The sequence below is a fragment of the Lagenorhynchus albirostris genome, chromosome 13 (assembly GCF_949774975.1).
Source record: "Lagenorhynchus albirostris chromosome 13, mLagAlb1.1, whole genome shotgun sequence".
In the NCBI taxonomy this organism is placed as follows: Eukaryota; Metazoa; Chordata; class Mammalia; order Artiodactyla; family Delphinidae; genus Lagenorhynchus; species Lagenorhynchus albirostris.
The window spans coordinates 62418831-62707188 of record NC_083107.1 but is presented as its reverse complement, the minus strand read 5'-3'; the positions used below and the strand labels follow the sequence as shown (position 1 = coordinate 62707188).

Genomic DNA, 288358 nt, shown 5'->3' with positions numbered 1-288358 from the left:
CCATGTTAGGGAAGTTTTCAACTATAATCTCTTCAAATATTTTCTTGGGTCCTTCCTCTCTTTCTTCTCCTTCTGGCCCCCCTATAATGTGAATGTTGGTGTTATTAATGTTGTCCCAGATGTCTCTTGGGCTGTCTTCATTTCTTTTCATTCTTTTTTCTTTATTTTGTTCCGCAGCAGTGAATTCCACCGTCTGTCTTCCAGGTCACTTATCTGTTCTTCTCTGCCTCAGTTATTCTGCTATTGATTCCTTCTAGAGTATTTTTTTTTTTTTTTTTTGCGGTACGCGGGCCTCTCACTGTTGTGGCCTCTCCCGTTGCGGAGCACAGGCTCCAGACGCGCAGGCTCAGCGGCCATGGCTCACGGGCCCAGCCGCTCCGCGGCACGTGGGATCCTCCCGGACCGGGGCACGAACCCGTGTCCCCTGCATCGGCAGGCGGACTGTCAACCACTATGCCACCAGGGAAGCCCCTAGAGTATTTTTCATTTCAGTTATTGTTCATCTGTGTTTGTTTGTTCTTTAATTCTTCTAGGTGTTTGTTGTTTAATTCTTCTAAGTCTTTGTTAAACATTTCTTGCATCTTCTTGATCTTTGCCTCCATTTTTTTCCGAGGTCCTCGATCATCTTCACTATCACTATTCTGAATTCTTTTTTCTGTAAGGTTGCCTATCTCCACTTCATTTAGTTGTTTTTCTGGGGTTTTACCTTGTTCCTTCATCTGGTACATAGTCCTCTGCCTTTTCATTTTGTTTATCTTTCTTTGAATGTGGTTTTCATTCCACAGGCTGCAGAGTTGTAGTTCTTATTGCTTCTGCTCTCTGCCTCTGGTCTACCCTAACCCTTTTAAATTCCATTATTGTACAATTCATCATGCAGGTGGTCAGATAAAAATGTGTTTTTAAGAAATGCAGAAGGGTTTTAATCTGCTTATGATTTTCTGGGATATAAAAGTCTATAAAGCTACTAACCTTCCTGGGGGTTAGATTTGTTTTATTTTTACTATCTAGCTGTCATTCTTCAGACTGCTTATTTAGGAAAAAGAAATAAAAGGTACTAAAGCCCAGTGTATATGGATGACAGTTTGGTATAGTTTCTTAAATAAACTGATTTTCTGATTGTACAGAAATAAGATTGAATGAGAAATTCAAAATCAGCATATCTTAAACTCAGGTAGGGTGATATTATTAATCCATAAGAATCTGTTTCTTCTCATCTTCTCTGCTTGGGTTTTAGGACATAGGAAATGGTTTTGGTGAAAACCTTTGTTGTTGCTTTCAGTGAGTAGTTCTTGTGGCCTTAATGGGGTCAGAGCCTACACTAGGCACCTTCTCACTTATGACCTATTTATTTAATTCTCACAAGGATGGTGTGAGTTAGGGTAATCTCCACTTTATAGATGAGGAAAGTCAAGCTACAAGAAATTATATATCTTGTTCCAGATCATATGCTGCTAAGAGGCAGGGCTTGAATTCAAGCACAAGTGTCCTATCTTGAAGACCCCTGTTTTTCCTGCTACACCATTGCCTCTTCTGCACATTGGAATTATCAGTAGGGGAAGATTATATTTCTGTTGGGCTCATCATTACCATTAGCAATGGTCAATGTTTAAATGCAGTGCCCCTAGCAAAGTTTCTGGAAGAATAGCCTTCTCTTTATCAATTGCCAAACCAAGAAAACTCTAGTGTTCTTCAGTTCATAGACTGTTTTGGCAGTGTTTACACTTGTGAACATACAAAACAAAAAAAAGAAGCACTTGAGGAGACTATAACTGAAGTGAGTGCGTATGGAAATATCATGGTTTGTGGTGTCCTTAAGATTTTAGATGCCTGAGACTTGCAGGGATTGGGGCCTGGTAGTTTGTAATACAAATAGCATCATAGGTAAGTGTCTGCAGTGCTTTAGTCCTGCCCCTTCTGTCTCAGGGCTCGGTGAAAGGTAACCTTTTGACTAAGATGGATTCTATTACTGCAAAATAGTTCCTAACAAGGCATTTATCTATGTTACAGATATGTTTTGTGACTATGCCATTTTTCTAAAACTAAGTTAGAAAGAGATAGCCTTTGTGAGTGTCTACAAAATGCTTGGAACTGTGTTGGATGCTCAGGGAGGGATCAGCACTGAACAGGACATAGTTTCTAGATGTACTTCTATAGCAAATGGTAGTGCAGTTGGACAGCAAAAATAGGCAGATGTTACAGCGATAGGTGCAATAATAAAAAAGTACGCAACATAGAATAGAGCTATTAAGTGCATTTTAGGAAATCTGGGTATAGGAGCTGAGGAAGGCTTTCAAAGAAAGTGCCTTTAAAGCATAAGAAATGATTTTCTAGGCAGAGGAAATTGCAGGTTCAAAGACAGGCAAGAGGGTGTGAAAGAGCATAGCCAAAATGCTGTGGGTCCAGGGTAAGAGAAGGTGGGTAGAAAGGTTTTACAAGATAGCAGAAGAGGCTCGTGGCAGATCATGAAGAGACTTGTGGATCATGGAGCTCAGACATTTGGAGGCCACTGAAGGGCTTCAGCAGGAGATCACCATGATCAAATTTGTGGTTGGGAAACATCAGTCAGCAGTGTGGGGACAGATTTCAGAGCAGCAATATCAGAAGCATGGAAACCAGTTAGCACCTCATGCTGCGCAAACAGATTAAGGAAGCACTGGCATTCTTAAATAATTCCTAAATTTGGCTGTAATGTTTAAATATTTTTAAGTGCCTTAAGTGATCAACTTAGATCTTTAGCTGGATTCCCCAGGGAAACAGCAGCAGAGATGGAGATCTGCATATAGAAGGTACATTGGGAAGTACTGTTAGCATCAATACCTGTAGGGGAGTAAAGGATGCAGCACTGGGCAGAGGGAGGAGTTGAGCAGTGACGCAGTCACGCAGAGCCAGTTCATGGGGTGCTCAGGAGCTGGTTGGCTCTTAAAGGCAAGGGAGCTAGACCTTTATATCATTGAGGCCAGTCATTGGATATAGACTGTCCCCAGGGATGGGGGAGACTCCTGTGGGGTGGGCAGTTCCTGGAGTGGAACTCAGCTAAGAACCATCAGTTGCAACAGTCTGGCAGCTGGGGGGGAATGAGTGCTCAGATGAAGCAAGGCATCCACTATCACTAAAGATGTAAATATTCTCCTGAGAACATTCTTGTAGAGTAATCATGCTCAGAGAACAGCTCTCTTAGGCCTTTGCACTTGCTCTTCCTCTGCCTGCAGTATTCTCTCCCCAGCCCTTTTGTGTGGCTGGATTTTCTTGTCACTTGGTTTTTACTTCTAATACCTCCACCAAAAAGGCTCTTCTGTTCACTCTCTATAATCTGCTCCAAGCCCCAACAGTCACTGTCCAGGACGTCATCCTGTTTTCTTTTTCTTTATAGCAGAACAAGATGAATACAAATCTCCCTATCTGTCTCCCCATTCCTAAATTGTGAACTCCAGGGATCTGCATCCCCTGCACCCAGAACAGTAGATGCTCAATCAGTCTTTGCGAAATGAATAAATAAAAATTAAATTTAAGAGAATGGATATCAGGAGAGGTGGAATTTTCCAAATGAGGGATCCTGAGGAATTCTTATCTTTTGCTTTTGACACTGGTGGGACTCAAGTCCAGGAAGAGGGTTTGTGTCTTATCACTCTTCTATGGTTTTCAGTCACCCACAGAGAACTACTGGAGAATATCTCTTGATCATGTTAAGATGGATAGGCCTCTGGCAAGAGCTTAGCTCTTAGATCTCACATTGGGTATCATTTTTTTTTTTTTTTTGTCTCTGGGATGTTTGAGGGCTTTTATTATTCTAAAATAAAACTATCTTAGAGGAACATAAATTATCTATCAAAGAGACTTGGAATTTTAGCATAAAAATCACGTGCGGAATTTCTGCAGAATTGACAAGCTGTTACTCCTCTATAATCACCTAACCCATTTTCTTTCAAATAGAGGCAAACTGAAAAATGTAGTAATTTTCAAGTGTAGAGGCAAAAAGACACTTAGTACAGCTTGAAGATTCAAATTATTCTGGAAACAACACTGCTGTACTTGGCTTTAATTTGAACTTCAGCTCTTAGGAACAGATTTAACATCTAGCCTCATGACAACTGCTGACTTTAGAAGGGCCTGTGCAGGGCAAAGCATAGAGGAAAGAGACTTCTTTTCACTTTCTCTTGATTTCTTCTGCCTGCTTCATCCATATCACTGTACCTTATATGGTGATCCTGTCTGGGAAGCACTTACTGTGTTTGTTTGAGAAGAATGGAAGGAATCTTTGGAAGTCATTTATTCAAGTCCTTGTTACTAGCCAGGAATAAATGGACATCAATAACATAAATTCACTTAGCTATAGTTAAATATTTAGATTCTTTACTAAAATGTTCGGTCTTCTGATTCAATTAAGAGTTCAGAGAAGAGACAGGAAAGTGTTTGGGTAGTTATCAAAGGTGCTGAGGGGCTTCCCTGGTGGCGCAGTGGTTAAGAGTCCTCCTGCCGATGCAGGGTACATGGGTTTGTGCCCCAGTCCGGGAGGATCCCACATGCCGCGGAGCGGCTGGGCCCGTGAGCCATGGCCGCTGAGCCTGTGCGTCCGGAGCCTGTGCTCCGCAATGGGAGAGGCCACAACAACGAGAGGCCTGCATACCGCAAAAAAAAAAAAAAGAAAAAAAAGGTACTGGGGATATTTAGGGCAGATCTGCAGTATCTTCAAGCAGCAGAAAAGAGAGTAAAGAACCACAGAGTAGAAGTGGGGCCAATGTGGATGCAGATTTGGCTTTATTAAAGGAATTCCCAGTCAATGATTAGAGAAGCTCAAGGTAGAAATGGAATGCCTCAGAATGTGGTGAATGCTCAGTCCTCTAAGTGTTCAAAGAAACCATGGATAGCTTTTGCAAAAGAGATTCCTGAAAGAATTCAAGAAACAGAAGCAAGATGATCTTGCAGCCTTAAAGTTCTGTAAGCACAAAGAGGGTGACTTTTTATGATTTTGTGTCACTAGGTGGTTCTTTTTTGCCATAGACGCTCTACACGTTTTTATCATAATTGCTGTTCTCTTTGAAACCAAGCTTTCCTTTTGACCTCTGCCTCTTCCCAGTCACTTAAATCTGAAAATCTGAGTCTAAATAAATACAGATCAATCTCTCTCTCTTTCTCGTACATATCCCTCCCTCATCCTCATCCTGTTGGTTTTTTAAGTTAAAATAGTCTTTTATTCAGTCTTTATTTTTATTAAAGTTATACATGCACATGTAGCAGCAGAACCGGCCCTAAACTGGCCCTATTCTGTTTCTAACAAGATACTGAGTTGCTTTTCAGAGACAACAGAACAAAACTGCAGGTCAGGCAGCTGAAGCATGGGCAGAGGAGAAAATTTGGACTTCAAACAACATCCGGAACCAAAATTTCTACCCCCCCACTCTCCCCCAAGAAGGAAACAAAGGACCAGGACATGATCAGAACCTGAAGCCTGAAACCCTTACAGAATTGAAGGTTCTGTTGTCCAGGAAGATCTGGGGCTGACATCCCCTTTACCATACCTTAGCATAAATGGTCAAGTTCCAAAGACCTCCAATAGAAACCTACCCTGCCAGAATTTCCACATACCAACCCTCCTTTCTGAACTCATACAAGTTTGATGGAACCTCAAATTGAGGGAACAGATTTGAGCCATACCTCCTGTCTCTTTGTCTCTCCATCTTGCAATAAAGTTTTTCTTTCCTCAAAAGCCAATGCCATAGTATTGGCTTATATGCATGTTGGGCAGCAGGCCCTTTTCTCAGTAATACACAGTTCAAGAGTTAAATGATTTTTTTTGGCTGTGCCATGAGGCTTGCGGGATCTTAGTTTCTGACCAGGGATTGAATCCTGGGCCCCTTGCTTTGGAAGTGCGGAGTCCTAACCACTGGACCACCAGGGAATTCCCTAAGAGGCAGATGATTTTAGACTTGTGAAAACAGCAAGAAAACCTACTCTTCATTTCCTCTGTCTATTTAAACTCTTTTGGCTGTTTCATCTGGTGGGTATATATCATTATACTTCTACATAGCAAGTTCATATTTCTAGCTCTTAATTTTTCAGATTTAAGAGTGATATGTTGACTTCCCATGATAAGGATTTAGTTCTTTCACTACTTTCACCGTCTCTTCTCTCATCTCCTCCCTCATTATATTATAACTTAGGTTAAAAGCATTATTCAGTCTTACGTTATTATGACTGTTTGAGTTGAAGCATACAGTACGCACTTTCCTTCCCAACTTTTTATTTTCCCACAGTTAATAATTATGTTTTTTGTGTGTATGTTTTCTTTATTTTCTTTGTACATACTCATCATTAATTCAACCCAAAGCTTTTCTATATTTTTCTCAGTCTCTTCTCAATTCTTTCTTTAGGTGTATCAGTTAATTTATCAATTTCATTTTCTTGAAGAAAGGCTCTCCTAGAATCTTTTGGTTGTTTTGACATGCTACAGTCTGGACTGGTTGCCTCTACAGCTGGTGCACAGATGACTTTCTGAGATTTCATGTTCTCTGGTGATCCTTATCCTTCATGGAAAGAGCCCCCTTTTTGCTGTATCCCATGTTTTCATCCTTCTTGGTTGACTCCCTAATTTTGATGGAGTCATTCATTATCTTCCAGAGAAAGGGTGCTTGGAGGTGAAATTTTTTGAGACTTATTTGAAGACTTTGAGAAGAAAATGTTTTTATTCTACTCTCATACTTGATTGTAATGTTTGGCTGGGGGAATTCTAAAACAAATTTTTTCCCCAAAATACTTAATTGTAGGGTTTTCAAGGTTAATGTTAAGAAATTAAAAGCCATTCTGATTCCTGAGACTTTGTATGTGTTTTTCTCCCTCCCACTCCTTGGAAGCTTGTAAGATTTTCTTTTTTCTCTCAGTGTTATGAAATTTCACAATGATGTCTATCTTTATTTGTTGTGCTGGCCTCTTGGATTGGCCTTTAAAATCTCAAAAATGATGACCTTTAGTCTTGGCTGTTTTCTTGAATTATTTCTTTAACAATTTCTTCCCTTCTGTTTTCTGTTTTTTCTTGTTGAAAACTCTATTATTTGGCTGGTGGATCTCCTGGACTATCTCTAATGTTCCTGTTTTCCCACTCATGGTTCTTGTCTGCTTGTCTTTTTGCTCTCCTCTCTGGGAGATTTCCCCATCTTCCATTTTCTATACTATCTGCTGAGTTTTTCATCTCTACTGTCACATTTTTAATGAGTTTTGCTTTGACTCTCCTTTTCTCTTTTTTGTTTTAATAGCATTCTGTTTTTATTTCACGGATATATCTCTTTTTATTTCTCTAAGTTTATTAACATTAGTTTTCTTCCCCTTGATCCTTGAAGAGTTCATTTCTTCCAAGTTGTTTTTCTTAATTAATTAGCTAATTAATTAATTTTTGTTTTCTGTCATTCATGATAGGTACTTTTCTCATGTATCTAATAATCCTCATATGTAAGAATAGGAAATTAGACCTGATTAGAAAATCTCAGTGCATGGTTGGTGATTGTCATCTATGGGATGCACCACAGGATGTTCTGGCTGGACATTTTCATTGAAGGACTTCTCATGTCAATATCTGTAGCTTCATTTGGGCTGGTCAGATTCACCAGAAAAGAATCTTTTCATCTCCTGTTTGGAGGATATTTGTTTGTTGTTACAATTCTGGAAGCCAAAATGGGAAAGAGAATTTGATATCTTAGCGTTGGATATGTAAAGATTAATTTTTTACCTTCATGTTCAGTATCATACTCCTATTCTTATTTGTGTCAGAAGTCCTCCATTGTGAAAATCCTCTATTTTACCCCTTTCAGAGAATAAACCTCCTTTTGAAGGGAAGAAGGGCTTTTGGTGATCTGTTTTTCAAATAGACTGCCAACCAGTCCTTTTACTTTCAACTCCATTTCTAGAAGTACCTGGTGCTGCCAATTCCTGAGCCTTTGGGGGATTCTGTATTAAAATTAGCTTGCTTCAATCTACCATTTTACCCAGAAATCTCATTCCTGTTATTACTACCTCAGAAATCTCTCTTTTATCTATACTCTATTCAAGGTCACAGTCAGTATCTCTATTATGTTTTAAATGTATGATAGCAGTAGGTTTTAAAAATAACTTTGTTTTCTGTGGTAATATTAGCGTAGGCTTTTTATTGTCTTACCTTCTTAATCAGTGAGCAGCCTAAATTTCACTTTTACATGTCACCTCCTGCTCGTAAAATGGCAGTGTCTCACTATGTCATTAGGTACCGATTTTTATCCTCCCTTCCAGGCTTTCTGCAACAGAACCATATCTTTCTGGGCAAGTATTCCATTGCACCCTACACTTAACCCAGTAAGTTTGGATTCCTTATGGTCCCTTTCCTGCATTATGACTGTCTAAATCTGTGTCATTGCTTCTTACTGTTCTTAGAACCTGAAAGTCCCTGCCTACCCTTTTCTGATGATCACAATCTTACTTTTCCCTCACCACTCATTTCCAGTGTTACCTCATTCATGTGATCTTTATCTTAATATTTATTCATTTAATCATACTTTTGTTGAATCAGTATATATTTATTGAGCTCCTACAATGTACCAGGCAAATGCTAGGCTATGAGGATAGAAAGGAAAGCAAAGAAGACATTGTCTTTGCCCTCATGGATCTTATAGTGCAGTGGGAACAGGATAGAAGTAGGAGTTAGATGTTACATAAATAATCGCACAATAAATATATAGTTATAAGTTGTGATGGATATTATGAAAGAAGAATATGAAGTCTTATGAGAGGCACTAATTGTCTCTGGGAAGTCAGTGAAGGTTTCCATGACTAAGTGATAATTGAGCTGTGAGTGGAGGATGAGGTAGGGGCAGAGCATTCTTGGTAAAGGGAAGAACAAGTGGAAATGTCAGACGGTGTGAAGACTAAGGAATGTTCAAGGACTTGAAGGAAGGCCAGAATAGCAGACAGCAAAGAGAGAGTGGGAAAGTGGTAGATGGTGGGTCAAGAGAGTTAGGCAGGGGCGAGCTACAATAAAACAAGTCCTTGTAGTCTAAGAGCTACATCAAACAAGGCCTTGTAGTCCAATTTAAGGAATTCGGGCTTTGCCGTAAGGGTAGTGAAAAGTTTCTGGAGTGGTTTGAGTTGGAGAACTTACGATTAGATTTGTATTTTTACCAAGTCACTCCAATTGCTGCATGCAGAATATATTGGGTGGGTCCAAAATAGAAGCACGGAGACTATTCAGGAGGCAGTTATAATTCATACAAATGGGACATGATGGTAGGTTGAACTCAGTTGATGGCAATGGTGATGGAAAGAATGTTTGAGAGATATTTAGGAGGTAAAATTGACAGGACTTCTTGTTGGACCTTATCAGGTGTGGCTGAGAAGGGAGGAGGAAGAATCAGGAAGGATTTTTGAGTTTCATGGCTTGTTCAATAGGGAAAATCTTGGTGCTGTTCACTGAGATGGGGAACAATTTTGTTTTCTTTTAGGACAGTAAAGAACAATGCCAGGCAGAGTGTGCTATCTTGCATGTGTTTCATCTTCCTGAACTAAAATATGAGCTTGCTGAGGAAGGGAATATGCATTAATTATCTCTGTTTTTGTTGCCCCTCCCAACTTGTCCCCAAAGTATTCAGCCCAGTGTTGATACCAGTGGAAGAGAGAAATAATGCTTGACCCCGGTTTGGGGAACTGAAATATGACTGAGAGCTTGCACTTTTTTTTTTTTGCGGTACGTGGGCATCTCACTGCTGTGGCCTCTGCCGTTGCGGAGCACAGGCTCCAGATGCGCAGGCTCAGCGGCCATGGCTCACGGGCCCAGCCGCTCCGCGGCATGTGGGATCTTCCCGGACCGGGGCATGAACCCGTGTCCCCTGCATCGGCAGGCGGACTCTCAACCATTGTGCCACCAAGGAAGCCCTGATGTATTTTTTAAATGTAATTTTGTTAATATAGAATGACGGAAATTTTTTGGTTCATGTGTGATTTCCCCCCCAACATATTAATATTTTGAAGTCATCAGGGGAAGACTTTCTCACAATTAAAGAGAAACTTAGGGAATTCCCTGGCGGAACAGTGGTTAGGACTCTGCGATTTTACTGTGGGTGGCACGGTTCGATCCCTGGTCGGGGAACTAAGATCCTGCATGCTGCATGGTGCAGCCAGAAAAAAAAAAAAAGAGAGAAAACTTATAGGTATTTAGGTAATACATAAAAGACCCTAAGAAAAAAGTCTTAAATCTTATAAATATTTCTTCCCTGAGTGCAAATCGTAGTTAGTTTAGTCTTCAAGAACTACTACATTTTCTAAAACACAAAGCCCTTTGTTAAATCTGTGAGTGCAGATGAAGAAACTGAAGGACATCACCTTCTGTGTTAAAATTGATTGTTGAAAAGGCTATACACTGGATCAGATTTTTAATTTTGATGACATTGGTCTCTTAATGATCTAAATCTGAAAGAGAAATTCCTAAGATTTAAGGAATAACTATGATATTGGGTGAAATGCTGTTAAACCAGACTGTGAAGGGTCTAAGCTTTTACTCTACTTGCAATCTAATATGTTAACCTGCCACAGGATATATATACCTTATATGTGTGTGTGTATAGTATATATGTATATATATATGGGTGTGTACAGAAGAACACAAGACCCTTGGGTCAGAGGTGCAGATGGTTTATTACTCACAGCAGAAATAGCCAGAGCAACATCTTGTATCACTTCCCCATCCCCCAGTTCCCCACAGGGAGATGCAAATGAAGGCCAGATACTGCCTGCACATACAGTGGGTTTTCATTACAGGAAACAAATCTTGAATTAGGAGACTGAGCTTTTATCAGAGTTGCTGATGACCTGTCCATTCTCTCCACTGGAGAGCTATTACTCATATCCCTGGAACATATTTAAATGTTCTCAGGGAAGAGAAGGGGGACTTCACTATTCTGGAATATCTCTGGGGAAGGAGGTGTTCTCTATCCTGGATTTGCTAACCAGTCATCCCTGAACAGAGCTTGTCAGTGCCCTTTGCTCAGAAAGCCTGGACTATGTAAGAAAGTAAGGAATCCATGGAGAATTATCTTGTAACAAATGCCAGTGGATATTTAACTGTGGTTAGTATTTGTATTGGATTGATATTGGTTGTGTTATTGCTCTGCTTACAAAGTTGCACAGGTTTAGCGTGAACTCTTCCAAATGTAATTTTTTCCCATAAACTCTCTAATTTTTAGTGCATAATTTTACAGAAAATAAAGTTTAGCAGGAACACATCATCATAGCAACAGTGTCTATTACCTTCAAATCTGGAAAGAAGATGAAGAGTAGATTTATCTTTTCCCTCCTCTGACTGGAAGTATTGGAATGAGGAGAGAAGAGTAAATGGAAGAAATGTGAGGAAGGGAAGGGTCCAGGATTTCATATCAATTGGAGAGACACTCTAAGACCTAAGAATGTCCATTCACTTAGAGGTAGATTTACAGTGAAGGTAATAAAGTTTGAGCTTCAGATACTCCCATTGTTATAGGTCCTTTCCAATGCCAGAGGATGTGCCCTAGCACAATCATTTCACATTATCTTGTGTTTCTGTAAAATTTTCAAAAGGAACATAGTTTAACTTCAATCAGTTAAGAGAGCTGCTTTTCCCGCTCTGGCTTCTCCTTGTGTTGCGTAGCAGTGGAGTGGCCAGTGATTTTTTCTTGTGTATGTGTGAATTAGTTAAGGGAAAATTGAACTGAGGATATAATGAGATTAGATTTAGTGGGATATATTTAAGCAGTTTGCAATATCTATAAATATTTATGTTATTGTTAGCTGGACCAGTGTAGAAATTGCCTTCAGGAATACTTCTACCTTCTGCTGTGTAAGCCCAACTGGAGTCATTTTAAGCAATTACAAAGCCAGAGGCCACATGATATGAGAGTGTCCTATGGTTTAACTGGTACTGGAAGTATGGGGCTGCTGCAGGAGAAACAAGATTTGAAAAATTTGGAACCAAAAGCCAGAAGATGTAAAATGCTTCAAATATGGTAGCTTATATATGAAAGAACTTTGATAGAGAATCCCAAATTTGATAATATTCCCCCAAGTTTATATATTACCAAGAATGAGTTTTGAAGATAAAAGAAATTCTCAATGATAAAGCTATCAATAATAAAAGAAAATTTTGATAAATATGCTAGCAGAGACTAAATTATTTTTCTAGTGTCTCCACAGAAAATGATTTTAAAAAATTGTCATCATATTAAGAGGTGAAAGAAAGACTGTGGCCAAAAATGTAGGGAAAAAATAGAAGTGTGTAGGCAGTTAATTATTAGCTGTTATAATTCTAAATATTATGATTTTGTGGTATTTTCTATCCTTTTAATACCTATAAAGTTTTGGTTTCTGTTTTCAGTCTAAATAAAAATTCATGTTCATAATTAATTTTGTACCATAACTTTGTATTCTTTTCCTTAAAGACAGTCCCTCAAATTGTATAAATTTTATGTTCCACAAAACCCAGGTCTACCCTTGATCCTCTGCGATGTGCTGTCTCATGTCCTTCAATCTCCTTCTCCAAATAGATGGAGTGATCACTTTCAGAAAAGAGAGTGGAGCTCATGTATTCTTCAAGAGATTGTTCATAGCATCAGCTGAGCTCTTTCTTGTCTTTTACTCACCCCACTACCTGTGTGCTGTGACTCAGTCTATGATTAAGCATGAGATATCCAGCTTTGAATTACAGCTGAGGGGACAAAAAAAACAGTAACCCACACTATATCAGAGAAAAATTTTTGGGACAAAGCAGCTCAGATTAAATATGAATAGCATGAGAAGAAATGACAATGCAACTATGAAAACAGATTTCAGCAACAGTAAAAGCAAGCATGAACAAAAATAAAAAGGAACAAACAATAAATTCAGTCTGGGAGATACCATGACCCAGAACAAAAGAAAATTCCCCACAGTGCTCTGTGTTATTTAGCAACTTAATAGAAATGACAGTCATGTACTATCTCAGGGAAGGGATGATAGATACCATAATGAGGATGCTGTGGAGCACATAAGACAAATTGAGGCCCAAACCAACACATCACAGAGCCAATAAAGTGATTAGAAACATCAGGAAACAGACTAGAATAGGTGAAAATAAAAATGCTGATGTAGACAAAAGGCTTGAGATAACCATAATGAATGTAGATGAAAAATAATAAGATATTTAAGGATTTAAATGTAAACTAATAGACACAGAGCATAGGCAAAGACATTCAGTCCAGTGCAAGGATGATGGATGACCCTGAAATGCATAATTAAACAAATGGAACTGAAAATGTATTCAGAGACTGATATAATAGAAGAAAAGTTCCATGAAATAAAGAAAGAACTGAATGAATAAATTGGAGAAAGATACTGTGTTCTAGGAAAAAATAATAAAAAGCAATTGACATCTAGACATAACATGGTTAGGTTGAACTTCAGGGATAAAGAGAATTCTTAAGGTATCACATCAAAGTAGAAAAAGAATATCACATACAAAGAGAAAAATTACATGCTGTCTTCAAGGTTTTTTAGTATAACAATGAGTACCATATTGAAAAAATAGTGGTCTAATATTACAATATTCAGACAGGTTGTTTTCAAGGGAAAGGAAACATACATTCTCACTAGTGTATCAAATACTTCAGACAATAAAACACTCATGAACCCTTTCTAGAAACAACTGGATGAGATTAAAGAAATAGAACAAAACCAAACCACCTGTGGTAGGCAGAATAATATCCCCCTCCCCACCAAGATGCCCACGTCCTTACCCTCAGAACCTGTGAATATATTACCTTATATGGCAAAAGGGACTTTGTAGATGCAAGTAAGTTAAGGATCTTGAGAGGAGGAGACTGCCTTGGATTATCCTGGTGGTCCCAATGTAATCAGAAGTTTCCTCTCACATGAAAGAGGGAGATAGGAGTGTCAGAATCAGAGAGATACTTGAAGATACTATTCTATTGACTTTGAGGTTGGAGGAACGGGCCATGAGCCAAGGAATGAAGATAGCTTCTAGAAGGTGGAAAAGGCAAGGAGATGAATTCTCTCCTAGAGCCTTCAAAAGGAATGCAGGCCTGCAGACACCTTGATTTTAGCCTAGTGAAATCCATTTTGCACCTCTGATGTACAGAACTGTAAGATAACAAATTTGTGTTGTTTTAAGCTTTGTTCGGTAATTTGTTACAGTAGCAACAGAAAAATAATATACCACCAAGCCAACCAACCAACCAACCAAATAAAGACAAAGAAAGAAAGAAATCTCCTAGAATTTAGGATGGAGCCACCATGGTAAGAGGATATGGCAGTGAACATTGACTACCTTTGAATATGGAACTAAGACACATTAACTCTAGAAATTATGGTTTCAGGATAGACAATAATTGTATGGTCTGTTGATGGATTAGTTGACATATTAGCTAGAATGTAGTTAGGATACTATAATGAGAAACCTAAAAGTGATTTGGCTTAAATAAAATAGAAATGTTATTTCATTCTCACAAAATTCTGGGTAGACAATTCAGGGCTGGTTTGGTGGCTGAGGGTATTGGGGTCCCAGGCTTCTGCTTTGTTATTCTGCCATCATCAGCTTATGGCTTTCATCTCATATTCCCACATGGATGCTTCAGCAGCCACCGTCAGGTCTGCGTTCCAGCCTGTGGAAGGGTGGAAAAGGGATCTAGGCAAGGCCAGTTTCCTTCTCTGTCAAGGCTTGGCCCAGAAATTGCGTACATCACTTCTCCAACATTTTGTTACCCAGAATTTGATCGGTTGGCCACACCTACCTGCAAAGGGGACAGGGAAATGTAGTCTTTAGCAGGGATGTTTTATACTCAGCTCAAACTTATATTACAATTGAAAAAAGGGAAAATGGAGATTGGGGAAGAAGAAGCAGTTTTTGCCACACTTGATAATGTAAAAATAATGATATAATCTGAGTCAAAGAGTGAGGAGGGAAACAGAAGGTGTTATGATCTGCTTACCACCCTCACATTTTTATAGTAGGAAGTCAGTTCATTGGAAGCATCTAAAGTTGAAACACATATTGAAATTATTTCAACTTAAAGCTTTTCATAATCACTTTTTGACCTGAGAGAGTTTTTTTTGAAATACTTCTTATAGTGGAGAAATATTTAATATTCAGGAATACTTCAATTTTACTTCATTTATTTATTTTTTGTTAAATAAAATTTAAAATATTTTTTAAAGTTAAAATAGCATGCATATTATTATCTAATTTTAATAAAAGTCAATCAATCTTTCTGCATATAAGAATAGACAGACAACTAGAATAATATTCACATAGTGTTAATTATGGCTATTTATAGGTGGTGGGATTTTAGGCAATTTTTTCTTTCTGTTAGACTTTTCTGTACCACTTTAATTTTCATAATGAGCACACATCATTTTAAACAAAATGATGAAGTCTTTGTTCTTAACGAAGATACAGTCATTACTAATGTGAGGAGGAAGGGATTTTTAAAAATTTTATAAGGAGTATCATGAAATGTCTTTAATTAGTGCAATAAGACAAGCTTGAATTTCTGAAAATCTCTTTAACAACTCTTCTTAACATATTAATTATATTTGCTGTTTTACATATCTCCTTTCAGTTTTCCTGTCATGATTAGCAGTAAACCCCTCAAACTCAAAAGTGAACATTTTTAGATAGCAGTAAAGTGGAGATGTTTTTATTCTAGAAGTTCTTGCGGGACTTCCCTGGTGGTCCAGTGGTTAAGACTCCACTTCCACTGCAGGGAGCGAGGGTTCAATCCCTGGTCTGGGAACTAGGATCCCATATGCTGTGTGGTACAGCCAAAAAAAAAGCGTAGAAATTCTTGCATAGGGAAGGATCTCCAAGAAGCAGAGGGTGTGGTGATAGCTGTGAAAAGAAAAGGACTCAGACTGAATTCTGTGGATTGTAGAAAGAAAGGGACAAATCCATGGATCTACCCTGGAAATGGTAAGAGAAAGTCAACCCTGTCGCCCTCTAAGAGCCACACCCTTACCTCAGAGCTCCTGCTACTCTGAAAATGGTGTTTCCTACATATAACCTTATCTTGGGGTTATTGAGTCATAGCTTATTGGATCAGGAGTGGGCACTTAATCTAGGGCAGGCAGTACTTCAGCTGGCTGTTGACAACCTAGATGATTTGGCTTGAAGATACGATGTGTGCAATTTATGAATTATGCTCACTTCACTGATTGGTTTCACATGAAGCAGACTCAGAGGTGATCAAAGTAGAGGGAGGTCCTCCAGGAGCGATCTGGAGATGTACATCTGGGAAAGAGGAGGGAAAAGGAAGGGAGGAGAGGAAGGGGAAGGGAAGGAAGAGAAGGAAGGAAGCAGGAGTGGGCATAGGGAGCAGTTGAATGGTGATGCAGTCTCAGTGCAGGGCTCAGCAGATACTATAGGGAGTTCTGGACCTGGAGTGACTCTTCAGAGATGTCCTGAATCAGGACAAGAGGACTAGGCCTTTATCCTCTCTAAGTGCCAGCTGCTCAGGAAGGGGACAGTGCCTTGGATGAGGCAACTCTCTTTAGCTGAGGCAATCTGTGTATCTTTGTGGGGGACTGACGGCTGGGGGCTGTCTGCCAGCAGCACTAGCTGTGGCTAGGGGAAAAATCCCTTTATTTTGGAAGGGGATCTGGGTGACACCTCCCAGTATTTGTCCACTACAGTGCTTTTCACTTTTTTGCTGGCAACCAGAATCTCTGTTTTGGAATTTAAAGTAGGTAATGTGTGCGTTATTGTTGTCCATGGAAGAGAGTGAAAGTCATGCTGAAGAAGGGGCCAGCAAGGCCATCAAGAGGTGTAGGGAAGTTAATGTCATAAAACAGAAGCTGTGAGGGACTTCCCTGACAGTCCAGTGGTTAAGAGTCCATGCTTCCAATGCAGGGGGTGTGGGTTCGATCCCTGGTCGGGAACTAAGATCCCACCTTCCATGTGGTGCGGCCAAAAGAACAAAAAACAGAAGCTGTGAGCACACAAGGAAGAGCTTGAAGCAAGGCCAGAGAGCACAGAATGGTGTCACCAGCTGGAGTTAGGATGTTTGAACTCCTGTGGCTGAGCCCTTAGAGACACCTCAGCTCCAATGTGGTTCCTGATTTTCTATAGATGAAATTTTCCTTTAGATATATAGGCCCAAATCTGAAATTCCGTGGTGACCTAAGTATACATAATTCTTTGTAGCTTGATCTACATAAATGCAAGGAACTCAGAACCAGGATATATAGGCCATCCTGTCTTAGGGTTCATTTATCTTTTTCACCATTTCTTAATAATAGGGCCGCAAGTTGTGCAGGATGATGAAAGGTACAGGTCTACATTTAATGGTCTTTTATCACATTGATCTTGTGCCACTTCTGTGTTCCTGCCCCATGTCATTTATTCCTACATTACATTGTGTTCTGGAACAAAATATTATCACATTAGGTATTTAGTTAATAAGTACCCTGGAAGTATTTAAAGAAATGAGATTGAGCATTATTTGTTATTGACCTTCATAATAATATCAATAATATAAACATTTATTGTGTACCTATTACACGTCAGTGACTATGCAAAGGGCTTTACATACATTATTTCAATTAACACTTGAATATCATATAATAGGTAAGTTCCCCCCCACCCCCCACCCTTTTTGCAGATGAGGAAACTAATGGTTAGGGGATTAAACGTCTTGTCAGAGGTCACAAGGCTAGTAAGTGGTACAGCCAGGACTTAAATCAGGCAGCTTGCCTCTAGACTATGTACGTAATTATACACTGCTCTATACTATAGATCTAATCTATAGGTAATCCTTATACCCCCAGTACTGAGCTTTTGATGGAGTAATGGGTGGTGGTCTGCCAAGCTCTGTTCTCCTCACCCAGGAACTGCTCTTTCTGAAGTTCAACCCTTTGAGATTCCTTTTTCAGGCTTCTCTCACAGCTGGCCTCTTTTAAGGGGCAGAAATATCACAAGACACCAGACACATGAACTAATTCTCACCAAGATATTGGATTGTTTAATTGGAAACAGTTTAATTCTGTAAAACCAACCTCAGATACTGGATGTCTGGGAGCCAAGGGTACACTGAAGACAGGAGACCAAGTTGAAGCCACCACAGGCAAATTTCTCTTAGAGGTATTTTCTCTCCCACTGACCCTGTGTAAAGAAAAGCTTGTGCGTAGTATAAACTTTAGAGTGCATAGAAAATAACACCCAGAGTCGTGCAGCAAATGGCAGCTGAATTTTAAAAGCTGAAATACAATCCAAACAAGGTTTATTGTACTTATTTTACTTATTTTGTAAATCAACATATTAAACTCAATAAAACATGGTCAAATACAGTTTTGGGAGAATGGCGGTGTTTCTGAGCTCTGTTTCAACTTCTTACTGTCAGTTTTCTTTCATTGCTTTAAGCAAGAACCTTTAGGTGGTAGCAGCACAGTAGTCTCTTTGTTACCTTGAATGCTAAAGCTTGTGCTGCGTGGTTGCCTAGCAACCCTTGTCTCTTTTGTGAAAAGGTATTTTTGTACTGTACAATGCAAAATTTTGTATTTGTATTTATTGGTGACTTAAAATGAGATTCTTATTTCTGTGTTAGAATACAGCAAATTCCATGTGGATCCATCAAATCTCTGAGTAGTAATTATGAGACAGTGAAGCCGTATTTGGTGAAACGACAAGCAATAACAGCCCCACAATCATAAAGACATTTCAGAATCCTGCTGGAAAGCATAAAGGACTCAAAGAATATCCAGTTCTAATGGAACTGCATGTTTCTTATGAAATGTTGCTTTTTTAATATATAAATTATTAGTGCTCTCATGGGCTAAAGGTACTTTTATTGAAGATATTATCCTAAAGTTGCTTATCACTTAAAGTTATAGCAATAAGATGCAAAACAATATAAAACATGTATAGAATATTTTTCATTGTTTTTTTCCAGAATTTATGAACATGATGATTTGCCTTTTTTTTTTTTTCCTCTCACTGAGGAAACTCTTAGGCTTTCATGTGATTTACATTCTAATTTTCATCTTTGAACTTGTCTTTCCTTGGTCTCTCAAGGGTTCTGAAGGTTGATAACCATAAGGCTCGAGAACTGAACCTCTATAAAGTATTCATGGAAGAAGACATGGTCTTTTTTTTTTTTTTGCGGTATACGGGCCTCTCACTATTGTGGCCTCTCCCGTTGTGGAGCACAGGCTCTGGACGCGCAGCCTCAGCGGCCATGGCTCACGGGCCCAGCCGCTCCGCGGCATGTGGGATCCTCCCGGACCGGGGCACAAACCTGCGTCCCCTGCATTGGCAGGCAGACTCTCAACCACTGTGCCACCAGGGAAGCCCCATGGTCTTCTTAAAGTCAGGAGAAATTAGATTCTGATCTGCAGAGATAATCTTATGGCAAATATTTGGCTGCTACAAACATGTAAGTTAAGTTTGTGTAAATAGTGAAACCCAAATATAGAGTTGAAGTGGAGTTTAAGGTCTTCATCCATGCAAAAGGTTCCTAATTAAGTAATGCCAGGATCAAATAGAAGAATATTTTTAGAAATTAATGTGATCCTTTTAGTAACATGGAGTTAGTATTAAACAGTGCTCAGAAGATTTTAAATACTCTTACGTTTGTCAAGACTTTGGTATATGATGGGTTATATAAATGACCAAGTTAAGCAGGTTCCCTAAATGGCCTACCCAAATATTCTGTGGTGGAGGGGAGAAGCAATGGACCATTCATTTGCTAGTAGCTCCTTTGGAATGATTTCTCATCTGCAATGTGAGAATTTTATTTACTATACCTTCTAAAAGTAAGACAGGATTTGAATAAAGATGTAGAGGGAAATTCTGTTCCTGCAGTCCTGACCCAGAGTTTGCAATGAGCTGGGCTTGCCCTTTAGGGGCTGTCTTACTGGGGGCCAGCCGCAGAAAAGATTCAAGAGGGTACCAGGTAGCAAGAAGGTGGCTAAGTTAACTGATATATTAAAAAGACCTGAAGTTGTTGCTTATTTCATCATCATCTAATCTGGTGATCAACATACCCATGATTTAGGCAAACCGTGAGTGCATGTGTGTGTGTGTATGTGACCTCTTGCTTTTCCTTCATTCCCTATTTTCAGGTTTTGAAATTAAAAATTTTTTCTCCCTTAATCCTGCTCTAGATGTTTATTTTGACTAACTCTTACAGGTATGGAAGTGTGTGTGTGTGTGTGTGTGTGTGTGTGTACAGGCATGGCTAGAGTGAGGCAAGGATGTGAGCTTACTGTGTAATTCGAAGCAGGGTCCATCCCTACTTCCTTTTGAATTGACTTATGGACACAGTATGTCTTTGCAAAATTATATCCGTAGGAAGTGTGGGTGAGGAAGGATCTTTTAAAATATATATTTATTTACTTATTTGGTTGTGCCAAGTCTTAGTTGCGGTGTGCGGGATCTTTTTTCTTTCTTTTTTTTCTTTAGTTGAGGCATGCAGGATCTTTAGTTGTGGCATGCGAACTCTTAGTTGCGGCATGTGGGATCTAGTTCCCCGACCAGAGATCAAACCCAGTCCCCCTGCATTGGGAGTGTGGAGTCTTAGCCACTGTACCACCGGGGAAGTCCCGAGGAAGGGTTTTGAATTTGAGAATTGCCTGATTTTTCTTCCTTCACACTTAAGTAGGGAGAGCCCTGTATGTGGCAAGTCCTATTCATGGAGTCAGTTGTTCTTTTGTATCTGCATCTGTCAGGGAGGAGGAACTGCTCCCTACTTGTTACTAGCAGCTGTGCCGCCTTTTCAGAGCCATGCATGAATAAGCATGGCATTGGAATCCAGTTCCTTTTCCTTTCTGTTCTTGGAGAACAGAAAAGAACTAAGAGTTGGTTGAAATTTCCTGGTCAAATGTGCCTCAATATTAGTTCCTGAATTTCATGAACTCATTGGCTCTTCCATAACTGACAGGTGGACTTCAGACTTTCAAGTCTTTCCACTTTTTATGTACGTCTTAGAGTTCTCAGGGGAGATCTTCCTTGTTCTGCCAAATTGACCCTTTTGTTCCTTTCTGCTACGAGACTAGTCTGTGTCATGCTGTTGCTGTCAAGATACCTGCAATGTGATGAGATGTTACTGCCCTGCCCTGGGACCCTGCCTGTCCAAACTGGTGGTCTCCTGCAGCCACCATGTTGCTTAATAATCCCTTCTGTTGGTGTTGATTCCCCCCCAAGAGTCCAGCTACAAAGTGTCTTGGTCCTAATACTGTTGCACCATCCTGGCAGCTTGCTCAGACCAAAGGAATTGTAGTAGACTGCTGTTTATGTTTATCCAGTTCCTTATACTCTTCATCCTACCATTTATTTCTTTGTGGACCTACCCCCCCCCCACCTTCCATGTGGTCTACTGGGAATGTTTATCACAGTGCTTTGCACACACATGGCCTACAGGTGTCTCCATGATGGAAGCTAGGATGAGCTGACTCAGTCTCCAGGAAATTTGCATCTTGCATAGAGGGACACATTGTTGGAAGGAAGTTGTTATTCCAGTGGTATTGCCTCAAAGAGACTATGAGATTTTGACAGTGGTCCTGGAGCTACTCTGCTTTCTGTCCTTTCTGGCTTTAGGTGGATCAACTTTCCTTCTATGGCTAAGATATCCAGAGTCTGTTTTCATTGCTTAAAACCAATTAACTGTTCCTGATACCACAGGAGAATGTTACCTCTCTGATAACTTAGGGTTAGTTGCAACAGGTTAGTTGGCCTTTAAGGAGTTGGAAGATTTAATGAGATGCGTATTTAAGTTATGACTACAACTTCTGTCTTTCCAGAGGATATGCTGATTTCTTAGGTGAGTGCAGTGGGAGGCTCAGGTAACATCCAAGTGCTATAATCAAGACAACTGCTTCCATCTAACCCCAGGTCCTACTATTGAGACTCTCTTGAACAGTGGTTCTCCACTGAAGGCACAATGTCCAGTGGGTAGTCACCTGAAGATATGTGACTTGAGAAAGTATGTTCAATTCTAGGTCCATCCATGTCTCTACAAATGACCCAATTTCGTTCCTTTTTATGGCTGAGTAATATTCCATTGTATATATGTACCACATCTACTTTATCCATTCATCTATCGATAGGCATTTAGGTTGCTTCCAAGTCCTGGCTATTGTAAGTAGTGCTGCAGTGAACATTTGGGTGTATGTGTCTTTTTGAATTATGGTTTTCTTTGGGTAATGCCCAGTAGTGGGATTGCTGGGTCATATGGTAGTTCTATTTTTAGTTTTTTAAGGACTCTCCATACTGTTCTCCATAGTGGCTGTATCAATTTACATTCCCACCAACAGTGCAGGAGGGTTCCCTTTTCTCCACATCATCTCCAGCATTTACTGTTTGTAGATATTTTGATGATGGCCATTCTGACTGGTGTGAGGTGATACCTCATTGTGGTTTTGATTTGCATTTCTCTAATGATTAGTGATGTTGAGCATTCTTTCATGTGCTTGTTGGCAATCTATATATGTTCTTTGCAGAAATGTCAATTTAGTTCTGCCCATTTTTGGATTGGGTTGTTTGTTTTTTTGATATTGAGCTGCATGAGCTGCTTGTAAATTTTGGAGATTAATCCTTTGTCTGTTGATTCGTTTGCAAATATTTTCTCGCACTCTACGGGTTGTCTTTTTGTCTTGTTTATGGTTTCCTTTGCTGTGCAAGAGCTTTTAAGCTTCATTAGGTCCCATTTGTTTATTTTTGCTTTTATTTTCATTACTCTAGGAGGTGGGTCAAAAAAGGTCTTGCTGTGATTTATATCATAGAGTGTTCTGCCTATGTTTTCCTCTAAAAGCTTTATAGTGTCTGGTCTTACATTTAGGTCTTTAATCCATTTTGAGTTTATTTTTGTTTATGGTATTAGGGATTGTTCTAATTTCATTCTTTTGCATGTAGCTGTCCAGTTTTCCCAGCACCACTTATTGAAGAGACTGCCTTTTCTCCATTGTATATTCTTGCCTGCTTTGCAAGTTGCAGGATACAAAATTAATGCACAGAAATCTCTTGCATTCCTGTACACTAACAACAAAAGATCAGAAAGAGAAATTAAGGAAACAGTCCCATTCACCAATGCAACAAAAATAATAAAATACCTAGGAATAAACCTACCTAAGGAGGTAAAAGACCTGTACTCAGAAAACTATGAGACACTGATGAAAGAAGTCAAAGATGACACAAACAGAGAGATATCCCATGTTCTTGGATTGGAAGAATCAATACTGTGAAAATGACTGTACTACCCAGAACAATCTACAGATTCAGTACAATCCCTGTGAAATTACAATGACATTTTTCACAGAACTAGAACAAAAAATCTTAAAGTTTGTATGCAGACTCAAAAAACCCGAAATAGCCAAAGCAATCTTGAGAAAGAAAAACAGAGCTGGAGGAATCAGGCTCCCTGACATCAGACTATACTACAAAGCTACGTTAATCAAGACAGTATGGTACTGGCACAAAACAGAAATATTGGTCAGTGGAGCATGATAGAAAGCCCAGAGATAAACCCTACACCTATTGTCAACTAACCTATGACAAAGGAGGTGAGACTATCCCCTTAGGTTTTGGTAAGTGTCTGATTGCTCTGTCACTCACTGCACTTTTGATTCATTCATTGACCAAAGAAATGTGTGGAAGAATTTATCCTAAAAAGCTTTAGGTATCTGGGTTTTTAATTTCTACCTCTTTTACGGATTTCTAATTTTATTGCATTCTGGTCAGAAAATTTGTTTTATTAAAAGTTGTATTGAGGTTTCCTTTAGTACATAACTATATTCTCATTAAAAAAATATTCCCTGGGTCCCCCGAGGGATTACTTTTGTTTTTTTAAGGACTCGTGAATAATTTATAAAGTTTGATTATAGTATAGACCAGAAAAGCTGAATGATACAATAAACAAGGATAATGACAATTTTTTTTCTCAATCTGTACATATTACTCTATTGCCTTCTGGCATTTAATGTTGCTGAAAAGTATAAATTTATCCTGATTTTTTTTATTTTGCAGATTCTCTATTTCTGCCTGATTACTTATAGACTTTTTTAAAAGTGCAATAGCTTCACTTTGTTTCTAATAATGTTACTCATAATTTTTACTTATATGTGTAAATCCTTTCAATCTGCAGCTTCCTATCTTCTTTTATTTTACAAAATGGTTTTCTGTTACACTCAATATTTTTCCATTCAGCCTACTCTGCATTTTTCTTTAGGACTACAGTTCAGATGCTAGATGTCTGTTATCTTTATTTCATACCTATCATTTTATCTCTATTCACTTTTACGTGTTTTCCCTTTGCATTCTATCTTCTTCCTCAAGCCAGTCCTCCACATCACTGACTGTTTTTACTAATACTGATCTTACTTCCTACTGCCACTAAAGTGGTTTTCATTATGTGATGCTTTTTAAAATTAATCTTATTTTTCCTCTTTATTTTATTTTATTTTATTGTCTACCTCTTCATTGATCTCATGAGTCTCTTCCTTGATGTTCATTTTTGTAAAGTCCATGTCCTCTTTGATTTTCCAAGACCTTGAGAAAATCTTACCTAGAAAAGTTTTCTGTTCTGTAAAGAAGCGTTACTTGGAATAACTGTTCTCCCAATGTCTGTTCTTCATCTTCCTTTTGCTTGTTGGAGCTTTTTCTTCTTTCTCTTCCTCTTTTTTTCCCTCCTGTTCTTGTTTTGGTGTAAACTCTGCACAGGTGCAATTGTTTGAAACTTCACATTATTCATTCCCTCTGAATGGGGCAGCTTTCTTTGACCTGTTATTTACTCTAAATCATTCTTCTCCTACTTTATTTGGGAACTTAAAAATTATGCCACTGGACTCTGAGGTGGAGAGTTCAACTCTGTTTAATTCTTCATCTGCTTGAGGGACAGAGGGACAAATAAGGAGTCTTAATTCTGGTGTGTTGTTTTCACATTCTTTGCCATTGTATATGATGAATCCTCTGTCCTGGGGCCCAGCTCCCCTTGGTTTCTGTTCATTTTACACTTCAGGGTCAGTGGTTCACTCTGTAGGAGGCTGGGTGAATAGGAATCCGTGGGACTCATTGTTAAGACCTTTTGTTTGTTGGTGTAGAGTGACATTTAATTAAGCCAAGCAGAACTTTTGGCTTCTGTTTATTGTTCCTCCTCATCTGCAGATTTTTTCCTTCTTTTTTAATATTATTTTTAAATTTAATTTTTAGTTTATATTGGGGTATAGTTGATTTACAATGTTGTGTTTGTTTCAGGTGTATGGCAAAGTGATTCAGTTATACATATACCTATATCCATTCTTTTTCAGATTCATTTCCCATATAGGTTATTACAGAATATTGAGTTCCCTGTGCTATACAGTATGTCCTTGTTGATTATCTATTGATATTTTATATATAGTAGTGTGTATATGTTAATCCGAAACTCCTAATTTACCCCCCCCACCTTCCCCCTTTGGTAACCATAAGTTTGTTTTTGATGTCTGTGAGTCTGTTTCTGTTTCGTAAATAAGTTCATTTGTATCATCTTTTTAGATTCCACATATAAGTCATGTCATATGATATTTGTCTTTGTGTATCTGACTTACTTCATTTAGTATGATAATCTCTAGGTCCATCATGTTGCTGCAAATGGCATTATTTCATTCTTTTTTTATGGCTAAGTAATATTCCATTGTATATGTGTACCACATCTTCTTTATCCACTCCTCTGTCGATGGACATTTAGGTTGCTTCTATGTCTCGGCTATTGTAAATAGTGCTGCAATGAAAATTGGGGTGCATGTATCTTTTTGAATTATGGTTTTCTCTGGATATATGCCCAGGAGTGGGGTTGCAGGATCATATGGTAGTTCTATTTTTAGTTTTTTAAGGAACTTCCATACAGTTCTCCATAGTGGTTGTACCAATTAACATTCCCACCAACAGTGTAGGAGAGTTCCCTTTTCTCCACATCATCTCCAGCATTTATTTTTTGTAGACTTTTGGATGATGGCTATTCTGACCGGTGTGAGCTGATACCTCATTGTAGTTTTGATTTGCATTTCTCTAATAATTAATGATGTTAAGCATCTTTTTATGTGTTTTTTGCCCATCTGTATGTCTTTCTTTGGAGAAATGTCTATTTAGATCTTCTGCCCATTTTTTGATTGGGTCGTTTTTTTGTTTTTGTTTTTTGGTACTGAGCTGTATGAGATGTGTGTATATTTTGGAGATTAATCCCTTGTCCATTTGCAAATATTTGCAAATATTTTTTTGCAAATATTCATTTGCAAATATTTTCATTTGCAAATATTTTGTCCCATTCTGAGGGTTGTCTTTTCATTTTGTGTATGGTTTCCTTTGCTGTGCAAAAACTTTTAAGTTTAATTCAGTCCCATTTGTTTATTTTTGCTTTTATTTTCATTACTCTAGGAGGTGGATCAAAAAAGATATTGCTGTGATTTATGTCAAAGAGTGTTCTGCCTATGTTTTCCTCTAAGAGTTTTATAGCATCTGGTCTCACATTTAGGTCTTTAAACCATTTTGAGTTTATTTTTGTGTATGGTGTTAGAGAATGTTCTAATTTCATTCTTTACATGTAGCTGTCCAGTTTTGCCAGCACCACTTATTGAAGAGTCTGTCTTTTCTCCACTGTATATTCTTGCCTCCTTTGTCATAGACTGATTGACCATAGGTTTGTGGGTTTATTTCTGGGCTTTTTATCCTCTTCCATTGATCTATATTTCTGTTTTTGTGCCAGTACCATACAGCTTTGATGACTGTAGCTTTGTAGTATAGTTTGAAGCCAGGTAGCCTGATTCTTCTAGCTCCATTTTTTTTTTTCCCTCAGGGTTGCTTTGGCTTCCAGATTTTTTCTTGCACATAGCTTGCTCAGAAAAAAAAGTATAAAACAGCCCCACTTCTCTGGCATATAGATATTGCTCAATAAATATTTGTTGAAATAATGTATGCAGTTTTTCCTAATGATTGCTCACAACTCCTGTCCCCATTTTTACAAGCACAGGATTTTGGGTAGAACATGTTAGGACTCTCTTACTTTTTTAAGGGTAATCTGCATTTTTCTTAATAGGTGTGGATCAAGCATACTTGGTTGGTTTCTATACATACTTCTTTGACTTAGTTTGAGTTTTCTTGCACAGACATTCATTATGGTCTCTGTTATGATGTTTTCACCATTTCCTAGTTTCATCATGGGTGACATTTTTCTGGCTCTATTTTTGGTTGTTGTTATCATTCATTTCAGTGAGTTTCTGAGAAAGGAACTAAATAAATATGCATTCATTCTATCATCTTTTAGCAAAAATTATCAAGTTGTTATTTTAAAACAAAGCATAAATAATGAAAAAACTGTTCCCCTGGGACATGTTTAAAAAACTGTTTGAGATAGATGTCACATTTCTAAGTCTCCTTGTTGCTAATAGTCTGCTGTTCTGATTTCTGCCATTCCGGAATTCATGAGGTCCTCAAAGCATGACTATTCAGCAGGTTTTTGACTCATTTTTAAATTTTGACTTTTGGGACCTGTGTTTCTGTGACATGCAACTGTTCTTTCAGCTTTTTGACCGAAGCCTCTTAATGCCTTGGGTTTAGCTAGTTTTCAAGTTGTTACCTTTTTTGCATCCTCACTCCCAGTTTCCTGGATTGTATCCCCAAGTCTACCATTTCTCATGATCTGGGTGCAGAGCTTACTTGGAAGGATGACCTACCACTCCATATTTACTTATTCTGTTTTTTTAAAATTTTCATTTTATTTTTTTGCATTACTTTTTTTATTAATTTTTTTCCAGTTGATTAAAGTTACCATTTTCCCCAAATGGATGATACATTGTTTCCTCACATGGTTTGATACAGCCATATTCACATAATAATATTTGTTAAGAATTGATTTATGATTTCAGTGTCTGAAATTGTCCACCTAATATTTATTTTTGCGTTTACTTTCATGTCATTGGGAACAGGAATGATAAGGCCAGAGCAGTGTTGGAAGCAAAGTGGAAGAGTCAGATCCTTGATTCCAAGGCCATGCTTTGGGACCTGAGGGTGGTGGAGGCTCCTGGAGCAATCTCTGCCCAGGCTCTGTGGGGCTCTCTCTGCCTGTTGTGGATTAGGGCCCCCAGTTCCAGCCTCGGCTCTCTCTCCTCTGCAGTTTTTGTCATCCCTAGCTGGGTTCTCCTGCCCTCTGCCCTCCATCTTGTCTTTCCACACCACCTCATCATGGTGTCCTTTGCACTTAGCTCATTCTAAGGACCTAGACGCACAGTTTTGTGTCTGCCTTCACCAGCTTCCCACAGGTATGAACAGACATGCTGGCCTTGTCCTCAGGCAGTCTATCCTTTGGTAGGGACCCTGGTGGGGGGGATGTCCAAAGGAAGGGGGAGGTGGTTCAACTCTGTGATATCAAGAGAGAGATTAAGGCACCGCTCTTCTATTTCCTTCTCTGGGAAGTAACGCACCCCTCAACCACTCTCTCAGAGTTTATGATCCCTCTTCTTTGGGGCTTCTCAGCCTTCTATATTTTCAACTAGCACAGCCCTTACTACAATGGCTTGGGGTTATTTGTCTGGGGGTCATTTTTCCATGATCTCTATCCCAGTGACCATCAAAGAATCTGGCATAGAATTATAATATAATTGAAATATTATAATATAAATGTTTCCTGGATGAATGAATGGCAGAGACCATCTCCATCCTTTGGAATCTTTTGCCTTTAGGAGGCTGACTGAGGCACTTAAATGGAGGAGGAGGAAGAGGTAGAATATTTACGGTGGGAAAATCAGGTTGTATTTCATCCAAAGTGTCACATCCAGAGGTCTCAGCCTGAAGTCAGCCGAAGGCATAGACATAAGGGATACCCAGGAAAGGGATTTCTGATTATGGGGTTCTGGGAAGGTGAAGCACATGGGCTTTGAGGTGAGTTAGGAAGGAGGGGGTGAGATGCATGTGGGGTTGCGGTTATTGGCTCTGAGAGGGCAAGGAATGGTGACAGGAGAAAGGAGCCTCCAAGCAGGAGCTACACAAGTTGCAGGCCAGTAGCTCTGTTTGATTAAGTCACCTCACCTCTGATTAAGTCTTCTCACATAATTACCATTTCTTTTTTGTAGTGAGAACATTTAAGATTTATTCTTTTAGCAACTTTCAAGTATATAATATAGTATTGTTAATTGTAATCACCATGCTGTACATTAGATTCCTCAGAACTTATTCATCATACAAATGGAAGTTTGTGCCTTTGAACAGTATCTCCCCATTTCACCCATCCCCTCATCCCTGGCAACCAGCCTTCTACTCTGTTTCTGTGAGTTCAGCTTTTTTATATTCCACAAGTAAGTGATATCATAGAGTGTTTGTCTTTCTCTGTCTGACTTGCTTCACTTAGCATAAGGTTCTCAAGTTCCACTCATGTCCTTGCAAATAGCAGGATTTCCTTTTTTCTCATGGCTAAATAATGTTCCTATATACATATATCACATCTTCTTTATACATTCATCCATAGATAGACACTAAGGTTGTTTCCATATCTTGTGAATAATGATGTAATGAATGTAGGAGGGCCAATAGTATTTTTGAGATCCTGTTTTCATTTCCTTTGGATATATACCCGGAAGTGGAATTGCTGGATCCTTTGGTAGTTCTATTTTTAATTTTTTAAGGAACCTCCATACAGTTTTCCACAGTAGCTGCACTAATTTTACATTCCTGCTAACAGTGCAGAAGAATTCCCCTTTTTTTTAATCACTGTGTTCTGAATTCACAGCTTTTTAAAAAATTTATTTATTTAATTTTATTTTATTTATTTTTGGCTGTGTTGAGTTTTTGTTGCTGCGTGCGGGCTTTCTCTAATTGTGGTGAGCGGGAGCTGCTCTTCACTGCGGTGTGCGAGCTTCTCATTGAGGTGGCTTCTCTTGTTGTGGAGCATGAGCTCTAGGTTGTGGGCTTCAGTAGTTGTGGCATGTGGGCTCAGTAGTTGTGGCTCCTGGGCTCTAGAGTGCAGTTTCAGTAGTTGTGTTACACGGGCTTAGTTGCTCCGCGGCATGTGGGATCTTCCCAGACCAGGGCTCCAACACGTGTCCCCCACATTGGTAGGCGGATTCTTAACCACGGCGCCACCAGGGAAGTCCCCAGAATTCCCTTTTATTCACAACCTTGTCAACATTTTTTTATTTCTTGTCTTTTTGATGATAGTCATTCTAATAGGTGTGAGGTAGTATCTCATTGTGGTTTTGATTTGCATTTTCCTGATGATTCAGTGATGTTGAACACCTTTAAACGTACCTGTTGGAAAGATGTCTGTTAAGCTCCTCTGTCTGTTTTTTAATTACATTTTTTGGGGGTATTGAATGTGTTCTTTATATATTTTGGATATTAACTTATTATCAGGTACATGATTTGCAAAAATTTTCTCTTATTCCATAGGTTGCCTTTTCATTTTTTTGATGGGTTTCCTTTGCCTGTGCAAAACTTTTTAGTTTGATATAGTTCCACTTATAATTATTATTGTTGTTTTATGATTATTGTTATTTTTGCTTTCATCGCCTTTGCTTTTGGTGTCAAAACCAAAAAATCATGGCCAAGACTGACATTAAGCAGCTTACCCTCAGTGATTGTTTTCTGGTTTCAAGTCTTACATTTAAGTCTTTAACCATTTTGAATTGATTTTTGTGAATGGTATAATATATGGATCTAGTTCTAATTTTTTTGCAAGTGGAAATTTTTTTTCCAGTTTTTGCTGCATCATTTATTGAAGAGACTATCATTTTTCCATTGGATATTCTTGGCTTCTTTGTCATAAATTAATTGAAAATACATGTGTGGATTATTTCTGGGTTTCCTATTCTGTACCATTGATTTATATGTCTATTTTTATGCCAGTACCATAATGTTTTAATTACTATAGCTTTGTAATGTAGTTTGAAATAAAGAAGTGTGATGCCTCCAGTTTTGTTCTTTCTCAAGATTTCTTTGGCTATTTGGGGCTTTTTGTGGTTCCATACGTATTTTAGGATTGTTTCTTCTATTTCTGTGAAAAATGCCATTGAAGTTTTGATAGGATTGCAATGAATCTGCAGATGGCTCTGGGTAGTATGAACATTTTAATAATATGATCTATGAATAGGAAATATTTTTTCCTTTATTTTGTCTTCTTCAATTTCATCTTATAGTTTTCAATGTACAGATCTTTCATCTCCTTGTTTAAATTTATTCCTAAGTATTTTATTGTCTGATGATTTGTAAATTTCTTAATTTCTTTTTCTGATAGTTAATTAGTGTATATAAACACAACTGATTGTTGTATATTGATTTTGTATTTTTCAACTTTTCTGGATTTGTTTATTAGATCTAACTGTTTTTGGTGGAATCTTTAGGGTTTTCTATATATAATGTTATGTATAAAGAGAGAAAATTTTACTTCTTCCTATTGGATTTGGGTGCCTCTTATTTCTTTTTCTTGTCTAATTGCTTTGGCTAGGACTTTCCATGTACTGTGTTGATTAAGAGTGGTGGGAGTTGGCATCCTTGTCTTGTTCTTGATCTTAGAGGAAAAGCTTCTAGCTTTTCACCATTGAGTAAGATGTTAGCTATGGGTTTGTCGTATATGGCTTTATTTTTTTAAATTGTTTTTTATTTTTTAATTTTTGGCTGCACCACGCAGCATGCAGGACCTTCCCCAAGCAGGGATCAAACCTGTGTCCCCTGAATTGGGAGCACAGAGGCTTAACCACTGGACCGCCAGGGAAGTCCATATATGGCTTTATTGTGTTGAAGTACGTTCCTTTTATACCCAGTTTGAGAGTTTTTTTTTACCATGAAAGTATGTTGAATTTTGTCAAATGCTTTTTCTGCATCTACTGAGATGAATATATAATTTTTGTCCTTCATTTTGTTAATGTGGTGTATCACATTGATTGATTTGCAGATGTTGAACCATCCTGCATCCCTGGAATAAATCCCACTTGATCATGAAGTATGATCCTTTTAATATACCGTTGAATTTGGTTTGCTAACATTTTTCTGAGGATTTTTGTGTCTGTGTTCATCAGGGATACTGGCCTGTAATTTTCTTTCTTTGTGGTTTCCTTGTTTGGTTTTAGTATCAGGGTAATGCTGGCCTTGTAAAATGAGTTTGTAAGTCTTCCCCCCTCTTCAGTTTTTTGTAAGAGAGTGAGAAGGATTGATAATTTTTCTTTCTTTCTTTTTTTTTTTTTTGTGGTACGCGGGCTTCTCACTGTTGTGGCCTCTCCCATGGCCAGTGGCCATGGCTCACGGACCCAGCTGCTCCGCGGCATGTGGGATCTTCCCGGACCGGGGCACGAACCCGTGTCCCCTGCATCGGCAGGCGGACTCTCAACCACTGCGCCACCAGGGAAGCCCTTTTCTTTGTTTTTTTCTTTTTTTGATAATTTTTCTTTTAAAGTTTGGTAGAATTCACCAGTGAATCCATCTAGCCCTGAGCTTTTGTTCTGTTGGAAGATTTTTGACTACTAATTCAATCTCCTTACTTATAAGAAATACATTTCATAAGGCTATAGCTGCCTTAGATAGTGATTTCTGTGATGGATCTGGGCAAAGTCAAAGTCAATTGAAAACCTCTGGAAAGGATTCACCCTTCTCGATGCCATGAAGAGCACTCATGATTCATGGCAAGAGGTCAAAATATCAATATGAACAGGAGTTTGGAAGAAATTGATTTCAACCCTCATTTGTCCCATGATGCTAGGAAGCCTCATTCCTAGGTCAGGTGAGGATTTTGTTGATAGGCCATTTATGTGCTATATTTGGATTAGGCCCTGTTAATAACCTAAGTATTCTCTGGATCATGTCTTACTAGTCTATTATGATTCAGGAAATGTTTTCCCTTGTTGCTTCTTTCTATATCTAGAGTTGAACTATTACAATTAACTTTATATAAAGCTATATATTTGATCAATTGCCTCAAGATGTTTAGCCATCATTAGTTTTGTTGGAGACCTGGTTACACAAAAAAGAAACAACAATCTTTTAAGATAGGCTGGATATAAATAATATAGCTAATAACATTAATAAGGTCCTAAGTAGGGATTTAAGCCATGAGCTTCCAGAACCAAACCAGGTCCTTAAAAGATCACCAAGACTAGGAAGTGGATCTCTTAAGGCAGAAATTTGGTTTTTCATGTGGATCTTTAAATATGTTACATTAGAGGATTAGGTGGTGTGAAAATGCAACATTCAGTTTGAATTATGGTACCGGTGCCTCCTTGAGATGCTGTAAGGATATGGAGGGCCATGTGATTTTGTAATACTGCTTTTCTCATCATAGAGACCTCAGAATTCAGGTCTGAATTGGCCTGATTACTGCCATTTAAGGCCAGCTGGGTGAATTTTGTTAAGGCTTTGATGTGGGCAAATACATCTTCCAGTCCTACTGAAGGCAGAAAAATAGCTGCTAAATGATCATAGCAATGAAATACAGAACTTTTGATCCATCAGGCTTGTGTTAATGGTAAATTTGCCAGTCATTTCTAAATTGGCATGCGTGTGGTCTTGAGCCCAGGGGAATTCTAGGGTACATCTTCCTATCCATCGTGGTGGAAGCCAGGGTCGCAAATTGGTGCTGTAAAGCCGTTGAATTCCATTAGATACAACCCAGTATATTTCCGTTTGCCTGACCCAGGCTGTTCCATAGCATTCGTTACCTTTAAAAGAAATGATATGTTGGCATATTTCATAAGGGACCCAGACTAATTTTCTAGTGTTTTTAGGCTGATTACCTTTAGTATGATTTAATTGTTCCCACCATGGAGGGTGAGGGGATTTAAAATTAAATGACCATAGCCTGGTGTTAGCCATCTAAATCTATCCTAAAACCAAGGGAGAGTCTCTCTTAATAATTGAGAAATTATATTCTTTGACTGAAATTTAGCTCATTGCACTGATTGAGCTTGAGTAACTTTATTTATTTTTATTTTTTACTTATTTTTTAATTTTTTTGTGGTACACGGGCCTCTCACTGTTGTGGCCTCTCCTGTTGCGGAGCACAGGCTCCGGACGCGCAGGCTCAGCGGCCATGGCTCACGGGCCCAGCCGCTCCGCGGCATGTGGGATCTTCCTGGACCGGGGCACGAACCCGTGTCCCCTGCATTGGCAGGTGGACTCTCAACCACTGCGCCACCAGGGAAGCCCGAGCTTGAGTAACTTAAAAAGAAAATTCATATTTATGGTCAGTGTCAGAGTGAGTATGATTGATTGGCCAAGTGAGGGGATCCCATGTAGTAACATCAGTAGTGGCCCAAACAGAACTACTTCTTCTGAAATAAATTTTCTAAGGGCCATCCCATCAGAGCCTTGGAGAGGAGAAATCCACAAATGTATACCAGGAATACTGGACATAGGTAATTGACCACAGACTCAACAATTGAATTGATTTCTAAAATTTGCAAAGGGTTGTGCGCATAATAGAAAAACATTGATTCATATGCAAAAGTCCAAGAAATAAAGAAAACACTATAAATAGTCATTCAGGTCAGGTCTGGCATCTTGAGATACCTGTCTACTTCTGATGCTGTCTTCTTCTTGTCCTGTTTTGTGTGTCATTTCTACTCTGTTTGACTATTGTTTTAAGGTGAGTTTGAGGTCAACAGTTCTCTCTATAGATCATTCTGGTGCAGTGGCCCTTTTTTAAGTGGGAAATATAAATCTAAGAATTAATTCCTTTTAGTTTCTCTGCCCATGAGCTAGTTAAGTGTACCTGATAGGGGTCCTTCCATCTAGGATGGAGAGAGTCCTTTATTTTTATTTATTTATTTTTTTTGTTTATAGAAGCTTTATTCATAATTGCCAAAACTTGGAAGCAACCAAGGTGGCCTTCAATATGTGAATGGATAAATTATGGTACACCCAAACAATGGAGTATTCAGCATTAAAAAGTGGGCAATCCAGCCATGAAAAAACATGAAAGAATTTTAAATACATTTCCTGTTGTGAAAGAAGTCAATCTGAAAAGGCTACTGTATGATTCCAAATGTATGACATTCTGTAAAGAGGCAAAGCTATGCCGACAGGAAGATCAGTGGTCTGGAGCTGGGGGGAAAAAGTATTAAATAGGTGGAGCACAGAACATTTTTATAGCACAGTGAAACTATTTTGTATGACACTAAAATGATGAGTATGTCATTATACATTGGTCAAAACCCATAGAGTGTACAACACAAAGAATGAACCCTAATATAAACTATGGGCTTTGGGTGACAATGATGGGTCAATGTAGGTTCAACAACTGTGCCTCTCAGGGGCAGGATGTTGATAGTAGAGGAAATGGGGTGGGGAGGAGGGGTGGTATTTGAGAATTCTGTACTTTCTGCTCAATTTTTCTGAAAGCTTAAAACTGCTAAAAAACCAAAAATCTATTAACTAAAATAAAACCAAATTACATTCTATATAGCTAGTACCTGAAGCAGCAGTAACAGTCATTTTTTGGTAAACCTCAGTACAGAATCCAGACATTCCCATCTGTACTTAAGGCATCAGGCAACATTGAGGATGGCGAGGACAGAGCATAGCAATCATTGGGATGCAAGTCACTTTAACTGTGGGCTCTCCATCATTTATCTCTCTTTTTTTTTTCATGATTACTAGTAAGGAGTTTGAATCATAATCAAAGACTTCCCAACAAACAAAAGTCCAGGACTAGATGGCTTCACTGGTGTATTCTAACAAACATTTTTTTATATTGAGGTAAAATTGGTATATAACGTTATGTTACAGGTGTACAACATAGTAATTCGATATTTGTGTACACTACAAAGCTGATATAAGTCTAGTTACCATCATTACCATACAATTACCCCCCTTCACACATTTCATCCACACCCCACTCCTTCCCTTCCGCTAACCATTTATTTTGTATTAAGACATGGCCCATCTAAAAGCAATGATGTTGGTATGTCCAAACCAGGTTTCTTCCTCTTCCCCATTGCAATTAATCTTTTCATAATTTTCTTATTCCTCTTAGCACATTCGGGACATAACATATTATCTTCTAGGTCTGGGGATGGGAAAGTGCAGGCAGGTAACATGAAGAGAGAGATCATCCTCCTGGGAGTGTTAGGCACCCAGGTCTGACCTGCATGGAACTGCAGGCGAACCCATCCTTCTGTGTCTGCCAAGAGTGGTCTGCCATGGACCACACACCACCGGACACCGGAAAGTTGCGGCAGAAAGGACTCAACAGAGGTAGGCAGGGGACGTGAATTTACAGCCTTAGGTTGAACAGCTCTTGCAGCAACTCTTGACCATGCTGCCAACATGGCTGCCTGAGCTGAAGTTATCACTTCAACCATGTTAGTCCTTTCCTCATTCTCACTCATCTTCCTTTTCTGAACACTTGCTGTCTTGGTCACCGTCTTGTGTTTTCCTGGACATGACTGCAATCTGGCCTCCCGTGATGATTCAGGAATATACTGATCTTTTTCAGGATAAGCATGTTTCTGGAGTCTCAGATAAACCTCTATCTTCTGACCATCGGTACTCAAATTAAGTTGTTGGCACCATTTCCGCAAAGTATCCCGACTCACGTTGTTAATTGGAGGCAATATGGTTGGCAAGAGATAAATAGGTTTACTACAACTAGATTTTGGGCAAGCTTTGAACTGTTCATCTGTTTGAGGAGGATGAACTTGGTCATCTGAACTCAGTGACTCCACTTTGACTTCTGAAGTTGAAGAAACACTTGGTTCCATTAGATGGTCTTCAACAATTTCCTCATTGACTGGAATCAATGTAAGAACCATATTTTCTTCACCTAAGACCTCTTCAAAGAAATTCTTCTCACAATTTGGTTGTGCCATTCCAAGGAACTCTCAGAGAAAGGCAGAGCCGGCAATGTTAAGGATATCTGCAATTTAATCCTCTTAACCTCGAGAGAGTCTTTTAAATGATGCCTTCCAGTAGACATAATCTGTTGGTTGCAGTTCGTGGAGCATTTTATCTTCATCCAAAAATAGGTTACTAGGATAAGCTTCAGAAACAAATTTAGAATGTCCTTTTAGTAATTCAATTAAACCATTAGTAATGGTTTAGTAATGGTTTAGTAATTAGTAAACCATACAGTAATGCAACATAGTAACAGGGAGCCATCTAGGAAGTGAGTCTTAGGCAGTAAATTCAAAACCTCAAAGACAGTTAACAACATTAAAATTCAATACCCACTGAAATGTAATTTTTTTCTCCCTAAAATTACCCTAATTTCTATCAAACACAGCCAAATTAAGACTAGTTTATTTACAAAATAAGTCTGGTGTCAATAAACTTGGCCTGGTTATTTATATGTGTAATTGATCATATAGGTTCTTTTAATATTAGCTTTGTTGGAATGTTTCATGAGGAATCTCTGATTGAACTTTAAAAGGCCGTTTAAGGCCAGAAAATCCATGCCAAAGACTTTCCATCAGATTCCACTTGCAAAATCTACAGATTTGGATGGGTTCCTCTCTTCTAGAGGTACCCCAAATATCTTACAATTCCCGCACCTGCCAGGAAGTGGCTTTCCTTATTCATCTGTTAAGGCTGCTGGGAACCCTGTAAGCAAAGTACTAGGTTGTTTGTCCAAGGGGCTTTATGGCTCCATAAAGTCTGCCTTAGTTCTTTAAATCTGCCTGGTCACATCTAATTTTTGTGTATTCTCCAGCCAAAGCCATGGTAATATAACCAATTTCTCCAATTATGTCCTGTTATAAGGAGAACAGATTCAATTGAACTTATGCAAATAATTATTGCCATTAAAATAAGAATACTCACTAAATAAGTGTTTCAAAATTCTGGAGGGATAAAGTAGAGAGAAAAGATAAACGTTTCAGTTCAGCCTATGAAGGTCTGTAAGTCATATTTAGCTTAAGGGGAAAGGTTTCCTTATATCCAGAAAACAAAGACTAAAGCCAGTAATATTTCAGACAAAGTCATAAAAATTATCAGTCAGCTGTATGTAACTAATTCTTGTTGATTTTTATCTTCTTTTAACAGTTTTATGAAGCCATCAGGTTTTCCATTAGAATGCTTTAATTTTCTTACCCAGTTCAGTGGTATGATCTGAAAGTTATCAGAAACCTGTATTTTTCTTCTTTCTATGAATCTTCTTGAAGATGAGGCATTTTTGTAAAAACATCAGAGTAAAACAGTAACTGTATATAAATGACAAAAGACAAAAAAAAATGCACAATTAAAGACCTGATTACAAAGCAGTTGTCAAATTGGTTATTTTTGTGATGTACGATATTAATATAACTAGAATTATGACTAATAACATTATACCAGGACATATTCAAATTTTAGAAATTTCATGTATTTTCTAGAACATTTATATTCATGGCATTTACTCATACAATATAACCTAAAAAGGTTTATTGCCACACCTTTGACAATGTCTCCATGTAATTTAGCATACCAAATAAGCCTAATTAGTTTAATATCTCTCAATGAGATGTATCAGGTGCCCTCTAAAGCATCCCAAGTTTAGCTAGAGGTCAAAAGAACTTCATTTAGAATTTGATTTGAGGAAGTTTGTCAAAGATATCAATAAGTTTTAAAAGCACTTGGTTAAATAGGATCAGAGGTCACTGTGAAACAAAACTGTGACTGCAGTGGCTAATGATTTGATCCTTCTTGATCTGGATGGTGGGCAGCATTCCGTGTTTTACAAAGACTTCAGTGGAGGAAGTAACTGCAGATGTGGTAGAAATAGCAAGAAAACTAGAATTGGAAGCAGAGCCTGAACATGTGACAGTTATTGCAATCTCATGGTAAAACTTGAACAGATGAGGAGTTTCTTCTCCTAAATGAGCAAAGAAAGTGGTTTCTTAAGATGGCATCTACTCCTGGTGAAGGTGCTGTGAAGATTTTTGAAAGGACAACAAAGGATTTAGAATATTACATAAACTAAGTTGTTCAAACAGCAGTAAGGTTTGAGAGAATCACCTCCAGTTTCGAAAGAAGTTCTACTGTGGGTAAAATGCTATCAAACAGCATTGCATGCTACAGAGAAATTGTTCGTGAAAGCAAGAGTCCATTGATGCAGCAAATGGCATTGTTGTCTTATTTTAAGAAGTTGCCATAACCACTCCAGCCTTAAGCGACCATGAGTGTTATTAGATAATGGTTAGACTTTTTTAGCAATAAAGTATTTTTAAATTAAGGTACGTTTTTTAGATAGTGCTATTGCACCTAATAGACTACATTATAATGTAAACCTTCCTTTTATATGCACTGGGAAACCAAAAAATTCATGTGACTTGCTTATTGGCAATATTCACTTTATTGCAGTGGTCTGGAACCAAACCCTCAATATCCTGAGGTATGCTTGTATTTTCTTTCTCTTTGTTTTAATTCTCACTTGTTTCATGCATTGTTCTCCTGACCTTGGTGAGCCTGTTTATTACCATTATTTTGAACTATCAGGTAAATCACTTATCTTCATTTCATAAGATCTATTTCTGGAGTTTTGTCTTGTTCTTTTGTTTGGAATATATATTTTTATTTCTTCATCTTCTTTGAGTCTCTGTGTTGTTTTTTGTGCATTAGCCCCCTCTCCCAGTCTTGACAGAGTGGTTTTATGTAGAATATGAACCTCATCAATCAGCTGAGCCTGAGTTTTTACTGTCTCTCAAACCTTTGTGATTGTCCAAGCTATCTTCTTTGTTCTTGGAGCCTTGCAGTAGCGGAGAGTGTGCCATGACTTGATAGTGTCCAAAAGGGGAGGATTGCAGTCAGCACCTAGTTTCAGGTTGATTGGAAGCCAGACCCTCAGATAGCAGCTGGGAAAATATGTAGTTAGACCCCTTCTAGGGAAACACTGGGAGGTGGGTGTTTTTACACTTGCCTGGATATATAGCCAGTCATGGGGGAATGTCCTGTGCTCATTAAGAAGTGCCTCTTTGTTTGATACAGTCCTGTGGGACTTCTGAATGCAAACACTTTTGACTATCAGAGGCAGGAATTCTAGGGGCCTGTCTCTTGGGCAGCAGCCACAAAAACTGGAACATCAGATGCATTTACAAGCTCCCTCTAGTGAGATACAGATGACTTGCAGCAGGGTATAGGGAAAAGGCAAGGGAGGTGTTCATGTGCTTTCCCAATCTCCAGGGAGAGTGGCAGTCAGCACCTAGATGTGTGCTAAATTAGAAGCCTGACCCTCAGGCAGCTGTTTTTAATATATACAAATAGTCCCTTTTCAGGGCAACACTGGGAGGTGGATATGTTTTATCTGCTCCCTCTGTGCTGAGCCTGAGGGTATAGGCACACTGAATCCTTGGAGCCAGTTAAGAACTGTTTCTTTGTTTTCTGTAAACTTGTGGGTCTTGTGGATAAAAATTGCATTGGATTTCAGAGCTAGGTGTTTTGGGACCCCATCCCTTAGGTGAGAATCTTAAAAGTTGGGATGCTAGATGTTGGGTCCAAACCTTTTGCTCCTCAGGGAGAAGCTGGGAGTTGGGAGTTCCCTCCCAATTTTATGGTGTTGTGCTGGGGGTTGGGGTTGATGACAAGTTTGTCTCAGTCTTTGCTACCTGTTTTGATGTGGGTATTTTCTTGTTTGCTCCATGTGTAGGAGTTGCTCAGCTAGCTTTTGGATTTCTTTCAGAGGGAATTGCTCCGTGTGTAGCTGTACATTCGGTGTGTCTGTAGGAAGAAGGGAGTTCAGGAGCCTCCTGTGTTGCCATCTTGGACTGGAACTAGTCATGGGCTTTTCTGGAAGTGTCCCAGACAGCTGGGGAATCTGGGTGCTCACTCACATGCCCTTACTTTCCACTGGGGGAGAAATCGTGGTCTGAGAAGGTGTCACTTGGCACTGAGTGGTACCACGTTGGGGGAGGTGTAACATGGGTACTGTTCCTCTTACCCCCTCCAGTGTGTCCAAACTTGTATTTTTTTGTTCCAACAGTAAGCTGAAACTTTTCCACTGGAAATCTGGACTTCCACAAAGATTCTTTCATTCATGGATGATTATCTAAGACACTGTCTTCCTGGGGCTCCCAGACCACAACCTAGAGGATCAGGAGCCAGTTCACAGGCCACTGCAGGGTCTGTGGCTGGGGTCCAGCTCTCTGTATGCGTATTATCCCATATATGGGTGGGTGAGACTCCTCCCAGTTTCCTTGGAGTTCAGTGCTGGGTTCCACAGCTCCTACAAAGGCACTTTTGTTCAAGAATGGATGCCAAATTGTTGAGCAAGGAAACACTGAGGGACGTCTTATTCAGCCTTGTTGCTGAATTTACTCCCCTGCATTTACTTAAGTTCCCTTGAAGTTGACCCAATCCTGTTTTTTTATAGCTACAGGAAAATGACTTTTGTAGAAGGAAGTTGCAAAGGACAGATGTAACTGAGATACAGAGACCTTGTGGAATTTTGTTTAAACTGATTTTCTTACCAAAATTCCTTGAATGTGAAAAGCACAACACAGACCTCATTCTTTATAATCCTCATTATCCAGTTAAAATAAAGTCCTATTAATATTGAAAGGAGGAGTACATTGGGGTTTCCTTAATTCAATCTCATTTGTATTTAGAGTCTGTAGTCATGTAGAGTGATATATAGAGTTGTGACCCAGTGCCTAGGTTTTCTTGAAGGATTTGTCAATGCTTTTATCAGTGATTTTAAGTTAACCATTTTACTTGTCTATTCAGTGCCTCTGATTGCCTGTTTATGGAATTGGAAACTTTAAATACCATGATTTTTGTAACCTAATAGAGGTTGTGATGATTGATGAGATACTATAAATTCATCAGATGTCCTCATCCATGAAGAAAGCCCAGCATTCTGCATACTTGACTAGAATTTCTGATTGTTTCAGTTTAGTAATGAACCAGAATTTCTGTATCCTGTTGGTAGTCAGTCCAAGAGGAAGTTACAGATTTTCCAGAAAAAATGAGACTGACAAAATGGTGGGAAATTGGACATTAAAAAATTTAAGTTATGGTATCCTTTTCAAGATAACATGTTTTGGCCAGATTAAGTTACTTAGCCAAGTAACCTAAAAGATTCTTTATACTTTTTTTTTGTTTGTTTTAAAACTCTTGTTTCAGATTTTTTTTTTCCAGTTTAAGTTTTCATGTCACTCAGTGATGAGAGTATTATTCTGGACTTCCAATTAAAGTCTGAATTCATAGTAATCAGAAATTGAAGAAACCTATGCATTTCTGTATGTGTGTTTTGTTTTTCAATTATGTTTTTTGTTTTCATTTTATAGGAATTACAATGTTGTACTAGATATTCTCTCTGCCTGGAATGCTTTTATTCCATGATCATACCTGGTTGGCTCCCTATTATCATTTAGACTTTAGAGAAACCCTCCTTGACAATCCATTTAAAATAGTTATCAATCACTGATCACTCTCACTTTTTCTATTTCAGATCTCTGCATAACACTATGGCCATTGGGTATTTCCCTTCCCTTCCCTCTTCTTCCTTTTCTTTCTTACATCCTACCTTTCTTGAACTCTCTAGTTTTAGATGTCTATCCTTGTTTAGATGTCTCCCAGCATCATTTAATGTTTGAATGAGTATCTGAATGAACTACTACATCTTTAGGAAAGATGTTTCTCTTTATACAATCCCTTATGAAAGTTTTTAATAAGTTCCTTCTCATTGAGATTGTTTGCTTTTTCCAAATTCATGGCTTTTCTCTTGATTCCATTCTTGAGTCCATCCTGAGCTCAATTTCTATCCTCCTTTTTGTTATTTTAACTGGGCACATCTAAAATATTATTATTTCAAAAGAGTGGATATAATTCTTCTCACATAACAGAAGGGAGTAACTCAAAACAATGACTAATTAGTGAATTATTTTTTGAGTTTTGGATTATATTATATTCTTTTAGCAGTTCACGTATTCAGGTGATAAAGTCATGCTTAGTATATGCTGGGCACTGAGGATATAAAGATGAGAAATGCAAAGTACTTACCTTGAAGAGCTCACGTATTGTTGGGGAAGGTAGACTTATAAACACATAATTTCATGAGTTCTAAAAGATGTCATAGGACATATGCATTATTCTTAATTATTGCATGGGTGTTTTCCAGGAAGGTGAGAACAAGGAGAACATTCTCAAGCACATACCCAGTGGTTTCTTAGGCACCAGATTCTACCCAACTCCAGATCATTCTGCACACTGATCCTTACCCTGTGCAGGTACTTTTAAGCAATGAGGATGCTGCTTAGCAGTGTCTGGCATATGGTACACACTCAAAAAATATTCAGTGAATAGATGAATAACTTTCCCCTTTGGGTAACAAGGATCCATCAGAATTTTCCTAGTGGGGGGTATATACATGAGTAATGTTTTTTTTTGAAAGAATCTCACATTGACATGTGGGTGGAAAAAGAAAAAAAAAAAGCTCTGGGGAGAGCTTGGTGCCAGTGGGGCCTGCTCTGATAATCCAGGAAGGAGTCAATGATTCTGGCTCTCCTTGGAACATCTGAGCAAAGTGCATTGGCAGCACATACGCAAAGTAGGAACGGGGTGTTGGAACAGTTAGCCACATGCTAAAGGGAATGTCCAAGGCCACTGAGTGAGGGCTGAGGGGCAAGGCCAGGACTTTAACCCAGGTCGTTTCCTTCCAAATTCCATCCTTTATCCACTTAACTTTTTTCACTTCCCTTTATCTGTAATTAAGTCTTGTTAAATTAATTAAGCAAGGAGGCCGTTAGACTGATGTACCTTTAATGCCATGGAGGTCTAGGTAAGAAAACTAAAATCTAAGCCTGTAAATATCTCGAGGTTATGAAATCAAAACCCAAGGACAACCAGTCACAAACAGCAACTGGGCTTTAAGCTGTAGCCAATCAATGCTTTCCTGCTGCCTTTTCTGTATGAAGGTCTTTCCCCAGGCTCCTCTTGGTGGAGTGCTCCTGACCACTTCCTGTTTGGTGCTGCCTGATTTGGGTCAGTCTTTGCTCACAGACTCTTAACGTTTTTAATATGCCTTAGTTTATCTTTTAACAGTCTCAGCACTTGCCTTGCCAGTCAATCTCTCTTAGATTCGTATAGGTCCTGCAGGAACTGCTGTTTCACTGTGACTCAGCTTTTCTTACAAATCAGAGGTACAGGAGTACATGGCATCTTCCCAGCTCTGTTCATAGAGCTGCTGATAACAGCTCAAAGGGAAAGGATGCAGACCTGGAGAAAGGAAGGAAAGAGTTAGAATTCAGGTTGTATCCAAACCCGAATCACTGTCCATGTGCATCAAGAAAACCAGCCTGTATTTTCCCTCCTCCTCCAAGATAAATTCAGAAATAATCTGCAGCTGATTTTCAGAAAGGACTCTGAAGATGGGCATGTGAGAGGTCAGTGCAGAGAACGAACTTGAATGGACTCTCTCTTTGACATCTCATTTTAAAGTCTCACTTCCCATTCTTTTAATTGAACAGGACTCTTTTGATCAGCATTTCAATCTCTCTTCTTTCCCCTCCTGCAGCTATGTATTGTGTACAGCAAACATTTATAGTTGTTAGCCATTAGTTGGCTTTTACTACTGATTATTCTTCCTTTGTTACTTTTTTTTCCTTTGAAAGCTTCATTCATTACTCCGGCATTAAAAAAGCTCGGCATGAGTAAAAACCACATAATTCTCCCCCTTTCTAATTCTGTGAGAAGCCAACACCAGAACAAGTTGGATCCATCTTCTGTGGCTAAAATGACTTTTGAAACTTGTGGCTGTGCTTAGGGTACTGAAGCAGGATGTGCAGAGCATTGGAAGAGGGCCATTAGTCAGTGAGAAAACTTCCCTGGGCAGGTAGGCAGGGAGGATCTGGAAGGCTGAATTTTTGTCTTTGTTTTTTTCCTGTTGGATGCCAACTACAAGTTACAAATTGGGTACGAATTCCTTAACCTTTGGCCAGCAGCAATCAATTTCACATCTAATTTATATGTAAACAAAGTTGCAAATTTGACTTAATTATATTTCCCTCAAGTTTTTCCACCTTATTTTGGGAGGGATGGTTTTGTTTGTGATTTATTTCACTCTGGTTAACTCTTGACATTCTGGAATATTCTGCAGCATTTCCCAGGAAATTACAACCTGTAACAACAACCACCCAGTCTGCCTGATCTGAGCACCAAATTATAGCCTCACAGAGTGTTGCTTAGAGCTGAAAACAAGACCTTGAAGACCCTGAATCAAAAATTATGTCTCCATTTGAAAAATAGTAATTAGTAGCACAGTCTTCATCAAAAAATTTAAGGTAAGAGAAATGAGAAAGAATTAAGTGAAGGCAAATATGGCTCTGAGAGGTATCTAGAAGCCTCTCCCAATAGAAAGAAACCGAGAAATAAAATATTGCCTGCCATATCAGTAAACAAAGGTTCTAGCCTCCACATTACAGTTCCCTCGAAGGTGAGCCCTAAGGGAGCTCAGGAAGGAAGCAAAGAATGCCTGCCATCTAGCAGTCATCAGCCTGCAGCCATCCCGATGGTGCAGCCTGAGGAAACTCAGGATGAGAAAACACAGGATACTGGCCCCAGATAGCTGAGGTGCATATCAAGGAAATGATTTCAGTGAGCCCAAACTCTCACATCTTCCCATACATAGAAAAGCGCTAAATTCCTTAACTTGAGACACTGTAATCTAGTTTTCTTTTATTAACAGTAATCTTTTGTTCTGACTACCTGGTGGTGTTGTGAAAACTCCTATATATCCTGGCTCTCCCCTTGCCTCCTCAGAAGGAACAGTTTTCTCGGGGTTTTCTGAGAGGCTGTCTCCCCAGCTTGAAGTCCTAAAAATGTCTGCCAAATAAAACAACTCTCAACTTTTAGGTTGTGCATTTTTTTTTCAGTTGACAGAATCTGTATTATTTTCCCATTCTGAGGAGAAGACAACTATTTGCTTCTGATGTGGATTTAGGCTATAGTTTGTTTTTCAAACTCCATTCTCAAGGAAGAATCCTCCCAAAGTCAGCCTGAGTTCTTGGAATCTTCTGTGTTGGTTGCTGTTTTAGTTTCCTAGGGCTGCCATAACAAATTACCACAAACTGGTTGGCTTAAAACAACAGGAATTTATTATCTCACAGTTCTGTAGGCCAAAAGTCTGAAATCAAGGTGTTGGCAGGGTCATGCTCCCTCCACAGGCTCCAGAGAAAAATATTTCCTTGCCTCTTTCCTAGCTGCTGGTGAATACCAGCAATCTTTGGCCTTCCTTGGCTTATAGATACAGACATTCCTATCTCTGCCTTTGTTTTCACGTGGCGTTCTCCTCTGAATCTCTGTGTGTTTTTTCCTCTTTTTGTAAAGACACCTGTCATTGGATTTAGGGCCCAACCTAATCCAGTTTGCCTTTATCTTAACCAGTTATATCTGCAAAGACCTTATTTCCAAATAAGATCACATTCTGGGTTTCTGGGTAGACATGAATTTTGGGGGGACACTATTCAACCCACAACAGTTGTTCACGGATTTAAGCTAAGTATACCTGATGCCAAATGTGAGAATTTTGATCACATGCCTGGAAGTTTTGTTTATTCAGTCATCTAGTTTTGACATTTTGAGGATGGAGACCCCTAATTTTTAGGGATACTATCAAGTTTGGTAGATAAAACACATCCTTTGATTCACATGTGGACAGTGTCCATGCCTTTTCCATGTGTCTAGCACAAGCAAATAACATATTGGAGCAGTCAAGGCAGAAAGGACTAAATCCAGAATGCAGGAGGATAGGTTTGAATCCTCCCTGCTAAGGGTAGTGCAAAGAAGCACCCTGCTAAGCCCCAAAGAGGGATTTAGGCTAAGACCTATATCATTATTTTCTGAAAGTCCCTCTTACCTAAGTTTTGGCTTGTAATTGAGTTTTTAGAATTGATATTTAACATATGAATTACACTTTCAAGATCCAGTGGAAAGCCTATGTATAGTTGAAGTGGAATAATAGCCTCTTGCATTTCACACTAGGAAAGAAGACCTATCTGGGTGTTGCTAAAATATTTTAGTGATATACTAATACAGAGCTATTAAAATTTATTCATTAAAAGAATCCAACCTTGAGCGAGTGACCTGTTAGTGCTAATGCTATTCCTTTCTATTTGACCCTGTTCAGCAACAACTGATACATTCTGGGAAAGTAGGAGAAAAGAACAAAGGCATTGAGCTACTTTCTTTCCAGATTTCTTAACTTAATTTCTGGTCTTTAATTAGCCTCTCACCCTCTCTTCTGCACATGCAGACATCTAGTTAATAGGGTTAAGCTGATGATAACAAGGGAAAGTTTTTACAAGTAATGAAGTTCTTGAAGGTGTTGCTGAGGTATATGGGTTATGGGAGGTCCTGAACCTTAGGGAATATGGAAGACTGGCCTCAATGAGAAAGTGTTGGGAGTCAGAAAAGTGACTTCCTGGGAAATAGCAGATGGATCAAGGCACAGTGGACATCAAGAAGATTAAAGCCCAGAAACCTGATGAATCCCAAGATGGACATACTGAGATAGTTACATTTAACCTATGTCTTGAAGGCATTCAATGAGTGTTCAATCTGCAGTCTTCCCTAATAGCAACTCTTTCTCCACATCTGATAAGTTTATGCAGCTATGCATGGGTTATCCACAGGGAAGTGGGATAAATGATAAAGATAAATAATTATAACAGCAGTTTGCTTTATTATATTGCAATAAGGAGACATCATTAGTAAGAGTTTGTTGATTCCTGGATTATCAGTTGCTCAAGCTGACTGTGATTATTCTAGGGTTTTGAAATGAACTATGAATTCTTTTCTTTCTGAGAACTGACAGGATATGGATATTCTTAAACTGTCTTTTCTCACTATCCCAATTTTCCTTAGTAGAATAAGGGAGGAAGGAGGAGTTGAAAGGCTACAGTGGTAGTCCCAAACTGCCTTTCCAAACCTGAAATAGCACCATTTCTAGAGTGTGGTCTGTCTTCATTAAAGTCCCTTAGAAGAAAACAGGATATGGATTTTGCAAAGAAATTATATTTTTATTTTTCCTCCCATGCCAATCACTTTCAAGTTCACCATATTTCTGGATTGTATTTATTAGTCATTCTGTAGACTACATTAGCTAATTTAGTAAATTTAGTAGATTAGTTAAGAAAATAAAACTTAAATTAATCAGTGCAGTTTCAGTCATCATAATGTTGGCAGTTTCAAGCATCATAATATTTGTACAGTATGAAAAAGATATCAGATGACTGCTAGGATTATCTGCTTTGAAGAGTTTTATTAAATTTACAATTATTTTGCTTACAACATCAAAATTAAATTAATTTATTCCAGATTCTTGGAAATTGATATATTTGTAAATATATCATTTTTGTTTCTGGGCATTTATTATAGATATTCACCCCACAAAAGGAAAAGCACTTCAGGCAAATAATTAGTTCAAGCCATAATATAATATTTCAACCTAATTTTCATTTATTTGTTAACTCAATGTTTTTTTTTTGAGAATGTACTATATGTCGCTGACTGTTCTAGACACCAATGATACAGGGGATAAAGCAAACCCTACCCTAGTACTAGGGCTCATATTCCAGTAAGGTGTAGTCAGGGAGACAGACAGTAAGCAAAAACAACAACAAATATATACATCTCAGGTGCTGTCAAACTATGTAGTACCATGAAAAAATGGGAAGCAGGGTAGGAGAATGGTGAGTGAAATGGGATGGTGGCTTTTCAGAGACTTGAAGGAGTGAGAGAGTGAGCACAGAGAAGAGGCGGACTTATTGTGAAGCAAATGAAGCTTAAGCTTCAGGAACTTTCACTTGCCAGAATCTCTGGGAGTGATGGGAAGTGCTGGGAACTGTAGATTGTTCTTACAGCGAGGGGAAACTGGGTTGCCATCAGGAAGCTTGTGTATGTAAGCATTTCTGTTAGAATGCTGAAGATACCTCCAAAGAGATTGAATGATTACTCCAAAGTAATCTCTGGAGCTCCAACGATTTCCTGTAATTTCTGTTCTCATTCTAAATAACTATTAACCTAATTTTGTATTTGTGGTTTTATTTCTTTTTCTAAGAGAGCATTCCCTGACATAACTATATAAGCTTCAGGTCCCAACCAAACTTTATCCACTCCAGACATGGGAATCACAGGGCAAGAGGGTGGCAGACAGAGGAGCAACAGGGAGGCCTGTGCGTGTGTCTGGAGCTCAGCCTGCAGGAGGTGATAGGGATGAGGTCAGGGAAGTAAGGTGGGCGTGGTGGTGGGGTTGTAGGAATGACAAGCCTCTTTAAGTACTTTCGGTTTTATTCTAATTAAGTTGTAAAGCTAATTAAAATTTAGATCAGAGGAATTACTGGATCTGGTTTATATTTTAATCAGATCCTTTTAAAAGAATTACTTCCGCTGCTCTGTGGAGTTCAAGTAAAAGGATGCAAGAGTAGAAGCAAGGAGATCTGGCAGGAGGACACCAGAAATCTAGCCAAGATGTGACAGTGGTTGGGGTTATGTTGGTAGTAGCAGAGGTGGTAAACAACGCCAGGATTTGGGATATAGTTTTAAAGCAGAGCTGAGAACACTTGCAAATGGATTGGATATAGTTAATAAGGAAAAGAGAGGAGTCAGGTAACATGCCAATGTTTTTGGTTTGAGAAAAGAATGGATAGAGGTGGTATTTGCTGAGCTGGGGACTTGAATCAAGAGTTCAGCTTTGGAGACAGTAAGTTCAAGACTAGACATCCAAATGGAGATGTAAAGTCGATGATTGGGTATATGTGTCTATGACAGTAATCATGTCATTTAATCCTCAATGTAACCCTGTTATGTAGGTATCATTATTCCTGCCTAAAATTTTTTTAAAAAGGTGGTTTAGATGTTATCCAATATCATCTAACAATGTATGGCAATTCTAAGACTTGAACTCAGATCTTGGTATCTGATCTCTTGTTCTTCCCGTTGTATTATCTTTCTTCACCTATTCAGAACTCCTTTTTTTTCTCCCTCTCTCTCTTCTTTTTTTATTTATTCATTCATTCAGTATATACTTATTGAACCACTCTCCAGTGCTAGGTATTGGGATTACAAACATGAGCAAGACATGGTCCCAGCCTTCAGCTCACCTTATGATCTTAATAACTTCTTGGATATATTAAAGTGTAAAGGAAACAGAACCCAGTTAAGCTGGTAACTTGACATTTCCTTGAGTCTAAGTAAGCATAAGTTTTAAAAAATAGAATTCATAGTAACTTTATGGGGAAAAAGCAAACTCTACTAAAATTAACATAAATTTCAATTTTAAGACACTGACTTTAGATAGAACATATAAAAATATATCTTAGAATTCTGAAAATATAGTGCATATAGTTAACATTTATTGGGCCCCTATATTCTAAGTCCTGGTGTGCTTTATTTCATTTAATCATCACAACAAACCTTTGAGAAAGCTGCCATTATTATTAATATTAATATTTTATAAAAGAGGAAACTAGGTGTAAAGAAGCTAAGTGTTCATTGGCAAAGCTAGAAACCAAACCCAAAGTATCTGATTAAAAGCGGTCATTTAATCATTTTGCTAAACTGACTTTAAGAGTCAAGACTTGGGTTCTAGCCCAGATTTGGTTTCTAAATTTGGGATTTCTGAAGTCCTCAAAACTTAGCATCCTTATTGGTAAAGTTAGATTTGAAAATCTCTGGGTATCTTATATATGGTACTAAGATTGTAACTATAGTAACTACATTTTATTATGAGATAAACTCATTTAGAAAATGACTAGATGGTAAATAAAGTATCATTTATTCAATACCTACTATGTGCCAGGTTATTAGGTGCTTTATATAGTTTATATACTTCAGTAATCACAATAGCCCTGCAAGGTCAGATTTGTTATATGTGTTATAGGTGAAGAACGAATAATTTGCTGAAGGTGAAACAGCTGGTCAGCTTTGGAACTTGACCTAACCCAGTTCTGAATCCAAATTCCATAGACTTTACACCATTTTAGTTTCTCTCCAGAAAAGTAGGGATCATCTTAAATGCAAAAACTCTAAAAAATGTCAACTCTCAGAAAAAAACAGGACATTTTTGGAAGTGTTGGGTGTAGTTAGCAGAAGAGCTTGTTAAAATGTGGACGTTTTTTGCCACAACTACAGCCTAGTTGAGAGAATCTCAAGTAACTTAATGTCTTTGTCTGGCAAGCTTTTAGTAGAAAAGAACCTGCCAAGATTCATTCATTAGTAGAATCTAAAAATCTGTAAATTTGCCTTTTCCAGACATTTTGTATAAATAGAATTATACAATGTGAACTTCCATAGGAAGTTCAGCTATCATTAATATCATATTGTGTAAATTATCTTGCAGGCATCAAAATGTTTAGGAAAACAGTCCCACTCTGAGCCTTCTTGGAAGTCTATATAACAACTTTAATTGCTTAAAGGGCCACTTATGAGCATGAAGTATACTGATATTTATGTATATCAGTATTCCTAATTTAAAACATAAACAAAAGAGGAAAGAATAGTATAATGATCCTCATCACTCAATACCTAACTTCAACAGTTATCAGTGTATTGCCGATCTTGGTTCATATATAATTCCCTATAGCCTGCTACTTGCTGTTTTTGTTTTTCAAAGCTTTATTGAGGCATAATTTACATTCCATAAATTAATCCATTGTAAATTTATAATTCAATGATTTTCAGTAATTTATAGACTTGTACAACCATCCCCATAATCCTGTTTTAGAACACTTCTGTTACTTCAAAAAATTCCCTCATGTTCATTTGCTTTCAATCCACCTCTTATGTATAGCCCCAGGAAACCACTTATCTTTCTGTATCTAGAAATTTGCCCTTCCTGCGTATTTCTTTCTTTTTTTAATAAATTTATTTATTTGTTTATTTGTTTTTGGCTGTGTTGGGTCTTCGTTTCTGCGTGCGGGCTTTCTCTAGTTGCAGCAAGCGGGGGGCTACTCTTTGTTGCTGTGCTTGGGCTTCTCATTGCAGTGGCTTCTCTTGTTGTGGAGCATGGGCTCTAGGCACTCGGGCTTCAGTGGTTGTGGCACATGGGCTCAGTAGTTGTGGCTTGTGAGCTCTAGAGCACAGACTCAGTAGTTGTGGCACACTGGCTTAATTGCACCGTGGCATGTGAGAACTTCCCGGACCAGGGTTCAAACCCGTGTCCCCTGCACTGGCAGGTGGATTCTTAACCACTGAGCTACCAGGGAAGTCCCGTGCATATTTCATATAAATAGAATCATACAGTGTTTGTTCTTTTGCATCTAGTTTCTTTCACTTAGAAAAATGCCATTAAGTTTCCATTTTATATTTTAACATGTTTGTTGAGTTTTATTGCCAAATAGCATTGCATTATATGGATACCATATTTTGTTTATCAATTCACAACTTGATGAACTTTTGAATTGTTTTCGGTTTCGGGCTATAATGCTTCTAAGAACATTTGCATACAAGTCTTTACATGGACATAAGTTATTTCTCTTTGGTACATACCTAGGCATGGAATTGTCAGGTTGTATAGTAAGTTTATGTTCAACTTTTTAATATAACTGCCAAACTCTTTTCAAAATGTCTGCACCATTTTACACTAGTTAACCAGCAGTTTATTATAATAGTTCCTTTACATTTCCATACAAATTTTAGGATCAGCTTGTCTATATCTACAAAATTTGCTACATGGATGGCATTAAATCAGCAGGTCATTTTGCGGACAATTGACATCATAACTATTTTGAGTCTTCCAATTCATGAAACAAATATGTTTCTTCACTTATTTAGATAAAGTTTGATTTATTTCATAAGTGTTTTACAGTTTTCAGCATATAGATCCAATTCATATCTTGTTATATTTATACCTAAGTATTTCATTTTTGAGGAGAGCTGTTGAAAATAATATTTATAATTTAAATGTTTTTAAAATTTAGAGTTTCAGTTGTTCATTGCTAACATATAGAAAGAGGATTGAGTTTTGTGTTCCGACTTTGTATCTTACAAGTGTTGGGACTTGTTTTGTAGAATTCTTGGGATTTTCTACATAGACTTTTATGTCATCCCATAATAGGAACAGTTTTATTTCTTCCTTTCTAGTTTTTTATGTCTTGTATTTATTTTATTGTTTTATCACATTGGCTAGAACTGCCAGTATGATGTTGAATAGGAATGAATAGAGGGGACATCTTTGCCTTGCTCCTGATCTCAGGGCAAAACAGAAACTGATTCTTTCTTTTTTGCTTCCTTCCTTCCTTCCTTCCTTTCTCTTTCTTTCTTTCTTTCTTTCTTTCTTTCTTTCTTTCTTTCTTTCTTTCTTTCTTTCTTTCTTTCTTTCTTTCTTTCTTTCTTTTTTTTCTTTCTTCCTTCCTTCCTTCCTTCCTTCCTTCCTTCCTTCCTTCCTTCCTTCCATCCTTCCTTCCCTTTCTTCCTTCCTTCCTTCCTTCCCTTCTTTCTTTCTTCCTTTCTTCCTTCCTTTCTTTTTTTTTTGCCTCACTCTTTTTTTTTTTTTTTTTTTTTGCGGTACGCGGGCCTCTCACTGTTGTGGCCTCTCCTGTTGCGGAGCACAGGCTCCGGACGCGCAGGCTCAGCGGCCATGGCTCACGGGCCCAGCCGCTCCGTGGCATGTGGGATCCTCAAGGACCGGGGCATGAACCGTGTCCCCTGCATCAGCAGGCGGACTCTCAACCACTGCGCCACCAGGGAAGCCCTTTGCCTCACTCTTGTAATGAACAAAGCAGGACAGTGTGGTCGGTGGACATAGGCTGAGACACACCAGGCACTGGCTGACCTGTGTGTACCAGTGCTGACCACACAGAATGGGCACTGAATTCCCTATGTTGTTTGTTGTGTTGTTGGTTTTTGTAGATGCCCTTTTATTAGACTGAGCAAATTCCCTTTCTTTTCTTTTTTTAACATCTTTATTGGAGTATAATTTTTTTTTAACATCTTTATTGGAGTATAATTGCTTTACAATGGTGTGTTAGTTTCTGCTGTATCAAAAAGTGAATCAGCTATACATATACAAATATCCCCATATCTCTTCCTTCTTGTGTCTGCCTCCCTTCCACCCTCCCTATCCCACCCTTCTAGGTGGTCACAAAGCACTGAGCTGATCTCCCTGTGCTGTGCGGCTGCTTCCCACTAGCTATCTATTTTACATTTGGTAGTATACATAAGTCCATGCCACTCTCTCAATTCATCCCAGCTTACCCTTCCCCCTCCCCGTGTCCTCAAGTCCATTCTCTAGTAGGTCTGCGTCTTTTTTCTGTCCTACCCCTAGGTTCTTCAGAACCTTTTTTTGTTTATTTTAGATTCCATATATATGTGTTAGCATAAGGTATTTGTTTTTCTATTTCTGACTGACTTCACTCTGTATGACACATTCTAGGTCCATCCACCTCACTACTTAAAACTCAATTTCATTTCTTTTTATGGCTGTGTAATATTCCATTGTATATATGTGTCACATCTTCTTTATCCATTCATCTGTCGATGAACACTTAGGTTGCTTCCATGTCCTGGCTATTGTAAATAGAACTGCAGTGAACATTGTGGTACATGACTCTTTTTGAATTATGGTTTTCTCAGGGTATATGCCCAGTAGTGGGATTGCTGGGTCGTATGGTAGTTCTATTTTTAGTTTTTTAAGAAACCTCCATACTGTTCTCCACAGTGGCTGTATCAATTAACATTCCCACCAACAGTGCAAGAGAGTTCCCTTTTCCCCACACCCTCTCCAGCATTTATTGTTTGTAGATTTTTTGGTGATGGCCATTCTGACTGGTGTGAGGTGGTACCTCATTTTAGTTTTTTTTTTAACATCTTTATTGTGGTATAATTGCTTTACAATGGTGTGTTAGTTTCTGCTTTATAACAAAGTGAATCGGTCATACATAAACATATGTTCCCATATGTCTTCCCTCTTGCGTCTCCCTCCCTCCCACCCTCCCTATCCCACCCCTCCAGGCTGTCACAAAGCACCGAGCCAATATCCCTGTGCCATGCGGCTGCTTCCCACTAGCTATCTACCTTACTACGTTTGTTAGTGTGTATATGCCCATGACTCTCTCTCGCCCTGTCACAGCTCACCCTTCTCCCTCCCCATAACCTCAAGTCTGTTCTCTAGGAGGTCTGCGTCTTTATTCCTGCTTTACCCCTAGGTTCTTCATGACATTTTTTTCCTTAAATTCCATATATATGTGTTAGCATACGGTATTTGTCTTTCTCTTTCTGACTTACTTCACTCTGTATGACGGACTCTAGGTCTATCCACCTCATTACAAATAGCTCAATTTCGTTTCTTTTTATGGCTGAGTAATATTCCATTGTATATATGTGCCACATCTTCTTTATCCATTCATCCGATGACGGGCACTTAGGTTGTTTCCATCTCCGGGCTATTGTAAATAGAGCTGCAATGAACATTTTGGTACATGACTCTTTTTGAATTTTGGTTTTCTCAGGGTATATGCCCAGTAGTGGGATTGCTGGGTCATATGGTAGTTCTATTTGTAGTTTTTTAAGGAACCTCCATACTGTTCTCCATAGTGGCTGAACCAATTCACATTCCCACCAGCAGTGCAAGAGTGTTCCCTTTTCTCCACACCCTCTCCAGCATTTATTGTTTCTAGATTTTTTGATGATGGCCATTCTGACTGGTGTGAGATGATATCTCATTGTAGTTTTGATTTGCATTTCTCTAATGATTAATGATGTTGAGCATTCTTTCATGTGTTTGTTGGCAGTCTGTATATCTTCTTTGGAGAAATGTCTATTTAGGTCTTCTGCCCATTTTTGGATTGGGTTGTTTGTTTTCTTGTTATTGAGCTGCATGAGCTGCTTGTAAATTTTGGAGATTAATCCTTTGTCAGTTGCTTCATTTGCAAATATTTTCTCCCATTCTGAGGGTTGTCTTTTGGTCTTGTTTATGGTTTCCTTTGCTGTGCAAAAGCTTTGAAGTTTCATTAGGTCCCATTTGTTTATTTTTGTTTTTATTTCCATTACTCTAGGGGGTGGGTCAGAAAGGATCTTGCTGTGATTTATGTCATAGAGTGTTCTGCCTATGTTTTCCTCTAAGAGTTTGATAGTTTCTGGCCTTACATTTAGGTCTTTAATCCATTTTGAGCTTATTTTTGTGTATGGTGTTAGGGAGTGATCTAATCTCATACTTTTACATGTACCTGTCCAGTTTTCCCAGCACCACTTATTGAAGAGGCTGTCCTTTCTCCACTGTACATTACTGCCACCTTTATCAAAGATAAGGTGTCCATATATGCATGGGTTTATCTCTGGGCTTTCTATCCTGTTCCATTGATCTATCTTTCTGTTTTTGTGCCAGTACCGTACCGTCTTGATAACTGTAGCTTTGTAGTATAGTCTGAAGTCAGGGAGCCTGATTCCTCCAGTTCCTTCTTTCATTCTCAAGATTGCTTTGGCTATTCGGGGTCTTTTGTGTTTCCATACAAATTGCGAAAGTTTTTGTTCTAGTTCTGTGAAAAATGCCAGTGGTAGTTTGATAGGGATTGCATTGAATCTGTAGATTGCTTTGGGTAGTATAGTCATTTTCACAATGTTGATTCTTCCAATCCAAGGACACTGTATATCTCTTCATCTGTTTGTATCATCTTTAATTTCTTTCATTAGTGTTGTATAGTTTTCTGCATACAGGTCTTTTGCCTCCTTTCGTATGTTTATTCCTAGATATGTTTTTCTTTTTGTTGCAGTGGTAAATGGGAGTGTTCCCTTAATTTCTCTTTCAGATTTTCATTATTAGTGTACAGGAATGCAAGAGGTTTCTGTGCATTAATTTTGTATCCTGCTACTTTACCAAATTCATTGATTAGCTCTAGTAGTTTTCTGGTAGCATCTTCAGGGTTCTCTATGTATAGTATGAAGTCATCTGCAAACAGTGACAGTTTTACTTTTTTTTTCAGATTTGGACTCCTTTTATTTCTTTTCCTTCTCTCATTGCTGTGGCTAAAAATTCCAAAGCTATGTTGAATAATAGTGGTGAGAGTGGGCAACCTTGTCTTGTTCCTGATCTTAGTGGAAATGGTTTCAGTTTTTCACCATTGAGGACGATGTTGGCTGTGGGTTTGTCATATATGGCCTTTATTATGTGGAGGTAAGTTTTCTCTGTGCCTACTTTCTGGAGGGTTTTTTTTCTTTCTTTTTTTTTGCGGTATGTGGGCCTCTCACTGTTATGGCATCTCCCTTTGCGGAGCACAGGCTCCGGACACGCAGGCTCAGCGGCCATGGCTCACGGGCCCAGCCGCTCTGCGGCATGTGGGATCCTCCTGGACCGGGTCACGAACCCGTGTCCCCTGCATTGGCAGGCAGACTCTCAACCACTGCGCCACCAGGGAAGCCCATCTGGAGGGTTTTTATCATAAATGGATGTTGAATTTTGTCAAAAGCTTTTTCTGCATTTATTGAAATGATCATATGGGATGATCATATGGTTTTTCTACTTTAATTTGTTAATATGATTAATCACATTGATTGATTTACATATATTGAAGAATCCTTGCGTTTCTGGGATAAACCCCACTTGATCATAGTGTGTGATACTTTTAATGTGCTGTTGCATTCTGTTTGCAAGTATTTTGTTGAGGATTTTTACATCTACGTTCATCAGTGATACTGGCCTGTAGTTTTCCTTTTTTGGGATATCTTTGTCTGGTTTTAGTATCAGCGTGATGGTGGCCTCATAGAATGAGTTTGGGAGTGTTCCTCCCTCTGCTATATTTTGGAAGAGTTTGAGAAGGATAGGTGTTAGCTCTTCTCTAAATGTTTGATCGAATTCGCCTGTGGAGCCATCTGGTCCTGGGCTTTTGTTTGTTGGAATATTTTTAATCACAGTTTCAATTTCAGTTCTTTTGATTGGTCTGTTTGTATTTTCTATTTCTTCCTGGTTCAGTCTCTGAAAGTTGTGCTTTTCTAAGGATTTGTCCATTTCTTCCAGGTTGTCCATTTTTCGGTATGTAGTTGCTTGTAGTAATCTCTCGTGATCCTTTGTATTTCTGCAGTGTCAGTTGTTACTTCTGCTTTTTCATTTCTAATTCTACTGATTTGAATCTTCTCTGTTTTTGTCTTGATGAGTCTGGCTAATGGTTTATCAATTTTGTTTACCTTCTCAAAGAACCAGGTTTTAGCTTTATTGATCATTGCTACTGTTTCCTTCATTTCTTTTTCATTTATTTCTGGATCTGATCTTTATGATTTCTTTCCTTCTGCTAACTTTGGGTATTTTTTGTTCTTTCTCCAATTGCTTTAGGTGTAAGGTTAGGTTGTTTGTTTAAATTGTTTCTTCTTTCTTGAGGTAGGATTGAATTGCTATAAACTTCCCTCTTAGAACTACCTTTGCTGCATCCCATAGGTTTTGGGTCATCGTGTTTTCATTGTCATTTGTTTCCAGGTACTTTTTCATTTACTTTTTGATTTATTCAGTGATCTCTTTGTTATTAAGTAGTGTACTGCTTATCCTCCATGTGTTTGTATTTTTTACAGATTTTTTTCTGAAATTGATATCTAGTCTCACAGTGCTGTGGTCAGAAAAGATACTTGATACGATTTCAATTTTCTTAAACTTATGAAGACTTGATTTGTGGCCCAAGATATGATCTATCCTGGAGAATGTTCTATGAGCACTTGAGAAGAAAGTGTGTTCTGTTGTTTCTGGATGGAATGTGTTATAAATATCAATTAAGTCCATCTTGTTTAATGTATCATTTAAAGGATGTGTTTCCTTATTTTCATTTTGGATGATCTGACCATTGGTGAAATTGGGGTGTTAAAGTCCCCTGCTATTATTGTGTTACTGTTGATTTCCCCTTTTATGGCTGTTAGCATTTGCCTTATGTATTGATGTGGTCCTATGTTGGGTGCATAAATATTTACAATTGGTATATCTTCTTGGATTGATCCTTTGATCGTTATGTAGTGTCCTTCTTTGTCTCTGGTAATAGTCTTTATTTTAAAATCTATTTTGTCTGATATGAGAATTGCTACTCCAGCTTTCTTTTGATTTCCATTTGCCTGGAATATCTTTTTCCATCCCCTCACTTTCAGTCTGTATGTGTCCCAAGGTCTGAAATGGCTCTCCTGTAGATAGCATATATATGAGTCTTGTTTTTGTATCCATTTAGCCAGTCTGTGTCTTTTGGTTGGAGCATTTAATCCATTTACATTTAAGGTAATTATTGATACGTATGTTCCTATTACCATTTTCTTAATTGTTTTTGGTTTGTGTTTGTAGTTCTTTTCCTTCTTTTCTTTTTCCTGCCTAGAGAAGTTCCTTTAACATTTGTTGTAAAGATTGTTTGGTGGTGGTGAATTCTCTTCGCTTTTCCTTGTCTGTAAAGGTTTTAATTTATCCGTTGAATCTGAATGAGATCCTTGCTGGGTAGAGTAATCTTGCTTGTAGGTTTCTTCCTTTCGTCACTTTAAATATGTCCTGCCACTCCCTTCTGGCTTGCAGAGTTTTTGCTGAAAGATCAGCTGTTAACCTTATGGGGATTCCCTTGTATGTTATTTTTTTTTTCCCTTGCTGCTTTTAATATTTTTTCTTTGTATTTACTTCTTGATAGTTTGATTAATATGTGTCTTGGTGTGTTTCTGCTTGGGTTTATCCTGTATGGGACTCTCTGTGCTTCCTGGACTTGATTAAGTATTTCCTTTTCCATATTGGGGAAATTTTCAACTATAATCTCTTCAAATTTTTTCTCAGTCCCTTTCTTTTTCTATTCTTCTTCTGTGACCTCTATAATTTGAATGTTGGTGCATTTAATGTTGTCCCAGAGTTCTCTGAGCCTGTCCTCAATTCTTTTCATTCTTTTTTCTTTATTGTGCTCTGCAGTAGTTATTTCCACTATTTTATCTTCCTGTTCACTTATCTTTTGTCAGTTGTTCTGCTATTGATTCCTTCTAGAGAATTTTTAATTTCATTTTTTGTGTTGTTCATCATTGTTTGTTTGCTGTTTAATTCTTTTAGGTCCTTGTTAAACGTTTCTTGTATTTTCTCCATTCTATTTCCAAGATTTTGGATAATCTTTACTATCATTACTTTGAATTAGTTTTCAGGTAGACTGCCTATTTCCTCTTCATTTGTGTGATCTGGTGGGTTTTTATCTTGCTCCTTCATCTGCTGTGTGTTTCTCTGTCTTCTCATTTTGCTTAACTTACTGTTTTGGGGGTCTCCTTTTCTCAGGCTGCAGGTTGGTAGTTCCTGTTGTTTTTGTGTCTGCCCCCAGTGGCTGAGGTTGGTTCAGTGGGTTGTGTAGGCTTCCTGTTGGAGGGGACTAGTGCCTGTGTTCTGGTGGATGAGGCTGGATTTTTTCTTTCTGGTGGGCAGTTCTGCATCCAGTGGTGTGTTTTGGGGTGTTTGTGACCCTATTATGATTTTAGGCAGTCTTTCTGCTAATGGATGGGATTGTGTTCCTGTCTTGCTAGTTGTTTGTAATGGGGTGTCCAGTACTGTAGATTGCTGGTCGTTGAGTGTAGCTGGGTCTTGGCGTTGAGATGGAGATCTCTGGGAGATTTTCGCCGTTTGATAATATGTGGAGCTGGGAGGTCTCTGGTGGACCAATGTCCTGAACTCGGCTCTCCTACCTCAGAGGCACAGGCCTGACACCTGGCCAGAGCACCAAGCCCAGTCATCCACATGGCTCAGGATAAAAGGGGGGGGGAGGGAGGGAGGGAGGGAGGGAGGGAGGGAGAGAGAAGAAAATAAAATAAGATAAAGTTATTAAAATAAAAAATAATTATTAAAAATAAAAAAGTACTAGAAAAAAAAGAGAGAGCAACGAAACCAAAAAACAAATCCAGCAATGATAACAAGCATTAAAAACTATACTAAAAAAACAAACAAAAAAAACGGACAGACAGTACCCTAGGACATATCAAATGGTAAAAGCAAAGCTATACAGACAAAATCACACACAGAAGCATACACATACACATACACACTCAGAAAAAGAGAAAAAGGAAAAAAAAAAGTATCATTGCTCCCAACGTTCACCACCTCAATTTTGGGATGATTAGTTGTGTATTCAGGTACTCCAGAGATGCATTGTACATCAAGTTGATTGTGGCCATTTAATCCGCTGCTCCTGAGGCTGCTGGGAGAAATTTCCCTTTCTCTTCTTTGTTCGCATAGCTCCTGGTGTTCAGCTTTGGATTTGGACCCGCCTCTGTGTGTATGTTGCCTGAGGGCGTCGGTTCTTTGCTCAGACAGGATGGGGTTAAAGTAGCAGCTGATACGGGGCTCTGGCTCACTCAGGCCAGTGGGAGGGAGGGTATGGAATGAGGGGCGAGCCTCCGCACGGCAGAGGCCAGAGTGACCTTGCAACAGCATGAGGCGTGCTGTGTGTTCTCCCAGGGAAGTTGTCCATGGATCACCGGACCCTGGGAGTGGCAGGCTGCACAGGCTCCCGGCAGGGGAAGTGTGGATAGTGACCTGTGCTCGCACACAGGCTTCTTGGTGGCTGCAGCAGCAGCCTTAGCGTCTCATGCCCGTCTCTGGGGTCCGTGATGATAGTCACGGCTCAAGGCCGTCTTTGGAGCTCGTTTAGGCAGTGCTCTAAAACCCCTCTCCTCGCGCACCCCTGTTGCTGTGCTTTTCTCCGTTGGTCCGAAGCTTCCTCCCCTCTACCTGCAGTCTCCGCTAGTGAAGGGGCTTCCTAGTGTGTGGAAACTTTTCCTCTTTCACGCTCCCTCCCCAAGGTGCAGCTGCCGTCCCTATTCTTTTGTCTCTGTTTTTTCTTTTTTCTTTTGCCCTACCCAGGTACGTGGGGAGTTTCTTGCCTTTATGGGAAGTCTGAGATCTTCTGCTAGCGTTCAGTAGGTGTTCTGTAGGAGTTCTTCCACATGAAGATGTATTTCTGACATATTTGTGGGGAGGAAGGTGATCTCCACGTCTTACTCCTCTGCCATCTTGAAGGTCTCCCTCCCTTCTATTTCTAATTTGCTAAGAGTGTTTATCATGGATGGTTGTTTAATTCTGTCAAATGCTATCCTTGTTTCAGTTGATATTGTCACATAGTTTACTTTTGTACACTGTTTATATGGTGGATAATGCTGATTTATTTTCACATTTTAAACCAGTCTTGCATTCCTGGGATATCCTCTGTTTGGTTGTGGTACTTTTTTTTTTTTTTTTTAACGTAGCTTGATTCTATTTGCTCATATTTTACTGAGGATTTTTTGTGTCATGTTGGCATTGGTGGCTGTTGATATTTTTCTTTTTCCCTTGCTGATTGGATTTTTCTGGTTTTTCATATGTAGAGAAATTTTGGATTGTATCCTATGCATTTGAACATTATGGTATGATACTGTCTTGTTTAAATCCCATTGAGAATGTTGAAAGTTTTGTTTTCGCATGCAGTCAACCCAGTTCAGTACAGGCTGCAAGTTCCAAATAGTTGTGGTTTCAATATCGCTATTTTTTTTTTTTTTTTTTTTGGCCACTCTGCACAGCTTGCAGGATCTTAGTTCCCCAACTGGGTATTGAACCTGAGCCCTGGCAGTGAAAGTGCCGAGTCCTAACCACAGAACTGCCTGGGAATTCCCGCAGTTCTATTTTCAAAGCTTTTCTGTATATGCACTACTGAGTGGTCAGTGTGGGATTTGGGCAGTGGGTGTGGCCTGTAGTTTAGGTCTCAGTTTTTGGTATGCTAATTAGGGTCTGACCCTTGCATGCAAAACATGGGATTGAGTCCAGAAGTCATGAACAACTTCAGGGGGTTGCTTTTTGGAGCTCTTACCTCTCCGTGATCTCCCTGGTACCTACTGGCTTCCTGGGTTTCGCTTCTCAGTCTTCAGGCCAGTTATCTGTGGCTGCAGTTACCCTACTCTTCTGCAGACATCCTGGGACCACACCTGCCTGCATCTTAAGCTAAGCAGAAGGAGGACAGAGAGAGCAGAGTTTGGCTTCTCACTCTCACCCTTAAGCAAGAGGATTCCATCTTTGGGGGACCATGTCTCTTCCCATTGGAGAAGAAGTTTTCTCCCCCTCATTGTTTTAGGAGCTTGTAAACCCCTGCTACCTTGACTGGGGCTGTGATGGGGTTGCATTGGAGCTGGTGGAGCAGAGCCAGGGCCCACACAAGGTTGGTGTGTGTATCATGGTGCTGGTGAGTGACATGTGCTTCCTGCTTGTGCTGTGAAATGTGCGGGAGGTGCACACAGCCAAGTGCACGTATGCCATGGTTCTCTACCATGATCCTCTCTTCTGTGGTTTTGATTTGCATTTCCCTAGTGACTAATGATATTGAACATCTTTTTATGGGCTTATTGGCTATTTATAGTCTTCTTTGGAGAAATCTCCACTTAAATCCTTTCCCCATTTTAAAATTGATTGTCATTTTGTTATTGAGGTATATGGGTTCTTTATTTTTCTGGATACAATTTCCTCATTAGATATCTGATTTGCAAATATTTTCTGCCATTTCATAGGTTTTTTACATTCTTTTTTTTTGGTTTTTTACTTTTTTTTTTTTTTGTGGTGCGTGGGCCTCTCACTGTTGTGGCCTCTTCCGTTGCAGAGCACAGGCTCTGGACGCACAGGCTCAGTGGCCATGGCTCACGGGCCCAGCCGCTCCGCGGCATGTGGGATCTTCCCAGACCGGGGCACGAACCTGTGTCCCCTGCATTGGCAGGCGGACTCTCAACCAGTGCGCCACCAGGGAAGCCCGGTTTTTTACGGTATATTTTAATCACAATTTTTTTTTTTTTTTGATGAAGTCCAGTTTATTTTTTTTCCTTTTGTTGTTTGGACTTTTAGTGTCATATCTAAGAAACTAATGCCTAATCTAAGGTCATGAAGATTTGCCTGTGTGTTTTTTTAATAAGAGTTTTATAGTTTTAGGTGTTACATTTTAGTTGAAGAACAATTACTAGTGTTTTTTATATGATGTAAGGTAAGTGTCCAACTTCCTTTTTTTGCATGTGAATATCCAGTTGTCCTTGCATCATTTGTTGACAAAAACTATTCTTTCTACTATTGAATTGTCTTGGCACCTTTGTCAGAAATCAGTTCACCATAAATGTGAGGGTTTATTTCTGGGCTCTCAATTATATTCCATTCATCTACATGTCTATTATTATGCCAGTACTACACTGTCTTGATTACTGTAGTTTTGCAGTAAGTTTTGAAATTGAGAAATATGAGTTCTTCAACTTTGTTTTTCTTTTTCAAAATTGTTTTGGTGGGAATGTGTTTTTACCCTAGGATAATATATATTTAAGACTTGAAGTGTAAAGAAATGACAGGCTTGGATATTTGTGATTCTTATTCAGGCTGTACATTTTTTTCCATCCTGTGCTTTCCAACTAAACAATTATACCCAAATGCTATTTATACTGTTAAAAATGTGCTTTGCCAGCCCCATGTGCCATAGCAATTTTGGGCCCACTGACTTTACTCTTCCTGCTAATCTCCATTCTTAAATCTGCCTAACACATTACCTTTGGATTCATCTCCTATTCTGGTCAGCCCCAGATGAATTTTTGAGCTTTAGATGTGATTTTCTATGTATGTATTTTCAAACTGAGCTTGTCAACATACTCAGACTCTACGTCCTTCTGTGTGCTCTGTGTACACTCCTGCTGGAATAGGGTCATGCCCCACCTCGATACCATGCCCTGGCATCATAGGGACCCTCTGGACAGAGTTCTAAGCTACGTATTGGTATTCTTTCTTGTGGTATTGTGCCTAAGTCCATTCCTAGTACTAATTGGATGTTTAACTCTTTCCAACCAGTGGGGAACAATTTTGGTGTTGAAGCAACACAACCTTGTATGTGTGTGTCTATGTAGAGATGCTATATTTAGTGCTCCTTTTTGGGTTAAATGGATAGGCTAATTGAATAGGTTTATGCTAAGCAGTTAAGCCCTTTACATGAAGCAGTTAATTGTCTTTTATAGTCTCTGAATCTTTATTTTGACTTTGATTTTTTAAACCAACAATACACAATTAGGTTTTAACCCATTTTCAATGAAATGCTAAAAAATGATGGAAAACACATATGTCAATTCACTTGGAAGCTTGTGTGTAGCTTTAACCTAAGTGATGGCTCCCTAACCTGAAAACAAAAAGGCAATTGGTCTCACTTAACGATGTGACATATTCACAGGAGGCAATCCAACCACTGGATTACTGTTTACTGCTTACTGCTTTGTAGATAAGAACCTGTGGGACTTGGAGAGATTTATCAACATTCGAACTATATAAACATACTCTATGCCAATTCTAGGTTATATTTATATTTTAGGTTGATTTCCCAAGAAGCAAGAGGTTCAGCACTTGTACCAGGATGTTTCCATGTTTCTTTTTAAACCTGGAATCCCAGTTGCTTATTGTTTGCAGAGGTCAATTGCATTGTTTTTCGAAATGGGAATGGAAAATTCTTCTGAATCCCTACGAGGTCAGGTCAGGTTCTCCCTGAAGGTTGTTTAAGAGCCCGAGTTTCAGTCAATTGCATGAATAACTTTTTTGATTGTGCCAGGATCAGGATGTTTTTATCTGGCTCAGTGCTCTTTCGTGGGCTCGTCTGGACAAATATAACTAATCTTTTTTTTTTTTTTTTGCGGTACGCGGGCTTCTCACTGTTGTGGCTTCTCCCGTTGCGGAGCAACAGGCTCCGGATGTGCAGACTCAGCGGCCATGGCTCACGGGCGCAGCCGCTCTGTGGCATGTGGGATCTTCCCGGACCGGGGCACGAACCCCTGTCCCCTGCATCGGCAGGCGGACTCTCAACCACTGCGCCACCAGGGAAGCCCTAACTAATCTTTTTAAGTGAACTTACCTACTTGTCCTTGAATTCTGAAGATGGAACTGAAAAATGGCCCAGGCTGTGACTGAGTAACCCTGTTTCTAATATTAATGGAGAGAGAAGTGTTACATGCCTTAGCAAGGCTGCCTTTAGAGATGAACATGTCTGGTTCTTTTTTCTTAATTTAGACTAAGTCATATAGCTCTTTGAAAGCTTTCTGGAGAGAGCCTCTGCCTAGGCTGTACTAGCCATTCTTTGCCTTCTCCTGCCTTCATTATTCTTGTTCTTTAAAAAGAAAAAAATCAGGTTTTATCCTTTAAAAAGAAAAACCCACAAAGTCTCCATATCTTTAATTTGCACCCTGATTCTGATTTGACAAGTGGCAATCTGGTTTTTACTCCTTTGTATCCTTTCTTGCCATTTTAGAAATACTGAAGTGATCACAAACACAGAGGAAGCCTCCTTAGGAGAACTGACTCAGCAACCCTCTGCAGAGAGAAAAGGCTATTTTCTTCCTCTTCTTCATTGTGACCAGGGCAACTCAAATTATTTGTCCACAGGAAAGGCCCTGGCTTCCTGGGAGCTCTAATGGGCATGCCAATCAATATTTCTTATACTAATGCATCACACTCTTGGTAAGGAATTTCAACAGATTTTCTTTCTCTAAGGATTCAGTTAATAACATTTATACAATACCCACAGCATGCAAAGCATGGTACTGGATATGGGAAAAGAAGGCAGAGAATCCCAAGGAATTGTTCTTGCTCTTTAGGAGCTCAGTTGAGAGAGAGATAAGTATGTTAATTAAGGTTCTCTAGAGAAACAGAACCAATAGGAGATCTATATCTGTCTATCTATATCTATCTATCTATCTTTCTATCTATAGTTGACTCTTGAACAACATGGGAATTAGTGTTACTGACCCTCTGCAGAACCTGTGGTTCTGCATCTTCATGTTCAACCAACTGTGGATCCAACTACAGTAGTACTGTAGTATTTACTATTGAAAAAAATCCACCTATAAGTGGATGCACACAGTTCAAACCCATATTCGAGGGTCAACACTGTGTGTGTGTGTGTGTGTGTGTGTGTGTGTGTGTGTGTATGGAGAGAGAGAGAGAAAGAATGAGAGAGAGAGATTTATTTTAAGGAATTGATTGGCTCACATGATTATGGAGACTGTGAACTCCCAAGCTAGAGACCTAAGAGAGCCAATGGTATAAGCTGCAGCCCAAGTCTGAAGGCCTGAGAACCAGGAGAGCCAATGATGTAAGTTTCAGTCCAAGGGTAGAAGACTGATGTCACAGATCAAGCAATCAGGCCAGATAAGTTTCCTCTTACTCAGCCTTTTTGTTCTATTCAGGCCTTCAACTAATTGGATGACGACCACTCACATTAGGGAGGGCAATCTGCTTTACACAGCCTACCCATTCAAATATTAATGTAATCCCAAAACACCCAGAATAATGTTTGCCCAAATATATGGGCATTCCATGGTCCGGTCAATTTGACACATGAAGTTAAATGTAGACAAGGATGTGAAAAACACCAAATAATTTATGGATTTAATAAGCACTGTTTGAGGTCATGCTCAAGTGCTGAGTGATGTTAATCAGAGGCTGTTTGCCACCTTCTCAAGAATATGATGGAGGTCACGAAAGATAGGACAAGGTAGTAACTAGAGTCCCTTTGAAATGGGTCATGCAGGCATGGCAAGGATAGTCAGTGAGTTCGCCCTGGAGCAGGAATCTGAGGAAGACCAGAGGCTAGGGACTAGCTGATTTAGAGAACAAAGGTGGCAACAATGTGGTCAACTCACACCTCTGAAGTTAGGAGAGTCAGATGGAAGAGTCCAGGCTGCAACCACACTGGGACTCTCAGTAACAGGACTGCATCAATGGGCACGTGCTGCCAGCCAAAGACTTTTTTTTTCCTTTTTTAACCAATCTGTCCAGGTCTATCAAGGGGTGTCTGTTTATTGAGATCAAGTGCCTACTTTCTTTTAGGAACCCTCTGATACTTTCCTCAAAGAGTTAATTATGAGGCAGAAGGAAAACTCAGTGAGAACCAGATGCAAATTGGCTCCACTGAAAACTTGGAGGTCTTTTGACCTATAATTCTGTACTTGACTCAGCATGAGATGTAGTGTAGTTTGGATTCAAACAGTTTACATAGGACTGTAGATTGGGCCTTCAGGTGACAGAGACATAAGTGGCAGGGCAGAGTGGGGTGTCACAAAGCAGCTACCAGGAGAAAGTGGTGTATTAGAGTGTATAGTATGAAGAGGCAGGAGCTGAGGGAAACTTACAGAAGTCAGAAAACTGTGGAGGCTCAGCATGGTATAGAAACATGCAGTTTTTAGAGTCTGGGGTAAGGAAATCAAAACTCCAGAGAATCAGGATGTATTCAGAGAAGTCAAAATGAGTTAAGTATCAATAAAAAAGGTCCAGGCAAACCAGTAAGAGGAGACAAAGTATATAATTAGTTTTTTTATGCTGTATAACAAATGACCACAAACTTAGCAGCTTAAAACAACACACATTTATTATCTCACAATTTCTGTGGATCAAGAGTCTGGTCATAGCTTATGTCCTCATTTCAGGGTCTCACAGACTGCAGTCAGGGTGCGCCCGGAGATGCAATTTCATTAGAGGTTTGAGGTCCTCTTCCTAGCTCACTGGTTGTTGGCAGAATTTAGTTCCTTGTGGTTGTACGACTGAGGACCTCACCTCCTAGAAGCTGCCCACCATTCTTTGCCATGTTGCCCTCTCTATAACATGGACGTTTGCTTCTTCAGGATCAGCAGAAGAACATCTGCTGCTGCTACTTGTCTCTTACCTCTAGATCTTTTTCTAAAGCGCCATGATTAAATCAGGCCCACCTAGGACAATCTCCATTTTGATGAACTCAGAGTTAACTTATTAGGCACCTTAATCCTTAATTATATTTGCAGAATTCCTCCACGTTTGCAGTATAATGTAATCTAATCATGAGAGTGACATTGATCATATTCACAGCTCCCACCAGCACTCAAGGGGAGGGGATTATACAAGGTGTCTACACTAGGGGCTAGGAATCTTGGGGGCCATCTTAGAATTCTGCCTACCACAATGTGTTGTTAGTAAATCCAGTGTGATCCTCTGACCTTGAGTTTAAGAAACAATTTGGCTTCTCCAAGGGCCTGTTTATGTATTTTCTGTGAGGGTAATAGTGATTATAGCCATGGAGTCTGAGAGAAAGTAAGTAACCGATTATACCTCCTATAGGGCTAGAACGTGTTTAGATGATGGGAATACAATTTATAGGTTTTTGTTGGGATTTAAAAAAATGTGATAAAAGTTGATCTGTTGAAGAATAGTCCATCTTCTCTAAGATCTCTTTAAAAGGGAAACCTAGGGGTCTGACATATTCTTTAGAAGTTTTTTAAATAATCCAGCTCTGAGGAGAATCATGGCTGAACTTGAAAGCTCTGGGAAGAAAAAGGTAAGGTTAAACATAAAAGACACATTTTAAATTAAATCTATATACATTGGGGATGGGTTGGATTTTGAGAGAGTGCAGGAAAGTGAAAAGAAATAGGAAATGTCTCTAGGGGTATAAAACAAAGGAACTAGGATGGAGATACTGATTTTTTTGTTCATTTAATGAATCTTTGGAGGACTCTTATGTGCAAAATAATGTGGGAGAGGGGTATAAGGATATGATTTTTCTCGTCATGAGCTTAGAGTATTATAGATGAAGAGGGAGTAGATGAGGAGTTCCTGGTATCAAATGCAGCTGGAGATGAGGATGGAGAAGAGATGTAGGTCATGAACATTGGCATTCTCAGTGATGTGGCCAGAAGTACAGAAGACACATCTCAAAAGGTAGTGGAAATAACTAGAGGATACCCATTTGAGAAGCAAAACTGGAAAATCAGTAGAGAAGAAACAAGTATTGTATAGAAGACAGTAAAAGCAAAAAATTTCCTTTGGACTTTAGAAACAAGGCATATTTAAATGACACTGTTGTTATTATTATTAATAATGATAAAGGCTCTAAAGTAATTTGAGCTTGGATTTAAACAGGTGTCCATGGTAGTGGGTCTCCTATCATTCTATAAAGAGTGCAGATGTTCATCCATATTCCGAATGGCTGACTGAGAAGGAGCTTTAGATGTTTCCTAGGCCAGTCTATCACTATGTAGGACTCCATTTTAAGCATCTGGGTGGTCAAATGCCTCTAGAGGAAGGAAGCTCACAGTTTTCAATTTAGACCATTTTGTTGTTCTATTAAGTCTTCATTCCTGACTTAAGAAGCTTACTTTTACAATAGACATTTCCTTATTGAGTATACCTGCATTAAACTAGGAAGAAGAATTCTAGGGACCCATCTTTGGGAAAAATACTCATTAGAGCACCGTTTCTGGGGGTGGAGTTGGGGAACAAAACTGAAGAGCCTATCGATTTAAGGATAGCAGCTCTTCCAATCCAAGGATCTCTGCTCCTTTTCATAGGCTTTAATCAAACAAGAATCTTCTTTAGGATATTGACCCTTTCCCTTTTATCCTCAGCTTATGAAACTTGTTGGACTCCATCTCTTAATGACAACCACTGGTCTCATTTCCTATATGTGGGTAATGACTATAGGAATCCTATAGTCTATATTTTATCTAATTGTCTAATTTTAAATTCCCAATTCTGCATTCTCTCTCTCTTCATATGACCCATGTGTAATACTTAGTGCTGTCTTAAAGAATATGTATTTTTATGTTATATATCATTTTATATGTCTGTGAAATGCAATCTTATTTTGGGAAATGAAATGCTATTATGATATCTAAAATCTACCACACTCAAAGTTTAGAATTATTAATAGAAAACTGCTCTAAAAATACAAATGCACCACTTTATTTTGCAGATTTTTTCAGAGTTGCTGAGTACTTTAATTAATGTCAGTTAATGAATCTAAAATTGGGTAAAAATATCAAGTGAAAAATGACAAGGAATTAGAATATGATTCTGAAGTATTATTTATTGTCACTGTTACGTAGTGATATTTTGCTAAAGTTTGTATGGAATAAAATGTGACTCTTGTACAGTATATATCAGAACGCTAGTGCAATTTTGGAATTTCCATAGAGAATGATGACTTGAAAAATGTATTTTAGCAAGTACCAATGTACTTTATGACAAACTGATTAGTACTAAGTAGTAATGATTATATTCGACAACTCTAGAGCCTACTAAATTATAATCTCCTAAAGGCAGGGATCATGTCATATTTAACTTTGTTTCTTCCACGGGACCCAGACAGTGTGATTCCAGGAATTAGTAAAAAATCATTTGTTGCATTGTGTATTCATCTTAAAAGCCAAGTTTTCACTTCCCTAAGAGGATATCATGAGGTAAAAGCTTAGGCTTGAGGAAAACATAATGCCGTCCCTCAAATCGAAGACATGGCCTAGTGGGGTCTGGCCAACCAAAGCATTGTAAGAACCTTCTTGTTTCAGCCAGGAGGAATTCTGACTTGTGTATTATTTCCTAAGGGGCAATAAAATTGTGCTGCTGAGCTTCCAAATCTCAAAGAGGAGGGAGCTGAGTGGGACATAATGAGATGCTTTCCTGTGCCCCCAAAGGCTCCAATATCAACTTCTGTTTGGCTCACCAATCCCATCCCATGCTTTCCTCCCACTGACTCACTCTGCCACTGTCCCTTCTGCCTCAAATACTGTTACCCTAAATTTTTGCCTGGCCAGACCCTTATCATCATCCTTGCCTCAACTCAAATGTGACTTTCTTGGAAAGGCATTTTCTGGAAATCCTAATAAAGTAGGACTGCCCACCTCTACCTGTTCTCTACCTATTCCAACTCTTTTCTGGTCCAATTCAGAAAGGAAGCTGCCTCCGACTCCATATCTGAAGAATCATTACCTAAAGAGCCTGATTTTGACCCTTACTTCAGGGAGCTCAGTGAATTCCAAAGGATCTCGCCAGTGTCAACAACTCACCTTATCTGACAAGGATGGAAAAGAGCATGGATGTTATAGGCAATCCATCATCACCCTGGATAAAACTGGTCACCTTCTATTCCTTTTTATTCTTTTATTGTGTTTATGACACTATTTCTATAGGAAATTCATAATTATTTATTTGCTTGCTGCTTTAATGTTGATCTGCCCTTGACAGATAACCAGGCGAGCAGAGATCTTGTCTATTGTAGTGACTGTTGAATTTTCAGTCTAAAATAGTGCCCAGCACATATAAATACTCAAATATTTGTGCTATATAGTTGAATGATAAAGTGGCCCCATTATGAAATGATTACATATGTGAGGACTAATTTAGATGACATGTATATACTCAGGCTAGCACCTGATACAGAATGGGCAAGCTATAAATGTACGATGTCTCTCCAGCCTTCCTTATGAAGGAGGGTCAACGATCTCTTTGCAAGTGCTACTTGAGCAGCACTTAAATTCAGGTATCACAAAGTTGATCATGCTTTTCTTACCTGTTTATTTAAACACCAGATAATCTACAACAAAGACCCTGCTCTTTCTCCACTCTTGACAAGTACCTATTTTTGTAATGATTCTTTGACTATATTTTGTAACAGAGATTTCACAAAGTTTGAGTATCCTTCCTCCTTAATCAGCAATTGTTAATGAGAATATTATTAAACTATAAAATTAGGTTGACAAGAATGAGTTTTATCTTAATCAGATAGTCTTTATGCTCATTGTATTTCATACACTTTATATTCTTAGATAAAAATTGGTGTACAGATATTTGTATATGTCACAAAATTAGATTATGACTTATCTGCTATATCAAAATAACTACATATCAGTGCTTATTGGCTATATCTGCAAAAATTGGGCCGGCCTGATGTTTTTCTAACAATGAGGTCTGTTAATTAGCTCAGCTGCATACAGATTGGTTAAGCTTGCACATAGTGAATTTATGCCCATTGATTCCTTCTAGTTCTAATTCAGAAAGGGAGATGCCTCAGACTCCAGATCCAGAAAATCATCATTGAAAAGGTCTGATTTTGACTTTCAATCCAGGGAGTTTGATGAATTCCAAAGATTTTTGCTATTACTGTCAATTCACTTTAACTAGCCAGGACGAAAAAGAGTGTGGATGATGTAAGCAACATCACCACCCTGGAAAAAACCTGAAGAGTCATTCAACTTATTTGGAGAAAGCTAGAGTTCCCCTGCCTGTGCACAAAGAGCAGGAAACATCATTGATACCCTAGACCCCTCTCTTTCTCTCTTTTTTATCTTATAGAGCCCTTTGAAAGGTTTCTGTGCAGGCTTCTACCTCCCACATTTATGTGCTCTAGTCATTGCTAGCAGTTGGAGCTTTTTTCTCCCTACTGTTTGGGGACTAGCTTCTCTCTGCTTCCATGAGGAAGAGGCTCAGGGTTTCTTTTTTTTAGCAACTGCATTCCTGGAGCTTAGACTCCAGCCCAGGCTCACGGACCTATGTGAGGGAGTAAATCTACTACCTCAGTCCTATAGGGCTATAGCATCAGTGCAAAGGACCTAACATGATGTCAGGTTGAAGGCCAAAATCTATAATTCATTATTGTGTAGAGTGGTAGATCATCTGAAACCCACATATATGGATTACTTATATAGCTTCAGTTTTCATAATGCAAATTGGTTGTAACAGGATTGAATAATCAAGGGGGCACTATTTGCATTCCGAGGACCAGTGTAGGTTATAACTTGAACCTGCTTGGAAATTAACATTGTTCCTGAAGGAGGGGGTATGGTGGAGCTGTTGAGTTCTTTGAGTGGGTTTGTGCTTTTTTTCCCACAATACTGAGTGATGAGAAAGTGGAAGAAGCTTGTGCTAATGAGTGGGTTGGAGATGGGAAAGGAGGGACACCAATATGGGCCACAGATATGTGCTCAAAGGCAGCAGCATTTGTTCAGGGGTGTTTTGATTCCATAGCTATGAATAAACACTCCTGTTAGAGAAGTAAGGCTTATCAATAGTTTGAAACCCCCTACTCCCTAGTCCCTTTCTGACATTTATTTAAAAACAGAATGCATTAAGTCCCTGTGTGCCCAGCCTCAGGGACATACTGGCAAACTAAAAGTTAATTATATTCAAACATAATTTTTGGTAGTCCATGTTATTTTAAGAGTCCAAGTTTATTTAGAAACAGGAGGTTGTTTTAGAGCCACAATTCTCTCATTATAGCAGAACAGACCATGTTTCTAATTCTGAAGCTCCCCAAATGCGTTCCAGTTTCCTGTGTTTTCTTTATTTTCTTTCTTTCCTTCACTTTTAGTGTATGTTCTTGACAAGCATCAGGTGGGCACTCATCATGGTCTAGAACTCTAAAAATGTCTGGAGAGAAGGAGATAAAGAAGGTCCAGTTCTTTCCTTTATGGAGCTGACAGTGAATTAAAACTATAAGTGATAAATAATGAGTTACACCATGATGTGATAAATGCAGGTATCTGCCTAAAGCCCTTCAGAGGGTAAGCTACATGCTACAGAGCTAGGAAAGCTGTGAAGGAATCTCACCAACACAAATGAGATAATAATATTTAAATTATAGGTTTGTTTTGGGAATTGAGTGAGATATTCTATCTAGAACACTCAGCACATGGTAATCCTTCACACCTGTTAGCTATTATGATGATTATGATGACATAACTTTGCTTCCAACTAACTCTTGAGGTAAATTTTATTTACAACTGTCTTAACACCACTAGAATGTTGAACAACTGCCTACTTTCTTTTTCTTCACTCTCTCCTTTAAGAAAATGCTGCCATGTCTATTTTTCTTCTTTTCCCACCCTAGAATACTTGTCTATCAACTTGACTAAATTAAAACAAAAGATCTAAGACAAGAATGTGGTGGGAAACGGAATTGGGAAAATGAAGGCAAATAGAAATTAGAAGATTGCAATTCTACATGCATCTTTGCCTAACCACAGAGGTCGGAAAACACATACAGAAATTGCCTATAGAAAGCGAATGTTTCTCTTCTGCTGTATCTGAGAATAATAAGATCTGTCAGTGGGGACTGGCTTGGATTTTCCAGCCCATGAATTGAAAGCATGGGACAAACATCGTTCTCAGCATGTCTGTTGTTCTTGAGTAGGAAGACAAGTGTGTTTAAAATAGTAGAGTTTATTTGTACTTACAGGCATTTTTGGGAAAGGTACTTAATATAATATCCAAATGCAACATATAAAATATATTTTTCTAGGGTCAAAAAATGTAGGGATAGCAATGTGCATGGTAGATATATGTAGATACCATCTTTGAAAATACTTAGGGCAATAAGAAACTGAAGATGAGCAAATACAGGTGCAGTCTTACTATATTTTTATGACATTTAGTATTCCATTTTTCTAAAGAGTTGAAGATGGTTAAGGGACAGTATTGTATAGAGGTTAAGGATACAGACAAAGTCTATCATTAACTATGGGACCTTCAAGGATCAGCTTCTTCATCTCTAAAATGAGAGCAAAATCAGTTATTATATCACAGGGTTTTATGAGGATTAAATTGGAAAATGCTCTTAATATGTTATTGGCATACAATAAGCACTCAGTAGATTTTTTGCTATCACAAAATGAGCAGGTAGCATCTATAATTATTGAATAACATCAGAACATGATGTGGAGCACCCATTTCTAAAGACACAGTACCTTATTGTAATATTGTTCTGTTTCACTTTTCAGCCTTTTTGAGGGTAAGGAATATAACTATGATAATGTTTCTGCACAGCTTTTTACCTTAGGAATCTCTTTGTTTTTTGGCTGCTTGGTTGTGTTCCGTGACTTGGGGGGCCCATGACTTTTCTCATTACTTCTAACACGGAAGTGTCACCTGGCACTCAGCCTGCTTTAAATGTGCTAGGCGGGTCTGGACCCTGTAGCTCATTTGGGTCTGTTATAAAAATCAACACTCCCTCTGCAATCTGCCTTGAGGAGACCAAGCCAACAGAAACACATGCTGCCTGCCAATATGGGGTTCGACCTGGCATCTGCACAGAAGGAAATTTCTCTGTTTGCACCAGGTTTTAGTGGCAGTATGTCATTGGGTCATGTTATGCCAAGTTACTTGGGAGCTGAGCTGAAAGCCTGTGCCACACCTGCCTGCCTCTTCAGGTAGTTGGAGGTGTTTATCAGGACAGCTAGTCTCATTCCTTATATGTGAGTTGGCATTATACAGGAGAGAAGCTTCTAGAAGTGGCACTTCTGGAAGTAAGTGGCCAGAAGTCTGGAAGGAAAGAATGAATCCTAGATGATATACTGAAAACTGTTGACCTCTGACAAGTTTTTTGTTGTTTCAGATTGATCTGGCTAAGTTTGCAGAATGCCCTAAAACTTCCAATTCATCTTTCACCTGTCAGTTAGCTGTTGCCTGAACACATTTATTATGAGCAGTGCCACTGTCCTGTTTTACAAGGACTTGGAGTGACTAGTGTCATTAGCTCTAAGTGCTCACAGGGGTGGAGCTTTAGCCTGGGCTAATATGATGAGCTGGGGTGGCTGCTGAGATGATGGGGCATGTTTAAGCACCATGTTTTCAGCACAGGCCCTATGACATTTTAATTTGTCCAGGTACAGATTCTGAATTAGTAATTTTAACTGAACTGACTTGCCAAGTCATTCAAAAAATTAGGTCCTGATACTTTTTTTTGTATTTATTTTCTTGGTTCTCTGAATCAGCCAAATCAATTTACTGTGTTACTCCAAAAAAAAAAAAAAAAAAGCACAGTGGCAGTTGCTTATGACAGTCAAGTGGAAAACGAAAAGAGCAGAGGAGTCCAAGCCTCATTTTCTCTGTTAGGAAAATACAGGTTTTAATACCAGCTTCATAAGTTTTAATAAGGTAACTTGGGTAAGGAAATATTTGACAAAATATGTAAAAGTGCTTCTTGCCAAGTCAGCACATTTCCAAAATGGAACTCATGTTGGTGAGAAGAGTTGGATTGGTGTTGGATTTGGAATCATCTGGCTAGAAAGTAGGGTTGAAGCTATGGGAGTGAAGGAGGTCCTGGAGGAGACAGAGGGTTGTGTATGAGTGTGGAGATGGAAAGAAAGAGAGAGAGAGAGACAGAGAGAGGAGAGAGAGAAGGAGAGAGGGAGGGAAGGGAATGGAGAAAGTGGATAAATGAGAGGAGAGATGTACAATTTAGAAAAGGTGAATGAGATCCTTTTTATCTCATGGGATGGGACTCAGCTGCTGGTTACCCTGATCTTAGAACCTCAGTTCCCATCACCATCTCCATCCCTATCTCCAAAGGGAAGCTTTGCCTCTCTGCAGTTGCTATTTTTTGGAGCTTATTCCCCCTCCCCATGAATGTGATTTTAAAAAAATTAGAGTAATTATATAAACTGTAGTAACAAAAGGAAGTCCAGAAATGTAAGAATACTGAACCAAGACTACTAACATGTTTATTTTCTTATGATAATTTTGCTGCATGTTCAGGGTTGATAGCAATAGATACATGCAGTAAGGGTGCAAAGCTTGTTTTCAGCTGGCATTCATTCTTATTGGTTGGTGCCAATAGTACAGATTGTTAAAATGTTATAAAAGTCATTTCTGTCTGTATTTAGCCCAATGACCTCCCATTCCTCCTCCATCCAAATATAAACAAACCATCTTCTTAGTTTTTCCCAGGCCTCTTTCTAATAATACCAGGAACCATCGCCTAGGGTGATGTATGTATGTCAAAGACATCTTCATGCTCTGAAATAAATTCTTAAAATTTCAACTTATTGTTTCATTGAAAGAATGTAAATCCTGCCAACTTCCATAGGAAAATACACTGTTTTCCCCCTTTTCAAAAATAAAACATTAAGTTGGAAGATAATCAAAACCTTGCGTATGAATTAATGTTGGAAGTATGTAAGACAACACCTATTTTGCAATTAGTATCTCTAGAACTTGTAAGAATTAGAAAGGATTATAACAGATGACTTAGTTAGTTTGTAAAACAAAGGAGGCAAGCACTTACCAACATTTCTTTTTTTTTTTTTTTTTTGCGGTACGCGGGCCTCTCACTGTTGTGGCCTCTCCCATTGCGGAGAACAGGCTCCAGACGCGCAGGCTCAGCGGCCATGGCTCACGGGCCCAGCCGCTCCGCGGCATGTGGGATCTTCCCGGACCGGGGCACGAATCTGTGTCCCCTGCATCTGCAGGCGGACTCTCAACCACTGCGCTACCAGGGAAGCCCCAACATTTCTTATGTATGCATGATGTCTAACTAGAAAGCTTTGAGTGAAATTTGCCTTAGAGTTCTTTGGTATCCTTAGTAGCTAATGGGAAGCTCTTTATCAAGCTTTATAATAATTTCAGTCCTGTGTGTGAATGCCAGATCCATGGATGTATATTGCTGTCAATTTATTTTCTCTACTTTGTCCATACCTCAAAAGGGTACCTTGGGAGGCTGAATAATGGCCTCCAAAGATATCCAGATACTAATTTCTGGAACCTGTGAATGATTACTTACATGGCAAGAGGGACTTTGCAGATATGATTAAGGATGTTGAGATGGGGAAATTATCCTGGATTATTCAGGTGGGTTCTAAATGTAATAACACATGTCCTTATAGTAGAGGGGGAGGAGAGATAGAGATAGATAGATAGGGAGAGATTGAGATTTGACTACAGAAGAGAAGTTGCTGATGTGATGATGGAAGCAAGAGGTTGGAGTGATAAGGAAGGGACATGAGCCAAGGAAAGTAGGAGACTTCCAGAAGCTAGAAAAGGCAAGAAAACAAATTTTCCCCAAGAGTCTGCAGAAGGAAACAGCCCTGCCTGATGTTAGACTTCTGACCTCCAGAACTGTTATAAAGCTGTGTTATTTTATGCCAGCAGGTTTGTGGTAATTTGTTACAGCAATCGTGAGAAACTAATACCGGCAACCTTTTCCTTTCCCCTTAAAACGAGCATCACTGCCAGGGACCAAGAGATTTGTGTAGGGAAGTTAAAGACACACAGAAGTAGGGCCATTTTCAAATGTGCTGTCATGGAGTTTCTCTAGGGACAGGTTTGGTGTATGTCATTAATTTTGGAAAGTTCTTCATCATTATTACTTCAAATATTTCTTCTGTCCTATTCGCTGTTCTTCTGCTTTTCTAATTATATGTGTGTTATCCCTTTTGATATTGTAACACAGTTCTTAGGTGTTCTGTTCTTTTTTTATCCTGTATTATTTCTTTTCTATTTCAGTTTGAGAAGTTTCTATTGACCTGTCTTGAAGTTCACTGATTCTTTCTTCAGCTGTGCTGCGTCTAGTGAAAAGTTCATCAAAGTCATTCTCCAGTTCTGTTACTGTGTTTTTGATTTCTAGCATTTCCTTTGGTTCTTTCTTAGAGTTTCCATGTCTCTACTGACATTACCAGTCTGGTCTATTGTCTACCTTTTCTGTTAGAGCCTTTAACATATTAATCATAGTTATTTTGATGTCCTTGTTTGATAATTCCAACATCTGTGTCATATTTGAGCCTGGTTCTGATTAGTGCTTGTCTCTTCAAAGTGCTTTTTTCCTCATCTTTGGCACAGTTTGTATCTTTTTGCTGAAAGCTGGATATGTTGTATGAGTAATAGGTACTGAGGTAAAAAGGTTTTTAGTGTGAGGATTTGTGTTAATCTGGCTAGGAGTTGGGCTATGTTTAATGTTTGTTGTAATTATAGGTACTAGAGGATTCAAGTTCATCTGGTGTCCTTAATTTTAATCTCTTCTCTTCGCTTTGGGGCTTCTCTGCGTTGCTTCTGAGAAAGAGTCTATACACTGCAGCTCTTTCAGCTTCTATCCACTGTTATTACACTGGAGGCTTATTGATGTGTTGGTAGCATGTGGAGGAGAGGGTTTCTTCTACAAACTTCTGATTAAGCTTATCTTCTAGTTGGGTGTGTCTGGGGGTGGTGGTGGCTTTCACAAGTACCTGTTTCTTTACTTTTTGGGGTGGCAGTTTACCCTGTGATACCAGTTTTCTGATGGGTTCAAGAAGAGTTGTTGATTTTCAGTTTTCCACCCCCGCTTTATTGAGATATAATTGACACATAATATTATGTAAGCTTAGGTGTGCAGTGTATTGATTTTCTACTTACATATTGCACAATGATGACCACCAAAGCATTAGCTAACACCTCCCTCCCATTGCATAATTACCATTTCTTTTTTGTGGTGAGAATGTTGTTCACTTTTTCTTGTTGTGAGGATAGGAGTAATGCTTCCAAGTTATTTATATAATGTTGGAGCTGAACTAAATGTATCTCAGGAGCCTAATTAAAAAGGCAAAGATAATGCCTCTTCCCTCAGGAGTAGGTGACCCCTACGAAGCCCTGAATTTCCTCACAAACTTAACTTTTAAGATTCCATAGCAGATGGGACATGGCCATGTGCAGGTACATTTGATAATGTGATGAAGGTGGGGTGGAGAGTGGGGAGGAGGGAGATTGGGGATGGGGTGGAGAGAAGGATCCATAACTTGACTGCCTGCAAAGAAGAACTGGACAAGATGGCAGCATGAGTAAAGAGTGTCAGCAAGTGTTGCTGGCTTTTCTCAACTCAAAGAATGAGGAAATGCAGTAGGGAATGATGAAAGGAAAATGTGAGATGGGGTGAAGGGGGCAATTACAAAAGAGGGCATCACCAAAGTTGACAACCATTGCTTACTGTCTTCAAAGCTTTTCATTTTGCCACTCTGCTGCCCCTTGCGGGGGAATCCTTGGGAACTGTATGGTGCAACTATAAATTTTATAAAAATTCAGTTTTTGAGCAAGAGGGAGGGGATATGGGGACATATGTATATGTATAGCTGATTCACTTTGTGATACAGCAGAAACTAACACACTATTGTAAAGCAATTATACTCCAATAAAGATGTTAAAAAAATTAAGTTTTTGAATCTGTTTAATAAATGTCTATGTAGGCAAAAATAATTTTCCTTCTGTCTTTATACCAGCAAATAGTTTATTTTCTGGTCTTCTCATATCTTCATTGGGAATGTATATTTTATTGATCATTTTTTTCAAGGTTTCAAATCTAACAAAAAGGTATGGTAATTAAGATTTTTGACTCTGCAGTTCTGCACCGGCCATTAACTAATTGTTTGATCTTAGACAAGTTATTTAACTTAAGTAAGCTTTAGTTCTTTATCTGTAAAATCTGGATAACACATATCTTACAGAGTATTGTGAGGTTTCAATGAGATAATTTATGTAATAAATTTGGTTAGTGCTAGGCACTGGACTGGTAAATAGTACATGCTAAATAATGAGTAGCTATTATATTATTATAGTTTCTATTGTTATGTCTTATTTTTTTCCCTATGAGGAAACCCTGATATGATCTAAAAATGACAAGACCTCATTCCTAGATTTCTAAAAAATCAGTTAATATGATTAATTCTAGTATAGTTGTCAACATTAAATATAAATTTTATTTTAATAAATTTATTTATTTATTTATTTATTTTTGGCTGCATTGGGTCTTTGTTGCTGTGTGCGGGCTTTCTCTAGTTGCGGCGAGCGAGGGCTACTCTGTTGTGGTGCAGGGGCTACTCTTCATTGCGGTGTGCGGGCTTCTCATTGTGGTAGCTTCTCATTGCAGAGCACAGGCTCTAGGCGTGTGGGCTTCAGTAGTTGTGCCGCGTGGGCTCAGTAGTTGTGGCTTGTGGGCTCTAGAGCACAGGCTCAGTAATTGTGGTGTGTGGGCTTAGTTGCTCTAAAGCATGTGGGATCTTCTCGGACCAGGGCTTGTACCCGTGTCCCTTGCACTGGCAGGCAGATTCTTAACCACTGTACTACCAGGGAATCCCAGTTAATACAAATTTATGTCGTATGTGTACAATACATACATACGTGTGTATATATGTGCATGCTTATACATGTATATTTGTATATATATTCATATACACACACACTTGTGTTTGCTTAGAAAAAATTCTGGAAGAACACATAAAAAACTGTTTGCACTAGTTATTACTGGAGAGTAGAGATAGAAAATGAGGAAGAGAATGAAGAAAGTTTTACTTTTTATCTTATACTCTTTCATTCTGCTTAAAATTTTATACCATAAACAGTATTACTTTTTTTTTTAATCTTAGAATATTTCCTTTATTTCAGTGCATGCCAGATACAGGTCCTCCCCTAAGAGTCATAATTTCTGTGAATATATTAAAGGCTCAGAGAATTCCTACTGTAAATGAAAGTGTAATTTCGTTTTACCTTTTATTCCAAACGTATTTCACCATAGGATCTAGAATTCTGTTTTCTTGGAAGAACATTTACATTTTGAGGACCACCAGTGTCCTACAGGACATGTTTGGGAAACTGTTCTAGGTTGATGTAGACTAAAATAATATTCAGAGTACCACTTCATGCCTTCTTAGTCTTTCCATTTCTACTTGTTATTGTCTTTTGTGGTACTTCTGGATAACCGTAAATACAACTTTGAGTTTTGGGGAGGTTTAGATCTTCCCATAAAAATACCTTATTCTTCATTTAGAGCACAATGAAACGTTCTATTTTTTGAGGGTAATTACCTGTCTTATCAAAATATCCAATGTGTGACACTCTCTAAAGGGGACTTATTGTGGTTCTCTCTTTTTTTGGGTATTTGTTTTCATTTTTATTTTATAAGTAGTTTGTAGCAATTACAGAAAAATCAGAAAATACATACCATAAACATAAAGAAGATAAAAATCACCTATCTAGATTGAGAAATCTTATCTTTTTAAAATCATTTTTTAAATTGAAGTATAGTTAACTTAAAACTCACTTTGATGTCTGATATGTATATATAGTGTATGTGTATATACATATATGTATATAGTGTATGTGTATATATGTATGTAGTGTTAGCATTTTCATACCAGTGAATCTTTTCCCTTGCTTTAGAGTCATTTGAGAAAAAGTATCTAGTAAATGGTATCATTTTGTAAAGGAAGAAATAAAACTTGCATGTTTTTATAAACAATCTTTGAACTATACAGATATATAAACAAATAAACAAGGATTGCAATATTTAAGTTAAATGTTTTAATAATTATGCTATAAAATGGGTTTTATTGTGGTAAGATGAGTGGGAAAACAGTCTTCCTATTGCGGTGATTTAAGTAAAGTGCACAGAATAAATATCAGGAACTATTCTGGATATGCTGTTGGAAGCTTCAGCAGAAGGAAAGTGTTAGGGACCAAATGTGATTTTTCACGTTGTCACACTCTTGACTTGAGGTCTTATGAAGAGAAGACTGTGGAGACTTCCTTAGGGCATAGAACACAATTCTGTGTTTTATCAGAAGGGATAAATCACAATTCTGTGTTTTATCAGAAGGGACACAGTTCCTTTCGGTTGTCTGACCAAATGCTTCATATGCAAGTTCAAATATTTCAGGAAAAAATAAAATACCCAGTTAACACCCTCTTCTTTTAAAAAGAGAAAAACACAGCCTTTGGGGTATTTTAATGAATATGCAGCAAATGCAGTCCTTCTCTTTTGTCACGCACTCAGGATCTAGATGTAAGCACCCAGAACCCCTCTTTCTGTAAGCCTTTCCCAGGCACTAAGGCTCTTTGCATACTCCAATGGGGCATGACACCACATAAATCTTGAATTGCATTTTGCATTTAGCTCACATAGGGATGGACTAAATTATATCAAAACAGGTTTTCTGGTTCAATGTTGATGATCTGAGCCATGAAAGACATGTTATCAGCACTGACAGTTTATATTCCTCACCAGATAAACACAAGCCCAAGAGTTAAATGCTAATGCTGCCCTCCAATCTGTAGTTTTAGAACAGGTTGTATTACTGAGAGACTAAAGTACTGGGGATATGTGAAGACATACACTTTGTTTGATTTCATTGCTCCAGACCGTACTGCCAGCTCTGGGTGGCTGACCCTTAAATGTGTTCACCTCATCAGAAAGAGGGGGTGGCAGGGGTAGGTCAGAGTGGGGATGGATGAACTTTTTCAGTTTTATGTCTTCTACTAAAAACATCCCCAGAGCAGATAACTGCAGGCCATGTGTCAGTAGCCTTATCTTTCAAAGAAGAGCAGCCTATAGTACCCTAGACTCACTGCTAGAAGGGCCTTTAAGATAATGTAGACCAAATCCACCTTCTTATGTGTGAGGAAACTGAGACCCAGACAGGTGATATGAGTTACCTAAGGGCATAACATTTCTGATAAAATAAATCACATTCTTTGTTATTCTGATAATTACTGAATATTTATTACAAGATAATTTATTTTATTTCTTGAGTATTTCAAATTGATACATGCTATACTTATAAAGACATATAAATCTTTGTCTATAAATCAGTTGGTTGGAATTTAAAATCCTCCCTCCTATTTATTTATTCATTTGGTAGTGAATTTAGTCTTACCACTAAATTGTATGTCCTATATGGTATTGATGAACTGTTTTGGTTTCTTAACTGGTTATTCAGTTGCTTTGTAGACAAATATCTTCAGTGATCAGTAGGATGCTAAAGGGTGATCCATGGGTTGGCAGACCACAGTGCACTCCATGATGACTTGTCAGTATGTACTTTGAAACTGTATAAACCTATCCCTCATCCTCACAAAAATCCTGCAAACTGAGTTTTCCCCTCTGGTGTTATAGACTTTTAAGCTTAGAAAATTTAATAACTTGTACATGATCACACTCTTAGAGGTTCTGATAGTCTGCTTGGTCTGCCATAACAAAATATCACAGACTGGGTAGCTTAAACAACAGAAATTTGTTTTCTCACAGTTATGGAGACTAGAAGTTCAGGATCAGGGTGCCAGCAGTGTTGGTTTCTGGTAAGACCTTTCTTTTTGGCTTGCAGATGGTCACCTTCTAACTGTCCTCATACGACCTTTCCTCTGTGTGTTCATGGAGAGAGAGATCTCTGATGTCTCTTTCTCTTCTTATAAGGACACCAATTCTATCCGATTAGGGCCCCACTCTTATGTCCTCATTTAACCTTATTATCTCCTTCAAGGTCTTTTCACCCAGTACAATCACATTGGGGTTAGGGCTGCAGCATATGAATTTTGGGGAGACACAATTCAGTCTAAAACAGAAATGGTAGAGTTGGGCTGTGAACCTGAATCTGCCTGACTTCAAAAGTCATGTTTATTCTGTAATACCTGCAGATTCTTAGTGTGTGAAATTAGTATAAAAAGTGGCAACAGTAGTATTTTTCTCCTGTCAAGTTAATGTATTTGTACCATAGTTCAGAATTTAACTCCACTGTGATCTTCCCCGCTGCTCCTCCCATGGTTGGTGGGAATGGCTGATAAGCCTAACTAAATGGTACAAAATAAAATAATCCGACTATCACTGATATACTTTAGCTCCAGAAAAGAGATTTCTTCTGGGTCTGTGAGTGCTTGTGTGTTGCTTGTGTGTTGATCTATCATGTCTGGTTCAAACTCCAACTATCAGAACTTGGCAAACAGGTGACACCATTGACTCATTCCAAACAAGTACAGTCACTTAATATTGATTCTATCCATACAAATATGTATTGAGTGCCTACTATGTGCTTGGTGCTTTTCTAATGGCTGGGGATATGGCAGTGAAAAAGACTGATAAGATCCTTGTTCTCATGGAGAAGACAGGGGACGGTAAGCAGAGAAATAAGAATTTCATACAGGATTGATGCTCTAAAGAAAATGAAGTAAGGTAACCGGATAGAGGGCACTGGGGGTGGGGTAGCATTAGTTTGGTGCTCAGGGAAGGCTTCCTTACTATGGTGACATATAAGCTGTATGATAAGGTGTATTGGTCAGGGTTTTCCAGAGAAATCGAACCAATAGGATGGATGGATAGATAGGTGGATGGATAGATAGATAGATAGATAGAGATTTATTATGAAGGTTGGCTCACGTGTTTACAGAGGTTGAGAATCTGCCATCAGCAAACTGGAGGCCCAGGAAAGCTGGTAGTATAATTCTAGTACAAACTCGAATCCTTGGCAACCAGGGGAGCCAGTATTGTAAGTCCCAGTCTGAGTCTGAAGTCCCAAGAACCAGGAGTTCTGATGTCCAAAGGCAGGAGAAGGTGGATGTCCTGGCTCAAGCAAAAGAGCAAATTCACCCTTCCTCTGCTTTTTGTTCTATTCAGACCCTGAATAGATTGGATGATGCCCAGTTGCAGGTGGTGACCTTTACTCAGTCCACCAATTCAAATGCTAAGCTCTTCCAGAAACATCCTCACAGACACACCTCAAAATAATGTTTTACCAGCTATCCGGAAATCCCTTAGCCCAGTCAAGTTGAGGCAAAATGACCATTATAGAAGGTGTTAGTCATGAAAACATTGCGGGGTTAGATAGTCCAACCAAAGGAACAGTAAAGTAGAGGCTCTGGGTGGGAAAATGTGATTTGTTTGAGGAACAAAAAGCCAGTATGGCTACATGCCATGAACAAGCAGGGTCATGTACCAAAATGAGATGGGAGAAGTCAGTAGGGGCCAGTCGCAGAAGGCCTGACCCAGTGTGCAAGGGAGGCTGGCATTGATTCTCAGGGCATTGTGACTTTCTTGGCCTGTGTCGTGCAGGAGAGTAACATGGTCTGATTGGCACTGGCAAATAATAATTTTGCAGTGTACATACCACTTTCAATGATTGTAATTTTGTGTCTCTTCTCACAAAGATGCTTCTCATGAGCATCTTCCTGTGAGGCAGAAGGGAGCAATATAGTCTGTGGAGTGATCAATTTAAAATCAGTTTTTGAAGAATTGCTGTACTATTTATATTAATTAGATTATTTATATTAATACAGAAAGTTAGACTATTTATATTAATAAGGATCTATTTAAGCTTTGCTTATAGTTAACTCATGTCTAGTGTGTCAAGAAGCTTGGCCACTTGTTTGTCATTTCCCCTCTGTTTCTCCACTGTTCAGATAATCTGGATGATGTTCTCATGAGAAGTGATATACACCTTCCTTTCTTACTGACTCTTTTCCTTCCCTCCTTCTATCTACCCTTCTCTCTTTCCTTCTAGTGAAAAAGGCATTCTGCATTTTCTGTCAGTAGGTGCTCTTTCCTTCATGCAAATTCAGCCTGTTCCAATTATATTTTCTGGGCACTGATTTCATTGTCTGCTTATAAACTCCCCCAGTTATCAGAATTCAAAAGCGACAATGGGCGGGAAATCGGAACCTGGCAGATGAATGGGAGGCTAGCAGATATTTGCTGCTTGCCTGAGGTAGCTGTTGTGAGCCAGACTCACCCACAGAAGTCTGCTCTTGGAGAAGGGGCTATGTCGCCTTCACCTGCTGGTACTCATCTGTTCTGGTCTTTGTGTTTTGATGACCAGCTGACCTGTTGTGGGACAGCTGGTGTGGTTTGGGGATGTCTGTAGCTGTTAATGTGGCAGGCTCCCAAAGAGCTGCTGATGGCTATCAGCATCACCCATGTGTGAGCAAGGAGAATAAGAAAGCAGAGGTACAAGACAGGAAAACCAGGGAGATCAAAGGAGTAATGGGGACAGGATGAAAAAAAGAAAAGTGAGAGGCAGTCAAGCTATGCTGTAGATGGTGGGAGGTTTTGAGGGCATAGAAGAGATAATTCTAATTTAATATGATGAAATAGCAAACAAACACTGGAATGCATGATGACAGGGGTAGGGGAGAGTGACAGGATATGTTCATTTGTGCTTGTTCACTGATTTGTCCATAAGGCTGAGAGCTCAACTCTTCTCTGGAAGTAGGCTGCGTGTGCTAGCACAGACTTCTAGAGGGGATCTCTGGTTCTTGGTAGCAGCACAGCATTAATCAAGTGCTATTTTATGAGGATCATCATTGTAAGCATCTGAGTGCCCTTCTTTCTCCTGCAGGAGCATATATGAACCTGGACAACATACCCCCAAAGCACATCAGCCCTGAAGATAGTCTTGGAGGCTCTCTGTCTTTTTTTCTCCTCTTACTCCTTCTTCCTCTTCTTCTTCTTTCGGTACCATGTGCCCCTATGTACCAAGTCACCTTGCAGCGCAGGTGAAGTATAAATAGAAATCCATAGGACTACAATGGAACCTATTAATAATGAAATACGCTACTCACATATTAAATAACAAATGTGGTACACCAATATATGTGCTTTCTTAATTAATATATTAAATAATGAGATCTAGTGATACATCTGATAATTTCCATTATATTGAAGTGGTATGAACCTATTTTGAGATATCTGGATCATTTGCAATATAATATGAAAATACTTATGATTTCTATTGGTTATATAGTCACAAGTACCATTGATTTTTTTTTTTGCTTATTCATAATTTAAACCATGCTAAATTTCAGTCAGATGTTAGTAAAAATATAAAGATTTAATTTTTTTAACCATTCAAGGTCACAGACCTCCTATTTTCTGTTCACTGGTCTTGGGTTAAGAGTTAAGAATCTCTGCTCTAGTTGGTCCCTGAAGTAGAGAGATTAAGTGGCCAGCCTACCCATCCCCAAACTGGTAGGATGTACTCTGATTCTGGGTTCTTTCCATAGTGTTTAAAACATCCCTGAGGAAACAGGATAATTTTAATGAAGCCTAGAGCTTTATGTATTCTGAGGGTATGCTGGGGTAATCAGTACAGAACTGGACTTTATCAGAATCACCTGCATTAAGGCTCAGAATCCATATAGTCTTCTGGAACTGACCTGCTTCCCCATTGACCCATAGTCCTAGCCTTAGAAGAGACCACCTGAAGGGTCACTGTGAGCTGAAATAATTTGCACATGTGCATCATAATGGCACCAGGGTGGTCCCAATGGCAGCATCCCAAACCAGAAGAACATTTATTCACACATCAAGGTAATTTAGAAGAAATAACATTGACTTTCTGTCTATTGGGATGATTCTTGCTCTGGGCTAGTTTTCATTTGTAAACATCAGGCCATTGTAACCCACATAATATTAGACATGAAGCAACAGATACTCATTTTGGGATATGTTTAACGTGTTACATCGGGAGTACGCAGTATTGCCAGAATGAGTGACTCATTTCCTGCCTAGGATGTCAGAGCACCTTTCCACTGTCTCAGTGCACAGAGGAATGATGGCCTCACAGAGGGACTGCAGACAAGGGACCTCAAGTTGAAGACACGGAGTCTAGGTCTAAAAAGCCAAGACTGATCAATATTGTGGGTCCTGGAGCTTAAAGAGAGCATTTTATTACAGGAGCTGCTCTAAGGGGTTACAGAAAGGACTCCAGAGCAGATTCTGTTACAGTCTGCCAATAGTTACTCATGGCAAGCAGAGTAAAATCAACCTCATCTAAGATGGAGGAGGCCTTCTGTGCTCTAGGTTTGCCTTCCCTCGGACCTCATCCTCTTCTACTCTGTCCCTTTTTCACTGTTCTCCAGCTAAATTATCTTTCAAGGCCTTTGCTCTGGCAGTCCTTCTGCTTATCCTGTTATTCCCCCTCCTGCCCCTTCATTAACTCTAGACCCAGTTTCCTGTCATTCCCCACCCCACTCATTCTACCAGAACCAACTTAGTCTCCTCATGGAGAATGTCTCCCCACTCTGTCCATGAGGACATTCCCTCTTCAGATCTTCGAATTTACTCTTCCCACTGCCTAAAACTTTCCCCAGATAGTCACCTCACCTTGCTCAGATCTCTGCTCAGTTGTCACCTTCAGGAAAGCCTTTCCTGACCACCCTATTTAAAATGATCTCCTTCCCCTTTGCCCCCCATCCTCTCTGCTTGATTTTTTTCCCCTCTCATTTATCTCCATCTGATATTCCTTTATTTATTTTTGCTGCCTATATCTAGAATATAAGCTCTATGAGGGCAGAGATTTTTGTATTTTGTTTGATGCCATAGCCACAGTTCTTAGACCAACGCTTGGCACATAGTAGACATTCAATACAATTTTGAACACATGAATCTTCTGCCATGTGCCACCATTGTTTAGCTGTACAGGATGGGAGGGTGAGATGGTTCTGGAGGTTTGGCTTCTCCTTACACAGAGTCCTAGTCACCCCCACCAGGTTTATAACCACAGTCTGTACCCCGCTCTCAGAGGTATTACAATTTCTGAGTCTTTCCAGGCTCCTGAGGTGAGAACAGTCTTCCTTTCGTTTGGCTCTCAATCCTCTATTATCTAAATAGACCTTTTCCAAACTTTCTAAGATCTGCAAAGTCAGTTACCTCTTACATATTTTCTTACAAAATTTTGTAGTCCACTCTTGTTCTCCTGTCTTCTTGACCTACCAACTTACACCTCTGCCTAATCAGAAAAATTGCTGTATGCTTCAATGCAGAGAAAATGACAAATACAAATATTCTGGATTTTTTTTTGTTGTATGGATCTGAGATGGTGTACTCAGGAGGAAATGAGATTCCTGGAGAGTTCAAATAGGTTGTATGATTGTGTGTGCGAGACGTCATAGAAGAGACAGAAGCCTGGATATGTATTTGGACTAGATTATCTTTTTGGTCACTTTCAACTGTAGAAGCCATGATTCACTGATTCTGTGAAATGCTCTGAACTGCTAATATAAAAGGTGCTATGGATACAAAGAGCATCATTATTAGCTCCATTTTTTGAAGTGATGTTATAATCTTTGTTCATTTCCAGTTTTATTATTCTCTTGAGCTTAGTGAATTTTCTCACCAGTTTCCCTTTTGTATTATCACAATATCTAACAACTTTAATCAGCCAATTTGTCTTGACAAAAATTACATGCGTGGCTGTCTCTATTCATAGCACTGTTTTGTTTTTTAAATCTCCATTCAACCATAGCCTCCCTCTCATAGAATACCCAATATGTATATTCAGTTTCAGTGTTTTGGCTTCCCCAAAAGTCCCTTATCTGTTTTCCACACACATGACTAGCTTTAAATACCATTGTCTGAGAGCATTGTTTTTAATCATTCCATATTCACGTGGAACTCAAATGTAGCTCCATTATCAAGTTTCAAAATTAACCAGAATTACTTAATGGAATCTTTAAATAGATTGTTAGAAGAAATTTTATTCCCTTGTGTTATTTAGTCCCATGCTCCTATTTTGTCAAGAAATATATTCCCTTTTACCTGGCCTTGTCAGACTTGATTATTAGACAGGGAGTGCATTAATAAGATAAAAATCTTAGTCAAGATTAGAATCTTATATGAAGCTCAGTGTTTTGTCTGCCTTGGAATTATCTAGAATATGGCCATATACTCAGTTTTAAATTGGTTACATTGCTTTCTTGTTGGTGAACATTCAGCCTTATTGCCACAAGGCTCAAGTTCTCTGGACTTCTGATAATCCATCTTAACAGAGTTTATGGTATTCATTTCTTATCTTGAATTGGTTTTTTAAAGTTTGTTTTGGGAGATGATGATGCTTGCACAAATTTCTAAACACCAAGGCCATGATCTCCTAGGGGGCTACACAGTAGTTGGGACCTTTTAGACCAGACAGAGAAAGTCTATTTTCATGTTTTGCCTCTAAAAGCACAAATGCAAGCTGGCCAATGAATTCATCTTTATTCCTTGTAAAAGTCAGTCCCAGGCCAATCAAAGGAATGCTGAAAGTACAGATTCTTTTTGAGGTTCCATTTAAAAATGATATTTGTTCGATACAGAGAACAGATTAGTGGATACCAGAGGGGAAGTTGGGGGAGGGCAAAATGCTAAAGGGGGTCAACTGTATGGTGACAGATGGAAACTACTTTTGGTGGTGAGCATGGTATAGTATATACATAAGTCAAAATATAATGTTGTACACATGAGACTTATATAATATTGAAAACCAATGTTACTTCAATAAATAAAAAAGTTTTTAAAAAGTGAAATTTATTTATGTGAAAAGTATCAGTATATGGTACCTACCTCTAAAATCTTTTATTTCATTTTGAAATCAGAGGACTTGCCTTTTGTCAGCCTCCATATTTTCTCAAGACTTCCCCTCAGATTATAGCATGTGTTGGGGTTCTAATTCCTGAATCTACTTCTCATAGACATTCTGCTTAATATTACTGAACTTCAGTTTATGTGCATGAGAAATTAGATTTCTAATGCCTGTGTTTGTGTTGTTAAAGCAAATAAAATATAGCCAAAACTAAGATGAAATAATTTTAGAACTATCCATTATTTGGTGTTATGTTTCTCTGCTTCTTCCATTGGCATGAGTAATTTATATCTATCTGTGTATTAGTATTGTAGACAGACAGATACTTTATAGATAAGAGACTAGGAGAACCTAATTACAAGCTTTAATCTGAGAATGACTGTTTAATTACTCAGATACTCAGTTTTTCTATTTGCCCACAGAAACAGCCAAATATAGGCATATTTAGCTCTAACAATGGCTGTGTTTCCCTAAATTTGCATTTAATCAATTGCTGGCAAATCAAATCATATTTCTAGTACATGGAGGTAGGATGTGGAGGTGGCAGGTTCTTTAAAGAAAACTTTTTATGAATTAAACAGCTAACTCCCTAATGCACCTGCCTTTATAAATTTGGATTTTTTAATAATGGGTTTTGGTGAAAGAGTAATTCAGGTTTTATAAATGAAGTCATATTTCAAATGTACTGCAAGAGCATTCTTTTAAAAACTGTTACTTTATCTTGAATCCTTTTATGAATATGTTTTCTGATTCATTTCATATTTATACTTTTGACAAATTTTGATTTTTATAAATCAATTTTAGTTTTTTTTAAAGTGGGGGACAGCTGGATTACTCCTCTTTATCCTACAGATGCATAGTATAGGGTAATTGGTTAATATCCACAGCTTTCTAGAGAGATGAATAAAACATTGAGCTCTGTATAATTGAGAGGATATTTCCTCTCTCACCTTTTCTCCTCACATGCAGGTGAGTTTGTTGTGGTTGAAAAATTGGCAGGGAAATGTTACTGGTTAATTTCTCTGTCTCAAGATAGAGTGTTCTCTTCAAGATACATTTTTATTTTATGAAAAGAAATAAAAATAATTCAAGTCGAAGTAAAAGAAAACAAGTACAATAGAAACTTGAAAATTACAAATTTATTACAAATAAAAGAACTAGCATAGGAACAAAAAAAAGTCCTGAATTTTCTGTAATGATTAAATTTCTTTTTAAGCCTGGAGTACAGTAGTGAGAACGAACACACACTTTCCACTCTTCCATCTCTTGTATGTTTCATTTTCAAGCATAAGGAACTTCTGTATCATCTCTGAACTATTCTAGGAAACTTTCAAAACTTTCTCAGTCCCTGATGTTCAGCCTTACCTCTCCCTGAACCCCTTCACCACCCTCTCTCCCTGTTGTGCTCAGGCACACACACACAGACACCCAGACACAGGTATCTCTGCTACTCTTTCTTACTTGGGTTTGTACCACATTTTCACTGAGTTCTCTAAGTAGGTGATATTAACTTTCTTCATTGTGCAAATGAGGAAACCACTGGTATCCCAGGCATTTCTCAATCTTCTGTTTGTAATATAAGATGTTTGAAGGTTCTGGAAATATTGCAACTGAGATGAGGATCTTCCTTTTTTGCTGCCTTAGCCTTGTGTGGGCTTAAAGGTGGCTCTTGAAAGCAATGGATGTTCTCTACAGGGAAAAGGCTTTAACTTAAGAGCAAAGGGCAAAGAGTTGACCCTCTGTACTCTGGTTTCAGTCTCTTGCTTAGGCTGTGAGGCATATTTAAGGACTGAGAAATCTGGGTTCTGGGTCCTCATTTCTAGAAACTGATCATTATCTTTTTATAGAATATTCTCATGCCTAAAAACCTTGCAGGCTTCCATCTGATGCTCCTTTCAGGGAACTGTTTAGACCTTGCCCAGGTATGGGGACTCTTTAGCAGTTCTTTACTATTGTGTAGGAAAGTAGGCTCCTGTTAAATTGATATTGCCTCCTTCCTGTAGGTTATAGTGTCCGCAGTTTATATCAGCTGATGGAAATGCCTCTGGGTAAATGAATCAGCTAGTAAGGCTACTGTCATTGACAGGAAAAGACCCTCCCTCCGACCTGCCAAAAATAGAACATAAAGGGTAAGAAATTTTCTGATGGCACCGAAGTCTAGGGAATCTTTGAAGCAGAAATCTTAGGGATCCTGCTTAGCTACTGGCTCAATATGGGACCTTGGGTAAGTTGCTTCTCTTTCTGGACCTCTAGTCTAAAAATAAAGTAATTTTGTCACTAGGGAAATAGCTTATACCTATTGACATTTTTCTTTGTTTTGATTGTTTTTAAAACAGCTTTGAATTTATTGAGATATAATTCACATACCTACAATTCACCCATTTACAGTTTCAAATTAATGTTTCTTAGTATATTCATAGCATTGTGCAACCGTCACCATAATCTAATTTTAGAACACTTTCATCCTCCCTCGCCCCCAAAAGAAACTCTATACCCATTAACATTAAATCCCCATTTCCCTTCTGTCTTCTTCCCCCAGCCCTAAACAACCCCTAATCTACTGTTTGTCTCTATACATTTTCTTATTCTGGGCATTTCTTGTAAATTGATTTGTACAATATATGGCCTTTTGTGACTGGTTTCTTTCACATAGCATAATGTTTTCAAGTGTTAAACATATTGTAGTATGTGTCAGTACTATATTCATTTTTATGGCTGAATAATGTTCCTTTGCATAGTTATATCACATTTTATCCATTCATCAGTTGATGGCCATTTAGGTTGTTTCTGCTTTTTGACTATTTGTACTGAGATAAAAATCCTCTATCACATATATGATTTGCAAAGGTTTTCTCCCATTCTGAGTTGTCTTTACACTTTCTTGATGGTATCATTTGCAGTGAAAAGTTTTAATTTTGAGGTAGTCAATTTCTATGTTTTTTCTTTTTTTACCCACCTTTTGGTGTCATATCTAAGAAACCATTGCCTAACGCAAGGTCAAAACATAAAGACTTACTCTTTATGTTTTCTTATGAGAGTTTTATAGTTTTAGCTTTTATATTATGTCTGTGATCCATTTGTTTGTCTTTCATTTCAGAGTTGACCTAAACACTGAATAATATCCTTGGAAAGAAATGGTCAAAATGGCCCAACTCCTAGTAGAGCCAAATAATGGAAAAGTTGACAAGGATTGCAGTATGTGCTGAATATTGTTTCAAGCAGTTGTATCATGATTCCATGCTCCCATCTATGTTTTCTTTACTTATACCTCTGCTATGGTACATTTTAATTTTAATTTTGTTCTCTCACTTTGCTGGTCAATTTAAGAAATAGTTTCCGTATTCAAGTCTGGGACTGATAGCTAATGGGTACTGAAATAAAGCATACCTTGTTGCTATTGCATTATTATATTTTTCTATGATTTTTTTGCTCTTTAGTCTACTTACTACCCAAACCCTAGTCTTTTATCATCCTCTAAAATCATTTTCAGTTTATCATTTTCACATGACTATAAAATGTGCCTTTTCCTAATCTCTTTAGTTTCTCATTTTTATTATTATTTTCTGGACGATATTTTTTAAATCCTTCATTCTTTGACAGGGATTAAAAAAAAAGATAATAATGTTGTTCCATATAATTATTCTGCAGTATTTACAGCTCTTAATATGTTAAACAGCAAAAGATTTATGCTTGGCCTTTTCAGATGAATATCAACTGGGTTAAATTTACTAATTAGCCAATGATCTGACCTCATTGATGCTTCCAGCTTAGTGATCCCCACCCCCAACACATAAAGCTCAAGTGTTAATCTGAACAAGAGAATGAGAAAATTAACTACTGAAGACATTTAGTAATGGTCTGGCTTTCCAGTATTAGCCATATCTTGCAAATCCTTGACCTCCATGTTTCTTTATAAAGTTAGTCACACATGTTATTAAGGGAGCTCTTGGACTGTTACCTTCACTTCTAGGGAAGCAATTATCTCTATTGTACTTAGAGAAACTGTATCCCATATAGTGGTCCTACTCCCTAGGAAATAATCTGCTGGAATTCAAAATACAATTACCACACTTGAACACCTTCCTATATCCTGTAGCTGACCAGTATTAATGGCATCCAATTATTCATAGCAATCAAGCAGCTGACCTTGATAAACGGATCACAGCAATGGGTATTTGACAGTCAGTATGCTGGCTGGGCATAATAGGAGGAGACAATGTCATATCCTGGTCGTCTTGAGTGAAAACAGCATGTCACTGACAGACTTATCAGAATACTATAATAACTTGATTGCAAGATTTAGCATGTCATTATTTTAAAAGCATATATTTAGATATACTGGCAGGAGCACAAAAAAAATATTGATACAGGTAAGCTTGGCTTTTGGGAATCTCTGGCTTACCTGACATCGCTGCTAATTAACTGCATGACCTTTGGTAAGTCATTAGGTTTTCTAAGTTTTAATTTCCTCAATTCTAAAATGAGGGCATTTTGCCTACTTTCAAGGTTAGTTGTGAGGATTAAATGATATAAAAATTATGAAACAATCAGGTAAGCAGAAATTGCCCAATCATTGTCTGTTCCCTGTCCATAGAGTCAGCCTGAGCCCCAGCTCCAGCAGAGGTAAAGGGCACAGCACAAAAGCCTTTTTATTCTTCACCAAAATGCAGGATAGGTTCTGACTCTCACATGGATGCTGCTTTTTTATTCTGCTTTCTCCACAAGCCCACAAGTCAAAGGTTTTCCTTTGTTGTGCAGTGGTATTAAAGTGTGATATTTGTTCGTGGTGAAGGAGCCTAAACATAAAAACTGACATAAATTTCCAGGTGGTTGGCTTTTGACCCTTCCATTTCCTTGACTGTATTTTCCCCTTGAGTTGGCATGATGTATAAGAGTTCTGATCCAGCTGCAGAAAGGAGCAGATTGTTTACTTATGGAAGTATATTTATTCTCTCATGTCACTAGGGGGGTGATTTTCACAAGGGATTAACTTTATGTAAATTTTGGGCTATGTGATTTGAAGGGGGATGGAGAAATTCACACAGTTTATATCCACTAGAGGGTCATTGGCATGTCTAATTCAAAGTGGCCAGAGAATTCCTTCATTATGTCCTACTTCCTTGTCTCCATTTGAGATGCTCCAGTTTCATTTACATCCCAATAAGAAAAAAGTATTCCATACTTTTATAAGATTGCTAGAGTAAAGATAAAAAAACTCTTTAGAATTTCTTATACACACTGCTTATCAGTGGTGGATATGCAGTGAGTTAATTTGCCATGAACACTCTGAAGCATCAAGCAAAATCTACTAAGAGAAACAGGAACTTAATTTTAGAGAAGGTGGCTAATAGTGTTAGATTAGCCTGGAACATAATTGGGAATTGTGAAATAGCTTCTATTTTTGCACTCCAGGTGGACCATATGCTACGTAAGCAGGTAAAGGGAAACAAGGGATTTAGTGGTGGCTCAGGATTCTGGTATATTTAGCCTGCAAGGTTGGGCAGTTCAGAAAGTAGCCCTGTCTGCTTTGTAGGCAATAAAATGCCAGGTTAAGGGCATAGTGTTAAATCCTGACAGACTGAATTTCAAATGTTAGTTTTTCTACTTTATTTATTAAAATTTTTTAAATCTGAGAAATGGCAGTAACTGTCAGGACTTAATGAAATCATAAATGCACAACTATCTAGATGCTAAGTGTAGTGAGTTGCATAGTAATCCCCCAAAAGATATGTCATGTCCTAAGTCTTAGAACCTTTGGCTGGGACCTCATTTGCAAAAAAGGATCTTTGTAGATGTAATTAGGTTAAGGATCTTGAGATGAGACCATCCTAGATTAACCTGGTGGGTCCTAAATCCAAAGACAAGTGCCCTTATATGAGACAGAAGATAAAAGACAGACACACCGAAGAGGAGACCATGAAGACAGAAGCAGAGTTTGAAGTGATGCAGCCACAAGCTAAGGAATGTCAAAAGCCACCACAAGCTGGAAGAGACAGGAACAGAATCTCCAATAGAGGATCTAGAAGGAGTGTGGCCCTACTGACACCTTGATTAAAGACTTCTGGCTTCCAGAGGGCACACAGCAGAAGCAAGAAGAACTACAATCCTACAGCCTGTGGAACGAAAACTACATTCACAGAAAGATAAACAAAGTGAAAAGGCAGAGGACTATGTACCAGATGAAGGAACAAGATAAAACCCCAGAAAAACAACTAAATGAAGTGGAGATAGGCAACCTTCCAGAAAAAGAATTCAGAATAATGATAGTGAAGATGATCCAGGACCTCGGAGAAAGAATGGAGGCAAAGATCGAGAAGATGCAAGAAATGTTTAACAAAGCCCGGGAAGAATTAAAGAACAAACAGAGATGAACAATACAATAACTGATAGGAAAAATACACTAGAAGGAATCAATAGCAGAATAACTGAGGCAGAAGAATGGATAAATGACCTGGAAGACAGAATGGTGGAATTCACAGCCATGGAACAGAATAAAGAAAAAAGAATGAAAAGAAATGAAGACAGCCTAAGAGACCTCTGTGACAACAGTAAACGCACCAACATTCACATTATAGTGGTCCCAGAAGGAGAAGAGAGAGAGAAAGAACCTGAGAAAATATTTGAAGAGATTATAGTTGCAAACGTCCCTAGAATGGGAAAGGAAATAGTCATGCAAGTCCAGGAGAGTCCCAGAGTCCCAGGCAGGATAAACCCAAGGAGAAACATGCCGAAACACATAGTAATCAAACTGACAGAAATTAAAGGCAAAGAAAAATCATTAAAAGCAACAAGACAAAATGACAATAACATACAAGGGAACTCCCATAAGGTTAACAACTGATTTCTCAGCAGACTCCACAAGCCAGAAGGGAGTGGCATGATATATTTAAAGTGATGAAAGGGAAGAACTTAAAACCAAGATTACTCTACAAGGATCTCATTCTGATTCAACAGAGAAATCAAAAGCTTCACAGACAAGCAAAAGCTAAGAGAATTCAGCACCACCAAACCAGCTCTACAACAAATGCTAAAGGAACTTCTCTAAGTGGGAAACACAAGAGAAGAAAAGGACCTACAAAAAACAAACCCAAAACAATTAAGAAAATGGTAATAGGAACATACATATCGATAATTATGTTAAATGTGAATGGATTAAATGCTCCAACCAAAAGACACAGGCTCACTGAATGGATACAAAAACAAGACCTGTATATGTGCTGTCTGCAAGAGACCCACTTCAGACCTAGGGACACATACAGACTGAAAGTGAAGGGATGGAAAAAGATATTCCATGCAAATGGAAATCAAAAGAAAGCTGGAGTAGCAATACTCATATCAGATAAAATAGAGTTTAAAATAAAGAATGTTACAAGAGACAAGGAAGGACACTACATAATGATCAAGGGATCAATCCAAGAAGAAGATATAACAATTATAAATATATATGCATCCAACATAGGAGCACCTCAATACATAAGGCAAATGCTAACAGCTGTAAAAGAGGAAGTCGACAAAGACACAGTAATAGTGGGGGACTTTAACAACTCACACCAATCATCAAGACAGAAAATTAATAAGGAAACATGAGCTTTAAATGACATAATAGATCAGATAGATTTTATTGATATTTATAGGACATTCCATCAGAAAACAGCAGATTACATTTTCTTCTCAAGTGCACACAGAGCATTCTCCAGGATAGGTCACATCTTAGGTCACGATCACGCCTCAGTAAATTTAAGAAAATTGAAATCATATCACGTATCCTTTCCGACCACAATGCTCTGAGATTAGAAATCAGTTACAGGGGAAAAAACGTAAAAAACACAAACACATTGAGGCTAAACAGTACGTTACTAAATAACCAAGAGATCACTGAAGCTATCAAAGAGGAAATCAAAAAATTTCTAGAGACAAATGACAATGAAAATACCATGATCCAAATCCTATGGGATGCAGCAAAAGCAGTTCTAAGAGGGAAGTTTATAGCAATACAATTCTACCTCAAGAAACAAGAAAAACTCAAATAAACAATCTAATCTTACACCTAAAGGAACTAGAGAAAGAAGAACAAACAAAACCCAAAGTTAGTAGAAGGAAAGAAATCATAAAGATCAGAGCAGAAATAAATGAAATAGAAACAAAGAAAACAATAGCAAAGATCAATAAAACTAAAAGCTGGTTTTTTGAGATGATTAAACAAAATTGATAAACCCTTAGCCAGACTCATCAAGGAAAAGGAGAGGACTCAAATCAATAAAATTAGAAATGAAAAAGGAGAAGTTACAACAGACACCACAGAAATACAAAGCATCCTAGGAGACTACTACAAGCAACTGTATGCCAATAAAATGGGCAACCTGGAAGAAATGGACAAATTCTTAGAAAGGTATAACCTTCCAAGACTGAACCAGGAAGAAATAGAAAATATGAATAGACCAATCACAAGTAATGAAATTGAAACTGTGATTAAAAATCTTCCAACAGGGCTTCCCTGGTGGCTCAGTGGTTGGGAGTTTGCCTGCCGATGCAGGGGACACGGGTTCGTGCCCCAGTCTGGGAGGATCCTGCATGCCGTGGAGCGGCTGGGCCCGTGAGCCATGGCTGCTGAGCCTGCGCATCTGGAGCCTGTGCTCCGCAGCGGGAGGGGCTGTGGCAGTGAGGGGCCTGCGTACCGCAAAAAAAAAAAAAAAATCTTCCAACACACAAAAGTCCAGGACCATATGGCCTCACAGATGAATTCTATCAAACATTTAGAGAAGAGCTAACACCTATCCTTCTCAAACTCTTCCAAAAAATTGCAGAGGAAGGAGCACTTCCAGACTCATTCTATGAGGCCACCATCACCTTGATACCAAAACCAGACAAAGATACTACCAAAAGAGAAAATTACAGACCAGTATCACTGATGAATATAGATGTAGAAATCTTCAACAAAATACTAGCAAACAGAATCCAACAACACATTAAAAGGATCATACACCATGACCAAGTGGGATTTATCCCAGGGATGCAAGGATTCTTTACTATACGCAAATCAATCAATGTGATACACCATACTAGCAAACTGAAGAATAGAAAGCATATGATCATCTCAATAGATGCAGAAAAAGCTTTTGACAAAATTCAACACCCATTTATTATAAAAATTCTCCAGAAAGTGGGCATAGAGGGAACCTACCTCAACATAATAAAGGCCATATGTGACAAACCCACAGCAAACATCATTCTCAGTGGTGAAAAAGTGAAAGCATTTCCTCTAAGATCAGGAACAAGACAAGGATGTCCACTCTCACCACTATTATTCAACATAGTTTTGGAAGTCCTAGCCACGGCAATCAGAGAAGAAAAAGAAAGAAAAGGAATACAAATTGGAAAAGAAGAAGTAAAACTGTCACTGTTTGCAGATGACATGATACTATACATGGAAGTCCTAAAGATGCCACTAGAAAACTAGTAGAGTGAATTTGTGAATTAGTGAATTTGGCAAAGTTGCAGGATAAAAAATTAATGCACAGAGATCTCTTGCATTCCTATACACTAACAACGAAAGATCAGAAAGAGAAATTAAGGAAACAATCCCATTCACCATTGCAAGAAAAAGAATAAAATACTTAGGAATAAAGCTACCTAAGGAGGTAAACGACCTGTGCTCAGAAAACTGTAAGACACTGATGAAAGAAGTCAAAGATGACACAAACAGGTGGAGAGATATACCATATTCTTGGATTGGAAGAATCAACATTGTGAAAATGACTATACTACCCAAAGCAATCTACAGATTCAGTGCAATCCCTATCATTCAGTGCATCCCTATCAGTCTCTATTTCTGCCTTGCAAACTGGTTCTTGTGTACCATTTTTCTAGATTCCACATATATGCATTAATATATGATATTTGTTTTTCTCTTTCTGACTTACTTCACTCTGTATGACAGATTCTAGGTCCATCCACCTCACTACCAGTGACTCAATTTCATTTCTTTTTATGGCTGAGTAGTATTCCATTGTATATATGTGCCACATCTTCTTTATCCATTCATCTGTTGATGGACACTTAGGTTGCTTCCATGTCCTGGCTATTGTAAATAGTGCTTCAGTGAACATTGTGGTACTTGACTCTTTTTGAATTATGGTTTTCTCAGGGTATATGCCCAGTTGTGGGATTGTTGGGTCATATGGTAGTTCTATTTTTAGTTTTTTAAGGAAGCTCCATATTTTTCTCCATAGTGGCTGTATCAGTTTACATTCCCACCAGCAGTACAAGAGGGTTCCCTTATTTCCACAACCTCTCCAGCATTTATTGTTTGTAGATTTTCTGATGATGGCCATTCTGACCAGTGTGAGGTGATACCTCACTGCAGTTTCGATTTGCATTTCTCTAATATCATTGACTTTAGACAGTTTAAGTGTAATGTGTGTTGAAGAAGGTGTTTTTACATTGAGATAATTAGGTATTTTCTTAGCTTCACGGACTTGCATATACAGTTCCTTTTCCAGGTTTGGGAAGTTCTCAGCTATTGTATTTTCAAATAAACTCTCTGCTCCCTTCACCCTTTCTTTTCCATTTGGGATACTCATTATCCTTATGTTGCCTTTCCCGGAGTTGGATAATTCTTGTAGTTTTCTTCATTAAAAAAAAATTCTCTCTCCTCTTTTACCTGAATCATTTCTATATTTCAATCTTCAAGCTCACTGATTTTCTCTTCCATATGGACTGCCCTATTTCCAGTGCTTTCTATTGCATAATTTATCTCATTTACTGAGTTCTTTAGCTCCAGAATTTCTGTTTGGTTCTTTTTGTAGAGTTTCAATCTCTTTGGTAAAGTATCCCTTCTGTTCATTAATTTTATTCCTGAGTTCATTGAACTGCCTTTCTGAGTGTTCTTGTAGCTCGTTGAGTTTCTTCCTGACAGCTATTGTGAATTCTCTATCAGTTAGATTACAAACTTCCATGACTTTAAGTTTAGATTTTGGAGAATTGTCATTTTCTTTTTGTTGTACCGTGTTACGATGATTTTTCATGGTGCTTGATGATTTGTTCCTCTGCTGGCACATTTGAAGTAGCTAACACATTTTTTTATTTAGGCAATGCTTTTTAAATTTTGATTCTAACAATTCAACAGCTTGGTAATTACAGGATTTTCTTTTGTTTTTCAGTGGGTGGTGCTATAGCTCAAGTTTTTGGTTTCTCTTACCTGAGCTGCCTCTGGCTGTATTTCCACCCTCTACCACTTCTGCCCGAAGTTATGCCAGTGCACTCATCATCATCACTGTTTGTGCCTCTGGGGTCACTGGTGCCCTGCTGCTGTCAGTGTTGCTGCTGTTGCTGGTATTGTTGCTGGGTTCACCAGTATGATGGGGGCCTGAACAATGTCCAGGGTTGCAGAGGTTGTGGCTACTGCCACCATAGCAGGGGAGGAGAAGTGTGTGTAGCGAGCTGGGTGCCTCTGCCATGTCTGGCATCGTGGGATTCTCAGGTGTCACAGCTGCAGGCAACAGGACTGGAGTCATGGGCACTGCTGCAGCTGAAGGGACTGGGTTGTTGGCCCTGTGGTTGCTACTGCCCAGTTCCCTGTGGCTACAAGTGCCTCTGTGGCAAGGAAGGTAGAGTTGTGTGCTCCACCTCCCCTGCTGCTACCAGGTTCTCTGGGTTGTGGGCTCAGCTCCTGGGGCCTGGGGGCTGGGATCATGGCCACCACCTCCACTGTTCCCCGGTCTGCCTCCTTCATATGTTTCAATCCAGACACCTTCAGATGTGCAGTTGTGTGGGTCCCTCTGGTGTCTTTGTGTGCTGGGCAGAGGAGACTTTGTTGACTTATGGAGGTTGTCCTGTCCTAGTTGTAGACTGAAGGGGAGAGACAAAGGGAGTGTCTCACGCTGCCTTGATGCTGATGTCACCAATCACTAAAAACTTTTAAAAGAATACTATATGATGGGCACGGTGAACAATATGTATAGACCCCAGCCTCACTGAGTGTACTTTTTAGTGGGGGATACAGACAAATAGAAAATAAATTCTCACTGCAGTAAGTGCTGTGAAGAAATCTCTTTGGGTTTTGGGACAGAGAAGAATAAGGTGGATTAAATAGGGTAATTGAGGTGGTGAGTTCCCTGCAAGGAAAGAAACAGGGAGAAAAGTGGAGACACTGTTTTTGAGCAAGTGACTGAGTCTGAAGAATTGTGGCAGGAGTTTTAGAAAGAAAAATGGAGATGTTTTTGTAGAGGGCTTCTGTGTTAAAGAAAAGTGTTGACTTTTAAATTTGACTTTGTATTAAGAATGAGAAACAGAACACATTTCCATTTGCAGGAGTTGAGGCCACAAGGCAATTTCCTAGGTGTTCTAGGTCAGGGGTCAACAAACTTATTCTCTAAAGGACCAGTTAGTAAGTATAACTTGTGGGCTATATGGTTTCTGTTGCGACATTTTGACTTCATGTTATAGCAGAAGAGCAGCCATAGACAATATGTAAACACGTGAAACTGGCTGTGTTTTAAATTTCATTTATTGGATGCTGAAATTTGCATTTCATATAATTTTTACATGTTTTGAAATATTTTTCTTTTTTTCTTTTTACAACCATTTAAAAACATAATAATCATTCTTAGTTCTAGAGCTAAGAACAGGCAGAATAGGCAGCCAGTGCACATAGCACATTAGTTGTGGTTTGCTGACCCTTGTTTTAGAGTGAAACTTCTGTTCTTACAAGGAACGGAACAACTTTCTATGCCTAGAAATTCTGCCTAGAAAGCAGCAGCCAGCAGGCAGGAATAGACATTGATATGGGGAAGAGAAGACCTCTCAGGAACAATGTGATATCTCTGCATAATTCTAAGTTCTTTCTGGTCTGATAAACATGGGGTTGAAATAAAAATGATTTTTTTTGCTTCATAAATCAACATTTAATGATAATGTTTTTTCTTGATGTTTCAGCTATAAAAGTGCAAATTATGCATGAAATTGATGTACATTATTCCATAATGAACTAATGTAGAAAAGCACATTAGTATTTATGCTGAAAACAAGTCATTCATAACTATTAAGACATGTTGAAATGGAGACCCATGTTCCTGAAAACATGAATGACTGGAAATTGGGGCCATTCGGTTATGACCAGGGAGATGGAGCATTGTATTCCTACCACCCTACTTGCATTGCCTAGTTGCCTTTATGACCACAGATTTTAAAATGACGAAATACATTTCGTAAAATTTCTTATTCCATGGTATCATTTCCTGAATGAAAATGAATTGTGCATTCCTATATAATACTGCATTTACAATTTCCACTGTACTTGGGGATCTGGAAATATGCTGATAAACAAATGGTTATGAATTGGAATTTGTCAAATGCTTTGTGGATTCAAGTGCCTTATTATTCAGAACTCATGGGTACTGCACAAATTAAGTTTAAGTTATGGCTTCTCAATTCTTAAGCATAGGCTTTATAACTTCCTTTAAAACCTCAAGTTTTAGCCATACTGATTCTATTTTGGCGCTCACAGAAAGTACATTCTATTGTCAATAAGTTTTTGTATGTTTAACATTAAATGTCAATTTAAATGGAGGCACTCTATACAGATCATAGATTTTTAGAACTTAAGGAGGCCTCAGAGCTGACCTAGCCCAACTTCCTCATTTTATACCTGAAGGAAATAATGCGGAAGTGACTTCATAATTCATTAGTTTTACCATTAGCTGTAGGTAGTTTCTATTTCACTCGGTAATGAGCTCAGCTATCCTCTGCACACTCAGAAATACTCTCTCAGCGGTTTGTAGAGGGGACAAAATCATTTCCAGCCTCTCTGATAGTCTCTGTTTTCCTAATAAACATATCTGGGGAGATCAGGAAATCATAGTGGGTTGTCTTAGTAACTTTCTTTTCATGTAGCCCATGGCTTTGGACCTTGACCCCAGGAACTACTTCATGTAATATTGTTACCTTATTAAGAGAGTAAGTGAAGAATGTGTACACTCGCCTTTGGAAAGAGTGGAAGCAAAATTATTCTAGAGGGACCTGCTCTGTAAAAGAGGCTTGGTGGGTGTTCTGTAGGTATTAAATTAGACTAGCGAGTAGCTGATCAAGTGGCTAAGGCTAGTGATGGAGTGGAGGTGCATGGGTGCAGGAAGCAGTAGTCAATAACAAGGTTTCTGGTTGGTGAAGGACAACTGAGGCACTCTAGACAATGGTCAATATTTGTCTTTAAGAAAGCAGCAAATAGAAATCTATACCAACTGCAGAACTGAACCCTAGATTTGGGGCCAGGATTCAATTCTTGGGAGAAGCTCTCACAAGATATACCTGTGTCCTCAGGGGGATGTCTAGAAGAACAGAAATGAGACTTTTTCAGAACTTGGGAAGGGGAGGCAAGAGAGGAGCCCAGAAGTCTTGGGGGTAAAAGAAAGGCAATGAGAAAGGGGAGGGAAAGCAGTTAAATGATTTAAGCACATTTTTCCTCTGTCTGTTTGGGCTCAGGGAGTGTGAGTTCTCAATGAAGTCAACTTTATAGAGATAACAAAGGCAGAGTTGAGGGCAATGACCCAGGCCACCTCTGTCACTCCACTGTAGACCATACTCAACAGTTGTGCCTGATCCCTGTCTGCCTTCACATGGGCTGTTGGGCATGACAGTGCTTACTCGTTCTCTAGAGATTTTTGATTAGGAGACTTCTGTGAAAACAAATTCTTCATAAAATCTGGAGATAATCAATAGTCTTTTAACTGCTTTTATTGTAGAGGAAAATAGACAATAATATTCCATTTAATAATTATCTTTTACTAATATGGTAGAGTTATAGCAATTTACATGGCCTTTTATGTATTTAAGTTTACACTCATAGGGGTTTTAGACTTTCAGCCCATGATTTTTAATCTTTGGTGTAGTTCTTGTTTCAACATTTTATGAAATTAGAACTTTAACACTATTGATATTTATAAATAGCTGAATCATTTAAAAGATATATAAAATTTAATGTCCCTTTAAATCACATTGAAAACCTCGGTCTCTGTGGTAGAAATGGTCTGGTACTTTCCTGATTCATTGTTGCTCATAGTAAGTGAGCCTCTCCACCTGATTGCTGTGTTTTTCCTGGTCTTAGTTCTGCTTCTGGGAAGGTTGCATATTTCAGAGGATCTTAGGTCAGCTTAAAGCCCAACTTGCTGTTCCTTTCCTTATTAACCAGGCTACCCATATGTGGATCCAGATGAAGCTTCATGTACATAACAACTGTGTGTACTTATCTGCTCAATAGTTGTACTTACATTTCCAGGGTTGGATCTCATTCTTTTAGGGTCCTAGCTAATCTCTTTTGTCTTGGTTTTGCTTGCTGAAATGTAGTTGCTTTAGGTGGGTTTTTGACTTTGACACTTATGTAACTCTGGGTCTAGTTTCTCACCTGTCATCGTAGGTTCCTCCCTGAATGCCTGGAACCTACTTTCTATTTTTGAGCTCTAGTTCTATACAAATTATGGACATGGGGCTTGAACTGCACAATTAATTTTCTTGACCTGCTTTTTACTTTCTTTGCCTTCTATAGTGATTGACAAACCTCTCTCTTATCTGTTCTTTTAGGTTCTCTGAGCTCTGATTCAGCCTTTCTTTAATCATTGTTCCCAAATCATTCATTAACCTCTCTGTGCCAGTGTCTTGATTCCTTTACCCCTCCAGCGTTTTTTTTTTGTTTGTTTTGTTTCTTCTTTTTTTCTGGTTCTCTGGGCTTCTTAAGAACCACATATCAATACCTCTTCAATACTTTTGACTTTGATCATAGATATCCAAGACTTTCCACATTCTTTGCTATCTCAATACAAGACTAGATGTCAGTGCCGGATACCTTCTACATTAAAACCAAAACCAAACCAAACCAAAACAAAACAAACCATATATACTTAAAGAAAACATAAACAGCACCATTCCACCACTGGATTGGTAAAAAAAAAAAAAATCAGGCTGTATGCCTACGTAACCTAATATGTATTCATGTTATAGCTCGGCCAGCTTTATTTTGATAGATTATCTACCCTAAACAGAAATACTTTTTGTAGAGCTCCATATACAACATGAAAAACAACCTTGAGTTATATTCATAACTGCCATTTGAATTAGAAAGGAATCTGACTCACCAGTACTATTCTCTTCTTTGAGGTGGCTCACAATTTCCTTAAAATATTTTAATTATTTGAAAGAATATTCTAGGACTTTTTATTATTTATTGCTTTTGATATGACATGAGCACAATGCCTACAACTGGTTTTCAGAATATTCGAGTTTTGATCGCTTATCTTTTGATTTATTGGTTTAAAAAATTTTCCTCACTGAGAGGCTTTCTTTCATACATTGTGAGATATTACTTGCTTTGTAAAATAACCTGGAAGAGAAAATAGAATACTAATTTTTAAAATCCAATTGATGACATTATTTTTAGTTGGATTTTGTCATCAAGTAGTATGAGATAGGATTCCTTAAGCCTATTAAAAGACTTCTTCCAAAAAATTTTATTTTTAAAAAGCATGAAAATCAATATAAACTTTATTCAGTCTTTAAAAATTATTGCAACCTGATTTATGATCAACATATAGTTTATTTTGGTGAATATACCATGTGTACTTGAATGCATATTCTTCTGTCATTGGAATATTTTATGAATGTCAATTTATAGTTATTTAGTCTTCTATATCCTTACTGATTTTCTGTCCACTTATTTTATCAATTACTTAGAAAAGAGTTTTGAAATATTCAAGTATTTATTTCTCCTTAAATAGTTTTTGCTTCATTTAAGTTCTACTTTTAGGTGCATAAAAGTTCTACTTTTAGGTGTATTTAGTTTTTGCTTCATTTAAGTTCTACTTTTAGGTGCATACTTTTAGGTGAAGTGATATTTTTATCATTAGGATTCCTTTATCTTTATCCTTGGTAATATTTCTTGTTGTAAAGTTTACTTTGTCTAATATTAATACAACCACCCCAGATGCTATAGACTGAAGATTTGTGTCCCCAAAATTCATATGTTGCAACATAATATCTAGTTTGATGGTATTTGGAGGTGAGGCCATTTGGAGATGGGTTAGGTCATGAAGGCTCCACCCTTATAAAAGATTATAAGATTAGTACCCTTATAAGAGGATCCAAGAGAGCTCCCTTGCCCCTTCTGCCAGGAGAGAGCACAGCCTTCTGTAAACCAGGAAGCATGCCTTTACCAAACATGGAATCCGCTGGCACCTTGATCTTTAACTTCACAGTCTCCAAGACTGTGAGATAAAATTTCTGTTATCCCAGTTTATGTATCTGTTACAGCTGCCTTAACACACTAAGACACAACTTTATGATTAATATTTGCAAAGCACGTGTTTTTCCATGAATTTACTTTAAATATATCTATATCTTTATATTTGAAGCTTTTTTTTAAAAGATAGTGTATAATTGGGTCTTACATTTTCATCCACTCTGACAATGTCTGCTTTTTTTTTTAAAGAAGATGATGGGGGTAGGAGTTTATTAATTAATTTATTTATATTTGCTGTGTTGCGTCTTCGTTTCTGTGCGAGGGCTTATTCTAGTTGTGGCAGGTGGGGGCCACTCTTCATCACGGTCCGCGGGCCTTTTACTATCGCGGCCTCTCTTGTAGCAGAGCACAGGCTCCAGACGCACAGGCTCAGTAGTTGTGGCTCATGGCCCTAGTTGCTCTGCGGCATGTGGGATCCTCCCAGACCAGGGCTCGAACCCATGTCCCCTGCATTAGCAGGCAGATTCTCAACCACTGTACCACCAGGGAAGCCCAATGTCTGCTTTTTAATTAAAATGTTTGGACTGTTTATATTTTAGGAAAATATTGGTTTAAGATTGGAGGGTTGTAGTTATTTTTTTCTCAAATGTTTGATAATACTTGCCAATGAGTTTCAGTTTTGTTAGTTTTCTCTATTGTTTGTTTACTTTATATACCAGTTGATTTACACATTTATTCTTTCCTCCCTTTACTTATTCTGAGTTTAATTTGATCTTATTTTTCTTGTTCTTTATAGTGTCTTAGATCATTAATTTTAAATGTTTCTTCTCTAATATAAGCATCTAAAGATATAAATTACCTTTTAAAGACTGTCCTAATTGCATTCCACAAAGTTTAATATGTTGTGTTTCCCTTATAATGCAGGTCAAAATATTTTCTATTTTCTTTTGTGATTTTTTTTCTTAGGCTCATGTCTTATTTAGAATTATATTTCTTAGTTTCCAAGTATTTGGGGATATTACAAGTATCTTTTTGTTATTGATTTTTTAATATAATTCTAATTTAGTTTGAAAATGTATTCTTATGTTTTCAATCCCTTGAAATTAAGGCTTGTTTTTTTGGCTCAACACATGGTCTATATTGTGAATGTTCTATGTGTGCTTCAAAAGAATGTGAATTCTGCAGTTGCTTTATGTACTGTTATATAAATCCCAGTTAACTGGTTTCACCTAGTGTTCTTTAATTGTTTGATAGTATTTTTCACATCTTCAATATTCTTTGATCCTTGTCTCATTAAGGCATGTCCCTCAATCATCTTTATTATTATTCCTTTACTTGAAGCATTCTTTGTCTGATTTTTAATATAATCAGTCCAGCTTTATGTATATTGTTTGTGTGGTATATATTTTACCATCATTTTATTTCCAACCTATCTGCATATTTATATTTAAATACATCTCTTATGGAGAACATGTATTTGGTCTTGATTTTTTCCCAGTCTGACAGTCTTTGCCTTTTAATTAGAATGTTTAGATATACTGTAATTTTGATATGGTTACATTTAAGACTACCATCTTACTTTTGTTTTTCTATTCTTTCCCCCTGTTCTTTGTTTTTTTCCTCTTCTTCCTTATTTTTGATTAATTGAATATTTTCTACTCTTCTATTTTATCTTTCTTTTTATCTCCTTATTTTGTTATTTTAGATGTTGCTGTAGAGATTAACATATACATCTTTAACTTACCACAACTTAACTTGAGTTAATATTATTCCATGCTATGGACTGAATGTTTGTGTCCCCCCAAAATTCATATGCTGAAGCCCTAATCCCCCCAAGTGATGGTATTTGGAGGTGAAGCTTTTGAGAGGCAATTGGGTCATGAGGGTGGAACCACCATGATGGGATTAGTGCCTTTATAAGAAGAGACATGAGAGAGATGATTCCTCTCTCCTCCTCATGTGGATATAGCATGTCATCTACAAACTAGGAAAGGGCTCTCATCAGGAATAGAATTGGCCAGGACCTTGATCTTGGATTTTCCAGCCTCTAGAACTGTGAGAAATAAATGTTTGTTGTTTAAGCCATCCAGTCTGTGGTATTTATTATAGTAGTCTGATCTGACTAAGGCATACCCCTTCATGTATAATATAAGGATATTACAGTGCTATGTTTCTATTTACTCCCCTTGTATTATTTTTCCTATTATTGTCATACCTTTTACTTCTACATGTGCTTAAATCTCCTAATCCACTTCTATTACTTTTGCTTTAAACAATTTTTTAAATAAAGTAGAAAAAGAGGAGAGTCTTTTTTTTATATTTGTCTGCATATTTACTATTTTCAGTGCTTTTCATTCCTTCTGATAGATCAGAGGTCTGCACACTTTTTCTATGAAGGGCCAAAGAGTAAATATTTAAGGCTTTGTGGGCAATACAGTCTCTGTTACAACTACTCAACTCTGCCATTGTAGAGTGAAAGCAGCCATAGTTAGTTTGTAAGCTAATGATTATGACTGTGTTCTAATAAACTTTTTAAGTGAATAATAACATTTGAATTTCATATAATTTTCAAAGTATTATTTTTTGATTTTTTTCCAACCACTTAGATGTGTGAAAATCACCTTAGTTCATAGACCAACCAAAAACAGGTAGCTGGTTTAATTTGGCTCACAGTCATTAAGGTGTACATCCTTAATGCTAGAATCATTAAGCCTCAACCTGAAGGCCATCTTGTAACATTTCTTGCAGTGCAGGTCTACTAATGACAAATTTCTTTTTCGTTTGTCTGAAAATCTACTTACAATGTTTTCAAAGCCTTAAATATGTACTCTTTGGCCCTTCACAGAAAATGTGTGCAGACCTCTGATCTACCAGAAGGAATGAAAAGCACTGAAAATAGTAAATATGCAGGCAAATATAAATACAATTCTAGGCTGACAGTTTTTGTTTTACAATACCTTAAAGATATTATTCTGTTGTTTTCTGGAAAGTTGCATCTCTGTGCTCTGTTCCCTCTGGCTGAAAGTGAAATCTTTGTTTGGTCCACAGCTGCAGCTTGGAAAGGTAGAATACTGAAGCAAATTCAAAACTCACCTTGTGCATTTCTCTTCTCTCAGGAACACAGTCTACATTGTCTTTTGTCTAGTGCCTAAAAAGTTGTTTTATATATTTTCTTCAGTTATATATTTCTTTTTTATAGTGAGAGTAAATCCCATTCCTGTTATTCTGTTGTGGCTGATCCAGAAGTCTTTTGAATATGTTCAAAACATAAGTAGTGGTTAGTTTATGTTATAATCATAAAAAGTCATGTTTGGGTCCTGAGAAATATTTAGTATTTAAGAGTAAATATTTTGCTCTATAATTAACCTGTTTCTCACTCTGGGTTTTCTAAACTTTTTTTTTTTTAAATAGGAACCCTAGACATTTGGACCGTGGGGTCATAGCAAAAACCTTATCTTAGGCCATGAATCTTGATGGACATAACCTCAACCTATCAATATTTGTTGAGTACCATCTATGTATAAGATACTGGTAGGTCTCAGAATTGTTGCTCTTGCAAACTCAAATATTATAAAATAAATCATGATATAATATCACTTTTTGAAGAAAAGTTAAAGAATAATGTCACAGAAACAAGATTCCACAATTCTAAATCATTGGAAGTTGATCTGAAAAATGAGTGTTTTCTGAAAAACAAAACAAAACACTGAGAACTGAATTTTAGTCCTAACTCTTTTGGAATGATATTGTGCAGTTCACAATATTTCCAGGCATTGCTTTCTTCCTCTGTGGTGCTCAGTGATCTTTAAGTTCTCTTAGATATCTAAAATTTGTGATTCTTTCTGCATGTCCTTGTGTACCATTTGTACCTTTCTTCTGTCTCATGCAATTAGGGCATAAATAGAAGAGCATAACGTTTTTGAGATTCTGCATACTGAATATGATTTTTTTTTTCTTTTTTTTTGCGGTACACGGGCCTCTCACTGTTGTGGCCTCTCCTGTTGCGGAGCACAGGCTCCAGACACGCAGGCTCAACGGCCATGGCTCATGGGCCCAGCCGCTCTGCGGCACGTGGGATCCTCCCAGACCGGGGCACGAACCTGTGTCCCCTGCATCGGCAGGCAGACTCTCAACTACTGTGCCATCAGGGAAGCCCTGAATATGATTTTGATTTTTTAAAATATGAAATGTTAGAGTGCACTTAAGTTGCAAAAAATAGTTTTCTAAACATAATAGCTAATTACCTTACATGTATGCTTTTATGTGTCCTCTGAGTCATATCTACTCTCAGTAGCTGCTGACAAAACAGGATTTTACTGCTGAAAGAGCAGCAGATCTAATACTGCTGCAAAAGAGCAGGCTGAATATTATTTTGCCTTGGGTCATCAATAAAATTCTAGTCATGCTCTGATCCTACACTTTTTTATTGTTCCCCATGATACATGACAGGTAAAAGAAGACTTTACTTTTTCAGGCATTGCAAAACTTAAATGAAGTATTGGAAAATACCTAAAAAGTCACAAGTCTTAGAGAGGTTGGAAAGCTTTCTCCCTGACTTAGTGACACGCAAATTGGTGTATTTGTTAGGGTAATGCTGAGTGCTATAACAAATACACCCACATATAAAGTGGCTTGCAATAATAGGAGTTTGTCTCTTGCACATGTAGTAGTCTCTGGCAGGTGAACATGTGAGCAGTGCAGGTCTCCTTTTTGTGGTTGTTTTGGACCCCGTGTTGATGGAGGCTCTGCCATTATTCAGGGATATAGGTAGATAGGGACTCTGTCAACACAACATACCATGTCCATGGCTGCAGTAGTCATATCCATTCCACTTAGTCAGAAGTGGGGAAAGAGCATGAAGAAGTTCATGAGAGGTTTCTGTGGGCTATTCTTCTTCAATTCCATTGGCTTCATCTATCTAGACAACAGAAGGAGAAACACAGAACAGGAAATAGAACCCAAACTGTCTGACTCCTGAGCCCATGCTCTTAAGTCTTCTACACTATCTTTTCTGATCTTGAAGCTACTTGTCTGTCTTAGTCCATTTAGGCTGTGGTAATTCTAGAAGCAGAATTCTGAATATGGTTTAGGTACCTGGTAATTTTTCATGCTTTATTTTGTTGTAAAAATAGTTTGGGGGGAATATAACTGATGTGCTCAATGGGAGTGATTTTGCTATTTTTTAATTGTAGTAAAATACGCATAGCAAAATTTACCATCTTAATCCTTTTTAAGTGTACAGTTCAGTGGTGTTAAATACATCCATAATGTTGTGCAACTGTCACTACCATCCATCTCCATAGACCTTTTCATGTTATGAAACTGAAATTCTATATCCATTTGACAATAACTCCCCATTCTCTCCTTCTCCCAGTCCCTGGCAACCACCATTCCACTTTCTCTATGAATTTGACTACTCTAGGTACTTCATATAAGTGGACTCATATAGTATTTGTCTTTTTGTGATTGGCTTCTTTCACTTAGCATAATGTCCTCAAGTTTCATCCACGTTTTAGGATATGTTAGGATTTCCTTCCTTTTTAAGGCTGAGTAATATTTCATTGTATATATGTACCATATATTGGGTTGCTTCCATGTTTTAGCTGTTGTGAATAATGCTGCTATGAACGTGGATTTATAAATATCTCTTCAAGATCCTGCTTTCAATTCTTTTGGGTATATATCCAGAAGTGGAATTGCAGGATCATATGGTAATTCTATTTTTAATTTTTTGAGGTGCTGTCATACTGTTGCTGATAGCAGTTGTACCATTTTACATTCCCACCAACGGTACACAGGGATTTTTTTCCATGTTTTTTTAAAAATTAATTAAATAATTTAATTTTGGCTGTGTTGGGTCTTGGTTGCTGTGTATGGGCTTTTCTCTAGTTGCGGCGAGCGGGGGGGCTACTCTGTTGTGGTGCATACACTTCTTATTGTGGTGGCTTCTTTTGCTGCGGGGCATGGGCTCTAGGTACGCGGGCTCAATGGTTGTGTCTCATGGGCTCTAGAGCGCAGGCTCAGTAGTTGTGGTGCCCGGGCTTAATTGCTCCGCAGCATGTGGGATCTTCCCGGACATTGGCAGGCAGATTCTTAACCACTGCGCCACCAGGGAAGTCCTTTCCATGTTTTTTAAGGGAGGGTAGCTATGATGTGATAGTAAGTGCATCAGCTTTAGAGACAAAAACAAAATGAATTTTAGTCCCTGCATATCATTCATGTGACTCAGGACTGTATGATTCTTAATCTCTCTGAATCTCAGTTTTCTCCTTTTTAAAAAATACCTACTTCACAGGATGCTGTGAGATTAATAAGATAATGTGTGTAAAGGCCACTGGAACTGTCAAGTGCTATAAAAGTGTGAAATATTTATTATGATATAATTGAATACTGAGAAATAAAAATCTGCATTTTCTTTCCTGATCCTATACATATGTGTGCACACACATGGACATAGTGTCACTGAGGATTTCTCTATAGGGCTTACTATTTACAACACATACTGAGTTTCAGTAAAAGTTAAATTTAATGCCAAGGATAATAATCTCATGGAGAAGATCTCCATTTTATACCATTAGCATAAGAATATCAATAGAAAAATCCCTGCTGTGTATAGCTACACCTATTAGCCAGTAGTGTGCTATGCCATAACTTTCCTTTCTGAAGGAAAATATTTAAGACCCAGGGAGTTGTGTACAGTCACTATGACTGACTTAGGTGGATTTAAGTAGCTTTGGCATTTAGTATCTTTGTGACAAAGGCCAAGTTCCTATGTCTCTGAGCTTCAATTTATAAGTTTCAAAACTGAGGGAATTGGAATAAATCATTAGGGGCTTTTCCAGATTTGAAAATCTCTGATTCTAGGGTCACTGTGTGGTTGATCTAATATGATCTGATTGTTCACTCCTGTCAGTGTTCTTGAGTTCAGGTAACATAATGGATCCAGAAGCAATTCATTAAGAAAGTAAAGTAATAATAGAAGTAAGAATAATTTCTACCAAGCATGAGTGAAATTTCTCAAGTCCAATAAAAGAATGACTTGTGGTTGGATAAGATCTGATAATGTTTGTAGTCTTTGGAAGAAAAATTATATAAAAAATGAAAGACTGTGATTATTAGTATGCAGTTAAGAAAAATAGTATAATGTCCTAGAGTAGTTCTGTCCAATAAAATATTGTGCAATGATAGAAATGTTCTATACTAGCGCCACCAATATGGCAGTCATTAGCCACTATGTGTCTATTAAGAGCTTGAAATATGATTAGTGAGACTAAGGAACTGAAAAATTTGAATGTTATTTAAGTTTATTTAATCAAACTTAAATAGCCATATGTGGCCAGTGGCTACTTAACTAGAGAACAGTTATAGAGAATATGATCTGTTCCCTGAATTATAAACTTCTTTAGGGCAGGAAATCTGATTCTTCATCTTGCTATGCATTCACTAAAGCCAACACAAGGAGATCAATAAATAATTGTGTCAATAAAGGATGTTCCTTAAAAAAATGATTTGTGGTCAAGTATATTTAGAAAATACTGTATCTTCTATCACATTTTTTGAGATTTGTAATGCACAATAACACATTAAATTCTTTGACAAATTCTCTAATAGATAGATATATTTTGTTTTAAATCTACATCTTTCAAACTTATTTCACTACAGACTTCTTTTATATGTGTGTGTGTGTGTGTGTGTGTGTGTGTGTGTGTGTGAGAGAGAGAGAGAGAGAGAGAGAGAGAGAGAGAGAGAGAGAGAATGAATATCCCATAGAACACAATTTGGGAAACAGCTCATTTATTGAGAGACATGGGGCTTGGTTGGTAGAATACAGGACCACCTATCAGATGGATGAGCTCACTCTGTCCAGGTGCCTAGATTCTTCTCTCTATATAATATAGATGGAAGATATTGATGGAGTGAAGGGTTTGGAATAGAAACCAGAACGTAGGCATCTAGGAAACTGGGATACAAAATATTTAAGAACTCAGAACCCTCTGTGGAATTGGGGAAGGAGGCTTGTATCTGGAACTCCATGTGAGAATGGTCTTCATAAGGTGAATACCTGCTCCCTTGAGAAATACCGTTTCTGACTATTGAAAGTAATGTATGTTCTTAATGTTTGTTGTTTTTTTGAGTCCTTAGGGATCGTTTATTTAGATGCTTTTTCTATTCCTTTTGGAGGAGTGTCAGCTTTAAACCTGAATTTGGTATTTAAAGTACTAGGATTTCCCTGAGAGAGATTTTTGAAATTTATATTAAAATGAAACACACAAAACCTCCAATCCTTATCCTTGGGTTTCCATGATTTAAATTTTGGTTGGAGTTGGATCACATTTACCTAAAAATCAGATATGGTTAATATCTAATATAAGGAGCAAGAGGAGAAAGATCAAACCTTCTTGTTTATCTAGCTTTGTATAATCCTGAGAGTCTATGCATAAAAGTGTGAGTGAGAAGTAGAGCTGTCTGAAACTACCTGGTATAACACATTTTTTCCAGAGAGTAAAAATACTTGGTTACCTCTTGATTTATGAGGCAATGAAATATTCCAGCATATAAATATTGACGCTGAGACCCATGGGATATAGGAGTGCTAAGCACATTTGCAAGACATAAAGACCAAAGCTAAATGAAGTTACATCTTTTCCTATAAAATGCAAGCTGTCCCTCAATGGATTTTACCATCCTGTTGATTTTATTTCCTCCATCTTTATAATTGGAGACATCCTGCCAACCTGTTGAAAACACCGCTAGTATTTCTTCCTGAAATTCAGCCAACCTACTAATTATCCTTAAAATTCTGATTAGGCATTTGCCCCTAAAATTAACACATCAGTGAAATACCAGAATTTTGAGCCGGAAGCTGAGAACAGGAAAATGGCTAAATAAAGCCACTAAAAAAAACAATCTATAGGAACAATTTTCTGACATGAAATAGATTTTTAAAAATTAAAGATATTATATTTCATTTAACTTGCCTTGGAGCAGGAAGAATCTTAATTCTGCATATTGAATACAGCTGCCCTAACATTTATTTTTTATCTGCATGGACAGGGGCACCATGGAAACAGGGCAGAGGTTAGCATATACAGATGCAGATGCTGGTAGGTGTACAGATGTTGGAATTCTCTTGTAGAAGGTTGCATAAAATAAGTCGGGGACATATTGTGTTGTATCCCAAGGATTGGTGGGGAAAAATGCATTTCCCAATCAGACCCTGCTTTTCAGCACCATATAAGAATCCCCTGGGAAGCCATGAAGCTTTAGAAATCTTACTTCAGTTGTAATTATCTCTCTTCTCCCATCAGATCATATCATCCTTCAGAACAGAGATAATAATAATGAATGTATTCTTTAAACAAACATTTATCTCAGGTCTGCTAGATTCCAGGTATTGTTCTAGGTATTATAGTCGTGGTTCTTGCTTTCAAGGAGTTTATATTCTCTTGTTGGGGGAGAGACAAACAATAAGCAAATGAAGGGCTGAATATATTTCAGATATTCACAAGTGCTGAAAAATAAATGAAACAGGTAGCATGATAAAGAATGAGGGTAGTCCAGGAAAGCCTTTCTGAGAATGGAACTTTAGAGCTGGGACCCAGCAGGAGGAAAGAGCCAGTCACAAGAGGGCAGATTGAAGTAAGAGAAATAAGTACAAATGTGCTAGAATAGGAGAGTTTTAGTTTTCAAGGACAGAAAGAAGATCAGCAGGCTGGCTGGAGTAAAGGATCTGTTTGGAGAGTACAACCAGATTACATAGGGCCTTGAAGGCCATGTTAACACTGCTGTTTTGCTGAGTGCTTTACCTGCATGGTCTCACTTTGCAAAACCACAACTCATTTAAATTTCAACTTTGTCTCTTCCTCTGTGATGTGAACAAGGCAATGATGGTGACTCTCACCACTTCTATCCCATGTAGTACTGGAAGTCCTGGACTGAACAGTTAGGCAAGAAAAAAGAAATAAAGGCATCCAAATTGGAAAAGAAGATGTAAATTTATCTCTGTTTGTAGACGACGTGATCTTATATTTAGAAAACCCTAAAGACTCCACCAAAAAAAAAAAAAAGTTAGAACTAATAAAAAAATTCAGCAAAGTTGCATGCTACAAAATCAACATGCAAAAGTCAGTTGCATTTCTATACACTAACAATGAACCATCAGAATGAGAAATTAAGAAAACAATCCCATTTACTATGGCATTACAAATAATAAAATACTTAGGAATAAACTTAACCAAGGAGGTGAAAGACTTGTATTTTGAAAACTATAAAACACTGATGAAAGAACTCAAAGCAGACACAAGTAAATGGAAAGACATCTCATGTTCATGGACTGTAAGACTTACTATTGTTAAAATGTCTATATCACCCAAAGTGATCTACAGATTCAGTGCAATTCTTATCAAGGTCCCAATGACATTTTTATAGAAATAGAAAAAACAATTCTAAAATTCATACGGAACCACCAAGGACCCCCAAATAGCCAAAACAACTTTGCAAAAGAACAAAGCTGGAGGCATCACACTTCCTGATTTCAAAATATATTACATGCACCATGGGAATGTAAATTGATACAGCCACTATGGAGAACAGTATGGAGGTTTCTTAAAAAACTAAAAACAGAACTACCATACGACCCAGCAATCCCAGTACTGGTCATATACCCTGAGAAAACCATAATTCAAAAAGAGTCATGTACCGCAATGTTCATTGCAGCTCTATTTACAGTAGCCAGGACATGGAAGCAACCTAAGGGTCCATGGACAGATGAATGGATAAAGAAGATGTGGCATATATCTACAATGGAATATTACACAGCCATAAAAGAAACAAAATTGAGTTATTTGTAGTGAGGTGGGTGGACCTAGCGTCTGTCATACAGAGTGAAGTAAGTCAGAAAGAGAAAAACACTGTATGCTATCATATATATATGGAATCTAAAAAAAGAAAAAGGTTCTGAAAAACCTAAGGGCAGGACTGGAATAAAGACACAGACGTAGAGAATGGACTTGAGGACATGGAGAGGGGGAAGAGTAAGCTGGGACGCAGTGAGAGAGTGGCATGGACGTATATACACTACCAAATGTAAAACAGATAGCTAGTGAGAAGCAGCTGCACAGCACAGGGAGATCAGCTCAGTGCTTTGTGACCACCTAGAGGGGTGGGATAGGGAGAATGGGAGGGAGATGCAAGAGGGAGGAGATTTGGGGATATATGTATATGTATAGCTGATTCACTTTATTACAAAGCAGAAACTAACACACTATTGTAAAGCAATTATACTCCAATAAAGATGTTAAAAAATATATTACAAAGCTACAGTAATTAAAAGAGTATGATACTAACATTAAAATAGACATATAAACCAATGGAACAGAAGAGGAAGCCCAGAAATAAACCTTTACATATATGGTCATCTGATCTTTTGACAAGGGTGCCAAGAATACACAATGGGAAAATGGTGTTTGCAAAACTCGATACTCACAAAAAAATGAAATTAGACCCTTACCTGTGCCATACGCAAAAAGAACTCAAAATGGATTAAAGACTTGAACATAAGACTTAAAACTCTAAAACTCTTGGAAGAAAACATAGGGGAAAGGCTTAATGACATTGGTCTTGGCAATATTTTCTTGTATATGATACCAAAACACAGGCAACAAAAGTAAAAACTGACAAGTGGACTACATAATCTAAGAAACTTCTGCACAGCAAAGGAAACAGAGAGAAAAAGTAACCAATGGAATGGAACCTGTGGAGAAATAATTTGCAAACCACATATTTGATAAGGGGTTAATCTCCAAAGTATAAGGAACTCCTACAACTCAATAATAAACAAATAATCTGATTAAAATATGAGCAAAGGATTTGAATAAACAGTTTTTCCACAGACAACATATAAATGGCCAACAGGTATAGCAAAAGATGCTCAACATCACTGACCATCAGGGAAATTAAAATGAAAACCACAATGAGATATCACCTCACACCTGTTAGGATGGATTTTATCAAAAAAAAAAAAAGATAACAAATGTGGAGAAATTGGTATCCTTGTAAACTGTTGGTGGGAATGTAAATTGGTGCAGCCACTGTGAAAAAAATTATGGAAGTTCGTCAAAAAACTAAAAATAAAACTACCATATGTTTCAGCAATGTATATATTCAAAGGGATTAAAATCAGTATCTTGAAGAAATATCTGCACCCCTATGTTCATTATATTGAACATCTGCTCCATGTTCATGCATCATTGTTCACAAATGTCAAGACGTAGAAGCAACCTAAATATCTATCAATGAACGAATGGATGAAAAAATGCGGTATACATACAATGGAATATTATTCAGTCTTAAAAGAAAATCTTGCCATTTGCAGCAGCATGGATGAACCTGGAGGACATTATGCTAAGTGAAGTAAACCAAACTCAGAAGGACAAATATTATATGATCCAACTTATCTGAGGAATATTGTCAGACTCATAGAAACAGGGAGTGGAATGGTTATTTCCAGGTGATGGGGAGATGGGGAAAAGGGGAGGTATTACCCAAAGGGTAGGAAGTTTCAGTTATACAAGATGACTAAGTCCTAGAGATCTACTATATAGCATAGTGCATATAGTTAACAATACTGTATTGTATATTTTAAAATTTGTTAAGAGGATAGATCTTATATTAAGTGTTCTTATCATTTTGCCATGACTATCAGGAAACTCAAATATAAATTTAATTATAAAAAATACAATAACCACAGGAGCCTAGGTATATATTAATTTGTATCTCCCAGTAGCTGTAGGCTTGAAATTTTCCATTTCTATTTTAATACTCATACCTTATATGTATCTTTAATTGCAGTACCCTCAAATCCTTTTCAGACAGGTAAAGCATTATTTGTAAACTAACATATGCTTAATAAACAACCATCTGCAATGGTAATAAGCATTTTCTCATTCCTGTAGTCATAATTTCACAGTTTCATTCTTTGGGGTTTTTAGCTTTATAACTAATTCCCATTATCCTTTCACCAATTATTTGTGTGCTGCCCAAATTACCTCAGATCCTTCTACCTACCCTCCCAAGTTGTGTAGACTTTCTTCTAGTGGTTTATATCCGGATTCTCTTGGAAAATTTCTCTATGGCTGCTAGGCGCATTAACAGTTTACACAGAACTGGAAGTACCTGGGAGTTCACATCCTTCTGGAGTGGCCCTTAGTCAATGACCGATTAAGGCCTAGCTCCTTTACCTCCAGTTGGGACGAACTATGATATGTAATTTATACTCTAGAGCTTTTAGCTCCAGCAGGCTGAAGCTGAGGCTGGTGGTGAAAGTGAGGCTAGGACTTCACATGGAATCACACCTTTGCATGGCTTCTTCACCTCTGTTGTCCTGCTTTCCTCATTTCCTGACTGATTACTCTTGGGAGCACTTGCTTAATAAATTTCTTGCACATGAATTCTCCTCTCAATGCTTGCTTCTAGTGAACCTGATACCATTTATTGAGTTTGGATCTTTACACACACACACACACACACACACACACACACAGACACAGTCTTAGAACACTGTAGAAGAAAAGGGCTGAATATTAATATTTTAATTAAAGCATAGAGAGATTCAGAGTAGAACAACATAACTATCCCAATCCTAGGGTAATTAACAATAAGTCCTTACTGGAAGAACCAAACTTCTTCAGGGATCTTTTTTTTTTTTTTTTAACATCTTTATTGGAGTATAATTGCTTTACAATGGTGTGTTAGTTTCTGCTTTATAACAAAGTGAATCAGTTATACATATACATATACATATGTTCCCATATCTCTTCCCTCCTGTGTCTCCCTCCCTCCCACCCTTACTATCCCACCCCTCCAGGCAGTCACAAAGCACCGAGCTGATCTCCCTGTGCTGTGCGGCTGCTCCCCACTAGCTATCTACCTTACATTTGGTAGTGAATATATGTCCATGCCTCTCTCTCGCTTTGTCACAGCTTACCCTTCCCCCTCCCCATATCCTCAAGTCCATTCTCTAGTAGGTCTGTGTCTTTATTCCTGTCTTACCCCTAGGTTCTTCATGACATTTTTTTTCTTAAATTCCATATATATGTGTTAGCATACGGTATTTGTCTTTCTCTTTCTGACTTACTTCACTCTGTAGGACAGACTCTAGGTCTATCCACCTCATTACAAATAGCTCAATTTCGTTTCTTTTTATGGCTGTGTAATATTCCATTGTATATATGTGCCACATCTTCTTTATCCATTCATCCGATGATGGACACTTAGGTTGTTTCCATCTCCGGGCTATTGTAAATAGAGCTGCAATGAACATTTTGGTACATGATATTGTTGATGAAGATATAGTACCTACAGTGGGTGGAGTGAAGCAGAGTGGTGGCTTTGGAGTCAAACAGATATTAATGTGAATCCTGACTATGACACTCATTAGATATACAACACAGTATGTCTGCACACCTTATTTTTCTTATCTCTAAAGTGGAAAACATAATACCTACCTTGTAGGAATGTTGAGATGATTAGAGATTGTGATGTGTAAGACAATAGCCTCAGTAAGATGTTCATTCTCCAATTAAACCTACATTTTTAGAGATGTAGAGGTAACATTTTATTTAAAGAGAGATAAGATTCTTAAATACAAAGAAGAGAAATCTCAGGGTGGATGGGAGTGAGATAGGAAAACCAATGGAAAGTCATTAGTAAGATGCAGAAGAGTCAAGGGAAGAAAAAGATTAAAAAAAAAAAGAACCATTCAACTAAGATTTCTTTTAGTTGTTAATTAAAGGAAGGAGATTAAAAGAGAAACTAGACCTTAATATCTGTCTGTTCACTGTTGAATTTAGTATAATACCTATCACAGAGAAAGTTCTTCCTCTAAAATAGGATCTCCTTGAATAGTGTTTAGAATTTGTTGTCTAAACCTCTTGCTCAAATTAACCTCATAGTAAATCTTACATAGCTCTTATTCCACATGTGGATTCAGTCATTTCCAAAACACAGCAACAGTAAAACTTTTAGTGCTTTTTATAGGGTATCTAATTAATGAAAGGTTTAAAATATCACTCTGGTTAGATATCTAAGTTATGGGGATGGTACCAGATCATTGTAGTCAATATCCTGGAGTCTGGAACAGGCATACCAGGATATCAGCAACTCGTGTAGAACATTATCTCAGCCAGGACTATTTATGTTTGGACATGCTGCTATTTACAAAGTAACACTATTAATGAGGGCTAATTCAATTTAGCTGTTCAAAACAATGGAACATTTATTTGTCTAAATAAATTTGACGAAATATTGCCAAAGAAATAAGTGAAAGATTCAAGCTTGCTCATTTGCAATGGAGTGATTGTTGAAAATGATAATGGGAATGACAGTTATAAAACTAAGTCCAATGAGAGAAGCTGTGAAATTATGACCACAGGGGAAAAAAGTTTGTTAGGAACACTCACTTCTGGGGACAGTTTGGCTATGGAGGTGGAGTAAAATAATGGTGAGTCTGACTCTGGACACATTTAATAGGAAACATAGCATACTCTACCACCCTCCCCTCCAGATGAAACAGATGGCTCTGTGGGGAGCATATAGTCCTGGAAAATATCATGGGAAGATACCATTTAAACAGAGGTCAGAGAAAGAGACTACGACCAAATCGCTATCCTCATCTTTTTCTTTATTTCATGGGTAGACAGTAACATTCTTTCACCGTGTGCTTGCTATGAAATTTTGGAAAAGGCATATGGTGATATGTCCAATCCAAAAGAACTATGATTCAATTCTCATAGAAAAGGAGATTAGCAAAGAGGCAGCCTCTGTATATTTATGTGGATTAAATACCAAAGCCGTGGAAATAGTTGTAGGATGACTAAGCTAGCCAGTCTTGTATGATGTAATCACTCTATTGGGAGACATTTTCTTGAATCTTTGCTAATTGTACTAAACATTAAGAGAATTACCACAGTTCCCTTTGAAACACTTCTGTCCAAAGGAGAAGGAAGAGAAAGATCAAGTAGTTGGGACGAAAAGAAATGGTAATGGGTGATAAAGCTTAGTACAAACCATTTTTGCGTTGAAATATAAGGAGTACCAAAGTATATTTTAGACACCATTCATTAAAAATCAACTTGGGGGAAAGAGTTTAAAGTTTTCCTAATTGAAAACAGATTCAGTTACAGAACAGGAATAATCTCTGAGTCTCATTAATTCAATAAGAAAGTAAAGCATATGCTTCTAATAATGCAATATAAGATTAGCCATCATGCGTATAATTGTGGGTATCATATCAAATTCACTTTCTTTAATTATGTGTATTCACTTCTCTTTAAGAATGAGAATTCTAAGCTTTTCCACACAAATGTATTTATACTTTCAAACCAATTAATGTAAAAATGATCCTCTAGTTGGGTTTCAGAATATTGAGAAAATCTTAACCTGAGTCAATGAATGTCAAGAAACTGCTTTTAAATTAAACATGTGAAAACTTTTAGATTTTTTGTGTTTGAAAATGCTTATACTTTGGAATGAAATAATTCATCTAGCTAGACAGAAAGCATACCCCCATGCTGTACTAAATTTTGTTTTGAGCAACATTGGTTTATATTGTATATACTTTCCAGACTAAAACTATTCATCTTGTGCTACCATGAACTCATGTGTGTGCTGAAATAGCATTTCTGTGAGAGCTAGTAGTTTTCTAGTTGTACCATGAAAAACATTGATTATGCATTATGAAGAATCAGCAATAAAAACAAATGGATAAACTGGTGTAAAATGAGTGTTGTTATCTGATTCCTTTAAGAAAGCCAAAAAATGCTATTGGCTCTCAGCTATGTAATCCCTTAAAAACTGTACTCAGGACAATCTGGCAACTTCTATAACTCAGTATAAAAATCTCCATAAATAGAAACATAGGACTTTATGCTTCTTAGGCATAAATAGTTATAGAATGAGAAAGGGTGGGGAGACCTTTTAAGTGCAGATAGCAGGGTGGAGATGGACACGCTGCATCTCTTTTCTCTTCTCAGAATTCTTTCTTTAGTAAGAGAGATATGATATATGCAACTATGAAGAAAAAATGCACTGACTGAAAAAACATTCAGCTTTTTTTTTTTTTTTTTGGTGGTACGCGGGCCTCTCACTGCTGCGGCCTCTCCCATTGTGGAGCACAGGCTCCGGACGCGCAGGCTCAGCGGCCATGGCTCACGGGCCCAGCCGCTCCGTGGCATGTGGGATCCTCCCGGACCGGGGCACGAACCTGTGTGCCCTGCATCCGCAGGTGGACTCTCAACCACTGCGCCACCAGGGAAGCCCAAACATTCAGCTTTGACAAGAGCAAGCTTTAGAACAAAAAGATGAGAACAAATATCTAAACAGACTTTAAAGACAACATTAAGCAAAGTGATTAAAGAAGTTTAAAATCTTGTTTTGCATTTGCTGGAGCACATTAAAAAAATAAAATACCCCTCTCTCCCTTGTTCTTATATGCGTGTCTTCCAAGCAAAAGATAGGAGGACCAAAATGAGTAGTTAACTTGGATTGACCTTCGAACAGCTGCCCCATTAAACTTCAGAGGGTGTGCATCCTCATTGTTGCAATCAAGTGACTATAGCTAGTGCTTTTGTGTGTGTTAAAGCTGAGGAAGCACTTGAAAGAGGTGACTAACCCTTTTTGGGATCTGAATCAACAAAATGTGTGATGCTCTTACATGAATAATATTGTCATTTGAAATATAAACTTTATCTATTTCTCTGCCCTTTGAAAAAAGGTGAAACTAGTCATCTTGATTTTGCTTATCTTATTTATTGAAGCTCTGCCAATATTTCTGCAGAAGAAAAGAGATGCGTTGACAGTTCTCTATTACAAAATGCATAAATAAAATGTTTTGGTGTCATATAGAAGTTTAAATATTGAGAATATAATTATACAATTATGGTTTAAGGTTTTCACATTGATTATCTTTAGAGAGAGTCTGGGATAGAGAGGGTTAATGGGCACACTGAAATGAGCAGAGAAAATGCCACTGCAGGTGTTTGCTTTAACAGGGTGTTGATGGAAAGCCAGGGTGACCTAAGTAGGGACGTAAGCAAAAGAGAGAAAGTGTTGAAGGGGCTAGTATAAAACACAAGTATGTGACCATGTCAAGCTTTAATTCCTAGAATTGTTTTGGCTTTTCTTGTTTGAGAATGCTGCTTTGCTAATTTCTGTATAAGCCCAATTTGTTTTTTATGAGGACAGGGCAATTAGAGTGGAGATTTCAGAAAAAGAGTTATTTAATCACACATAGGAAGCTACAAATTCCTTATTTTCATTTGACAAACTTATCAGGTAAAATGAATTACTTCTCTAGGTTTTCTTTGTCTGTATTCTTTAACTTTATATACTAGGAAATTTATAAGATATACACATACAATAGCAGAGAGACTAGTGTAATGAACTCCTATTTATCCAGCCTCCAAAATTATCAGCTTCCCTGCCAACTTCCTGGCTCCTCTCATCTCCCAGAGTATTTTCCAGCAAATCTCAGTCATTATGTCATATCAACTGTTATATTTCAATATACATCTCTAAATAATAAATTCTCTTTTAAAAGATATCTACAACCCCATTGTCATACTAAGAAGTGCTACATCATATTTATAGTACCATAAATAAATAATTAATATAAAAAATCCAGTGTTGAGATATTTTTATCTCATTTTTTAATGATCTGTATGACTCAAATAATGGAATTGAAATAATGTCGGGCTTCCCTGGTGGCGCAGTGTTTGAGAGTCTGCCTGCCGATGCAGGGGACACGGGTTCGTGCCCCAGTCCGGGAAGATCCCACATGCCGCGGAGCGGCTGCGCCCGTGAGCCATGGCCACTGACCCTGCGCGTCCGGAGCCTGTGCTCCGCAACGGGAGAGGCCACAACAGTGAGAGGCCCGCGTACCGCAAAAAAGAAAAAAAAAAAAAAAAAAAAAAAAAAAAAAGAAATAATGTCCATACATTACAATTGGTTAGTATGTTTCTCAAGGCCCTTTTAATCTATAAGATTACTCTTTCTGTTTTACTTTCTCCTTGCTTTTTTTTCTTTTTTGGTTGTTGTCATAGCAACTGAGCTGTTTGTTTATAGGGTAGATTTTGCTGATTACATTCCTGAGGTATTGTTTACATGTTTCTCTGATCCCTATGTCTTCTGTAAATTGTTGGTTAGACCTAGAAACTTGATTAAATTTAAGTTTGATATTTTCAGTAAGACTACTTCCCAGATGTTACTGTTTACTTTCATAAGGATGTACAAAATCCTTATCCTGTCTAGTTGTTTCTTTCTGTATGTGTGATGTTAGCAGCCATTGAAGATCTTTATCTAGATCTCTGTTTCTTTCTCTATCTAGATCTCTGTTTCTTTCATTACTTTTTTTTTTTGGCGGTATGCGGGCCTCTCACTGCTGTGGCCTCTCCCGTTGTGGAGCTCAGGCTCAGCGGCCATGGCTCACGGGCCCAGCCGCTCCACGGCATGTGGGATCCTCCTGGACCGGAGCACAAACCCGTGTCCCCTGCATCAGCAGGCGGACCCTCAACCACTGTGCCACCAGGGAAGCCCTCTTTCATTCCTTTCTATGAAAGATTTGGCTACTCTGAAATACAGCTCATAAAGTCAAGGCGGAACAATTGCTAGACTCCATCCCTTCAGTTATCAGTTAGTATCATTATAAATTCATGGATTAAATCCATTTGATGCATCTTGACCCACAGTGCCACTATCCTTACTGATAGAAGATAGCCTTCGGACTTGAATAGCTTTTGGACTTGAACTACAACATTGCCTCTTCCCTGGGTCTCCAGCCTCCTGGCATTCCCTGTAAATTTTGGACTTGCCAGCCTCCATAGTTCTATAAGCCATATATAAGCCAATTCCTTAAAATAAATCTCTTTCTCTCTGTTTCTCTGGAGAACCCTGACTTAGACAATTGTTAAACAAAATTTGTATTAATTCAGCAGAGTCTTCCTGAGTGTCTCTTGTTTCAGGCATTCCTTCAGGTGCTGAATATACAACAGAGAAGAAAATAGACCATCTTTTATTGACCTCCTGGATCTTAAATTCTTCAGTTTTCACCAATTAATTACTTCTTTAAAATGCTTTGAGGCATCACTCCTTTACTATTTATGCTATTTATTCAGCATTTTAATTCCACATGGTAGACATATAATTATTATTTTGCACAGTCAATATGTGTTTAGAATCACTCAATTTATTTGCTTACTCTTTCTACTCCATATAAAACAATTCTTCTGGGATAGCTTTCCTTTTCTGGAAATACAGCTTCTAAAAGTTCCTTCAGTAAGAATCTGTTGGTGGTAAATTATCTGACCTTTATTTAATCTGAAAATATCTTTTTTTTGCCCTCATTCTCTAAGGTTTTGATATGTATAACTTTGGGTTAAGAATATTTTCTTTTGGAATGAAATAATGCCATTTGCAGCAACATGGATGCAACTAGAGATTATCATACTAAGTGAAGTAAGTCAGAAAGAGAAAGACAAATACCATATGGTATCATTTATATGTGGAATCTAAAATATGACACAGATGAACCTATCTATGAAACAGAAACAGAATCATGAACATAGAGAGCAGACTAGTGATTGCCAATGGGGGAGGATTAGGGGAGGGATGGAGTAGGAGGTTGGGGTTAACAGATGTCGGCTTTTATATATGGAATGGATAAGCAGCAAGGTCCTACTGTATGGCACAGAGAACTATGTTCAATATCCTATGATAAACCATAATGGAAAATAATATATAAAAATGTATATGTATAACTGAATTACTTTGCTGTACAGCAGTAATTAGCACAAGATTGTAAATCAACTATACTTCAATAAAAAAGAATGTTTCTTTTCAAAATATTTAAGCTTTATTTCCACTGCCTTTCAATTATTAAAAAACAGTCAATTGTGTGTCTTTTCTCTGGCTACTTTTTTTTTTTTTTTTTTTTTGCGGTACGCGGGCCTCTCACTGCTGTGGCCTCTCCCGTTGCGGAGCACAGGCTCCAGACGCGCAGGCTCAGCGGCCATGGCTCACGGGCCCAGCCGCTCCGCGGCATGTGGGATCTTCCCGGACCGGGGCACGAACCCGCGTCCCCTGCATCGGCAGGCGGACTCTCAACCACTGCGCCACCAGGGAAGCCCTCTCTGGCTACTTTTAAGACCTTCTTTTTCTCTTTGCACTGTGATGTGTCCTAAAGTTAGATTTATTTATACCAATTGGTATAAATTTTTACATCATGGATCTGAGGGTTTATGTCTTTCTTTTAGTCTGGAAAACTATCAGCTTTCTCATTTGGAATACTACTTCTATCTCTTCCTCTCTTCTCCTTCTGTAACTCTAATTATATCTATCCTATACCTCATCACTTTATTTTCTCTGTATCCTAATGTATATTTCATATATTTTATCTCTCTATCTCTCCATACTATATTCTGCAGACTTTTTTTGGCCCAAGTGGGCCAAACCTTGAGGTTTTTCAAATTTTAAGGGAAACATTCTGTCTCTCCACATGTCTCCAAGTTTGCATGCTGTCCGTTTCTTTGACGTTGGTTTATTTCTAGCTCATCCTATTTTTATTTCTTATATCTATTTCCATATATATTCTGTGTGTGTGTGTGTATGTGTGTGTGTGACTTCTTGTTAGATTTCCTACCATGGATAGGCTCTACCTTTTTTCTACTGTCACAGTGTCCTAGTGAGGTTTCACAATAAGTGTTAGACCCCAGTGTATCAACGTTCATATCCCCTCAGGTACTTACATTCTACATAGGAAACCACTGCTTTGGAGAATTCAGAGTCAGTAACAAGTTTTAAGTAAGCAAATGCCTTGATTTTACTGTATTAATAAATTATGAACATTATGAAAATTACACAATGATTAAAATAGCATGAAATAAATCATACAGATAAACATCTTCCTTCCCCAGTGAATCATCTTGAAAGTCTATTTAGATGTGCACACCTTGCTTTACACAATGGAAGTTCAAAAACAATTTTTAAGCAGGGTATATGTCATGATTAAATTGGTACTTCAATGATATCATCTTGGGTGTGGCAAGGAAGAGGTTGGATTAGAGCAGTACTCAACTTTGGCTGTCCATTAGAGTTACATTGATAGCTTTAATAAAGTTTTGATACCTCAGATATTTAATTAATCTGGATTGGGGCCTAGGCATCAGCATTTTTCTAAAACAACTCCCCCAGGTTATCCTATTTTCAAGCCATTGTTCAGAACTATGGAGCTAAAGCAATGTAAATGGAGGGAAAGATTTAAATTTAAGAGATAATTGTAAGACAGAATTGTGTGATCTGATAACCAACTGGGCATGTGATAGTGAAAAATGAAAGATAACTGAGAATTTTAGCTTAGATGACAACACATGCATGAGAAGCCAACTTTTGTGTTACTATGTGTTAAAGTAAGTGCTAGCTATGTGTTAATTTAATCTTCACAGCTGTGGCAGGGAGTGCTATCTGTTCACCATTTCTCTTTCCTTCTGTATGTAGAGCTGGACTACATTCCCCAGTCTTTTTTTTTTTTTTTTCCCTTAGGCCATATGATTGAGTTTAACCTAAAGGAATGTGGGCAGAAGTGATACATACCATTGTAGGTCTGTCCCATAACAACAAAACCTCCTAGGAAATTGTCTTCTTTCTCTTTTATTTTTTGTTTGCTAAATAAGGCTGATGCTCAGGGTGTGTTTATTATGTCATATCGTCCTTCTTTCTTGGGTTACTTAATGAATGCATAGAGAAGAGCAGAGCATCACAACTTTTACTTACCAAATCATTGAAATTGAGGTGAGATAAATTTTTGTTGCCTTAAGCCACTGAGATTTCTAGGTTTGTCTGTTACAGCAGCTAAGGTTACCTTAATAATTTTATAAGATAAGTGCTATTATTAGCCTTACTTTTCAGATAAATGTAGCAGAGAGAGTAGGTTTTCACGGAAAGACTTTGAGATGCCTGTATTTCATTCAAGTAAAGGTACTTACAAATATAGGTGTGAAACTTATGATAGTGGTCAATGTGATAAATACATTTGTGAGTCATCAGCATGCAGGTGATTGTTGAAGCTATGGAAGTGAAAGTGATCTCTTGAGGAGACAAAGCAGAGAATAAAGGAGGTGGACTAATGATAGAATTTAATACTAGTAATATTTAAAAAGAGGATCTATTGTGGGAGACCAAGAAAAAAGTTAGAGGTTAGAAAAAAATGAGATGGAGTATCATCAAGAAAATCAAGAGAAGACATACCTTTAAAATTAAAGGTCTATCATAGTGACAAAAGATACAGAGTTCAGTTAGCTAAAAACCAAAGAAAAGGCCACTTATTCAATTAAGTGGTGAATGCTGACCTTTATAAAAGCCCTTTCAGGAGGTTGGTCAGATTGGAAGTTGAATTAAAATCATTTGACACGTGATTCAAAGAGAAAACTTGTGGGTGATATATGTAGTTTATCTTTTTAAGATGTTTCGCAGTAAGGACAAAAGGTACCATGTAGAGTAAGCATTTTGATCCCTGGGTCAGCTGAACACCAGAAAAATGAGATTTGTGACAGTAGGGTATGTTTCAGACCAGTTTCTTTGCTTTGAGAAATTTCTACATGTATTAGAAAATAAATGAATCACTTTTATTTACCCCAATAATATTTACATATAAATATTAAATGTAAATGGGACTATGTCTGAAAAAGTTAGCACCTTGAAGGCAGGATGATATAAAATTAGGTAAAATTAGGTAGACTGAAACAAAGTGACACTCTAAGAATTAAGTTTAGGGATTAAAAAAATATGGACAGCATCGTGTTGTAGGAAAGTAGAGAATAACTAAATATGTTATTTAGCCAGGAGAACAGGAAAGAAAGAAACTTGGAGATGAATCATACATGGTGATGACTTGCTAATATAGTATTGATATTATACAAATCTGATTCATATTTAATGAACAAGGGTTAAAATCCATGCTTCTTTTCGTACTTTACTTGTCTCAGGCAGGAATGCTGTATTTATATTGAGAATGTAAAGAAATATTAAGTAAAAGTGTTGTCCCTTTGTTTTGGACCAAGGACTTTTATGTTTTTTGCTGACAGTAGTCAGAGATCAGACTTAGCCAGATCAAATTTTCTCAGTGGCTGAGAGGAGGAACAGCTAAGCAGGTCAGTTTCTAGTAGCGGAATTGGAAGTATGTGGTAGGAAAAGATGAAGCCAAGGATATCTTCAAGCAGGTATGCGTGTTGAGTATGGATTATCTGGTGTCTTGAATTTGGTGTTCTTGAAATTATTTGTTGTTATCTTCTGCTCTTTTCTGTTGTTTCTCTTTTTCTTTCTAAGTACATATTTTTTATATGCATTTGGTCCTGGGGATATGAACTCAGGATTATACTTTCCCTCCTAGATTAGGAGCAATTTGAGGGCAGGTTTATTTTTTAATCAGAGTCTAGTTACACTGAAGCATAATCAGTGTACAATAAATAAAATTATTAGGCTTTCTAATAGTTCTCCACTGAATTGGGAATGAGGACAGGCAAGAACAAATTTTCCTGAAGAGCTGAGGCACAGGAATGCAGAACGGTGAAATTTGAAGTAATCTGAACAAATCTGACACAACCTCTCTATATCTGCACTCTATAGTACTTGTATTTCAATTCAGTTCTAAGCTCACTAAAATTACTTTTAATGTATCCTGTTTCTATCACAGAATTTACCAACATTAAAAGGAGGCATCAATCTCTTAAACTGATCAATCTTCTTAAATTCCCAGGATCTGGGAAAAGTTGTTTGAAAATAATTATGTGATTTTAATATATTGTTTGTAGGTTTCATTCATTCATTCAACAGATATTTTTAAGCATCAAATATGTGCTCAGTTATATATCAGGTTCTAGAATTACAGTGGTGAGCAAGGGCCTGATCTGTGCTCTATCGAGGCTTATAGTCAAGTATAGATTAATCAAATGCTCATGCTGTTTGAAATGGTATATAATTAAATGGAAATTAATGTTTCTAGGGGCCGTATAATGATGGAAACTGATCTAGACCTGGCGTGTGTGTATTGAGGGGAGAAGGGGATGTACTGGGAAGGCTTTTCAGAGGAAGTGATGGCAGAGCTGAGGTCTGAAGGCTATTATTTGTTTATGTCACTGTTTTTCCATTATAATTTTTTTTTTTACCATGAGAACATATGATCTACTTCACAATGAGGCCATTGGCTTTATGAAACCATTTTAAGTACACAGAGGGTGGTGAAAAGCAAGGGCTGCCTGTTCCTTGCTGTCTCCTTGCATTGCAATAAGAAAATTTTGTGCATTTGAACTGACTGGGTTTATATCCTGTTGAAATGGACAGTACTGGTGCAGGCACACAGATAAGAGAAATAAGTGTAAATGACCATGAAATGCAAGGGGTTGTCTTGAGAAGAATGCTCTTATTTTATACTCTGAGATTGTAGCTTAGATGTGGCAGTGGAAGTAAGAGACACCTTTTATTTGGGGACGTCTCTGGAAGTGCCTGCTTGTTGTAGAAATTCACCTTTTCTACTAGTTGTAAGATGCTAGAAAAATTGTTCAACCACTTTTGGTCTGCTTTCTTATTCACAAAATTGGGTTAATAATTCACAGTGTTTTCTGAGCACTCTTCTATACTTGAGCTGTGAAATACAATACACATTTTATTTATGATGGCCAATGGATATTGCAGTATTTATTGAGTGGGAGCAGATATGGAGGGTACTAAACTCATGACAGATGTTTATTCATGTAACATTATGTACATATTACTGGCTAAAATACAGCCTCAAAAATTGAAATTTATACATGAAATTGGAAATATATATATAAACCATGCATATGAGAAAGGTAGTAGGACATTAAAACATTGTGAAGATCATAGACTTTGGAATAAGTTAACAAGTGGTTAACTTGGGCAGACATTTTACATGTTTGAGCCTCAGTTTCCTTATCTGTCATAGGGGGATATTAGTAACAGTGAATAATAATAGTACCTTCCTCATAGAGTAGTTGTGAGAATTAAATGAGGTGATTATTTTGATGTAGCAAGCTCTGGTTCATATTAGCCAATATTATGAGGGTTTTTAAATCTCTTTAAAATGTAAAGCTCAGTTTCTTGAATTAATGCAACAGGGAGTAGGTGGAGATGTGCCAGAGGGTACTAGGAGTCACAAAATAAATGTAAGATATCTTCCTGAAGTACATATTTTGTTGACATTTACATTTTAATATTTTTATATGGAACATAAAAACATTCTTTTGAAATTTTTAGATAAAGAGAAATGCTTCAAAGAAATATGCTGCCCTTGCGGGGTGGCGTAAGGGTTCAGACTGCAGCTCTGGAGCCTGGGAATGTGCATCCATTCATTTCTTTAGGCTGGGGTTCGTCAGTGGCAATGGTTAAGAATTGCTCGTCAAAAGACTTAGCTATTGTTGAAAGATGCAGAAGTAAAGACACTTCTTGTTCAACCACTGATTTCAGTAGATTAAAAATCAAGAGGATTATATGGATTTGTCTTTGCAAATCCTAAAGTGATTTTCTGGATTTGGGAAGAATGTTGACATGTTTTAACTTCGCCCTTAACTGAGAAATGTTCCCAGCATCTTGCTCTTTTAAGTAATTGAAAACACTGTCAACTCAGATTGCCTCTGAAAAAGGCAAACTAAGGTGTTTTCAGAGACACTAAAATATGATATGTCTCACATTTATTTTGGTAAATATCTTGATTTCCTTATTTACTGTGAGAAAAAGAATTTGGCAAATTTTCAATTCTAAAATACATAGTTCTTAGAGAATATACTGTATATTTTCTCCCAAATTTATAGAATTGCCAAAACCTAAATCTGTGCTTCCTTATTAACATTCGGGTGTTATTTTAAAAGAAAACCTGGACTTAATTAAAACATAGGCAGAAAGAATATATATATATATATATATATATATATATACACACACACACACACACATAGAATAGATTTTATGTCACATTTCACTTGTGTAGCTTCTGTATTGGGAGCTTCATGTTTAACTTTTTTATTCTTTTAAGTGGAAATTGGTGGCCATTAATTGGAGGAGGAGTTGTGAGTCTTGTCTTTGGGGTTTTGCACATTCATTTCTCTTGTTTGGGAGGATCCCTTCCTTTATCTTTTGGGCTAATTCAAAGCCCACTTTGGCTGTTGCTTCCCCTATGAAGCCTCTCAGACCATCCACCCACCAGAATTGATTATATCTTCATCTGTGCAATATTTTGAACCCACTAAAATACAGAGCAGTGATTTCCTTACATATCTGTATTTCCTATGATTTGAGCTCCTTTGTTCAGATTCCACATCTTCTTAATCTTATGAATTCAGGCATGTGAGAAGTCTTCAGAACCTGTCTATTAATTGAAATTGACTCAAAGAAGGGTTGCTAAACACTAGTAGCCGGTGGAGTTGAGAATATAGAAGATGTCCACAGAGGCCTTCTGGAGGTATTAAAAGAGCCACTTGTCTCACAAAAGTACCTCTGAAGCAACAACAGGGCCTCAGATGGTAGAAAAGTCCAGAGTTATACCAGAATATATCTGTTCCTCCACAAAAACTATGTTGGGAAAGGATCAGTATCCAGGAGTATAGATGGGGCACCTTGGGGATGAATTAAGTCAGCTTTTATCAACCTTCAACTTGTGAACCTATAATATGGCAAGTAATTATGTTTATTACTCAAGTAAATTGTTAATCAAGTAATTTATTAATTAAGTAATCTATAAGCCCTACAAGCTATGAATCTATAATGTGACAATTAATTACATATTCCTTAATCAAGTGATTTTCACTCAGGTCTCTGGTAGTTGCTCTGAGTAGATTGGGGATACAGAAGAATTATAGGCCTGTTCTCTGGCATGGAATAGCTTCAATTCAGTGAGGGGCAGGCAAAGCTAACATACCTGGAACTATAGGAGACAATATAAGCCAGTATAACAGGATGAAGAATGGGATGTATCTTTTTGTTGGAAATTAATTAATACTCAAAAGCTGAGGATATCAGGTGACAAGTATGCTCAAGTTCTAAAAGAGAGATGCTGTCTCCTTCACTGTCAAGCCTTGAGATGATGGCAGCCCCAGCTGACACTGCAAATGCAGTCTCCTGAGAAACCCTGAGCCCTGCTGTGCCCCAATTCCTGACCAAGAGAAGCTATGAGATAATCAGTTTTGGTTATTTTAAGCTGTTAAATATGGGAGTAATTTCAGCCATAGATAATTAATACAGTGTCCTTTTAAAAAGTAAAAACACAAGGCCCTCAAAAAAATAAAAGAGAGATGCCAGACAAGTTTTCATAAGATTTGAAAAGATGCAGCGAAACTGGACTATGAACTTTAAACTCCCATCTTTTACTTGGAGCTGTAACAGAAATCTAGAGATTCCTCTGACAGGAGATTCTTTGCAGAGGTTTGTGACTCAATCACCTCACCTAGGGGACACAATCAAGTTGGGGGAGAGAATCTGTAATAAATATCAGCGGGAATCAAGAGAATGTCTCTCAGAGATTAGGGGTGTTTTCCAGAAGTGGAATGTGGCATACAAAAGTTCCCAGATGTTTGAACTATAATAAAAATATTTTGTGCACTGGAAATGGATGGATTTATACCCTACTGAAGTGGACAGCTTGGGGAAACGACAAATAGGAGAGAAATGACACATGCAAAGTCCATGAAATATAGGATAGTGTAGGGAGAAGGGAACATGATGCATTTTCTGGGAGAACATGACGTTGTCCCCTTTAGCTTTGTGGAGAGAGCAGCTGATTCTGGAGTCTGGCTTGAAGTCAGGAACTGGGTGGAGCTTCTTCCTTCCGTAAGGCAAGAAGGGAGAGGTGTGCTTCCTGAGCCAGAAGGCCGTACTCACAAAATCTGGTGGATAAGAGGGGGTGAGTTTCCATGGGAGGGGTGTATGCTTAGGATAGTAGTGGTGTTGGACCTTGCCCAAAGTGTTGCCTGCAGGGAGGCGACTTGTGCAGAAAGAGGATATGAGAGAATACTGTTGAAGGCTGCAGTTGGATGGCTGCCAACAGACATTAGGCAGAGAGGGCATAAAACATGTCAAGATTCCTAAAGGAAGTAACTCCAAAGAAGCCATAAAAGTGCCCCCCAAGAAAAAACTAGCTTGTGCACCTGCAGCACAGAAGACCCTAAATTACAACAACGCTCATCAAAGAAGATATTGCTTGAATCATCTTCTTCCTGTATCTGCCTCTGGATGGGTGACAAGCTGCAGAATGATTGAGGAAGATGTGGCAGGGAGAGAAAAAGAAGAAACCTTCTAATGTTTGAAGGTGACGTGGAAAGCAGTATGATTTGCCCAAGATGCTGCATAAGATCTAAGAAGGGAGAGCCAGAAGAGAGTGTTCAAAATCAGTGGTGGGTGTCTAGAGCCCTTTCTATATTTATCCTATTAAGTTGAGCCCATTCAAAAACATGCTTCTACACATTTAATTAAAATTTAGGTAGTATTGGAATGACATAAGAGCTGCGGATGAAATTCCATATGGATGAATGGTTGGGAAGGCCTCAGGGAGGGGCTGTGACTTTACCCAACTCCTAGAGTAACGACTGAGAAAGAGCAAAGAGACAATTTTATTGTTAATATTTTTACATATAAATATTACTTCTCCACTTTTTACACAAATGGTAGCATATCGTATATACTGTTTTATGTCTTGCCTTTCTACAGTTAATGTATCTTGAAGATTTTTTCATACCAGTATTTATCATTCTTTTATCATTCATTTTTATGTATACATCTTATTCTATTGTAGGACTGTACTGAAATTTATTTGACCAATAAATTTTGATTGATGCTTAAATTGTTTCCAGTCTTTCTCTATCATTAGCAATGCTGCAGAGAATAATCTGTAAAAGTTTAAGTGTAGAATAAATTTTTAGATGTGGAATTGCTGCATTTTAAAAAATAAATGTTGGCAGATTGCGCATCATGAAGGTTGCATGGGATTTACACTTGCACCAGCAATGTGTGAAAATGACTGTTCTGTATTCACTCACAAACACTGAATGTTAAGTTGTGTTTTTAAAAAAATTTTATTGTAGTATAGTTGATTTATAATATTATATTAGTTTCAAATGTATAGCATAGTCATTCAATATTTTTATTTTGTAATGACTTTAAATGGATTATAATCCCTGTGCTTTACAATATATTCTTGTTGCTTATATATTTTATACATAGTATTTTTTGATGAAATAATATATTTATTGAAGAAAATAAAGCACCTCATTAGCTGGAAATGAATGATAATTTTTATTTACATTGTATTCGTCTTGTGTATTCATAAAACTAGTACATTTTGCTGACAGTTTCCTATACCCTTTATATGAGCTGAAATCAGCTTATGAAAGAGAGATAATGATGATCAGTAAATCAATGCTCAATTTTAATTCAGGTTGCATAAATAAAAGAAAGATGGCATAATATGCTGTTGTGCTGGTTTAGTTAATGTTTCTCTTCAGAATTATAGGAATTGTGATGATGTTAGCAGTGAAAACCTGTACACTTTTCTGAATCTAACCAAAACGAATTCTATTTTGTTAGTTTTGTTTTGCACCAAACTGGCTCTCAGGTGATTGATTGGAGGAGGCTGGGGAGACCCACCTATTCCAACCGCCGGGATCACCTTCTATCAGTCTATGGATGCTCCATTACAACTCTTCCTCCAAATACAATCAGCATTATTGGTCCAGTCTGATTTTCTGCATTGTGTTTGGAGAGATTGTTTTTGTGCACTCCACCACTCAAGTATGGCTTAGGACTCAGGACAGACTTAGGTGACAATGACTCTTGTATTATATTTCACAGTATTCAGATCTAGTCCTTCAGCCCCTCCCTCCTATATCAGTTTGGCTCATAAGCACCTTGTAGATTTCACTTGCCTTGCTTGTCCCCCAGGACCCATGGTTAGTCATTCCAGTGTTTCAACATTTCTGTTACCTTGCTAATCTCTAGTGTTGGATCACCCCGTTATCTGCTTTCTCCACTGCTAGGTAACCAAGCTGTGTTTCAGAAAGCCACGACAATTTTTGGAATGAGGTCTGTGCAGCATCACACTCTCTCCTCTCAGCTATGTCCTCAGTGTGTCTTACTCTCCTATTTATCTCTTACAGACTTTCTAGAATATTTCTGAGAGCAATTGCACCAAATCTTTCTCGCTATTTTTCAAACACTTGATTACTCAACCCCCCCAGCATAGATGACTTGCTGTACTTTGAGATCACATATGTCCCCTGTTTTAATGCATTAGCAGTCCCCTGTGGACTTTCTCACCAAGTCCAAATTCTTAGCTGCATATTCAAGATCCTTCATGCTTTGGCCCCAACATCCATGTTCTTGTGTGTGTATCTGAGGGTTTCCAGTTTTGTTTTGTTTTTTAATTGTGGTATAGATGTTTTACAATGTTGTGTTAGTTTCTACTGTACAGCGAAGTGGAGTTCCTTGTGCTGTACAGCAGGTTCTCATTAATTATCTATTTTATACATATTAGTGTATATTATACATAGTATTTTGTATCTCTTAATCCTATAGCCCTATCTTGCCTCTCCTGCCCTTCCTTTCTCCACTGGTAACCAATAGTTTGTTCTCTGTATCTGTGAGTCTGTTTCTATTTTGTTATATACATTCATCTGTTTTATTTTTTAGATTACACATATAAGTAATAACAGAGTACTTGTCTTTGTCTGACTTACTTCACTAAGCAGCATACTCTCTAGGTCCAAAAATTTCGCTTTTTTATGGCACAGTAATATTCCATTGTAATTATATATCACATCTTTTTTTATCCTTTCATCTGTTCATGGACACTTAGGTTGCTTACATATCTTTGCTATTGTATATAATGCTGCTATGAACATTGGCATGCACGTATATTTTCAAATTAGTGTTTTTGGCTTTTTTCGGATATATACCCAGGAGTGGAATTGCTGGGTCATATGGTAGTTCTATATTTAATTTTTGGAGAAACCTCCCTACTGTTTTCCATAGTGGCTGCATCAGTTTACATTCTCACCAGCAGTGTATGAGGGTTTCCTTTTCTTCACATCCCTACCAACGCTTGTTATTTGTGGTCTTTTTAAGGATAGTCATTCTGAAAGGTGTGAAGTGATATCTCATTGTGGTTTTGATTTGTATTTTCCTGATGATTAGTGATGTAGTATCTTTTCATATGCTTACTGGCCATTTGGATATCCTCCTTTGAGAACTGCAGTTGAGTTTTTAAAATCCATTTTCTATTTTTTTATTTTATTGATTTGTAGGAATCCTTTATAATTCTGCACAGTAGTCCTTTGCAATATGTATGTACAGCAAATACCTTTACACATTCTGTGGCCTGCCGTAAGAGTTATAATAATCTTTTGATATGCATTGTCTTCTAGAAGCTTTAAAATTATACCTTTCACATTTAGGTCTGCAGTTCATCTAGGATTGATCTTATTTTGGGGTGTATAGTGTAAGGTAGGGAAGGAGGATATTTTTTTTCATATGGATATCCAGTATACCTGGCTTCATTATTAAAGAGATTTTTATTTTTCCATCACACTAAAGGTGTTACCTTTTGTCATTAATTATGTGTTTGATCATATATTTGAGGGTCTACTCCTGGATCCTGTTTCTGTTCCACTACTTTGTCTATAATTACACTAAGATGCTCTGTCTTAATTATTAGAGCTTTATAATAATTATTGATTTTTGGTAGTATAAATCTTCCAGTTTTATTGTTTTTCTTTAAGATTGTCTTGGCTATTTTTGGCCCTTTTCCATATTCATTTTTAAATCAACTTGTCAGATTCTACACACAGTGAAAGTAAGAAACCTATTGAGATGTTTTGGGGATCACATTGAAACTGTAAATAAACATGGTGAGAATTGACATGGTTATGACATTGAGTCTCTCAATTCATGAACATTATCCATTTAATTAGGTCTTCTTTAATTTCTTTTGATATTTTGTTGTTTTCTATGCAGAGTTTCTGTATATCTCTTGTGAAATTGATACCTATATACTTGCTATCTTTTAAGGCCAAAACATTTTAATGGCATTTGTTATAAATTTCATTTTGTATGTGTTTGCTGCTGTTTTTGGACTCCAATTTTTATCTTTCCAGCCCTATGAGATGTGTAACACTGCCTGAATTCTCATCTTCTTAGCATTGCTTTCTCTTGGACTTCTTTGCCTCTCAATTTCTGAAGCTTAGCTATTGGTGGGGAAGAATGGGTCTGATCGTTGAGCTTACTTCTCTGTGTTTACCTTCGCAGAGCTTGGTCTTTCAAGTCCAGACTGCATTAATACCTCTGAACTCCAGCTGTTTTCTCAGTAGTGCAAGAAAATATCAAATCTTTGTTTTAAAATGAGTAAAAACAGGCACAAGCAAATACTGAAATTAGTGAAATTAATGAAAAATTAAGATTAGTGAATTAATTCATTGTAAACTCTGTGAAATTAAATGTTAATTTATATTCATTTTTGTACCTACTCATAGTTGTTTTGCAGTCTTTGATAACTTTAATTACAGAGTATTTTAGGTATTAACTAAAATCATTTTTCTCCGTATATTGAGTCTAAGTAAAAGAAAACCTTCAAACGAAACAAAACAAACTTTGCCCAGCTTCTTCTCTTCTTAGCTACTGGTCCCTCTGTGGTTTGTGTCATTTGTCCCCCATTTGTGTCACTTATGAATTGATAAGTGCCTTGAGGGTAAAAAACAGCATAGAATTTAAGGCTCACCTAAATGATTTTTCCTTCTGTCAGGAATCTTGTCTTGGTACCTCTTCAATGATGTCAAACAGATTTAAAAAAAAAATTTATCCATATGTTCTACTTGTTCTCAGTGAGAAGTGGAATATCTCCTGATCTTTATTTCTTATTTTGCTGTTCACTTGAGTTTTCTCATTTTTAGCCACTCAATTATATTTTATTTTATCAGTTTTATTGTTTTTCTCAAAAAAATTAGTTCTAGATTTTTTAGTATTACTACTATTTTACTAATCCATTGAATGCAGTATTTTCCTTATTAATTTTTTTCTTTTGCTCTCCTTAGATTTATTATTTTTTGTTCAGTTTGTTTCATTTCTTGAGTTAGATGTATATATATGCCTGTATGTTTTAATTTACTTACAGTAATTCAATATGTATATTTCATGTACTTATAGGAAATTGCTATATATATATATATAAACCTATAAATATTTCTCTAAGACTGAGATACAACTTATAGATATTAGTATGGTATATTCTTATAGCTATCTATAAAGAAATACTGCAATTCAGTTTTAATTTTCTCTTTGACATTGTTCAAAGAGAGTGGGTTTTTTTTTTTCATTTTCAGATTGTATGAACTTTCTATTCTTATTTTTATTTCTAACTTTATTATGGCCAGAGAATTTGGACTATTTCTGCTTTCTAGAATTCATTGAATTTTTTTGTGGCCTAATAGCTTCGTGAATTTTTCATGGATACTTGAAAGAAAGCATAGTCTCTGTATCTTCATTTTCTGCTTTTAATATGCTTCTATTTCTTCCTTGAATATTCACTAGTTTTTGTGAATATTGATACTGTCTTTTATAATATATAGATATTTCTACTATTATAGTTTTATTGAGCATTGTAACCTTTACTATTTTAAAACTTTCTTCTTTTTTCATCGTATGTTATGTTTTTTGCCATTTATTCAATCAGTGTGATACTTAGATCATAGTTTCTGACTTGTTTTTATAGTAATTTATCAGTTCATTTAAAAATTTTCTAAATTAACATTTCAGGTTTGATTTACGTTTATAGTGTATATTTGGTTTTGCTTTGTGATCAAATATGGAAAAATTTTCCTTACAATAAATGAATACAATTTTTTTTATTCTTACTGAAATAACAAATATGTTTCATCTTAGTTTGTCATATTTTATTTTATATTTTTATAGCTTTTAAAAATATTTCATGGCTTGCTCTGCTTTTTCCACTTTATGTTTGTGCGCCTTCTTGTAATTAGAAAAGTCTATATTTTTTTGTGGTTGTCTCCCATAAAACTATAATTTTATATGATAGGCTTAATTCTTTCTGTAGACAATATTTAATAATTTTCTAATATGATTAATTATAAAATTAGTATGATTTTCTACTTTCCTGACTCTTCTCCACCTCCTAATTTTAACTATATGATATTTCTTAATATTTACTTTTGGTTTTATCAGGTAATCTTCTTCTATTATTGATTTTTCTGATTTAACTATTTTTGACCTCCAACTGTTAAAAGTAAGTCAACATCCTTATATTACCTGCCATCTTTATTTCACCTTCCTTCTTAACATTTTGCTTGTATACTATTAAGAGCTGTAATATCTTTTTCTGTCAGCAAAACTCCACAGTTGTTTTAGTCTTAGACCTACAGTTACATAGATGTAACTCACTGATATTTCTTCTGCCACTCTCTCCTGTCATCTTTTCGTGGCCTCTAGAAAATTCATCCAGACAGCTTCATAGGAACAATATTCTTCATGTTCTTGCTGTTATTAATATATTATCAAACTTGATTTTTAGCCTTTTGAACACAGACTTGTGTTGAAATACTAATGAGGAAACATGAATGACGTGTTTGGTGGACACTTTTTCTTCTTTTGTTCCTGCCACTCTCTGCCTCTTGCTGTCTACCCGGTTATGGGGGCAGGGCTCTCAGAAGACTTTTTTCTGCAAAGTGACTTTACGTCTCTTGGCAACGGGTGAATGGTCTTGAGTAGGTACCAGACCCAAGTTCAGTCAGTCAGAGTCCCATCTATAGACATTTGGGGGAGAGAAGATGATAGAGATAGAGATAGGGACAGGGACAGGGACAGAGAGAGAGAGAGAGAGAGAGAGAGAGAGTGTCAGTCTTTCTCTGGGTGGCTGGACCTGTAAATAAGGCTGTTGATACCCGGTTTATAGCTAGTAAATGGGAAAAGCAGAGATTAAAAAAATAATAAATGGGGCAGTAGTACAGAGAGATGCAGAGCTAAATGAGGAGGAAGACTTCCTCGGTTTCCTATAGATTCTAGTTTATGCTTCCAGTTTGTTCCTGAGACCTGCCTGCTTCTCTTGTTTCCATGAAACATTTTTATAACCTTATAATAAATTCACCTATTTTACTGAAATAGATTTTTTATTTGCAACTATAATAAGCCGACTCATACCCTGAATGTAATCACAGATCACAGTCCACCCAGCTAAAAAGAGTAAGAAAAACTAGATTAGATTACGCTTTCTTATCCTGCAGGATATTTTCAACTGTAGAGTCACCATGTGAATTCAAACAGACTCTTTATTAGCTAGCTCAGTTTCCAGATTAGATCTGGTTTAAGTACCAGGAACTTATTGGCTGGTCACTATAATATAATAGTGCAAAATTAAAAGCAACTGAGAGGTTCAGTCATTTGTATTGGTAGTGGCTCATTAAGTCAGCCACATGAGCTGCAGGCAGGTACATCTGGATTCACACAGCTTGCTACTCTTTCCCTTCAAATCTGCTGTGGATATCTATGCTTGCAGCCCAGCCATTGGCTGATCTTAAAAGCAGTCTGATCAAAAAGCACACCTCACCAGATAGGGCTATTTCTATAATCCTCACAGTCTATAATCCAAGGCATAGCAGCAGGGTCGAAGTATCCCCAGGTAACTCAATATTCTCTTGGTACTTTGAAGAGCAGCCTGAACTTCTTAAACTTCTCTAGAATTGTTGGGGACATGGTGGAGGTGGCTGAGGGAGGAGCTATAGCCTTAGAAATCATCCCAGTCAGGCATCTTGGTAATGTGTAGGCCTGTTCAAAATACGTACAAAAATGTAAAGCTTCATTAGTTTTTAGCTTAGAACTTGGTTGAAAATTTCATTTAGTCTTTTTATTTCTTTCCCATTATTGAGACAACAAGATATTTTATTTAACAGAAAATAAAGGAAAATGAAACAAAGAAAAAAGTCACTCAGAGTTCTACCAACCAAAGAAAAACACTGTTAATTCTAGCATTTTGGTAATTTTTCTTTCCAGATTTTGTTTTTAACTTTTCAATATATTTATTCTTTCATTTGCTTGGCATAATGTTGTATATTTACAATTCCGAATCTATTTTTTATCCATGAATTTTCTGTATTATTATAAACTCAATGTAAATATTTTCAAGGGCTTCATAATATTCTGTGAGATGGATATCACATAGTTAATTAACCATTGCTTTGGGACATTAATATTTCTAATTTTGGGATTTTTAAATGTTCCAATAAATCTCTTTTGTATAAAAATTTTCATATATGTAGAATTTTTTTGTACATTAAATCTTCAGACATTTCTGCTCTGATGTTGAATATTTTACCTTTGGCAGTATACCTTGGCGCAGCTTCCCTTTACATTTGCAGGGACTAGACCTGGGTCTGTGAATCGAAGGGGGCCCACAGCAGGTCTGGGAACGCTGAACTTGAACTGCTCATTTGAATGAATCTGAAATCTGGTTTGATCCTTTTGTTTTCACCTCACTGCATCCCAAAGATGAGAACTGGCTGAGAACGTGCCCAGATTTGGCTCTGCCAGCTGGCAAGGCATCCCCAAATAATAGGAGATTATTAGAATCCTGCCCTTTTCCAGCGAGCTTTTATCCACATTCATCTTTGTGTTGTGCCAGTTAGGTACAGTGGTTTTCTTTGTATGCACCCTGGCAGCCCTATCCACATAGATTTGGGAGGAAAATCTCACAGAATGTGAGATCCTTTTAGATAACAGGAGTTTTGTTAATTTTAACCCAAAGATACTTGTGATGGCAGTGGGGCTGTGAGTGTCAGCTGCAGGTAAGGGCTTAGTTGCTAGGCTGCCTGTGTGGAACTTTGCAGATACTCCATTTCTTTCATGGCTACAGTCTTATTGAGGTCAGCAATTGATGTGAAACCAAAAAAGGGAATCAGAGACAGGGCTTCTAGAAGAGATGACATCATGAGTCCAGTCCTTGCTTTGGGTGCCTTTATATTGCTCTGCTTAATTCCTTTTTGCAGAACTGGGGGTGGTGGTGGGCACTGCCCCTTCTCTGTTAGCAACCTGAACACTTCTAGTATTAGTAATTGAAGAGATATTGATGGATCTCGGGAAGGGGTTAACTTCTTTCCCTCTGGTTATTGTCATCAGTGGGCAGGGGGACATACTCAGGCGGTCAGGTGGTGTGTGGGAGCTGAAATTCCAGATAAGAAATAGTTGTCTTCATCTCAAATAGTACCTCTACCTCCATCCCTGGGCCTAGGATACTGGGTTATTTCTCTGCTATTGCTCAAAGAGAAATGCCAGTATATTCCCATGGTGTGTGTATTTGTGTGTGTGTGTGTGTGTATAATTAATGAACTATTGCAACATGTTAGCTGCTTTTTTTGCTAGAGGGAATCTTATAGTATTTTATAAAATACTAGAATTTTAGAGCCAGAAGACACCATAGATATCCATTAATCTATGGATTAACCACGATAATTTTTTTCTTTCATTTTTTTTTTTTTTTTTTTTTTTTGCGGTATGCAGGCCTCTCACTGTTGTGGCCTCTCCCGCTGTGGAGCACAGGCTCCGGACATGCAGGCCCAGCGGCCATGGCTTACGGGCCCAGCTGCTCCGTGGCATGTGGGATCTTCCCGGACCGGGGCATGAACCCATATCCCCTGCATCGGCAGGTGGACTCTCAACCATTGCGCCACCAGGGAAGCCCTTTTTCTTTCATTTTTATTGAGATATAATTATCATAGAGTACTCTGTAAGTTTAAGGTGTACAGCATAATGATTTGACTTACATATATCATTAAATGATTGCCACAAGTTTAGTCAATATCCATCATCTCATATAGATACGAAATTAAAGAAATAGAAAAAAATTTTTTTTTCCCATGATGAGAACTCTTAGGATTTACCCTCTTAACAATTTTCAGATATAGCATACAGCAGTGTTAATTATATTTATCATGTTGTATATTACATCCCTAGTACTTATTTACTTTAGAGCTGTAAGTTTGTACCTTTTGATTGCCTTTATCCAATTCCCCTTCCCCCACCCCACTGCCTCTGGTAGGTACAAATCTGATCTCTTTCTCTATGAGTTTGTTTGTTTTTTAAGTATAATTGACATACAATACCATGTTAATTCCTCAGGAAAGCGATGCAGAGCAGTTTTAGGGATTTTTCCAAAGCAGAAGAGGTATTGACTCAGCCCCGCCTACAACCTGGGTATTCTGGCCTCAGCCAATGGTCTTTTCATTGCAAAAAGCCTATTTTTGTAGTAAGAGAAAATGTTTTTCTGTAATTTTTTCTTTTTTAGAACAAAAATACTTTGCTGAGGCAGGAGAAAGAATAACACAAAAGATTCATTATTATTACTGTTACTATTTAGCATACTACTTTATACTTGTTATTTTTAAAAAACACTTTACTAATATATAATTAGCTTTCAGAAAGCTTTACGTAATGAGTTTGGAGATGAGACTATACCTGTGAAACCATTACCACAATCTATGCCATAAACATATCCATCACCTTCAAAAGTTTCCTCCCCCCTCTTTATTTATTATTATTTTTGTAAGAACACTTGACAAAAGTTCTACACTCTTCAAAATTGTAAGTATACAATACAGTATTGTTAACTATGGGCACTTTTAACTATAGTCTGTGTAGTAGATCTGTAAGACATTCATCTTGCATAACTAAAACTTTGTAACCTTTGACCTCCTGGCTTGCCCCTCTCCCTAGCCCTGGCAACCACCGTTCTATTCTCTGCTTCTATGAGTGTGGCTATTTTAGATCCCTTAGATAACTGAGATCATGTAGTGTTTGTCCTTCTGTGTCTGGCTTATTTCACTTAGCATAATGTCCTCCAGGTTCACCTATGCTCTTGCAAAGAGCATGATTTCTTTTATTGTTAGCCTTCTTTTTTGTGTGTATACACATTTTCTCTGTCCATTTATCTGTCAGTGGACATTTGCTTTGCCTCCATGTCTTGGCTATTCTGAATAATGCTGCAAACTAACATGGGAATGCAGATATCTCTTCAAGATCTTGATTTCAATTCCTTTGAATATATTCCTAGAAATGAGATCTCTGGATCATATGGTAGTTCTCTTTTTAATTTTTTTGAGGAACCTCCATACTACTTTCTACAGTGACTGCACCAATTTACATTCTCTCCAACAGTATATGAGAGTCCCTTTTTCTTCATATTTTCACCAACACTTACTTTTGTTTTTTTTTTTATTTTTACTTTTGTTTTTTTTTTGTTTTTTTGACAATACCCATCTTAACAATTGTGAGGTGGTACCTCATTATGGGTTTGACTTGCATTTCCCTGTGATTAGTGATAATGAATGATGATGAGCACCTTTTCATATACCTGTTGGCCATCTGTATGTCTTCTTTGGAGACATGTCTGTTCAGCTTCTTTGCCCTTTTTAAGATTGGTTTAATTAATTAATTAATTTTTTTGCTATTGAGTTGTAAGAGTTCCTTGCAAATTTTGGAGAATAATCCTTTATTAGACACATGACTTGCGAATATTTTCTCCCATTCCGTTGGTTACCTATTAATTTGTTGATTGTTTCCTTTGCTGTTCAGAAGCTTTTCACTTTGGTGTAATCCCCCTTGTCTATTTTTGATTTTGTTGCTTGTGCTTTTGATGTTATATCCAAGCATTCATTGTCAAGGCTGATGTCAAGAGTTTTTTCCCTGTTTCCTTTCAGGAGTTTTATGGTTTCAAGGCTTATGTTTAAGTCTTTAATCCATTTTGAGGTGGTTGTTAATAGAGTTATCAGTGGAAAAACACTATATATAACATGATAACTATGTCTTTGTTGAATGGATATATTGAGAATCTCTGCTTTGCATATATCATGTCTTTATTTTGTTGAATGAAAAGATGGATACAAAGCAGGACTACAAAAGACTTGATGCATCCTCCTGAAAACAAGTAAATTATAATATTTTATCCTTCTTAAGGTTTTTTATTCTTAATTTTCTATCATGTAATATTTTTCTTATTTGTTTATTTTCCTTTCACATGTGTGGGGGTTGAAGAGTGATAAAAATGTTTCACATCCCTTTGGGCTCCTTCTTTTCCAGAGTTCTGCCAAATGTCCACTAATGAATTCAGTGTAGGGCAGGAGTCAAGAGACTTGAGCTCTGTCTGTTGAGTTTGGGCAGGTAATTTCATCTGTCTGGGGACTTTCTACCCCTTAGGTATAAAATAAGTCATTGTACTAAAGACGCATGTAGTTCCTCATAACTCAAAAAATTCTATGTCTTTAGCTTTATAATAAACATATATTGCTGTGAGAGCTTGGTACAGGGCACTTTGCCTGGGCTTTATAAACAGTTGTCTGATCAAACTTCTGTCATAAATGAATAATGGGAATCAATGAGCATTTATTTAATGAGTGGTTTATCCTCCTCCACTTCTCCCATCCTCTCAAAATGTACAGGTATATTTAAATGGTTGCACAGGAATCAGAAGAATTCAATATAGTGTTTTGTTGATTAGAAACAGAATAGTCTAGAGCCTGACAGACTTGTGTTTGAGTCCAAATTCTTCTCCTCATTCACGTGAATTACTTAATTCCTTTGAGGTTTAGTTTCCTTGTCTGTAAAACAGAGATGGTTATATCCCTTCATTGGATCATTAAGAAAATTAAATGATATAGTGTGTAAAGTGCCTGGCATATATTGAGTATCAATAAATCTCTGTTGATTTTCTGCTCTTTGAATTTCAGATTTGCCCTTGAGTAACTACAGAAATCATGCTACACACAGGTGGCAGTTGCTGGCCATCTCTGGTGTGCCTTAGCTTGGAGGTGCATTACTCTGATTTCTGCCTCCATTTCACATGTCCTTCTTTCCTGTGTGTCTGTGTCCTGATTTCCCTCTCGTTATAAGGGTCACAGTCACTGAATGAGGGCCTGCCCTAGTCCAGTTTGACCTCATCCTAGCTTGATTACATCTGCAAAGGCCCTATTTCCAAATAAGATCACATTCCCAGGTACTGGGTTTTACTTCTTCCTTTCCAATCTGCATTCATTTTGTTTCTTTTTCTTGCCTTATGATAGTAAATAGAACCTTAAGTACAATGTATTAGAGAAGTGCTGAGAGTGGTCATTCTTGTATTTTTCGTGATATTTGGAAAGAGTCTATTTTATCCCTATTAAGTATATTAGCTCTAAGTTTTTGATAGATGCCCTTTATTTGGATTCAGGAAGTCGCCTTCTATTGCAATTTGGCTGAGAGTTTTTTTTTAAAAATCAGGAATGGGTGTTGGATTTTAGGAAATGCTTTTTCTTCATCTATTAATATAATCATGTACTTTTTGGTTAAAATAATGAATTATATTGATTCTTAAAAAATTTTTATATTGATTCATAGTTTGATTGTCAAACTAACCTTTCATCCCTGGGATAAATCCCATTTGGTAATAATATATTATTCTTTCTGTATATTGTTGTATGTTATTAGTTAAATTTTTATTTATTATAGAATATTTGCACTAATATTCATGAGGGATATTGGTCATTAGTTTTCATTTCTTGTAATGACTTTGTTATGTTTTGGTATCAGACTAACAGTGGCCTCATAGAATGAGGTGGAATGGATTCCCTCTTCTTCAATTTTATGGAAGGGTGTTTATAGAATTGATATTATTTCTTCCTTAAAAATTTGGTAGAAATAACCATTGAAGTCATCTGGGCTTGGGGTTTATTTTGTTGAAAAGTATTAGCTACAAATTTGGTTTCTTTAATAGATATAGGAGTACTCAGGATATCTGTTTCTTCTTGTGTGAGATTTAGTAGTTTGTGTGTTTCAAGGCATAAAGTTTTTCATATTTCCTTATTGTCCTTTAATATCTGTAGAATCTATAGTGTTGTTACGTCTTTCATTCGATGCTGTTAATTTGTCTTTTTTTGCCCCAGTTTGTTTGAGTAGAGGTTTACCAATTTAATCTCGAAGAACCAGTTTTTGGTTCAATTTCATTTTTCTATTTTTTCCCTTTTTTTCTATTTCATTCATTTTTACTTTGATATTTATTATTGCTTTCTTTCTAGTTACTTTGAGTTTAATTAATTTGAGTTCTTGTTTTTCTCAATGCTTAAGGTGGAACTTTAAGTCATTGATTTGACTCCATTCCATCTTTTCTAAAATAGGTGTTTAGTGCCATGAATTTCCTACTAATCAATGTACCACAAATTTTGAGATGTTGATATGTTGTGTTTTCACTTTGACCCAGTTTAAAATACTTTCTAATATCCTCTTTGATTTCTGTTTTGATCCATAGGATATTCAGAAATGTGTTTTTTAGTTTCTAACTAGCTTGGGATTTTCTTAAGCTCTTTATTTATCTTTATCAATCTATTATTGATTTCTAATTTGATTACACTGTGATTAAAACAACATACTTTTTATGACTTGGATCCTATTCCAGTTATTGAGACTTATTTTGTGGCCCAGAATATTGTCTATATAGGTAAAAGTTCAGTGTGCACTTGAATGTGTATCCTACTGTTGTTTGGTGAAGTATTCAGTAAATGTTAATTAGTTAGGTCAAGTTGGCTAATGGTATTATTCAAATCTTTAAAATCTTCACTTATTTTGTGTCTATAAATTATTGGAAGAGGGGTTGAAATATCCAACTGTAATTGTGGGATTTTCTGTTTCTCCTGCAAGTTCAATTAGTTTTTGCTTCATATATTTTGAAGCTCTGTTTTTAGGTGCATAAATATTTAGGAATGTTATACCTATTGATTAATACTCACTTATAATTATTATTATCTTCTTTATCCCTACTAGTAATTTTTGCTTTTAAATATACTTTGATATTAATGTCACCACTCCAGCTTTCTTTTGATTAATATTAATATGGTATATGTTTGTTCATATTTTTACTTTTAACCTATTTGTTTCTTTATATTTAGGGCATGTTTCTTGTAGCAGGATATAGTTGTGTCTTTAAAAAAAGTCTATCTGTAATTATTGATATATTTTGGTTTAAATTGATTATCTTGCTATTTGCTTTCTGTTTGTCTCATCCATTTTTATACTTTATTTCCCCCATTATCTTCTTTTTGTTGGATTAACTTAATATATTATGATTCTGTTTTACCTATATTGTTGACTTAACTAGATAGAGCTCTTTATTATAGTATTTGCTAGGTTTTATATTATATATCTTTAACTTACCACATTCTAACTTCAGGTAAAATTATACCACTTCATGAACATTTTATGAACTTTTCAATGGTATACATCTTTTTCTCCCTGTCCATCTTTTGTGGTTATCCTCCCTGTCTAATTTTACAACGGTTATAAACCATGTTTATTCTTTTTTTAAAAATTTATTTATTTTATTTTTGGCTGTGTTTGGTCTTCGTTGCTGTGCATGGGCTTTCTCTAGTTGCCTCGAGTGGGGGCTACTCTTTGTTGTGGTACGTGGGTTTCTCATTACGGTGGTTTCTTTTGTTGTGGCACTCGGGCTCAGTAGTTGTGGCTCGCAGGCTTAGTAGTTGTGGCTCATGGGCTTAGTTGCTCCGCGGCATGTGGGATCTTCCCGGACCAGGGCTCAAACCCATGTTCCCTGCATTGGCAGGCAGATTCTTAACCACTGCACCACCAGGGAAACCCCAACCATGTTTAATCTTACTATTATTTTTGTTAAACAATTGTCTTTTAAAATATATTTAAAATAATAATAATATATTTTCCCATTTTATTGCCATTTTTAGTGCTCTTTATTCCTTGTGTAGATCTTTATTTCTACTTGGTATCATTTTCTTTCTGCCTGAAGGACTTTTTTAAAAAACATTTATTGTAGTAATGATCTGTTGGTGACAAATTCTTTCAGTTTTCTGCATAAGTCTTTATTTCTTCTTCTTTTTTGAAAGAAATTTTCACTAGGTATAGAGTTTTAAATTGACAGATATTGTTTCACTGGGTTTTTGCTTGCATTTTTTCCAGACAAGAAATCAGCTGTCATTCTTATTTTTTGTCTCTTTGGATGTAATACAACTTTTTTTTCCCTCTGACTAATATTTTTTCTTTATCACTGATTTTGAGCAGTTTAATTATGACATACCTTGGCATATTTTCTTCAGTTTCTTGTGTTTGGGGTTTCTAAAATTCTTGGCTCTATGGGTTTATAGTTTTCAGCAAATTTTAAAGAATTGTAGCCATCATTTTTTTCAAGTATTTTTTTCCACCACTTCCATCATCCCCCAAACCCAGAGACTCCAATTATACATATATTAGGGCTGCTTGATTTTGTCCTACACTTCATGGAGGCATTGTTCATTGAAAAAGCTTCTCTTTAGTTCATTTTGGGTAGTTTTATTGCTACGTATTTAATTTCATTAATATTTTTTCTTCAATGTCTAACCTGCTCTTAATCTTATCCAGTCTATTTTCATTTCAAATGTTACATTTTCTCCTTTAAAGGTTTGATTTGGATTTCTTTCTCTCTCTCTCTGTCCTCTCTACTTAAATCTCTGAATGTATGATATATAGCTGTAATAACTGTTTTAATGTCCTTGTTTTCTAATTTCAACATATGCATCAATTTTGAGTCATCTTTGATTTATTACATTTAAAAATTTATTTTCCTGTTTTTTTGGTCTGGTAATTTGTTACTGGATTCCATCTGTTGTAAATACTACATTGTTTGGTGTTTATAGAAATAATTTTTTTTTAATTTAGAAAAAATACTTTTTTATTACTATAAATATTCTTGTATTTTGTTCTGGAGTACATTAATTTTGAAGGGTTTGGTTTCTTCAGCTCTTGCATTTACTTACGATTTGTTAGGTGTAACTGTAGCAGTGCTCAGTCTAAGGAGAATTACTCCACTAATAATACAAGACCCCTCTTTGTAGTCTACCCAAAACTCAGTGAATCATGAGGGTTTTCATTTTGGCTGGTGGGAACAGACACTATACGTGGCCTTGTGTGAGTGTTGGGCATTATCACCTCTAATCCTTTTTGTGACTCTGCTCAGCTTCAGGAAGTTTCCTCACATACACTTGCTGATTATTACTCAGCTGAACACTGAGGGGTCCCTTTGCAAGCTTAGGAATTCTTTCTCTGTATATCCTTCTTCTCTTTGGTGCGCTGTCCTAAGAACCTTCTTCACAGACTTTTACCTCTGTCTCCTCAAGTTACAAGGTACACTCTGCTCTGCTTAGATACCCTCTACTTGCACCATGATTTGAAACTTTCTTAAGGAAGTAAACTAGAGCAACTATAGATATCACCTTACTTGTTTTCTGTCTTTCAGTGATCACTGTCATTTATTGCCTGATATCCCATGTCATGAAAACAATTTAAAAAATATTTTGTCATTTTTGTTGTTTCAGGCTGGTGTGTACATCTGGCCAGAAGCAGAAATTTTGAGTTGTCTTGAAACCTTAGTTAAATACTCTATGGATTTTTTTTTCAACTTCTCTATGCTGATATCAAATCTCCCAAATAAGACAGTGAACTCCTCTAGGACAGGGGATTCATCTTAAACTTGGGCATGTTCCTTGTAACACTGTGTAGTTTGCTGTAAATTTTAAAAGTTACTGGTACAAGGGTAATGACTGCATAGGAATTATTTGCAACATTCTTTCTGTCCTTGTCTATCACACGATATTTAATAATGTCATCTTGAGTTTATTGTTATCTGTGCTCCTCTGAAGGAGGAGGAGGGTTGAGTCAGTCTGGCTTTGAGTGAAAGTAGGAGTTACAGGGCCTGAGACCCTGGGTTGTAAACGAGATTTACAACTGGGTAGAAAAGTTAAAGACCAAATGTTGAGTGAAAGTCAGGAAAAGGAAATACAGAGGAACCCAGTGACTGGGATTCCAGTGAGGAGCCAGAAGTATGGAATCTGGGAACAAGGATAAAGGGGGAAAAAAGCAGTCCTGCAAATATCCTGAGGTATGTGCTGGATGATATCCATTTGAATATTTTAAAAAAATCACCTGGTATAGAAATGGTAAAAAGAGTGAATCTGGCATAAAGAGACAGAAGTTTGATGGAAAACTCACTTGATGCACATTAACTCTAACCGGTTCCTCTCCCAATTCTGTTAGTGTGGCTCTAATCGCTACATTAGCTCTATAAACCCCACCATCCTGCTTATTCAGAGAGGTTTCCTGGCTCTGTTGCTTCATAACTAAGATATTTGTAAACATAATAAACACTCCCACAAAACATCCATCTCAAAATTGGTTCCCTTTCTTCATAAAGGAGCCAGAAATTCTGATATGATCACAATAAAAAGATCATGCTGTTTGTTATACTAAGGGCGTTTCATTACCTTAGCAAGTGTTTTAAATGAATAATAAGTTTAAAACTCAAATAGAGTATTATAAGGTAATATCTCAAAACATTTCAGAATTATTTGCTCTTTGTTCAGATACTATAGCTTCTAGGTAGAGCAGTGTCTGATAGGCCTTACTCAATATAACCATAAATTTCTGTGGTTTCTACCCACCCATCAGATTCCATAAAAGCCAGATAAAAATTCCTGAAGATCATTTAAATTAATAATAGAGCTATGTCCTGGCACTATGATGAAGGCCATGCAATATATTATCACATTTAATACTTGCAATAATGCTATGAAGTTGGTATTGTTATTATTTCCATTTACTAGAGGAAAATCCAGTATAGAGAGTTAAAGTAACTTGTCCAAAGTTGCTGGTTTTCAGGAAGATCCACATCAGATCTGTTTGATTTCAAATTTCTTAATCACTGTTCTGCATGATTTTCTCTCATTCTCTCTTTTGTCTCTTTTTTGGAGGGAAGGACTGAGCTACAAATTCAACAGGCTTTACATAATACCAATTTATCACTATTTCACTTAGTCAAAGGTGCTATAGACTTAATGTTTTTGTCCCCCCAAATACATTTGTTGCAACCTAATCCCGAGTGGATGGTGCTTGGAAGTGAGGCTTTGGGGAGGTGATTAGGTCATGAGGATAGAGCCCTCATGAATGGAATTCGTGCCCTTATAAAAGAGACCCCCATCAACCATGTGAGGACATAGTGAGAAGATGGCTGTCTATGAACCAAGAAGTGGGCTCCCATTAGACACCAAAACTGCTGCCACCCTGATCTTCTTCCCAGTTTCTCAGAGCTATGAGAAATGTCTGTTGTTTAGGCCACCTAGGCTATGGTATTTTATATTTTGTTATAGCAGCTCAAATAGATCCAAGGCCATTCTAGAATATGTTCTTGGAATTCATCAAAAAGCCCTGACTTCTTTGTAATTAAAGGGTTTGCTTGAATTAGGAGTCTCTCTTCCACTCTCTGCTACTACCTTAAAAATGTATTCCAAGATAAAATGGCACTGTCTACCCATAAAAATTAATAAAACACAGTAGGTTTTCTATACTTTTGCTACTGTAAAATTCAGGTTAATTTTCCTTTTACTGGAACTCAATGCAAACCGAATATTCATGATTTATTGGGAGGGAGAGAATTTATCTGGAGGTTGTGGGTATTCCCTCACAATGACTGATAGAGGGCAGCAGAGGGCTTTACAAGTGAGCATGGCTGAGGCCAGATGAGAAAAGCTTTCCTTGGGTGTGTTGGGAGTGGGACTAGAGAAAAGGGTGAGCAGTGGTGGAAAGGGTTATCAGAAATCATGAAAGGCAGGAGAAAAAGGAATCAAGTCATGGGTGTAGCTAGGCCAGGTAGGAGAGAGTCAGAGAAATTGCCAATTAGAGTTGAAGATAACAACCAGTTAAATAGACAAAACCCCATCTGCAGGGCTTTCTGTCTAGTCCTATCCAGCTTCAAGCTATGAAGAACTATAATTACAGATTTAAAAAATCTTAGGTGGTACCAGTCACAATCTTATATACTTTACATTTGATATTATATTTGTTGATTATTTTTATTACATTTATTTGTTATATTTGTTACATTTATATTTATTATTTCTCATGAAAATATCATAAATCCTTTTTTTTATTTGAAATACAACTTTATTCTGATTCTAAATGAAAAGGAATGGGAATGACAGTAGAAAACAAGATTCTACCACTGAATATAGTGATGTGACTGTAACAGTCTTATATTTGAAACTCAAGGAGGAAACAGCTATGTTGCAAAACAGCTAAATATGCAGGTCCAAAAAATGAAGGTTTTTTTTTTTTTTTAACTGCCACATTCACTCCGAAGCCCATTCATCTCCTTTAGCATCCCAAAGATTAAGCACATGTTCTGCTTAGCTATATAATAAAGTGGCAAACACACTGCACCACTGACATCACAGAACAGTTGCCTATAAGACTAGACTTCTGACTCTGGGCTCCAGCTTCACTTTCTCACATGTCATCATCTTCATCTGGGACAGCAGTTGTCTGAGCAGCCTCTAGATCATGCTTAGACCGCACTGCCAAGGCTGCGTCCATGACCACCTCTGGCGGGGTGAGAGCAGGCATGGCAATGAACTCCAAGTTAGGGTCTCTGATCAGTTTTATAGCAAGCCAGAGGAAGGGCTTTTCAAAGTTGTAGTTACTTTTGGCAGAAATGTCATAGTACTGAAGATTCTTCTTTCGGTGGAAGACAATTGACTTTGCCTTAACCTTTCTGTCCTTAATATCCACTTTGTTGCCATACAACATGATGGGGGTGTTTTCACACACTCGTACCAGATTTCTATGCCAGTTAGGCATGTGCTTGTAAGTAACTCTTGATGTTACATCAAACATTATAATGGCACAATGAGCTTGGATATAATAGCCATCTCTCAGTCCACCAAATTTCTTTTGACCAGCTGTATCCCATACATTGAACTTAATCCGTCCTTTGTTGGTATGGAACACAGGGGGATGGACCTCAACACTCAAGGTAGCTATATACTTCTCAGATTCACTAGTCAGATGACGTTTCACGAATGTATCAGTAGTTTTTCCAGTACCACCATCTCCAACCAATACAAGTTTGAACTGAACTTGGGGCTCTTCTTGGGCAGCCATCGTGATGTTACTTCCAGAAACATCTCTGTGCCCTTCTGACTGAACTCATAAATTGTTACAAAAATCCTATGGTGGGGATTATCCAAATATTACAAAAAAAGAAACTAAGCAAGTGCAGAAAATTTGGGGTTAGATCTTAAGGCTAATCTAATCTCAGATCATAGGCTTTCTCCCTTAAATTCTCAACAAAGTGACAGTTTTCTTCCAGTAAAAGATTATTTCTGCACCCAGGAAATTTGAAGAAAATCAATGCAGCGGTATTTTAAAAATTCCAAGTTCCCTTTATAAATCTATTTTTTGTCTAAGCAATATTCTTTTTTTAAAAAAATTTTTATTTTAACATCTTTATAAGCAGTATTCTTTAGAATGCACTTATTGGAATGAAAATCTTTCCTTGGAGATTTGTAGTTCTTTGGGATACCATTCAAATAATTTAATTATCAAATTATCTGAAGGTAATAAGAGAATAGTAGGTATTAGACTAGGGAGTCCCTCAGTTGCAGAGGTGTATGTGACCTTGAGGGCTTCAATTACTTATAGAATTGTCACTTCCTCTCAGAAGCTGTTATATTACCACATAAGCTTGATTTATGCTAAATTTAGATAAAAAATGAAGCAGCCATTATATGTGCTCAGATTATTATGCGGCTGCAATAATTTATATACATTGGTTGGTATTTAAAAATTCTAACATGATTTAGAAATTAATATTTAGACGTTTGTTTTCCAGCATAATTCTAGAGGAGGGGCCAGAACTGTGGAACCAGTATTCTCTCATGATTTGATTAAAATAGTGAAATCAGAAAAATTCTACAAGAGCAAAAGAAAAAGGTGATCCTAGCATTGGTATAACAGAATGCCTTTCAGGGTGCTCTACCTCATCTCAAAATAGCCTGCAGAAAAATGAAAAATACATAAATTAAAGGATACATAGGACAGCCAATAACAGAATATTGTTTTCTCTTATATTGCGTAGATGTGTCCATTTTATGCGTATATTGTAGAACTATGCCTAGGCTAGTAGGCATAGTTACATACCTGTGAAATTAAGGCTATGTAAAATTATTGGATAGAATCTTTAAACTTTGAGACTCTAAGATGGTCTTCATGATTCCTGCTTGCTGATATTCATGCCTTTGTCCATTCCCATGCTCTGAGTATGGATGGACTTGTGACTTGCTTCTAACCAATAGGATATGGCAAAAGGAATGGACTATGACTTGTATGATTATGCTACATTATTTAAGAATCTGTTTTGCTAGAGAATTTCCTTATTAACTTGATGAAATAAGTAGCCATATTGAGAATGTCCATGTGGCAAGGAACTTAGGTAAGCTTCACTCCAAAGGCCATCAAGGAGCTTGACCTCAGTGCTACAGCTGCAAGAAAATAAATTCTGCCAACAACCTGAGTGAGTCTGGAAGTAGATTCTTCTTCAGTGAAGCCTAGATGAGAAAACAGTCCTGTTGATACCTTGATTGCTGCCTCAGAAGACCCTAAGAAGAGGACCCAGCTAAGCCATGCCTAGACTCCTAGCCCCCAAAAACTGAGATGATAAATATGTGTTTTTTTAGGCTGTCACGTTTGTAGTAATTTGTTATTCAATGGTCTATCTAATATATACTCCATCTAGCTAATATTAGTCTTACCTCTAATTACTCTCATATCACTTTGTTTAAATCTTTAAAAAAATTCACATAATAGTTGTTTACTTTTAATTAATTATCTATCTCCCTTCCCCTAAATCTCTTACTAATTTTGTAACCTCTGACAAGTCACTTGAATTCCCTGAAACTCGGTTTCTCCATCTATAAACTGAGTTTAATCATACCTATGCCCCCAAGGTTGTGAAGGTTAACTAGGCTTGTGTTTGAAAGAAGCCCTGTATGAGGTTTTAACTCCTGTCTTTTCAGACTCTTTCTAGATAGAATTAACTTTAATCATGATTCATTCTGTATGCCCTAGATTTTGTTGCATATCAGGCCCTAAAATCTTGGCTTACGCCTTGGATTCTTGTCTTCTGGTCTATCTGGCTCTCTGAGTGGACAACAATGCTTGTTTGTCTCTGACTGCTTTGTTGCAGCTCATAAGCTGAGCTTATTACACAAGAAGGGTGGTGGTGGCCAACAGTCTACAACAAATGAGAATTTCAAAGCTGGTTTTTTAAAAACATACTTTGGTGCTCTTGGAATAGGGTGGTCACACCCGGCCAATTCCACTACTCTCTTCCTACTAGATAAACAAAACATGAAATTTCTCTTCCTGTAGCATTGAGTCCACTGGGAAAAACATGAACACACTGTGCTTTTAATTAGGTGGAGAATGAATTCTGAGCCTGGGCTGTTTAAAAAAGTTGGGAGCAGGTTCTCAGCACCTGCAAAATGGTAACAAGTTTCCTGGATAGTTGTGGTGGCTTATCTGAACATGAGTTCCTTACAGTACCCCAAAACTACCAGTGCCTTCAGGGCCTCCATAAATAAGTGCCTGGTTTATAAGTTTGTATCTTCTGATATAAATCCCATGCTTTGTTACCCTCTGAAAAAATTGTATGTGAATGAAATGTCACAGAATTATAGAAAGGAACTTAGCAATAATCTAGCTAGCATTTTTAATACTGTACTCTCCGCTGTGCAGAGTGCTTGATAGTGTTTCATTTAATGTGATCCGACTCACTCGTCGTACAGATGGAAAAATCTAAACAATTTGGTTAATTGGCAACTTTCATTTATAGCATGTGCTCTACTTCATCATAGTGTTTATATATGAACAACTGAGTACATAAATTACATTTACATGGCAGTTTGAAAGTAGGCAGTGTAATATAATGGTTAGCATCCCTGGCCTTTGGGTGATACAGATTGGGGTTTGAATCCTGGTCTGCTGTCTCCAGCTGTGTGCTATAGGATGAGTTACTTAACCTCTCTGAACCACTATTTCTCCATCTGTATCTTGGAGATTAAAATGCTACATCGGCTTGTTACATGAATTAGATAAAATTAGAACGTGAATGTAAAATTAAGAATCTAAGTGATTGTGTAGTAAAGTGTGCCGTAAATGATAGCTATTATTATAAAGTACTTTCATATCAATTAAACTTCATGTAATAGATTATTACTATTATTATCATAATCTACATTTTATCTTTTAATATTATCTTATTATTTTACACTTTTTGCAAATAAGAAAATGAAGTCATAGAAAACAGGTAAATGCTGGTCAGGTGTTCTGTGATATTAGGCAAGAGCTGAGACTCAGATTGAGATGTACAGACTTCAGCTCTCAAGCTGTTTCCTATTCTGCAATGCTGTTTCTTTACAGTAAGTGCTCTTTCCATTCAGCTGAGAACTTAGCTCCCTGCTTAGGCTATAACTCCTTGAGGGCAGGAATTTTGCATCTCCAGGGAAACCAACACATAGGCCTTCAATAGATATGTTTAGTTTATAAAAACAAGTTAACACACAATTCTAAGGAATATGAACTCTTAGTACAAGATAAGTCACTTGTCCCTCAAACTGAATCTCAAAGGCAAAAGCAAGGCAGTTATCACAGAAGGACAAAGTGCAGCATGAACTACCTAGAGATCCAGGACAGGGCATCATTGCTGGGTAATTACTTTGTAGAGGTAATTATATAGGCCATATTTGCATATATTAGCCTAAGGTGAGGTGTGTGTGTGTGTGTGTGTGTGTGTGTGTGTGTATAAAAGCCACATTTTTCCTCCTTTCTGCCCCCACCGAGCACAGTTTCAGAATTTGGTGTTCATAAGGATATAGGGCTTTATTGATTAATTACTTCACCTAATGGGTATTTATTGAGTTTCTAATGTGTGTCAGACACTGTATTAGACCCTGAGGACACAAAAATCAGTAAAGCTGAGTCTTTCCTTATGGAACTCATAGTAGGGAAGAAAGATGAATGTTAACTAGAAAAACATATTTGTGATAACCTACTATTGAGATTGAGGTAAGCTCAAGTTGTTCTTAGAACACATAGCAGGGAGATTCTGATTAGGACCGGGAGGATCAAAGAAAACTCCTTGGAAGGAATGATAAGTGAGCTAAGTCTCAGAGGAGTTAACCTGAATAGGAAGGAAAGGTGTCTATTAAATACCACATGCTCAAAGACATGGAGATTTGAATCATCAGGAGCAGTTCTGGGAAATACAGGTGATTCAGAGCATAACTCAGAGGGAGAGGACCAAGGCCACAAATATAACTGGTGAAGTAATCATGGGCAGATCTTGAAGCCCTTATAAAGCACTTGAAGGATTTTGGACAATAGTTTAAGGCATTTAGAAACCATTAAAGCTTTAAGCAAGGGAGTGACATAGTAATATTTGGAAAGATGACCCTAATCATTTGTGCAGAATAAGACTCATGGGCTGATGCTGTTGGAAGGAGAACCTTTAGGAGGCTGTGGAAGTAAACCAAGTGAGAAGTCATAGCAAGGACCTGGTCACCAAAATATAGGGCAGAGGAAGGAGAGGAGGACGCTGCAGACGACACCCAGACTTTGATGCTGGTGACTGGGGAACGGTGGTATAATTCACTAAGGAGTAATGAGGAACAGACTTTAGTGGGCCACAGGGAGCGCTTGGTTGTGTGGATGTGATAAGAAGGGAAAGGTGAAGAATGGATAAGGATATTGGAGGGAAGCAGTGGTATCACTGAAGCCTGAGCTGGAGAAAATAATGATGTTAGGGGATGATTTATCGCAGCAAATAGAAAGAGGGAGGTGGAAGAGAAGGTAAAATAAGGACTAAAAAGTGTTAATTGGATTTAACAAATATCAGTTACTAGTGACCATGGTAAGAACAGTTTCAGAGAAGAGCAGGAAGCCAAGAAAAGATGGTTATATATTTTTATTTGGAGGGGAAAAAAGCCTAAGGATAGCATGGAAGTCATATTAAAGTTTTCTTCCCTCTGGGAACATGGTAGGATTTCATTTTCTCACACCCTTTGAAGTTAGAGCTATGTGACTTGGTATTGCTAATGAAATGTAAGCAGATGTGACATTGTCACTTTGGGGTGGAAACAAGCTGGTGTGTAATTTTCTACCTTTCCTTTTCCTGTCTCAGAGATCTGGAAAGCATGTGTCAAGATAAATTTCCCGTTAGCCTGCTTGAAAGACTACAATGAACACAGTATCCCAGGTGACCCACATTGAGTGTGTAACATGAGCCAAAGTTCAGTTAATGTTGATTTCTCTATCTCTTGCATTTTGCATTGCATCTCAGCTTTGTATCCACCAATTTCCTTTTTTCTCTTTGGAGTTATTTACTCTTATAATGTAGAAAGTGTACTATGTGACCCACATGTTCCAGTACCCAGAACAGATTGGCTAGAGGCTCTGTGTCCCAGTTCCAACTTCCCATAAGAAAGAATTTGATTGGCCAAGCTTGGGTCAGGTGATCACTTCTAGCTCTAATAAGCTTTACCGCAATATGGAAGGGGAAGAGCTATGTCATGATACATAAGTTGTGATGGGAGCACAACTCACTTCATGAGAAGAGGTATGGCATAATAGATGGTATCTTTGACATCTCCAGTACAGTTATGAGACTTCAGTGACTGTATCTTGTGGAATTAAAGGCACTGGCTCACTTCAGATAGGGTAGATGCAGTCTATAACCGTATCTAACCAAGGGTCAAAGAGGAAGTTCCCATACTTTCAGTACCAATGTTCAATGCCCAGTATTTTGGGTGGGGTGTGGGTGGGAGTTGGAGGAAGCTATAAATCTCTCTGTCATATGCAAAACCATCAGGCCAGAGGGCCAATGGCTCCAACAAGAAACAAAGGTGTAACTCGTAAGTAGGAGGCTTCAGACCAGCTCTGGCAATGGCTGCACTTGCACATAAGAGGAAACATACCATAAAAGATCATTATTCTCATCTGAGGGCAAGTTATTGACTTATTGGGGAAGAGGTATTCAGTAGATGGCAGATCCCCAAATCAAAAGGTCTTTAATCCAAGCAGCTGTGAATGATGCTGGGGATAGCTTATTGTAAGGCCACTATTAACTTTAAACGAGTATGATTTCTCCGTTTCATAATATCAGATTTCTTGCTTGGTTAAAAAGCTAAGTGAAACAAATCTTTTCATAAAACTTTCCTTTAGTGTATTGTGGCTGACAAACTTGCAAGTAGGCAGTTTGTGAAAGATGATGGGGTTTCCGGCAGAGATGTTTTCTGAGATTCCAAGTGTGATCTTGGACCAACAGAAATACGATGAACTTGGAAAGTAAATGGAATCCTTAGTTCTCCATGTATTTCTAATGCTAGAGTTTTGTTGCCATTTGTACAACTGGACAACTTTTTATTTGCCTTAAGAAGGGGATACCCATGAAGGGAAAAAAAGTGAAACTCTCACCAGTGTTATAAACTCTGGAAACTCAGGAAACTCTCACCTGATGTGAAATCGTAGCTTCTTTTTCCAAACCAGTCAGGAGCAGAATTAATTTGCCTCTGATATTCTTGTGGCCATAATCAGCACAGCAGGCAAAGGATAAAACTGAAGTGGGCAGCAGACTATTTCCCTCCTCAGAGCTCCGTCTTCACATGATGGGACTCAGCTCTATTTCTGGCCTCTCAGCCATTGATCCTGCCTGAAATCCGAACTCATGGCTTCTGCTCATAACCACTCTTAGCAGGGTATATGCTCAATGGCTTGTTGATTAACAATAGAGGGGAGTAAATGTCTTTCTAAGTTTATGGTAATGATTGCCTTCTACTGGGTAGGACTTACTTCTGACCTAGACCTAAAGTATTTGCCCAATAGTATCTTGCTGTTTTCCAGGCATGATACCTGAGGCTACAGTCTGGTTTAGATTTTTTTATGAAATCCAATCAATATAACATATTTGGAGGTTGGCAGGGGCTACAAAAGTTAATGGAAGGATTTTAAGCTTCAGATAGTCATAAATGCCAGATAAACCCAAGCTTCTACTTGACTATGCTATGATTGGGAGTTAGTACCTGCTGAGTGTTTCCTTGGAAAGCAGCCCATCTAAAGCAGATCAACCATGTGGACCTGAGGCACAGTAATTGGAGAAGTGCTGGACTCTCTCCCAGGAATGCCTTTAGTGTTATCTTTTGCCATTTTAGTTATTGTTTTTCTGAACTATCATATATTTTTATAAATAAATAAAATTGTATAAAAGTGGACCTTTTCCTTCCACCGAAGATGCAAACTCCTAGAGGGAAAGCATGATTTTTATTTCTAGGGTCGTCTACAATACCTAGTAGGTGTTTGAAAGGATGCAGATAACAAGATGCCCGTGAGAGATTCTGTGAGGCAGACTTTTACTTGGTTTCAAATGCTGTTGTTTTTGTCTATATTTGCTATGATGAGTTAATTGGCTCCATCCAGCTCATTATCCTGCTTTGGTCTCTAAATAGTGTGGTGTGTATGACTGTTTATATGGCCTTATAGACTCAATATCTAAATGACTGAGATAATTGCATTTCCGAGCTTCATTTTACAGATACATAAATTGAGACCCTGGGTAGAGTGAAATCAAAACCCAGGTTTTCTCATTTCCATGTCTGTTTGCTTTTTCCATGCCCTTGAACCCATTGCCTTGCTCTGCCTTCATTTCTTCATGATCTCTGGTTACATGTCCAGCTTTGATCTTGACTCAGTCTTGACCTGGGATGGAATCCCTGACTCTCCCTTGACTTACTCTTGTCCTTTAAACCTGGCCTTTACCTTTGATTTCTAGATTTCTAGATTTCTAGCTATTTTCTTCCTCTGCTGTGCCCTGAGTTTAGTCTGACACTGGGGATCTGCATATATCCATGAGCTGTTATCATCTGAAAACACACACCCCAAGGCTTTAACACAAGGAGAATCAGGAGGGCTGCTGAGCAAGGTTAGAAATGCCTTGCACCTGCCTGGAGTTAAGCAGGTGGAATGGTGACCAGCAAGGCTGCAAATCACCAGGCTGCACCCAGCCCTAGGGCCTCTGAGGAGAGTTATAACTTAAAAAAGCATTAGAAGCCCTGAGGCCAGCTGTCTGTTCTTAAAGTACTCCAAGGGTGCTTTTAGTATTTTAGAAGAAGGGAGAACTTTCTAGGAGGGAATAAGTTTGCCAGTCACAGATGGAAGCAATTCTCTAAACCAAACCCTGGAAAACATTCCGGTGATTTATCAGCTTAATAGCAGCTTCTTTCTCTCAGCAGAATTCGGAAAGGCTGAATAAGACTTTGACTCCTAATTTAGGGAATACAGTATGTACAATGCTTAGTTTTAGTGAAATGAAAAAAATGGAGCTATGTATTATCATTGTTGCTGTTATTATTATTATTTATTGAAAAGTATTTAAAGAATAGTTATTTACCATGAGAGTCATGCAAGGCCAACTTTTCATTGAGAAGAGACCCAAGTAATTTCAATAGCCAAACTCTGGGCTGCTTTTAGCATCCAAAACAGCAACCTTCCTAAAAAGCATACCTCTCTGTCAGATTAGTTTATCAGATCAGCTGGCAAAGAGCTAATCTGGCCTGCTTCTTGCTACTCCAGGCAGCCTAGAGGCAAAACTGAGACTAGGAGGAGACTAGGTGGACTTGGCTAAAGGTGGAGTTTATTGAAGTTTCTTTGTGATGAAGGGGAGGAATTCTTCTCTAAAAGAAAAAAGTGGGACTCTGGGCTACTGGACTAACTTGACCAGACTGGTCAATTCAATTCAAAGAAATGCTCCAATTGGTCACACAGATTGTAAATAACCAGGAAATGTAGGCAAAATAGTTTAAAATTTGTGCTTGTTAGGATTATCTGGAACGCCTGATCTTGAAGTCTGATTGTATCAAAATAACTAAATGTTAGTTATATATAGAATTATAAATGGGACTCACTGAAATGCGTTCATTTGTCTGTTTGCCAGTTATTTCTTGTTTACCATTTAGGTGGGGAGAGGGGAAGAAGCATCAACTTGCAATTGTTAAAAGCATACTGGAATTTCAAAAAGCCATGACTCTTAAATTCTCTCCATCTTCTCTTTCAGTAACTCCTTATCATCTTAATTTCATGGGTCAGATGTTAGGATGAGCCCGAATTGCAGGTGCTACTGAGAAGGAAATGGCTAAATGAATATTTTTTACTGTTTAATATTTATTGAATCCACCTATTTCTAATTACAATATTGTGTTTCATCTCCTACAAGACTGCTTTTGCGCGTGGAGTGAGATGACTTGTAACATATACTGCCATTATTATCAGGGACTTCTTATAGTTATCATTGTTGATTTAAAATCTTAGCAAACTGCAGTACACAGAAATCTGAAATAAAATGAACATCTGGTGACAATGTACCTTTCTCCTTGATTGAAAAAGTTCCCTATGAAATCTAGTGTTATTCATAGCATATACCTTCATTTGCTGCTAAACAGAGACACACAAAAATATAATATATCACATTTTAATGGTAGAAATGTGAAATCTTATAGCATGCACTGTGTTTTGTGTGTGTGTGTGTGTGTGTGTGTGTGTATGTATGGGCACATAATATATTAAATATGTATTAAATATATATAATATATTAAAACCATAATATATTAAAACCCAATACTGTACATATTGTTTTCAATAGATTTATACTGGTAAATTGGGAAAGAAGAGTAAGAGGGATAGAGTGGGTGTGTGTGGTAGGCACTCAACATAGGTTTGCTGAGTTGAGTTGGGTGCCTAAGACAGAGTGGCAGGGTGAAGGTCTGAGTTCCAAGGTCTGGGCTGTCCTGAGAAGTCACAGAGAGGTTGGTTGTTTCCTTCTCAGTTCTCACATTCCTAATCTTTCACACTAGTGTATTTCTGGCCTTCTTCATTCTCTGAGCAAGTCTTTAATGCTGTTCTTTGTCTGCTGACAACTTAAGAAAGCCCCCTGCAAAGGAAGAGTGAATCACTAACATGGACAGAGATAAATTTTCCAAGAGGAAAAGGTGAGGAAAGAGAAGAGGAAAAGTGAATAAATAAGATACCTATTTCCCCCTAATTTAATGCACAGGCACAGAGGAAAATTTAGCTGTACAAGTTTTTTTGGTTTTGAATAAGGTTTAAATAAAAGCTTTCTAAACCAATAAAGACATATATAAAATTCCTGTTGTCCTCCTTTACAGGAAACTACCTGAATCCTGACAGAAGAGACACATAACTGAAAATGAATTGCTCATTTTGGAGAAATACATTAATTGAATGTATTTGATGCTGTGTAGCCTACTCATTTATTTAAAACTTGGCAAAAAGTATTTTAATACTTAGACACACACACGCACGTAGACACATAGAATTTCGTTATCATGTGACAGGTTGGTTTCCTTTTGTGTTGAAATGGTTGGAATCCAGGAAATCTCATCTAGTCCTTTTGTATCTTCTAGAATAAATTAAAGAAACTGGAATTGAGCTTCCTAAATGGAACTTCAAAGTAACCCAGTGTGACTTTTAGGGATAATGTCAACAATATCTAACACACAAAACATTGCCCTGTCCATTTGTTTCTTGTGATTCTATGGTAAAAGATACTGCTGAACTAGTAGTATTATATTTGTACATGCATTTATGTTTTATAAATCTATTACCTAAAGGTAATGGATCCTAAATCTAGATTTCTATCCCTAACATTTTCCTAAGTTCTGGAAAGGTATTTCCAAATGCCAAATGAACATATTTCTAACTGTGGTAGGTAAAAATTTTAGGATGGTCCCATGACCTTTGCCTGGGTGTACTCCAGTGACTATGTTACATTACATGGCAAAAGGTTGGTAAGCAGTTGGCTTTAAGATAAGGAGATTATCTAGGCGGGACTAATCAAATCACATGAGCCCTTTAAAAGCAGAGGGTTTTCTCTAGCTCATAGCAGAAGAGAAATCAGAGAGATCTGAAGCATGGGAAGCTCTGTTGTCGGATTGAAGATGGAGGAAGCCAAGGAGCAGAGACCCCCCTAGTAGACGGCCTGAATGAATCTGAAAGCGGATTTTTCCCCAGAGCCTCCAAGATAAGAAAAAGCCCAATTCTGGTGAATTCCTTGAATTTTCTCAGCAGAGAATCTAGTTAAGCCTGCCTGAACATCTGACCTACAGAGCTGTTGCCTTCTGTCTGAGGTTGGGGCCTGGCTGTGGGTAAGGGGTAGACTGGGTTCAGACACCTGGTCCCACCACATCTTGCATGGGGTAAGGCAGTAGCCATCCATGTCCTCCTGGGCTAGGAGCATCACAGTACACACAGATGACTGAGCAGAATCCTCTTGCCCACTTCTGAGTTAGGTCCTGAGAAGCATGGAGGTTGCAATCCTTTGAGGGTCTCCCATCTGCCATTGGTTTGGGCCGTGGGATACAGGAAGAAGATATTGACTGTATTTATATATTATTTGCTAAACAGGATTCCTTCTATTTAACTTCTTTTACAACTGAAATTTAAACCAATGTTATTGCCTAGTATCAATCACCAGGAAAAAAATGTCAGTCAACAGTAATAGGCCCATAATATCACTATAATTTGATATGTAGTTGGCCTATAATTTGATCTATAATTCATTTTTGGCGCTTTGACATCACGACCATTGAGTTTAGGTGCTCAGCCATTCTGATGTAGATTGCACTGTGTTGTGTTGTGTTCAAGTGGGTTTCAACTCAGTAAGTCCTGGATTGACTCTAACCTCAGAGTCTTCCTTGTGATCAGTTATGTGGTCATGGAAGCAAAGGGGTTGGGTGGGAGTAGTGGAGGGAACTTGAATTTGGGTTGAGAAACAAGGAATCATATGCAGAACCAAGGAGTAGGTAGAACCCGAAAATACGAAGTTAGTACAAAGAGCTGGAAAAACGACTTATATCAGGGATCAGGCATTTGTGTGTAGCTTCCATTTCCGTCATTAGCATGCTGTGTTGGCTTTTTCAGAGCAAGTTTCTCAGAGTCTCAGTTTCTCTAGTTGTAAAATACCTGTTCTAAATAGGTCAATGGTTGTGAGAACTGGAAAAAATCAACGCCTCTTGAGCTCTATCCACATGCCCTCGCACTTCAAAAGAAAACACTCTATACAGATATGGAAGTTGGAGTTTTTAAATTTAATGGACACGTAGGCATGGAAGGCCTAATTCTTTGATACTTAGAGAACAGCCATTCTGAGGATGCCCTCTTTGGGAGTGTTTTAAGTATTTGATGATTATATAATAATTGATTGTGCTCTCACACTTCAGAGCAGATTAAGTTTCTTTTTTAATTGTTCTCAGTTTAGTTGAGGTGTAATTGGTATACAACATTATATTAGTTTTAGGTACACAACATTATGATTCAGTATTAGTATATATTGTGAAATGATCACCACAACAAATCTAGTTAACATCAGTCACCATACATAGTTACAAATTTTTTTCTTGTGATGAGAACTTTTTTTTTTTCAGGAATAGATCCAAGTACATATATAGAAAAATTTTTTAACATCTTTATTGGAATATAATTGCTTTACAATGGTGTGTTAGTTTCTGCTGTATAACAAAGTGAATCAGCTATATGTATACATATATCCCCAAATCCCCTCCCTCTTGCGTCTCCCTCCCACCCTCCCTAATCCACCCCTCTAGGTGCTCACAGAGCACCGAGCTGATCTCCTGTGCTATGCCGGCTGCTTTCCACTAACTATTTTACATCTGGTAGTGTATATATGTCCATGTCACTCTTTCACTTCATCCCAGCTTACACTTCCCCCTCCCCATGTCCTCAAGTCCATTCTCTACATCTGCGTCTTTATTCCTGTCCTGCCTCTAGGTTCTTCAGAACCTTTTTTTTTTTTTTTTTTTTAGATTCCATATATATGTGTTACCATACGGTATTTGTTTTTCTCTTTCTGACTTACTTCACTCTGTATGACACACTCTAGGTCCATCCACCTCCCTACAAATAACTCACAGTTTTGTTTCTTTTTATGGCTGAGTAATATTCCATTGTATATATGTGCCACATCTTCTTTATCCATTCATCTGTCGATGGACACTTAGGTTGCTTCCATGTCCTAGCTATTGGAAATAGTGCTGCAATGAACACTGTGGTACAAGACTCTTTTTGAATTATGGTTTTCTCAGGGTATATGCCCAGTAGTGGGATTGCTGGGTCATATGGTAGTTCTATTTTTAGTTTTTTAAAGGAACCTCCATACTGTTCTCCATAGTGGCTGTACGAATTTACATTCCCACCAGCAGTGCAAGAGTGTTCCCTTTTCTCCACACCTTCTCCTGCATTTCATGTTTGTAGATTTTTTGATGATGGCCATTCTAAGCAGTGTGAGGTGATACGTCATTGTAGTTTTGATTTGCATTTCTCTAATGATTAGTGATGTTGCACATCCTTTCTTGTGTTTGTTGGCAATCTGTGTCTCTTCTTTGGAGAAATGTCTGTTTTGGTCTTCTGCCCATTTTTGGATTGGGTTGTTTGTTTTCTGATATTGAGCTGCATGAGCTCCTTGTATATTTTGGAGATTAATCCTTTGTCAGTTGCTTCGTTTGCAAATATTTTCTCCCATTCTGAAGGTTATCTTTTTGTCTTACTTATGGTTTCCTTTGCTGTGCAAAAGCTTTTAAGTTTCATTAGGTCCCATTTGTTTATTTTCGTTTTTACTTCCATTTCCTTAGGAGGTGGGTCAAAAAGAATCTTGCTGTGATTTATGTCATAGAGTGTTCTGCCTCTGTTTTCCTCTAAGGGTTTTATAGTGTCTGGCCTTATATTTAGGTCTTTAATCCATTTTGAGTTTATTTTTGCGTATGGTGTTAGGAAGTGTTCTAATTTCATTCTTTTACATGTAGCTGTTCAGTTTTCCCAGCACCACTTATTGAAGAGGACACCTTTACTCCATTGTATATTCTTGCCTCCTTTGTCAAAGATAAGGTGACCATATTTGCATGGGTTTATCTCTGGACTTCATCTCCTGTTCCATTGATCTATATTTCTGTTTTTGTGCCAGTACCCTACTGTCTTGATTAATGTAGCTTTGCAGTAGAGTCTGAAGTCAGGGAGCCTGATTCCTACAGCTCTGTTTTTCTTTCTCAAGATTGCTTTGGCTATTTGGGGTCTTTTGTGTTTCCATACAAATTGTGAAATCTTTTGTTCTAGTTCTGTGAAAAACGCCATTGGTAGTTTGATAGGGATTGCATTGAATCTGTAGATTGCTTTGGGTAGTAGAGTCATTTTCACAATGTTGATTCTTCCAATCCAAGAACATGATATATCTTTCCATCTGTTTGTGTCATCTTTAATTTCTTTCATCAGTGTCTTATAGTTTTCTGCATACAGGTCTTTTGTCTCCTTAGGTGGATTTAATCCTACTTATTTTATTCTTTTTGTTGCAGTGGTAAATGGGAGTGTTTCCTTAATTTCTCTTTCAGATTTTTCATCATTAGTGTATAGGAATGCTAGAGATTTCTGTGCATTAATTTTGTATCCTGCCACTTTACCAAATTCATTGATTAGCTCTAGTAGTTTTCTGGTAGCATCTTTAGGATTCTCTATGTATAGTATCATGTCATCTGCAAACAGAGACAGTTTTACCTCTTTTCTGATTTGGATTCCTTTTATTTCTTTTTCTTCTCTGAATGCTGTGGCTAAAACTTCCAAAACTATGTTGAATAATAGTGGTGAGAGTGGGCAACCTTATCTTGTTCCTGATCTTAGTGGAAATCATTTCAGTTTTTCACCATTGAGACCGATGTTGGCTGTGGGTTTGTCATATATGGCCTTTTTAATGTTGAGGTATGTTCCCTCTATGCCTACTTTCTGCAGGGTTTTTATTATAAATCGGTGTTGAATGTTGTCGAAAGCTTTTTCTGCATCTATTGAAATGATCATATGGTTTTCTCCTTCACTTTTTAATATGGTTTATCACATTGATTGATTTTCGTATATTGAGGAATCCTTGCATTCTGGGATGAACCCCACTTTATCATGCTGCATGATCCTTTTAATGTGCTGTTGGATTCTGTTTGCTAGTAGTTTGTTGAGGATTTTTGCATCTATGTTCATCAGTGATATTGGCCTATAGTTTTCTTTTTTTGTGACATGTTTGTCTGGTTTTGGTATCAGGGTAATGGTGGCCTTGTAGAATGAGTTTGAGAGTGTTCCTCCCTCTGCTATATTTTGGAAGAGTTTGAGAATGATCAGTGTTAGCTCTTCTCTAAATGTTTGATAGAATTTGCCTGTGAAGCCATTTGGTCCTGGGCTTTTGTTTGTTGGAAGATTTTTAATCACAGTCTCAATTTCAGTCCTTGTGATTGGTCTCTTTATATTTTCTATTTCTTCCTGGTTCAGTCTTGGAAGGTTGTGCTTTTCTAAGAATTTGTCTATTTCTTCCAGGTTGTCCATTTTATTGGCATATAATTGCTTGTAGCAATCTCTCATGATCCTTTGTATTTCTGCAGTGTCAGTTGTTACTTCACCTTTTTCATTTCTAATTCTGTTGATTTGAGTCTTCTCCCTTTTTTTCTTGATGAGTCTGGCTAATGGTTTATGAATTTTGTTTATCTCCTCAGAGAACCAGCCTTTAGTTGTATTGATGTTTGCTATCGTTTCCTTAATTTCTTTTCTTTTTTTCTGATCTGATCTTTATGATTTCTTTCCTTCTGCAACTTTGGTTTTTTGTTTGTTTGTTTGTTTTGTTCTTCTTTCTCTGATTGCTTTAGGCATGGGGTTAAGTTGTTTCTTCAGGTAGGATTGTATTGCTATAAACTTCCCTCTTAGAACTGCTTTTGCTGCAACCCATAGGTTTTGGGTCGTCATGTTTTCATTGTCATTTTTCTCTAAAAATGACAATCAAAACAAATCAAATTATTTTGATTTCCTCTGATTTTTTCTCTTGGTTATTTAGTAATATATTGGTTAGCCTCCATGAGTTTGTATTTTTTACAGATTTTTTTCCTGTAATTGATATCTAATCTCATAGTGTTGTGGTTGGAAAAGATACTTGATATGATTTCAATTTCCTTAAATTTACCAAGGCTTGATTTGTGACCCACAATATGATCTATCCTGGAGTATGTTCCTTGCACACTTGAGAATGAAGTGTATTCTGTTGTTTTTGGATGGAATGTCCTATAAATATCAATTAAGTCCGTCTTGTTTAATGTTTCATTTAAAGCTTGTGTTTCCTTATTTATTTTCATTTGGGATGATCTGACCATTGGTGAAAGTGGGGTGTTAAAGTCCACTGCTATTATTGTGTTACTGTTGATTTCCCCTTTTATGGCTGTTAGCATTTGCCTTATGTATTGATGTGCTCCTATGTTGGGTGCATAACTATTTACAATTGTTATATCTTCTTCTTGGATTGATCCCTTGATCATTATGTAGTGTCCTTCTTTGTCTCTTGTAATAGTCTTTATTTTAAAATCTATTTTGTCTGATATGAGTATTGCTACTCCAGCTTTCCTTTGATTTCCATTTGCATGGGAATATCTTTTTCCATCCCCACACTTTCATTCTGTGTGTGTCCCTGGGTCTGAAGTGGCTCTCCTGTTGATAGCATATATATGGGTCTTGTTTCTGTATTCAGCCAGTCTGTGTCTTTTGGTTGGAGCCTTTAATCCATTTACATTTAAGGTAGTTATCGATATGTATGTTCCTATTACCATTTTCTGAATTGTTTTGGGTTTGTGTTTGTAGGTCTTTTCCTTCTCTTGTGTTTCCTGTCTAGAGAAGTTCCTTTAGCATTTGTTGTAAAGGTGATTTGGTGGTGCTGAATTGTCTTAGCTTTTGATTGTCTGTAAAGGTTGTAATTTCTCTGTTGAATCTGAATGAGATCCTTGCTGGGTAGAGTAATCTTGGTTGTAGGTTTTTCCCTTTCATCACTTTAAATATGTCCTGCCACACCCTTCTGGGTTGCAGAGTTTCTGCTGAAAGATTAGCTGTTAACCTTATGGGGAATCCCTTGTATTTGTGACTTTTCCCTTGCTGCTTTTAATATTTTTTCTTTGTATTTAATTTTTGATAGTTTGATTAATATGTGTCTTGGCGTGTTTCTCCTTGGATTTATCCTGCATGGGACTCTGTGCTTCCTGGACTTGATTTACTATTTCCTTTCCCAAAATAGGGAAGTTTTCAACTCTAATCTCTTCAAATATTTTCTCAGTCTCTTTCTTTTTGTCTTCTTCTTCTGGGACCCCTGTAATTCGAATGTTGGTGGCTTAATATTGTCCCAGAAATCTCTGAGACTATCCCCAATTCTTTTCATTCTTTTTTCTTTATTCTGCTCTATGGTAGTTATTTCCACTATTTTATCTTCCAGATCACTTTTCCTTTCCTCTGCCTCAGTTATTCTGCTATTGATTCCTTCTAGAGAATTTTAAATTTCATTTATTGTGTTGTTCATCATTGTTTGTTTGCTCTTTAGTTCTTCTAGGTCCTTGTTAAATGTTCTTTGTATTTTCTCCATTCTATTTCCAAGATTTTGGATCATCTTTAGTATCATTACTCTGAATTCTTTTTCAAGTACACTGCCTATTTCCTCGTCATTTGTTTGGTGGGTTTTTACCTTGCTCCTTCATCTGCTGTGTATTTCTCTGTCTTGTCATTTTGCTTAACTTACTGTGTTTGGAGTCTCCTTTTCACAGGCTGCAGGTTCATATTTCCCATTGTTTTTGGTGTCTGCCCCCAGTTGGTAAGTTTGGTTCAGTGAGTTGTGTAGGCTTCCGGTGTTGGGGACTGGTGCCTGTGTTCTGATAGATGAGACTGGATCTTGTCTTTCTGGTGGGCAGGACTGCATCTGGTGGTGTGTTTTGGAGTGCCTGTGAACTTATTGTGATTTTAGGCAGCCTCTCTGCTAATGGTTGGGGTTGTGCTGCTAGTTGTTTGGTATGGGGTGTCTAGCACTGGAGCTTGCTGGCCATTGAGTGGAGCTGGGTCTTAGCCTTGAGATGGAGATCTGGGAGAGGTCTTGCTGATTGATATTACGTGGGGCTGGGAGGTCTCTGGTTTACCGATGTCCTGAACTCGGCTCTTCCACCTCAGAGGCTCAGGCCTGACACCCGGTGAACCAAGACCCTTTTGGTAAGTCTGAGGTCTTCTGCCAGCGTTCAGTAGGTGTTCTGTAAGAGTTGTTCCATATGTAGATGTATTTTTGATGTATTTGTGGAGAGGAAGGTTATTTCCACGTCTTACTCTTCCACCATCTTGAAGGTTGTCTCTGTGATTAAGTATCTTGAACTAGAAAAGTGGAACATTTGTATGTTTGCGCTTACTAGGATTACAAACTGGGGTAAACAGGTACCTGGAGCATTGGATTTTCTTAAAAAATAATCTTTGAACAGAGGTGGTTTTGGCTAGATGATCTGACTCTTTCAACCTGCCTTTAGATGATCATAGTTTGATAATTTTCTGTACACCTGGACTGTTGTTTATTAATATTGTACAATCTGGGATTATAATGTAGTAGTCTTGATAATAACATTGTCTGATATAAATGTTTCCTATCTTATTTATGATAAACTGGCAAGTTTCTGCATCTCTCCAATTAGTGAGTTTAGAAGTAGAATTTTTTTGGATAACACCATGAGGTTATCTGGGTTATAAAATTTCAGAGGTGGGTCATTTTAACAGGGCAGTAACCCCTTGAACCATCATATAATTGCCATTACAAGGAATATATCTGCATCTATGAGGGGAGGACATAGGTCCCTAAATTTATATAAAAGCTTTCTTTTCCTTTCTCTTCTCATTTAATATTACATTTTCGCCTTGATTCCTTCAGACTTGAATTTTGAACTCTGACCCACAAAGAGGGTATGATGTCTTCAAAAAATCACTGTACTAGGCTGTTTCAGATTGTGCCCTGCCTTAGAATTTGTTTGGTGGGAGGTTGTTTCTTTAAACTCTTTGTTGTCCTATTTGAAATTAATATACTGCAACACTTGTTAATATGGCTGGACCTTCCATGGTTTTAATTTGAATCACTGAGTTATTTAAAAGATAGTAGAGAGTAACTTTCATCCCTTTGGTGGTGTGCTAAGATTAAATACTTACTTTCTCGAGCCTTAGCAGCCAGTCTAAGTGAGGACACTGCAGAGGAGACGATGAATAGAACAGAGAAGCTGCAAACATCTATGACACCCCTGAAGGTGAAATTCAGCAAGCTCCTGCTGCTACAGTTTCTAAAAGTAAATACAGGATTTGGCATTGCTGAGACTTATCTCTACTCAAAGAACTCAAAAGATTTGAGGGGAAGGGGAAGGCAGGGAGTTGGAACGGATGCCAAGGCAGCTGGAGACAGACCCTGAAATAAGTAATGGTACACTATTTAGTTACTGAACGTGAGGGTGCTTCTGTGCATCATGTTTTTAAAGGAGTAATTGATTTTTATTGCTACTAAGCCTGAAATAAACAAGTGATTTGATTATTTTGTCTAAATTAATTGGTAATGAATCAATTAGCAACCATTAAATTCATCCAATCACCTAGTTACTAACTGGTTTATAAATCCACCACTCCAGTAAAAGGGGTATGTCTACACACGGCCTTGGAAACTCAATGTCCCAGAAAAAGGGGTTTTCAAACACATATTTGTCTTTTAGCTGCACATGCTTATGACTCATATGTCTGGTATCTTTTATATCTTGTTCACTATTTTAAAAATGGATCGAATAACTAAGGCTCGTTTTAACACAGAGAACCATTCCTGGGAAGAGAGAGTTATAGATATCTAGCTATAAGGAAGTACCATGTTCCTATAGTTCTTGAGCTTGCAACAGTGTAAGCAGGTTTAAAGCTAGTGTTTACCCTCTTCCCTTTCAAAAAAACAATGTACTAAGTCTCATTCTTTACCTCTGTACATTTGAAGAATGATCCATCTAGCAGCTTATGTCTTCTACCAAGTGCTGTGCCACACAGTATCTAGAGACCACTACCAGAGATGTAAGCACAAGTTGGGAATTGGTTTGAAAATTCCCTTGCTCAAAAATGAGACATGAGGCCTAGAGCATGAGCTTAATAGCTTACATGTCCTTTCTACAACCTCTAAGGCTATGGTTGTGGAGTAGCCTGCACAGAAGAGTCTATCTGCTTCCCTTGCTAAGTTTAGCAAATGCTGAAACATTTAGTAGAAAAAACAAAAGCATAGCTGCTTTTGGTTTTATCAGGAAACATATTTTGGCAGTGAAATATTAAAATCTTCTAATTAAATTCAAATCAACTTCCAAGAATGCTTATAGTATTAGGATAGGTTAGACTGTGCTTCAGGAACAAATAAATCCTGGTATCTCAGTGGCTTAACATATAAACATTTATTACTTGCTCAAGCAAAATCTTCTGCAGGCTCAGCAGTTCCTTCACACACCTTCCTTCCAAGTGGTGACTCAGAACTCCTGATTGTGCCCATCTTGTTGCAGCTCTACCATTCAACATGGGGCTTCCTGGTTGCTTCAGCCATGGAAGAGAATTTAGAGGGTAGTTCATGGACTTTTCACTGCTTCAGCTCTAAAATGACAGGTGACATGTCCCAGCATAGTTTACTGGCCAGAACAGGTCACTTGGCCCCACCTAACTGCAAGGTTCCTGCAAAACAATATCTGTCTTAGGTCTTAGATACAGAGCAAAACCAGATGTTAGTGAGCACTGTTAATGTCAACCCCACCTACAGTGTGCCGCCCACTTTGCTAAGTGGTGAGGATAACAAAGATGAGTGCAATGGAGTTTTCCAATTTAAGAAACTCATAATCCATTGGTTTAAAAATATGCTTATGAGATTTTAGTGCAGTATCCATATTAACAAAATAAGACATTAAATTGACTATATGGAATGGTTTCAATTATTTAAAAATATAATCAGAATCATTAATTCAAAGACATGAATATCACAGTATAAATAAATAGTGGCCTTTAAAATCTAAAGCTCAACATGAAATTAGACATTTATTAAGACTTTCACTTCATTATATATTGGCTACCTGTACAACGTTGGCTTCATGCAGTTTAATGGAATTGGGAAAGTGAAATTAAACCAAACACAAATGAAAATCCTTCTTTGTTAGTATTGAACTGCTTCTGATTCTAAGGAGGAGGCAACTCAATATGTACAAGAATGTGCAGGATTTGAGAGACCAAGCTGAAACTTATTCCTAGTAAGTGGCGAGGCAGATAGAGATCCCCAAGAAGAAATGAGGGATCCTTAGAAGTAGAGGAGTTTCACCAACTGACAGAGGCCAATTTCATCTCATTTTGCCAGCTGGATAACTTATAAAAAGGGAGGACCTTTGTCAACTCTTTCCCCCTTTTGAATGATGTGTTAATCAGAATTACAAGTCCCTCAGGGACTGTTTTCTTTCTTACCCTTTTTAGAGTTGTTTTTTCCTGAAGGTAAGAGTAAAACTTGCTCATCAAAGAAAACTTAGAAAGTACAGCAAAGGCTTAAAAAAAGGAAATAATTATTCTTAACGCCCTTGTTCAAGGATAACCTCCATTAACATTTTAGACTTTATATATTTATTTTATTTTATATCATTGAAACCGTACCTTATAGGCAATTTGATGTCTTGCTTTGTTAATAGAGATACTGCCTCCTACTTACATTTCATAAACATATTTTTTAAATGTGGGATATCACTGTGTATTCAGCATTGAGAACCACTGCTCTAGCACAACCATTTCCCTCTTTTTTGACCTATTTTCTGTTTTCCCAGGCCCAACCTTTTATCCATAGCCATGTCTAATTCCATTCTCACCTGTCAGAGAATACTAACACCCTACACAACCACAGCTGACATTTTATTAACATTACTCAGGGGACCAGCTTAGAAAACCTATACATTCTTCCACATTAAGAAATTGATTAGCTGTATTATACCTCAGCCCGTATAGACTCAATTGTGGCTGCACATTAGAATTACTTGGGGAGCTTTTTAAAAATCAGAAACAAAACAAACACCTCTGCTCATCACCAGCCCCTGGAGATTCTGGTTCAACTATTATGGGATGGGGCCCCAGTCAGTGGTATTGTTTTTTGTTTTAAATTTATTTATTTTACTTATTTATTTTTGGCTGCGTTGGGTCTTTGTTGCTGCATGCAGGTTTTCTCTAGTTGGGGAGAGTGGGGCTACTCTTCATTGTGGTGAGCGGGCTTCTCATTACTGTGGCTTCTCTCATTGTGGAGCACGGGCTCTAGGCGTGCGGGCTTCAATAGTTGCGGCACGTGGGCTCAGTAGTTGTGGCACACGGGCTTAGCTGCTCCGCGGCATGTGGGATCTTCCCGGACCAGGGATCGAACCCGTGTCCCATGCATTGGCAGGCGGATTCTCAACCACTGCGCCACCAGGGAAGCCCAGTGGTATTGTTTTTATTTTATTTATTTATTTATTTTATTTTTGACTGCATTGGGTCTTCGTTGCTGTGCGCGGGCTTTCTCTAGTTGCGGCGAGTGGGGGCTACTCTTCGTTGCGGTGTGTGGGCTTCTCATTGTGGTGGCTTCTCTCATTGCGGAGCATGGGCTCTAGGCATGCGGGCTTCAGTAGTTGTGGCTCGCAGGCTCTAGAGCGCAGGCTCAGTAGTTGTGGCTCACGGGCTCTAGGGCACAGGTTCAGTAGTTGTGGGCGCATGGGCTTAGTTGCTCCGTGGCATGTGGGATCTTCCTGGACCAGGGCTCGAGCCCGTGTCCCCTGCATTGGCAGGTAGATTCTTAACCACTGCACCACCAGGGAAACCCCAGTGGTATTGTTTTTAAAGCTCTCTGGTAATATGTAGCCAGTTTTGAGAACCACAGAACTTTCATAGGGCGAGAAGATCAGCAGCCATGAGAACACATAACCCTAAGGCACAAAAGATCAATAGCTAGATCTTACCCAGTCCTGAGGATTCTTTGAACAATGAGAAGTATTTCTTTGCACATAGCAGAGTGGGAAATTGGACATAAGTATCAATAATGAGTGTGATAATGAATAGTTTGCCTGGCTGTGCCAAAGGATGTACATGTGAGAGTGATGGGAAATGAGATTTGTGAGGAAGAGAAGTAGACACGCGGGGTCAGGCAGTATAGTCTCAACTACAAGGCCAAAGGCTCTTAGAAATGAGATTTATTAGACAGTTGGGAGCTCTCGTAAGTCCCTGAGCAGTATAATTTTCAGACATCTAGTGCTTCTTAAATTGTTTTCTGCTTCTAAATCACCTTATCTAATCACACGTTATATGTCTATATAAGTGTGCCATTCCACTGTTGCTTATGTGTATGTAGTATATTTGGTGTATTAAACCACCATGCCTGTTGGGGTATAACCATTAAGCAACTATATATTTATTCCTCTGTCCCTTTAAAAATATTTGATGGAGCTAGTTCTTTCCTTGCTTCTGGATGAAAATCTAAGTGGTCCATGACTACTCTAGTAAGTTCTACATAATGGGCACTATCAAAAGCTGGCTCTGTCCTCTGGATCTGGCATGTGTTTAATCCTTCCTTTCATAGGATACTCAAATATTCTTTGGTGGAAACCTTCTCCTACTACTGCCAAGTTACTGCAGATCCCTTGATAATAGCAAATATTTCTTTATTCTGGCTGATGACTTAGTCCTTCCACAGGCAGGCACTAGAAATCAGGTACTGCCTACAACTTCTCTCTGCTCAAGTCTGTTACCCACTCAGACAGGACTTAATAACACTCAGGCTCTCTCTCCTGCATGGCACACATCTGGTCCATGGGAAATGCTTATGTGTGTTCTGTGCCAACAAACTCTGGGAGTTCGGGCTGAACCCACTCATCCACCATTACTTTGACTTGTCAATAGTGGCTAGTCTGCTTGCCTTTGGACTGTTACATTTGTAGGAAAGAGTCATACATCAGGGCCCAAGGCCTTGTAACTGTGGGGAATAAGTGCTCCTAAGTGTTCTGTTGAAGCCCCTGTCATCAGTGTGAGGTGAGAGGGCCAGCATTTCCTTACTCTGACTTGGGATGGAGGGTGGGATTCACTCCACATTGATGCTTCTTTCCAAAAATGCCTCCTCAGAACTGCTGAAGAAAAATGTATTAATCACAATTAACTAAATAATTCACTGATGCTACTTAGCCTGAACGGTTCTACTTAAAGTTATCCAGGTGAGAAGTGGCTAGATTGGAAACCACACTCGCCTTTATGATGATCAGTTTGGGATTCATATTTAAAACTACTGATTGTTTTCTCTGTCCTTGGCATATTAATGCATCTTCATACTTATGGCTCATTACTCCTTTTGGCAGTCTTATGGGCCTCTTATTTCACTTCTGTTTCAACTGCTGTGGTAAATGACTGCCTGCCTGTCCCCCCAGAGGACCCCCAAAGCAAATTTCAGGCGTGCCCCATAGCCTGATATTTAAAATCATGTTGCTCAAAACATACTCTCCAAATTTCATAAAAATCTGTCAAGCTGATTTTGCTTGATGTAGTAACAGAGATATGTTAAAACATATATGAACATATTTTTATTTTTATAGCTATACATACATGCAGTTAAAAATAAATAAATATTAGGTAGTAAATTCAACTGGCTAAGGAAAAGAGTATTTTGATTATGTTGTTGGAATAGTTGGGAATTTGAATGGTATTGTTTCTCAGCACTGCTGGAGGCTGGGGGATAGTAAATTTTCTCAAATACCATTTAAGTCTCTGTGCTCCTTGCTGTTTGTCTTGCCAGGATATCATAGGTCTTGATGGATTTGTTATGTGCAGTTATGCTTGGCTGATTGTTCCACCTCTTTGATCGTCCCACTAGGCTGTCCTTTGGAAATCTGCTGTTAGCCTGGGCCTGCTGTGTTGCCATGTGCCCTGCAGCTTTCATCTGATAAACAGTTCTGTTTGTTTGCTCTCCTAGGTGCTTACTATATAAATTCGAGTTAGAATAAAAGGTTTAGTTTTGACCTTCCCAAATTGCTAAATATAATTGTGTCTTTTTATACATCTTTACTATACTAAAGGCACTGCTGAACAGACATAACCCTTTCAGAAGGGAAATGAGTTATTTGACTTCTTTGGAAGTTGTAGATTCATTTTCATTTTTGCTGTAGTAGCCATTGTTTATTTGAAAATTTTCTTGCAGTTCATTAAAGTGAGCTCTCTCTGCATTTTGCTGGAGAACTTAGCTCTTCCTGACACAAATCACTGGGGGGTTTATTTTTATTTATTTATTTTGCTATTATTTTTAAATATTTAGTGAATCACCAGCAGATTTTAAAGCTCACTAAGAGGTTTCAGAGTTTCTTCTGCTGAAACAGTAGGTTATAAACAAGATGTAATTTTTAAAATTGAGATTCCAGTACAGGTAGAGTTGAGGGTTGTATTAAATTTAGTAGGAGAAAAAACAAAGCGGGGTTAACTTCAACATTTACCTTTTGCAGGCATCTTTATTACTCTCCTATCATTTGGCCTCTCTCTGGGAGAACCTCCGGCTTTTGGTGGCAAGTACTCATTCTGTATGAAGAGGTTATCTTCAGGGAATGGGGGCATCCCCTCTTCTTATTAAAGTCCTGGGATCTGAACATTTTTCCTGGGATCTGAACATTTTTCATCAACAGATGGCTTAAAGTTTGTGTACTTGATACAGAGAGGTGTTACTTAACTCTCATTTTACTTCTCAAATTTCTAAAATTAAGTGTTCTTAAAGGAAAAGAGGTGTAAACCCTAGGGTTGTAGGTTTAGTATATCACAAGCAAGATATTTCTTTAATATTTTTATCTTCAAAAGTCCTATAACATTGACATTCAAATATGTATATATGTATACATATATATATAACATTTATGTTTAATGTAAACAATTTATATGTAAAATTATTTTCCCCTAGGCAACCTTTGAGTAAAATTAATAATTATTCCTGTTCTGGGTAGAAATTCAGTGTGGTCTGGTTCCTTTATTCCTCCCATTTTACTCTTTCCTAGGCGATTAGAGTCGTTATGGCTTTTCTTTCAGAGGATATGTTGTGTGATGATATGTTTGTCGTCTTTCTTCCACTCTAGTAAGTATCAAGCTGTACTTGATGGAGCTCCTATTATGGCTTTATATTTTCCCCATGTTAGCTCTCTTTAGGGGAGGGCTAACTTTGCTGCATATACAACTGCTGTCTCTGACAAAGATGGAATTCAGTGCCCTCATGGTCAGCATTTATTTATTTTTTAATACAACCTCCCTCCTCTTTGTTCTTCCCTCTCTCCCAGCACACTTTGAGGCTGGCTCAAATGCTTTCCATTTGCTACAAATCCCTTTCAACAATTTTATCTTCTTTACCACTTACTTCCTCTAGACATTTATTGTTCATTTCTTAAAGATATGTATAAATCTTTTAGGTATGATATTTAAAGCACAATAAACGTAAGCCTAGGTGCTTTCTGAGTGAATTAACTACTAAAGCTTATATATAGAGCTATGCATGTGCGAGTGTATGCAAATAGTGAATAGCAGTCAGAATATTATTGTCACCAACCATACTGATAATTGAAGATTCCACAGATGGTGTGTCAGATTCTCTTGTCCCTTTGCCAAGCATTCTTCTTGGTCCCTCCCCAATCCCCTCTTTTTTGCGTTCATCATTCTAGCTTCTAGGATCTCTTGGAAGAAGCAAAGATGTTGTCAATACAACATCCAATACATGCCAAAAGGAACATCTTTTCTTCCTGCTGTTTTGCTTCCTTCCTTTTTATTTATTCTTCCTATTTCTAGACTATGCATACCCTGTTAATAATCAGCAGTAACCCATTAATACTCATGAGGTAGGTATGCAGGAGAAAATTTAATTGGCATCATTCTACACTTGCAAACTGAGAACAGGGATGGGTTTAAATCACTCTAGATGAAGAACCAGAATCTAAACTTATTGCCATTGACTCAGGGCTATTCCTTTCTCTCTCCTTTGCAATAGCACTTCAAAGTACACCACAGCACAGATTTCCAGACATAAATAGAATACTTAAATTAGAGCTGTGACCTGTCTTTAATAATAAACCAATAATGAAATACTGACCAGAAAATCACCTAATTACTGAACATATATGAAATTTCCACTATACTGCTTGGATTTGAAGAGACAAATTACTTTAGATTTGAATCCTATCCATTTAGCTGGAATTATGTCCAAGCTGTAGGTTATCCCAAAGCAATGGATACATAAGTAACTGTATATCTCAGAATACTGGTTAATTTTTATAACTTCCAATTAAAAGGTTTCTAGTCTTAGATTTCATAGGATTTGGTTGGAAATGATACAATAATCGAAGCTTCTCTTTGTTATTCTATAGTTTCCTTGCATTCATACATTCAACCAACACATACTTAGGGCCTAATATATGTCATATACTGTTCTAGGTGCTGTAAAAATTACTTACTGAGTGAACGTGTTTGCAATTTTGCAATTCAGCCATATTTGGAAAATGGATCTAGAAGAAGTGAAGGTAAAATAAGGTTAGGATGAAGTCATAGATACAATATCTCTCCATTGCAAATTACAATCATTCCTTTTCATTGTTGTTTAAATGAATCATAGAATTTTGGGGATGCATGGAACCTAGTCTAATCCCCTACCATGTAGAGTAGAGAAAACTGAGTATGGGCAGATTAAGTGGTATGCTCAGGATCACAGAACAAATTATTGGCAGCTGGATCCAGCCCAAGATTGCTGAGTGTTAGGATTGTTAGGAACATGTGCATTTTAGCAAGACCAGGGAAAACCCTTAGGCTTCGTGAAGTCATTGATGACCCTGAATCCAAAGGTATGCTTTCTGCCTTTTTAGGAAAAGAAAAAAAATCTCACATCGTTGTCAGGGTCCTAGCTTTCAAATTTGGTTAGTAGATTCATTGGTGCTGATTGGCCTGTTAAATATAAACAAATAAATAATTACTTTTTTCATACAGAAGTTAAGGAGATGGTATTTTGGACGATTTTTCCATCTAAGACAAAATTGACTTCTCCTTGTGTGGCCCTTCAGTTCCTCTTGTCACTACTGAACAGAGGTAGCATGAACATCACAGAGACTGAAAGCTGTATGGAACATTAGGTACCATAATTTAACCTTCTCATTTTACAATTGAGATAACAAAGCCTAAATAAAGAAAGTGACTTGCCAGTGATGTACAAATAGCTAGAGGCAGAGCAAGACATCTTGATTCTTAATTCTAAATTCTTCTGCCTCCTTATTTCATGTTCTGACATTATTTGGTAGAATATAAGAATCTTGTTTCATAGGCAATAAAGTGTTTATCCTTCCTTTGAAAACAAACTTTCTGCTAGCACTAGAAGATGATTCTGTGTCTGTTTGTATCCACTCCTGGGTTTCTGGGGTATTTTCTTCCAGCATTCTGAGGCATAATATGCCTATGGTTTCACAGAGAGTGACCAAATTTCAATAAAATTTGCTCTGGATGGGCCTTGGCTTTATTCCTTTAAGTTCTTAGAAAGGTGGTGATTGGGCTGGGCCTTTTCTATAACAGAAAAATAAGCTATTTAAAGAGAAGTTCCTATGCTACTGACAGTTTCCTTTTCTTTCCAGATTTGGTTCATTCTCTTAGGCATCTTACTGTAGAATTATATGAGGGATGTATGTGTATATATCTGGAAAGTTTTACAGATATTTAAACAGAAGAAGCATGAAAATTCTCTCCTGACAACAAACCCCTCAAATAATCACCCCTTAAAAATAAGTTATGGCTGAGTAATAACCATGGCTTTCATTGTCTACAATGGACATCCATTAGGAATCTGGGGCACAAGGTTGATGGATCATTGCTAGCAAGTAGGAGGACTCTGTTAATCATTCTGAAGGGTTCCAAAGTTTATTTGAAAGTTCAGTTCATGGAGAAAGAAGGTCTTTGTGAAGCCCTTTCTATAGTTGATGAAAGTTCAGCCACTGCTGGTATACTGGGGATAACACGATAGATTTGCTTCTGGTATCTACACCCTCACTCATTTGCTCTCACACCTTTACTTCTCAAGCCAAAATGGCCCATGTCCTTGTTTTGGATAAGCCAATATAAACATTCATGAAAAAAAAGCTGCATGCCTATTCATCTATATTAGGTAACAAATCCCTGCTCCCAATCAAGGAAAAGAAGTTCAACCTCACTGAATTTTCTTATTGTTCAGACTGCTTTTATATATTCACAAAATGATAAATATTTATATAATTTTACATCATGACCTGCTCTGTCATATTACACGTACTGTGTACTGACCTTCATCCTTCTTAGTAACACTCTCTTATTTGTGTTGTATAGAGATCTAACTCCTACCCTTTGCCCCATTGGTCTCACCCAGAGAGAATTTGTCTAGCCCCTGCACCCCAGTCTTGATGACATCTTGGTTCTCAGCATGAGGAAAATCCGAGTCACCAATGATCCACTTAGAAAATCTTCTTTTTTATCTACATGTTTGCTGATAAAAACAATTGCTCAGAGGAGCAGGAAGATTTCTGTGGTTCTATTACTACCACTGCCTTGGAGCTGTGTAGATTTCTAGTTTCCATACTTCACTGAATCCTTATAAGACTCTATGAGTTAACTGAGACAAATTTTCAATCATATTTTCAGGTAAAGAAATTGAGTCTCATGAAATAAAGTGACAGCAAAAGTTACTGAGACACTTGGTGATGAAAGTAAGACTGGAGAACAGATCTAAGTTTTGGTACAGAACTTTTTCCTAAAGCATCCCATGTCTCTATGTTTTCTCACATAAAGATTCAAAGTTTGTTTCCGTATAAGCAGCCACAGAATCCTGAGCCTATGAGCGAAGTCAGTGTATAATATAAGCCCCGTGTATCTGAGCTGTGACTATTTCTGCTAGTGCAGCTGATAATGATTGTCACTGATAAGGTAAATGATTGAGTAAAGCCCAGGAAATCTCTAGGCCATGTAGGTATTTTTTATTCATAGCTTGAGGCTGTGGTGGGAAAGCAAGAGAAGGTAATGAACGTTTATTGAGTGTCTCACTAGGTACAATTTCTGTGCAGGTGCTTTACCTATGAGCATAGCAATCCTCTCAGGGAGTTAGACATTTTCTGCATTTTCAAAATGAAGGATGTGAGGTTCTGAGGAAGAATCAAGATCTTGCAGCTAGAAAGTAGCACATGCCGGTGAATGCATTGTGGTGAACCAGAGTCTTCTTCCATAAGTAAAACCCAACTTCTTCATCAGAGCAAAGATATTCTAAAAAGAGCCAGATATTCTTCTGCACTGTAGCAATTGAAATAGTCAGTTAACAAAGCATGGTATGGCATGGGGAGACAGACCAGGATAGAAATTTTAATTTAATAAATTGTACTATATTATTATTACCATCAAACTCGATACATTTCAGTGTTTTTGGTCTTCTTTATCCTTTAAGGAAAAAATACATTTCATTTCACTTAAACTGGTATTCTCTTTCAGTCACAGAATCTTTAACCATGTATTTATGTGGTATTACACTTATACATTTACATATTTTAGTACCTAAGGGAGTCCTGGGAATTTCAAGTTTAATATAAGATGAATTTTGGAATAGAGACTATATAATACTCATGTCTCCAGACATTGTCTGGAGACTTCCAAGTGGGGGGGAAAAAAAAAACTATTTCAAAGCTTCCAAACACATCTAAAAAGTGAAATCCTGTTGATAAACCCTTTGGCTAAATTCCATGAACCAAAACTTTTGCAAACGAATCTCATTGAAGTTTTATTGAAAAAAAAAAAAGCAATTCCATCAAAACAACAATAACAATCAATTCCAGGTCAATGCTAAAGACTATGCTTAAGAGAGATGGTTTTGATCATTTAATTTTTAAAATGGAAATATGAGCCTAATGAAATTTCCTCATATCCAGCCTCTACTCTTGGCAGTGAAATATCTCCACAGATACACTTGTCAACATAATAACTGGCAGCATTTTTCTTTCATCCAAAGAGGTAACATTTGCAATTACTGATGAGATCTGGAAAGATCTACTAGATGAGTGGCTAACCACACAAGGTCCTAGGGGTAAAGGCTTTTCTAGATGTACTGATGGAGCACTGTCACAAAATGTTGGTTTATTTAGTCCTCTAATTAACATTTACCTATGAGCATAGCAATCCTGTGTGAGAGTTAGACATTAGACATTAAGTTCCTGGGTGCAGCAGTTTAAAGGTGGGAATTAATCCAAAGTAGTTTTGCAGTTATAAAGCTGTATATGGTTGAGAAACTGATAATCATTTTCCTGATTTTTTTCTTGCCATCTAAAGCTGTGCTTAAGAGAGCATCGTTTTGGGGGTTGGATTAAGGGATAGTTGGAGCATAGTGTCATCACACTGACATTTCGTAATTCTTTTTGGTAAGCAATTGAATTCACAGAGTCCAAATTTTAAATAAGTGCTTCAAGTATCTTGATGAGAATAATGGCAGTCATTTTGCTTCAAAATATTCCTTAAAACTGTCATTGTTTGCAGATGACATGATACTATACATAGAAACCCTTAAAGATGCTACTGGAAAATGACTACAGCTCATCAATGAATTTGGTAAAGTTGCAGGATACAAAATTAATATACAGAAATCTGTTTCATTTCTATACATTAACAACAAAGTATCAGAAAGAAATTAAGGAAATAATCTCATTTACCACTACATCAAAAGGAATAAAATACCTAGGAGTAAACCTACTTAAGGAGGCAAAAGACCTGTATTTGAAAACTATAAGATGCTGGTGAAAGAAATTGAAGACCACACAAACAGATGGAAAGATATGCCATGTTCTTGGATTAGAAGAATAAATATTGTTAAAATGACCATACTACCCAAAGCAATCTACGGATTCAGTGCAATACCTATCAAATTACCAAGGACATTTTTCACAGAACAAGAACAAAAACATTTTAAACTTGTATGGCAACACGAAAGACCCAAATAACCAAAGAAATCTTGAGGAAGAAGAACAGAGGTGGAGGAATCATGTTCCCTGACTTCAGACTATACTACAAAGCTATAGTAATCAAAATAGTATGGTACTGGCACAAAAACAGACATATAGATCAATGGTGGAGAGCCCAGAAATAAACCCACACATTATGGTCAATTAATCTATGACAAAGGAGGTAAAAATATATAATGAAGAAAAGACAGTCTCTTCAATAAGTGGTGCTAGGAAAACTGGACAGCTACATGTAGAAGAATAAAATTAGAATATTCTCTAACACCATACAAAACTAAACTCAAAATGGATTAAAGACATAAGACCAGATACTATAAAACTCCTAGAGGAAAATATAGGCAAGACATTCTTTGACATAAATTGCAGGGATAACTGTTTTGGATCCATCTCCTAGAGTAATGGAAACAAAAGCAAAAATAAACAAATGGGACCTAATTAAACTTAAAAGCTTTTGCACAGCAAAGGAAACCATAAACAAAATGAAAAGACAACTATGGAATGTGAGAAAATATTTGCAAATGATGCTACCAACAAGTGATTAATGTCCAAATACAAACAGCTCATACAGCTCAATATCAAAATAAAACAACAAACCACCCAATCAAAAAGTAGGCAGAAGATCTAAATAGACATTTCTCCAAAGAGGACATACAGATGGCCAAAAAGGACATGAAAATATGCTTAACATCTTTGTTTAACCCAGTTTTCTCAAGAAGCTACAAAATGTGTATTATGTCCATTTGGAAGGGAAAACTGAAGCCTAGATATTTTTAACTTACCCCATATCACCTAGTTAACAATGGCAAAGCTAGTATTGGATCCCAGTTTCTCTGACCCCAAAGGTCTTCATCCTTCTGCCAGACCATGCTACATCCTAGTGCTGATGTCCCTCAAAGTATGCTGACCTGCCAGGTTTTTTTTAATTGTCAGAATATCCTAGGGGATGATTACACTAGGAGATTGAACCCCCTTTCTATCCAAACAGCAATACTCTGATAGCAAAGTGATTTTTAAAAAAGCCATAAATGCAGAGGAACAAAGAGAATATAATAGGAATTTGGAATACAAGAAACATTTGGAATACAAGAAAGCAGACAGGCAAGTGGTAATTGCACTAATCAACCAGAAAGATCTGGGTCTAAGAGATCATGAGAGGAGCTGGAAGTCAACTGATAGCTGATAGTAAGCCCAGCCTCTGCCTGAAGGACCATCTTGAGAGTTTATACCATTCACCAAAGCAATGAAGTGCTGGAATTTTTAGAGCAGCTCAGGCTTTCAACAAGTAGGCAAGAGGTTAAGCTGTAAATTTTGGATTTTGAATGCTCTAGAATTTCCCATTTCTGTTTTCAGCTATGGAATAAAGGAAGAAACAGAGAACTAAAAGTTCCTGTGGTATAGATACCAACAACCAGGATGATCTTGGGTGTGTCATTACTTCTCTGGGTCTCGATATTCTGAAATATAAAAGGAAAAGACTACACTAAGCCACCTCTATGATCCCATTAGTACAAACATTCTGTGATCCTGAAGATGTAATCTCTGTTTCATAGGTCTGCATTTATGTCAAGGGAAATGTCATTGTAAGTTTTTTATCATCATAGCAAAACCATAAAAGTAGCAGATGAGCAGTACATTTGTATATCACAGTGTAACCAGTCATCCCTCAACTATACAAATCTTATTGAAGAAATGACAGTCAAAAGCCTCTCCATATTCAAGTATAAAAAATCTATAAAATTATATTCAACTGGTTAGCAGCCTGTGTCTGAGTTTTTAATAGAGTTATATTTCTTTACTGTGTTCAAAGAGGACTTTTCCACTTGAATATAAGAGATGGGGTACCTCATTTGGCTGCCCTTTCTAAACTGTGGGCTAAATTTATTAATGCAGTTCATGACTTCTCCCCTTTATTTATTTCATTAAGCATGGTTTTTATTTTCTCATAAGCCAATATATATTTTGTTATTACGGAAATAAATATCAAGTAGGTAGGAATGAGATTACAGATTTATCCCACATAAAGACAATGTGACAGATGAAAACCTGCATTTAAAAAGAGCTATATCAATGTGAATTATTCACTTTCCCCAGATTACTTATAAATATATTTTTATTCTTCAAGGATTATATTAAAGAACATTTAACATAATATTCATTCATTCAAGTAAACAAATTAAAGTTATTCACAATTTTTAGGATTTCATTTCTTGTTTAATTAGGTCATCTTGTGTGGTTTAAGCAACTTGAGTTTTTTAAAATAAAAGAATTAGTAAAATTTCTGCTTGATGGTAGTAATTACATTGGATTTGGAGACAATGCAAAATGAGGGGACAAATACAACTAAAAGAAAGCTAGAAAGGTTATAATAGAGAAAAAAAAAAGAACTAATATGTTTCCATCTAAAACTTCAACTGAACTGAACAGATAAGAAAAATATACTGAATGGACTAAGAAAAATGAATACAAAATCCAAATAATGGTCTGATTTTGGAACTTAAGGATTCCATGTGTCTTTCATTTACATAATCTCTTTCTCTCTCTCTCTCTCTCTCCACATATATATATATACATATATATGTATCTGTATCTCTCTCCATATATATATATATATATATATGTATCTGTATCTCTGTATATCTACACACACACACACACACACACACACACACACACACACACACACGAGTTGGGAACACTAGATTAATTCATATTTTGTTTCCCATATTGGAGAAACAGATTTGGAAATTAGACCTTTAAAGATTTTGCTATACTACAGATTGAAATAGATTGTTCATTTGATGATACTGAATCCCCAGTATGACAACCTTTATCATGACCTACTTTTCTATGCAAATGAATTAAAAATATTGAATAGTCTTTGTGTTAGGGGCCAGGAGGACTCTAAAGATGAAAAGAAAAAAACTGACATTTATTTGGCACATACTATGAGCTAAACACTGTGTTAGTCAATTTGTGTGCAAGGCTGTTAATATTATCTGTATTTCACTGAATCAGAAATTGAGGCCTGAAGAGAACCTCTAGCAAGTATAGCATCTGGGCCTCATACCCAACCATCAGATTTAATACATCATCCCCTGTACTACACTGGCTCCCTAAAATACAGTCCTAGTCTGTAAGTTGCTTATCAGGCATTGTTTTCTCAAAATAGTAGACAAGGGAATATAATACTTGTGGAGCATGGTAACTGACAGAAGGGATATAGAAATGTTGTTGGAGATCAGAGTAGGGAATGAGTGTATTTACTTAGTGGAGCAACAGGAAACTCTTCATGTGAAAGACAGTATTAGAGATTGCTTCCTAAGCAATAAGAAAATTTTGACAGTTGGAGATGGGGGTGGGAACATTCCAGAAGAAAAGAAGTCAGCTAAAAAGTTACTTATGCAGAAAGTACAGAGGTAATCCTGGAAAAGGAAATTAGCCAGTTTTATGGGAGTCTTTAAGTTAAAAGCCAAGGAGTTCTTAAATGTCAAAAGAGACTGAAAGTGCAGACCTTAATTAGGAGGTAACCATAATAGACTAAATATCAATACATGTGGGTCTTGGCAGCCACTGCATGTGGTGGTGTTAGAGAGGGGAGATGACGACAATGATTCAAAGATTAGGATCCAAATGCTATCATCATCATATTATTGTTATTATTATTGCTAATAGGAAAAAGAAACCAGAACTAGTAAAAATCTTCCTGCATGAATATATTTGTGTTGCTTTTATTTTTGAATCCTGTTCTCCTCTAGGACACATATCCCAAGCATAAACAAACATAACAATTTCTAGCCCTCTATGCCATATGTGGACATATGGACCAGATATGATCCCTGGACCAGAACCTAGGTTCCCAGGCTGTGGCACACAGTACTGGGATATATAGGTTACCAGTGGTGCATCATTCCATCTCCAAGTCAATCAAGAGATCAATTTTCCCCATGAGGGCTACCCTTTCTTTCTTTCTTTTTTTTTTTGGCTGCACCTCAAAGCTTGCAGGGATCTTAGTTCCCCCACCAGGGATTGAACCCGGGCCCTTGGCAGTGAAAGTGCAGAGTCCTAACCACTGGACTGCCAAGGAATTCCCAGAACTACCCTTTCTTAATTGTGGTAATTTATGTATCTATTCAATTAGCCCAATATTGTTTTTTCTTTCAGTATATACATTTTTTTTTCAAAAAACTGCTAAGTTGTTAAGACTTAAATAAGTTATTTGGACGCAACTACTTAATAAACAGAACTGTTAGGTTATTTTTGTTTGTTTATTTGTTTGTTTTTTCCTCTTGGCGATGTGAGAAAAATTACTGAGATATTAAAGGTGCTGTAAACTTAAAGTTTGAGGACTACAAATGCACAACTCTGTATATAGTACTGGGCAGAGTATGAGTGCCATTAAATAGGACAAGATTTCTTTGAATCCCACTGCCAAGAATTTTTTCTCCACCCCACATCAGCTACCCAGTTCCACAGTCATATTTTAGATCTTGTCATCAGGAATAACTGTACCATTCCAGTGCCCCATTTTCAACCATTTTCCCAGTGGGACTTCTCTTACTTAGTATCTTTTATATACATTATTCTTTACTGTTCTCTTGTGCTCACTTCCCTGCTCACCCAGCTTAGAATCCATGCAACTTTTCCCAACTACAGCCTCAATTCTTTTCCCTTCACTTTTCCTGTCATACTTACTTGACAATACCTCTACCGTCATTAAACCTAACTCTCCAGATACTTCACCTCTGCACCTGTGCATCAAAGTGTGGCTGGAGAAAAAGACACAATCATGCTGCCTAATCAATGTTAAATTCTCAAACACATCATTGACGCCTCATGGTAAGCCTAATAAATTCACCTGATTTTCTGACATGACTCACACCTTCTTCCTCTTCTCCAAACTCTAATACTCTTTCTCCAATCCTTTATTCCTTCCTTCACTGAAAAAATAGAATCTCTCAAAATAGACCTCATTTTCCCTCCCCAAATCTCTTACTATACCTGCATCCACATCTCTACAGTCTTTTCCCTCATGTTTCCTGATTGAACTAGTCCCATTCTAACCTACAGCTGCTGTATTTGTATATTAGATATCAGTCTCTCTTGCCTATTTAAGGGCTTCTCTTTTTTTTTTTTTTTTTTTGGCGGGGCCTCTCACTGTTGTGGCCTCTCCCATTGCGGAGCACAGGCTTCCGGAGGTGCAGGCTCATCGGCCATGGCTCACGGGCCCAGCCGCTCCGCGGCATGTGGGATCTTCCCAGACCGGGGCTCGAACCTGTGTCCCCTGCATCGGCAGGTGGACTGTCAACCATTGCGCCACCAGGGAAGCGCAGGGCTTCTCTTTTGCATCTCAATATTTTCTTTCTCTTGTTGATCACTCCCATAAATATAAAATCATGCTGTGCAGTATTTCATTTTCAAATATAGTAAAGGACCCATCTTTAATCAAACAATCACCCCGTTTGTCTGCTCCTTTTTACAGCAAAACAAAAACTTGTCTCTACTCATTGTCTCTTCCTCATCTGTCATTCTCTCTTTGATCCACTCCAATTCTCCAATTAGGCTTTTGTTTACACCATCTACCAAAATAACTCTTAGAAAGGATACTGCCATTTTGCCAGGCTCATGGTATGTTTTCAGTTTTTATCTTACTGTATTTCTCAGTAGCATTTGGCATTGATGATCATTCCTTTTATTTAGAAACACTTCCTCACTGGTTTTTGGGGTCCTGCTCTTCTAGCTTTTCTAACATCTCTTTCATCATTGTCTGTCTCATCCACTACCAAAGAATCTCTGTATGGAGGGTTTTATCTTGTTTACCTGTATCCTCAGTACCTATAACAGAACCTGGCACATAATACTAGGGGCCCTAAAATAGAGATAAGTGTTTTAGATGGAAAATTTAGGGAAGACAATGAAGGCAGTGCCTTTAAACTGGACCGGATTGGGCAGGATTTCATCAAATATTTTATTTTGAAGTGTTAGGGGAAGTAAGTTAGAGGAAAAAGCATTAGCGAAGATGCAAATTTAGAAATCATTGGCCTGGACTTCCCTCGTGGTCCAGTGGTTAAGACTCCGCGCTTCCACTGCAGGGGGTGCAGGTTCGATTCCTGGTCAGGGAAATAAGATCCCACAAGCCCTGCAGTGAGGCCTTTAAAAAAAAAAAAAATCATTGGCCAAACTTTGGGAATAATGACTTGCTTTCCAGTCACACTGCAGTATGGGGGTTAGGATTTCAACTTTTAAATCTGGGGGGACACAAACAAGCAGTTCACAATAGACATCTATACTGCATCCGGAGGCAAGTGTACATTCAGGCTTAGGAACAGTTGCCTTGCACATGGGTGACATTGGATACAAGATGTGTGGATAGATTCTTTTATTTATTTATTTTTTATTATTTATTATTTTATTTTTGGCTGTGTTGGGTCTTCGTTGCTGCACGAGGGCTTTTCTCTAGTTGCAGAGAGCGGGGGCTGCTCTTCCTTGCGGCGTGCTGGTTTCTCGTTGCCGGTGCTTACCTTGTGGAGCACGGGCTCTAGGCAGGCAGGCTTCAGTAGTTGCGGCACTCAGGCTCAGTAGTTGTGGCTCACGGGCTCTAGAGCACAGGCTCAGTAGTTGTGGCGCAAGGGCTTAGTTGCTCTGTGGCATGTGGGACCTTCCCAGACCAGGGCTCGAACCCATGTCCCCTGCATTGGCAGGCAGATTCTTAACCACTGCGCCACCAGGGAAGACCCAAGATATGTAGATAGATTCTTATTAGAACATAGTGCATTGATGCAGTGATGCTTTTGCAGGCCATATTTGAAAAATGAAATTATTATTCATGGCAATCACTAATGCTAGGCCTTTTCAGTAGAGGGCACTGGAGGGGTATCTAGGAACATGTCTTCCAGTTTCAGTGCTATTTATCTTGGTCGATCAGTGACTTCCTACATAGTTTCCCCAGGAATCCAGTGGGCAGTTCCCAAGTAAGCCCCAGTGGGCAGCTCTCTAGCAAGTCCTTTGGGTGCCCCAGTGGGTGTCTTCCATGCAAATCTAATTGGCACCCCAGTGAGTGGTTATTTTCTTGCTTGCCAGCCTCAGCCTGCAGGAACTTAGCAAACTTGGCCATCTCTGGGGCCATAGCCACACCTTCCAGTGAAATCTGAACCTCAGCCCTGGTGGAGCTCATTTCTGGGCTTGTTTCTTCCTTGGGCACTATCCTTCAGCCCTATGGATGGTGGCTGCATCTCATGTTTATTTTCTTGTATTCTTTAGTGTTCTTTTACCTTTTACTAGTAAAATGTTTATTCTTTTTGTACTAGTTAGTAATCCTTTACAGTTTCCCTGATTAAATTACTGGTGTGGTTTCTGTATCCGGTTGGGTTCTTACTGATAAATGATTATTCCATGTATAATGGATATCACCCAGATGTAGCAATTGGTAAATTCAGAATGTGCCTTTTAAATGCTAATATATTTTCCTTTCTAATTACCAGCAATTGGTCATCATATGGCAGAATCTACATCCAAACTTAGTAAAAAAAAAAAACCCCTCAATTTACCCAAGTATATGTTGAAATGAAAGCAAAGCACCATAAAATGTCAGTTGTCAAATGAATTTGAGAAGCATATGAAAATGTTTTCTTTTCTCTTTTGCAGCAGACATGCTAATAAAACAAATATTTGAATGACAAATCATAGAATAACATGAACTTGAGATTTAATTGTGATCTGTTGAAACTATTATCCAAGTCATGATATGGAAAAACAAAAACAACAAATATGTTTTGTCAAACCTCTGTGTCTAGAGTAGTGGAGAGAAATAAAAATACTGAGCCAGTGTTATTTGAAAATACGGAACCAGTTCTTGGGGAAATTATTGGCTTTTCCAGAGATAATTCTATGGTCTAGACCAAGGAGTGACCAATTAAGGCTGCAGGTTGACCTCCTGCTTTTGCAAATAAAATTGTATGAGAATACAGCCATGGCCATTCATTTACATTTTGTCTGTGGCAGCTTTTGCTTGACAATGCACAATAGAGTAGTTGTGACAGAGGCCAAATGACTCCACAAAACCTCAAATATTTATTATCTGTCTCTTTAGGAAAGTTTGCTGACCCTGCAGGACGTGGGATCTGTTTTCGCCATTGAGGCTTGAAAGCAGCTAAATAAATGATTGTGACTAAGTTCCGGTAAAACTCTATTTATAAAAACAGGCTACAGCCCAGATTTGGCATATGGACTTTCATTTGCTGACCCTTATTGTAGAGCATAGTAGGTATGCAATAAATATTAGCTGAATAAATTTTAAAAATTGATTTAAAAAATTCTAATATTGCCAACATATTCTGTTCTCTTTTTCAGAGTATGTGTGTATCTAGATGATACTTATGTGACAACTGACCACTGGCTCTGATGGATGACTTATGTAACCTCTGGAGAGTTACCTACATTGTGATCAGAAAGTACTGTGCCCGTGTGGAAAACATTGCAGTCCTGGGGCTAAAGATAAATTTCATGCTTGATAAAAAACGACCAAAAGGTAAGGCTTCTCTCTGGTGTGCTGCAGTCTTCAGTCTTCTGTTTTTCATTCCCACTGGCAACTCAAAGCTGTCCTTAATCCATCATATACCTCTTGAGTGTGTGCTCTGGGTTCACTGTCATGATGAAAAACTACTCCATGAACTCAGCAGAGGAACTCCAGATTGAATCTCAGCTGTTTACATAGCTTCTGAAGAAAATGTCACCCAAATACGGGAAACAATCCAAGAGGCATTTCGAGTATTTGTTTTAAACTAGAAATATTGACAGTGGTACATGTTTTTTTTGAAGCTGTTTGTTAGTTCTACAAATCCAGGGAGGCAACTTTCACTAGCCAGTTTGAGATTACCTAATTTGATGATGCTACCTCCGTTATCTCATTCAAACCTGCCCTGGCACCTCTATCCTACTGCAAGTAGCATAATCCAGGCCCTCATACCTCTTCTCTGAATTGCTGCCTCCAGCTCTTTATGTCTCTAATTTGTTTCATGTTTCTCAGCCAGATTAATCTTCCTGAAGCACAAATTCCATCACATCACTATTTTTCTCAGAAACCCCAAATGATTCCCATATGCCTGGAAAATAAAATATCGTTTTAGCCAATCAACAGCCTTCGGTTCCATTTATCTCTACCACTCCCTACCCCTTCTGCTTACTCTCGACTACTTCCTTTCATGGAGGGTTGCCAGATAATAATATACAGGATACCCAGGTAATTTGAATTTCAGATGAGTAACTTATTAGTATGAATATATCCCAAATACTGCATGGGAAATATTCATACTATAAAAATAATTCATTATTTATATGAAATTCAAATTTAGCTGGTATTTTTATTTGCTAAATCTGGCAATCCTACTTCCATGCTTGCTATATTTACCAGATTCAAATATATTTTGTTTTCTATATGTACCTCATGCTTTTCAGTTTTTCTGATTCTTGTCAGAATTACCTCCTAAATACCTAGATGCCATAAATAAAATATGGAGCACATAACTGTTCACTCTCCTAAGTCAACATGATGTAGAAGAAAGGATAAAAATGAGACATACTTGGATTAGCATTATGGCTTCAAGTTGGCCATCTCTGTGACCTTTGGACAAACTGCTTAGCTTTTATAGGCTTCATTTTCTCCATCTACACAATGAGGATCATAATACCAACTTCAAGTGATTATTTTAAGGTTAAGTGTGTAATTTTATAAAATCTTTCTAAAAATATGTGGTTCATAGGAGGGGTTCAATAAATGACAGTACCTTATCAACTTTCTTCTTTTATCAGTGCTTCTTAAACTTGAGTAACCTCAAAGTTCCCCCAATATATGGATTCCAATGTAAGAAACACTTTATTAAATAGTTAGGCGGTCATTTCCCACCTTACACATAAATATTAATCAAACTTAAGCAATGAAAGTCTGAGCAAAGCATGGTTATTAGAGGTTTATCTAGATAATCTAGAATAAGATATATTTTTCAACTCAACAAAATACAAAGACAATATTTAAACACTATGATAAAGAACTTTAGGAGTCACAGGAATACACCAGTAGATCCTTATTAGAGAAACACTGCAGTCAGTCTTATTTGTATATATGCTTTACTCTCTACTAGACAGATTGTCCTTAGTCAGGCCACATATCTGGGTTTTGTTTCTTTTCCATAGAGAAGTCTTCTGTAGAGCAGAAACTTATATTCATTAACTGAAAGGCTGATTGACTGAATATATAAATATTGATCTCAAATTCAGAAGTATAGGCTTTAATGATAACTTATGTGTACGTTTAGCAATACCATTTACATCCAAGGCCTGTTTTTTTTTTTTTTGGCTTGTGGCTTGTGTGATCTTAGTTCCCTGACCAGGGATTGAACCCATGCCTTCAGCAGTGAAAGCGCAGAATCCTAACCACTGGACCGCCAGGGAATTCCCCAAGACCCTTCTTGATGGTGTATCTGTACCACCTCTTCTGTATAGAGACTGGGTTATGTGACTTTGGCCATGGTTTGTTGGACATCTGACCTGGCTGGCGTATGCTGAGTCAACCAGATTTTGTCTCACAGGATGTGGGAATTGTTGTCAATCTCTGGTGGGTATTTGAAGTAAAGTGCTGTCTGCCTCCCATGGGGCATCTTATTCTACTGGGAGAAGCAGATAAAATTATTCTGCAGAGGGTGATATTAATGAGGCAGCCACTGAACTGGGGCTTAAGAGAAATTGCAAAGTAACCTGTGACCCAGCTTTCCACTACCTGATTTAGTCCCTTATGGAAGTAAAGTGCTCGTAACTCCTATTTTTGTTAAGAAAGTTTGAGGCTATTTTTTTTTTTTTTTTTTTTTTTTTTTTTGCGGTACGCGGACCTCTCACTGCTGTGGCCTCTCCCGTTGCGGAGCACAGGCTCCGGACGCGCAGTCCCAGCGGCCATGGCTCATGGGCCCAGCCGCTCCGCGGCATGTGGGATCCTCCCGGACCGGGGCACGAACCCATGTCCCCTAAATCGGCAGGCGGACTCTCAACCACTGTGCCACCAGGGAAGCCCTGAGGCTATTTTTTGTTATTCACAATCAAATAACCTCTAATGAAAGCACTCAGGTCAAAATTGAGTACATCTTTCAGGACAGCTGCATAGTGTAGTGAGGGTCACCTGTGGGCAGTGTGAATTTTAGAGCTGGCTGTGTGCATGTGCTCTTTCAAGGCAGAGGAAGCTAAAGGAAAGCAAGAGGGAATGGTAGACAGGTGAGAGAAAGGACCACCGATTGGCTAAGTGAATATCAAAAAACTTGGGGAAATTGTCTAATGCAATTCTTTACTAAGTCATAGTAAATGGTGTGCACCCTCTCCTTCATTTTCCTGTGACATGTTCAGAAAACCTATAATATTCACTAAACTTTGGATGAGTGTGCCTTTTTTATAATCAATGTGCAAGACGAATATGTTGGGTGGCAAGATTGATACCTGTTTTGACTAAATGTAGTAGTGGAGCCCAGACTTGGATTTCAAATATGCTGGGCTATTGTTTCAGTTTTCATTTGAAGAAAAGGTTTCATAGGTAAAAATTTTCATAAAACAGGCGTAATAAAAAGAGCCTGAACAAAGAATTGAAAGGTATGGGATAATGTTCAAGGTGCCTCACCTCTTCGTTATGTCTCATGTCATATTACTGACAGAGTAATCCTGGAAAATATTAGAAGATTTTATGAGTTCAAATATTATCATGAGAATGAAAACAGTTTATAAACCACAAAGAGCTACAAAGGTTAGAGGCAGTATTAGGTTTACAGTTTAGATTATGAGCTCCTTTTCTTTGCTTCTGTTTCCTTATATCCAGTGCAGCAATCATAATAACTTAGGAGGTGCTCATAAATTGATTGTTGAAGAAATGAACCTAGGCTTCAGAATCACATATGTATTTTATATACATACAAATAAATCAATCTCAAAGCATTCATTGACAAAGAGAATGCAAACTGTCCTTGTCTACTAGGGAACAAATGATAGGAAATAGCAACAGAATTGATTTAGGTTAAAGTCACATCCCAATAGTGAGGATGGTAGCAGAGGAAGTCGAATATCCCTTCCCTAGAGAGTCTAAAGAGATTGGATTTTGTTCTCCTTGGAGCAATTTAAATCTAATCTTGATGAACTTGAAGATCTCTCAGTATCTTTTCTATCCCTTTAATTTTAGGATTAAAATGAATCTGAAATCTTCTTTACATCTGGGACAGCAATTGATGTCTTCTGTATAGGCTTAGGTAACTCTGATTCAGTGGGACGTGTCCAAAAAATGCACTGCAGCATATATGTCACTTGGTTGGTTTCTCATTTGGCATATTTATCATAAGCATTTCTGGTATATAATTCTAAAAGGCTTAAAACAATCTGTAGGCGTTTTTACCTTCAGTGAGTCACTCTGAGGGCATATAGCATGTTCCTTTAGGTCTTTGATGTGAGTAATAGAGAGTATATGTAACTTAGTGCTTTTGTGACTAATTTCATGTAGGTTGCTTTTATTTATGGAACAACATGCATGAATCACTCCATGTAGTTCAGTGGCTTTACATAAATATGTAAACAATGCATCCCACTTTCTGACTGATAGTTTTTAGAATAATGGTAACATGTAGACCAGAAGATATAGCATCTATACAAGTTTACTTCATAGTTTTTCTGGATGACTTTTGTTCTTAGAACTGCCTTCAGTTTGGGGCAAGGCTCTGAACTTTAGAGGGCTCCATGTATCACACAAACACAGAGTACATTTATCTAAGAGTACGTGGTTATTTCTGTCACTTGGGATCTAGGACTCATACTGGCATAATTCAATCTGAAACCATGAGCATCTATTCTCATGACCAGCACCATTCTCACCTCAGGAAATCACTTCTCCACATCTTGCCCTATATTTTCAATATAAAAGGTAGTCATATCCAAATGTTATAAAGATTTGTGAGACATGATACTGCTGGTGTCACAGATGGACTGTGCTTTAGAAATCAGAGAGAATTTGAGTGTCAAACTTACACAGATGAAAGAAAACACAAATAATTTGCATCAGTCTGGGTTTGATCAGGAAAACAGAACCACTCTAGGTGTTGTGAGAAAAAATATCCATTAAAGGAATTAAGGTTGCCGTGATTGTGGAAACAGCTGAGAGAGTGAATGTTGGAAGTCTGTAGCTTGAAGGTGAGGGAAATAGTCACTAAGGACCTCAGCTGGAGGCTCTAAAACGTGTGATTCTTAAAGGATTGCCCGGGAATTGCTGCAATCTCAATATCTCTGGGAAAGTTCCTACCAACTAGTGGGCTATCATGAAAATATGGATGCATCTGGAATGCTTGGGAAGTCAATGAACATCCTCCATCTACCCATGAATCTTGTTACCACAAACTCCAAAGAATAATGATTTCTTCTCCATTCTGCCTGCACAATATCACACAAGTTTCTCTCATTGGTAGTCTCTAACCAAGAACCATACAAAGTTCAGGCTCCTAAAAAATGTAGTTCCAGGCTACTCCTTTGCATTGCATAGAAGGGCGATAGGGGCAGTGTTGAGTTGACAACCGGCAATTCAACACAATCACCCCTTTATCAACTCAACATCCAAGTGTAACACTTCTCCTTAAATATTTAATTTATGAATAAAGACAAATATAATGTGTTTCTTCCAACTAATATGATGCACTTAACCTTAATTCAAGTACAGACACATTCATTTTCCCCAAAGGGAAGGCAGAAAGGCTCATATGCCACTTTATTTCCGATAGTCCATGACTTGAATATTAAAATATAGAGTTGACCACTCTGAGCATATTTTATATTCATAATGGAGAATATAGGGGAAGCTTAATTTATGCAAATATATACATATCAAAGAATAAAGAAAATACGGACAGTTACTAGCCCTTTTTTTCTGCTTCTTGTCACATGGCCATAATTGGTATTTGTAACTTTCCACTTCCACTATCTATAATCCCTTTGCCCTCAGCAAGTGTATCATAGTTTTTTGCCCAGTGGGGACTCAGAATTGGTATCCATGTTGCTGATAAATTGCTCCTTCAACAGTGGATATAACTATATCAGCAATGGGGAATGAAAAGTCATATTTTTGAGCCAATACATAATTTCCAGCCATGGTTGATATTCACAGAATGGAACGTTTTGCCCATCTAATTGTTAAGTGTCTCCTCTGCTATGTTTACTCTTGTATTGTTACATGACACACAAATATCCCCCACATTTTGTGCCCATTCTGAAAGATTCATCCACATACCTGTTCTCCTAAGCAGTTTTTCCAGTTTTTGAATCTTGTCCTTTTCAAATCCCTGGTCATTCAGCTAAATTGTTAGTGACTACCTACAGATAAGTGTAGATTTACAGTTTTGTTTTTCAAGTAATCTTATCTTTGAGGCTACCTGACTTAAAATTCTAATTGCTCAAAATTCTGCCTGCAAGGAGGATATCCATTAAATAGCATCCCTTCAGTACTACTACTGCCATCTATTTCCAAATAGTTTCAGATTATCTTCTGGAACCATTTGTAAACCATGCCCAACTAGTTTCCCTTCTCAGTGAAGTGGTCATAGTGGAGTTTTCATGAGGCCATTGTATGAGGTAAGGGAGAAGAGGCAATGCAACATGAGTAGGCACCATGAGAATCTAAATCACTAGCTTGTGGCAGCTTATATTCACCTTTCTTCTGGAGCCCAGTCTTGCACATACCACTTCCACTTGATGATGGACTGCTGTCACCCACATCAGTCTTTATGGCCTGGTGGTTCGTGTGGCATTCAGCTTATGATGAGCAGTTCACTTTACATAGTAACTCTGTGGCCACAGACAATTATTCAGGGCCCAGCGTACAGGAAAATGGTTTTCTGCAGAAAAGAATATGATTTATTCTAGAATCCTAGTGTCTGCATGATAATTCATCACTAGGGTCCTGTCAAGGCCCCGTTTACCATCTCTGTCACAGATACTTCGTGTTCCACTGAGGCTGCTGCATCATATGGCACAAGTGGCAGAGAGGCTTACACAGCAGTGTGGAACAACAGTAGAGCCTGTTCTTTGGGCTCCACTAAGAACTAGAAATCTTACAAGTTACTTGGTAAATGTGTCCAAGCAACCTTCATGACCAAATCTGACATACTTTGCCTTAAAACTCAGATGCCCAATAGGCCTTGGTGGTAGTGGATACCAGATGTACCAACTTGTCCTTCACCTCAGAGGTGATATATTGACATGTACTGGAACTCTAGAAACCTTACTGAAGTTACAGAACCCTAAATTACTGAGGGGTTTATGTCTTATGCTTTGCATACATGTGTTTTAACAAGGTGTCTGGGGTAGGGATTAGAAAAATTTTTCTGTAAAGGGCCAAATAATAAATATTTTAGGCTTTGTAGATCATACAGCACTCTCTGTCACATGTCCTTCTTTTTTGTTTGTTTTGATTTTTTACAATTATTTAAAAATGGAAAAAAAGTTCTTAGCTCATGGGCTGTGCAAAAAGAGTCTCCTGGTAGTTTGATTGCTGCTTTTAGGCAATACTTCCCAAACTATCTGTGGTATGTATTTTTTTTCTTTTAAAATTTCCAATCTATTTCAGACTGCCATTTTTGTAAAAAACAGTAAAAATGAATAACTGAAAATAAAATTATAAAGACAGAAAATAAAATTTAATTTTTTAATATTAGGTTCAATAGGCATAAAATTGTGTGGTCAACTTGCTGTAAAACTAAATTCTTAGTCTAAATTTCTGTACTTAACTCATTGAAAATTAGCAACATACAATTTTCAAATCTCCATTGGTATGCAGACTATACTTTGAATAATACTGATCTAGAGTATTTGTTACTTTCTGCTCACTAGGTCAGTCAGCATTCAATGAGTTGAACTGTTGTCATTATCTGTGGAATGGCCAAATAACCCAGTTCTTTATAGCCTAGATTAAAATAGGCTGGAAAGTTAATATATTCCTAAAAGAAGGGAAAGCAATACACTATTCTTTTGTTAAAGGAATAGGGAGAGAGAGAAAAAAAATCAGATCGGTAGCTGCACATCAGGTTATAGAGATTGTGTTGATTTGCTGGAACAAATTTGTGTTGATTTGATGCCTTTATATTAATTTATGGTAAACTACTGTAATTCTCAAGCATCTGGCTTCTGCATAGTCCAAATAGGTGAGTTGAATGGGTCTGTGGTAGGTATAACCTCCCCCAACATCTTTCAAGTCCTTGACAGTGACATTAATCTCTGTAGTCCCTCTGGGAATGCAGTATTTCTTTTGATTTTACCACTCCTTGTCATGGACTACAAGTGTCTTATTATCCAGTGCCAATGGGGTCTTTTTTTTTTTTTTCTTCAATGGGGTCTTTTTAAGATAGAGTTATGTTACAGCTGGATTGGGACAGGTCTCTACTTATCTCTGGGAAATCTGGAACTCTGGTGTTGACACTTAGGCAAGATTAAGATGAGGTAGGCTAATTAGTGGTCTTTAATGTGCTGTGAAAAGTTCAAAATTCTCTTGGTGGAGGCCAGGGTCAGCTTTTTTACATTTTTTAGAGATATTCATATTGATGACTTAACCTTGGTTTAGCCAGTTCCATAGCCAGGCTTTGGCTATGTGATGAATAGGGTGTAGAAGACCCCTCTGGAAACTCTTGCCTGATCTCTCCTGAAACTAGAGTCCTCATACATATCCAGATAATTGTGGTTGTTTGAAGTCCAGAAATGAGGCTCCTCCTGTGCTGTTGAGACAGGAACCTGGGAAGCTGTGCCTGGAAGTGTCTCAGCCCCTGATGCTTCCTGCGCTTGCTTTCTTCCTTCTACCACGTGCTTTGTCTTTTCATATACTTTAGGTGAGTGTACACTGAGAAATCTCAATTCTCCAACCTTATGTAACCATTGTAGTGTCATTGCTATCTTTAATTAATCAAAGAACCAATTCCAGGTCTTATTCTTAAGATTCTATTATCCTAGAACATTTTCCATAACAATAGCATACTATCTGGATTCGATCAGGAAAACAGAGCCCCACTAAGTAATATGGGAATCAGGGATTTAATATAAGAGTTAGGGCATCATAAATGTAGACAGATTTGTAGTAATGAGGGATGGGGAGGATGCAGCCAGAGGTCACAGTTACTGACCACCACTGATAGGGGTGTTATTAAAAATTACTGCCATTTTTAGTATTTGTGGAGAAGATTCTTACTGAGGGGAAAAAATAACTATTTGTATAATTTTGACTTCAAATGTTGATTACTAGCTCTTAAATATGTGATATGTGGGCCTGTGTTTATAGTTTTATCTGGGCCCCACAAATGTTAGGGATAAGCCTGCTTTTTCTCATGATGCTCTCTTGTAATCTTTTCTTGACAAAGTCTTTGCTTTGCCTAAACTTCAGGTTCATTTGCTGTGTATTCCTTACCTATCATATCTGACCAACTCAGAATTTCCCTTTACTGTAATGGTAATCAGCTCTTAGGCTTGTAGGTCATCTCCAGGGCTTTATTCTAGCTTCAACATTGGGTCCTGAAACCAATATTATTAAGTTTGTATTAACTCAATGGAGTATGATGTTAGTATCGTTATTGTAGTATATTTGCATTTAATACAATAATGACTTGGTAAAAATGGAGATGATTTAAGAGCTTATTTAGCCCTATGGTTGAAATAGGAATAAAAATATATAATAATAAAGGTGTATGGGGTTTCCTGGGAGTGGGAGTTAAGCATTATCAAAAGAAAGTTTGAGGATGATTTTGGGCTCATCCCTTTCACCCCCACTATTCAGTCAGAAATATTTTCCTTTATCATATTTGTTTACATTTCTTGGTAAGATTTTGTTTTAAACTAGCTTTCTTAAATTTAAAAAATGTTTAAAACCCATGGATTTAATCCAAGTCCTTATTTTATATTTGAGGAAATTGAGGTCCACAGAAATAGATGAATTTGCTTAAGGCTACATAATGAAATAATGGCAAACCTGGGAGTAAAACCCAGGTCCCTTGTCCCTGACTATGCTCTTTTCAGTTTTCTTGCAAGTGCTTATATTACAGAGATCTTGGAACTCTGGGAGCTCTCTACAGAGAAACAGAAAATGCTATGATAGCTTGTTTTACTTACATACAAATATAATTTCATGTTAATCAAATAATGTTTATTATATTCTAGTATATATGAATAGAAGCTGATACCAGATTCTCTCTCTCTCATGTTCCCTCTTTCTCTCCCTATCTCTCTCTATCGCTGTGTCACATAAACACACACGAGAAAAAATAACTTTAAAACATTTTATTTTTTCCACATGATTATTTCTCTCAAGTTGGGAAAATGTCATTTTAATGGCAGGACACCTACATGTAACTGGAGAAACACCACTCTTCATGGATGCAGATGCAGAATTTGAGAACCTGGTACCACTTCATGCCACCTTTCACACACGTTTTCTAAGGTTCTGATTTTAAAAGTTAAAGCTAATGTTTTACATATTTTAAATTGGCATGTATTTTATATAATTACAAATAATTATTTTATTTCCTCTCAAAAAGCTTGAGGAAATGGAGTTTTGACATCTGGTCTGAGATTTAAAATGCATTCTAAAAAATTTATTCCTTAATTGCACATCTCTGAGTTTGGCCTTCAGTTGAAAAGTGTAAAGATGCAGAGGACAATATTCAAATGACTTGCAAATTTATGATTTAAAAAAAAAATCCTGATCTAGTAAGAGTATAAGTTTTCTTTCTTTTTTTTCAATGTTAGCCTTTATTTTATTTTATTTCATTTTTATTTTTAACATATTTATTGGAGTATAATTGCTTTACAGTGGTGTGTTAGTTTCTGCTGTATAACAAAGTGAATCAGCTACACATATACATATGTCCCCATATCTCCTCCCTCTTGCATCTCCCTCCTACCCTTCCTATCCACCCCTCTAGGTGGTCACAAAGCACTGAGCTGATCTCCCTGGGCTATGCAGCTGCTTCCCACTAGCTATCTGTTTTATGTTTGGTAGTGTATATATGTCCATGCCACTCTCTCGCTTCGTCCCAGCTTATCCTTCCCCCTCCCCATGTCCTTAAGTCCATTCTCTATGTCTGTATCTTTATTCCTGTCCTGCCCCAGTTTCTTCAGAACCATTTTTTTTTTCAGATTCCATATATATATGTTAGCATACGGTATTTGTTTTTCTCTTTCTGACTTCACTCTGTATGACAGACTCTAGGTCCAGCCACGTGACTACAAATAACTCAATTTCATTTCTTTTTATGGCTGAGTAATATTCCATTGTATATATGTGCCACATCTTCTTTATCCATTTATCTGTTGATGGACACTTAGGTTGCTTCCATGTCCAGGCTATTGTAAATACAGCTGCAATGAACATTGTGGTACATGACTCTTTTTGAGTTATGGTTTTCTCAGGGTATATGCCCAGTAGTGGGATTGCTGGGTCATATGGTAGTTCTATTTTTAGTTTTTTAAGGAACCTCCTTAGTGTTCTCCATAGTTTTGTAGTGAGGTGGATGGACCTAGAGTCTGTCATACAGAGTGAAGTAAATCAGAAAGAGAAAAACAAATACCATATGCTAACACATGTATATGGAATATAAAAAACAAAAACAAAAAATGGTCATGAAGAACCAAGGGGCAAGACAGGAATAAAGATGCAGACCTACTAGAGAATGAACTTGAGGACATGGGGAGGGGGAAGGGTAAGCTGGGACAAAGTGAGAGAGTGCCATGGACATATATACACTACCAAACATAAAATAGATAGCTAGTGGGAAGCAGCCGCATAGCCCAGGGAGATCAGCTCAGTGCTTTGTGACCACCTAGGGGGTGGGATAGGGAGGCTGGGAGGGAGGGAGACGCAAGAGGGAGGAGATATGGGGATATATGTATAGGTATATGTATAACTGATTCACTTCGTTATACAGCAGAAACTAACACACCATTGTAAAGCAATTGTACTCCAATAAAGATGTTAAAAAAAAAAAAGAATTTGGTGACCAACTGAATATGGTTGTCAAGAGAGAACTATATTGTATTAATGCATAAAGGACAATTTGGAAAGAAAAAGAGAGAAGGAGAAGAGTGAAACAACATCAGCAACATCAAGAAAAGAGTTTGGGCAAGCAGTTATTGACCAAATTTAAATTTATATTTCCTTAAATGTTTTCAGTTTTAAACTCTCTCTTCAAAAATAAAATTTAAAATTGAATATATCCTCTCTAATCCTCTTCTCTTTCCAGTTTTGTTTTCTTCTATTTTGATTCTTCTCATTTTCACATCAGTTTGACTGTATAGGAGAGAATTGTTCAAAACTAACATAACAATTATTGAATTAAGTAGCATATCCTTACTCTTTTAAATTTATTTTTATTTATTTACTTTATGTTTTTTAAACATTTTTTTGATGTGGACCATTTTTAAAGTCTTTATTGAACTTGTTACAATATTGCTTCTGTTTTATGTTTTGGTTTTTTTTTTTTTTTTTTTTTGGCCATGAGGCATGTGGGATCTTAGCTCCCCAACCAGGGATCAAAACCACACCCCCTGTATTGGAAGGCAAAACCTTAACCACTGGACCACCAGGGAAGTCCCCTTATTGTCTTTTAAAATGCAATAAAAAGTTGATATGTTGTCCCTACTTAAACTCATACACAATTTTGGGGAAAAAATAAGAGAATTTTACTTGCTTACAAGCGGCCACAATTTTAAAAGAAAGAGGCCCATGAAAAGAGACAATCCATAGTATTTCAGCACAAATTATTACTTGGGAGTCCCAAATCAAATTGCATAATGTTTGGTCTAGATTTGATAGAAACCAGTATGTTTTGATAAGTGAAAAATACAGATCTCTTTGTTTTTGATTGGTTTCACAATCTCTCCTTTTCAGTTCAGCAAATACTTATAAAATACTTTCTATGTGAATAGCCTAATTGATCCTATGGCAGATAAAATAATAGCAAATAATCCCAGCATTTTTTAGATTCCTTTGTCATGCAATTACAGAGGCCATCTGTTCTTTCGGATGCCTTGGTAAATCATAGCTGGTATTAGGAAGGTCCTACTCATGGCCCATCTTGGAAAGCGCTCTCTTTAATTGAGAAATGCGAAGCTTTTCCAGGCTGAGGAAATGTAGGGCAAATTTTAATTTTGGGTTTTTTTCCTCTTCAAATTCCTTCTTTTGGTCTGTCTTTCCTTTGAGGTACAGATTTGACTAAATAAGTTTGCTTTGTGATTTTTCCCATTCAGTATCATTAACTTGGTTTTATCAATACAATAGGTTAGAGACGTGTGATTTTCCCAGTTGTACCTGTAGTGCATAGGAATGGATATTGGACACATGCAAATCTTGCAATTAGCTTCATATTCTCTAACCAGCCAATCTTTTCACCCAGCAAACTAACTTGTAAACCAAGGGTGGGGAACCTAGGTAATGTTTGGTTGTCCTGTGGTTATCTGGACAGTGCTTTGTTTGCTATAGAATGCCCACTACTAAGTCAGTGGGCAAATTAGCAGGGATGTTAGTACAACATTTTTCTCCATGTAAAGAATGGTTTCCTCCTTGAGAGACCAGAAGTATTTCTAACACTGTAAAGTGTTTTTTAAAAATTTTTTTTGTTTTTGTTTTTAGGTGACAGCTTTATTGAGACATAGTTCACACAATATTTAATTCACCCATGTAAAGTATACAATTCGATAGTTCTTAGTAAATTTACCAAGTTACCTAATCATTACCACAATCAGTTTTAGAACACTTTTATCACCCTGCAAAGAAACCCTGTATCTCTTAGCCATTAAGTCCTAACTAATCTCCTTTCTGTATCAGTAGATCTTCATATTTTGGATATTTCATACAAATGGAATCCTATAATATGTAGTCTTTTGAACCTGCTTCTTTCACTTAGTGTAATGTTTTCAAGGTTCACTCATGTTGAAGTATATATATCAGTATTCCACTGCTTTTTGTGGCCAAATCATATTCTGTTTAATGGATTTATCACAAATTCTCCATTTGTCAATTGATAGACATTTGCATTGGTTCCACCTTTTGGCTGTTATGAATAATGCTGCTCTTCATTACAAGTTGTTGTGTCATATATTTTTATTTCTCTTGGATATATACCTAGGAGTGGAAATATTGGGTCAAGTGGTACCTCTATAGTTATTTAGACAGTTATGAGGAACTCCCTCAGTGCTTTCCAAAGTAGCTACACCATTATATTCCCATAGTTGTGTACTAGGGTTCTGATTTTTCCACATCCTTGCCAACATTTGCTAGTTTCTATCTTTTTGCTTACAGCCATCCAAGTGGATATGAAGTGATATCTCATAGTGGAGTTTTTCTTTTTTCTTTTCCTTGATGACTAATGATGTTAAACATCTTTTTATGTGATTATTGGCCATTTGTATTTATTCTTTGGAGAAATGTTTGTTTAGATCCTTTGCCCATTTTCAAATTGGGTTATTAGTCTTTTTATTATTGAGTTGTAAGTGTTCTTTATATATTCTAAAACGAGTCCTTATTCAGATGTATGATTCTAAAATATGTTCTCCCATTCTGTGGGTTATCTTTTAACTTTCTTGATGGTGTCCTTTGAAGCACAAGAGTTTTTAATGTTGACAAAGTCCATTTTATCTTTTTTTTTCTTTTGTTACTTTTGCTTTTAGTGTAATATTTAAGAAACCACCAAAGGCAAGGTCATGAAGATTTACCCCTGTGTTTTCTTTGAGGAGTCTTATAATTTTAACTCTTACATTTAGGTTATTGATACACTTTGAGTTAATTTTTCCATATGCTGTGAGGTAGGGGTCCAGCTTCATCCATTTGCATGTGGTTATCCAGTTGTCCCAGCTCCATTTTAGTACTGTGCAGTTTTTATGGGTCCTTCTCAGAATTTCATTAATTATCTGGCTATCAGTTCAATTGAATTAATTGATCAGATTAGTCAGTCTGGAATATATTTGCCAGATTTTTTTTTTGTGTGTGTGTGTGTGTGGTATGTGGGCCTCTCACTGCCGTGGCCTCTCCCGTTGTGGAGCACAGGCTCCGGACGCGCAGGCTCAGCAGCCATGGCTCATGGGCCCAGCTGCTCCGCGGCATGTGGGATCTTCCCGGACCGGTGCACGAACCCGTGTCCCCTGCGTCGGCAGGCGGACTCTCAACCACTGTGCCACCAGGGAAGCCCTGCCAGATATTTTATAATTCAGGTAATTTTTCTAATTTCTTATAAGGCAAGGTTTGAAAATGGAAGGAGATGATGCAAATTTTCTTCATTTATCAGATTTGAGTGAATCTATTCTGAAAGGTTTTGCTCATTCTTTATTATTTAGGGCAGATCTCTTCTGGGATGAGGTGCACCACTGAATGGCATTGAGTGGATCCCTTTCTATTCATAAGCAGCATGATCTAAATGAGGTGATCTGAACCTGCCTTTTCAGGCAGTTTATATCATGCTTTAGTCCCATTAACCCAGAATAAAGATTGATTTATTTACCATGGCTTATATCTTATAAATAAGTCATAAGAGTTGGGAGTGGGGGCATATATGTGTGCTAAGTTATTAGGAGACATATATATTGTGTTTCCCTGGGGATCCACTGGGTAAAATATTTCCATGGCTAAAATAGCTCAGTTTTTTTCCCAAATAGGATGCAGGTTGTACGTTTCATAGATATTATGATTACAAGAACTGTGATCCATAGGAGTTCCCTGTGTAGTTTGACTTGCCAAGCACAATACCCTTGGCTTGGTATGATTGTGGAGCCTATTTTAGTAGGGAAGGATCTCAAGTAATTTCTTATAAAATACTTTCCACATAGAATTCAGCATAATCTGCTCAGTCATGTGGTCCTCAGGCCATAGGGATTCTCTTACCATGAAATGGAAAATAATCATTATTTCTTTAGAGATTAATAAAAGAATGAACCAGCTGTAAGAAAACAATGTCTGAATAGCAAAGTGTGACTAGGGATAAACTTATAGCTCTAAGCAAAATGATCATTAGGAATTCATCTGAGCAGTAGATCATATTAAACCAGCACAAAGTAAAGAACAAAGTTATCAGTGACAAGGAAAGGAGAAAAAAAATTAGTGCATGATTATCCATACTTCCAGTCATGGAGTGTGACACAAAGGACTTTGAAAAAAGCTATCCACATTTGAAAACTGTCTACTCGATCCAGGGATCTTAGTATAGGTGTCTACTCTTGTGGATCATCTGCTCCTGAAGGCTTTTTAGTTAGCTTTCAGTGAAATTCCTAGCATAAGTAGAGATTCATTGGTAAAATATTTTATTTGTATTGGGCTCAGTTCCTTGAAGTTTAACAGCAGTAAGAGTAATTAAACATCCTAAAATCATACCTCATAACTAAGTTCTAAGTAGATATATGCTGATGTGTTTTCTAATAGGCCCACTAACTAGGTTAAAAATCATGGAAAACATTTATTGGGTTTTCTTTTGGAAAGCAAGCTTATAGTCATGGTGCTGAGAACCTATTATACCAATCATAACTCTGATATTCTCCTCACCCCCCCACCTCCAGGAAAACAGGAGATATGTAAGGTCATAGTATATGACAGAGAATTAATTTTTGTTTCTTCCTGTGATAGATTCTGGTTTTAGTGGGTATTGAGAAAGTTTGTGGAATGGGTTTATGGGTCTCTATGTGCATTTTGATTTTTTTGTTTAGAATATACAGAATGGATCTATAGTTCTGTTCATTTATAGGTCAGAGGGAACTTGTTTATGCACGGGGTTGTTAGGAGAAAGGAAATGTAAAGATACAGAAATTATAACCTAGTTTATAGTGTCATTATAGCCCAGCTTTATCTAGTTCATTAGACTTTTTAAAGTAAATTCTTTCTGAAGTGAACTGAATTTTGCAATTTCATTTACAAAAAAAAAAAAAAAAAAAAAAAACTCTACCCAGTAATTTAACCAGAGTAGAGTTGTGTAGAAGAAAAATATACTTTTAAGTTCTTTCAGTAAGAGTGTAATGGAGATAGATAAGGGCTCAGAGACAGAATCAGGCAAATTTGAAGGGGTGGTAGAAATTCCCAAGGACAATTAAGCTCTAATTTACTCTGGGGGACCACTTGAGGGTAAAGTGGAGCAGTTTTGTGTGGAAAGAATGGAACTTACATCCAATAGAAATGTCAAGGTTTGCCTTAAACAATTATGCTAATAAGCTCATTTTGAGTGGCTAAAATAATCACTGAAAAAAGCTATGTGTGAATCTATGCCTGAAGGAACCTATCACTGGAGTCCCAAGCAGGACATGTCATTAGCCTTTTTAATCTCTTTTGAGTCTTCATAGGCTGTCTTTTTTACAATGTTACAAATTATTTCTGGTTTCTTGTTATGTGCTCTAAAATTTAGAGCACAAGGTGGACCCTTTTGAAAAGGGAATTTGTTGTTTCCAGTGCTCTTGGTCATCTTCACTCTATTTAATTTGCAGTGCTGTAAGATTTTTCCTTTTCTTTTATTCTTCTAAGAGTCTTGGTAGTGCTCAACTATTTGTGGTAATTCCAGATGAGCCACTTGCCAATCTCAAATTCAACCAATCATTTTATTATTTCTGATTATAATCCAGATATGGTACCAGAATATTGTTTAGAAGTACTAGTGAGACTTTTTCTAAAGTACTCAGTTGATTCAAGACTCTTTTACCTATTATTCTTATTTATTTTTATTTATTTATTTATTTATTTTAAAGCCCAGGACATGCCACTCGCGGCTGCCGGGGTGGGTATAGCCGCCTGCCCCTTGCCCAGGATGCCTGGCTCCTGGTCAGTGGGTTGGCTGCAGCTCACTGTGCGCCATTATAGGTTTGAATACTTTGTCCAGTTAGCCATAATAGGGAAGATTTCAGGAATGGCCTACAGTAATTTTCTTTTCAATCTAATTATTTGTTTTATCCAAGTCCCCTGGTATGATGGTTCATTAGGTGTCCAGTCTACTTTGAGTCATTTTTTCCCCTCCCTCTGATATGGTAACCAAGAATCTATTAAACTGATGCAAACCTGGAACCTAGTGTATGGAGGTAACAGTATTCTAGATTTCTCTTTACATTTTTGCTTGTTGCCTGTAAACTTGTGAAATTATTTAACTATATTGTGAAGCTTAGCATGGGACGAGGTTTAAACACTTGAAGAGGTGAGCAAGTTCTTACTGGGTATTGAAGAGAAATCTCTTTTTTGCTAAGAGTGTACTCAGCTACTGGAAAGGATATGGGATTTTGTGAGAGTATGGAAGGAACAGTAGCTAAATGTCCTTTGGAACTGCCATGGCTAAGGAAGCTGAAAAATAATTTCAAGTCCTCTTCATAAGAGACTTTATCCTCAGTAAATGTCAAAGGTAGGGGAAGATATGAGTGAATTTTCTTTAAGATGAACAGGGAATCTTGTTAAAGAAAAAAAACCTACATGAGACTCATATTGTAATAGAGAAGATTTACTGTACCAATCAAAGAAATAGGCTCATTAGGCATTTGAGATTTTGTTTACCTTGAGTTCAAAAGCACTCCATAAGTGAAGGATTGTGTTAAAGGCACAATTACTAACTGTAGATCACAGAAAATTTGGGTTGTCTCAAGTAAAGGAATGCCACTTAGCTAAATACAGAATTGTGATATAAGGATAATATATTAAGTGATGGAATTCAGGAACCCTATCCCAAAATACGACACTTTGGCATATTGCATATGTTAAGCTGAAGGAATTTGAGAAGTGGCATGTGCAAGAAGGACTTTCTGACCTTCCCCTGAATCAGGGCCCTCATATGAAAGGTAGCCTCATATCTTTTCATGACTTTCCACTCTTCATCAAACCTAACATAAAAACACTCTGATTTAACCATTTCTTCAGGTCTTCATTTTCTTACAAATGCTCCCGTGTCACATAAAACTTACATTAAGCAAATTTGTATGCTCTTCTCTTATTAATCCGTCTTTTGTTATAAGGGCCCCAGATGAAAATTTAGAAAAGTAGGAAAAAAAGATATTTTCTCTCCTGTACATAAGCAAACTGGGGTTTTAAGGTAAGATGGGGCATGGGGGCTGGGGAGGAACATTTAAGAGTTAATTATTCCCACAAACACAAAAAGACAAATATAGTCAACACAAGATAATTTGAAGATTTTCTCATCAACCAAAGCATAGCAATGTCAGTGGTATAGTATAAGACATAAGATATCTTCCTCAGTCATATAGTTGAGGCTGGCCTACAGTCTTTTTACTGCAGCCCCTGTAACCTGGTTGTGAAGAAGCCTGAGTCACCAGAGGTTTCCTGGAATCCTAACAGACATATAACCAGAACAAAAGAGTTACTACTTCTTAACACTTTCTTCCAGTGGAGAGAACCACATAGCCAGGTCATCAGAAAGCCATGAACCAGAAATAATATAATCACACACTCAGGGATGCAAAGTTTTCTAGCAGTGAGGTGAGACTCACCCAAGGAGATCATGAAGAGCAGCCTGGGTATAAAGGATGGTTTGCCCTTCCCTAGTAATGCAGGCCAATCGGCTCTGAAGGATTAGGTCTCAGAAGGACTTCAAGAACACTGTTAAACATTTTTTAGAAAATAATTTGGGGAGGGATAGAATTTTTATTTGTATGCAAGAGATATAAACTTTAAAAAGGAGTTCATGACATAGACTAATCACTATTTAGGGCTAACCTTACTACACAGCAGTCCCAATTCTGATTGGATAATTTGGGTCAGTTTTGATAGAAACCATGAGTTCCTATCTTCAACAACAAATACTACAATTTTCTGATTTTCCTAGGCAACAGTGTCTTGGGTAATGTTCCTTCCATCTATGGTGACTTCTACATGGCTAGTACTCAGAAGTTCCTGCTATTCATGGCCTTTTTTTTGAAAAGTAAACCTTTTGTTATTTTAGAGATGCAAATCTCTTCCTGAGTGAGAAAAGCATTTAACTCAGTTTATGAAGTTTGCTAGATTGAGGGCAAAACATCTTTTTTCTTTTTCATTATCCCTTCCCTCCTCCCCCTTATTTCCCCTTCCTTGAGGCTGAGAAGAGAAATATAGAGGAAACATATTTTCATGGGTTAGTTTTATCCTAAATAAGATGTTTTTATAGGGAGCTGGACCTAGACAACCAAATATTATAGATTAAGCATTTTTTCCAAGTCTCAAGTTTATAATGTACTAGAATGTGGAATTTAGAATAAACACCAAACTAGGATTTAGAACTTTTAGATTCTGGCCTTAGTTTTACCTTTATGAGCTGTGTAAACCTGGATAAAACTATTCCTGCTAAGTCACAAGTTGTTTATCTGTAAATAGAATAATATACTGTTTCTTCCAACTCCAGCTGAGGATTGTGAGATTCAAAGACATTGAAAACTGAGTATTATAGAATATGAATTGTTATCATTCAGTTAAAAATATAAAAGGACAATGCCAAGACAAAGCATTTGTAGTGTCAAAGTATATAATGAGAAAATTTACAAAATAAAGAAATCCAAATAGCTAGTAAATATATGCACAGATATTCAATTTCATTACTAATAAAAATGCAAATTAAATCAGTAGAGAGTTTTTTTTTTGCCATAATCAGGAAATCAGAAACATGCAAGATGATGAATGTATAAGTGTATTGACTTTAACATTAGAAGTATGTACAAAAGAATTGGGGACAATTTGTGTGATCAACAATAAATTAAAATACATTCAATGAACATCACCTACTCCCATTCTTGTTATAGTCATTGATAAGCTCACTTGTCACTACCTTCCATTCCTTGTGATTTCTGCTCCTGGCTCTCAATTCTCCTGAATATATTTCCTTTATATTTCTTTTTAACTCATTATCCTTATGTATAACCACTCCAGCCCATTACTTCTCAATTCCTTGACTTCTCCTCCAGTGATCTTTTCTGCCACAGTAATTCAGCTACACACTGTCATGGTCAGCTCCTACAAAGAGTGGTTTTTCAAATTAGAGTAACTGTATCTTGGGACACAAAAGCCTTTCCCAGGGAATTCTTGGGTAATTAAAGAAAATCACTTTCCAAATTCTCAACAGTCATAGGTCCCCTTTCCTGAAATAGATTAGTTTGAGAATGAGCTTGTGGTGTGCATCATATCAGTTATCCTCTTATGTCTCCACTTCTGCGATTACCTTTCTCCTATTTTACCATCTGTATTAATTTCTTATCACTGCTGTAAAAAATTACCACAATTGTAGTAAAGTAAAGCAACAGAGATTTAATATATTATCATTCTGGAGGTTGAAATTCTGAAATTGGTTCTTATGAGGCTAAAACAAAGGTGTTGGCACAGCTGCATTTCTTCTGGAGGCTCTGTTGGAGAATCTGTTTCCTTGTCTTTTTTGGCTTCTGCAGGCTGGCCACATTCCTTGTTTCATGGCCCCGTCCTCCAACTTCAGTGCCACCGGTATAACATATTCCATTGCTTTCTCTGACTCTTGAAACTCTTGCCTCCTTCTTAGAAGGGCACTTGTGATTACATTGACCCACCCAGATAATCTCCTCATCTCAACATTCTTAATTTAATCATGAGTGCAAAATCCTTTTTCCATCTAAAATAATATATTCACAGGTTCCAGAGAGTAGGACATGGACACTTTTTTTGGAAGGGGGTATTATTTTGCCTGCTAACCATTCAACCAGAATCTTATTTTAGTTCATGTCTCCTGGATGTAAAATTTTCCAAAATGCCAAATTTAGTATTCTAAATATTGATGATTGACTCTCAAGACTGCAAACAGCACTTTGGCGCTGTTTCCCACCAGTTTCCTGCCTTCAAAAAAGAGGTTAATAAATTAGTTTAAATTATTTATTTTAAATTATAGATTTCTATATAAGTTCAGATATAGAATTCTGGATGGGTTTAGTTAATTGAGCAGAATTAATATCACTATAACCATTCTTCTTCTATTTTCATCTAATTATTTACATAAATAAGTTTTCTCAATGCTTAACTATGAAAAATGAACAAGTAAAAATGTAATATATTTGATGCTAAACCTCCTCCCATTCTAATAATAAGCATAGCTAGCCCATGGAAACAATACTTTTTTTTAAAGCCTATCTGTCTTATTAAGAAATGTGTTTTTATTAAGATCTTATATTTTATACTTAGTAACTATAAAATTTTGTGGCATACTTACAATGCTTTGATCAATTTGCTACTACCAATAATTACACAATAACTAAATCTAGAAAAAATTTTAGCATGAATTAATTTAGAAACATTATTTTGCAGAAATGTAAATAGACTAATAACTTTCAAACATAAAAACAAGCATCACTGAAACAAAATTCTGTGGGAGGAGTAGAATAAAAAAGATGGAAAAAAATCATGTAAAATAGTTATCTCTTAAAAAGGAACTGACCTAAATGGGAAGGAAATCCAAAAAAGAGGGGATGCATGTATATGTATGGCTGATTCACTTAGCTGTACAGCAGAAACTAACACAACAGTGTAAAGCAACTAAACTCCAATAAGAATAAAATAAAATAAAATAGAGGACCTTATTTACATTTTTAATATGTATGATGGTACATATCAAATGACTATAAGTATATTCTATAAATTACATTATTAAGTGCTGTAACATTTTAATTTTAAAATTCTAATATTTACAACATGCTAAAAAATTACATTCTTTGTATCTCCTTGAGCTTCCAATGAGAAATTATATATCATCCCCAAATTTTTCATTACTAATGAAAAATGAAACCTTTTCTAAAACCTTACACAATTACTTTTAACTTTGACATTTACTCCTTCAAAACCTTGGATCCAACAATATTTTCACATTATTAGGTCCTATAGTCCATTGTTCATACAACTTTTTCATTGCCCTTAAGCCTGCTTAACCTTTGTCCCATCCTTATACATTTCCTTTATATGCCCTTAGTCTTTTGTCCATTTTCATCATACTTGAAAAATAATTCAACTTTGAAGTTATGAATAAAAATCATATTTCCAACTATACTGAGTGTGTGCTTCCCAATTGAGCATAGCTGGTTAAAAAAAAAAAAAGAATGCAAGCAAATACTGACTTGTCTCCCTTTATATTTAATATTTATATTAAATGTATATTAAATGTATATGGACTAAATGTTTTCAATAGAAGCAGGGGTCATCAGACTGGATAAAAAAATCAAGACTTAATGTGTTGCATATTTGAAAGTTGCTAAGAGAATAGATCTTAAAAGTTCTCATTACAAGGAAAAAGAATTGGTGTCTATGTATGGTGACTAATGTTAACTAGACTTATTGTGGTGATCATTTCACAAATATTGAATCATTATGTTATACACCTGAAACTAATATAATGTTATATGTAAATAGTACCTCAGTAATAATAATAATAAAGACAAACTATATGCTATTTGGAAGAAAACCACTTTCAATATAAAACACAGACAGTTTACAAGGAAATGATGGAAAAAATATTCCATATAGCACTAATTATAATAAAGTTGGAATGGCTATATTAATATAGAGAAATATAAAAATTTTATTTGGAATAAAGGGGGACATTTCACAATGATAAAAGTTTCAACGAATCAGCAATATATAACAATCAGATGTTTATGTACCCAATAGCTAAACATAAACATTTATGAAGGAAAAGCTGATAGGACTGAAAGAAGAATTAGGCAATTTTGGAATTACATTTGGAGATTTCAAAATTTCTTTCTCAGTAATTGATATTGTAAGTAAACAGAAAATCAGCAAACAGAACTGAACAACACTATCAACTGAGTTGAACTAATTTCCAGTATTAAACACTCCATCCCAAAATGCAGAATACTATTTTTTTGCTATTTTAAAAAATGTACATGATAGACCATATTAAGGACCATAAAGCCAGTCTCAATAAATTTGAAATTATTAAAATAACACAAAGCATATTCTCAGACCAAAACAGAATTAAAATAAACATCATTAACAGAAGAATATTTGGAAAACGTCAAAAAATTATGCCATAGAGTTTTAAATAGCCAATGAGTCAAATAAGAATTGAAAGTTGAATATGTGAAGTTAATGAAAAAGAAAACACAACATAAAGCAGTGCTTAGATGGAAATCTATGATTTTAAATGTTTATGTTAGAAAATAAAAAAGGTCCAAAGTTAATTATCTAAGTTTCCAACTTAAGAGGCTACAAAAAGAACAAGTTAAATCCAAAATAGATAAAAGAAAGGCAATAATGAAGATAAAGTGTGAAAATCAATCAAGAGTAATAAGGGAAATCAATGAAACCCATACCTAGTTTCTTGAAAATATCAATAAAATTGATAAACATCTGATTAGATTGAGCAAGAATAAAGATGACATAAAATACAATATTGTAATAAAAAAGACAGCTATATATTTTACACACATTAAAAGAAGAATAAAGAATATTATTAAACATTTTATGTAATATATTAAGAAACTTAGATAAAATAGGCAAATACCTTGACAGGACCAGGATAACAACATTGACTCAGGAAGATATTGAATGCCTATGTATTCTAGAAATCACCTCCAGTCAACATCTGACATCTCTTATTTCCTGTTTTCACTCATTTCCTGATACTCTCCTTGGTTTACTCCATGTCAACTCCATTGACCTACTAGCAGTTTCTTGAACATGCTCAGCACCCTCCTGCCCGAGCTGCAGCACTGTGCTCCAGATTTCTGCTCAAATGTTACATGATCAGTGACATCTTCTTTGAGAACCCTAAATAGTTATCTCCCAAGTCCCCACTATTTCCCTATCCTCCTTATCTTGCCATTTATTCTTTGTGGTACTTTTCACCATCTTACAATAAATATTTGTTGATGAGTATATGAAAATATACAAAATGTTACACAGCATTTAAACATTTAGTGTGAGAGGAAAGTTCTCAAGATACATTGATTAATAAAAATGATATATTGCAATGCCATTCCCCTGTATATTCTCAATTTTGTCAATAAATATTATGTATATATGTCTGTATGTACAGAAAAGGATTTATATGCATTCACCAAGATCTTATTTCTGTGACGAAGAATGCTAGTGGATTTAATTTTCTTCAACTTTCTACAGTGAATGTTTATTACATTATAAATAGACAAAAATAACTTAAATACAAATGAATTGACTGAAATAAAAGTGGCCAAGAGGACTCTTCAGCTTAGTCCCTCTCTGACACATTTGCAACACGGGGATATTACAGGGACTGAGTTCAGAGACTTGAAATAGCAGACGTGTCCAGAGAAGGCATTCTAGAACATATACTGCTGAGCATGTACTTATTCCGAAGGAAATGAACAGCTTGTTTAAATATATGGCGAGGCTCTTCGCATGTCTTACCTTTGATATATTATTCATGCCTCAAATGTGCTGCTTCCTGTTTTCACCAGGGCTCCAAAAAACCCCCAAAGCCTTAACGCCAGGTAAATTGTTTTCACTTCTAAATATATGTATGTAAAAAAATTCACCAACTACAGTTAAACTAGGTGTTATCAGCTAATTATACTGTCAATTTTAGATTAACAGGTACTACGGAAAGGTGGGAAAGTCTAACAACCCATGGATCAGAAAAGTGTTTTATTTTTCTTTGTCTTCTGAAGAATCAGTGAGCATTGTTCAAAATTGTAACATCATGTATATCCTGAATAGAGTGAAAAAACATTTAAATCAACTGAGTTTATGTTAAACAAATAAATGGATTCACATAATTTTAAAATGCCTCAACCATTAAAATATTCATTAGACTCCACTATTTAGAGTTAGACTTATTTAATTCCTAGTTGAGTTGTTTAAACCCCTCATTCATTTGGTTCTGTAATATATAGTATGAAAAGTACATCACAAATTCAGGTATGAATCAAAACAAATGAGTAATGTTTATTTACTACAGCACCAGCCACAGCATTTGACATGTCTGTAGTGTTCCAGGAAATAGAATTTCCATATTTTTGGGGGGAAGACTCCTTGGTCTAATTCTTACAGAAACATACTTTTCTTTGAAATTTTGCTGACCATTTTTTCTAACAAACTGATATTTGCTATGTAAACCCTCCACCTTTGCTCTGAAACCTCAGGGAACCTTATACACTTAACTCTTGTTGTTGGTTGTCTACAGTTCCAGTATCTTTTCCACGAAACTCACATGTCCTTCTGCCACAACTCTCCCTTCTCCCATTGATTTTTGTGTCTGTGTCTGAGGGGAGGCTCCTGACTAAAAGTATACAATTAGTCAATTGTTAGAAGTAATGAAAATAAATAGATTGAATTTCTTGTCCAGTGTTGATTAGGAACCTAATGAAGCTTTCAAAAGCCTATGGGAAATAAGGGATGAGCTCTTGGCCAACAGACCTTGGAAGGGAGAAGTAACTTCCATTGGCAGTTGGAACAGATGGCATCTTAAGCATGACAGATTTCCCACCGCTCCAAGTAGAATCAATATCCAGGAGCATGAATTAAATTAGCTGGCAGTGGATGAGAAGTCTTCCTATTAGTTTGATTTAGGTATGGGTCGATTTCCATAGTTTTGCTGTGATACTTTGTTTCAGTTCATTACTTTTAACCAGATCCGATAGCAACCATCTCAAGGATTCTGTGATGATTAGGTAACTGAAATAAGCATGAGACTGGAAAGATTTTAAAAGAAAGAGCAAAATAATTGACATGGCCAAACTACATCTCCGTGTTGGCTTTCCTCCTCTGTGGATATTCAGATAAGGCAATTTCATGGGCAGCACTCTTCTGAGCAAAAGTTGTAACGTAGATGGAGGATGATGGGGATGTATATGGATAAGATACTGATATTTATCATGACCTTACTTTATGCCTGGTGTTTTCCAACTGGAATTCTTTTAATTCTTGTGGCAGATCACTTGGATAGTGACAAAGTCTAACCTCAAATCCATGTTTGAGTCCAAAATCCATGCATTTTCAAACTTTCAGCTACATTATATTGATGGTTGGTCTTCCATTACCATTTAGCTCTTTTCTTAAACTCAACATCCTGCCTGAGTCCATTTTTAAAGTCTTTTTCCCCAGGAAAGTCTTTCCCCAGGACATAAGTCCTTCGCCTAGGATGCACTGACTAAATATAAGGGTCAATTGCATTTTGATTGGGAAACCCAGTGACATAATTCAAAGAAATGAATTCCTAATGGCAAATTAATAGGTATTTATTCATTTACCATCCTAATATAAGAATTGACTATTCACCAAGCATCTACTATGTGATAAATACAGTGTGCTGGGTACTGGAAAAATAATAGCAAAAAATGACAATTTTTGTTTCTATGGGGGAGAAAGACATTAATCAAACAATCACATAATTACATGTAAAAAATCAAATTTCTGAAGAGTGATATGAAAGAGAATTAAAGTATACCTATAATATTGAAGGCTTCTGTCACAGACTGGGTTCACAGAGTGTAGGGAGTTTATTAAAAAGTATTCTTGAGGTCAGCTCCTGTGGAAGGGAAGGAAATGGCAGGATAGATCAGAGGGAAAAGTTGGGTTATGATGCAGGCTCAATGAAGGCTTCACCTGACATACTGAGAACCCTGAAGCTAGGATGACCCTTCAGAGTTGCCTAAAGTTGGGATGAAGGACCAGGTCCTTATATCTCATATCAATTAGTCAGTGTATTTGTGTTGCTTTGGAAGGGAAGTATTTTGAGGACAAAGTATAATGTGTGAAAATGGATGTAACTTTTTTCTAAAAATTTGACTTAGGTGGGAAAGAGAGCGATAAGAGTGATAGCTAGAGGGCAATGAGGGATGAAGTGAGAATTTTATTTTCCAATAAAAGAAGCTTAGGAGCATGGTCCTGGTGAGGAGAGACTTTAGGGTATATTGTTGGCAGAGCTGCTTGCGGGTAGGAGGTTTTATCAGAGTTACAGATGTCTCACCACAGAAACAACCTATGTGTAAGCCCTGCCTTGCTCCTTGGTTTGGGTATAAATAAGAATGGTTCACATAGATTTAAAACTTTAAACTCTTTACTTACAGATTGCACTTCCAGCCTTTTTCAAGATATTTACTAGGAGACCTACCTCAGCAAAGTGGAATGATTAAGGTCAAACATAGAAGCCTGGGTCATATGGTAGACATGAGATAAAAGAGAGAATGAGTTTGGCACAGGATATTGGAAACAATCATTTTAGGATCTGGAATCATTCCTCACAATAACAACAAAGGATGTGACTATTGATTGGTGCAGGAGTAGAATTTGTGCCTTTGCTCTAAGTACTGGGAATTTACCTGGTATAATTAGAACTAGTCAGTATGGCTGTTTCCAAGAAGAGGATTCAAGACATGATAGCTACTGGCGATGGCAATAGGAAGCTCTGTGGTTCAGTTTATCAATGGTCTTACATCTGGAATTGAAAGGTGGGAAAATACGAATTTCAAACTTTCTATGACATTAATATTCTAGATATGTTGGTCTACCATTTAATCACACGGAATTTTGCTATTTCCACTTTCAGTCTGAGTGGTTAATTCTGCTGTTCTCACCAAAACACATTCTTGGGGGAGAACTATGATATGTTCATTCATTCATTTATCAAATATTTTCTCAATATCTATTGTGGGATTGGCACTTTCCTAGTGGTAGAGTACGAAGTGGTTGCAAAAAATGGTCAGAGCAGTCTTGCAGGGGAAGACAGACTTGGTACATAAAAGTAATAAATGGTTATATATTGTTGTAGAAAAGGATTCAGAGCAGTCTTCCAGGTATGGTATGGTGGGGAGAGAAATTAATAGATTAAGTTATATTTTGGAGAAAAATTACAAAATATTAATGAATTGAATATGGGATGTTATGGAGAAAAATAAATCTTAAATGTTCCCAGATTTCTGGATTAAGCATCTGGGATGGACTATGGTATCATTTACTGAGAAGTAAAAGCCTTGGGAAAAAGAGATTGAGGGAGGTTTAGTCTACTAAGGATTCAATTGTGGGCATGCTATGTTTGAGATACCTCTGAGCCATCAAAGTGGATATTTCAGGTAAGTAATGGTATATGTGTATGTTTAAAGATAAGAGCAATGATCTGTGTATGAGAAATACATTTTGGAATTGATGACACATAAATGATATATAGTCATAGTAAAGGATGAGATCATTTAGAGAAGAAAACCAAGGGAAAGAGGAGAAAACCCTTTACAGAGTCCTGAGGAACTCCAGAATTTAGATTTGAGGTGGATGATAAAGAGATCTTGGTGCTGAAATGAGAATTCTGGTATGATGACATAATATCTGATTACATCTTCACAGTGACACTTAGGAATAAAAAATAAGAACAGTTTCCATTTATAAAGCACTTGCTATGATAGCCACTCTTTCAAGTGCTTTGTCTACATTTGCATGTATAATTCTCACAGCAAGCTTATATGACAGGCCCTGCTTTTATCACCCTATTTTATAGTTGAGGAACCTGAGGCCTAGTGCGGATAATTAACTTGTCCAGGGTCATGTATGGAAACAAGCTTCAAATCCAAGCAATCAGGCTTCAGAGCCTGCATATAACTATGGTGCTATTTTGCCCCTTAAAATGCCACTTGGTTCTCTCCACAATATGGCAGTTTGCTTCTCTAAGGCTGGCAGGTGAATCTTTCTCACTTCCAATCTCTTCCTTTAGGAAGGATCCAGTCCTTTTTATGGGCTCACCTGCTTAGGCCTACCCAGGATAATCCCTCTTTCGATTAATTCAGTGGCAAGTTATTTAGGACCTTAATTACATCTGAAAAATCCCTTCACCTTTGTCATATGATGTAACCTAATCACCGGAGTGAATTCAGTCATGTTCAGACTCACTCATGATCAAGGGGGAGAGATTGTATAAGGTGTGGACAAGGGGTAAGAAGCTTGGGGACAACCTTAGAATTCTGCCTGCCACGGTGACCAGAGTCACCTACAGAGTTGCGATGGATTCAGCCTCCTGATTATACTTGGGGTCATCTGGGCATGATTAATTAGAATGTCAGTCATTTGAGTATGTGGATTGGAAACCACTCCAATCCAAATCACTTCCATTTCAACTTCTCCCAAAGTTGACCACAGCTGCTGTGGAACTGAACTGCAAGACTATACACGGAGCAGTTGCTTTGGCAACCAACACATATTCTACCCCATTTGAACGCTAGTTAAAATGGTCCTTACAATGGCATTGCTAAGCAGAATTGAAACTAAAATGTTACAGTATGTCAAAATCCCAGACTTGGCAGAAACTCAAAGAGAATGATTATCTGAAGAGCCAGTGCAAGCTTTTGTACTGTATATAAGTTCACAATCTAGACTCATTATAAATTGTTATTCAAAAGGGTGCATGCCTTCTATCACCATTATTGGTTTACTACCCAGTACCTTATATATATAGCAGGTATGCAGCAGGTATTTGTTGAACTAAATCAAAGTTGCCTTTCCAGAATGGCTATTTATTATGTATCTTAACTGGTGCATACAAAATTTGAATTTCCATGACCCTGCGTTTCCCCAAACCTGCTTTTAAACAGTCTGTTAAAAGTATAAAAACCATCAAATGCCTTTTTATCCAGCTAATTATATTACTGACCAAAATGACCACTGTACCCTTAGAAATCATGTTTATTTGTCAAGCAGTAGGTGATATAATTAAACACAGTATTGTTCACAAGAGTGAACAGCTTACTTTTAGTTATCCAGATGCAAAAAACAAAAAAAAAAATCGCCCAATAGCTCTGCAGTGAATTGCTTGCTGAAGGTGTTTCATCCTCAATGGTGCATAAGAGTAATCCCATGCACAGAAAAAATCCAAGGAAAGCATTGTTATCCTTTGAGGCAACAATGATTGCCCATTGGTCTTGTCAGTCCAGTTCCCAGGACCAATATTTGCCACACTATGTTCTACAGAATATTAGTTCCTTCAGGTGTTAATAAGGGTCCTGACAAAAAGGTTACTGACCAAAATGTTGGGAAATGTAGCACACTTTGCCCTCCCTTCAAGGAACCACAGTGTACATTAGCAGTTGAAAAACTTTCAGCAGTCATGAAGACAGGTGTTTAACGCAGCATTTTCCAAATTAATTTGACCACTGACACTACCTTTTCCTCCTGGTGGCTCTGCGGATCACCTAATACTATGTCAAGAAAATAATGTTCCTGGGATACATTTAGAGGAATGCTCTCTGAATTAACAGGGCATTTGATAACCGTGCTTATACTCATTTCCTCTAGGGACAGTTCAAATTGTGGTGGGTAATTTGGGGAGTAAATACTGACTGAGAACTTGTGATGTGTAAGACATGAAACAATATCTCTTTTTAACCTTCAATTATTACTGTAAGAGAGGTAATCTGACCCCTCTTTTACAGATGCAGGTGTTAGAGTTAAAGGAATGTCCACTATTAATATTCACTCCTTTGTACAGAAAAACAAAACTGCTGATGATACAAGTTTACCTAAAAAGTACAGCTTTCATGAAAGTGTTCTACAGAGGTTCTGCAGAGGTCCTTGGAGGAAAATTAAGAGTCTGTTCATGTCCCTAAGTGAGATTTTGAATATCATATGCAGAGATGCATCAATATTTTTATTAGTTAAGGACACTGAGATTGGGAACAAAGAATGAGATTTGAGGTGGATGCCAGACCCAAGTACCCTCAGCCTTCTGGAATGAGATGGTCACCCCCAGCTGAAAAGAAATGGGTCCGTGGGTGCCAGTGCTCTGAGTCTATCCCTTAGATACTTGCTGGATATGTGCCTACTTGTGAGATTCTTTTAAAATTAATTTTTGTTGGAGTATAGTTGCTTTACAGTGTGTTAGTTTCTACTGCACAGCAAAATGAATCAGCCATACATATACATATATCCCCTCCCTTTTGGACTTCCTTCCCATTCAGGTCACCACAGTGCATTAAGTAGAGTTCCCTGTGCTATACTGCATGTTCTCATTAGTTATCTGTTTTATACATAGTATCAATAGTGTGTATGTGTCAATCCCCATCTCCCAATTCCTCCACCCCAACCCCCTTTTCCCCCTTGGTATCCATACATTTGTTCTCTATGTATGTGTCGCCTGCTTGTGAGATTTTGATTGAAATTGTGCCTACTTGATTTTTCTCTATAAAATAAAGTTCTCAACCAGTCTTTGACACATGCATCAGCAATAGTTGATAAATAGTTCAAAGGTTTTATTTCCCTGAAATGTGCTATAAGTAGAACAATTTACAGAAATAAGTTTTTAGGGAAAAAAACCCCTATAGCTAGCTGATTGAGGACTCCAATATATAATGATATTCTATATTTGAGGACTGTCTTCTCAGTACTATATTTTACATATTTTTTTGGAAAAATTGCTCTTGTGCTATAACCTGCTGGAGTAATTTTTGAAGAATAATGTGAATAAAAGATGGTTTGTTGAGATTCAGGATTTTATTCGTTTCAGTTAGTAGGGAGAGCAATATTAATATGTCTTAAAATTGCAAAATAAGAAAAACAGGGTATATTTATTTTTTCCATGCGTATGATGTATTGAGTCTTTCTACTTCTTAAGTGTTTCTCAGTTTCAACCATCATGCAAGGCACTGAATCAAGATGGACTTTTAAATAACACACTGTGGTATTAACCAAATACCATTACTATGGAAAGTGATGAAGAGTACTTTAGCTGAATTACTTGTAACCAGAAATGCCCCAGATGCAAGTTGTTGCATATTTTCTTCAGGCAAATGCCTCAGTCACCTTGTCATTGAATAACTTTGCACCTTAGCTCCACACTAATATATCCTGTTCCAGTCAGCTGTGTAAACAACTAAGCACAGAAGGAAAACCCTACAGAACACACTTCACTGCACTCTGGCCATTCTTCCTATCAAGCAGGAATGTATACTATTTTAGGATATTTGCATTTGTATATATAGTGTACTCATATACATGAAGTCTCTACTAGTTTTCTATAAAGATTTGTGTCTTCGGAAATCCACTGGTCATCTAGGTGACAGGCTGTATGGTTTTCTCCCATGTCATGATGAGGTATGTGTGTATGTATGTGTGTAGCTCAGTGAGGTGGTTCTTATTCATGGCTGCTCATTAAAATTCCCCAGGAACTTAAAAAAAAAAAACCTGCAACCTGGGTATTAACAGAACAATTAAATCAGGATGTCTGTAGGTGGCGTAAGGTTATAGTTATTTACTTTGCTATCTATTTATTTTAAACTTTTATTATGGAACACCTTTAACATATATAAAAAGTGTGAAAATTATATAGTGAACCCACAGGATAATGCACCCAGCTTCTACTAAATCATTGCTAAACCTGTTTCATCTTCACTCCAGTCAACCCCTCTTTCACTGCCTCCTTCTCTTGGATTATTTGGACATGAGTTCTAGACATCATATAATTTCATTTGTACATATTCTAGTATGTATATAGGTGTGACTAAAAGAAGAGGACTCACTAAAATACCAATTATTTTATCATCAGAACACAAAAAGCTTAATTTCTTGACATAGTTAAATATCCTGCCAATGTTTACACTTCCCTAATTGTCTCATACTTTTTATAGTTGGTTGGCTCAAATCAGGATTCAAATAAGGGAAATTCATTGAGATTGGTTAATGTGTCTCTTATGTCTCTTTCAATCTATAGATTACCTCCATCTGTTTTTCTTTCTTGCAATTTCAAAAAGAGACTGGCTCATTCGTATTGTGGAGTTTTCCAAATGGTTACAAGTGACTGAATATCCGTGACTTCATTTAACACATTCCTTCGTTCCCTGTATTTCCTGTAAATTGGTATTTAGAATTATAAACTTGATATAATTTAGATTGGATCACTTTGGAAAGATTATTTCATAGATGTAGTTGGTTACTTCCATCATTAGGCAAAACATTTCTGGTTGTTTCTCTTTTTGTGGTATTAACAGCCTTTGATGATCAATGCTTAGACTCACTTTTTTTTAAATTAAGGTTTACAAATGGTTATATTTGAGTTCAGTTATTTATTCTTTACTTACTAGCTGGAATGTTCCTATAATGAGAAGCTTTCCATCATCAATTATTTGTTTGCCCTGAGATATAGTTTGTACAGTAAAGAAGGAAAAAATGCTTGATTTGTTCTCTTTTATGTACTAGTTTTCAAATAATGAAGTGGTTCCCTAAGTTATTCTAATAAGGTGTATTTTTATAGTTTTATTATAAATGCCTGAATTTAAAAATATTTGATGTATTTTATTACTTTGTAATTATTTTCCTTATTTATTCTTACATTGTCTTAACAATGGCCAGAGTAGCCTGTTTATTTTAAAATCTGAGACTCTTGGACACTATTCTAGTAGTCTCTGGTAGCATTCTTTCTTTCTGGTATGGAAGCTCATCTTTTTTTTTTTTTCTTCAAGTTTTATTGAGATATAATTGACATCCAGCACTGTGTAAGTTTAAGGTACAGCTGAGGGCTCATATTGAACACTTCTGGAAACAGCCATTTCTCAAAGGAGTCCTAGTTCCTTTTATGGAGAAATCTATTTAGAGACACAAATCTGGATTCTAAGAATGCTCATCATTCGTGAATTGCTCATTTTCTAGGTCTTTCCAATAGATAGAGCTGGGAAATGTTTATATATTTTAAAATTTAGAAATATGCTGTTTTTTTCTTTAATAATTAATTTACATCTGAATCTTCTTTGTTTCATGCCAAAAATCTCAGTTCCTAATTGCATTAATATCAGTACTCATTTATTTATCCCATATGGCACACTGAATTTTCCAAAAATAGCCACAAAAATGTTTCCAGTGCCATGCCATGTGGGCTTCTAGAAACCTGTCACTTCCCATCAGGAGGTAGAGTCTATTTTCCTTCCACTGAAACTGGGCAGGCCTTTGTGTACAACTCAGTGAATAGAATGAGACAGAAATGACACTACATGACTTCTAGAAGTTAGGTCATAAAAGGTGATGCAGCTTCTGCTGAGCTTTCTCATGGATGCTCACCCTTGGAACCAGGTTCCAGGGAGAAGTCACCTGTAGGCTTTCTGGCCAACAGCCTCAGGTATGGTCTCACCTGACAGACAGCATTAACCACCAGACTTGTCGGTGAGCCTTCAAATTGTTTCATTTCCCCAGATGACATGGATTGGAGTACAGATAAGTTAATTTCGTCGAGAGCTGCCCAAATATTTGGTTCAGGAGCAAAATAAATGCCATTTTTTTTGGTGTTAAATTACTCACGACTTACTGCTTCTAAGTATAGCCCATTCTCTCATCTTTTAAATTTAGCTTTATTAAGGTATAATTAACATAAAAACTATACAATTTAAAGTTTACAATTCCATAAGTTTTGATGTATGCTAACCTTGTGAACTTGTCAGTACAAGCAAGAGAATGAACCCATCTGTCACCCCAAGACTTTCCTCATGCTCCTTTGTGAACTATGTAATCTCTATCTGCTGCCCCTCCTTTTCCCCCAACTCCATCTGTCTCCAGGCTTCCTATTATTATACATTAGTTGAATTTTCTAGAATTTTATATTACTTGAATCATACATTCTATACTCTTTTATTTCCGGCTTCCTTCCCTCAGTATTATTATTTTGAGATGCATCTGTTGTAGCATCTATCAATAGTTCATTCCTTCTTATTTTCTCTCTCTATTTTCTATCTGTTCCCTACTAATAGAAATCTTGAACTTTACTAGTAACTTCTTCCTTCCTCCCTTCCTCCAGCATGTATTTGAAATAATATAACTTCACTCCCAATCAGTATCAAAAGGCAATCAATAAGCTCATGCTCCTTTTCATATATGTCCGTTTTTGTTCCCCCATTTTATTATAGAAATTGAAACATCACATATGATACTTTTCCCATTGTAGCTATCACTTTATCTTAGTTCTAGGGATGAATGTATATTTAATATCTATCTACTGCCAGATATTACATCAATGTTTCTCTAGTCATTTTGGTTGTCCAAAGATTTTAGTAGAAAAGGTGGTATTCTCTGTTTTTGTGAGGGTTGTTTTAGCTGTTGTTTTCTTGTTTGTTTTGACAGGTTAGTAATAGTTGTGCCCTTCTTACTTGAAGTTATGTTTGTCTAGATAATACACAGTGGTTCACATTTTCTTTTCCATAAGTATTTTACATGTGTTGCTTCACTTTCTTCTGACATAAAGTCAAAATGTCTGATGACAACCTGATTTTCTTTTTCTTACAGATGACTTTGGGGACTGGGGCACACTTGATACCTATAGGACTCTTTTTTTCTTTAAAGTACAATTATTTTACTAGAATACATCATGGCTGTCCTGTGATGACTTTCCCATATATGTGGCACACCTTTTCAATATGAAATTTCAAGCATTTTTATTTAACCATTTTTTAACTTCAGGGAAGTGATTGGTAGATTTTAGTACTTATTTATTTATTTATTTATTTTCTTTGCTTTGGTTTTCTCCAGGGACTCCTATAGCAGTATGTCAAATCTTCTTTGTTTATCTTCTACAGCTGTCTCTTCCTCAAGAATATTTTGAATCTTTTTCTGAATTTTTTTTAATTTTAAAACTTTCCTCCTTTCCACTTTCTGTTTCTCTTAAGACGTTGTCAATTGTGTTCATTTGCTTTTGAATGTTTTCAATTTTAGTCTTCATTTCTAAAATGATATTTTCTTCTATTCATGTTCATTCCTGAGTTTTGTCCCCTATCCTTTCATAGCTTCCACTTTCCAATAACCTCATTTCTGTGTGTTTCTAATTCTCTTTTATGCTGTTCTTTCATAGCTTCTATCACTTTCTTAAAAACATTTTCACTTTTTTCTCTAAAATATCAAGGTAGAGTTTTGCGGATATATATTTCTAGACAGTCTTATTGTATTCTGCTCCATACTTATTTTTTTTAATAGTAACTTTGTATGGAACTTAACAACACTTTCTCTTTTGCTTATGTTTAGAGAATGTTTCCCTATATTTAGACAGGAAGGGTAATACAGAATAGCTTTTCTAGAGTCAGACCTTTAGAACTACCCTTTCTGTTGATTTCATAAAATGATTTTTTTAAAAAAGAAGCAGCATAGTAAGTAGTTCCTGAGATCTGACTCATTTGTACCCTTCCTCCACTTTCATCTGGATTTTCTTTTTCCTTTGTTCTGTTGTAGCTGTCCTGCTCAATTAGTATTCTCCTCAAGGCGGGCTTTTATCTTGCATGGGAGCTTCCTTTTATTCATTTTGGGAATTCAGGGCTCATACAGCTCATGCCACATCTAATCTTACAGTGGTCCCCACCCGCACATTCATATGATGCGAGGAAAAGCCCCCTAGTTTCTGCAGCTGCTTCCAGATTGGCATCACACTTTTTAGTGAGTGTTTTGGCATTTTGGGGCTGTCTGGTTGTCAGAGCCATTAGAAGCTGCTTTGCCTTCTTTCTCTTTCTCCCCCACACATGTGGATAACGTGTGTATATTTGCCATTGCTGGTTTTCCTCACTTTCTTACTCATATTTTGGGGTTCCTGTATACTCCTAGTTTTGTTGTAGCTGTTACTTGTGGGTGTTTAGATTTGTTCTTTCAGATTTGGTTGGGGCGGGGGGGTGGAATTGAATTAATAATCAATTATCCCACTGCATTCTCCCCAAGTCCTTGATATTTCTGTTTTATTAGTTTCCCTGGTGATTATAAAGAGGAGCCAGAGTTGAGAAGATCTGAATTCTTGTTCTACCTCCATCACTTTCTGGCAATGTCACTTTTTAAAGTCAAATAAACTATGTGGACTTCATTTTTTTTTATAAATGAGATGATCACAATAGTACCTGTGCTGTCTTCCTCATAAAATTGTTGTATTATACAAGATTCATATATGCAAAAATTCTTTGAAAATGTAAAATTCTATACAGTCTGTACATTAGTAGTTCATTCTTAAATAAATACCAAAAGCAGCAGCAACCATGCCTTTGATCCACATACATTGTACTGTACAGGCATTGCAGTAGTAAGGGCAGTACTTATGTTTCTTACTAAAGGAACCTGAGCTCTTGTGTTATTTTGAGACACTGTTCCTTCTTGGTCCACAATGGTGGTTCTCAAGGTCTGCCTTGTGTCTGGGAGCTCCGGAGAGAGCTGGAGGTGGAGATTCCTAGGTTCTGACTCAGCCAGCACTGCTTTCGTCTTTTTGTGTTTTATATTGTTCTCCTGCACATGATTGTGTATGTAAGAGAGTTCTTCAACAATGACAACAACAACAACATATTGTTTTGGAAGTCCTGGATTTGGTAATTCCTAATTTAGGCACACACTATGAAGCAAAATTTTATTTCCCCTTCAATTGCCTGGAACTCTATGCATTTTCTATCAAACACAATACACGCTAGCTCATCTTTAAGCTATTGGTAAAAATATACTGAACCCCCCAGTCGACCCACACTACATGCTTATAATAGTAGCCTGAGAACACTGTGCTGTTTGCCCTGGTGACTAAGAGTTATATGGTGCTGAAGAGAGAAGGGGATTTTTTTTTTTCTTACCAATTCCTGATACCCTGACAATTTCAGGCAAATTTTGGAAATAGTTAAGTTTTAATTTTCCATCAATCTACCTTTCTCTCTGCACTCCACTCCAGCACCCTCAAGCCCTTTTCCTTCTGGCCTCTAATAACTTCAAGGCTATGCCTTTGAACCATTTCAACTGAGAAGCAGAACAAAAGTTTGGGCCTCTAGAGTGATTTGGTGACCTCCCTGGCCAAAAACTATAGTCTCCTTTTCACGAAGAAGCTGATCTTTGTCAGCCATTAGAAAACTGATATAATTAAACCAATTCACACTAGTGAATGACTGATGGCCCATAACCACTCCACAGCTATTAATATTTTTAAAATAGGATGCTTGGATTACTAATTAGGGAATTTTAAACACTTGCTACAAAAATGGTGAAAAAAAGCAAAATGTCAGGCCATATCAAAGATGGATTTTGCACAGATGGGCTAATAAGTGGGTAGCTGGGTTAGGAACACTGCAAAGCATGCAAACTATGCTCTTTATATTTCCAGAAAGTGCCACAATGCAGAAGGTGCCCTTGGAGCTGAGTCACTCAGGGGCCCTTACGAGGGTAAATCCATTACACACTTTCTTGCTTTTTACCATGATGCACCTCACAGGTTTTGAATTGGGGCTGCCTCTAGACATGCTTGGACTCTAAAGCAGGTCTGTGGCAGAGACTGCCAGTTGCCTACCCCAACATCCATCCTCTCCTTCTTCCTTAATTAATAGAACTCTGCTATGTTGAGGATGGTAGTGTGTCCAGCCAGAAGCTTATATTTCCCGGAATTCCTTGTCCATAGATTATAGGCATATGTCTAAGATCTGGCCACTGAGCTGGAAGCAATGTGTTGTGTGAATTTTCCATAAACACACTTTGAAAGGGAGGGGTGCCCCTTTGTCTTTGCTCCCTTTCCTTTGCCTACTGGCTGGAACTTGGACCTGATCACTGGAGAGGTAGGAACCATTTAGAAAGATAAGAGCCAGGGTCCTTGATAGCAGTGTGAAGCTGAAATAACAACTCTGGTCTACCCATATGTGGACTGCTTTTACTTGAGAGAGAAGTAAACTTCTGTCTTGTTTAATCCGCTGTTTTGCAAGTCTCCATTACTTATAGCCAAACCTATTGCTATTTCAAGCCCCTAATTCACAATTTAACTACAGCCAGCGCAGTTTTTCCATGTCATTTATAAACAAAACAACTTAAATTCTGTCCTAAAATGTACAGGTTTCAGTTTAAGAATATTTATTCTACCAAGAAATTAACTTTTCGAAGTCATCAGACCTTAGAAATTCTTTCTAGTTCATATCTGAATTACAACAGGGACTCCTGTGCTTAACACATTGCTTCTCAATCTTCAATATGCATATGAATCATATGAGAATCTTGACAAAATCTAGATTCTGACTCAGAAGGTCTGGGGTGGAGCCTGAGATTCTGCATTTCTAACAAGCTCCAAGTGATACTGATGCTACTGCTGATCAGCACTTTAGATGGTGGGCATCAAATCACTTAGGGTGTCTTTAAGTGTGCAACTCTCTTTCTCTGTCCCTTTCCCCTCATCAGAGTTTCTGGAGGTGGGCATCAGAAAGCTAGCTGTATGATGAAGAGACATCATGTAAAATTTTTATAAACACACAACTTTGAAAGTCATTGATATGGCACATGCATTGTTAGTTGTAAATTTCAAACAGTACAATAGATATTAATGCAGGCTGGGAAATGAATTTGTTTCTCTTTTTAAGAAGCAATAGTAAATCTCTTTCCTTCTAATTTGGAAAAGATAATCTCTGTTTTTAACCCAGAGTGTACAGAAATAGCCAGGTTTTAAAACTTTCATATTTCTTGTCCATGGAGAAATAGAAAAAAAATTCCAGATCAGAGATTCTTTTTGTTTTTGAAATATTGTTCAAGTGTCTGATTGGGAGTAAAGGGGGCTGAAAAACATTCTTTAGGTCAAATTATGCACTTTTACCTTGAAGAGCTATTTGGATTAAAACAGAATCAAAGAGACCTCTGCTATTTTTGATCTTAGAGTGGGTCAGATTTTTTTCAGAATTACATTCTTTATAGAAATTGTGGTCTTTGGGCTATCTCTATGGCCAAATATCAAGCTCTTGAATAGGGGAATGAAATATGTATTTTCAAGGTGAAGTAAAAAATTATAGCAATCGTATGTATTAACTCAGGCAAAAAATTTTCTGGAAACATTCAGAAATTCTAAGAGAAATGTTTCTTTCTTGGTTTTTAGTAATTTGTAGGCTTAAACCTGTGTTTTTGTATGTAAACCCCAGTCATGTATAATTATGAATTTCTACAGTTAAGTATTTTCTTTCTGTGTAATTTTTTTCTTTTTATTCTTTCCCCAAAGAAGTATCATTTCTAAAAATCTCCTTTGATTTTAGTTTTAAAACAGATTTTTAATAATGAATTCCCTTTGATTTGATTGAGACTTTATGTATGATACATTCTTTTTTTCACTTCTCCTTTCTCATCATTGTTTCATTAATTGAGGTTTCTTGTTGTTGTTTTCCCACTAGTTTTCTCCCTCTGTTTGGAAGTATATGCTCCATTTTATTCTTTAAGTTATTACTCTAGCTATTTTAACATGCATGTTTATGAAAGTCTAAAGTTAACCGATATTTCTACCTTCTTCCAGATTAAGATAAGACTTCTAGAATTTTTAAACTATGATCTTCATCCTTATTACTTATATGCAATTGTTGTTCAGTGTTTTATGTTTTCCCTGAATATTGTTTCTCCTGGATAATTACCGTTGCAGTTGTTGAGGTTGAATCAATCACCAATGGCCACTGATATAATAAATCATGCCTATGTAATGAAGCCTCCATAATAACCAAAAGAACAGGATTTGAATAGCTTCCAGGCTGGTGAACATGTATTGGTGCTGGGGGCTTGGTAACATGCCTGGAGAGAGCACAGAAACTATGTGCACATTTCCCCATACCTTGCCCTGTGAACCACTTCCATCTGGCTGCTCCTGAGTCATATTCGTTTATAATAAACCACTAATCTAGTAATTAAATTGCTTTCCTGAGATCTGTGAGTCATTCTAGCAAATGAATATTGAAGGATGAGCAGCACTTTCTAAGAATTGCATTGGGGGGCTGGTAACAGTCCCCCATAAAATATTTCCCAAAGAAACTGTGAATGCTTCAGTTAGGACTACACCATCCAGACCTTCCCCTGTATCTGGAGGTTCCCCGTTTTAAGACTAAGATTTGTGGTGTGTGTTTTATTTATTTATTTTCAAATTTAACTTATTCCGGAAGAAATACAGCATGGTCAACCCTTTGATTTTAGCTTGTAAGATCCATTTAGGACTCCTTACCTTCAAAAATGTAAGATAATGTTTGTTTTGTTTTAAGCTACCAAGTTTATGGTAATTTATTGCAACAGCCATAGGAAACTCAAACAGTAATAATGCCCCTCTTCCTGGTAGAGTGGGTACATTCCTTTCTGACCCTTGCCCATTCATCAGAGTAATCTCTGCTGTTATTATTAATAAGACATATGAACACAGGAAGTGTGACTGTCAAAAGGAAGTAAGAACAAATGAGTGAGCATGATATAGTCTCATCAAACATTTTCCAAATTAAATTGTGAAGAATTAACTGCTAGAAGATATTTTTCATATCTGTAATAGTCAATTACATGAAAAGTACCTAGAGATATACAGAAAATTTTGCAGAATGTGTTACATGCAGTTATACATGTAATTTAATACATTTAGAACAATAAAATTTCATGTAAATATGACTGAAAATTCCAGCTCGTATGTGGGGGAAGAAAATATTTTAAGGCCTGAATTATTCAATTAAACCATAATTTGTAGGTTGCCATTTTGTAATGCCTAGGTACAACCTTGATTTAAAATTCTGTAACTACTCAAATTTTTTCAGATGTAGATTTTCTCTATTTTTCCATAGGCAGGAAAATGGCATTTACTTTTGATTACTACTTTGGAGAAGAAAAGCATTTTGGTTCTTTCATTTTGTGAATTTATATTCCAGTGTCAGAAATAACATTCAGGGATTTGGAGTCCAGAATATCAGCCAAAGAACAGTATTTGCTGGATGAAATTAAAGGTGATTTTTCTCTGGCAGGGATAGAGAATACATGGTATATGCAGGTAAGGCAAAGAAACTGTGTGAGTTAGTGGGTGTTGGTAAAGGAAAAACAGTTGGGAAAATAGACTAGAGTAGCTTATAAGTGACCCCAAAGTATAACAATTCTGCGGACAGTTTCATGGGTGATAGCATAGCCAGTGTAGGGATAAGCAAGCTTAATGATATATTTGAGATTTTGTCATATATATATATATATACAGACATACATATATATATCTTTAAAGTTATGTATCAAAGTGACTATATTGTTTTCAAACTCCTACCTCTCACAATTTTAACTAGAAAATAGAGAAGGCTCAAAATGTGTTAAATTAATAATGAGTTTAAAGATATAATTCATTATTGAATGATTATGGGACTTGTAATTTTTTAAATTATCCATTCTCTAACTTTTAGTGGTTCTCAAATTTTAATGTGTGTAAAAGCATTACCCAGGGAGCTTGTTTAACTGGCTCTGATTAGGTGTGTTTGGGGGAGAGGCCCTGGAATTTTAATTTTAATAAGTGATTTTGCAGTGGCTGATGTACAAACTGCACAGGAACAAGCACGAGGCTGCCCACATCCACCCCATGGACATTCACCTGAAGTTGGGATATGAAACTTGTTGACTGGCAACAGAGAGTGGGGTCCCCACACCAGCAACATGGACATCACCAGGAAGCTTGTGATAAATGTAGAAACTCAGCTCCATCCCAGACCCACTGAAACAGAATCTTTATTTTAATAAGATCCTGGGATTTGGGGGTGGTAGTGGGATGATTTACAAGCACATTAAAGTTTGAGAAGCAATGTTCTCCTGGAAATCAGCCTCTATAACAGTGGTTCTTAATCAGTGGAGTGCCTCCAAGTCCTCTAAGGTGCTCTGAAAAATTACTCCGGTTCCACTTCAGACCCACTGACCCTTCAGTGATACAGGGTCAGGAAATAGCTTTTTAAAAGAGATCCAAAGGTGACTCTGATACACACCACTGGTTAAAACCAATTGCTCTTTAGGGCTTGTCTGGCAACTCAGAACCTTTGGGATGACAGAAATCACACCAGATCACTCTCAGATCTCAGTTTTGCTTTGCAGTGTGACAGCCTAAAATTCAGAGCTGACATTTTTATTACCTCCTATAGCCTCTGTTCTTTTTAGCTTCCTTGTCCTAGTTGTCACACCGGGAGAACTCAAGGAAGTCAGCGAGTTTTCATCTCTGTCCTGTGTCCTCAGAGGATGGCTGATTTATTCCCAAGTTCTCCTGCCTTTTAATTTTATTTTTTCAGTTGAAGTCTATACTAGTGTAGGTCACACAATTCATAATTCACTCTGAGACTGTGGAAAGGACTCTGAGGTCCTCATTTTCCTCAGGAATTGAGCAGTAGTTTGTTAAAACTCCAGAGCTGTAAGTTCTCACTTTAACTGTGGTTCTCATAAATATGAAGAAATAATGAAACTTTATTAAAGGACAATCCAGGCATGAATCTTTATTTCATCTAATGGGCCTTGTAGTAAAGTAACTTTTAAGACATTCTGATGCAGTTTTTAACTCAGTCATTTATGGGGTAGATAGTTTATTTTATTTTATAATTGGAAGGGGCTATAAAGTACAGCCTTAGTTCAGATTGTTCTTAAGGACATACCAATAGATCCTTTGTAGATGGGCTCTGAACCAGTCGAGAACAATCAGATACTTGGTGGTCTGTGGCTAAAGCATCACGTGCTACTTTTCCTGGATTCAGGAAGGGATAAGGCAGCTGGTCTGATGGCTTGTGGAACTTCTGGTGGCGGAGTTCTTTAGGAATTTCTCTAGCTTGCTTTGTGTTCAGTCCAAACACCAATCCAGCAGCAGAAAACCCTCTTTTCGACTTGTCAGTCAGTCAACATAAGAATAGACTATGTCTCAAGAGGCACTGTTGATGGGGTGAGGTTTTTCTTCTACTGCTTGAATTCAGCACCTTGGAGAAGGTCCTTCTCCTTTTTGTGGGCACAGTGCTGTCACAGAGATTCCTTATGGCCCAAGCCTTTCACCTCGCCTGCATTTTGAAATGGGACCATGCTTAAGTAAAATGGTTGCTTTCCATGATAAAGCATTTTTGGGCCAAGGAAGCTATTCTTATACCTTTTTAAGTAATCCCTGCTTTGCCCTATCTATTCGGCCCTGTTACTTTCTCTGTGCAAAGAAAACTCACAGTTGAGAGGACATTTACTTCAAGCTGAGGAGTATTAGAGGATACTACTTCTGGTAGATGGTTTCTCTCCAAAGGAAAAGGCCTAATTTGATAAGTGAGAGAATAATATCCATTGTGCCATCTTGCCATTGAGGGAAGCCTATTTGCCTTGAAAATAAGAAATATCTTTCTCAGCAGGCAGTGCTTTTCTTTAAGGATTTTATAACAAAGATAAAAATTGTGATTGGCAAAGTAGTAAACATTTAACACACTTTTAATGTTATATAATAAGCGCAAGAACATGCAAGTAGTAAGGGAACATATTCTTATATGCTGCATTGATTGTCTATTAGCATTTAGCATGCAAAGTAATCCTCACACATGGCTAGTTATGAGGATGAAGTGAGTTGAAGGAAGGAAATGGGAATCAGGATGAGGATCCTGACTTCATAACCAGGGTAGAGATGGAGGCTCGTCCTCCGTAAAACTTCACAATGTACTTTTCACAGGAGTAAGCCTCATGTACATTTTAGTCAGATTTGAAGATCACTAGTGATTTTGTCCTCATGAAGAAGCACCTTGATTTTCTGAAGCAGTTCAGCAAATTATACTCAGCAGTCTTCTAGTTTCATTCACTTGGACTGTGATTGTGTCACATTATAGTAATTTTTATCAAAGGGTGGACTGACCTGGTACAACACTTTGTGGCAAACACATCGCTGAATTACTCCTTCCATGGCCACTTTGTGAACAAAGGAAAAAAGAGGAATGCAATGAGAATTTTGTCATTTTCTAATTTAACATTAGATCATCTTTTGGGCTTATGGAGTGTGCAGCAGACTTAGAGAAACAGGTTACGGATCTCTCTTCATGGTTCAGCAGTGCCAGGCCCCTTACTGCTGAGAGGAGGCATGCCTTCTGTCCCACCTCACAGATTCTCTATGGCCATCTTGGAAAACTCCTGACCCATTGCTTCTTGCACCATGGTGACCGACAAGGGGCTCCTTTTAGTAATTCTACTTTCTCGCAAGACCATTAAAGGACAAACAAGAATTACTCTAAAAAATATTATTTCTAATTTCTGTCTTTGATTCTAATCCTTATTTAGCGGTATAGGCCTTTTCTGTCTGTGTAACCCAGAGTGAGTAGAAATGCAGAAGACAGGTGGAAGAAAGGTGGTATATTGGAAAGGGAGGGTTTAAAGAGTTAAACATTTAAGTTTGACTAGTTCCCCAACCCATACCTAATAACTGGGAAAAACTCAGAACACAATCAAGGGGGGCATGTCTTACTGTTCATGACAGCATCCCTAGTATAGAACACATGTCTGCCATGTGACCCTCTGCAAAGATGTGTCGATTACTGGACTAATTGGAAGATCACCTGAGATACTGTAAGTGAAAGCAAAGACAGACTCAGTGAATGCTGTGTGCTTTCCTCTGCTCTGCTGGTGTGTGGGTGGTAAAAATCATCACTTTCTGTAAATGTGTGTCAGCCATGCAGTGCCTGTGCTCAAAAATGCCAGGATCGGAGGAGCTTCAAGATGGCGGAAGAGTAAGACGTGGAGTTCACCTTCCTCCCCACAAATACATCAGAAATACATGTGGAACAGCTCCTACGGAACACCTACTGAACGCTGGCAGATGACCTCAGACCTCCCAAAAGGCAAGAAACTGCCCACGTACATGGGTAGGGCAACAGAAAAAAGAAAAAACAGAGACAAAGAATAGGGACAGGACCTGCCCCAGTGGGAGTGAGCTGTGAAGGAGGAAAGGTTTCCACAAACTAGGAAGCCCCTTCGCGGGCGGAGACGGGGGTGGCGGGGCGGGGGGAGCTTCGGAGCCACAGAGGAGAGCATAGCAACAGGGGTGCGGAGGGCAAAGCGGAGAGATTCCTGCACAGAGGCTCGGTGCTGACCAGCACTCACCAACCCGAGAGGCTTGTCTGCTCACCCACTGGGGCGGGCGGGGGCTGGGAGCTGAGGCTCGGGCTTCTCTCGGAGTGCAGGGGGAGGACTGGGTTTGGCTGCGTGATCACAGCTTGAAGGGGTTAGTGCGCCACGGCTAGCCGGGAGGGAGTCCGGGGAAAAGTCTGGAGCTGCCGAAGAGACAAGAGACTTTTCTTGCCTCTCTGTTTCCTGGTGCGCGAGGACGGGGGATTCAGAGCGCCGCTTAAAGAAGCTCCAGAGACGGGCGCAAGCCTCGGCTAACAGAGCGGACCCCAGAGACGGGCAGGAGACGTTAAGGCTGCTGCCGCCACCACCAAGAAGCCTGTGTGCGAGCACAGGTCACTATCCACACCCCCCTTCCGGGGAGACTGTGCAGCCCGCCACTGCCAGGGTCCCATGATCCAGGGACAACTTTCCTGGGAGAACACATGGCGCCCTCAGGCTGGTGCAATGTCACGCTGGCCTCTGCCGCCGCAGGCTCGCCCCGCACTCTGTGCCCCTCCCTCCCCCCGGCCTGAGTGAGACAGAGCCCCCGAATCAGCTGCTCCTTTAACACCATCCTGTCTGAGCGAACAACAGACGCCCTCCGGCGACCTACATGAAGAGGCAGGGCCAAATCCAAAGCTGAGCCCTGGGAGCTGTGCGAACAAAGAAGAGAAAGAGAAATCTCTCCCAGCAGCCTCAGGAGCAGCGGATTAAAGCTCCACAATGAACTTGATGTACCCTGCATCTGTGGAATACCTGAAAAGACAAAGAATCATCCCAAATTGAGGAGGTGGACTTCGGGGGCAACAATATAGATACTTTTTGCCCTTTTTCTGTGAGTGTGTATGTGTATGCTTCTGTGTGTGATTTTGTCTGTATAGCTTTGCTTTTACCAGTTTTCATTGGGTTCTTTCTGTCCTTTTTTTTTTTTTTTAGTATAGTTTTTAGCGCTTGTTATCACTGGTGGATTTGCTTTTTGGTTTGGTTGTTCTTTCTTTCTTTTTATTACTTAAATTTTTTTAAAATTATTTTTTATTTTAATAACTTTATTTTATTTTATCTTCTTTCTTTCTTTCTTTTCCTCCCTTTTATTCTGAGCCGTGTGGATGACAGGCTCTTGGTGCTCCAGCCAGGTGTCAGGGCTGTGCCTCTGAGGTGAGAGAGCCAAGTTCAAGACATTGGGCCACAAGATACCTCCCAGCTCCATGTAATATAAAATGGTGAAAATCACCCAGAGATCTCCAGCTCAATGCCAAGATCCAGCTCCACTTAATGACCAGCAAGCTCCAGTGCTGGACACCCTATGCCAAACAACTAACAAGACAGGAACACAACACCACCCATTAGCAGAGAGGCTGCCTAAAATCATAATAAGGCCACAGAGACCCCAAAACACACCGCCAGACGTGGACCTGCCCACCAGAAAGACAAGATCCAGCCTCATCCACCAGAACACACAGGCACTACTCCCCTCCACCAGGAAGCCTGCACAACCCACTGAACCAACCTTAGCCACTGGGGGCAGACACCAAAAACAACAGGAACTACGAACCTGCAGCCTGTGAAAAGGAGACCCCAAAGACAGTAAGATAAGCAAAATGAGAAGACGGAGAAACACACAGCAGATGAAGGAGCAAGGTAAAAACCCACCAGACCAAATAAATGAAGAGGAAATAGGCCGTATACCTGAAAAAAAATTCAGAGTAATGACAGTAAAGATGATCCAAAGTCTTGGAAATAGAATGGAGAAAATACAGGAAATGTGTAACAAGGACCCAGAAGAACTAAAGAGCAAATAAACAGTGATGAACAACACAATAAATGAATTTAAAAATTCTCTAGAAGGGATCAATAGCAGAATAACTGAGGCAGAAAAACGGATAAGTGACCTGGAAGATAAAATAGTGGAAGTAACTACTGCAGAGCAGAATAAGAAAAAAGAATGAAAATAATCGAGGACAGTCACACAGACCTCTGGGACAACATTAAACGCACCAACATTCAAATTATAGAGGTCCCAAAAGAAGAAGATAAAAAGAAAGGGACTGAGAAAATATTTGAAGAGATTACAGTTTAAAACTTCCCTGATATGGGAAAGGAAATAGTGAATCAAGTTCAGGAAGCACAGAGAGTCCCAAACAGGATAAATCCAAGGAGAAACACGCCAAGACACATATTAATCAAACTATCAAAAATTAAATACAAACAAAAAAAATATTAAAAGCAGCAAGGGAAAAACAACAAGTAACATACAAGAGAATCCCCATAAGGTTAACAGCTGATCTTTCAGCAGAAACTCTCCAAGCCAGAAGGAAGTGGCCGGACATATTTAAAGTGATGAAGGGGAAAAGCCTACAACCAAGATTACTCTACCTAGCAAGGATCTCATTCAGTTTGACAGAGAAATTAAAACCTTTACAGACAAGCAAAAGCTGAGAGAATTCAGCACCAAACCAGCTTTACAACAAATGCTAAAGGAACTTCTCTAGGCAGGAAACACAAGAGAAGGAAAAGACCTACAATAACAAACCCAAAACAATTAAGAAAATGGTAATAGGGCTCCTCTGGTGGCGTGGTGGTTGAGGGTCCGTCTGCCTGCCAATGCAGGGGACACGGGTTCGGTCCCCAGTCTGGGAGGATCCCACATGCCGTGGAGTGGCTGGGCCCATGAGCCATGGCCGCTGAGCCTGTGCATCCAGAGCCTGTGCTCCGCAACGGGAGAGGCCACAACAGTGAGAGACCCATGTACTGCAAAAAAAAAAAAAAAAAAAGAAAATGATAATAGGAAAATACATATCGATAATTACCTTAAATGTAAATGAATTAAATGCTCCAACCAAAATATATAGACTGGCTGAATGCATATAAAAGTAAGACTTGTATATATGCTGTCTACAGGAGGCTCACTTCAGACCTAGGGACACATAGAAACTGAAAGTGAAGGGAAGGAAAAAGATATTCCATGCACATGGAAATCAAAGGAAAGCTGGAATAGCAATTCTCATATCAGACAAAATAGACTTTAAAACAAAGACTATTACAATAGACAAAGAAGGACACTACATAATGATCAAGGGATCAATCCAAGAAGAAGATATAATAATTGTAAATATTTATGCACCCAACATAGGAGCACGTCAATACATAAAGCAAAACAACAGTAACACAATCATAGTAGGGGACTTTAAACCCCACTTTCACCAATGGACAGGTCATCCAAAAGGAAAATAAATAAGGAAACACAAGCTTTAAATGATACATTAAACAAGAAGGACTTAATTGATATTTATAGGACATTCCATCCAAAAACAACACAATACACTTTCTTTTCAAGTGCTCATGGAACATTCTCCAGGATAGATCATATCTTGGCTCACAAATCAAGTCTTGGGAAATTTAAGTAAATTAAAGTCATATCAAGCATCTTTTCCTACCACAATGCCATGAGACTAGATACCAGATACAGGAAAAAAAATCTAAAAATACAAACACATGGAGGCTAAACAATATACTACTTAATAACCAAGATACCACTGAAGAAATCAAAGAGGAAATCAAAAAATACCTAGAATCAAATGACAATGAAAACACGACCCAAACCTATGGGATGCAGCAAAAGCAGTTCTAAGAGGAAAGTTTATAGCAATACTATCCTACCTTAAGAAACAAGAAACATCTCAAATAAACAACCTAACCTTACACCTAAGGCAATTAGAGAAAGAAGAACAAAAAACCCCCAAAGTTAGCAGAAGGAAAGAAATCGTAAAGATCAGATCAGAAATAAATGAAAAATGAAAGAAATGATAGCAAAGGCCAGTAAAACTAATAGCTGGTTCTTTGAGAAGATAAACAAAATTGATAAACCATTAGCCAGACTCATCAAGAAGAAAAGGGAGAACACTCAAATCAATAGAATTAGAAATGAAAAAGGAGAAGTAACAACGGACACCGCAGAAATACAAAGCATCATAAGAGACTACTACCAGCAACTATATGAAAATAAAATGGACAACCTGGAAGAAATGTACAAATTCTTAGAAATGCACAATCTTCAGAGACTGAACCAGGAAGAAATAGAAAATATGAACAGAGCAATCACAAGCACTGAAATTGAAACTGTGATTAAAAATCTTCCAACAAACAAAAGCCCAGGACCAGATGGCTTCACAGGCGAATTCTATCAAACATTTAGAGAAGGGCTAACACCTATCCTTCTTAAACTCTTCCAAAATATAGCAGAGGGAGGAACACTCCCAAACTCATTCTACGAGGCCACCATCACCCTGATACCAAAACCAGACAAAGATGTCACAAAGAAAGAAAACTACAGGACCATATCACTGATGAACATAGATGCAAAAATCCTCAACAAAATACTAGCAAACAGAATCCAACAGCACATTAAACGGATCATACACCATGATCAAGTGGGGTTTATCCCAGGAATGCAAGGATTCTTCAGTATACCCAAATCAATCAATGTGATACACCATATTAACAAATTGAAGGAGAAAAACCATATGATCATCTCAGTAGATGCAGAGAAAGCTTTCGACAAAATTCAACACCCATTTATGATAAAAACCCTCCAGAAAGTAGACATAGAGAGAACTTACCTCAACATAATAAAGGGCATATATGACTAACCCACAGCCAATATCGTCCTCAATGGTGAAAAACTGAAACCATTTCCACTAAGATAAGGAACAAGACAAGGTTACCCACTCTCACCACTATTATTCAACATACTTTTGGAAGTTTTTGCCACAGCAATCAGAGAAGAAAAAGAAATAAAAGGAATCCAAATCGGAAAAGAAGAAGTAAAGTTGTCACTGTTTGCAGATGACATGATACTATACATAGAGAATTCTAAAGATGCTACCAGAAATCTGCTACAGCTAATCAATGAATTTGGTAAAGTAGCAGGATACAAAATGAATGCACAGAAATCTCTTGCATTCCTATAGACTAACGATGAAAAATCTGAAAGTGAAATTAAGAAAACAACTCCCATTTACCATTGCAACATAAAGAATAAAATACCTAGGAATAAACCTACCTAAGGAGACAAAAGACCTGTATGCAGAAAATTATAAGACACTGATGAAAGCAATTAAAGATGATACAAATAGATGGAGAGATATACCATGTTCTTGGATTGGAAGAATCAACATTCTGAAAATGACTCTATTACCCAAAGCAATCTACAGATTCAACGCAATCTCTATCAAACCACCACTGGCATTTTTCACAGAACTGGAACAAAAGATTTCACAATTTTTATGAAAATACAAAAGATTCTGAATAGCCAAAGCAATCTTGAGAAAGAAAAATAGCTGGAGGAATCAGGCTCCCTGACTTCAGACTATAATACAAAGCTACAGTAATGAAGACAGTATGGTACGGGCACAAAAGCAGAAATATAGATCAATGGAAGAGGAGGGAAAGCCCAGAGATAAACCCAGACACATATGGTCACCTTATCTTTCATAAAGGAGGCAAGAATATACAGTGGAGAAAAGCCAACCTCTTCAATAAGTGGTACTGGGAAAACTGGACAGCTACATGTAAAAGAATGAAATTAGAACACTCCCTAACGCCATACACAATAATAAATCAAAAAAAAATCAAAATGGATTAAAGACCTAAATGTATGGCCAGACACTATCAGACTCTTAGAGGAAAACATAGGCAGAACACTCTATGACATAAATCACAGCAAGATCCTTTTTGACCCACTTCCTAGAGAAATGGAAATTAAAAACAAAGTATACAAATGGGACCTAATGAAACTGAAAAGCTTTTGCATAGCAAAGGAAACCATAAACAAGATGAAAAGACAACCCTCAGAATGGGAGAAAATATTTGCAAATGAAGCAGTTGACAAAGGATTAATTTCCAAAATTTACAAGCAGCTCATGCAGCTCAATATCAAAAAAACAAACAACCCAATTCAAAAATGGGCAGAAGACCTAAATAGACATTTCTCCAAAGAAGATATACAGATTGCCAACAAACACATGAAAGAATGCTCAACATCCTTAATCAGTAGAGAAATGCAAATCAAAACTACAGTGAGATATCATCTCACACCAGTCAGAATGGCCATCATCAAAAAATCTAGAAACAATAAATGCTGGAGAGGGTGTGGAGAAAAGAGAACCCTCCTGCACTGTTGGTGGGAATGTAGATTGATACAGCCACTATGGAGAACAGTATGGAGGTTCCTTTGCCATACGGCCCAGCAATCCTACTACTGGGCAAATATACCCTGAGAAAACCATAATTCATAAAGAGTCGTGTACCACAATGTTCATTGTAGCTGTATTTACCATAGCCCGGAGATGGAAACAACCTAAGTGTCCATGATCGGATGAATGGATAAAGAAGATGTGGCACATATATACAATGGAATATTACTCAGCCATAATAAGAAATGAAATTGAGTTATTTGTAGTGAGGTGGATGGACCTAGAGTCTGTCATACAGAGTTAAATAATTTAGGAAGAGAAAAACAAATACTTTATGCTAACACATATATGTGGAATCTAAGAAAAAAAAAAAGATCATGAAGAACCTAGGGGCAAGATGGGAATAAATGCGCAGACCTACTAGAGAATGGACTTGAGGATATGGGGACGGTGAAGTGTAAGGTGGGACAAAGTGAGAGAGTGGCATGGACATATATACACTACCAAATGTAAAATAGATTGCTAGTGGGAAGCAGCCGCATAGCACAGGGAGATCAGCTCGGTGCTTTGTGACCACCTAGAGGGGTGGGATAGGGAGGGTGGGAGGGAGGGAGATGCAAGAGGGAAGAGATATGGGGATACATGTATATGCATAACTGATTCACTTTGTTATAAAGCAGAAACTAACACACCATTGTAAAGCAATTATACTTCAATAAAGATGTTTAAAAAATGCCAGGATCAATTCATTTAATAGCTGGGGGTCCAATCTGTAAACATTGGTATAGATGATCTTATTTAGAAAGCAGAAATAGAGACACAGATGTAGAGAACAAACGTATGGATACCAAGGCGGAAAGTGGGTAGCGTGTGTGGGATGAATTGGGATATTGGGATTGACATATATACACTATTGATACTATGTATAAAGTAGATAACTAATGAGGACCTACTGTATAGCACAGGAAACTATACTCAATGCTCTGTGGTGACCTAAATGAGAAGGAAATAAAAAAATGAGGGTATATATGTATACGTATAGCTGATTCACTTTGCTGTACAGTATAAACTAACACAATATTGTAAAGCAACTATACTCCAAAAAAACAAAAATAGCTAGGCGTACAGGAGACAAAGTCCAACAGGATTTGTGGAAGAGATGGCAAAGCCAGGTTTTCTTTCCCTTTATTTTCTCTTCATGTTAACCTTTTTGATTCCTTGCCTAACCTTAATTTATAATGACATTTTCTGGGAGGAGACAACTTTAAGCAACTTTACAGATACAAAAAAAAAAAAATAGGAAAAAGGAAAGCACATATAGCTGATTAGTTTGCCTCTTTCTGCTCACTACCCTTTTATCATTTTTCTGTTTCTGAGCTGACAGGGTTTCAATCTTTGCAAATCAAGTCTATTAAATGTTTAGCATTCTGACTGGCTAAACCCAGCAGTAGTGGTTACTAGCTGTTCTTCTGCTGTTACTAAGCAATTATTGAAAACTTATTAAGTACACAGAATGAGGCTAACTAATGCATATAATACACAAATAAAAATTGGCATTGTAGAAACACTAAGCAATATTCTGTAAAGGGTATTGCTAATCTGGATTTCTCCATTCTGGGACAAGAATTTTGTCTACAATGGTCTCCCTATCAAAATTACAGAGTTTCTTTAATTAGAACTTTAGGGAGGCAGAAAAACCATTAGTTGGTAGTGACTTAATGCATTGGTTGTGAGTAAATAAAAATAGTACATAATGAACTTAAGCTATCATTTATATTGAGTACTGTGATATATTGGGACTTGATATAACTTCTAATTTCTCCTCTCTACCAGCTTGATGAAGACTTTTAGTCCTCTTTAACCTGTCCAGTATTGCAGAGAGGATGGACTTTAGATCTGATTCCATAGACATATGGGGATACTGCCCCAGGTCTTATGCCTGAGCCATTCTGGGTTGAACTCTTATTTCAAAGTCCTTGCTTTTATTTTCTGCTTATGCATGGGCTCAAGCTTTATTTGCTTAACTTTATGACCTTAATTAAGCTCTACAAAATGCTTATTATTAATTTTTTATTCAACTGAAATGGGCTATTCTTGGTCTTTTTGCATGAAGCTGTATTTTCCATTACCATGATTTTAGTTACTTCCAAATCCTGCAAATCTCTCTTCTGAGCGTCAAACCTCCATGTTCAAATGCCTACTGGGATGTTCCATACATCATTCAAACTCGGCATGATTAAAAGTGAGATTATTTTCAACTCCCTCCTACTCCCAGATTGTTCAAATCCAGACTTTTCCATTTCCTGGTATGGGACTTGGGCAGGTCACTCAGCCTTTCTGTGTCTCAGTTTCTTCATCTATAAAAGGGAATAAGAAAAACAATTATCTCATAGACTTAAGGAGAATAAGTAAGTTAATATGTGTGCCTTTACATAATAAACACTATATAAACATTAGTTATTGTTATTTTTAAAAGTATTAGTCCCTTGGTGCTCTCTAACTTTGGAAATGGTACAACATTCACCCAATGGCTCAAGCAGAAAACCTCAACTTGCATCATCCTCAATTTCTCCCTCACCTCCCCCAAAGATTGAGTTCTTTGGCTACTACTTCTTACGTATCTCTTGAATCTTCCCTCTTTTCTCTAACCCCAGTGCCATTGCATAATCCTGTATTACCGCAGTAGCCTCCTAGCTAGCGTTTTACTGCTTATAATACCTTCTTCATTCCACCTCTCTACACTAAATACATAACTATATTTTAAAAATGCAAATCTGGTTGAATATTGTCCCCATTTAAAACCTTTCCATGCTTGTCATTACCTCTCCACTATCTTTAATAAGGTACACAGAGGTCTAAATAACCTGGCCTCTTCTTTCTTTTTTTTTTTTTTTTCTGCTTCACAACAAATGAATGAGTTATATATATACGTATGTTCCCATATCTCTTCCCACTTGCGTCTCCCTCCCTCCCACCCTCCCTATCCCACCCCTCCAGGCTGTCACAAAGCACTGAGGTGATCTCCCTGTGCTATGCGGCTGCTTCCCATTAGCTATCTACCTTACGTTTGTTAGTGTATATATGTCCATGCCTCTCTCTCGCTTTGTCACATCTCACCCTTCCCCCTCCCCATATCCTCAAGTCCGTTCTCTAGTAGGTCTGTGTCTTTATTCCTGTCTTACCCCTAGGTTCTTCATGACATTTTTTTTCTTAAATTCCATATATATGTGTTAGCATACGGTATTTGTCTTTCTCTTTCTGACTTACTTTACTCTGTATGACAGACTCTAGGTCTATCTACCTCATTACAAATAGCTCAATTTCGTTTCTTTTTATGGCTGAGTAATATTCCATTGTATACATATGCCACATCTTCTTTATCCATTCATCCGTTGACGGACACTTAGGTTGCTTCCATGTCCTGGCTATTGTAAATAGAGCTGCAATGAAGATTTTGGTACATGACTCTTTTTGAATTATGGTTTTCTCAGGGTATATGCCCAGTAGTGGGATTGCTGGGTCATATGGTAGTTCTATTTGTAGTTTTTTAAGGAACCTCCATACTGTTCTCCATAGTGGCTGAACCAATACACATTCCTACCAGCAGTGCAAGAGTGTTCCCTTTTCTCCACACCCTCTCCAGCATTTATTGTTTCTAGATATTTTGATGATGGCCATTCTGACTGGTGTGAGATGATATCTCACTGTAGTTTTGATTTGCATTTCTCTACTGATTAATGATGTTGAGCATTCTTTCAGGTGCTTGTTGGCAGTCTGTATATCTTCTTTGGAGAACTGTCTATTTAGGTCTTCTGCCCATTTTTGGATTGGGTTGTTTGTTTTTTTGTTATTGAGCTGCATGAGCTGCTTGTAAATTTTGGAAATTAATCCTTTGTCAGTTGCTTCATTTGCAAATATTTTCTCCCATTCTGAGGGTTGTCTTTTGGTCTTTTTTATGGTTTCCTTTGCTACGCAAAAGCTTTGAAGTTTCATTAGGTCCCATTTGTTTATTTTTGTTTTTATTTCCATTTCTCTTGGAGGTCGGTCAAAAAGGATCTTGCTGTGATTTATGTCATAGAGAGTTTTGCCTATGTTTTCCTCTAAGAGTTTGATAGTTTCTGGCCTTACATTTAGGTCTCTAATCCATTTTGAGCTTATTTTTGTGTATGGTGTTAGGGAGTGATCTAATCTCATACTTTTACATGTAGCTGTCCAGTTTTCCCAGCACCACTTATTGAAGAGGCTGTCCTTTCTCCACTGTACATTCGTGCCTCCTTTATCAAAGGTAAGGTGACCATATGTGCGTGGGTTTATCTCTGGGCTTTCTATCCTGTTCCATTGTTCTATATTTCTGCTTTTGTGCCAGTACCATACTGTCTTGATTACTGTAGCTTTGTAGTATAGTCTGAAGTCAGGGAGCCTGATTCCTCCTCTTTTTTCTTTTTTAACCTCAACTCCTGCCTTTTCTCACTTTTGGGTCTTTACTGAAACTGTTTCTCATGCCTGGTTTGAAGGGCTCTTCTTGCCCAACTTTTCCTGCCCCCCCACCCACAATTTGGCTACCTTCTCATACTTTAGGTTTCAGCTTAGGTATCACTTTTTCCCTTCCAGGCAGGCTTCATAGTCTTTATTAACTGCCTGTGGATTATATATTGCTTTGACTGCTTAACAGCTTATTCCTTGGGGGGACTCAACTACAGTACCTGAAATTGAACCGTTCCCACTGCTCAGGTAAGTTTGTGACTACTTGAATATCTAAGACGATAGACACATTGGTTCGTCCATGGCAGATGTTGTTCTCTGCGTCAGAGAACAAAACAGCACCAAGACCAGCATACTATATGGAAATTCAGGTTTTCCCAAGTATATCCATAAGGTAGGGAAAATAGCATCCTACTGTTGTAGGAGTCTGATTTTAGATTGTCACTAGAATGAGCAATCCTAACAAGTTGGATTAACAAATATCAGTTGTTAGAAAAAAGAACAAACTAATAGCATTTATGTCTCTTTCATTACACTTTACTCTCTCTGAATATAAGAACTTTATATGTCTTGTTTGTCATTATATCTTTTGTGCCTTAGCATGAAACCATCATTCAAAAAATAATTTATAGAATTGATTCTTCTATTTTAGAGTGTGAAGAAACACTAAGAAATGATTTTCTCTAGCGCTCTGATAAAAGTGTAATACTGTCCTTATGTTTGACAGATAAGTCACCTGAAGTCCAGAAGTTTACAGACTTATTCTAGGTCACATGGAATCACTTCCCTAATATTATTCTCTTTCTACCACTCCTTGTTGCCACCCAGTTGCATTTGTACATTTGTAATATGTTAATTTGCCTGCATAAAGACTGGAGAAAACTAGCTTTCATATCCTAATTTCAGAGCACTCTTTGTTTGTTAAATCTCAGGGTTGAAAATAAAAGTGGAAGGTAAATTAGAACGGGACAGAAATGCCTGTTTTGAGAGTTTGGGCTTTATCCTCTGGGGTGATTTTTAAACTATACTCAGTGGAACCCCTGTCAGGGACCTCAAGAGCTTCGTCTGGACCTCCCACTTATATTTCAATCAGAGAAGTTCCTTGTTTATTTATTTTCCTTGGCTTTATTGAAAGCTTCTGTTGAAGAAAGAAATGTGTGAATAAAAATACATTTGAAAACTATTGCTCCAGGGAGTACTGTAACATTTTCATTCGCTACTCAAACATCATCTCTGGTTGAACTCTTAAGGTAAAATTTCCTTCTTTTTTGTCTTTGACCAGATTCTCTTAATAACTTTTAGGGTGAGGGTTAATTTTGGATCTATATGTTTAAATAGCTAAATGTTATCAGTTATAAAATATATATTAGGACCTAAAAATTTACCAACCAGATTAAGAAAAATAGAGTACGCTTTAAATATTCTCTTTCATTTCCTTTTTGAAAAAATATGCAATTGTGGGGAATTTGAAAAATTTCTGTTACGTGTACATTCTTATATTCTCTGGGCTAGTTTAGTGATAAATGCAATTGTTGAGTTAAATGAGAATGGCTAGAAAAACTGCTGAAACTTGAGCAGTAACTGTGGATTAGTTAATGGGAATTTGCCAGGGGTGGGTGTTGGTAGTCCTAATGATTTTTGGATAGCATTGCAAAAGCTTTTGAAGAATCTTTTAAATCACTCAATCTCTCTATTCTGTTACGATGAGGACAATACACATTATTATAGATTTGTTTGGTTCTTTACAGTTTATTAAGTGCTTTCATGTTTTTCCTCTTCTGAGAGAAATGTAAGGCTCCTTGCAGCTCCAAAATTCTATTACTTTATATTTTATTGATTCTTTTGAATGTTCTTTGAGATTTTTAAAATTCAAAAGCAACATATTGAAGGGTTTTAGTTTAGCAGTGATATGACCTTCCAACTCCTTGCTTTCCTAGAAATTACTTGGATTATGATCATGGAATCTGTTAATGAATAATCTACTAATGAATAAGTAGTGTAGAAATATTCAAAAGGATGCCTTTCAAAAGGACTAATTCTAATACCTTGTGAACAATTAAAATCCTAAGTAGCCATAGATTACACAATTGTAGCACGAAGTTCCATTTATCTTTTTCATTTTCTTTAAAGAATTCCAGACTTCCCTGGTGGTTCAGTGGTTAAGACTCCTTGCTTCCACTGCAGGGGACGTTCGATCACCAACCAGGGAAGTTCCGCATGCTGCAGGGTGCGGCCAAAAAAAAAAATTCCACAGAACTGGGGAAATGATCTAGTACACATGGAAACTGGTTTTCAGATTGTCATTATCATGGGCAATTCAAAGAGGGTTGAATTACTAAATCTGAATTACACACACACACAATTTGCAACAAAGGAGGGAAGACAGTGGAGAAAAGACAGTATCTTCAATAAGTAGTGCTGGGCAAACTGGACAGCTACACGTTAAAGAATGAAATCAGAACATTTTTTAACACCATATACAAAAATAAACTCAAAATGGACTGAAGACCTAAATGTAAGACCTGAAACCATACAACTCCTAGTGGGAAACATAGGCAGAACACTCTTTGGCACAATTGTAGCAGTATTTTTTTTGGATATGTTTCTTAAGACAATGGAAACAAAAGCAAAAATAAACAAATGGACCTAATTAAACTTAAAAGCTTTTGCATAGCAAAGGAAACCATTGACAAAATGAAAAGACAACCTACTGAGTGGGAGAAAATATTTGCAAATGATAGACTGATAAAGGGTTAATATCAAAATACATAAATAGCTCATATAACTCAACATGAAAAAAACAAACAACCTGATTAAAAAATGGGCAGAAGACTTGAATAGACATTTTTCCAAAGAAGACATACAGATGGCCAATAGGCACATGAAAAGATGTTCAACATCATTAATCACCATGGAAATGCAAATCAAAACCACAATGAGATATCACCTCACACTTGTCAGAATGGCTATCATCAAAAAGACCACAAATAACAAATGTTGGAGAGTATGTGGAGAAAAGGGAATTCTTGTACACCATTAGTAGAAATGTAGATTGGTGCAACCACTGTGGAAAACAGTATGGAGATTCCTCAAAAATGTAAAAATAGAACTGCCATATTATCCAGCAATTCCACTGCTGGATATATATGTGAAAACAATGAAAACACTAATTTGAAATACTAATGCACCCCAATGTTCATAGCAGCCTTTTTTTACAATAGCCAAAATATGAATGCAACCTAAGTGTTCATCAGCAGATGAATGGATAAAGATGTGGCATGTATGTGTGTATACACACACAAACACATACACACAATGGAATACTACTCAGCCATAAAAAAGCATGAAATGTTGCCATTTGCAACAACATGGATGGACTTGGAGGTTATTATGGTCAGTGAAGTAAGTCAGACAGAGAAAGACAAATACTGTGTGTTATTACTTATATGTGGAATCTAAAACATAAATTAGTTAAATAACAAAAAAGAAACAAACTCACAAATATAGAGAGCTAGTGGTTACCAGTGGGGAGAGCGAAGATGGCAGGGACAATATAGGGGTAAGAGATTAGTAGGTACAAACTACTATGTATAAAATAAATAAGCTACGAGGATATGTTGTACAGCACAGGAAATATAGCCAATATTTTATAACTATAAATAGAGTATAACCTTAAAAAATTGTGAATCACTACATTGTATACCTAAAACTTATATAATATTATAAATCAACTATACTTCAACCCCCCCACCCCCACAATAATGGCCACTGTCAGAAGACAATCTAAATGTTTCTACTAAAACATTTTCTCATTTCTCTAGTATTAGTTTGAGATTATAACCACTTAAAATGAGCCCCAAAAGGAGCTGAAACAATTTGATATAGGCTATTTTTAAATTAAAGGGAATGAACTATAGGAGACTTCAGTTTTTGCTTAGTTTCCTTTTTAGGGAGGTGTTAAGGATAGGATAGGGCAAGAGGCTGATTGGGAATGATTCCAATTATTTCTCGTACAGTTTTTTTTTCCTTTAGGAAAAGATTGTCAAAGAAGAAATAGGGTAGCTTAATTCTAATACAGGTCCTTCCTCTAGACATCAGACATGCTCCCGTTCAGATTTTCATGCCTCTTCATGACAACACCTAGAGGAAAAAAATATGTAGAATGACATTTATTGAACGTCTACTATGTAACAGGTGCTCTCTACACTGAGAGTAAAAGGATCCAGATGCAGACTGTAGATCTAGGTAGAGTCATATTCTTTTCTATGTAGAGCTTAGATGATCCTAAATGGATTTAGATATAGCAATTGTCCATCTTCTATTTCTACACATAAATTTACAGAGGAAAGGGTCTGAGATTCATCTTTTTTGAGATTCACATTTTTTGAAACTAGACCTGTGGACTGGAGTGGCTCTTACTAGACCATCTTGAAGAAATGAGAGGAACAGGAGTTTCAGCCAGATTTGACTCTTGCATCAAGGACCAGAGACTGAGGACACTGGATAGCTAATAATCTGTGAAGCAGCAGACACTGGAACCTGATCCAACTTAGCAAACCTGGAAGCTAAATTGTGACCCAGGGATGCATCTGTGTGAGGACATGGGACTTGCTTAATACAAAAAGTTAACTCTCAGATTCAACATGTACATGGCAGAGACTAGAAAGTCAAAATTACAATTTAATTTTTATGGACCTTTCTAGATGCGCTATCACTGAATTCACAGAGTAAGATGGAAGACTTCCTCTTTTGTTTTCCCTTTCGGATTTGTTTCTCAGATACCTCCCATTCTGTGAGCACCTCCCCACATGGAGAGATAATGACATTTAAAGGTTTGTACATTGACTATAATTATGAGTTTTAACGTGCACTCTGATATTAAGTTCTAAATCCCATATATTATGGGACTCTGGAGTAATAATTGGAATACACGCTGAGTCTGAAGCAGATTTTCCCTGACTAAGAAGAATGCTGGCAAGATATGATGTATTTGTCAATTTGAGGATCTACTGTGGCCTGGGCAAATCGGCTGGGTCCTATAATGGAAGCCAGGCACCAAGAAGGACAACAGAAGGCACTTGGACTGGGTGAATTGGTCACTCTGTTAAGTGTGAGGTATTCTGATTTTGGCAAGAAGTGATATGGAGGCTCTGGTCTCAGGAGTAGTATGCGCAAGACACTGGCATGAACATGGACTAAGGGTTATGTTTCTGCTTCATTTCTACAGGACGTTGGTCATGTTTGCCCCAATGAGCTCTGGTGGTAAAATCAAGAACTCTTATCACACTAGGATGGTGATGTTTTGGGAACCTAAGTGGTACTGCTTTGTGGTCCTCCTTCCAACATCCATTCTTTTCATTCTCTCTTTTAATTAAAACCTAAGGAGCTAGCTCTTTATCTCGGTAACTAATGTGCAAGTAAAGAACAGATTTTTTAAAAAAATCATTCACGTTTATCAAAGAATACTCTGAAGACAGCAGTTAAATATTATTTTTTGTCAGTATGAGTAGATTTGGCAAAAGGGAAAGCCTGTTCTTCTATCTCAGAATTCTGGTAAAAGAAACACAGAATACCCAGTCAAGATAAATATTTTAGTCCCATTAATTATTTTTTTCCTGTGCCATGAAGAAAGCCTATAGATGGTATATAGTAGTCATATCAACAAATATTTATAATGTTCCTACTTAGCCGCATTTTACAAAGGATTTCAAATATCCTTTTCCTGTAATTCTTAAGTTTTGTACAGTTTTACTGAATGAGGAAAATGGCCCAATTTTGACTTTTCCTTTTTTATGACTTCTAGAAATGACTATTTTGCTGGAATGTGTTCCTAGAAATCAATAATGCTGTGGAACATACTTTCTCATATACAACATTAGAGTTGGGAATCATTTCTTATCCAGGTCTTAGTGACCTACAAATCATACCCATGATCCAAAACATATCATAGAAGCAAGGATAACTAGCCATCACTATAAATATTTAATAGATGACTTTCATTCTTAGAAATAATCTATTTTATTTTATTGTTTACTATACCAGCAGTTTATTTTCATTCTGTAGGTCTATAATTGTCAAATAATGGCAATGTCTTACAGTTTAATCTGTTATATATAATATACATGAAACTCACAAAAGCAGCTAGGTTATAAATTTGGCTACAACCAATATATTAGCTCAAACATGTTTTTAAACTTTTATTTAGTGATAACATCCCTTGCCTGATTTGGAAAGTCTCTTTTTAGGATAATTTGGATGACAGTTCTAGGAAGTTTACATGAATTCCTTTTTTTTTTTTTTTTTTTTGCGGTACACGGGCCTCTCACCGTTGTGGCCTCACCCGCTGCGGAGCACAGGCTCTGGACGCGCAGGCTCAGCGGCCATGGTTCACGGGCCCAGCCTCTCCGCGGCATGTGGGATCCTCCCGGACCGGGGCCCGAACCCGTGTCCCCTGCATCGGCGGGCAGACTCTCAACCACTGTGCCACCAGGGAAACCCATGAATTCCTTTTTTGACCTTAGTTTTGTGCACAAAATACCAGGGACACAATTATTATTGTGGATAAAATTTTGAAGATTCTTTTATTGACAAGAATACATTTGAAGTTAAGGGTTAGTAAAAATAAGAAAGATGAAGATATGGTAATATAAATATTTATTAAGGCATTATTTTTTATAATGAAAAAGTGGAAAAATATAAATGCCAAATGAAAGGATTAGCTAAATTAATTACAAAGGAAAGTTTTATAGATATTAAAACTGATGTTGCAGAAGCATTTTTATTAACATTGGAAACATTATCATCATATGTTATTAACTGAAAAGCATAGATTGCAAAATAATACAGTATAAAATTATATACTGATACACATAGGTTATATAATAAGAAGGCTACTCAACAATGGAATTACTAATATTGCTTTTTCTGATTGTGTTGTTTTAGTTTTCTTATTTTGCTAGTCTGAATATATGAATAACAAAAAAAATATTAAAGAATATGTTTTATCCCTGTGATAAGAAAAAACAAGAAAATTTAGGACTTATTTCCCAACCTTGAGACTTTTTTGTCATTTATTTTAAATTATGCTATTGGAAATTCCTTGTATATGTATCTTTACATTCTTGAGAACATATTATTTATGGGATGAATTGCTGACAGCTGAGTTATTGGAGGAAAGAGTATTTACAGTATAATTTTTAAGATATAAACAAAAAGATTGCATCCAATATGATATAAGGGGAATTATATGAAAAGAGAATTTATAGAAGCACAAATACAAATGTTCAATAATATGAAAATCAAGGCAAATTAAAGTAACATGATTTTAGACTTATCAGATATGTAATGAATTTGATCTATCAAGTTTTGTAAGGGCTTGGGAAACAAGTGCTCTCATGTATAGTTGAAGGGAATATAAATTGGTACAGTGTATTATTGTTTAAATTAAGGAAATGAATAGGGCTGATATTTCCCTATATTATCTCAGTTTCTTCAAAACCGCATTTTGAACCTACTAAGGCATCCCTCCCTTTATCTCCAGAATAGACAAAGACGCTTGAGAGTAACTTTTATTTTTCACATCCATTTTCCTTTCTCAAAGTTCTCTTAATCTAACTGACTCTGCAAGGAAGGTCTATATTCTACTTGTTCCATAAGGACAGCGGAATATGGATATGCTTTTACTTGTCAATTTTGCTGTGTAATGACCTTGAAGTGTCAGAGGCTTACCTCATGAACCTCATGGGCTCATGGGTCAGCTGGAGAGGATCTATTTCAGCCTGCACTTCAGGTTCCATTCTGCTGCATGTGTTTTTCATTCTTTCTTGACCTGGATACCCTGGGCACATTCTTCTCATGACTGATGGTGGGAAGGCAGAGGCAAGGGGCAAGCCAAACCATGCATGCACATTTAACGTCTGCTCCCATTGTGTCCACTAACATTCCACTGGCCAAAGCAGAAAACATGTCCAAACTCAAAGTCAATAGGGTGGGAAATACACTCTGCCTACCCTTAGTAGGATGTACCCCAAATTCATACAGCAAGGGCATGGCATGTGTACTTCTGTATCACACCTGTCCATTTTAATAGCTTAAGTGGTAGGAAGGCATTTGCCCTGCTCCCTGGTGGGTCTCCAGATACACATTTTGAGATCGTACTGGTTTCATTATTGAGGTAGATAAAATTATTTTTCATGCGCAATTTTTATTTGTTAATAGTCAAAGTTATGAACATATGAAACCATGGCTACTCCTGTATATTTTACCAACCACTTTCTCATAAATTCCTTTCTATTTGATTCTCACAATCACTCTAAGCATTGTTATTTTCAGTACACTGAATAGTTAAATGACTTGGTGGAATTCAATAGTTGGGATCTTTAGCACTGCATAGCATACCATGTAATAACTCCTGTATGTGACTTTTTAAATTGTCTTTCCCAAGGTCACAGACTTAGTATGTGGCAAAACCAATGTTGAAACACTCGTGTCCTGTCTCCTTCTAACTCTGCCAGTACACATCTTCTTTAATTAGTGTCCAACAAAAGGTCTAATGTTTCCAAAAGCCTCTTCTAAAACCACATTAAAAAGAAATTATCCTAAAGGTGTAATCAGGTTAAGTACTGACCTTATGACTGAAGAGGCTTGTAGGTGGCCAGGCACACATGGCTCAGGGAGTTTAGTCACCAGATGCATTTTCTGTGAGAATGGCGATGAATAAATATTTACCCCAAATTTGGCCTAGGCCATTACCTGACTGCTTCATTGCTTTTGCCATTATCTTGCAGCATTTTCATCTCTACTTATTTAATTTAGGAGAAATAAAAATTTAGAAGTCTCAGTTTAATCTCACACAGGAGCAAAAATAGTTGTGCCATATACTACTTTTATTACTTTTGACCTATTCTAGCTAAGAGTATAGATTAGGCAAGTTTACTCATCCATCAGTGGAACAGGTGACTGGATTTGTGAAGTGACACAGATCATAAAGATCAGTGAGGTGTTTGTTTCTATTTAAATTACCTTGGAAGGGCATTAATTTAAGTAAGCCTAACCGAAGCCTTACAGCTGGAAAGGATAGGATTTTAGGGTTTCATTTTTAAGAATGCAGTTTAGACTATTATATGAAAAAAGCCAATGATCTCTTATATGTCAGTGCCTCACAATGTATGTGTTAGGAGGCATTGTTGTTTAGGGAAAAGAGACTGCAAAAGTAAGATGCATTTTTGTTTTCCTAAAACTCTTCCAAAGTAAGAGAAAAAATAAAGTTTCATTTACGGTAGGAAAATTATAATCTTCCACCTATAACTATTTCAGGTTTTTAGGAACTGGAAAATATTAGTACGTTCATTGTTATACCAGTGTCCAAAGGATATCCAAAATGACAGTGACCCAGAATGTGCCTACCTCTAAATAATCTATTTAAAAAGGGGCAATGTGAATTTTCAGGAAATCACTTATTTCCATCTTTGAACTTGAATGACAACAATGGGAAAAGCCAGGCTTACAAAAAAATCTTATCCTTAATAGTGAAGGAAATGTCTAATTAAGAGATCACCTCCATTATTGAAGGTCCTCAGAAATGCATTTTGCTATTAAATACTCACTTTTCCTTCACAAATGGTATTAAAAGCCCTATGTAAGATGTACGAAGACATCCTTAGAAATGACTGTATGCTAGCAAAATTAGAAGCATGCAGCAGTCATAATAGATCAGGGAGGCTTAGTGAAGGGAACAAAAGCAGCTCAGCAGGAAGCGGATACTTGAAAACAGCAATATAAAGTTTACAGGCATAGGTTGAGGCTTTTAAGAGGTATTTCCATGCTAGGTGTGCTGTTAATCCTTTATTAGGCCATGGAAATGCATTGCACTGAAGAAGCAATTTCCCCAGTTAAGCAAACATCATTTGTTTCCTCACCAAGTCAGTTAAATAGATAGTTTTTCCTATGTAAATATTTTGGAGGAACTAACTGGCCTTTTATTAAGGATTTTTAGTAGAACTCTCTTCTTACCTCTAGAACCAACTGCAGATATATCAACTCAGCACAAGAGTATGGAGGAGAATAAAAAAGAAAGGTGTTGGGCAATAGCATGAAGAGGGATAAGAAATGAGAAAGAAACTAAAAATAAGGGTTGGTGACTGGAGCTGGATAAAGGTTAAAGAAACATCTTTCAGGCGAATGGGCAGCCATAAAAATAGAGACAAAAAGCTCAGTGAGGTTCTGAGCTGGTACTGGAGCTAATAAATTTCACAATATCTAGCAAAATGCCATACACAATATGCTATGTGTTCCACATATTTTTTGTTTTTGTTTTTATTTTCTTTTTTCATTTTAACATCTTTATTGGAGTATAATTGCTTTACAATGGTATGTTAGCTTCAGCTTCACAACAAAATGAATCAGTTATACATATACATATGTTCCCATATCTCTTCCCGCTTGCGTCTCCCTCCCTCCCACCCTCCCTATCCCACCCCTCCAGGCGGTCACAAAGCACTGAGGTGATCTCCCTGTGCTATGCGGCTGCTTACCACTAGCTATCTACCTTACGTTTGGTAATGTATATATGTCCATGCCTCTCTCTCGCTTTGTCACATTTACCCTTCCCCCTCCCCATAGCCTCAAGTCCATTTTCTAGTAAGTCTGTGTCTTTATTCCTATTTCACCCCTAGGTTTTTCATGACATTTTTTTTCTTAAATTCCATATATATGTGTTAGCATACGGTATTTGTCTCTCTCTTTCTGACTTAATTCACTCTGTGTGACAGACTCTAGGTCTATCCACCTCATTACAAATAGCTCAATTTCGTTTCTTTTTATGGCTGAGTAATATTCCATTGTATATATGTGCCACATCTTCTTTATCCATTCATCCGATGATGGACACTTAGGTTGTTTCCATCTCTGGGCTGTTGTAAATAGAGCTGCAATGAACATTTTGGTACATGACTCTTTTTGAATTATGGTTTTCTCAGGGTATATGCCCAGTAGTGGGATTGCTGGGTCGTATGGTAGTTCTATTTGTAGTTTTTTAAGGAACCTCCATACTGTTCTCCACAGTGGCTGTATCAGTTTACATTCCCACCAACAGTGTAACAGGGTTCCCTTTTCTCCACACCCTCTCCAGCATTTATTGTTTCTAGATTTTTTGATGATGGCCATTCTGACTGGTGTGAGATGATATCTCATTGTAGTTTTGATTTGCATTTCTCTAATGATTAGTGATGTTGAGCATTCTTTCATGTGTTTGTTGACAGTCTCTATATCTTCTTTGGAGAAATGTCTGTTTAGGTCTTCTGCCCATTTTTGGATTGGGTTGTTTGTTTTTTTTGTTATTAAGCTGCATGAGCTGCTTATAAATTTTGGAGATTAAGCCTTTGTCAGTTGCTTCATTTGCAAATATTTTCTCCCATTCTGAGGGTTGTCTTTGGTCTTTTTTATGGTTTCCTTTGCTGCGCAAAAGCTTTTAAGTTTCATTAGGTCCCATTTGTTCATTTTTTTTTTCCATTTCTCTAGGAGGTGGGTCAAAAAGGACCTTGCTGTGACTTATGTCATAGAGTGTCCTGCCTATGTTTTCCTCTAAGAGTTTGATAGTTTCTGGCCTTACATTTAGGTCTCTAATCCATTTTGAGTTTATTTTTGTGTATGGTGTTAGGGAGTGATCTAATCTCATACTTTTACATGTAGCTGTCCAGTTTTCCCAGCACCACTTATTGAAGAGGCTGTCTTTCTCCACTGTACATTCCTGCCTCCTTTATCAAAGATAAGGTGTCCATATGTGCATGGGTTTATCTCTGGGCTTTCGATCCTGTTCCATTGATCTATCTTTCTGTTTTTGTGCCAGTACCATACTGTCTTGATTACTGTAGCTTTGTAGTATAATCTGAAGTCAGGGAGCCTGATTCCTCCAGCTCCGTTTTTCGTTCTCAAGATTGCTTTGGCTATTCGGGGTCTTTTGTGTTTCCATACAAATTGTGAAATTTTTTGTTCTAGTTCTGTGAAAAATGCCAGTGGTAATGTGATAGGGATGGCATTGAATCTATAGATTGCTTTGGGTAGTAGAGTCATTTTCACATTGTTGATTCTTCCAATCCAAGAACATGGTATATCTGTCCATCTATTTGTATCATCTTTAATTTCTTTCATCGGTGTCTTATAATTTTCTGCATACAGGTCTTTTGTCTCCTTAGGTAGGTTTATTCCTAGATATTTTATTCTTTTTGTTGCAATGGTAAATGGGAGTGTTTTCTTGATTTCACTTTCAGGTTTTTCATCCTTAGTGTATAGGAATGCCAGAGATTTCTGTGCATTAATTTTGTATCCTGCTACTTTACCAAATATTGATCAGCTCTAGTAGTTTTCTGGTAGCATCTTTAGGATTCTCTATGTATAGGATCATGTCATCTGCAAAGAGTGACAGCTTTACTTCTTCTTTTCCGATTTGGATTCCTTTTATTTCCTTTTCTTCTCTGAATGCTGTGGCTAAAACTTCCAAAACTATGTTGAATAAGAGTGGTGAGAGTAGGCAACCTTGTCTTGTTCCTGATCTTAGTGGAAATGGTTTCAGTTTTTCACCATTGAGGATGATGTTGGCTGTGGCTTTGTCATATATGGCCTTTATTATGTTGAGGAAAGTTCCCTCTATGCCTACTTTCTGCAGGGTTTTCATCGTAAATGGGTGTTAAATTTTGTCAAAAGCTTTCTCTGCATCTATTGAGATGATCATATGGTTTTTCTCCTTCAATTTGTTAATATGGTGTATCACGTTGATTGATTTGCGTATATTGAAGAATCCTTGCATTCCTGGAATAAACCCCACTTGATCATGGTGTATGAACCGTTTAATGTGCTGTTGGATTCTGTTTGCTAGTATTTTGTTGAGGATTTTTGCATCTATGTTCATCAGTGATATTGGCCTATAGTTTTCTTTCTTTGTTCCACATATTTTTATAGCCTGATAAAGTATGATTCTTTCCCAAAGAGTTTTAAAATTATAATGGGAGATTTTTCAAAAGATGGAGTGGCCTTGTGATCTAAAGGACTAAGCTCCAACAAAACTTCCAGAAGGTGGGAGATACATTCGGGTAGAAACCTTGTCTGATCTTCTCCAAATCCTACCACATAGGCTACTTGCAATAATCCTGGCTGTGGTGACTCATGACATATTTTGAACGCCAACATTATTTTGCTAAGAATTCTTTTGATTTATTCAGTGTAAGTAATCAGAACCATATGGCTTCATCAGTGATCAGGCTCCCTGAATGACTGACCAGCCACGTAGTAGTTCCAAGTCAAACTAAAGAATGCATTCCTCTGGGTACTTTCTTACAGTGCTAATACGTGGTTCAATTTGCTTGTATTAAAAACAAACTAGCAACAACAAAACAGTCTCTCAGTGGTAGTAATGGTAATCAGAATTACCAGTTTGTGAACCTGGCTCTACCCTTACTAGCTATGAGATGTGAGCATTGGTTACCTTCCATTTATTAATTTATTATTTAATATCTATTTAGCTCTTGCTAAATGCCAGGCACTGGCTTAGGGCTTTGAGATGTAATAGTAAAGTGAGAGGGCATAGCTCCTTCTCTCTAGAACTATTCTGGTAGAATAGTGAACTTAGATAGGTGGATATAAGAAAATTACACAAATTATATGCAAATTTTATCTTAGAAAAATGGTGATTTTAGTCACCTGAGGATAAATTTTAATATCAGGTTCATCCCTCTCTTTCTCACGCATCCTATAAATTTATGCATTTTCTGTTCTTTTAGGAAGAAGCTGACACTTACTGACCATTTTTATTCTCATCATAGTATCATAGTAGGGTGAAAGGTGGCCTCCCAAAAAGATATGTCCATGTTCTAGAACTTGTGAATGTGACCTTATTTTGAAATAAGGTCGTTACAGATATAATGAAGTTAAGGCTCTCAAGATTAGATCATTCTGGATTATTCAGATGGACTCTAAATTCAATCACAAATGTCTTTGTAAGAGACAAGAGGAGAAGATACAGAGTGGGAGATTATGTGAAGATGGGGGCAGCAATTGCAGTAACACAGCCACAAGCCAAGGAAAACCTGAAGCCACCAGAAGCTGTCTAGAGCCTCTGGAGGGAACACAGCCCTGCTGGCCCCTTGATTTTGGACTTCTGGCCTCCCAAACTTTGAAAGAATAAATTTATGTTGTTAAGCCACCCAGTTGTGGTTGTCCTAAATATCTAATACAGGCCCCTTCATAGATATTTTACATACACTATTATGTTTAATTCTGTCTTGACGCTTTCTGGATGAAATGAGTTCTAAAATTGAGAAAAGGACAAAAGCCCAGAGAGATGAAGAGATTGCCCATATTTTCATGCATAATAATGGCTGAAGATTTGATTTAAACTCATTTCTGTCTAGTTCCAAAGCCCATACCCTTTCTACTCTCCTAGACTCATTGAATTAATAATAAACTCAAATGGACTGTATTGTCCGTAATATAAAGCATTCTTCATCAGTCTCATTTCACAGAGCCTACCAGTATATTCTGGACACCAACTATTCAGGTAAAGGCAGGGCTCAGTGTTTATTCCCTATACTATGTTTCTCTATTTTACTTATTCAATTTAATCTTGGAGTTTCTTTTTTTTAAATAAAAAAATATGTTTTCTTCATTGATTTTTATCATTTTTCAGGCACAATTCCCATCCCTCTTTCCCCTTCCTATCAAGCTCACAGTAATATAAATGTCCTAACATATGTAGACAATGTAGTCTTTTCTGTAATATCTACTTCAGTCCTGCTGATGATGTGTGATAATTACATATTTTCCTTGAATGCTAAAATGGCACTTTCTTCTTGGTGACTATAGACAATATATAATCTTGTTTCAAAGTTTTTTTTTTTTCCCCTACTTGAGCTGGTTGCTTGTATTTTTTAAAACACCAAAAGCATAGTAGATCAAGTAGTATTTCCTCTCAGAAATATAAAATTCTTCTAGGTTTTAAAAATTCTAAATAGAAGGTGTTATCCTTTAAATAAACACATGTGAAGTTACTGTCTACTAGAAACTAATCTATCCCATTGCTGAGAAGTTATTTATAGGAACATTTAATGAGAAAAGAATGCATTGTATTTAAAGTAGCTGGTTGTCATTGATCTCTGATCTTGTCTACGAAAGATTTCATCCCAGTAGGGAATTATTTATAGTATCTGAAATTGTGTTGTCTTACCTTAATTTATCTAAGATTTAAAGCAGTCCTATTAGTCTGACACTTATTGACAATGTCCTTTGCTGATTATATCCTATTGCTTAGATTCTTCTCCTCAACTCTTCTCTAATTCATAAAGCTGCTTACCATAGCACTGGGGATCTTTATTGAAGAGGTAACTTGATTAAGTTAAATGGAGGCAAAGGGAATTTTTAACCTACTTATATTGCTTACAGAGGCATAATTAAGTTGTGAGATAAGAGATTTCAGTGACTTCTTAAAAAATCAGTGTTCAAGAAGAATAACAAAGCTTGGAGAAGACACAGTTACAATGCAAAAAGCATTTCAAAGATGGAAAGAAAAACAATTAACAAACTGGCATGATTTGTGATGTGTTTTTCCAGGAATAAGGATGAATTTACTAATGAGTTTTTATTTTTCTAGGTTCTACTTATAGTCAACAATTCAAGTGAGTTAAAAGGCCATACACTTTGAGAGACAAGGAGAGTTCCTGAGATCAGTAGACCACATGCCACTGAATTTCATAGACATCAGCCTAGCGTTAAAGATAGTGAACATGGAATTTGTACCTCACTGGCACAGTGGTCAAACTGATCTGGGTAGACATAAAGAGGTTTTGTTTTAAATTGCAAGCACCTGTGTTTTTCTTTCCTCTTTTGAGAGTTTTTGAGTGGACCCCATTCCTCTAATATATGTTGTTTTGATTTTCTTGCTATATCTATACACTAGTATCAAAGAGAGTTCATGAGTTAGACCTCTAATGGCAGAAAAAAATAAGTCTCTGTTAAAGTCCTCAGAACTTTACCTTTACACCATGGCTATCCATGCCTAGCTATGGTAACTTTTGGATTACTTAGCATTTGTACAATTTTTTAATAATTTTTTTTCATTAAATGCCAAGTATAGGCGAAGACATATTGGAGACTTAGAATAGTTTCATCCCCCTTTTGCCTAAACTGTTTCATGGACACCTGCCCAAGCCACCTGGCTGGTATCTTCTCTGGCTCACCGCACCTGTAAAGTTCTGGTATTAGTGATCTTGGTGGTGGTGGTAGAGGGAGTCATGGTACTTTGTTAGTTGTTTTAGACTGCTTGGGAATTGCTTCATGCAAATGGATGAAAGGAGAAAAGGGTGCAATTATAAGAAGGAAATGATTCTGCTATAGTAACCATTCTTTTGCTTCTTAATCCTTGGTAATCCTTGAAGCCTATCTAGGCCTTGAATTCTAACTCCTATTATACATATATATATATATATATATATATATATATATATATATATATATATATATATATAAAAATTTCCTTGAAAGTTGAATGGCATTTTCATGGTGTGTACCAAAGGTATGGAAGTGGGGATCAGTTTACTCCTGTGGGGAAGAATATTTTATCCTTGACGTTGTTTAGAATTGTGGATATGTGATGATCTTAAAAAGGAAACCAGTTATAGCTGATATTATTTGTATTTCTTTTCTCTAAGGACAGTGAACTCACAGTTGGTGTGTTGCTGGTGATAAGTTATATAAACATAGAGAAAAGATATATCAGATCTTTTTAAATGGCATATTTATTTAAAGCTGGAGACCTTAGCACATTATGCCTATAACATATTTCAACGTGCAGTGACTAAATATATATGTGTTTTAGGGTTTTCTCAAATAAACTTTCAGACCCCAAGCTACCATAGACCATCTGTGGCACGAATCTAATAAAGAGGATACAGGAAAGGAACGATATTTTCTAAAAGAGCAAAGTTAGACATTTCTATGGGAGTCCTTGCAACATTTCACGCAGCCAACTGGGAGTTATCTCCTTCCAGGTGATAGCTCAGGTACAAGGAAATGAGATTCACATTGGGTAAGTGCCAGAGTCACCCTTACTTAGAAGTCTCATGTTCCAGAAGAGCATAAGTATTTTATCTCCAAAGGCATTGCTTCCAGGGGCAATTAAAGAGCCTTGTCTGGACATGAGTCATCATTATCAGGGAAACCCAAATCATGTGTCCTATCCACATAGGATGTCCCCATCAGGAGTGTTTGTTTCTTTGTAGTCCTCCCAGTCCAGATGAGGTCTACCAATCAGGGATCATTTCTACCACAACCACTATTGTCTTGTGACAGAGTTGACGTTCTACCTTTATCTGATCCTTAAGGAAACAAAGCTAGAGAGTTAATCAAAGATCAAATTCTCATGAAGTAGGGGAAGGGGTTTTGTTAAGCCATTGCCCACGTTGGGTCATAGAGAGTCAAATTTGGCCACTCAAGTCAGTGACCGTGCCTTATTAAAACAATAATTTGTTTTGTCAGTTGGATCATTACCTATTGTTAGACTCAGCTTAGACATGATAGGCAAAAATTTGAATTTTATTTATTCATGCATTATCTTTTTTTCTTATTCTCCAATCTTATTTTTTTGGCTATACATAATTGATTTCATCCTCAGTGCTTCCCAAATAGTATTTTATATGTAACAAAATAGTATTTTTTCTTTTCGTGAATAAAACATATGCTTCTCATAATTTTTCAGAATGACTCATTGGGATTTTTTTTTTCCCTCTCCTGTAACTATCATAAGAGTTGATACATGATGATCAAAATATAAGATTAGTCCTCAATACAGAGCCCTAAAATCAGTGTGCAAATGTTTAATGCTTTAGGCATATGGGCCTATCCTTGGAATGTTTATCTTTGCACATGCATTTTCTAAAATGATGGTGCTTCTTATAAATATTGTTAAGACAAACATTTTATTTCAGGCTGTTGAGGAAGCAAAGGGATTGTGAAATATTTTCATTGATTTTCCTTCCTACTAGAAGAAATAGAAATTCTTGCATTCCTTTCATTTACAAGTGAATATAACCTTGAGATTCACGAACTCCAGAACAGCGTGTAAGCACAGTGTGATGATACTCTCAGGAAAGCCAGCTCTTATCAAATACCTGTTATTGGAGCTCTGTGCCCACTTTGACACCATAATTCTAAAGATTTAAGAAATTTAGACATGAGGTGTACTAAGAAGATTAAAATATTATGGTAGAAAACGATAGAAGGATAGGAATTATTTAGTCTGAGATAGAGAAAAAGTAAAAAAGTAACCAACCTGACATGTACAAATCTGAACATTTCTAACGTTTATAATTTACTAAAATGTATAATGAAGGGTGCTGTGTTCTCTATACAGAGAACAGTTCTCTTATATCCTCCTTATAGTATCAAAAGTAGACCTAGGGTGCATTTCTTGGCAGTGATGTTAAGTAGTTGTAAAATTCGTCTATTATGCTTGCGCTCTTTTAGAGTGAAGTGTATGCATGTTACACTTGTACTGACAAATAAAATTTAATGGAAAGAGATAAATTCAAATCAGAATGGAATATTTTCCCCCTAACTAGACAACCAACCATTAGAGGATGATGTAAGATAGCATATAATTTATTGTGAAGATGTGATAAAACTGGTATAAAATACATGGCATCAGGAAGTATCTGAAGAAGGTCTGTTCTTCAGATTGACCTCTTCCATCTCTGGGAATGAGTAAGTAAGGGAACTATGATATGCACCATGAAATACAACATACCATTGAGGTCTGTAATGGATGTCTCCCTACCAGGAATTTGATGTTATAAGTTGTGTTTCTAGGGAGTGATAATGTTGTCTTCATTACTCATTTAGAAAATGCTCCATTTGTACAAAATGAGACAGCATGCTAAGATCTTTTCATTTACTTGATTTTATCTGATTAATTCCTTCTTCAATAGCCATTTGATTTTTGAACATTTTTCCGTATTTGTTTAATCACTTTCTTTAATAATTCAACTAACATTATTTCCTACTTATGTATGAGACACCATTTTTAACGCTTGGTCATTTGGGGGATAGAAGGAGGATGAATATTTGCCATAACCTCACTCCCAGGATTTTTTTCTTTTTCTTAGATTTTTTTGATGTGGACCATTTTGAAAGTCTTTATTGAACTTGTTACAATATTGCTTCTGTTCTTTTTTTTTTCAAAACATCTTTATTGGAGTATAACTGCTTTACAATGGTGTGTTAGTTTCTGCTTTATAACAAAGTGAATCAGCTATACATATATCCCCATATCTCTTTCCTCTTGCGTCTCCCTCCCTCCCACCCTCCCTATCCCACCCCTCTAGGTGGTCACAAAGCACTGAGCTGATCTCCCTGTGCTATGCGGCTGCGACCCACTTTGCTTCTGTTTTATGTTTTGGTTTTTTGGACGCAAGGCATGTGGGATCTTAGCTCCCTGACCAGGGATCGAACCCGCACCACCTGCATTGGAAGTGTGGAGTCTTAACCACTGGACCCCCAGGGAAGTCCCATGCCCAGGAATTTTTGATCTACCTTCATTTGTATGCATACATGTACATGTGTGTATTTTGTCATTTGGAATAAGAGGAGAGAGAAAGGGTAAATAAGGAAAATTAAATGATATAAAATTCAAACCAGTGTAAATTGCTTTGGTTAAAAAATGGAGAAAATATTCCAACAAATGGACAGTATTATTGAATAAATTCTCTGATGATATAATTGTGGCCAGATTAAGAAACATTGACTACATACATTATGTAAAAATTAAATGGATTGATTACTTCAGGTTTTAAAATACCCAAAGAGAGGGGTTCATAGGGCATTCTGGCCAGAAGGAAGGACTTTACTAAACTGACGCATGGTTTTGTCTTTAATTTTGAACATTTCTAAGAAGTAATTGAAAAAGATAGAGTTATTTGCAGATGGCTCAAAGATATGAGAAAAAAATGATGATGAACACAACACTTGGATTTCAACTTGTTTTAGTAGGACCCTTGTCATTATTCATTTTTCAACCTAAATGCTGCTTTTTCAGATAGCACATCACTGATTCCCAACCCAAATGACACCTCCATCACTCTCTATTATATTACTATATTATTCTGTTTTTTATTTTCTTTGTAGATACATTATCTCATATTATTACTTGTTTACTTGTGTATAATTTAGCCCCCCAAATTAGGATATAAATTTCATAAGAAGAGTAATTTTATCAGTGACTTTTACCACTGTATTCTCAAGTGCCTGAGAGGTTTTCAATAAATATTTGCTGAAGAAATAAATATGAATGAATAAATGAATTTATAGTAAAAAAAAATTGAAGTTATATTGAGGTAATTTTAGCTCAAGTCCTAAATTAATAGCATATGTATTGCATATATACAAAGTAGAGGAAGCTTATGTTGATGTTCTTTCAACTGACTAGTCTTAATTTAGAACTTGCTTTATGAGGAACGGAAACCAAAAAACAATATTATGATTTTAATTGATATGAAGCTTAAAAGGAACCAATGGCTACTAAAATGTGAATGAGCACCATGAATTAAAATATTCTGTCATGGATAAGGGAGATAATAGCCTCATTATGTTTTGGACTAATCAGAAATTTTCTTGAGAATTGTGTTTAAATGAGGCCAGTTAAACTATGCTGTGTTCAGAATATCACTGTCAGGATGATGAGGAATCTAGAAATCGTCTAAATTTGGAGCTGTTTGAGGGGATTAACTTGAAGAATTAGAAGACAGAGTTCAAAGCAATCACTGCTACGAAAAAGTGACGGGGGCATCCTGGAAAAGAGAGAACCAGAAAGAAGAAGATCCAAGTTTTGTGTATAAACTCTGTCCAAATCTCTGGCTGACCCCTGAAATATGCATGTAAAGGGCAAAGTACAAGTAACCTAGCAAAGGACAAAAGATCTGAACCAAGATTTGAAATGCTAACCAAGAGACAGGGTTTGCAATTTGAGTATAGCCAAGTAAACTACAAAAGCAAAAATACATACCAAAACAAAAAACCAACATTCTCCAGAGGAATATAACAGAATCTGGAGTCTCTACAACATACTAACCTGAAACCAACAGACCAACTCTGAAATGACCCAGATGTTCCAATAAACAAATTTTTTTTTTTTTTTTTTTTTGCTGTACGCGGGCCTCTCACTGTTGTGGCCTCTCCCGTTGTGGAGCACAGGCTCCGGATGCGCAGGCTCAGCGGCCATGGCTCATGGGCCTAGCCGCTCTGCGGCATTTGGGATCTTCCCAGACCAGGGTACGAACCCGTGTCCCCTGCATCGGTAGGCGGACTCTCAACTGCTGCGCCACCAGGGAAGCCCAATAAACAAATATTTTAAAGCAGCTATGATAACTGTACTAAAGGTCATAAAGGAAAACATGCTCACACTAACAAAAATTAGGAAATCTAAATAGAGAAATATAAACTATAAAAAGAGCCAAATAGAAAATTCTAGAAATAAAAATACTATATACTCAATAATGAAACAGTATGGGGCTTCCCTGGTGGCGCAGTGGTTGAGAGTCCGCCTGCTGATGCAGGGGACACGGGTTCGTGCCCCGGTCTGGGAGGATCCCACATGCTGCGGAGCAGCTGGGCCCATGAGCCATGGCCGCTGAGCCTGCACGTCCGGAGCCTGTGCTCCGCGACGGGAGAAGCCACAACAGTGAGAGGCCCACGTACTTCAAAAAAAAACAAAAGAAACAGTATGTAAAGCAACCATACTCCAATAAAAATTAATTTAAAAAATAATGAAACAGTAGTATACTTTCAGAATCTCTAGTTGCTTATTACTGCACTCTTAGGAATTTTGGTGGCATTTTGACTTTGTTTGACTCGGTATTTGAGGAATGCTCAAATCTTGTAGAATATTCAAAGTTTCTGAATTGACTAAATATACTGCACAAGTGATAATGCAAAACAGCAAATTATTATCTGGCCGATCACTTTTAATCACAATTTCTTATGTCTTTTTTTATTGACTGTGCTAGAGTAAATAGTTTAGTCTCAAAGAGAAGCAGAATCCTTCTTTTCCTCCCTAAATCTCAGTTTTAATAATGGCTATCTTTCAAGTCTGAAGTGATAATAATTTATTTTATGTGGTTTCTGTTTATGAGGAAAAGAAAAATAGATAGTCATAGCTTAAGAGGTTGCCCTCATTCAGATGGACAATCTTAATTTATGGAGTAGAAAAGATGAAAACTTTGAAGTAGAATGAGTCTGCCTATAAGTAGAGATGATCAGATCATAATTATGAATCTGAACAGTTAGAGCAGTAACTTCTTCCTTGTTGAATGGAAGAGGAAGTGAATATAGAGGGAAAAGAGTTTTCTTTCCCTGCACTACTAACAGCCACAACTACTTGAAAACTGGATTTTACTTCCACTTATCTACTATAACTCTTCTCTCCAAAGACATCAGTGTCCAATTAATCTCTGAATCCATTGTCTTGTCTAAATTCCCTACTGGCTTTCCTGGAACTTTAGTGTTCTGAATCTCATTCTTCCTTAGATGTTGTTTCAATGTATCCCTTAGTAGCCTTGTCTTCCCTGCCACCAACTGTATGCTGTAGCCTTAGATTTGTATTTAATCCTCTGTATTTCTGGCTTATATATAGTTATTACCTAGGAAGACTTTTACATTGCTTTCTCTCATACACTTTCCAACTAAACTTCCAACTAAACTTGCTAAATGAATGGTTTTAAAAACAGGAATCTGCAAGCTTCTTCTCTTTCTTGAGCCTCAGTTTTGAATTTGTAACTATCTCTCTTTTCTTGGCTGTCCTGTTTTTCTTTAGATTTTGTCCCTTCTTGATCTCCTTTGATGTCCATCTCTGAGTGGGTCTCTCACTTGTTTTTAGAGCATCCTATTTACCTTCATAAAACTTTACTCAATTTTAAGGCACATTATTTTTATGCATTTGTTGTCCATAACCACCACTCCAACTAGATTGTAAGCACCATGATGTCATAGACAATGATTGTTCTTTTTTACCCCATCTCCAGCACACTGACAGATACTGTATTAGACACTCCATTATTAGTTGTTAAGAAAATAAATAAATGCACAAAATATTTTAATTTGAATATCTCTTCTACAGGATTATGAGTTTCTTGAGGAATGTATAGTGTTTTATTTTTTTATATATACCTAGTTTCTATTATCATGCTGATACTTATCACATACTAAACTTTTTGTTAAATAAAATAAAAATTATGAGATAAGAATATGTGTATGAAGAGGGAAGGAGAGAGTAAGCTGACTGGGAAATGGTGAAAGAGAAGATTAGGCAAAGAATCTGCAACTACTTAAAGGCAGTTTTATGTTATTCTTTATTTCTAATATGAGAGAGAGGAACAGGGATTCAGGCATACTGATTAAGGTAAATTCACATTTTTACTCATCATAAATATGGCAAATCTCTGTTTTAACATAATGTTTTACATATTTTGCTCATAAAAAGGTAGAATTACTTTTACTCAAAATTACATGGTAATGTGTACCTCATACCTATAATTAACAAAAGTAGATGGAAATGTAACTTGTGAATTAGAGGGAAGCTGGGGTGGTGGTGTGGTGCTGGTACACATAAGTACTGTTTGGTAAGACCATTTCATTTCTGGGAATATGGCCAAATGGACCTTGTGATTTTTCTGTTTTAGAGTAGGTATTTTAAAAAACATTATTAAAATATATTAAACCCATCACACAATTCAATAATATTTACATGTAAAATAGCAAATTTTAAATCAGAAACTAGGTTATCAGTGAACAAGGGAGTATAAAAGTAGAATTTAATAATTTAGAAGCAGATGATTCTTTTTCCCATTGCCTTAAACAATATTCTGGATCTTCATACCATGAATGAATTTAAATCAATGAAAATATCATTTCTTCCTACTCACTATGAATTTTAAAACTCTTATTCAGAACTGGATAGAAATGTTTAGCCCTGTGTCTCAGGAGAACATACTGTCCACAAAGCCTGATTCAGCATGTGTCTTAGGTATTGCCTGCTATCAGTCCTCAGTTCTCAGGTCCTGTCCTGGGACAGCAGTGTCTCTGCTCTGGGTCATCTGGACATAATGATTTTATTTACTATGGCTCCCTGTTCTTAGTGTGTATCTGTGATCAGGGGATTAGTCATTACCAGATACAATGACCAGATCTATCACCCAATGTTATGAATGTTTGTGTCCCTATGAAATTCCTGTGTTGAAGTCCTAACCCCCAAAGCAATGATATTAGAAGGTGAGACCTTTAGGAGGCAATTATGTCATGAAGCTGGAGACCTCGGGAGTGGGATTAATGCCCTTATTAGAAGAGCTTGCTTGCTCCCTTTCTGCTCTTTGCCATGCGACGATACAACCATAAGACAGCTCTGCAAACCAGGAAGTGGGCTCTCACCAGGTACCAGATCTCACCACACTTGGACTTCCCAGTCTCCTGAACTGCGAGAAATAAATGTTTGTTGTGTAAGTTGCCCAGTCTGTGGTAATTTATAATTACAGGTAATTTGTTGTAATTTATAATTACAGGTAATTTGTTGTGTAAGTTGCCCAGTCTGTGGTAATTTATAAAAATAATTATAATTTATAATTATAATAATTTATAATTACAGCAGGCTGAACTAATGACTAAGACACCCAGTTCCCCGGTATTGTGTCTTCTATTCTGAATTCTCTACATATCTTTTTCCATGTTGTCAGATTTAAGGGTTTGGATTTTCTTTCTGCTTCACAATTCAAATTCGATGAGCTCCTAACACTTCATGCCTTTGACTCAGGCAAAACTCTTCTGGAACACTGGGCCATCTTGGTTTGTCATCTTAGATGAAGTTGGGATCACCTCAAGCAAGAGGGCAGGCCTGACACAGTTACCTTACCTGTGGGGCTAGCTGTGAGTCTTTCCTTACAGGTCATTAATGGGCAGGCATGCAGGGAGAGCTTCTGCAGAGGGCATACCTACCGACCCTGAGAGTCAAAGAATCTGGAGCTTTGTTTCTTGGGAGTTCAGAGCTCCCCAGTCTACTCTTGGTCTTAAAGAGTCAGGACCAGCAAAGATAGATCTGTTTTTCCTCACGAGGGAAGGGATACTCTTAAATCAGTGACCCCCTTTATGTCAGGGACGACTGACATGTTCTCAGGCTGATTTTACTCTTTCGTTAATGTTTATATACTTGAGTCCTCAAAGTAAAATGCTTTCCAAGGCCAGGCAAACAGTGTAATAAGTGAAGGAGGGAGAACCAGAGCGGAGCATCAGGAAAAGAGCTAGGATATGTGACATTGAAATGGGACAGCCACTGTTTAGCCACAGCCCTTTTTTGTTTGTTTTGTTATTGTTTTTGTTTCCTGCTATTTAGTCTTTTTTTTTTTTCGAGAAAAGCTATATATCTGGACTTTTATGAGAACTTTGCCAAATTTTAAAAATTTTCATCTCTCTTGCCTTGTTTTTTCTTTCAATTTTATTGGGATATAATTGACCTACAGCACTGTATAAGTTTAAATTGTACAGCATGATTATTTGACTTACATACATCATGAAATGATTATCACAGTAAGGTTAGTGAACATCCATCTCATATATATATGGCATTAAATAAATAGAAAAATTGTTTTTTCCTCGTGATGAAAACTCTTAGGATATACTCTCTTTGTAACTTTCATATATAACATACAGCAGTTTTTATTTTTCATGTTGTACATTGCATCCATAGTATTCATTTGTCTTATAACTGGACGTTTGTACCTGATGACTGCCTTCATCTAATTCTCCCCCTGCACCCTCACCTCTGATAACCACAAATCTGATCTCTTTTTCTATTAGTTCGTTTGTTTTTGAAGTATAATTGACCTACAACACTATGTTAGTTCCAGGTGCCCAAACATAATGATTGAATATTTCTATACATTTTTAAATCATCATCATGATATATCTTATTACCATCTGTCATCATACAAAGATATAATTATTGACTGTATTCCCCACATTGTACATTTCATACCTGTGACTCATTTATTTTGTAACTGGAAGTTGGTACCTCTTAATCTCCCTCATCTATTTCTCTCCCTCCTCACCTCCCTCCCCTCTGACAACCACCTGTTTATTCTGTGTATCTATGATTCTGTTTCTGTTTAGCTATGTTTATTCATTTGTTTTATTTTTAGATTAGACATATAAGTGAAATTATACAGTATTTGATTTTTCTCTGACTTATTTCATTTAGCATAATACCCTCTAAGTCCATCCATGTTGTCACAAATGGCAAGATTTCATTCTTTTTTATGGATGAGTGATATATTTTATATATATATATATATATATATATATATATATATACACACACATACACAGTGAACATAGGGGTGCATATGTCTTCTTGAACTAGGGTTTTTGTTTTTTTCCTTTTGTTTGTTTTTGATAAATACCCTGGAGTGGAATTGCTAAATCATATGGTAGTTCTATTTTTAATTTTGGGGGGAATTTTCATACTCTTTTCCTTAGGGGCTGCACCAATTTACACTCCCACCAACAGTGCAAGAGAGTTCCCTCTTCTCTATATCCTCACCAACATTTGTTATTTCTTATCTTTTTGAAAATAGCCATTCTGAGGTGAGGTGATATTTCATTGTGGTTTTGATTTGCATTTCCCTGATGATTAGTGATGTTGGGCATCCTTTCATGTGCCTGTTGGCCATCTGTATGTCTTCTTTGGGAAAATGTCTATTCCTGTCCTCTGCATAGTGGCTGAACCAATTCACATTCCCACCAGCAGTGCAAGAGTGTTCCCTTTTCTCCACACCCTCTCCAGCATTTATTGTTTCTAGATTTTTTGATGATGGCCATTCTGACTGGTGTGAGATGATATCTCGTTGTAGTTTTGATTTGCATTTCTCTAATGATTAATGATGTTGAGCATTCTTTCATGTGCTTGTTGGCAGTCTGTATATCTTCTTTGGAGAAATATCTATTTAGGTCTTCTGCCCAGTTTGGATTGGGTTGTTTGTTTTCTTGTTATTGAGCTGCATGAGCTGCTTGTAAATTTTGGAGATTAATCCTTTGTCGGTTACTTCATTTGCAAATATTTTCTCCCATTCTGAGGGTTGTCTTTTGGTCTTGTTTATGGTTTCCTTTGCTGTGCAAAAGCTTTGAAGTTTCATTAGGTCCCATTTGTTTATTTTTGTTTTTATTTCCATTACTCTAGGAGGTGGGTCAGAAAGGATCTTGCTGTGATTTATGTCATAGAGTGTTCTGCCTATGTTTTCCTCTAAGAGTTTGATAGTTTCTGGCCTTATATTTAGGTCTTTAATTCATTTTGAGCTTATTTTTGTGTATGGTGTTAGGGAGTGATCTAATCTCATACTTTTACATGTAGCTGTCCAGTTTTCCCAGCACCACTTATTGAAGAGGCTGTCCTTTCTCCACTGTACATTCCTGCCACCTTTATCAAAGATAAGGTATCCATATGTGCGTGGGTTTATCTCTGGGCTTTCGATCCTGTTCCATTGATCTATCTTTCTGTTTTTGTGCCCGTACCATACTGTCTTGATAACTGTAGCATTGTAGTATAGTCTGAAGTCAGGGAGCCTGATTCCTCCAGTTCCTTTTTTCGTTCTCAAGATTGCTTTGGCTATTCGGGGTCTTTTGTGTTTCCATACAAATTGCAAAATTTTTTGTTCTAGTTCTGTGAAAAATGCCAGTGGTAGTTTGATAGGGATTGCATTGAATCTATAGATTGCTTTGGGTAGTAGAGTCATTTTCACAATGTTGATTCTTCCAATCCAAGAACATGGTATATCTGTCCATCTATTTGTGTCATCTTTAATTTCTTTCATCAGTGTCTTATAATTTTCTGCATACAGGTCTTTTGTCTCCTTAGGTAGGTTTATTCCTAGATATTTTATTCTTTTTGTTGCAATGGTAAATGGGAGTGTTTTCTTGATTTCACTTTCAGATTTTTCATCATTAGTATATAGGAATGCCAGAGATTTCTGTGCATTAATTTTGTATCCTGCCACTTTACCAAATTCATTGATTAGCTCTAGTAGTTTTCTGGTAGCATCTTTAGGATTCTCTATGTATAGGATCATGTCATCTGCAAAGAGTGACAGCTTTACTTCTTCTTTTCCGATTTGGATTCCTTTTATTTCCTTTTCTTCTCTGATTGCTGTGGCTAAAACTTCCAAAACTATGTTGAATAAGAGTGGTGAGAGTGGGCAACCTTGTCTTGTTCCTGATCTTAGGGGAAATGCTTTCAGTTTTTCACCATTGAGGATGATGTTTGCTGTGGGCTTGTCATATATGGCCTTTATTATGTTGAGGAAAGTTCCCTCTAAGCCCACTTTCTGGAGAGTTTTTATCATAAATTGGTGTTGAATTTTGTCAAAAGCTTTCTCTGCATCTATTGAGATGATCATATGGTTTTTCTTCTTCAATTTGTTAATATGGTTTATCACATTGATAGATTCGCATATATTGAAGAATCCTTGCATTCCTGGAATAAACCCCACTTGATCATGGTGAATGATCCTTTTAATGTGCTGTTGGATTCTGTTTGCTAGTATTTTGTTGAGGATTTTTGCATCTATGTTCATCAGTGATATTGGCATGTAGTTTTCTTTCTTTGTGACATCCTTGTCTGGTTTTGGTATCAAGGTGATGGTGGCCTCGTAGAAGGAGTTTGGGAGTGTTCCTCCCTCTGCTATATTTTGGAAGAGTTTGAGAAGGATAGGTGTTAGCTCTTCTCTAAATGTTTGATAGAATTCGCCTGTGAAGCCATCTGGTCCTGGGCTTTTCCTATTGTATATTCTTGCCTCCTTTGTTGTAGATAATTTTCCATGTAAGTGTGGGTTCATTTCTGGGCTTTCTATTCTGTTCCATTGATCTCTGTGTCTGTTTTTGTTGCAGAAATTCTCTGGTTTTAAAATGTTCAGAACTGCATCACGTTAAGAAATTTTTCAGGGTTAAATAAAGCTTGTGGGAAGGACAGACCTGGCCACTAGGTTACCATGTGTGTTCTAGGGGTCTGATACAGATGGAACAGGGAGAATGTGGAGTTGAGTGATCTTCAGGTTTGAGGATAATACTGTTTTTCATCCACTGGACCTCTCAGTCTTGGTCTCAGCCACTCCAAAGTCAGCATGCTATTTTAGCCTCAGAGAAGTTGCTATGCTCTTTGGGGAGATCATTACCCTAGAAACCTGGTATCTCAATGACAAGAAGACCAGCAAATCAGGATGGTAGACTCCTTTCATAGTGTGTAGGTCATTGCTCTGACCTTAAGGGACTTATCTGTGTATCATGTTGGGACCTCAGTAGTGTGGTATGGCATCTAGGTGGATGTTAGAAAATGAAAGTATTTGTTATCTGGTGCTATACAGAAAAAATTGTTGGCCTCTGGTCAAGTCAACCAAATAGAGAAAACACAATGTGGACTGGTGGCTCACTTGGTGACTAGTTTCTGGCCTGACAACAGCTAGCTGTGGTTTAGTGGCTAGTGACTGTGGATTGGTTACTGGTGAATGTAACCTGGTGGCTGGTGACTATGGCTTGGTCATAGGTGACTGTGAACTTAGTATGAGTTGGTGACTGATGAAGGTGACCTGGTGACTGTGGCTTGGCTACCCAAAGGCTCACCTCAGAAACATCAGGGGTACTAGGCTTTGGGTAGCAAGATTAATTCTTCACCCACTCCTACTGTTAAAATACTGCCCTACTTGATGAGCTTAGGCTACAAACTGTAAAAGGTTCAGTTAGGTATGCTTTCAGTAGTATAGTTGTGAGAAATGCAAGGATTGGCTTTCAGTCATTTACATAGAGAAATGTTTTTAAAGGAAATGAAATTTAAGTTTCGTAAAATGGTTTCTGTGTGGGAAAAGCCCAATAGTTCTCTGTTTTTTTCTTCCCTTGCTAAATTGTAGTTAATGTACCATTCCATACCCATTGAGATTTTGACTGCCTCTCTTTGTTTTCTATGAATCTTATAAATCCTCTCTTACAATCTTTCTCTTTTTAAAGGCAGATGTACCCTTACCTCAGGATAGTGTTTTTGTAGACATTAATATCCCATAAAGGCTCATTAAAACTTTTAGAATTGGGTTTCTAATAACATTAGTCAAGCAGACTATATATGCAGGAAAACCTGTGAATTCTCCTTAGATTCATCATTTTTTTCATTATATTAATCATAAAACCCATATGTTCTTGTCTGTACATGGGTAGAGTGGGAGAGTGGAACAGATTGCTATAATATGTATAGAAGGAGAGAAAGTGCAGCTCTGTGGGCATAATGGTATTACAGATGCTAAACTTCTTACATGTGAAGGTCAGAGAAGTTCTTTTTTATAAGAATATTAGGTATAATGCATAAAAATTTTGGAAGCGTGGTCAGTAGTTATGCTGAACATATGTCATGGTCCTTGGAAGACAATGCATCTGTTTTTGAAACTCCTTACCCATCAATGTCAAGCCACATTTTCAATTTTAAAAGATGTTGCTGACAGGAGGGTGCTTCCAGCCATAGGAACTCTAGGTCCCTGTGACACTGAAATCTGTACTTTTTCCAGGGTACACATTTCTACTCCAATAGAGTAAAACTTAACTGTTCCAACATGAACATTTATTTGAGGTCTTTTATTTGTATATAACTCATCAGATCCACTTTTACCCCACTTTTGAATCTTTTTGACCTTACTATACATACAACTTCCATACATACATGCTTTCTGAGCTTGCACAAACCATATCATCTCTCTGGACCTAGAATTCTCATTTGTAAAGTGAAGAGGTGAGCTCTGAAGTGCTTTCCAGTTTGATAGTCTATGATGGAAAGACTCTCAGACAGCATCTGTGTATAGTTAGACAGCACCATTAATAGAGCAACTGAACTGTTTTCCTAAAAGCAGCTTTGGGCTACATGCAATATTATACCATCCATACCCCATCTTCTATACAACTTGGGGTTAATTACCTGCAATAATGAAATAGCTAACTGACAGCTGACCTAACACAGTTATATGAGCTATACCATCTTGGTGTTATTTATTCTCTTAATTAATTGCCTAAATGCATTAGATCTATTGAACACTAAGCAACACCATTAAATGTCTAACAGTTGTCTCCAAGTATGTAACATCCTCCAGCAATAGGAGTGATTTAGTGCCTGAGAAGAATGGACATCTTCTGTGACAGTGGTTTTGTCTACAGATATAATTCAACTAAGAGAAAGAAGGGAAGGCTAAAAAGCCCCTTCATGCATGTTATGCCTCTGTCCAGTTTCAGTGAGTGGGGTCTTGCTGTTATTCAATGAGAACTTTAAAAAAAGTGTAAACATTGTTGTTTAAAAATTGGCCACAGAGAAATGAGGATAATTTAGACAAACTATTTGGTATATATGCTTATCTTTAAGGAATGGGGTTTCTTCCTTCTAAGTTGTCTGTTCTTAGAGAATGAAAAGCAGACTAGTAATATACAAGTCAAAAGTAATGTGTTACTACCTTAACTCCATTAAAATGTGGAAATCTAATTAAGCATCAAAGGGTTAACTTTTAATTAAAGGAAGAGAAATAATTAATATTCAGTTAATAACTGAATAATAGACTCAACATTTTCTTCTAGATACAGCCAGTTTTATCTGGGGTAAGAGAAAGAAACTATTATTTCAATTCTATGTGTGACTTTTATGAGATAAATCCCTGAAATTCTAGTGCCTCCACTCATGAGGCCATCTTAATGAACAATCTGAAAATGAATGAGCCATAGATTTCTGGAAAGTCTGAACTCATCTATTTTCTTATCTAGTATAGATGGGAAGAAATTGAGTGCTGTGTTTTTTCTAAATCTCATTCACAAGGTCTGAAATTTGGAATGGTGACTAACAAGTGACTTGATTACATCTTTCTTTTTTGTGTGTTTCAGCTTAGAATAAACAGAAACATATTACCACCAATCTTGAAGCTAATTAATACCAACAGGGGTTGGTCCTAAAAGCACAAAGGGGAAATTTACTGTAGTCTTGTCAGCTGTTTTCTGAGAGCTGCTGGTATATAGTAAAAGCAAGGTCAGATATTTGCTTAAAAAAGAGGCTGAGTCTTAAAGGCTATATAGCATGTCTGTATCTTGTGTAATGTCAGATGATCCTCATCTTGGTTGCCTATAATATTCAAAAATTTTCCTACTTCCCTGCTTTTCAATGCCAAGTAAATAATGATCTAATATAAATGGAAATAGCTGTGGTAAGTGTGTATGTGTGAGTGGGGTGTGGCTTGGAGTGGATACTGGTCAGTGTTTGAGAACCAACTATATCAGAAA

General features: G+C 37.3%; 2 protein-coding genes across 2 annotated transcripts; both read right to left on the bottom strand.

The window, feature by feature from the left end:
• Positions 1 to 35832: 35832 nt before the first annotated feature.
• Positions 35833 to 36783, bottom strand: LOC132531952 (developmental pluripotency-associated protein 2-like). The gene has a single exon (XM_060170059.1). It carries the CDS (start codon positions 36781 to 36783, stop codon positions 35833 to 35835), a length of 951 nt encoding a protein of 316 aa, XP_060026042.1.
• A 121298-nt stretch (positions 36784 to 158081) lies between these two features.
• LOC132531581 (GTP-binding nuclear protein Ran-like) lies at positions 158082 to 158771 on the bottom strand. Its single transcript, XM_060169457.1, has one exon. It carries the CDS (start codon positions 158733 to 158735, stop codon positions 158082 to 158084), a length of 654 nt encoding a protein of 217 aa, XP_060025440.1. The 5' UTR covers positions 158736 to 158771.
• Positions 158772 to 288358: the final 129587 nt, after the last annotated feature.

What these genes read in the sequence shown, in the direction of transcription:
- LOC132531952 (XM_060170059.1), bottom strand. Translation starts at nt 36,783, where the DNA reads ATGGCACAACCAAATTGTGAGAAGAATTTCTTTGAAGAGGTCTTAGGT.
- LOC132531581 (XM_060169457.1), bottom strand. Translation starts at nt 158,735, where the DNA reads ATGGCTGCCCAAGAAGAGCCCCAAGTTCAGTTCAAACTTGTATTGGTT.